General features: G+C 52.1%; 10 protein-coding genes, 2 long non-coding RNA genes, 3 other non-coding genes and 2 pseudogenes across 49 annotated transcripts; 12 read left to right on the forward strand and 5 right to left on the reverse strand.

Moving 5' to 3' along the window:
- Positions 1-3053: 3053 nt before the first annotated feature.
- On the forward strand, positions 3054-7813 carry RPL23 (ribosomal protein L23). Its single transcript, XM_003362393.5, has 5 exons — positions 3054-3102; positions 3671-3754; positions 4056-4184; positions 7439-7552; positions 7679-7813. The coding sequence occupies exons 1-5, from the start codon at positions 3090-3092 to the stop codon at positions 7759-7761; spliced, it is 423 nt and encodes a 140-aa protein (XP_003362441.1). The 5' UTR covers positions 3054-3089; the 3' UTR covers positions 7762-7813.
- Positions 3785-3918, forward strand: LOC111775846 (small nucleolar RNA SNORA21). The gene has a single exon (XR_002811825.1). It is a non-coding gene; the product is annotated as a small nucleolar RNA SNORA21 (small nucleolar RNA).
- Positions 7814-10856: 3043 nt separating the features above from the next.
- On the forward strand, positions 10857-14234 carry SPMAP1 (sperm microtubule associated protein 1). The gene is made up of 3 exons (XM_001501519.5): positions 10857-11149; positions 12998-13097; positions 13979-14234. The coding sequence occupies exons 1-3, from the start codon at positions 10943-10945 to the stop codon at positions 14134-14136; spliced, it is 465 nt and encodes a 154-aa protein (XP_001501569.1). The 5' UTR covers positions 10857-10942; the 3' UTR covers positions 14137-14234.
- Positions 14235-14963: 729 nt separating this feature from the next.
- On the forward strand, positions 14964-15035 carry TRNAC-GCA (transfer RNA cysteine (anticodon GCA)). Its single transcript has one exon. It is a non-coding gene; the product is annotated as a tRNA-Cys (tRNA).
- A 13090-nt stretch (positions 15036-28125) lies between these two features.
- CWC25 (CWC25 spliceosome associated protein homolog) lies at positions 28126-50131 on the forward strand. The gene is made up of 10 exons (XM_001501527.5): positions 28126-28534; positions 31271-31443; positions 37423-37659; positions 40078-40147; positions 41302-41429; positions 42057-42120; positions 42750-42961; positions 43340-43438; positions 47787-47948; positions 48424-50131. The coding sequence occupies exons 1-10, from the start codon at positions 28517-28519 to the stop codon at positions 48536-48538; spliced, it is 1278 nt and encodes a 425-aa protein (XP_001501577.1). The 5' UTR covers positions 28126-28516; the 3' UTR covers positions 48539-50131.
- LOC138916196 (mitochondrial import inner membrane translocase subunit Tim17-A pseudogene) lies at positions 35547-36166 on the reverse strand (annotated as a pseudogene).
- Positions 50132-50228: 97 nt separating the features above from the next.
- PIP4K2B (phosphatidylinositol-5-phosphate 4-kinase type 2 beta) lies at positions 50229-78115 on the forward strand. 3 transcript variants are annotated; one of them, XM_070227416.1, is made up of 10 exons: positions 50229-50378; positions 61004-61101; positions 63982-64078; positions 66460-66612; positions 67523-67669; positions 68693-68731; positions 69260-69373; positions 72545-72803; positions 73298-73401; positions 73993-78115. In XM_070227416.1, the coding sequence occupies exons 2-10, from the start codon at positions 61037-61039 to the stop codon at positions 74071-74073; spliced, it is 1059 nt and encodes a 352-aa protein (XP_070083517.1). In that variant the 5' UTR covers positions 50229-50378; positions 61004-61036; the 3' UTR covers positions 74074-78115. The 3 variants fall into 3 exon arrangements, with proteins under 3 accessions (XP_070083517.1, XP_023508396.1, XP_023508395.1); XM_023652628.2 differs by lacking the exon at positions 50229-50378 and adding an exon at positions 50468-50600; XM_023652627.2 differs by lacking the exon at positions 50229-50378 and adding an exon at positions 50986-51324.
- A 1511-nt stretch (positions 78116-79626) lies between these two features.
- On the reverse strand, positions 79627-88605 carry PSMB3 (proteasome 20S subunit beta 3). Its single transcript, XM_001501568.7, has 7 exons — positions 88437-88605; positions 87637-87832; positions 87121-87305; positions 84583-84690; positions 82251-82428; positions 80657-80751; positions 79627-79736 (listed from the first exon to the last, which is right to left on the reverse strand). The coding sequence occupies exons 2-7, from the start codon at positions 87637-87639 to the stop codon at positions 79688-79690; spliced, it is 618 nt and encodes a 205-aa protein (XP_001501618.2). The 5' UTR covers positions 87640-87832; positions 88437-88605; the 3' UTR covers positions 79627-79687.
- Positions 88574-88647, forward strand: TRNAN-GUU (transfer RNA asparagine (anticodon GUU)). Its single transcript has one exon. It is a non-coding gene; the product is annotated as a tRNA-Asn (tRNA).
- A 3132-nt stretch (positions 88648-91779) lies between these two features.
- PCGF2 (polycomb group ring finger 2) lies at positions 91780-103716 on the forward strand. 22 transcript variants are annotated; one of them, XM_070227428.1, is made up of 14 exons: positions 91780-92063; positions 92220-92332; positions 92567-92659; positions 92974-93073; positions 98265-98416; positions 99043-99139; positions 99454-99509; positions 99596-99646; positions 99881-99989; positions 100166-100220; positions 100312-100407; positions 101435-101515; positions 102057-102165; positions 102316-103716. In XM_070227428.1, exons 5-14 carry the CDS (start codon positions 98305-98307, stop codon positions 102432-102434), a joined length of 885 nt encoding a protein of 294 aa, XP_070083529.1. In that variant the 5' UTR covers positions 91780-92063; positions 92220-92332; positions 92567-92659; positions 92974-93073; positions 98265-98304; the 3' UTR covers positions 102435-103716. The 22 variants fall into 22 exon arrangements, with proteins under 22 accessions (XP_070083529.1, XP_070083519.1, XP_070083524.1 ...); XM_070227434.1 differs by lacking the exon at positions 91780-92063 and having other exon boundaries at positions 92068-92332; positions 102320-103716; XM_070227425.1 differs by lacking the exon at positions 91780-92063 and having other exon boundaries at positions 92070-92332; positions 100309-100407.
- Positions 103717-103908: 192 nt separating this feature from the next.
- Positions 103909-106909, reverse strand: CISD3 (CDGSH iron sulfur domain 3). The gene is made up of 4 exons (XM_005597455.4): positions 106791-106909; positions 106436-106471; positions 105786-105905; positions 103909-104311 (listed from the first exon to the last, which is right to left on the reverse strand). Exons 1-4 carry the CDS (start codon positions 106827-106829, stop codon positions 104132-104134), a joined length of 375 nt encoding a protein of 124 aa, XP_005597512.1. The 5' UTR covers positions 106830-106909; the 3' UTR covers positions 103909-104131.
- A 592-nt stretch (positions 106910-107501) lies between these two features.
- Positions 107502-130476, reverse strand: MLLT6 (MLLT6, PHD finger containing). Of its 5 annotated transcripts, none has more exons than XM_023652630.2 (20): positions 130245-130476; positions 128948-129027; positions 128218-128272; positions 127871-127980; positions 126784-126887; positions 126439-126532; positions 123717-123881; positions 122980-123078; positions 120214-120433; positions 119062-119676; positions 118413-118594; positions 118079-118187; positions 116814-116880; positions 116464-116609; positions 115766-115963; positions 115575-115663; positions 114106-114455; positions 113589-113679; positions 111909-112265; positions 107502-111337 (listed from the first exon to the last, which is right to left on the reverse strand). In XM_023652630.2, exons 1-20 carry the CDS (start codon positions 130351-130353, stop codon positions 111296-111298), a joined length of 3282 nt encoding a protein of 1093 aa, XP_023508398.1. In that variant the 5' UTR covers positions 130354-130476; the 3' UTR covers positions 107502-111295. The 5 variants fall into 5 exon arrangements, with proteins under 5 accessions (XP_023508398.1, XP_023508399.1, XP_023508397.1 ...); XM_023652631.2 differs by having other exon boundaries at positions 120295-120433; positions 123717-123884; XM_023652629.2 differs by having other exon boundaries at positions 123717-123884.
- LOC138916254 (uncharacterized) lies at positions 116070-157582 on the forward strand. The gene is made up of 4 exons (XR_011423234.1): positions 116070-116123; positions 119023-119536; positions 156157-156317; positions 157391-157582. It is a non-coding gene; the product is annotated as an uncharacterized lncRNA (long non-coding RNA).
- On the forward strand, positions 131373-132551 carry LOC111775652 (uncharacterized). Its single transcript, XR_002811483.2, has 2 exons — positions 131373-131681; positions 132235-132551. It is a non-coding gene; the product is annotated as an uncharacterized lncRNA (long non-coding RNA).
- On the forward strand, positions 150939-154193 carry EPOP (elongin BC and polycomb repressive complex 2 associated protein). The gene has a single exon (XM_014728607.3). The coding sequence runs from the start codon at positions 151403-151405 to the stop codon at positions 152540-152542; it is 1140 nt and encodes a 379-aa protein (XP_014584093.2). The 5' UTR covers positions 150939-151402; the 3' UTR covers positions 152543-154193.
- Positions 157583-188051: 30469 nt separating the features above from the next.
- LOC138916255 (small ribosomal subunit protein eS19 pseudogene) lies at positions 188052-210140 on the reverse strand (annotated as a pseudogene).
- Positions 203861-272781, forward strand: SRCIN1 (SRC kinase signaling inhibitor 1). 8 transcript variants are annotated; one of them, XM_023652644.2, is made up of 21 exons: positions 203861-204118; positions 213448-213510; positions 229238-229539; positions 232673-232771; positions 239351-239374; positions 243017-243212; positions 243839-244037; positions 244474-244567; positions 245075-245949; positions 247042-247134; positions 247373-247416; positions 247707-247894; positions 248918-249093; positions 253831-253961; positions 254115-254262; positions 254600-254846; positions 255315-255549; positions 257157-257311; positions 257652-257804; positions 258393-258515; positions 260818-262313. In XM_023652644.2, the coding sequence occupies exons 3-21, from the start codon at positions 229261-229263 to the stop codon at positions 261727-261729; spliced, it is 4371 nt and encodes a 1456-aa protein (XP_023508412.2). In that variant the 5' UTR covers positions 203861-204118; positions 213448-213510; positions 229238-229260; the 3' UTR covers positions 261730-262313. The 8 variants fall into 8 exon arrangements, with proteins under 8 accessions (XP_023508412.2, XP_070083541.1, XP_070083538.1 ...); XM_023652647.2 differs by lacking the exons at positions 203861-204118; positions 258393-258515; positions 260818-262313 and adding exons at positions 205009-205282; positions 262320-262466; positions 269361-272781; XM_070227440.1 differs by lacking the exons at positions 213448-213510; positions 258393-258515; positions 260818-262313 and adding exons at positions 262320-262466; positions 269361-272781 and having other exon boundaries at positions 203882-204067.
- The last annotated feature ends 4010 nt before the right edge of the window (positions 272782-276791 follow it).

The following is a 276791-nucleotide window of genomic DNA, read 5'->3' on the forward strand; positions in this document are numbered from 1 at the left end:
AGATCCTGGCTGCAGATATGGCACCGCTCGGCAAAAGCCATGCTGTGGTAGGCGTCCCATGTATAAAATAGAGGAAGATGGGCATGGATGTTAGCTCCGGGCCAGTCTTCCTCCGCAAAAAGAGGAGGATTGGCAGTAGTTAGCTCAGGGCTAATCTTCCTCAAAAAAAAAAAAGAGGAAGATCGGCAACAGATGTTAGCTCAGGGTGACTCTTCGCAAGAACAAAATAATAGTATGAAGGAAAAATACAGCATGTTAAGAGAACTTATAAGAAGGGTATCTGACCTAGTATGGGGGTCAGGGCAGATTTCGCTAAGAAAGAGACATTTAAGCTGAGATCTGAAAAATCAATAGACATGAAATACATGATGAGAGTAGGCAGGGTAGCATATTCCAAGAATGTGTGAAGCCTCTGGGTATTCAGGAACATGTCCAGTATCTAGGACTAAAAAACCAAGCCTGCAGAGCAAGAGAGAGCATGGTGTAAGATGAGGTTGAAAAGGCAAGATGATGCCAGATCAGGAGTTAGTAGGACATGATATGGATTTTAACTTTGGTTCTGAGAACAGAATTTTTTGGAGGATTTTCAGGAGAGTGACATCCTAATGTTTATAGTTCTCAAAAATTATTCCGGGCCATTGTATGAAGAGTGAGTGGAAGGAGTGAGGAGAAATAGAGGCCAGAGGCCAGAGGCCAATAGGAGCCTTCAGAAGTAGTTTAGGCAAGAGATGGAGGTGGCTTGGACCAGAATGGTAGCAGAGCAGATGGAGAGAAGTGGATAGACTTGAGAAACATGTAGCAGGCAGCCTGAAAAGAACTTGAAAAGGAGTCTCAGATGGACACCTGGATAGATGGTGATTCCATTTATCAAGAGAGACAAATCTGGAAAAGAAATCATACGTTCAGAAACGTGTGGAATTTGTTTGAAAGGTAGAAAGAGAAACTGGTAGCCAGAGAAGCTGGCAGAATGAAGTCAAGGCATTTTAAGAGTATTGGAGAGATTTATAAATTTATAGACTTTTTTTTTTGAGGGAGATTAGCCCTGAGCTAACTGCTGCCAATCCTCCTCTACTTTATATGTGGGATGCCTGCCATAGCAAGCGGTGTCATGTACCGCACCCGGGATCCGAACTGGCAAACCCTGGGCCACCGAAGCAGAATGTGTGAACTTAACCACTGAGCCACCAGGCCGACCCCTAAATGTATAAACCTCTTAATGTTGAAGAGCCCCAGAGCTTCGTCCATGGTTTTCTTTATCTACCCTTACTTCTTTGTGATCTCATCCACTATCATGGCTTTAAATATACTTATTGCTGACAACTCCCAGATTTATATCTCCTTCTCTCCAGAACTCCAGGCTTACATGTCCAACTTGCTATTTGAATCTCTTGTCTGACAACTAACTCAACGTGTCCAATACTGAACTCCTACTCTTACCCCCCAACCTGTTCCATAGCTTTCCCCATCTCGGTTGATGGCAGTACCATCTTTCACTTGCCCAGACCTAAAGCCTTGGAGACATCTTGACTCCTCTCTTTCTTTCACACCCCACATTTTTTTGGCTCTACCTCCAAAACACATCCAGAACCTGACCACATCACATTACCTCTACTGCTACCACTCTAATCCAAACCACCATCATTTCTCTTCTGGGTTTTTTGCTGTTTTTTTTTTTTTTTTTTTTGCAGGGAAAGATTCACCCTAAGCTAACATCTGTTGCCAATCCTCCTCCCTTTTCTTCCTTTTTCCCCACCAAAGCCCCAGTACATAGTTGTAAGTTTTTCTGGTTCTTGTACGTGAGCTGCTGCCACTGCACGACTACTGACAGATGAGTGATGTGGTTCCACACTGGGAACTGAACCCAGGCCACCTAAGCAGAGTGCATGGAACTTTAACCCCTGGGCCATCAGGGCTGGTTCTCTTCTGGGTTTCTGCAAGAGCTTCCTGACAGATCTCCTTACTTGCATCTGTGTCCTCTCCCAGTCTAGTCTCAACTAGAGTGATCCTTCTGACATAGTAGTCAGATCATGTCCCTCCTCTGCTTGAAACTGGCAATGGTTCCCCATTTCAGCCCATAAATGCTGAATTCCATAGTGGTGTACAAAACCCTACACGATCTGGCTCCTCTTCCCTGGACATTCCTATTCCTAACTCCTTCACCTTAAAGTCTTTGCTCTAATGTCAGCTTCTTCCATGAAGCCCACACTGAACATTCTATTTTAAATTGCAATCTGCCCCTCCTCCCACTTCCTGATGCCTGTTACCTTGTTCTACTTTTATTTTTTCATACTGCTTATCACCATCTAACATAGTATACACCATAATCATATCTATTGTTTAGTGTCTAATATCCACCTTCACCACCACCCCAGCAGAATGTAAGCTCCATAAGGGCAAGAATGTCTACCTGTTTTGTTCCCTGATGAAGTCTCACGTATGCCCAGGACATCTGGCATCAAGTAAGCGCTCAAGAAATATTTGAATGAACATATCGACAGAAGGAAAGAAGCCAGAAGAATGGGGGAGGTTGAAGCTGTGAAACGGGTCATTAATAAAGCAAGACATCTAAAATACAGATGGATATGGGATCAAGCACACATCTATGGAATTATCTCTGGCGCTAGACTGGAACTTCTCGATTACATGACATCCTAAGGAAACCGTTTAGACCTCTTTCTCCCTCGGCCATCCACGCCCTGTGTTCTCTGGAAGCCTCTACACAACACAGACCGTTTTAATCATTTCCGAACCTCTAGTGTCCTGCGAAGTCCCCGCCACATACTAAGTGCTCAAACAAGTTGTTGGGCAAATTAACAAACCAATGTTTCTGTGTCCCCAACTACTTTCGAGCTCGTAAAGACAAGACACGCTGTCATCCGCTTTTGCAGCCACCAAGCCCTCGCCCTCCCATTTGGCAGCGAGAGCTCCAGCCGATGTCCACGACTTACTGCGTAATAAGACAGCGACCTCCGATAAGAGACGCGTGGAGCGAGCTCCGGGTCACGTGATGAGAGTGGGCGGGGCGTCCAAAGTTCATATCCCAGCGTCCTTTGTACCTACTTCCTCTCTGTCCTTTTTCTCGTTTCAAAATGTCAAAGCGAGGTGAGCTTTTCGGTGTGAGGGAATCCTTCGCCATCTGTCGCGAGGTGGCTGCTAGCCTCGCGGGGAGTGGCAGCCATAGGCAGCTGGGGTGCTTTGCTCTCCTCTAGGCCGGAGAGGGAGAGAAGGGGCACCGCGAGAGCCCTGGACGGGGCCCCAAAAGTGGCGGGGGTGCCTGGAGAGTTGAGCTGGCAGGATGCGGTTATGATTGTAGACTGAGCTCCGCGGGATCGCTCCGCGCCTAGCGCCGCAGTGATGGGGTTGAAGTTGGACTGGCTTAGGCCGCAGAGCGGGCGACGTGTGTGGTCTGCCGCCTTGCAGGGAGAACTACGTGGTGCAAAAGTTGGAGCGAGGATTGAGTCTTCCGGGCCCCTTAGTCTCCACGTAAGGGTGGTGATAGGACTTGGCTGTTTGGCAGGAGAACTGGGCGGCACGTGGGGAGGGAGGGAGTGGAGTCCTAGAGACAGCGAATGTATACCGTTTCCCAAAGCATGGGCGGATGAACTCAGAGCTTGAGAGTGTGAAGGCAACTCGCAACCATGACCCCTCCTGTCTCCCTTCCTCCCCACAGGACGTGGTGGGTCCTCCGGTGCGAAATTCCGGATTTCCCTGGGTCTCCCGGTAGGAGCCGTGATCAACTGCGCTGACAACACAGGTGAGACCTACGGCCGCGCCCTGCCGACCCCCCCTTTTAAAAGCACTCGGTGGGCCTTGGCTGATGACCCACTGAGCCGTCAAGAAGGGGCAGAGGAAAACACCGCTTTTGGGTGAAGCGGCAGCGTGTGGTGTTGTTTCGCTTCAATCGGCGGTGTGACAGCGTGTTCCACCGTGGGACTCACTGGTTGCGAGTGTGAGCGGAGTGGCTTTGGAAGCGGGGGGGGGGGGGGAATGTTCCACCGGCAGAACTGCCGAATAGGCCCTCAAGAAAGTTCATTTTTGTTTACATCCTTCTCTAGGAGCTAAAAATCTGTATATCATCTCTGTGAAGGGGATCAAGGGACGCCTGAACAGACTGCCTGCTGCGGGTGTGGGTGACATGGTGATGGCCACGGTCAAGAAAGGCAAACCAGAGCTCAGAAAGAAGGGTGAGTAGAGGGACCGAGTTTTCGTTGTCGCCTGGTGGACAGTTGAAGGACTTCTTCATTGGAAAATGGAACAACGATTTTACGATTCTCAAAGCCTCTTACAGCTTTATTTCCTTTGAGAGGCAGCGAGAGAGAAACACCTGCAGTTGAAGTTCTGCTCTTGCTGTCTCAGAGACCGTTCTCTCACTGCCTGATCTTAACTGTGTTCATCTTGCCCTCTTACTCCTTAAGTGTAATTGCCACACTGTGGCCATGGCCCAGCTTTCAAAAATGTAAATCTTGTCTCTTCTCTACTTAAGTTCTTCACTGGGTTCCAGTGTAAGCTGGCGGCTTTGCATATCCCTGCCATTTCCCCCAGCAAGTTCAGCAGGTAGTTATAGACCACCTCACGTACCTAGAGAAGCAAAAGCCCTGTCCTGGAATTTACAGTTCACCCTAACAGCGCCCTCCCCAGCTCTCTACTCGTTTCAGTTGTTGGTGTCTCGCTCTCACCTATACCCCTTTTTTTGTGCCTCAGATCCTTTGTGCATCCTATGCCACCTGCCTGGAAGACTCCGATCCAGTCTTCTTCAGCTCACTTGCTGACACCCTCCCTCCCCACCCCTCAAAGAAATCCTTAATGTGGGTGGTAATTTTTGTGTGCATAACATTTACCTAAGTTTCGTAAGAGCAGGTAACTGGCTTTAGTTCATTGCTGATTTCCTTGGCTACAAAAGAACATGGTGGTACTTAGTAAATGTATTTTTTTCATAGGTGGTTTAGAGCTCAACCAGGTGAGATCATAGCTTTAAGACTTATGTCACCAAGGTTCCTTTTCTGGAACTACTAATTTGAAAGGGAATAATGATACTTGAATACTTTCTCAGGCGGCTGTGAGATTCAGGTGATGAGCATGTAGAGCGTCTGGCCTATTAACTAGTGCAGAGTTAGAGGTGATGTTTTTCATGCTTTACGGCAGGTTCTTTTTATAGAAGAGATTAATTCAAGATCGTACTTGTCAAAAGTTTGGCATGGGTACTTCCAAATCTCTTCTGATGGAATCTAAAACAGGGAGGTGCTCATTGCTTAATTGTGGGCTGCCCCCCAAAAGTTTCCCCACTAGGTATATGAATTAAAAGGGGAGGCCTCGGGGCACTTCTGACTTGTGTCCTTGCTGGCTTTAGAGCTGCTGATACTCAGTGCACTTGAACTTTTCATCTCCTGAGCTTTCTCCTGTGCCTGCTTAGTGTTGTTCTTCCTGAGAAGTCCTCGCCTTTCCTTGATGTACAGTGCAAATGTAGCAGGGCTCAGCCACGTATATCAGTTACTCTTGTAGGCCTGCGTCTGCCGCCCGTCGCCCCACTACCCAGTTTTTAGCCTGTTGGTCAGAAGTCTGACTGTGTTCACCTTTAATATCCACTTGAGGACTTGGTGGGCAAGGAGTAAGTAGCATTGTGGTTAAGCATTGATGAATCAATGTGTAGATTGGGGTCAGCGTGCAGTGGACAGGCTCCCCTCTTAGAACACTTGCTGGGTCTGATCTGTGGCCTCGGGAGCCGTCAGGGAAGGGCAGAGCAGTCCGCCATCACTGTGGGTGAGATGGCAGCAGGATGTGCTGTCTGTCTCAAATCAGTGTGGGACAGACCAGAGAACACTCATGATTTTAGAAATAGTTGTGAGTTTCCATCTCTGTGTCTTCTTTGGTCCTTGTTTCTGCTAAGTGAATACATCCCTTTACCTTAGACATATGTAACTTACAGAGATGTAGAAAGGGACAGGATCGGAAGTCCAGAGACCTGGATTTGTGTGGCCTTCTTTATCCACTAGATTCATTTGTGAGAATTTAAATGGTTCTAAGTAGATGAGTGTCCAACAGAGGAGGCACTCATGAATGTTAGTTACCTGTCTCTTAGTGTGTATCCCGTTGTTAAAAACTTGATCAGAGGCTGTCTGTGTACGTAGATACATAATACTTGCCTCAAGCATAGCCAGGATCCCTGTCCTTATGAAAAATCCTGTATTTCCATGGTCTGATTTTGAATGTAGACATGTAACTGTTAGCCCTGTTTTAAAAGAGGAAAACTTGAACTCCAGAAGATTAAGTAATTTGTTCGAGGTTTCCAGGTTAGTCAGTCAAGATTTCCATCCAGGTGTGTCTGGCTCTAGTTCTTTCAAGTGCAGTGGATGCTTTGTCTTGAAGGTCTGGGAAACTTCCCTTCAGTGCAGGTAGGTTTTAAAAAGTTACTTATGACCCTAGAAAACAGTTCTTCAGAAATTAAACATAAGGGTTAATTACTGAAGAAATGCAAGTTGAATTTCAGTTACCCAACTCTCAGACCTCCAAAAGATGATCTTTGTTAATATTTTGTTGTATGTCCTTTTTTCCTGACTTCTCTGCAAAAAATTAGCTTCTAAACTTTCCTCTGTCAATGGGACCATTACGTTCCCATAACCAGTTCTTGCTTTACAGATGATTATCTTACGAACAAAAAATTGCAGGTGATTAAAAAATTAAATGATTCTGTTCTGTGCATGTGCCATGACATTATTTAGGTTAATTCCCAGTTTTTGCTCTGTTAAAACAACCTATGCCCTGCAGTTAGAAAGGCATTTGAGATAGGGTAGAGTGTATGGCCGAGATCCTGGGCATACTCATGAAGTTCAATGAGTGTGTATGTACATGTGCTCGCTAGCAATGACAAGGTTCCTTTGGGTAAATTGGTGTGTAAACGAGTTTATATTTGTAAAACCCGACACATGGTACACATTTAATTCCAACAAATTCTTCAAAGCAGTAGTTTTTAGATCGAGGTATGTACTTTCTTGGAGATTTTGATATCTACTGGGCTGGAATATTGCCTAATGAGGAGTTAATGCTTGGCCTCTCCACTCATTCAGTCTGGGGGTAGGGTCCCATTCCCGGTTCTGTGATTAGGATCTTAACAGTGCCCACCTGTTGGATGAAGTGGGGAAGAGTATAGAAAGTGCTTAGCAAGGTTTCTGCTGGTGTGTTGCTAATTGTCCTCCCAAAAGAGTGCAAACTTACACTTGCAAGGAAGTGCAGGTAGTTTTGACTTGGAGTAAGGTCTTTACTTAAGGGATGATTGGTGTTTCCACTGTCTCTCATACGTGGTTTTAGGAAATGCAAAACTAATGATGCGTATACATTATGTCCGAAGGGACGATGTTTGGGTAACTACGAGGTGTGAACTGCTTTTTTCCGGTGGCACTGGGACCTCACAGGTTAATGACTGCTGTTCTTTTTTCCCTCTTAGTACATCCAGCAGTGGTAATTCGACAACGAAAGTCATACCGGAGAAAAGATGGCGTATTTCTTTATTTTGAAGATAACGCAGGGGTCATAGTAAATAATAAAGGAGAGATGAAAGGTAAGGAGGGCTCCTTGTTGTCCCTCAGGTCTTTAAGATTGCAGGATGACTTAGCTCTTGGGTCTAGGAATGTGAGCAAAGGACCCTCTAATCTTACCGATCACTTCGTTCTTTTTTTTTATGCAGGTTCTGCCATCACAGGACCAGTTGCAAAGGAGTGTGCAGACTTGTGGCCCAGGATTGCATCCAATGCTGGCAGCATTGCATGATTCTCCCATGTATTTGTAAGGGAAAAAACCATTAAAAGTTATGTGCTCCCAATGCTTGCCTTCCTTTTCATTTCCACATGTCACTCTTACTGACACTACCTAACCCTTGTCTCCTTTGTAAAATGAAACTACTCTGCGCACACTTTCTGTGGGCATGTGTAAAAAAGAGAAACACAGTCCTTGCACTTTTGTGAGTGTCCAGAACTTCTGGGACTTTCCATTTCTGCTATAAAAACTTCAGTTATTTGGGTTTGGAATCCTTAAAACAAATTGCAGGGAATGGATGCTGCTTAATGACAGGTAACTGCTCTGCTGTTAGGTATTTGAGATAAGGTAGAGTGTATGGTCAGATCCTGGACACACTCGTGGATTCAAAGAGTGATGTGAGGGGGACCAGGTACACGTGTGTATGTGCACACTTTTACAGTTAGTTTTCTTTGAGTAAATTGGTGTGTAAATGAGTTTATATTTGTAAAATCTAATGTGGTAATTGCCATGTAAATTTGCTCTCATGGAAGATGATTAAGTTGCTAATAGTATCTGCAGGTTTTTTGCTATCAAAATGTTGTGACAAGATGGCCATATAACGTATCTCACAAACCCTAGTTTGAGAATACTAAGAGATGATATAATTATGCCAGCACAACAGGTGTGAACCCTGGCAAATTCTGCCTTAAGAGATGAACATTGCAGCTTTTTTTCCCCAAACTGTAAGAGTGACATTCAGGGTCTGGGAAAAATGAGTACTCAGCTGGTTTGGGTCAATAGTCTGGTGTAAAGATGTTAGAACAGGCTTTTTAGACTAAAGTTTGTGTTCATATGTCTAGTATCTGAAAATACTCGGCCTTCAGTGTTATCTGTAAGTTGAGTATAATGCAAGGCTGAAGATTAGAGTGTACACGAAGACCAGCACATAGTTGCTTGGTGAGATGAGTTCTTTTTGTCCTTCAGGGTTTGGAATGGAATATACCAGAACTAGAGAGCAGAGTGCTTCTCAACCTGAGGAGTTAAATGTGTTCAGGCTATTGTTGGTGCCTCTAGTCACTTCTGACTTCTAGTCACCCTGTGTACAGCAGAGTTGAACCCTGTCTGGTCTTTTTTGCACCCTTTTCTCACTTGCTGGTGCTGTATCAGACTGCTATTCATAGGGTTTTCATGGCTAGTTTTTTCTTTCACAAGTGTGTGGCCAGGTCTTGCCTCGTCTTGGTCTGTAACCTCTGTTGAAACCTGTCCACCCTGCTGGTATTTGAAATACCAGTGGCATAACAGAATCGCAGAAACATGAGCTATCACAGAATGACAGCTGGCAGGAAGGTTCCTTGACCTGGAAAGGAACCTGGGTTGTGGTGGTGGTGAGAGTGCTGAATCTTTTTTTTTTTTTTTTTTTTTTGCTGAGGAAGATTCATCCTGAGGTAACATCTGTTGCCAATCTAGTTTTTATATGGGTCACCACCACAGCATGACTGTCAAGTGGTATAGTCCACACCTGGGCTCTGAACCCATGAACCCATGCTGCCCAAGTGGAGCTGCAGGGCCGGCCCCAAGAGTGCCAAATCTTAACCACTAGACCACCAGGCCATGTCCCAGACCAATTAAGTCAGACTATGGAGGTAGGACCCAGGCATCTGCACTTTTTAAAACTCCCCAGGAGATTCCAAGTTGCAGCCAAGATTGAGAATTGATGCTGTCTAGACAGCCAACCTAGGTTTTAAGAATATTAAAGAAATCCAGAAGTTTCTAAAACAGAGCTGTCTTCCTTTACCCCACCATCCAGCCTGGTAAGTTTCAAGTCTTTAATGTGACAAGAAGCTCCCAGGCCCTCCATAAAAATGAATCCTTTTTATCCTGTTGTTTGACAGATGTGTGTGAAATTTCTCACCTTCCTACTTCAAATGTGAAATGTTAGGGCTGGGCCTGTCATTTTTCCCCTTTACTTGTCTTCTTATATCCTCCAGGTTCTTTCCAAGGTTCAACAGAATGGACTCAAGCTGTAGACTTATTTCCTGTCATTTCAGATTTGATTTATAGGCGCTTGTCATAGAGTAGAACGATTAAGCATGCTGAGTATTTAATTACTAGGATGAGTGATTTTTGTGTATGGATATAATGCAAACTTTTTCTAATGTGCCTTCATATAATAAAAATATTGATAGTGAATATAAAAGAATCCTTCCCTGAGCCTGTGGCCTCATCTGTGAAGGAGGGTAACAGCACCTGAGAGTTGGTTTGAGGAACAGAGGAGTTTGTATAAGGCGCTTTGATATGGCGGCCCAGGTTCAGTTCCCTGGCACAGACCCACACGTCTGTCAGTAGCCATGCTGTGGCAGTGGCTCACATAGGAGGACTAGAACGACTTACAACTAGAATATACAGCTAAGTACTGGGGCTTCGGAGAGGGGAAAAAAAAGAGGAAGACGGGCAATAGATGTTAGGGCGAATCTTTCCCAGGAAAAAAAGTTTATTACTCAAGGGGAAAATTTGGGAAGTAGAAAGTATAAAGAATTAAAAATCACCTGTAGTCACAACAGAGAAAATCGTTGCTCTTATCTTACTGTATATACATAAAATTAGAAAAATATAGTAATGTTTCAACCTACTGTTTTTTTTTAAAAGAAAAATTTAAATTTTTTAACAGAAAGAGGAATACTAGCTGATGAAAAGAATGGGCAGGGGAGAGTGTTCTAAATGGACTTCCTAGAGGTCGGGAGACCTGAATTCTGGTTCTGCATCTGCCACTAAATGGATTTAGGAAATACTCCATTTCTGAGCTTCAACTTCCAGTTCTGTTGGAAGTAGAGCTATCTGAACTCTTCCTGATCCATTCTGGGGACAAGCTTGTCAAGGAAACCGCGTTAGGGAAATGTATATAATATGGTGGGAGCAGAGAACCTTGCTCTTCAATGAAAACGGGGAGCTGGGCCCGATTGCCCTCACACGACCCCCCATCAGTAATGCCCTCCTCTCCAGCCCTTCAATTTCTGATTCCTCTTGCATAGTTTCCTCCTGGTCAGGCCTCCCCTCAGGGCTACGCAAGCTCCTTCCCCCATAGCCCTGAGAACCTACCCCACAATAGTGTTTGTGTCACAGTGGTCGTTGACACCACGTAACAATGCGCAGGGGAGCCCCCGCCTAGGACCCTGCACTCCCACCAGGAAGGCCCTCAGAGGCTGCAGCTGTTGGGATGGCGCACTGCTGTGATTGTCCTCTGCGGCTGGAGAAGAGTTTCATCTTGGATGGGGTGGCCGTGAGCACCATGGCCCGCACCTATGAGCGCTTGAGGCCCAAGCTCTGGTCGGCGATTCCGCCCTACAACGCACAGCAGGACCACCACGCCCGCCGGTATTTCCAGAGCCACGTGGTTCCGCCCGTTTTGCGGAAAACTGAGCAGGTACAGGAGCGCCCCAAAGGACCCCAATGTCTATGCCCGCGGAGGTGGGCCCGGGTGGCAGGGCTGACTTCCCAAATCCGGGCGTCTCACTCCAGCGCCCTCGCCACCAAGGATGCCCCCCACTCCCACCCCTTCAGTTTTCTTAATGAAAACTCGGAACTGGAGAAAGTGGATGACAGGTGTTGAGCGCCAGATCACTGAGCTCACAGGATCGCCTTCCACCCCTGAACGGGAGAATGATCTCATTTTGAGTTTCTGCAAGCCTTCCGAACCGGGCTTAAAACCCGCCTCTCCTGGGGCCGGTCTGGTGGCCGAGTGGTTAAGTCCGCGCGCTCCACTTCAGCGGCCCACGGTTTCGCCGGTTTGGATCCTGGGCGCGGACGTGGCACCACTCATTGGGCCATGCTGAGGCGGCATCCCACATGCCACAACTAGAAGGACCCACAACTAAAAACATATATATATACAACTATGTACTGGGGGGCTTTGGGGAGGAAAAGGAAAAATAAAAAATCTTAAAAAAAAAAATAACCCGCCTCTCCCATACAAATCAGTTTCATTGTTCTTTTTGACGTCATGGCCCCGCCCTTTGGGGTGATCTCCCGCCGCAAATTCTCTGAGAGCGCGAAAATCCGTGTGACGTCAGTGAATAAGACACAGAGAACTGCCTAGACGCGCAGGAGCGGCACTTTCTGTCTGGTGACGTCATAGAGGGGCTCGCTCTGGACCTGTGAGCTGATGCGAAGGAAACCTGCAAAACTCCTTGGGCCCTGCCTTCTCCCCAGGCCTTTTCCCTCGTGGGTACTTCCCCGGAATCAGAGATTCTGAGGCTATTTGCTGATGGCTTCAATTTTTTCCCAACAATTTTGCCTCCGATATTTGTACCTATGTATGTCAGAGTGGTATGAGAAGGGGAGAGAAGGGCTTAATGGAGGTTATTCTGTGAGCAAACCTTGGGTTTTTTTGTGGTCCCAGATGTTTGTATGTGTGTGTGCATTACATGCATATGGACACCCTTCAGTGTGTGCCATGCTTGAGTGTGTACTTGCTGTCTACTCAAGTAACTTTTATGACAGAAGGAGCCAGAGTCTGGGGGGAAAAAGAGAGAAACTCAAGGATTTAAAAACTTGAAGGCTGGGGCCGGCTGGTGGCACAGCGGTTAAGTGTGCACGTTCAGCTTTGACGCCTGGGGTTCCCCGGGTTTGGATCCCAGGTGCAGACATGGCACCGCTTGGCAAGCCATGCTGGGGTGGCGTCCCACATGTCACGACCAGGAGGACCCACAACTAGAATACACAACTGTGTACTGGGGGGACTTTGGGGAGAAGAAGGAAAATTTTTTTTAAAAAAGCTTTGAAAATAATATGGTGTACACACTTTTGAAACTTTCTATGTTCCATTTTATAAGTATTCAATCATCACAACCACCATTTGTGGTAGGTATTGCTTTCATTCAAATATAATGTGTTTATTAAACTTTTACTAGGCCGGGTCATTTGTTTGAACTATCTCAGTTAAATCTCACAGCAACCCTCCTTTTACTGATGAGGAAATTGAGATCCAGAAAAGCTGCGTCATTGGCCCAAGGTCACACAGCTTGTTAGTGGCAGAGCTGGGATTGGAACGAGTCTGTCTGGCTGCAGACACTGGGGCCTTAACTGCCAAGCTCCGCTGCCTGTCCCTGAGAGGCAGTAGGTCCATGTGTACATTTATATTTAATCTGTCTGGCCCGGTTACACCTGGCTGTGACCACCTCGCCCTCCCCTCAGCAAGCCCCAGGGGAGCTAGCGCTGTGCACCTCTCAGCATCACGGCTGACAGTCCTCTGTATTTTCTCCCTCACTCTCAGGATCACTGCGGCACAGGAAGAGACGGCTGGATAGTGGATTATTTCCACATCTTCGGGCAAGGACAGAGATACCTCAACAGGAGAAACTGGGCAGGGGCAGGCAAGTGCCATCTTGCTTTCCAGCCTCACCATGGTCCCACCTAGGAAGAATGGAGTGTGTCCCTAAGTTCAGAGAGAGAAACTGGGCCATAAAGAGACCTGGTTGGGGGAAGAGGATCAAGGACTGCATCCTCCAGCTTTTCTTCTCATACATGAGCAGATGGTGTCACAAGGCTACCTATGTTTAGTTATGGAGCACCTACTGTATGGCAGGTGCTTTTTACCATCACGCTATCCCCATGTTACAGCCGGGGAAACTGAGGTTTGGGGGGTAAAAGTCATTTGCTAAGAAGGGCTGAGCTGGGATTGGAATTCCACTCTTGCCAGCTCTGAAGCCTGTGTTCCTCTCATTGCTCCCTGAGCAGGCTGTGTCCTGCTCGTTTTCCCGGCGCAATTTACCAGAACAAGAAAGAGTTGAGAGATGTTGTTCTGACGGGGTGAACCCTCCTCCCACTCCAATTCCACCACCCTTTGGCCATGGTCTAGTCACATGACCCTTTGTAACACTGAGCCAAATTGAGCTCATCAGTTTTCTCCAGATGGGTCAAAGTCAAGGGTGAAGTATTCCCAGTTCTCCTGGGAGCAAGGCAAGTTCAGGCAAGCCCAAGTTTCTGGCCCCTCCTGTCCTAACACATACCATTCACACTCCTGCAAGCTATTCCTGGTATGAGATTTGGTTTCTAGAAGCCATCTGTCTCCTTGACTTCACCAACCCTTGGCATTTCAGTCAAGAGGCTCGAGATATTTGAGGATTGAGGCTTCTGCTGGGACGTGGGGAGCGTGGTGACTGTGGCTGGGTTGGCATCCTATACCAACCCTCTGGGAGTGGGGAAAGCAAGAGGGGGCTGAATGCAGGCTCAGGCCTCTCCGTCCGCCCCCAAGGGCATTCCCTCCAGCAGGTGACGGGGCATGACCACTACAATGCTGATCTGAAAGTGATCCAGGGGTTCAATGGCCGGTTTGGCTATCGCCGGAACACCCCAGCCCTCCGCCAGCGCCCGTCTGTCTTTGGAGAGGTCACCCAGTTCCCTCTCTTCTAACAGCATCTCTTCCCTTCACAATTCTCCACCTGAATATCTAAGACAGACGTTTAGATGAGCTCTCAATGTTTCTTTATATAAAATATTTTTTACTTGTGCCTCCAAGTGTGCTGTTTCTTCCCTGAGGCTGAGGGAGGGAGCAAGGCGGTTTCTCCAGCCTCAGCTTCCCTACCGTACGGAGAGGAGGTGAGAAGAGAAGGGGTGTCTCAGGCCTGTGCCCTCACACTCTGTGCCAACCAGTGCCAGCTTGAAAGGAGAGGACTCAGTTCCCCCCTGCCAGTATGATAAGGGGGACCCATGCTACCTAGTCCTCAGCAAAGCTCTTCCTCAGGCATGAGCAGGGCCCCAGGTCAGAAGCTGGCTACTGTTTCCATCGAGAACAGAGCAGGCAGTGCAGCCACAGGGATTGGTGTTTGCCCTGAGAAGGATTTCCTGATTTTCCTGAGAGAGTCATCCCATCCAAAAGGACTGACATCTTCCTTCTCCTTTTCCCCTTCAGTTCATCAGGAGGCAGGGTGTAAGCAAGGTGCTATCTGGGGGTAGTGCTTCTTAAAGAAGCCCAAGGGTTCTGACACAGTGATACTGTGCTTGTGGACGCTTTCTCTATGAGTGCTGTGTCAGTTTCCTTTTCAGCTATTTTCCAGGATGTCATTTGTCAAGTGCCCCCACCCAGTTTATTGGTGACCAGGAGAAAAGCCAAAGCAGATGGTGGATACAAAAGAAGGTGGGGTTTTAGGACACAAAGCTTGTCAGAGCTCTAGTGTGGGTGGAACCTGATTGTATTGAGTCACCATAAGTGGACAAAGAAGAAAACCACAGCAGGCTGTGGGGGTATAGCTCAGGGGTAGAGCATTTGACTGCAGATCAAGAGGTCCCCGGTTCAAATCCGGGTGCCCCCTTCTCCTTTTCTTTTAAGTAAATACCTCTTAACTCCCAGCCACAGAGTTACTAGAGAAGAGGAAAGTCTCTCAACTCCTTGTCCTCAAATGCTACTAGTTACTCCTACATTCCAAAGGAGCGTTTAGGAGAGACCCCTGGAGGAGCCTGCTGGTGTAGGACAGTAAAGATAAAGGCGTTCATGCACCTTGTATTTCTGAGAGCTTATTACATGCAAGGCTGAGGTGAGTTAAAAGATGAAAGATGGACCGTGTCCTTGGACTTTTCAGTCTAGTGGAAGTTGACACACTCACACACACCTGTCAGAGGAAAAGCATTTGTTTGAGGCTCAAGAGAGAGATATCCTGGGTCAGCCCCGTGCCCGAGTGGTTAAGTTCACGTGCTCTGCTTTGGCAGCCCAGGGTTTCTCCAGTTCGGATCCTGGGCACGGACATGGCATCGCTCATCCGGCCAGGCTGAGGTGGTGTCACACTTAGCACAACCAGAGGGACCTACAACTATGTGCTGGGGGGCTTTGAGGAGAAGAGGATTAAAAAAGAGAGGTATCTTTTAAAAATACCTATCTATTGAGCCAGCCCTGATGGCCTAGCGGTGGAAGTTCTGCGCACTCTGCTTTGGTGGACCAGGCCAGTTTCCGGCGTGGAACCACACCACTCATCTGTCAATAGCCATGCTGTGGTGGTGGCTCACATAGAAGAATTTAGGACTATATACAAGTATGTACTGGGGCTTTGGGGGAGTAAGAGGAAGAAAAAAGGAGAAAGATTGGCAACAGATGTTAGATTAGGGAGACCCTTCCCAGTAGAAAAAAAAAAGAAATCTACCTACTTTTCCTAGACAGTTTCTAACCAAAGCTTTCCTATAATTTAAAGGGATTTTCTGCCGGATCTGAAGAGTATTATTGACCAGTTGTTTGCGACACTGTGCAATTTCCTCTCTGCAGGGTTAGGGGCCCTTTCTTCATAGTTGTTTATTGTGCGGGTCAGAGTTCTTAGAATGGGACAGATATCCACGCTGGCCACTTGAAGCAGTAAAGGAGTCTACTAGAGGCATGGTGAAGACTCACAGAGTTGATGGAAGGTTGGAGAACCTAACTCAGAAAGCGATTAACTATGAGGGGAGGGGGAGGAGGGAAATCCAGCTCAGGTCTTGTCCCTGGAAGTGTCTGCTGCTGGTGCCACCAACCCTGGGCACTCATTCCTACCCTGTAAGTATTGTTCCAGCTGCACCTGCCTCTTCAGAGCATTTCCTCAAGTTTCAAAATGCCAAGCGGAAGCATTTGATTGGCTGAACCATGATGTGATGCATGTGCCATTTCCCGCCAGGAAGGGGAGGAGATAATGTTGCCTCACCAAGTTTGACAACACAAGTTATTCCCCCAGAATTGGAGGTGCGTTTGGGTGCAAAAATGGATATATCACTACTGCACCTTTTGTTCCTCCTGGAAGAAACTTTTGTAAGGAGAGAGCGTGATAATTTATCGGTTTCCAATTTTAGCGGTCAAGGATTTGCTCTCTCTCACCCTTTTATTTTCCATTTGCTAAAATTATTGAGGTAAAAATTTTGTATGTCAATTAAGTTCACATTATCGTGATCATGTAAATATGATTTACTATTGAGTCTATGTATACTGTGATAGCATTTCCTTTTTTTTTTTTTTTTTTGAGGAAGATTAGCCCTGAGCTAACCGCTGCACCACTGGGCCGGCCCCAAACATTTCCTTTCTTGAAAACTTTTTTCCCTAAAGATAGTTACCTCATTTTTTCATTTGTGTATTTTTCTTTGTGTCTGTGGATAATTACTTTCAAATCCTTAAACAGCCTCACAGTGTGATTATTCACCTGGTCCAAACCTATCAAGTTAATTTTTTCAGGACAGTCTTCCTGACACCCGTCATCCTTCTGCTTCAGGCTGTTTAGACCTGCCCCCCAGCTGGTGCCTTGGGAATTTCATTCGCCCCTGTCCTCTGTGTGGGATTCTCTCTGTTTGCTGGGAAATGTCTTCCTTTTTCTTGCTTTTCTTCTTTATATGGTGGAGAATAACCCCTAGGAGCTTCCTGAGAAAGAATAGATGGGAGGTAAAATGTTTGAGTTCTGGCATGTCTGAAAATATTATTTTACCTGAACCCTTGAGAGAGAGTTTGTCTGGGAATAGAATTCTTGCTGAGAAATATTTTTCAGAGGTTGGCAAATCATTATCTCCTAGATTCTCTTGATAAATTTAATGTCATTCTTTTTCCTGTACGTGACCTGTTTCTCTCTGTAAAATTTTAGGATCTTTGTTTCTGATGTTCTCAAGTTTTTGACTGATGTACTTGGTGATCCCTTTCAATCTGAGATTCAAATCCTAAGTCTTATTTTATTTTTTTTTTGAAAAGCCCCCCAGCTTTTTTTTTAGGAAAATTAGCCCTGAGCTAACATCTGCTGCCAATCCTCCCCTTTTTGCTGAGGAAGACTGGCCCTGAGCTAACATCCATGCCCATCTTCCTCTACTTTATACGTGGGACGCCTACCACAGCATGGCTTGCCATGAAGTGCCATGTCCGCACCCGGGATCCGAACCAGCAAACCCCAGGCCGCCAAAGCGGAACATGTGCACTTAACCACTGCACCACCGGGCTGGCCCCTTGTAGCTGTTTTATATGTATTCAATATTTACTTAAATTTATTTGAAAAAAAATTTTTAAGAAAATCAGTGCTTTGGAAAACAGTCTAGCAGTTCCTCAAAAGGTTAAACAGCTACCAGATGACCCAGCAATTCCACCCCTAGGTACATACTCGAGAAATATAAAGATAACATCTGTACAAAAGCTTGTACATGAATGTTCACAGCAGCGTTATTTATAATCGCCAAAACGTGGAAACAACCCAAATGTCCATCAGCCTATGAGTGGATAAATCAAAAGTGTTACATGCATACAATGGAGGAGTATTTAGCCATAAAAAGGAATGCAATATTGATACATGCTACAACGTGGATGAAGCTTGAAAAATAGTATGCTAAGAGAAAGAAGCCAGTCACAAAAGACCCCGTGTTGTGTGGTTCCATTTATGTGAAATGTCTAGAATAGGTCAATAGATAGAGACAAAAAGTACATCAGTGGTTGCCTAGAGATGGGGAGGTTGGGAGGAAATTGGGAGTGACTGCTAATGGGTATGGAGTTTCATTTTGGGGTGATGAAAATGTTCTAAAATTGATTATGGTAATGGTTGCACAACTCTGTGAGTATCCTAAAAGCCATTGAATTGTGCAGGATTACATCCATAAATTATATCAATAAAGCTGTTATTAAAAAAATCACTATCAATTGCCGTAAATAGAATGGAGAGTCAAATGCAATATTATTAAACACTAACTAGCTATTTATGTCTGCTTTCTCTGATTGTAAAAAGAGAGGGTTCAAAAGTGTTAGAGAGCCGACACCAAATAAAACTTTTCCCTTAAGTTACTCAGGAATGAAAAAGATTGAAAAGGGAATAATTTTTTCACCTGTGGTTCAGTGTTTCTCCTGACGTGTTTGTGAGCTGCTGTCAAACTGCGCACACCTGCAGTTCCCATCCGACACTCGGGGCAAACGGAGGCGCAGTCCTTGAAGCCGGAGCACGGCACCGGGAGAATGGCATGTGCTCTCTCCATTTAAGCAATTCTTATTAAGTGGCATAAAACCATTTCAGATATCAATTTTGTACATTGTCTGACAACAAACAAGCCTCTAAAACTGATGTCAATTCGGTTTAAGTAGTCTCTTAGAAACAGAGGGGATAGTTTCTGGGAAGAACACTGCATTGAAGTGGGGACTAGCTGCCTTGTGGTGAAACACTCCACCACAGAGTTCTCAGCGCCCCCAGCCTGTTCGGTTGCCATTCCCCACTATTAGACGTTCCTCAGTTCATTTGTGACCTGTTCTCACCTTCTGAACATTGTAGCTAGGGCACTGTGAGAGCAAAAGGAAGGGAAACGAGAATAGCAAGCCCCTTCTTCCGCACTTCAATGATTAATTTGTGCTAGATAACTTGCAAGAGTTTCAGCTGACCGTTCTCAAAAACTTCCTCAGTAACATCAGGTAGAATTGGATCCCAAACCACCAGGGTTCCTATTAGGAACGAAGGAGACTATTAGGGAACAAAAAAGATTGATTGATTCCATGAGAAACAGTAGGACTTGAGGTTGGGACTCTTGCTGTGTGATAAAAGGTTCTATTCCTGCTGCAATAAGTCTAAATTGTGTTAAGTGTTGCAACACTTAATTAAAAGGGCGGTCTTTTAATTACTAGGGTAAAAAGGTGGAGGTGGCTAGGTGTGTTGAAAACAACTTTAAATATTGTCCTGGCATCTGTCTGTCAAAACAGAGACACCACAAAAAGGGCAGGAAACAAGAGACAGCTTTCATTTGACCAAATGTGTGTATTGGTAGAATTACGTCTACTGTTCAGCAGACAACTGCCATCTTATATGGAGCATCCAGTGTGTGCCAAGCATGTAGTGGGCATTCTGTATGAACAAGTTAGTAAATGAATGAATGCAAGAAAATTCTTTCCTGGCCACTATAAAGAGAGAGCAAGCACTCCAAAGCATTTGCTTCTAAGGAATTCCAACCCAAAAGATAGGTCACATGTATGTACATTTAAAAATTCATGTATAGGGGCCGGTCCCGTGGCAGAGTGGTTAAGTTCACATGCTCTGCTGTGGCGGCCCAGGGTTTCACTGGTTCGGATCCTGGGTGCGGACATGGCACCACTCGTAGGGCCATGCTGGGGCGGCGTCCCGTGTCCCATGTGCTGTGATTGGAAGGACCCACAACTAAGGTATACAACCATGTACTGGGGGGGTTGGGGGAGAAAAGGCAGAAAGAAAAGAAAAGAGAAGATTGGCAACAGTTGTTAGCTCAGGTGCCAATCTTTGAAAAAAATTTCATGTATAAATAATTGTCATAGAGAAACAAGGCCTATGCAACATGTGTATTTATCTCCACTTCCTCCCAAGACTCAGCCAAAACAATAGTAGTGTATAACTCCACAAAGACAAAGAGGACTGGAGAGGGAACAGAAGAACCACGTCAAACAGTTTTCGGAGATAGAAAGGAATAGGGGAAGAGGTGACTCAGAGAAGAGGAAGTTGAAACCTAAGTGTTGGCTCTGGCAGTGGTTCTCAATCTTGGGTACACATTAAAATTACCTAGGAGATAAAGAAACAAATATGGACGGCCAACCCCAGTGGCCTAGTGGTTAAGTTCAGCATGCTCCACTTTGGTGGCCCTGGGTTCAGTTCCCTGGGTACAGACCTACACCATGCGTTTGTCAGTAGCCATGCTGTGGCAGCAGCTCACATACAAAAAGAGGAAGATTGGCAGCAGATATTAATTCAGGGAAAATCTTCCTCAGCATAAAAAGAAAAAAAAAAAAAAGGAGGCCTGGATCTTACTAGGCATTAATATTTTAAAAATCATTCCAGGTGGGGGCTGGCCCCGTGGCTGAGTGGTTAAGTACTCGCGCTCCACTGCAGGCGGCCCAGTGTTTCGTCAGTTCAAATTCTGGGCACGGACATGGCACTGCTCATCAAATCATGCTGAGGCAGCGTCCCACATGCCACAACTAGAAGGACCCACAATGAAGAATATACAGCTATGTACCAGGGGGCTTTGGAGGGAAAAAGGAAAAAAATTAAAAAAAAAATATCTCTCCAGGTGTATGGCAGTTCCTCAAAAAATTAAACATAGAATTACCATATAACCCATCAATTCCACTTCTGGGTATATACCCCAAAGAATTTAAAGTAGGGACACATATGGATGTTTATATAGTCATGTTCATAGCAGCATTACTCTCAATAGCCAAAAGGTGGGAGCAACCCAAGTATCCATGGATGGGTAGATAAACAAAATGTGGTATATACATACAAGAGAATATTGTTCGGCCTTGTAAAGGAATGAAATTCTGACACATGCTACAACATGAAGGAATTTTGAAGACTTTATGTTACATGAAATAAGCCAGACACAAAAGACAAATATTGTATGATTCCATTTATATGAGGTAACTGGAGTAGTCAAATTCACACAGATAGAGTGAGTTTCCAAGAGTGAGAGCTGTGGAGAGGGACAGAGAAGAGAAGTGACTAATGCTTGGGGGACCTGGGAAAGTGAACTTCCCTGGGAAGACAACTTGGCATCACCAGGAAGGGCTAAGGGGTGGGCTGCAAATAGGGAATTTTGGTGAAAGTCTGCATAAGGAGCAGTTAAGGTCCTTAATCTTTATCTCCAGTCCCAAAGGAAAAATCTGTTGGAGAAACTGAACCTGTGAGACCCCTCCATTTCCAACTGGGTGGCCAAGGGCTTTCAGAAGGTCAGTGGGGATTAAGTGAAAGTCTGCTTATTGAAAAGTGGGGTCTGGGGCTGGCCCTGTGGCCGAGTGGTTAAGTTCGTGCCCTCTACTTTGGCAGACCAGGGTTTCACCGGTTCGGATCCTGGGTGCAGACCTAGCACTGCTCATCAGGCCATGCTGAGGCGGCGTCCCACATGCCACAACCAGAAGGACCTGCAACTAGAACACACAACTCTGTACTGGGGGGCTTTGGGGAGAAGAAGAAGGGGGAAAAAAGAAGATTGGCAACAGATGTTAGTTCAGGTGCCAATCTTTAAAAATAAAAAAAAGAAAAGTGGGGTCAATTCCCTTCTTCCTCCTTGTCCTGCTCCCAAAATGCAAGCATCAAGGCATATATCCCAGGTGAGAGATCTCAGGATTTTTCTACGGAGAAACTAAATGGCCCAAGGAGTGGGGGGATGGTGACTCATAGACACTTCCATAGACATTAAGTTCCCAAGTGAAAACTCTGGGACTACCAATAAGGAAGTCCACCAGTCAGCAAGCCCTTTCCAAGAACATAGAGCTTCCAGGGGCCTTTACCCTATGGAGGGTCAGTTATTTGGTGAATGTCTTCAACAGGAGTCCAAACCAAAGGAAACAGCAGCAAAAAAGACATGGAGGGGGCCGGCCCAGTGGCACAGCAGTTAAGTTCACATGTTCTGCCTCGGCACCCCAGGGTTTACTGGTTCAGTTCCTGGGTGTGGACCCATGCACTGCTTGTCAAGCCATGCTATGGCAGGTGTCCCACGTATAAAGTGAGGAAGATGGGCACAGATGTTAGCTCAGGGCCAGTCTTCCTCAGCAAAAAAAGAGGAGGATTGGCAGCAGATGTTAGCTCAGGGCTAGTTTTTCTCAACAACAACAAAAACAGAACAGGATGTAATAACAAAGGAGCAACTGAACACATGAGAAAAGTGAAATTAAAAAGCCGACAAAAAAGTTGGAAGGTCGTATGAGGAAATCTCCTAGAAAGTACGGCGAAAAGACAAATGAACAGTAGGGGAGAAAACATAAGTCCCCAAATGAGCAAATGACGGAGAAGAAATTAGCAAAAAAATAATAGGGCCGGCCCAGTGGCACAGTGGTTAAGTTCACACATTCCGCTTTGGTGGTCCTGGGTCTGCCGGTTTGGATCCCGGGTGTGGACATGGCACCACTTGGCAAGCCATGCTGTGGTAGGCATCCCACATAGAAAGTAGAGGAAGATGGGCACGGATGTGAGCTCAGGGCCAGTCTTCCTCAGCAAAAAGGGGAAGATTGGCAGCAGATGTTAGCTCAGGGCTAATTTTCCTAAAAAAAAAAAACAACCAACCACAAGAATAAGTGAATTTAGCAAGGTTGTAAAATATAAGGTTAATATACAAAAAATTATATTTTTATATATGAAAAGAAAACACATGGGGCTGGCCCCGTGGCCAAGTGGTTAAGTTTGCGCGTGCCGCTGCAGGCGGCCCAGTGTTTCATTGGTTCAAATCCTGGGCGTGGACATGGCACTGCTCATCAAACCACGCTGAGGCAGCGTCCCACATGCCACAACTAGAAGGACCCACAATGAAGAATATACAACTATGTACCGGGGGGGCTTTGGGGAGAAAAAAAAGGAAAAACATAAAATCTTTATAAAAAAAAGAAAAAGAAAAGAAAACACAGTTTCTTCCTACTCACAGACTCAATTTTTCTGAGCACCAAAGGTGTGAGTTTTTTTGCCCACACCAAGCAATTCTCCAACTCTCTGTGGATATCAACTGGGTGTCCCACAATTCAATTCTGACACTATTTACCTAGAGCTGGCATTAGATCCCACAGGTTGAAGGTTCAGGCCCACAAGACTGCCCCCACCCCCCCTTCAGATGCCAATTGCAAGTCCAGATTGTCACCTGTGCTTCTGACCACCAACTACAAATCATGGGTTCCCATGACCCCTTCCACAGGTTTGACAGTTTGCTAGAATGGCTCAGAGAACTCAGGAAGTTTACGTACTAAATAACTAGTTTACTATAAAAGGATACAACTCGGAAACAGCCAGATGGAAGAGATGCAAGATATGTGGGAAGAGGTGCTGAGCTTCCACGCCCTTTCCGGTGGTCTACCCTCCCGGTTATCTCCCAGCATCTGCACATGTTCATCAACCAGGAAGCTCCTGAACTCTTTGAGTTTGGGGTTTTTTATGGAGGCTTCATTACACAGGCGTGATTGGTTAAATCACTGGCCACTGGTGATTAACTCCAACTCCAGCCCTTTTCCCCTCCCCTGCAGTCATGGGTGGGGCTCAAAGTTCCAATCCTCTAATCACATGGCTGGTTTCCCTGGCTAGGATTCTCTGGATGACAGACTTTAGACAGACTCTCCTGAGTTGTTTTTCAACTAGGCCTTGACTTTTTGACTTCCGTGTTCCTGGATGCATTGCCCACTTTTAGCAAGAATCTTGCTAAGTCGGTTTTGCCAGAATCAGAATCCCCACCCTCCATATCTGATCACCCTGAATATCTGATCAGGACCCACAGCCTCCATCATCCCACAGGTGATGTCTGATCACCCTGGTCTGCCTTCAGTAAGAATCCTACTAGGCTGGTTTAGCCAGAATGCGAAGCTCCCTTGCCCCTGATGTTTCCTCTTACTAATTTCCCATCCACCAACCCCCACCCTGCTGCTTGGCTAGAAAATCCCCACTTGCTCCTGCTGTATTCAGAGCCGAGCCCAATCTCTCTCCCCTACTGCAAGACCCCACTGGGGTGGTCCCTATACCTATTGCAATAGCCACCCCTTAAATAAAATCTTCCTCACCGTTGTTCTTTAACAAGTATCAGGAGTAATTTTTTCTTTAACAAGAGGACACAGAAAGCATAAAAATAATATTTATAAATTATTCTTCATCACAATTTAAAATATCTGCTTATCAAAAGGCACTGTTAAGAAAATGAATAGGCAAACCACAGACTAGGAGAAATTATTTGAGAAATATATATCTGACAAAGAGCTGGTGTCCAGAATATATAAAGAACTCTTACAGCTCAAAAGTAAAAACACTGTAAACAGCCCAATTAAGAAACAGTGAGAAGATCTGAAGAGATATTTCATAAAAGAAGAGATACAAATGGCCAGTAGGCCTGTGAAAAAGGATCCAACACCGTTAGTCATCAGACAAATGCAAATTAAAATCACATTGTGACACCACACATGCATCAGAGTAACTAAAATTAAAGAGACTGACAACATCAGACACCAACTCTCAATCAAACTGGTGGGAATGGAAAATGGTATACCATTTTTGGAAAAGATCTGACAGTTTGTATTAAACTAAAATATACTAACCTTACGGCCCGGCAATTCCATTCCCAAGATTTCACTCACAATAAATGAAAACACATGCTGTCAAAAAGACCTATATATGAATGTTCATAGTGACTTTATTCATAAGAGGCAAAGCTAAAAACAGACTGGGGCCCACCAACAGGAAAATGATTTTAAAAATATGTGGTTTAGTCGTACAATGAAATACTACTCGTCAATAAAAAGGAGTGAATTACTGATACAAGATGGATGAATCTGACAAACTTGCTGAATAAAAGTCTTATACAGAAGAGTATATTTTGTATTGTTCCATTTGTATAAAATTCTAGAACAGGCAAAACTAAGCTCTGGTGGAAAAAAATCGCAAGTGGTTGTCTGTGGGGTCGGGGCGGAGGACAGAGAATAACTGGGAAGGGAAATGAGAACTTTATGGGGATGATGCTAACGTTCCATTTCTTGTTGGGGGTTTGGGTTACACAGATGTACGCATCTGTTAAACTTAGTGAATGTACACTTAAGGTTTACGCTTTCCATTTTACATAACTTTAACATCAAATGAAAAACAAACACTGTAAACAAACTGAACTCTGGTTAATGATATGCATGCTGAAGTATTTAGGAGGAAGTGTACTGTTGTCTGCAACTTACTTTGAAATGCACTGAAAATCAGATGGCTTAATGGATGGAAAGCAAGTCTATGTGCCAGAAATTACGCCAGGCATAAGAGACACAAAGGGGAACTAAGGTCCTTGCATTATGGAACTTACAAGGATATAGACAAGTATACAGGCAATTACAATACAGAGTGATAAGTGCTATAATATAATTCTCCTAATTAATCTATAAATCTAATACATCCCTCAATAAAAACACAAACAGGATCGTTTCTGGAACTGGACAAGCTGACTTTATTTTTTGCTGAGGAAGATTTGCCCTGAGCTAGCATCTACTGCCAATCTTCCTCTTTTTGTATGTGAGCTGCCACAACAGCACAGCCACTAACAGATGAATGGTGTAGGTCTGCGCCTGGGAACCAAACCCAGGGCTGCTAAAGCAGAGGGTGCCAAACTTAACCACTAGGCCACCAGGGCTGGCCCAGGACAAGCTGACTTTAAAGTTCATTTGGAAAAATAAAACTGTAGGGGCTAGCCCGGTGGCACAGTGGTTAAATGCACACGTTCTGCTTCGGCAGCCTGGGGTTCGCCAGTTCAGATCCCAGGTGCGGACATGGCACTGCTTGGCACGCCATGCTATTGTAGGAGTCCCACATATAAAGTGGGGTAAGATGGGCACGGATGTTAGCTCAGGGCCGGTCTTCCTCAGCAAAAAGAGGAGGATTGGCAGCAGTTAGCTCAGGGCTAATCTTCCTCAAAAAAAAAAAAAGAAAGAAGGGAGGGAGGAAGGGAGGAAGGAAGGAAGGAAAAGAAAACTGTAAAAAGAGCAAGGAAGGAAGGAAGGAAGGAAAAGAAAACTGTAAAAAGAGCCAGGAAATTCCAGGAAAAAAAGAGTAGTGAGAGAGAAGTAGGCCTACCAGTCACTAAAACAAAGCTATAACAATTAGGACAGTTTGGTACTAGCACATGAATAGATGGATTAATGGAATGGAATAGAGAAGCCAGAAATGAGAATATAGTACATGATAAAGAAGTATATAGTATATGATAAAGAAGTATTTCATACTAGTGGGGGAAATATGAAATTCTGTAAAGGTGTTGAGGTGAATGCATAGCCAACTGGAAAGACAATACACAAAAATAAATTCCAAATGGACCAAAGACTTAAACATAAATATTTAACATAAAATTATAAAGGTACTTGAAACATGGGATAAATGAACTCTGAGTGAGGAGGATGTAAGGATGGAGGGAGACTTTTTTACTGCATTGCCTTCTGTTTCTTTTAAAACATATTTACAATGTACTACCTATTTAAAAAATGTTTTTGTTAAGAGTATTTGGCCAAGGAAATAGAAGCTTAGCTCTAGTGCAGTGAATGAGGGGAAGGAAATCTTATATGAGGCTGTAGAAGTAAGAAGGGTTGGGTCATGAACGGCCTGACATGTTAAAAATGTGGGCTTTATATTATGAATAATGGGGAGCTATTAAAGGTTTTGAAGCAGGGGATTAATACAATCAGATCTGCATTTTAGAGAGATCACTCTTAGCTATAAAGGACTGCATAGATCTGTAAGGGATAAAACTGAAGGAAGAGAAATGAGCCTCCTGCCAGGTGAGAGATTATGGTGGCCTGACCAGGCTGGTGGTGAATGGTGACGGAGAGGTGGATAGATTTGAGAGATGGTTAGCAGTCAGCATCTTGTTGATTGATAAGATGGTGAGGGAGAGGTCTAGAATGATGCCTAGATGGAGAAGTGGGGGTGATAGGGGAGAAAAGAGCTGGATGGGGGGTGGGGATATTGAGACAATTTCAGTTTGTGTGCCTTCCCAATGTCCACCTGGAAAGGCCTAACAGCCAGGCTTAAAACCCTGGAGCCTGAAAGAGGGATATGACTGGAGACAACAAATTTCAGATGCATCAGCATATAGATGGTATGGTAACTGAAGCTGGGTGAGTAGATGAGATCACACAGGGAGAGCACAGAGTGTGAGAAGACCTAAGATAGACCCTAAGAGACAGGATGAAGAAGAAAAAATATGCTCCCTGAGATGAGTCAAGAGAAGAAAAGCAAAACCTGGAGAGTGGTGGAGAGAGGTCAGGAAAAAGCATTTCAATAAGAAGAGAGTGGTCCTCAATATTAAAGGCTAGGGGTGGTCAACATGAGGATGAAATGTGTCATTTGATGTAAATACAGGGAGATTACTTAGGATCACAGGGAGAGTAGTTGAGTGGAGGTTTGAGGTTAAGTGGAAGATGAAGTTGGAGGCATTTTGTCTTCTGAGTGGAGACAGCTCCTTTCAAGTTTGGTCAAGACGGAGAAGAGAGTGCAGCAGCTAGAGAAAGACATGGGATTTCTTTTGCTTTTTAAAAAAATCAACTGAGCGTGTCTAAAATGTTGATGACAAAGAGCTAATATTGAGGGAGATAGACGAGAGAGAGAGAGGAATCGAGTAATACCAGAGGTGAGGGGTGGGGATCCAGAGCAGATGAACCGCCAGGCTTTAGGTAGAAGGAATGACTCTTCCATCGAAGACGAGGGGAAAAGATCTGGGGAAGCTGGCGGATTCTAGGTTTGGTGGAGGGAAGCCGACGGAATTTCGGTTCCATGGTTTCTACTTATCTCCGTCAAACAGGCCTGGAGTAAGGAGGTTGGTCCTCCGTCGACGTTTGAGGCGGGTGCTAGCTTGGAAAGAGGTTTGGAAAACCAGGGTGCGGGGTGTGTGCGGGTGCAATGAGGCCTAGGCTGGTCCACGCGGGGTCCTCGGCTGGAGTGGGGGGTGGGGTTGGGGGTGGGGCATGCCGTGCTGTGTTGCCATGGCAACAGACATGCGCGCGAGCCCCAAGGCCGACTGGAACCCGGCAGAGCTGCAGCGTTTTAACACACCTTTCGGAAAATCTGACGAGGTGCCAACCCAAGGCGTCCAAAATGAGACCACAGATGCCGCGATATCAAACTGCCTCAAACTGCGAAACCGCACGTGACGCGACCGCCAGGCTGCGCGACAGCGAGTACTAAACGTCATCGTCCCGCGACGCCGACGCGGTAATAGTACGCCCTCCCGGAAGTGGGCTCTAGATCCGACGGTGAAATTGGCAGCCGGTGGCCCCCGAGACCAGATCTCGGGAGGTCGCCCCTGCACTATTTCTCTACGCTTCCTCTCGATCCCTCCTAAGTCTTCCAGAACTGTGTAGTGAGGAGACGTCTCCACCATCATGGGGGGCGGAGATCTGGTAAGGGGGTGAGGACCTGGGCGGGGAAGGACTGAGGCCGGAGACGGACTGGGGCTGGGGACGGAATTTGGAGGGGTGGGAGTCGGTCACCATGGCAACGCAGGCTGGCTTTCGGCGGGAGGGAGCCGTAGTTCTGGAGAGGGGACGGGTCACTAAGGCCACGGAGGGACCGGGCGGAGACTTGAGAAGGTGTGCGAGATGTGTCGCCAAGGGTGGCAGGTGGTGTTTGTGTGTTTGTTGGCGGGGGCTCTCCGGGCTGGAAATTCTGGGAAGGCCCGGGAGTGGGGCGGTTGGAACCATGTCTGGGAAAGGAGGGAGATATGGAGGACGGGTCACGCACGCTTTATTTTGTACGTCTTGTCTGGGGATACATCACCCTTCCTCAGGAGTTCAGAGTCATGTCCTGGGGCAGTGGTAGGCGTGGTTGGTGCCCCATTCTCCTCTTTCCTGAGCCATGTCCTGGAGTCCATTTTAAGCCTGAAGGGGTCTTCTTCATGACTGCCTTTCTGACTTCTGCTTCTCCTTCAATGCTGCATTCTGATCTGTAGTGACAGAGCCTTCTTCTGAATTCATAACACTTAATATAAGTTATGTGGCAATTTCTCTTAAACTGTGTAGTTCATTTGTAGGGGGCTAAGGCCCCAAATAGGGCAAATGTACTCACAAGAGCGTGGTGCAAAGTCAGAAAAATGCTAACCTTTTGAAAGTGTAGCTAATTGAATTAGTAAATAGATCAGTTTAGCCATCTGTCCAGTAGCTCTATTACAGTTTGTAGGTGTTATCAATGAGAAGGAGTTCCAAGACTCCCTCAGGGTTTGTCTAATTTAGTGTACTCTTCGAGTAGCTTCATTTAGGGACAGGAAAGCTTTAATTCAGGGTTTCTCAACCTTAGTGCTATTGACATTTTGGGCTGGACAATTCTTTGGTGTGTGTGTCAGGGTCGGGGGGGAGGTCCTGTGCATTGTAGGACGTTTCGCAGCATCCCTGGCTTCTAGCCACTAAATTCCAGTACCACCCTTCTCCTCTGGTTGTGACAACCAAAAATATGTCCAGACATTGCCAAATGTTCCCTGGGGGGCAAAATCAGCCATGTTAAAGGAGGGAGAGGAGGACTAGTAGGACAAGTTTGGGGTGGGAAGAGGGAAGGAAGGAAGGACTGAACGACCCAATGAGGGGAAAGAAAGGACAAGAAGTGGGAGAAAAGGTAGAAAAGGGAGACCTCATTGACTGAACACCTTCCACATGACATCGAACCTGAAGTGAGTTTGCTCACCCATTGCGCAGCAAGTCAATCTCTGACACCGGGTGTAGTGGAAGAAAGTGGGAATTTTATTATTGCACAGCGCTGAGCAAGGAGAAAGGGGAGCTAATGCTGAAATCCCAAACTCCCCGAAAAGCTAAAAGGAAGAGTTTTTATTTGGGGTTTTAGGTAGGGGAGGGGGAGCATATGGCCTTGCTGGTTGGAACTTTCCCACCAGCCTGTGTTTGGCTTTGAGACTACTTGCAGAGAGGAGGGAGCCCATGACCTTGCTGGTCAGCAGCTTTTTTACCAGCCTGTATCTCTTTGTGGGGAGGAGATAATGAATCCAGGTGCTTGTCCTTGGTGATGTGTGTCTCTATGGCGGATAGTGGATTCTGGAGCCAGGGCGTAAGCAGGGAATGAGTGTTTTGGTTTTAACTCCACATATGTTGGGTTTAATGTGGGGGAACTGATATCAGGGTTGATATCACAAATGCCAGGTACCTTGTGTACATTTTCTCACTTAGACTTCTTAACTGGTCTCCTGGTCTCCAATCTTGGTCGCCTCCAGTCTATTCTTCACCTGCTAGCTAGTCTTGCACTTCATCTGCATATGACTGTTTAGTATTTCCTGCTGTCAACAGCATAAAGTCCAACTCCTTAACGTGGTTTCTAAGTCCCTTAATCTGTTTCTTAGCTGGCTTCATCTTGAGCCCCTTCCCCATCAGCTTTCACTCCATCTCCAGCCACACTGAATTATTTGTGCTGTGTTCTTTCTCACCACTGGGCCGGCAGTTGTGTGTGCTGTTCCCTCTGTTTGGAAATCTTCCCCTCTGCTCGCCTGTTCCTACATCACTTGGCTAATTTATAATTGTCCTTAAATGTCACTTTCTCCAGGAAACCTTCCCTGATTGGGAAGCTGAACTAAAGTAGTGGTTCATGGGGAGGAAGAAAGGGAGAAGCATTCCTTGAGGGTGAAGGAGAGATCAGAACCAAGGGGACATTCCTGGGAAGGAAGATTGAAAGAGGTACTAGGTAGAGTTGTACACCATTTGAGTTTAAGGCAGGTTAAGTGGACTCAAAGAAAGAAGGTTGTGTTAATAAGAATGAATGTCTAGTGACAAAGGCACTGCTCTGTTGCCTTTCGGAGTATACACCTTCCCACCTTCCTGCTGCATTCCTCCTGTATTGTCATCGCCAACTGTTACTTCAGGCGTGGCCAGTGGAAGACAGACTCATATGCATTTCAGGTTAAAAGTATTTAAAGGGAATCCAGGAAGGGCCTGTTCTATCCTGAAGCTTTATGTACTTGAACAACAACTCCCCTGGTGTGTGAGAGATTATTGGGTGCCAACCTTGCCATTGTTAAAGACATCTTGCCCTTACATGCCTGCCTTGGCGGGAATAGGGTATAGAGGGGTAGGTGAGGCAAGGCCAGTTACACTCACCGCCCACCCACTCCCTGAATTGTTTCTCCCTCCTTTCATTTACCACAGAATCTGAAGAAGAGCTGGCACCCGCAGACCCTCCGCAATGTGGAGAAAGTGTGGAAGGCTGAGCAGAAGCATGAGGCTGAGCGGAAGAAGATTGAGGAGCTTCAGCGGGAGCTGCGGGAGGAGAGGGCCCGGGAAGAGATGCAGCGCTATGCAGAGGATGTCGGGGCTGTCAAGTAAGCGAGGAGCTGAGGGTGCAGTGGGGTGATTTGGGCTGGGGGTGTCCTAGTGTGTTGGGAATTGCAGGTCTGGCGCAGGTGCAGGTGTGTCGTCCAGTTGTCGCGTAAAAGGTGGTTAAGAGCATGGGTTTGGAGTCAGACTGACCTGGGTTCTAAGGCTGGCTTTGCACACATCAGCCTAGCTGTGTAGCTGGGAGCAAGTTTGGGAGCCTTGGTTACCTCAGTACAACCAGGAGAGTGAGAGTACCCAGTTCCTAAGGTTGGTTGAGGATCAAATGGGATAACGTGCAAAGGGCTTAGTGTAGGCCAAGCTTGTGGTAGATGATTGACAGATAACCGTGACCGAGGATGGTGGCCTCTACCCTGCCTCTCACTGTGTGCCCAGCCCTCAGTCCTGCTTTTGTTTGCTTATGTGTTGCAGGCTCATTTTAGGAGGGCAGTGAGGTCCCGTGGAAGGAGATGGATGGTGTGTCTGTCAGTAAAAGCTGTGTGACTGTGGACGGTCACCCTCATTTTACCCTGCGTCAGTTTCCTCTTGTATAATATAAGATAGGAGGGGCCGGCTCCATGGCCAAGTGGTTAAGTTCGCGCATTCTTGGTGGCATGTGGCACACTTCTCCCATTGGATGTACAGGGCTTTTCCTTAATCATTTGATGACAGGAGGATTTGTGACAGGGTTGTGTGTGTGTGAGACTCAGCTTCAATTCATGGAAATGGCGTTTTGGAACTTAAGCAGGATACAGATCACATTCTTGCAGGATAATGGGTTAGAGAGAAGGCCATTCTGACTTAAGGATGAAACTTGGAATATTTAAAAATAAACTGAGGGGGCGGCCCGGTGGCTGAGTGGTTCGCATACTCTGCTTCAGCCGCCCAGTGTTTCCCTCTTTCGGATCCTGGGTGCGGACCATGCTGAGATGGTGTCCCACACAGCACAACCGGAATATACAGCTATGTCCTGGGGGCTTTGGGGGGAAGAAGAAGAAGGAGGAGGAGGAGGAGGAAAAAAAAAGATTGGCAACAGTTGTTAGCTCAGGTGCCAACCTTAGACTGCTTTTTCTCCCCAAATCCCCCCAGTACGTAGTTGTATGTTTTTAGTTGTGGGTCCTTCTGGTTGTGGCATGTGGGACACCACCTCACCGTGACCTGATGAGCGGTGCCATGTCCTCGCCCAGGATCCGAACCAGCGAAACCCTGGGCCGCTGAAGCAGAGCGTGCAAACTTAACTACTCGGCCACGAGGCTGGCCCCCTTAGGTGCCGGTCTTAAAAAATAAATAAATAAATGGAGTTTTAGAATTTTTAAATAGAACACAATATATTTAGGGCATTCATACATAAAATGAGATAAGAGAATGAAATTTTATACTTTTTTTTTTTACCATAGACACACATTGAATTATTTTATTTTATATACTTTATGTATATTATATAGTTTACATTATAAATTAAATAAATTTCACACATTTGAATTAATTCCTGGGCAGCTTATAAGGTGAACACACATTGTTATATGTGAAGTTTTAGATTTCGTGAACCCTTGATTTTAAAAGAGATATCAATTTTAGACTGAATACCCATTAGTTATAAGAGTTTACTTTCCCACTACCAAAGGTGAAAAGTTATTTTTAAATTTTTATTTAGCAAAGCATTACGCATGATATGCCAGATGTGTCAGAAATGTGGGCTTTGCAGAGTCTAATTAATGAGGTCAGAGTGTGAACAGATTCAGAGCTGGGCATTAAACGTTTACCCTGTTACTGACCCGCATGCCTGCTTGTCTGTTGTGAATGGGAGGAAGGTGATTTTATATTCTTTGGACTTTTTTGTCCCCCCACAGATCATCCAACCTTACAAAACACAAATGTCAGCATGTAGGTCTTTTTCTTGGTCTCTGCTTGCAGATGCGTTAGACCTGCTTGTCCGTCTGACTGCTTGTCTGGTTCTCTGCACGGTGTCGTGTTTTTAATTTGACCCATGAAATACCAATAAAAGCCTTTTGCTGTCTAATGATTCATTTCTCTGGTTCAGATAATCTTTTCTATGTTTGTAGTGCATCTCTTAGAACAAATAAAAACCTTAATACACATATTATCCTGGATCTCCAAATCTCTCTTTGCAATAGAGTGTTGCTTTAGTACTTACTGATAATGTTAGGAAATTGTGTTTTTTCTAGACTGTGGTCTATTCCAGTGTTTCTCAGCCCTGGCACTCTAGGGTGTTCTTGGAAGATTAATAAAGAGGGGTGTCATTACCACCCAAGCAGATGCCCTAAGAGTAGCAGGGGGCATGTGGGGCAAGGGCATCTGTCTGTTTTAAGAGCCCCTTGGGTGATCCTAATGGGCAACCTCAGGTGAGAACCTGATCCATATCCTTAATGATGGCAACAACAAAAATCTGTAGATCATTTTGGTTTTATATGGCTTTTACCCCAAATGTTTTCTCATTTTAAAACTCACAGTAACAGTGAGAGATGGTGGTTCCTAGCTCCATTTTAGACAGGAGGATATGGCAGTGCACAGAAGGGACTTGCACAGTTACCCAGCTGGTTAGTGGTAGAGCCAGGCCAAGTCCTGTGGCTCTGGATCCCAGCTGTACACCATGTTCTCTTACTAGAAGGCCTGAGTGGGACTGACATTAGTTGAACCCTTTTAAGACTAGATGGAGCTGTGAAAATACTAGTTTATAGAAGTATCTGTCTTTGTTTTTCGTATCCTTTCTTCTGTATTTGAGCCAGTTGCCCTTCCCCAGGAATGTTTGGTTCTTTGCCTACAGGTTCCTGGTCTTCCTACCTCTTCATATCATCTCTTCTCTTTCCTTCACTTACTTAGCTTCTTTTCTCTCCATCTCCTAACTGCTCGTGCTCCCCGAGCCTCACTGCTTTCCTCCCTTCTTTCTCTAAGAGCTCCTTCATTCCTCCAGCGCCAGTTGTTTGCTTCATGCTGATGACTCCCAGATTGATCCCACACAAACTCCTGTATCTCTGTGTGTTCAGCTGTCTACCAGGCAGTTCTACTTGAGTGTCCCAGAGTCACCTCAACACATGCTTAACTCTCGATTGGCACCCTTTGGTAATTTGTTGACCTATGTGCCTCAGCCAGTAGCCTGTGAGCAACTCAGCTGCCTGAATCTTTTTCATTCTTCTGGCCTTACTCGACTGTCTGGCACATAGAAAATATGCTGAGTAAATGTTTACAAATGAATAGATGAATATTTATTCCCAACGTCCCTATCCCTCTTAGTGTCAGGCATGCATAGGCATGATCTCACCAGTCATGTTTGACACGTCCTTTTAAAATCCTCCCTACCCAATCACTACAACCTGCTTTTCTTTCAAAAACTACTGCCTAGCTCAAGATCCATTGCCTATGAAATGTCAAACATTGAACACGTGATCATTAGGTTACTGTCTAGGATTCACAGGTGAGTAAACTGTGGTCCCAGCTATCTGGGAGTTTAAGAAAACCTGCTGGAGAGACAAACACATACATAGATAATAAAAACACCAGCTATCGTTTATTTAGTACTACTTTGTGCCATACACTCTTCCGAATGCCTTAAAAATCCGTTGACTTATTTAATCCCCAAGAATCCTGGGAGGTAGGTGCTGTTTTATCCCCATTTTACAGATGAGGACACCAAGGCTTAGAGAAGTTGCTTGGCTTTAGTGCATGTTGCCTGACTCCAGAGCTAGTGCTCTTTACCGTTATGTTATCCTCCCCTTCAGGAAAATGAGCTCAGAATATTCTAGTCTCACTGATCTTCCTGCCCAGACCTCCTTAAGATCTGGTGTAGTCTGCCTTTCCTAATCAATTCTTTTATCCCCCTCCAGGAGTTTTTGTTTGAATAACAGAACACACAAAACCAGGCAGAGAAGTTCCCAAGGCAGTGATGGTTATGTGTCTCTGTTATTTGCCTTTTGGTCCTTCATCTTGTAAGCGCTTATTATATTTTCTTTTAATGCTATTAGATGTATATTTTGATCACAAATATAATCCAATCTGAATAAATAAATGTATTATCTCTTCACACCTCCCTGTCCTTCCCCCATGTGACTTTGAATAGAAAAATGTGCTAAAAATCTCTTCGTTTATATGTAGCCTATTTGGCCATAGTTGTCCTGTGATTGAAAAACAGACTGTACCTTGGTCTTCCAAAAATCCTTCTTGAACTACAGCTCATTCTGTTAAAAAAACTCTTGAGAAAGAAATCCTGTTGGTATTGTCCATAGTCTCTAAAAGGTGAGGGTGGTAACTGGGTTGAAGGCAACCGGGAGGGGTCTCAGTAAACTAAGGACCACTGGGAAAGTGCGCAAAGGCAATTCTTGTCAACAAGGTACCAGCTCCTCCAGTTAAATCTAGGAGAATGCCACCCGTCACAGCTGACCCAACAACCATAGCCACTCGTCCATTTCTTGCTGCCATTGTGGTTCCTGTTGAGGCAGACTGGTGATGGAGTTCCACAGATCTTCGTTCTCTCTAACCATACTGCAGTCAGTCATGGAACACAGACCTCCCCAAACTGCAAAGCTACCTCCCAACTGTGGAGACCTGGTGTTAATAGCTGTCAAACTCCCTTGTAGTCTCTGGTTCATTCCTACTGGAGAATGACAAAAACCTTCAATTGCTTGAAAGACCCCGCCACCTATGGTTCCCATGGTAAAGGCCCATCATGGTCTTCCATAGTTCACCAGGGCACGGCTCTAGCTCATACTCCTCCATCTTGACTCCTGTGGCGTGAGAGAGGCCGGGCAAGCCAGATGGAGCCTGACCCCAGTGGCCCACAATCAGTTCTTAATGATAGACAGTAATGTTTCTGAAACTGATCCTTTTAATAGGAAGAAAAATTCTAGGCTGGCCCAGTGGTGCAGCGGTTAAGTTTGCACGTTCTGCTTCGGTGGCCCGGGGTTCGCCGGTTCAGATCCTAGGTGTGGACATGGCACTGCTCATGAAGCCATGCTGTGGCAGGCATCTCACATATAAAGTAGAGGAAGATGGGCACGGATCTCAGCTCAGGGCCAGTCTTCCTCAGCAAAAAGAGGAGGATTGGTGGCAGATATTAGCTCAGGGCCATTCTTCCTCAAAAAAAAAAAAGAAAAAATCTAAAGAGTTATGACCCTCCATTATTGGTTTAAATTATTCTTATTAAAATGTCCAAAGACATAACTAGGAAGACATTCTTTATCCTCATAGTTGTCATAAAATCTTAAAACAAAAATAAATATACAAATGAAACAAAAAAAAGTCATATTCAGAAACATTGAATTGAATGTTATAGATAATACCATTTTGATGAAGCCACTTTGCTGCTTGTGGTGTGAATGTGGTATTGGCTGCTTCAACATTTGCTGTTATGAATCCAGCTTTACTGTCTGTTGTGTGATGGTTCCATTTTTCTCACCATTTTTTCCTCTCAGAACCACAGGGCAATATTTGTTTGGCAGGATACTGTGACATAATTTGTCCACCCTCTTTGGGCTTGAAAGCGTAATTTACTTATTAGATTATCTCTGGTCTTTTCTCATCATCCCCTCAAATGTAGTATTCCTGCTTGTGCCAAAACACGGTTAACACGACTGCATATGTGGACACAGAAATTGTTCTTGGTGATGAGATGATCCAGAGTATGTTTATTGTTTCAGATTATCCTTGAAATGGAAGCGTAATATAAAGACTTTGTAAAGGAGACTTGAGAAGCCCTGAGCAAAGATCCATGCCCTAGGTTGAGGAGCACTGTTTTTCCTTATAAACTGCTGTAGGTGTGTGGAAATGGTCTCTTCACTAAATGGTGAGCTCCATGCTGGCAAGCACCATTTCTTCCTGTGCGCCACATGGAGTGCCGTGTTTAGTCCATGCTGGGTGCCTGTAGAATGAGTTCTCTGACCAGCTGTGGTTATCGATCCCTTGTGTTCAGGTTTTGTGTGTAGGTTTGCAGAAGTCTGCATCGTCTTTGATTGTATTTTTTTTTCTTGAACTAGGAAAAAAGAAGAAAAATTGGACTGGATGTACCAGGGTCCTGGTGGGATGGTAAACCGTGACGAGTATTTGCTGGGACGCCCCATTGACAAATACGTTTTTGAGAAGATGGAGGAGAAGGAGGCAGGCTGTTCTTCTGAGACAGGACTCCTCCCAGGCTCTATCTTTGCCCCGTCGGGTGCTAATTCTCTTCTTGACATGGCCAGCAAAATCCGGGAAGACCCACTCTTCATCATCAGGTACTGATGAGGGGCTGGGAAGGGGGTTTTGCTACAGAGATGCTTAGCAGAGGTGTTATATACCCTCTCTTCACAGTCGGCTTCCTCCTGGCCTTTGTCTGCTGTGTAAGAGGACTTGTCTCCGCTTGGGCTTCCTGATGTTGGGAAGGAGCTCTGTTAAGGGTGCCTCTATAGGCCATAGGGGAAGAGAGAGGCAAATGGACCAGCCCAGGCTTCTTCATTTACCTTTGGCCCTTAAACAAAAGTAGGAGATAGAAGCAAGGTGAGAAAGGCTGGCAGCTTCTTGGAAATTTGGGATATGTGTAGAGTTGGTTAGGTGGGTGGCCTTCTCCACACACCCCTTTTTTTGCAGCAGAACCCTTTAAAAAGAAACTTTAGAATCTTACTGAAATCCTAATATGTAACAGACCAAAGTAGAGCTGCACTTTGGGTGCTAAATGAGATCATGCTGTATGTATTTTTTTTTTTTGGCTTAATTTGCATCACTTTATGTCAAGTATGTAAGGTTGAACATTGAAAAATCTTTGTTATTTATATTTCTTCTTTTGAAATGCTTTTAAAGTTATTTATATATTAAAGATTTTGCCTATGTATCTATAAAGATATTGTATATGTACGTACAAATGTTTTTTCCTATTTTGTTAGCTTCTTAATTGTGGTAAGGTATGTATAACATCAAATTGACCATTGTAACATTTTTAAGTGTACGGTTCAGTGGCATTAAGTACATTCATGTGGTTGTACAACCGTCAACGCCGTCCATCTCCAGCTTTTCCGTCACCCTGAACTGAAACCCTGTCCTCATTGAACAGTATCTCCCCATCTTCCTCCTGCCCCAGCCCCTGGCAACCATCATCCTGCTTTCTGTCTCTGTGAATGTAATTACTCAGTTACCTCATGGAAATGGAATCGATGGTAATTGCCCTTTTGTGTCTGGCTTATTTCACTCAACATAGTGTCTTCAAGGTTCATCTCTATTGTAGCCTGTGTCAGAATTTCCTTCTTTTTAAAAAAATTGTGGTGGAATACATATAACATCACATTTACCATCTTAACCATTTTAAGGGTACACTTCAGTCGTGTTAAGTGTTTCCACACTGTTGTGCAGCCAATCTCCAGAAGTTTTTCATCTTGCACAACTGAAACTCTGTACCCGTTAAACAATAACTCTCCATTTCTCCTTCCCCCTAGCTCCTAGGAGCCACCATTCCACTTTTCATTTCTATGAGTTTGACTACTCTAGGAACCTCATATAAGTGAAATGATACAGTATTTATCTTTTTATGACTAGTTAATGTCACTTAGTATAATGTCTTTCAGGGTTCATCCATGTTATATCATGTATCAGAATTTCCTTCCTTTTTAAGGCTAAATAATATTCCACTGCAGCTGGCCCTGTTGCCTAGTGGTTAAGTTTAGTGTTCTCTGCTTTGGTGGCCTGGGTTCAGTTCCCAGGCATGGACCTACACCACTTATTAGAGGCCATGCTGTGGTGGTGACCCATATACAAAATAGAGGAGGATTGGCACAGATGTCAGCTCAGGGTGAATCTTCCTCAGCAAAAAAAAAAAAAAAAAAAAAAAAACTATTATATTCATTTTGTTTATCTGTTAATCTGTCAGTGGACATTAGGTTATTTCCACCTTTTGGCTATTGTGAATAATGCTGCTATGAACATTGGTGTACAAGTATTGTGTGTATTATTTTATAAACCTCTTCTTTTCACCTAATCTGATATATTGAACATCTCTCTATATTGATAACTATGCTTCTATAACATCGTTTTTTATTCTATATTGTATGGATATACCATAATTTATTTTATTAATATTCTCTTGTTGGGTCCCTAACTTGTTTCCAAATTTTCACTGTTATAACATGAACAACTTTATAGTGACCTTCCTTGATTATTTCCTTACAGTAACAAATCCTTAAGAATTTGTGAGGTCAGAGTATGTGCAGGCTGTTGTCAAATTGTTCTCCAGGAAGGTTGACCAATTTCCCCTCCTGTGAACAATATGTGTATAAGGGTAAGACTTCTTGAAAGAGGAATCCATTCTCATTTCCCAGGCCATTATCATGCTAAACAGTGGAGGTGGTATTGAAATGTTGCAGTCAGTTGATACATAGCAACCAATTGATGCTCATAGTCGGGGAAGCTGTGAGCATGAAGGCTAAGAAGAAACTGACCAAACTCACTTTTTTGAACCCCAGGGAACCAGTGTGGACTTTCCCACAATAGTCAATCCCTTACGCAGATTTGGAGAAGATTTCCGCTTCCACACCATCATGTAGATTGTGACATAGGGCCTGTCTGCGTGCAATTGCAAAAAAGAATTGTAGAGAAGAGAATGAATGACTTAATCCCCTTCCCAAAAGAAATGGTCATGATTTTTATAATTTCCTCTCTTTCTTTAGGAAGAAGGAGGAGGAGAAAAAAAGAGAGGTATTGAATAATCCTGTGAAAATGAAGAAGATCAAAGAATTGGTAAGTAGTGTATCAAATAAGCACCAAGAGTAGCTTTTAGCTGCTTAACACAAGAACTTCTCTCCATTTACTCCTCCCTTCCAAGAAGGAAAACAGAATGGCCTTTAAAATTGTTCTCTTTTAGAGATTTTTTATTTTTCCTTTTTCTCCCCAAAGCCCCTTGGTACATAGTTGTATATTTTTAGTTGTGGGTCCTTCTAGTTGTGGCATGTGGGACGCTGCCTCAGCATGGCCTGATGAGTGGTGCCATGTCCACGCCTAGGATCCGAACCGGCAAAACCCTTGGCCACTGAAGCAGAGCGCACAAACTTAACCTCTCGGCCATGGCGCCGGCCCCTAAAATTATTGTCTTTTAGAGACTTCTGGTGATCTTACACAATCTTAAATTATCAAGCTTAATTAAGCTTGATTTCCTCTTTTATGTTGGAAAAGATCTGTGTGATGTCATTTTTCCAGGAAAAGAGGGGAATGGGGTATGCCTGTGGAAAGCATGATCGTACAGTGTGTTCAGGAGATCAGGTAGAATCTAGCCTCCTGGGCCCATTTATCATTCACGTGACATATTATGTGATGCTTTTTCAGATCAGTTGGGAAGGAAGATTTAAAGATTGATCTTGCAGGTCCTGATTGCTTTCTCTGGCGTTGGAGTTCTTGTGTCAGAATGGAAATTCCTAGGCAGTGGTTCTGGGGACTGTTTAAAAACACAAATTCTGGGCCACCCAGTGGTGTAGTGGTTAAGTTCGTGTGCTCCACTTCAGCAGCCTGGGGCTTACTTGTTCGAAGCCTGGGCGTGGACCTACACACCACTCATCAAGCTGTGCTGTGGTGGCATCCTATACATAAAGTAGAGGAAGATTGGTACAGATGTTAGCTCAGTGACAATCTCCCTCAAGCAAAAAAAAACCTAAAAAAGCGAAAACACAAATTCCTAGCCCCCCAACCAGAGATTCTGTTCAGTATTCTAGGGGGCGTTTGTGCACAACCAGGGTTAAGACCCTCCCCCTCTTGTTGACAGGGAACCTCTGATAGGGTCCTGGACCCGCATAGACCCAGAGGCATGGGGTCCGGTAGTTTGTGATGCAGTCCCCTCAGAGGGATTGATGGGTCTAAATAGTCTTGCATGGTTATGTGGTTATGTTCTGGGCATTTTCTAGTTACAAATGAGTCTGGAAAAAAAGGAGAAGAAGAAAAAGAAGGAGAAGAAAAAGAAGCACAAGAAACATAAGCACAGAAGTTCAAGTAGCGACCGTTGCAGCAGTGAGGATGAGCGTAGCCGGGGAAGGTGAGCGTGTGTGGGCAGGCTTCCCTCATCACTGGTTCATTCACTCATTCATTCCACAGATATTAACTGAACACCAGCTCTGTGCTGCGAACTGCCAGGTCCCCCGGTCTCAGTGGTGAACACTCGTTCCTTAGAGATCGTCGCATGACCCCTTAACAGAGCTGACTGTAGCCTTGTAGGTCTTGGGTCAGACATCCTGGATGTGACTTTCATTTCAGCTTGTGATTCCTCCAAGACCGAAGTGGCTTTTATGTAGGCTTTTTTCCTTTTTTAAATTGCATTAATGGGCCCATCTGGGCCCCTTCTGTGTGTCTTCTCTGTGGGAGCAGCCAGCATTGTTGCTGCTGACTCACTGTTAGTCCCTGGAACAGCAGCAGGAGGTGAGAGGAGAATGTGTTCAGGCATTGGGGCTGAAAAGCTGGGCCCACGGTTTTTCATAGGAAAAAACATGACTGTGCTGATGCATCTTCCAGCAAAGACAGTGCAGATAGAGAGACACGCTCCCAAGTGAAACCTAGGAGGTGGGCAAGGTCAGGTTTGAAGCAGGAAGCATGTTTCAGCACAAAAGATTTAAACTGAACCTTTATGCATTTTCTTTTTAAGTAAGTGTGTGTTTTTATCTCTTAGATCTCAAAAGAAGATAGTAAATTCTTCCTCTGTTTTGCCCAAAGTCCCTGGATATGGCTTACAGGTAAGCATGTGGGCTTCTCAAAGGGAGTGACTGGGACCATGGAACGTGCCGCCCTTGACAGCCTTTTTGGAAACAGAGCATTTTTAGCAGCCAATCAAACATCATGTAGGAAGAAGGGAGTTTGGACAGCAAAGACTGGGGCTGCTGGGGAACAGGCCCATTCTTTATCCTTGAATCTGACCATGGCTGAAGGCCCTCTGAGCAGAGAGGCTAAGCCAGTGGGACATTTATGCATTCTGCCCATCCCTCTGCAAATTTACAAGAAATGCATACATTTTAAGTGTACAAGCTGATTGCTTTTGACAAATGTACATCCCTCTGGTTCCTTTTTTCCCCTCAGTATGTTTAACCATAGATCCTATCCTTCACGCTCTGCATCTTGCTCCTCTGTGGGCTGCAGCAAAGAGCCAAGCCAGTGTGCAGGGTTGGGTGGGTCCATTCTTGTAGGGGATTCTGAAGATCACTCTTCTAAGTTTGTTCGGTTCACTGTGGTAACTGTGTGATGGGATTGGTATACTCGGGTGGCTCCTTACAGAACCTCAGTGCTCGTTCATTTCCTGTTTCACTGCATTTTCTCCTGAGCTGCTAGATTTTTCTATGAATAGTTTCTCTTCCTTTCCTTGATATAGATCAGGAACTCTGACCATGGCCAGGGACTACAGGGTCCTCTGATGGCTGAGCAAAAGGGAGTCCACGGGTTGAAAAATCATTCCAGATCCAGAAGCTCCTCCCACTCACCTCCCAGACATGCCAGCAAGAAGAGCACCAGAGAAGCAGGGTCCCGGGACAGGCGGTCTCGCTCCCCTGGCAGAAGATCACGGTCCCCAAGGCCAAGCAAACCGTGAGTGTGGGAATTCACTGGGAAATGCCTCGTGAATGGAGGGGCCTGGTCACAGTGGATATTTGCTTTTCGTGATGTCTGTTTATTAATTTTTCCAAATGTCTTTGTTACTTCCTTTACATCATTTTTTTTTCCACCTCAATGTAAAGCTCAGGCCCCTGGAACTACATATTTATATATGTGGAATCTCTGGAATGAGTTTACTATCAAATCTGATGTATCTTTATGCCTTTGTTTTTCTTCCGCTTCTGCCCTCTGTTCTCTTCGATTTGGATTATAATTCTAAGATTGTTAGCTCTTCTTCCATTGTTTGAGGGACATGATAAAAGCCCCTGTATTAAAAAGGCTTTTCTCTTCTCTGCCCTGTGTCTGTTATAGGCACAATTCTAAGGTAAACAGGAGAGAGAGAGGCCGGACTAAGAGCCCTTCACCTAAAAAGGAGGTCTACCAAAGGCGGCACGCTCCTGGATACACCAGGTGAGGCAAGAGCCCAGGAGGTTCACTTCAGACTCTGCAGGCCTGAGTCTAGGAGTGGCTCCGTCCAGGGCAAGTGGACAATCTGTATCACCTTTCTGCCCATCCAACTTTTCTTCTTCTTGTCAACTTTCAACAGTCTGCTCCCACCCCCCCACCATGCGAGGCACATTGAAAGGACAAAGTAAATAGTTTGACTTGATAAACAATTGATGAAATGACTTTCTCTTGATGTCTGTAAACATGCTAATTCTCACAGAGATTTCCACAGAGAAGTGTTTCTCAAGAGAATGTTCCTTTCTTGAGGCATCAAGCTGAAAGGGAAGCAGAGTGCTTTCTTTGAAGGCAGACACCCTAAGACAGACTCTCTGTTTGAGTTGGGTGTGGTGTGGGTCAGATGGAACACGGGCCTACAGTCTTGGGACCTGAGGGGAGTTGGCTGTGCCCATGAAAGGCTGTTTCTAGGGGTCTCGGTTGCTCTTAGTAGAAGTTTAGCTGCGATGGGCAACTTTTGTGAACTTCCTTTTACTGTCCAAACAAATTGGCTGTACGTTAGAATCACCTGGGAAGCTTAAAAATAAATCCCCTTACCCAGCCCTATTACGTCATAGTCTCTGGGGGTGGGCCCAGACATCGGTATTTTTAAAGCTCCCCTGTAATTCCAAGGCGCAGCCAACACTGAGAACCACTGAGAGTCTACCCCTCTTTTATTCACTATGTTGTTAGGAGAGAGGCGGACTCTCAGGTCCCTTTGAACTCCTGATTGCCTGATGCTCTAAGTTTCCAAGGAACAGAAACTTTATTAAAAGGTTTAGTTTCGACTGGCAACTTTCCAAAATATGTTGCAGATTTCCCTGGCTTCCCAGACCGAGTAGGTTTTGCATAATTTAATCTTTTATTGGTGATGCTAGTCAGTTCCTCAGCGGTGCTGTAGTTCATCCTGCTCTTGGGGATGGGTGCTTGTGAGTGTATTTGTGATATATTTTAAGGCTCTTGGTCAGCAAAGGACTAAGCTTTTTCAGATCCTGGGTGGTTTTTCTGTCTCTCTTGCCGTCTGACATCTCTTGAATCTGTCTTACTTTGTCAGCCTTTCTTATTGCCCTTAGAATTTTTGTTGAACTTTGTGATGTAAAATGTTAGAGCCCTCAAGAGCTCCCCCTCCCGAGAGTAAACACCTGGAAGCTTTAATGCATGGATTTTGTGATAGCTCTTTGTTTTGCTTTGGTGTTCCAGGTAATTGAGGTTTTTTGAATTAACTAAGATGATGCTGAATTAAGACAAAAAGAGAAAAATTATGGCTGTGAAACCTTTATTAGCACTGTTTACTCAGTGTTTCTCAGATTGAGTGTCACGATATTTCCTCAAGAGCCTGAGAATTCTGTGAAAATTAAATTTTTTTTTCTTTTGCCAAGATTCACCCTAAGCTAACATCTGTGCCAGTCTTCCTCTCTTTTTTAGTATGTGGGCCATCAGCACAGTATGGCCACTAACAGAGCCGTGTAGGTTGGTGCTCCGGAATCAAACTCGGGCCACCAAAGCAGAGCACGCTGAACTTAACCACTAGGCCACTGGTGCTTGCCCTAAAAATTTTTGTTTTCTGTTGTGTGTATGTTTTCTTTTAATTAGTGACCTAAAACAACTTTTTTGTCAGGTGAAAAGATGAAGGTTCTCTTTTGCAATAAGGTTCTCAATTTAAAACGATTCTTGTGACTATATTTTTTCTCTTAAATTTTTTTGGGTGGACCTGTGGGATTCCCATTTAATTTGTATTATTTTTCATTGCTTTCAGTGCTTTCCCTTCTTACACTCAATGTAACACTTTTATAATTAAAAATTATATATACTCAAAACAAACAAAAAAACACTACTCTAAAGTCACACCCTGGAAGTGGCTGAAATTCCTTCCTATAGGGCTTGTAAATTGCCCAGAATAAAAGTGGCAATAGGAAATACAAAGTGGGGTTATTATTCTTGCATTAGTTACCATCATTATGGAGGCACAATTTCTTAAGTTGTTTTGATCAAATAATATAGACACATAAAGGTCAAAAGTTATCAAAAGTCTTAGAATGAAAACCACCCATTCCTTGCACTGCCTGATCTCACTTCTAGTCATGTTGCCCAGTGGCAACCACTTTCAACTTTTGAGCTGTTTCTTCTGGCAGCTCCCTGTTTCTAAAAAATATGCATATGTTGCTGTCTCTTAATTCATCAATTTTAGATATTAGATTTTTTTTACTATTATCATAAATGAGGTCAGAGTAAATGAGTTCTCATCTACTCCCATTCCCATGTTTCTTCTCCCTCCATTTTTCTGTTATGAGTATATCACAATTTTTGGTTTAATCAGTATGTAGAGTCATGTTGTTATGATGTGTAAATATTGTTCACTGATATTTTCATTGCCAAGCAGAATACTGAGGTTACATTTCCTTTCTTGTATGACTTTTACATTTTTTCTAGGGTGAATATTTGCCTCTTTAAATCTCACCTATGTTTTTCAGTTCTGGGAAATTTTCTTGTACTATTTCTTTGCTAACTTCTTCTTCTTTTGTTTTTCCTGAAGAAGATTCACTCTGAGCTAACGTCTGTTGCCAGTCTTCCTCTTTTTGCTGAGGAAGATTCACCCTGAGCTAAGATCTATTGCCAGTCTTCCTCTTTTTTTGCTTGAGGAAGATTAGCCCTGAGCTAACATCTGTGCCAGTCTTCCTCTATTTTGTGTGTGGGTAACCGCCACAGCATGGCTGACAAGTGGTGTAGGTCAGCACCTGGGATAAATCTGTGAACCCCAGCCACCAAAGCAGAGTGCTCCAAACTTAACTGGACCTACCCACTAGTCTTTGCTAACTTCCTTGCTCTCCCTAATTTCTAAGACTCTTTCATGTTATCTGATTGTTCCTTTTTAAAAGCCTCCTATTCTCATTTCAGTGAGGCAGTATGTTTCACCTGTTATCTCTGAGTGAGATTTTTAATTGCAAAATTTTTTAAAGTTTTGTTTTGTGCTTTGTCCTCTTTTCTCTGAGGTCCTTTGTCCATTTGTCTTGTTCTCTATCTTTCCCCTTAGAGGCTTTCCTGAAATGTTTGGTGATATTTCACCATCAATCCATATTTAAGAGCAAGGCACTAAACAGCTGAAATCAGTGTATTATGTATGAGCATGGCTTGTCTACAGGTGGGAGATTGGGTTTGAACTGGTTTTTAGCTGGGGACACTCAGAGGTCAGTATCTTTAGTTCTCTTGTCGGGAACCATTAAGTTTCTCCAGAGAAAAATACTCCGGTTGCCTGAGCAGCATCTGTAAGTCTGCCTGCTGGCATTCTGGGAGACAGCACTGATCCCACAGGGGCTTGAGTCTCAGTGTTGAGTATGTGGACATCCATTTCACTCTGGTTTGCCCTGGTGGCCCTGACAGCTTCCTCTGCTGTGCCTGATGCCTCTGCATCTTCTGATCTCCTGACTGGTTTAGGTCTCCAAAAATTACCAGGGGAGTCTCGCCTCTGGAGGGTCTCCGTAGATGTTTGGAAGAGCAGTCACTGGCTTCCCCGAGTGAGACACGAGTACCCCGGGGTGTCTTAATTGCTTCTTCCACAGACTTTAAATAGTCCTTTTGTTTTCAGCCCTATCCTCGCTGCCATCCTCCGAAGTACTTGGTACCTGCCCTCTCTGAGGCTTTCCCGGGTTTTGCTTCTGATTGGTATCAGGCACTTAGGACTCAGGTTCCTCTAATCTGTTAAAGTAGTTCCACTCCTTCATCCACTGCCATCTTCTGATAATTTGTTCACTCCCTTATCCAGTGTTATCTGCTCTTCCATTCTCTTTGTGACTTTATATATTTTATTTAGTGAAGTTTTTTGAAAGAGGGTGTTGTCATTCTACTACGGATACTAAATGTCAAGTCCTAAGGTGGTATACTGATGGCTGCATCCATGAATTTCTAAGCCTCTCCAGTGGGTAGGTGGTAGATGTGAGCAGTCACATGGATAATAGTCCTCTGTTCTTCTGTAAGTTGTTGAGCAAACAATTGGAATATAATTGCTATAGATTTAGGCTCCTGATTAATTCTCAATTTATTTCATCTTTAATGTTTCAGAATAATCACTCCAGAGATTATTGAGTGAGAGTGTGGAATCCTTTACTAAAAGTCATTGAAATTTGGATGAAATCCCCTGACCAAGATGTTAGGAAGGAAGGAAACTCGTGCTGAGGTCGGCACTGGTTTCGGCATTTCTGTGGGAAGAGAGCAATGAGCTGGAGAACCTGGAGACCCACCTGATTTCTGTTCTCCCTGGGGTGTTTCTGGTTTTTTGCCGGGAGAGAAGTAGCCCTGATAGGATGGTTTTTGTGTTCAACAGAAAGCTCTCATCAGAGGAACTAGAGCGAAAACGGCAAGAGATGATGGAAAACGCCAAGTGGCGGGAGGAAGAGAGGCTGAACATCCTCAAGAGGCATGCTAAGGACGATGAACGGGAGCAGAGGCTGGAGAAGCTGGACTCCCGGGACGGGAAGTTTATCCAGTGAGTGCATCTTCTTCCTGCCTAACGGCTTTCATGGCAATGGTCCCAAGGAGGCAGTCAGGCAGCTGGTTCTTTCATTGTGTTCCCAGTGTTTCTGTGTCGGTGCAGAGAGAACACGGAGCTCAGCCTCCAGATCTCCTTTGTTACTACTCCCAGCTTCTGGCCACACAGTTTGATTGGAGGGGGGGAGTGAATTGGTATTTTCATTGAATCTCCTTGGCCTTCCTTTTAAATAAGAGTACATGGCTCAGGAAGCTTTTTTCCAATGAAGTTTTGACTTATTTTTCAAAAGAGATACATTTTCCTTTATGGACATTGATTTAAAAAGTTTAGTTCCAGATGGAATCACTCGAAAGTTATCTATGTGGGCTTAAAAGAGCTGCGTTTCTACAGCTGCTTTATGGCTAGCAACCTGTTTCTTCTAATTCTGCCAGATAGTTGACCTTACTTACCCTCGCCTGTCCTCTCTTCCTAGCCGCATGAAGCTAGAGAGCGCATCGACCTCCTCCCTGGAGGATCGGGTGAAGCGGAATATTTACTCTCTACAGAGAACGTCAGTAGCTCTGGAGAAGAACTTTATGAAAAGATGAAAGACCGTCCCCTCTCTTGCTGGCTTTCCTGAACTTTCCAGGGAGGCTGCTGACCCCTTAAAAATTCTCTTTATAAGAGTTCAAAATGGCTTCTTCTACAGATGTCAAACCACCACTGTTCAAAGTGACTCTCCTCCATCGATTCCGGAAACGGCTCCTTTGAGAACCAGTGTGACTTGCTCTGTGGGACTCTCAGTAACTGTTACTGGGTGCAGAGTGGGTTTTGACTGCGTTTTTAATAGGTGGGCACTGGACCACTGGGTGTGAGCGCTCATCCTGTTCTGGAAGGCTGCTTCCTGTGGTTGTAGTACTTACTCTGCCACTTCCCTCCCACCTGTATGAACAGACCTGTTCTATAGTCTCAGTGTAGTCTGGACATTTCAGAAATCTCTCTCTCCAGAGCCGCCCAGGTAGATTGTGCTTACTGGGGTGAATGAACATTTACTTGATTTAGTAGATAATGTGACAGAATGATGTCAGGTTAGGGCAGAGCCAAGGGAATGACAGAGAATCCAGAAGGGAAAACAATACAAAAACGTCCCAAATGAACTGTTGAACTATTGGGACTATCTTTTGAACTGTAAAAGTGTAGTGTGTATATGTACAAATGTATAATTTTTACCTGCTTTTTAAAAAAAGTTTTGTGAGAATACCTTGTTTGGTAGGTACTGTGTAATGGAACCACATTGTATCTTGTTCCCCAGTAACACAGTAAGGCAGGTCACCATTTTTTTCTCCCTTTGCGCATCCAGCTAGTTTAGGAGAGACCTAGGTTTATTGATAGGATCTATGGTATCGATCCTTTTACGATGCTTAGAGTCTTGGACTTGGACAGTGCAGTGGTGAAGTCAAAGGATTTTAGGAGTCAGGACCAAATTGCCAGTATGCTCCCTGGTTCTTAAAATAAAATGGAAGCTGTTTATTTCATGGCTTCCTCTTTATCATGTAGTAATCTTATTACACGTCTAGATTTTCAGGAGTCGTTTGCTACTATTTTTTAGTCAGGTATTAAAAAAACCCCAAAAACTCATGGGACCAATCTCCTGTCTTTACTATTTTTCCTTTTCTATTCTTTCACCAGAAGCCCTCATTTGACCTATGAATTTCTAGGCACTCTCAACCCACACATTAGCTGGGCTAGTTCCTCGTTCTGCTGATTCCTAATTCTGCTTAAGACAAATTTAGGGTGGCTTAGTGGTTAAGTTTGCGCGCTTTGCTTAGGCAGCCTGGGGTTCCCTGGTTTGGATCCACTCATCAAGCCATGCTGAGGCTGCATCCCACGTAGAAGGACTAGAAGAACCTACAACTAGGATATACAACTAGGTACCAGGGGACTTTGGGGATTAAAAAAAAAAGAGGAAGATTGGCAACAGATGTTAGCTCAGGACCAATCTCCCCCCCCAAAAAAATTGGATTTATATTTTTGAGCACTTATGCCAGGCACTGTAATGCTTAAAACCCAGTCTTTCTCCAGAGAGAAAGTAACATACACTTGTTATTCATTTAATCACCTCATCCTGCTTCCCTATGTTAATTATCTTTTATTATATTACTTGGTAATAAAGTCTCCATTTATTTTTGTAACTGTTTAAAGAACAACCATGTGCTGAGTACCGAATTTACGAATTCCCACACAGAACAGTATTGACCCGTAATTTGTGTCGAATATCTGGAGATCCTTCGTCCAAGAGGAATTATGTAACAAAGCGTAGGCAGTTACTCAAAGATTTCCTGAAGTGAGCCAGAGAATAAGACGATTACGAGTCTCTGCTGTAGGATAGGTGTCTTAACTTGCCAGCCGTCTCTTAACTCGACCCCTTGGCGGGAGGCGGCGGCGCAGGTAGGTGGGTACGGGACCCATTCATAAAACCCTGGGCTCCCGGCCTGCTCCTCCCATTGGCCCTGGGGGAGAGGGGCGTGTCCCGCGGGTGGAGCGCGCCCGAGGCCCTGGGGAGTGGGAAGATCCACGCTCGGGTGGAGCGAGGGGGCGTTCCTTGGTTTTCCCGGCAGGACTTCCTTTTTCCCTTGCTGCGTTCCTCCTCTCTCCCCCGGGATGGGGATGGTACGTCCCACCCTCCTCGCATTCCCGCCCCTCCTCCCCTCCGGAGCAGTGGCGCCGCCGCCATCTTGGCACGTCAGGTTGAGGGAAAGAGCCAAAGCCCGGCTGTGAGGGGCCGGGACAGGGAGGCCCGCCCGCGGTAGACAGCGAGCCCTTCCCCGCCCCCGCCCCTCCCCGCTTCCGCGCGGGGCTTCGCGGCGCGCAGAGGCGGGCCCGGTTCCTGTCAGGCCCGGGGAGGAGGGGCGGGCGGGGCAGCCGCTGCCTCCCCGGGACGGGCGGTACCACCCAGGCGGGGAGGCGAGGGCCTGGCGACGGCAGGGCGGTGGCAGCGCCCGGGGGTGGGGTGCGGCGCGGGCCGGCCGGCTCCCTGGGGCGGGGCGGAGGGGGCGGGGCGTGGGGCGGACGGAACCACCGAGGCGGGGTGGGGAGGTAACGGGACGGGCGCGACCATGGCGCGCTGAGGGAGCGGGGGTGGGGATCGGTCCGGGGGAGGCCTGGGGCCGCTGGCTTGTGCGCCGTCTCGGCCGCCCCCCCTTTCGCCGCCGCCGCCGCCGCCGCCGCCCCGGGCATGTCGTCCAACTGCACCAGCACCACGGCGGTGGCGGTGGCGCCGCTCAGCGCCAGCAAGACCAAGACCAAGAAGAAGCATTTCGTGTGCCAGAAAGTGAAGCTATTCCGGGCCAGCGAGCCGATCCTCAGCGTCCTGATGTGGGGGGTGAACCACACGGTAACCAGCTCCCCCGCGCGCGCCCCTCCGAGCGCGGCCCCGCTGCTCGCACGCCCCCGGCATCCCCCCGCCCTCGCCCGGCGGGCTCTGCCAGTGACGCCTGCAACCCCTAGCCAAGCCACTTGCACGCCCACCCCACCCTTGCACGCCGTCCCGGCCGCGCGTGCACTCCCGCGCGCCACGCGAGGCCTGGTGTCGCCGACGGTGGTGCGCTGTCGTCTCCTCCCCTTGCCTCCAGCCCCTCCTGCGACTGGCGTGCTCGCTTCGGGCAGCCCGTGGAGCGCAGAGGGAAGGCCTGGGCGCGGTGGAATCGCTTTCATCCCTTCTCCCTCTCTTCTCGCCTCACCCTCTTTGCTGGAGGGGTTTTCCCCCTTGTTCCTTCGAACTGGCTACCAGCCCCCTGTCCAGTGGACAGAGCAAGTGGCATCGGCCTGCCTGAATATTCCTCTATTTCTGGTCGTTTGGTTGGTGTGACTGCTCAAAGTTTCCCATCCTCCAGCCCTCCTTACCCCTGGCTGTGGAAATCCTCCCTGGGTTTCCTTTTTTCTTCTTGAACAAGATGTATCAACTGGAGCAGCACAGGCTTCCTTGAAACACACTTTGCCAGGGGTCTTCTTGGGTTAGGGAGAAGAAAGAATGTAACCATTTGAAAGAAGGTGAGGCCTGATCATAAGGAGGACTATTCATAGTAGAAATAATGTGTCTTCCTGCATTCTCCTGTGGTCGTCAGAGACGTTCCCTTCTCATTTATTGAGCTTTCTGTTGTGTGGTCAAGAAAGGCATGATGATGGATATGATTAGCATGAGAAAGAGGTCCCCTGGATCCTTGGAGTGCTTTGAGATTCTCCAATGGTCCCTGTCAGGAAGTTGGAACCTAGCACATGTTTGAGCTGGACGACTCTGTTTATGTCCTGTTTGTTTAGAGTCTTTCTTCTTCCTCCTCCAACCACTTGCTCCTTGCCTTCTGACCCTTTCATTGTGAGTTCCTGCGCCAGGAATGAGCCGAAGAAGTAAAAGGACCTGAAACACCAACTTCACCAACTAAAAGTTTGGAATGAGGAAAATGAAGCTGTTGGCTTGGGTTTCCTGTGGTTTCCAGTTTTTTAGGCTCCCTGACTTTCCTGATCACTTGAAATTGCCTCCAAGACCAAATGATGCCAGAAGGACCTGGGGTCAGCAAGACTTTTTGTTTTGCTTTGGTAGAGGAGCCTTTGGCTGGAGATTGATGAACTTCATAGTCTGAGCCAGGATTTTAGATCTTTATCTCTAAAGCACTTGGGTATGGTGACGTCTTTGTTGGTTTCTTGGTCTTGGGTGGGTTACTGTTTTTAGTAACCTCACTGAAGTGAGGGTCATGGCCAGGGTAGAGAGTACCACTGGTTTAATGCCCAGACCTCCGGGGGCTGCTTCAGGCCAATAGTCCAGCAGAGTTTCTTCCTCCTGCTGCCTCAGGGTTCATCTGACAACATTGCAAAGGAAACTGGGTCATCAAAATGTGTGCCCTGTGTCCCTGTCTGGAAGTCAATCCTTGGTTTTGTTCTGCAGCCTGCTTCTCCCTAGAAAGCATCCTGTCTGTAAAGAACTGGTACAGGTCCGAGAGTCAGGAATATTGCAGTTAGCCAGAAGGGACTTTGGGTCCCTTATTGTATACATAAAGAAATGGAGTCCCCTGCTGGAAGATTAGCTCACCTGTGGCCACAGCAAAAGGGGCAGCTTGTTGTCCAGCACCGTGGGCTGTGGTGGCCAGTGGTGGTGCGTGAGTAGCAGGTCTCATTTTCTTTGACTCCCGTTCCTTGTTCTCTGTCTCAGCCAAGTGCCAGGATAGATGGGAGTTATGGTCTTGTTAGAGAACCTGAATGTATGCTCAGGAGTGTGTATGGTGCTTGGTTTTCTGATAGGCAAGCAATGAGTCTGCCCAAATGTGGGCATCAGATGGAAGCCTCTGAACGGCAGGTAGATAGATATCTTTGATTCCTACTCTCTAGGACTAGGTGGTCACCTTCTATTTTGCTAACGTTAAGAAAATTTGTTTGAGGGCTAGCTGGAGAGGCACTGACTTTCAGCAAGACCCATCCATGCCTCTGGGCATAATGAGCGAGTACCTCAGGGGACCACTGGGCACTGGACCAGGGGGCACTGGGCACCACTGCCCTGGACAGGCTGAGATTCAGAGGCCAGTTCGTCCCAGTTTTATTGCTTCATCTTGACCTGCAATAAGGTCTAGCAGTTAGGGTTCCTCATCTGGGAAATGGAGGCATCTCCCCAGAGGAAGGGTGTAAAATCTGCAGTTCTCTAGGGGTCAGGACTACATTGTTCTTGGTGGATTGCTAGCCTTCCTTCAGAAGCCCACCGTTGCAACTTTTTGCAATCTAAGCTTTCAGATGCTACCTTTTCTTTGATTCTATAGATTCATACCCATTTAGGCATTTAGGCCACGGTAGTCTGTGGCTGATGGTGTATGAGATATGAAGGATGGATATGTCTTTATAGCAGAAGTCGTTACTCTCTGATGAGGTGGCTGATTTACTTCTAGGTGGACAAAGAGGCCTTTGAGCTCAGTGTTGAACAGGAGCTCCTCTGGTGGACAGATGCAGCTCATGGTCTTTCTGGAGGAACACTGTGTGGGCAGGGAGAAAAATCGGAAGACTTTGACTCTGTCAGGGGAGAACTAATAAAGAGAGAAAACCAGTGTTTTAGCAGATGAAATATAGTTCAGAGGGTCTGGAGTTAGGAAAGAGGTGGCCTCGGAGAGGGGCATGGAGACCAGAGGAGGCAGACCTGGCTTGATACCTGTTGGCCATTTCAGGAACCAGGTACATGCGAAGCCTCCCCCAGGTGATCAGAAGGAATAGGAGCAGTTGACGGTAGCTGTGTTTAACCATTTGGGAAGCTGCCAGACTGTTCTTCAAAGTGACTGCACCATTTTATGTTTGCATCAGCAGTTGGGGGGGATGGGGGCTGGAGGGTGGAGTTCCAGTTTCTCCACATCCTTGCTAACACTTGTTATTGTCTGTCTTTATTTTTTTTTAAGATTGGCACCTGAAGTAACATCTGTTGCCAATCTTTTTTTTCTTTTTTTCTTTTTTATTCTTCTTCCCAAAGCCCCCAGTACATAGTTGTATATTCTAGTTGTAGGTCTTTCTGGTTGTGCTAAGTGGGACTCCGCCCCAGCATGGCCTGATGAGCAGTGCTAGGTCCCCGCCTAGGATCTGAACCGCTGAAACCCTGGGCCGCCAAAGTGGAACGTGGAGCGCACGAATTTAACCACTCGGCCATGGGGCGGGCTCTTATCTGTCTTCTTTATTATACCCATCCTAGTGGGTGTGAAATGTTATCTTATTGTGATTTTGCCTTGTCTTTCCTTGATAACTAATGATGTTGAGCATCTTTTCATGTGCTTATTGGCCATTTGTGTATTTTTATTGGAGAAATGTCTGTTAAGATCCTCTGCCCATTTAAAAAAAATTTTGCCCATTTTTAAATTGAGTTGTCTTTTTATAGTCATAAGAGTTTTTTATGTATTTTAGATACAAGTCCCTTATCAGCTATAGGATTTGCAAATATTTTATCCATGTAAACATTCTTTGGCTTGTCTTTTTCACTTTCTTTTTTTATGAGGACGATTAGCCCTCAGCTAACTGCTGCCAATCCTCCTCTTTTTTGCTGAGGAAGACTGGCCCTGAGCTAACATCCATGCCCATCTTCCACTACTTTATATGTGGGATGCCTACCACAGCATGGCATGCCAAGCAGTGCCATGTCCACACCCGGGATCCGAACCAGTGAACCCCAGGCTGCTGAAGTGGAACATGTGCACTTAACCGCTGCACCACTGGCCTGGCCCCCTTTTTCACTTTCTTGATGGTATCCTTTTATTTTTTCCTGAGGAAGATTCACCCTGAGCTAACATCTGTGCCAGTCTTCCTCTATTTTGTATGTGGGTTGCTGCCACAGCATGGCCACCAACAAGTGGTGTAGGTCCGTACCTGGGAGCCAAACTGAACCCAGGCTGCCGAAGCTGAGCGCTTTGAACTTAATGACTAGGCCACAGGGCTGATCCCTTGATGGTTTCTTTTGAAGCTCAAGTTTTTAATGTTGATGAAGTCCAATTTATCCATTTTCTTTGGTTGCTTGTGCTTTTGGTGTCATATCTAAGACTTTGCCTAACCCGAGGTCATGAAGATTTACTCCTATATTTCCTTCTAAGAAAACTCTTACAGTTTTAGCCTTTACATTTAGGTCTGTAATCCATTTTGAGTTAATTTTTGTATATGGTGAGAGGAACAGATTCATTCTTAAGTCTGCTCAGTTCTCTCCCTCATTCCACCCCTGTTCTGTCCACTCATTTTCTTTACTTAATGCAGACCCAGAACCTCCTTTACCTGCCTTTTCCTCTTGCCCTGCTACTTTAAAAATCTTTAGTAAATATTCCTGCACTAATGAGGCCTTTGGATGAAGTTGTCCTTCTGCAGGCCTTCCCACGTCACAGGGAACAGTGGGACTCACACAGGGGAAGGAGCAAGGTGTCGAAAGGAGGAATAAACCCAGGTGGATTTGTGGCACCTCTGGCTCTCTGTTCTTGCCGTCTTCCTCTCTGGAGTTTCATGTCTTGCTTGGACCTCCTTGGTCTCGGGAGTGTGTTTCCAAGCACATCATGTTTTCTGATGGGGCACGTAATAAATGATTGTCAGTGGTGGCCAGCCCATTGCTGAGCCACCCGCGGAACTCCTGGGACACGTCAGGAAGCCTGCATGCCCAGCCTACGCCTCCTGGGTAACAATTCCTATGAAGGTCACACAGAGAAGTGGAGGCTTCTGAAATCAGAAGTTCCCCAGACTGGAACGAGTGACTGAATTTTCATCTCCGGTAGGATCAGCATAGAGTGAACTCTCTGCTCCTAAGTTGTTGCTCACTCAGCTGGTTTAGACTCCTCATTATTTATGCTAATGGCTCATGGAGTTAATCGTGTGGATAATCCAAAAACCACTTACATGACGTGAGATACAACATACTTAGCATCCTAATGTATTGTATTTCGTATGATATTTGAATGAGTCTCCATTCCACAAGTGCACTTCTGCTGAAGATGAAAAAGGTTGGCCCAGAAGTGTGCTAGATAGTGAAGGAAAGACACAGCTTCCTGACACATTGCTTTAGTCATGACCTTTCTTGCCTCAGAAGTTTTAGTCAACTCCCCTTTGTCTACCAAATAAAGTTTGTTCTTCTCCCCCTGGCATTTGAGACTCTTTATGGAGGTCATAGCCTCAATAGCTAATAGTAATCTTTCCCATCGTCCAGATCATGAGCCTTTGGCATGGGCACACTAGCTTTGCTGTCTCTCTTCTCTTTATCCTAGTGTTAGCCATCTATCCCGCCATCCTTCATTTATTGCACAACTAGTATGTGACAGTCATTGTGCTGGGGGCATAAAAATGAATAAGATAATCTCTTCCTTCTACGGGCTCACAGCCTAGGGGAGAAATCAAACATGTAAACAAATAATTACCCAAGTGAATGTGACATTTCAAATATAAAGATGCACAGAGGAATTAGTAATTAATTCAGCCTGGCAAAGACAGGAAAGCTGTCTCAGAGGAAGTGTCTTTTAGCCAGATCTTGGATGGTTCTCTTAGCTTTATCCCTTCTTCTATTCTTACTGCCGCAGCCTATCACTTGAACTATTGTAATGGCCCCATAAATGGTCTTGCTGCTTCTTAACCTTGCCCTTTCCAATCCTTACTTGATTTTGATTCCAGAATTACGTTTCTGTGTCACTCATCTGATCATGTTAATTCCCAGACTTGAACCGGAGAGGACTTCCCATTGCCTGCATAGTCAAGTCCAAATTTATCATAGAGTGGACACACCTAAGTTCAAATCCAGGCTCTGCCCCTTAGGATAGCTTTGTAGTAGTGATTTTTCTCTCTGAGCTTCATTTTCTTCTCCTATAAAATGAGCATAACACTTTCCTTGCAGATTATTAGGTTAGAGGCAAGGAATGGAAAACACTGCCTCAGTCAAGGTAGCTATCCATAAGAAGGATTGCGCAGCCCAGACACACCTGTGAGCACATGTTGTCTCTGTGACCTTGAGCAAGGTACCCTGGACCTCTTTTGCAAAATCAGATTAATACTACTTTATGTGACTATTAAGTATTGGACATAATAGCATAGAACAGAGTATATATGATATATGTAATATATAATATATAATGTAAAGCACCAGCCACTTAAAGGCATTCAATAAATAGAAGCAGCTGCTATTTATTGATATTGATAATATGCTAGGCTGTTCACCTATCTTTCCTGTATTATCTCCCTTCACTCCTTAGTACCTCTGTCCTACCCTGCCAACCTCCAGTCCCCACCCCCCCACAGTGGGCGGTATACTTTCACAACTCTGAGGCTTGCTTCTGACTGTTCCCACGGCCTGGGATTCCCTTCCTTTCAACTACTATCCTCGGCCTTTCTCACATGGGTTTCTCTATAGCCTATTCTAGCCACCAACTCTCTCACTCCCACTCGCAGGCAGAATCAACCATTTCTTAATCTGTGTTTCCATCTCCCTTTATTCATAGCTCTGTAGCACTCATCACATTGTGTTAGTTACTTGTTGTCTGTCTTCCCAGCTAAACAGAGACCATGTCTTTTTGTTTTTGTATCCCCAGCTTCTGGCACGGTACTGGCATATAGTAAGGCCCTCGATACATTGAGTAGAAGTAAACTGAAAAGAAACTTGGCAGTCTGAGCCAGATCAGGAAAAATCTTAAACGCCAGGCTAAGGAGTTAAAACTTTCCCCTGAGGTTGGTGAGGAGCCTGGAAGACTTTTAAGTAGGGGCGTAACATGATCTTGTTGTGGATTCTTCCAGTGTCGAGTGCTCTTGGCAATACCAGGAGGGGCATTAGGTGCCCTGTTTCTAGCCTGATGTGTAAGGGCCAGGAGTCTGACTCTCTGAGCACACTAACCTTGCCCTCCTCTGAACGTCTGCTATTCTGGGCGTCTCTCCCTGTGTTCTCGCTCACTTGTGTACTGCTTGACTTCGAGTTTCACTGTCTCGTGAGTTTCTCTCATCTCCCTGGTAATGAGCTAAGCCTCCTACTTGTTTCGTGTGCACAGTGTGTGCAGCATTTCCCCTGCTGCCTGCCCCCTCCTCCCTAACATGAAATGAAGCATGTAGTAGGCATTTCAGTAAGTGCTTGTCCAATTGAAATTGAATAGAACTCTCTGGGGATATACAATTTAGCACAACTAAGAAAATAGTACCGCTAATCCCCAGAGTGAATCATCTACATGTGGCCCAGTGGAAATGAGGGGTGAGTCCACACAATTCAGATATATGGATTGTTCACCAATGTATTATCTCAGTTACAAATTTCCTGCTATTGGGTTGTATAGTCAAGAATAGAGATGAAGGGAGAACTAAAAACTGACCGTCTTAAAGCCATTCAAACTACACTGCAGTAAGAATTACACAGAGAATTATTGAGTAGAGCAGTCCTGAGTAGCTCCTGTTAGATTAATTCACCCTGGCTAAGGGGCAGTTGACCCCTCTCAAGCAAGGGTTTAGTCTTTTCTGGTTCTCTCAGTATCAAGCCCTGGCCTTGGCACCGAGTCTGGATTTTAGACTAACCCAGAATCAATTAGTACAGATACTAGAATGTTTTAGTAAATAACCATACTCTTTAAGCCAGTGGTATGTTCCTTCTAACATGGAGGTATGAGCTAGAAAAGGTAGAGTTACATAAGAGCCATGAACTTCCTAACTTTAACTCTCGAGCCAAACTGAATATGCCAGGAAAAGGGAAGTGGGACAGCTACTATGAATTGTTTCTTTTGGCAGAAAAATGAGGAGGTGGAATGGTTTCCTCCGTAGGCACACACTTAAGAATCAGCTTTTCTTGTGAGCATCCTTTGGAATGCAAATTGGCGTGGCCTTTTATTTTGTGGCCAGTTAGCCAATGGTGGGTATCAGAGACCTGGATGCTGAGAATTTTAAGTGCACAGTTTGATGAGTTTCAACAAATGTATGTACCCATGTAATCATCAACCCAAAACATATAGAACGTTTCTGTCACCCTAGAATCACCTCTCATTTCCCTTTATAGTCAACTCCCCCCAGCCCAACCCAGGCCACCTCTTACTGGATTTTTCTCACTACAGATTCCTGTTCTAGAATTTCATATAAATGGAATCGTACATTGTATACTCTTGTGTCTATGCCAGTCAGTTTTTGCCAGCAGTTTATTGAGCCTCTGCTCCACTGCCAACTTATGGTACTACCCTACTGCCCCTCCCCATGCACGTGCACTCATAGGTACGCCTCCTTAATTTCCCCATGAGTAAATTGGGTTTTTCACCAGCTCTAGGAAGGTATGGTTCCCCAGCCCGGTTACTGCATTAACTTCAACTTCCTCTATCTTCTGACATTTCTTAAAAGGTTTGGAACATAAAAGGGGCAGCAAATTAAATGCTATTTCCCCCCATTTATGCTCCTGGAAGAGTCCTAATGACTCTGGGTTATTCCCTCGCTGCCACATGGGGCCTCATTGAGATAATAGGATTTGCAAGGAAAGTATCTGGGAGACACAAGGCTGTGCTTCCTGCCCCCCCCCCCTTCCCCCCATCCATTAAGTCAGGACTAAGGTTTCCTCTGTAAATCCTGAATGCATTAGTGGCAACTGAGTTGAGGGTCAAATACTCTGCTGTGATGGGAGAGGACATCTGTGGCTAATTAGACCACTAATTGGCTCAGCTGGGGATGGAAAAGGGCAGTTTCTGCCCCCTCAGCTCTGCACCAGTGGGAAGCTAGCTCCCTGTCCAGCCTCCATCTCCCTGAAGGGGGATGAAAGACAACGAAAAGGTTTGTTTGCAGTGGGGCGAGGCAGCCTGCCCCATCTCCCCCAGTTCAGCATAAGGCAGGACATGGCTTTAGGAACGGACCCTGTGTTAATCAGGAGAGTAAGAGTGAGCCAGTGGCCAGATGTGTACCTCTTCTGCTCACTTTAAATTTAATCCTTTACTTTGGAGATGCATTATACACCCACACTAAACCCCTCCAGGTTTTTTCCTACCCCAAGCTGATTTCTTGAGTGACCTGCAATTTATATGATGATTCAAAGGCTTCAATTGATACTCATGTAGGTTGGGTGACATTTATTCATTAATCCATTTATTATTGCATTTGACAAATGCTTATATAGTGCCTGCCATATGCAAATCATGGTGCCAAGCACTGTGGGCCTCCAAAGATCAGTTAGATGATCTTTGCTTCCAAAAAATCAATAATATGATCTTGCCTAGCTTATAGTCTAGCAGGCAAGCTTGTGAGGTTTATAAGTATTAACTACAATATGAAGGAGGCTGTGAGATGCCTAAAAGATATTGGATACAAACAATGCTTCAGGAATTCCAAGATGGGAAAGAACGTTTATGGTCTAGAGAATCATGGAAAGCTTCACAGATGAGGTGCCTTTTGAGCTGAACCTTATCAAGTGGGGAGGATTTCTGTGGGTAGAGATGAGGTTGGGAAGTTATTTGAAGAGAAGAGCAGAAAAAACAACGGGGAGGGAATCCATGGACATGTTTTTGGTGAGATGGTGGCATCCACATTGTAGCATATTGTCTCTCTGAGGCAGGTGGCCTCCTGGCTGAGAACCTCACTTTGCCCTTGCTTTGCAGATTAATGAGCTGAGCAATGTCCCTGTCCCTGTCATGCTAATGCCGGATGACTTCAAAGCGTACAGCAAGATCAAGGTGGACAATCATCTCTTCAATAAGTAAGTTGCCAACTGAGTGGGCTCAGGTTTTGTGGGCAGTCCTTTCCCTCAAGGCGGAGAGCTTCTGAAACCTTGCACATGGCTAGCCAAGCCAGCACCTGGCAGGGTGTGACAGTGACACCTGGGTCACAGAGCTGAAAAACTGGCTGGGAAAATGCATTCATTATGTGCCTCCACCTTGTGTTGTCTTGTCCTCTCACTCCTTTATCAGCCTACCTCCAGTGTCCCTTGGGGCGTGTGTCTGGCCCACGGTGATTCATCCACGGCCAGTTTAGGTAAAAGTCAGCTGCTCAGGAGCTGAGATATCCAGTGTGAGGCTGACAGCAAGGGCCCTATCTTGATCTTAGTCTGAGGCAAGAAGCTGCCAGGCATGTTCCTGGCCTGGGATGCAGTGAAACTTTTCTCTCCAATTGATCCATGAACAGCAGGCTGAGCATGGTGCCCAGGGCTGCTATCTGAAGTACGTCTTCCCATTTTGTTCGTTATGCCTTCTTGAATTAACACCGGTATCTGAAGGTTGTCTCAGACTTTGTTGGAGCAGCCATCTCACCTGGCACAGACTGGAGTGGCTCTAAGCCCTCGGAGGCCTTGCTTTTTCATCCTACTGTGGGTCACCCTAGGAACTATTTGCTGCCCCGTTTTCCTCCTTTCTGCATTTGAATCCTGGTTCCACTCTCCATTGTCCCACAGTCCCCACCATCCTACCAGCTGGGCTTTGTCACCCCACCATTCCCAGACTGTTAGCCCGGAGGAGAAGCTTGATTTGAAAACATCCCTTAGTGGCCTCTCTCTGCCATAGTAAGTAATAACAGCATCTTATTCTAGAAGCCATCTGCCTTCATAGCTGCTGCTTGCTAAGTGACTACCTTTATAGGAGAAAAACTCTCCTTTGTTTCTCCTCTACTCTCACACTACTACCACACTTCATTTCTGACGCCAGACGTGTGGGTTTTCTACACGTCAAGCAATTCTGTAGGACACCAGCTGGGTGTCCTACAATTCAATTCAGTTCTGACCTTGTCTGCCTGGAGTTAGCATCAGGTCCCACAGTTAAGGGTTCAGTCCCACAAGACTGCCCCCCACCCCCCTCCCCCCCCCCGCCTTCAGATGCCAATCACAAATCCAGATTGTCACCTGTGCTTCTGACCAACCTGCTATAGGTCAGAGGTTCCCACAACCCTCCCCCTTGGGTTGGATTAATTTGCTCAAGTAGCTCACAGAACTCAGGAAAACAGTTTACTTAGTAGATTACCGGTTTACGTGCATAGGGCAAGATATGTGGGAAGGGGTGGGGAGCTTCCATGCCCTCTCTGGGTATACCACCCTCCCCCAGTCTCCATGTGTTAACCAATGTGGAAGCTCCTGAACCATGTCCTTTTGGATTTTTATGGAAGCTTCATTATGAAGGCATGACTGATTTAATCATTGACCATTGATGATTGATTCAGCCTTCGGCCTCTCTCCCCTCCCTGGAGGTCAGTGGTGTGGAACTGAAAGTTCCAACCCTCTAATCCTGGTAGGTTCCCCTGGCAACCAGCATCCATCCTTAGAGGCTTTCCAAAATTCACCTCATTAACATAAACTCAGGTGTGGTTGAAAGGGGCTTGTTATGAATAACAAAAGACACCTTTATTGCTCTTGTCACTTAGGAAATTCCAAGGGTTTTAGGAGCTCTGTGCAAGAAAAAGGGACAAAGACCAAATATATGTTTCGTATTATATCACAATATCACACCAGCTAAGGAAGGAGAGGCAGCCCTCGGCTCTGAGACAGGCAAGGAGGTGGTTCTGTCTCAGAGGTCAGGGCTCTGGAAGTGGGCATTGCACCATTGCCCGTTTCAGGGTCCATGGCCTCTCGTGAAGTTCCACCACCTTGACATCTTGGCCTGAAGCAGAGCATCCAATCTTTTATTTTCTTTTATATTTCTTTATTCCTTTTGTCCTTGCAATGACTGTTTATGTGCTGGTTATTAGACTGCAGTGTTATTTATTAGAAGACAGGGGTACGTAAGGCAGACCAGGCCCCTGTCTGCATGAGAAGCCACTGCTTTTTATTTCCTTGAAGTCTGTCATCCTGGAGTAACCAGAGGGACGTAGTTCTGAAAGGAAATTCGCAAGCAGAGTGACTACTGTAAAGATGGAGGATTTGGAGGAGGCATCCCTTCAAGGTGGTTCTCTCCCCTCCTTGGGGAGAGTCTGCGGATTGACCGAGGAGTGGAAAGAGTTGAGATTGGTACCAGTAGCCAGCAAACAAGGCTTTACTGAAAGATGGGATCCCAGTCAGCTGACTGAGAACCTCTTCGATCTACTGCACCCCTCTCCTCTGTCACACAGAAGCCTAGGGCAGGGTTTCCTGGCTGTAACCGTGTTCAGGATGTTTTGATAGGCACATCCTCAGAGGACAGGGCCCTTTGAGAAAGGCTTTCCCTTTAGCCGTTAGACTGACATTCACGTCACAGCAGCTGCGCACGTGCAGGCACCCACCTGTAGCAAGTACAGAGCTTATGAAGTGGGGCCTACACTCAGTCTCACTTCTCGGCATGTAAGGTTTTTTTCTTTAATGTAAATTTTATTGAAAGATAACATACACTCAAAAAAAGGACACAAATAGTAAGTATACAGCTAGATTAATTTTTTTCAAAGTGAACACAAGGGATGTAAAGTTTTTAAACCTTTATGTGCTCAGAATCACCTGGAGTGGTTGTTAAAAATGCAGATTTCCAGACTCACCTGCAGAACTTCTGAGGCCTTAGAAGCCTACATCTTAAGCACTGCAGATCGTTCAGATCCAGGTAACCTGTGGACCACACTTGGAGAAGTCCTGATGTGAGAATTAGGTGAGCAAGGAGAAGTTCACCGACATGTCTCTGCTCTTCCCTAGGGAGAACCTCCCCAGCCGCTTTAAGTTTAAGGAGTACTGCCCCATGGTGTTCCGAAATCTCCGGGAGAGGTTTGGGATTGATGATCAGGATTACCAGGTACGAGATGCCTGCAAAACTGGGAGGGTCAGAAAATGGAGTGGGGTCAGGAAGCCACAGGACAAGGAGAGAAAAAAAGTGTCTACCGTTCTTGTGCTGCGTCTTCCTGTCACGTTGTGCTCCAGCCCAGGCAGTCTTTGCCAGTGTTGGTGGGCTCTGCAGGGCTGAGGGCCTTAGAAGTGCTGATGATGCCTCGCAGGCTCAGGCTCCTCTCCCCGGGAGGGAGAGCAGTGGGAGGGAGAGGGGTCTGTGAAAGCTGCTTCATTTTAGTCTGACATTCCCAGTCTAGGCTGAAGAACCCTTCTCCTTCGTAGTTTGCCTTAAAAGAGAGAGAATTGTTGCCAGCGGGAGATGAGGCCTCTTAAAGCAGATAAGACAGATTAGAAAAGGAAGACTTCAAGGGTAGTGTAACCTCTTGCCAGGTATGAGTGCCACCTCCTAAACTTGTCCCCTGTCTGATGTTGGGAGGGGGGATAGGCAAGGCAGGGCAACTGCCCTCTTCGGGGGGTGATAGTGTCGCAGAGGCTTTGGCATGGTTTCTGTTACTTCTCCCCCTAGCACCTTCCTTGGTAGACAGCCTGGTGGTGAAGGTGGGAGAATTTTCCACTTCACCTGTGTAGCAGTAAGAAATATAGCTGAGTGTCAATTGTCTGTGGGGAAAAAGGAGTGTACAGCCTAGTGAAATCTAAAATGGATGCCCAAATCTTTTAAAATACTGTAATTCCTCCCTCCTCACTCCCAGTAAGCCTTTCAGAGAATAGTTCTCGAGAAGCAGAATGGGCCTCGGGTGAGCCTCCCCTGCCTCCCTCCTCCACTCCGGAGGGCCTGCCGCAAAGATGCGTGTCCTGAGGAGGAGATGCAGGGACTTGAACGAACAGGAATGTCTCTGTCTAGGAGGGACTGGGAGGTCCCTCCAGCCCCTCTGTTGGGACCCAATCTTGAGGTAAATCATGGCCTGATTGGACCCTGAGGTTTTCTGAAAGCGTCTTGCCATTATTGCATCCCCAGGTTGATGAGACATCTTCCCTCCACTGTGGCTCCTTCCCTTCTGCTTGGCCATCTAACCACATCCTCTCAGTGTCTGCATTTCTTCTCTGATAACCTTGTGGGCAAATGATTGTGCTCAGGACTGAAGTAGGGGCAGAGAGGACCGTGTTCAGGGAGGGGACTCTATACTCTTGGGCTACCAATGATTTAGAGAGTCAGGAAATGCTGCCTGGAAACGAGGTGGCAGTAGAAATGTACTTCCCAGATGGGCTTGAGGCCTGTCAGTCTTCCTGGTAGGAGGACCGGGCCGGGAGAATGAGGCCCGCAGGGATGTAGTCTACTCAACATTTCTGGACTGGGGACACCCTGTTTTGCGGGGTGCTCCTGTGATTTAGAAAGCCCCTCATGACTTCAAACTTCAGTTTCTCCCCTGAAGGTGATGCTCCCTCCTCCCCCAGGGTCTTGTGAGGAGGCAGTAGGTGAAGGGAAAGAGTAGAATCCTAGGTAAGAGAGGAGGAAAGGGCTTGGAGAGGAAGCATTTCGGTGAGCAGATCCCCACGTGTGTTTTCTTGGGAACAGGACATCTGGGATCTCCCTCTCTACCTTGCCTCCCAAAGATCTTCTTGCATCTGCTTGGGGAACACATCCCTTTGGTTGACACACACCTTCCCCTACTCCGGCTCTTGAGGCTTCTGCTGTCCTCTGATCCTAATGGTAATGGGGCCTCAAGAAGGAGCAGGGACAGAACCAGAAAAGCTCCCCAGAACTGCCTCATAGCCCTGTACCGACAAGCAGGAGTTTGAGGGGAGGGGAGAAGTGTTGGACGGAGAGGTGAGGACCAACTTCCTGCTTTGGGAAGGGTTTTACAGCATCAGGATACATACAGGGAAAAGAGATGACTGTATCCATTGCTTCTTTATGCTAGACTTCTTAAACTCCTCCTAAGTTTTGTCTTTGTCACTCCAAGAGACTGGGAAAATCATCTTGGTCAGCCTCTTGTGTTCCAGGTGAGGAAACTTAGGAGGAGAAAAGTTAAATGGCTCACCCAAAGTCATATCACGTGTGAGCGTCAGGGTTCGAATCCAGTCACCTAACGTCTGGCACCGAGTTTTAGTTCGTAGCATAGCTCTCTGGGATCAGAATGAAAGGAAATGGCTCACAGTCCTCCTCCCCTCCTAGTCAAGGATTAGGAGCAGGTGGTAAGGAACAACTCTTGTCACTCTTAGAAGACTTTTGGGAGAGATGTGAACTTCCCATGAGAAGGGGTGAATAAGGTCCCATCTGTCTCAGTGTTGTTGGCTTTAGAGTAATCTGGCCTGTGAGAGAAGACTCAGCAGAAGTCAGAGTCCTCGTTCCCCTCCCAAGACCAGCCCGCTTTTTTCTTGGTCCATCAGAATTCAGTGACGCGTAGTGCCCCTATCAACAGTGACAGCCAGGGCCGATGTGGCACACGTTTCCTCACCACCTATGACCGGCGCTTTGTCATCAAGACTGTGTCAAGTGAGGATGTGGCTGAGATGCACAACATCTTAAAGAAATACCACCAGGTATCGTGAGTCCTGAGCTTGGACAGTGGAGGACGGGTTAGAAGAGGGAGAAGAGCTGGAGCTTCGTGGGGAGGGATTGGTCCCCTCTGGTCCCGGCAGATGCCTCCTGATAACCGAGCAGTTGGCCCTCTCCCAGCACCATGTTTCTGTGAGGTGTTTCTGTGCCTACTTGAAAAAAAAAGAGAAATGAAGGCATGTTACTGACACAGTCCCAGGTGAACAGCTATTTCTTGTCAGAGTTGGGAAGTGTTCACGCTCTGGCACCTGCCTTATTTCTTCTAGAAGAGGTGCTGTGGGCTCGGCAGGGTTGCTTCTTTTCCCGGCCTGACTCTGCACTCCTCTGGGCCCTGTCCGTGAGAAAAGCAGGGGTGCGGTGGCACCATCTGAGGGCCTGTCCTAAGCCTAGTTGGCTCATCAGGGAAAGCTGGCTGCTCTCTGGGACACCTGGGAAGTGGTGACAGGGATTTCTGGTCTTTGGGAGCTACAGCAGAAAACCCCAGGGCATAGCATGGGTGAGAGCTTCTGGTGTGGAGACATTCTGTTTTCCCAGACAGCTGGGTCACAAACCTGCCTCTTCATCCCCTCTCTGCCCTTTGGCTTTCCCATTTTAGGCTGGCAGAGGAGATACAAGGCCTAGATCAGTGCTTTCCTGTGGTGGAACCCCAATAAAATGAAACCAAAGGGGCTGTGCACTGCTTGCTCAGCCTCACACTCTGCCATGCCAGTTGAGGATGGGGGTGGCTTTGCCTGTTGGAAGTCTGGGGAATGCCCATGACTTCAAGAACCCAATATGAAAACTACTAATCTAGAGGCTCGAATCCCAGGAGCGTTTCAGCCTGGGGAGAGCCCTGTCCATCCTGGCACCCTCATAGTTCCTTCACTTTGCCTCCTGTCCTCTCTTCCTTTCTAGTTCATAGTGGAGTGTCATGGCAACACCCTTTTGCCTCAGTTCTTGGGCATGTACCGCCTAACTGTGGATGGCGTAGAAACCTACATGGTGGTCACCAGGAACGTGTTCAGCCACCGGCTCACTGTCCACCGCAAGTATGACCTCAAGGTAAAGGGCTCTGTGTTTCCAGCTCTGTCTCTGGCTGCCCTCTCCCCGAGGCTCGGAGGGGCCACCACTTCAACCTCCACATGTGCCCTGGGAAAGCCAGAGCATATGTTTTGACATGCACAGGTGACTCTGGAGTTGATATGCCTAATTCTTGTGGGCCAAAGGCTGTTTGAAGTCCAGGTGACAGTAACAAGAGGTTATTTAAGCCCCAAATGTACCATATTTATGTAACAAGTGATGCTCTTCAACTCCTGTCAGTGGGATGTACACACTGAGGGCAGCAGTATGGGCACAGGCTGTGCTGACACACGCACTCTGGCATCTGTCCAGGCCCCATGGACTGACAGCACAAGTGTATTTCTAGACACCAAAAAGAACACACTTGTGACTGTGAACCACAGCGCTCCGTTGTTCTGGAACCTGGCTTCCTGACTTCCGTCACTTCACTGCCCCTCACTGCCTGCTGCAGCTGCATGGTCTCCTTTCCATTCCTGCAGAGCCTGTGCTCTCCTCCCCCAGGATCTCCCACGGGCTGCCGGGACTCTTCCCTCCCTGCCTGTTTCTCTGCCTCCACCTAATTCCTTCCTACCTTCCCTTCTGAGCTCAGCTCACATCACTTCTTCCAGGAGGCGGGCCTTGCCCCTCACCTCACCAGCCCAGCCCTGCCCCTGTGCTACATGCCTCAGTGTCCTCCCTCCTCCCCTGCCCACTTAGCATCACTGTCATTAATGGGTTAATTCCTCATGTAACTACTGCTCCCTTGTTAGAAGGAAGGTTCCCTGAGGGCAGGGACTGAATCTCCTACAGATTCAGGTTTCCTGAGCGGCTGTCTCATGCATAGCGAGAGCTCTGTGAACGGTCTGTGACAGAGGAAGCGAACGAGCTGCTGCCTCCTGCCCCTCTCGGATTCTAACCAGGCTGCTTCGCTTCACCTGCCTCCTTTCCCCAAAGACAGCTGCATGTTTTCTCGCTCAGTGGAGTTTGCCTCAGCTGGACTTCTCCTGATGGCTTTTATCCTTTCAGGGTTCCACTGTTGCCAGAGAAGCGAGTGACAAGGAGAAGGTATGCTGGGACCTGTGCTGATCAAGTGTGGAATGGGTCACTTGGAATCAGAGACACCTTCTGCCGGCCATCCTGTCCCTTCCTCCACCACAGCCTCTAGCCCAGTTCCCAATCATGCAGTCTGTGCACGTGAAACACTCTGTGTCACTAAGCACCTGCCTGTCCTCATCCTCTGCCTAGGCCTTGGTCTCTAGCCTTTTAGCTCTGCCCTTGCTGGGTTCTTCATGGTCCTGGAGGGCCGGCAGTTTCCATCTCACAGTCCAGCCTGAATCAGTGAGTGGCTGCCTGAGTCCTGAGGCAGTCCAGGCTCAGCAGGAAGGCACGCTTCGGTCAGTCCCGTATGCCACGTATTTGCCATCCCTGCCTGCCCGCAGCCCGGGGCGGTGGCCTCCTGTGCTGAGCTGTTGATTCAGCAGGTTGGCCGTCTGTGTGCTAAAGACCCTTCCCCTGTCTGTGCCATTGCCCCAGCAGAGGACTCCTTATGAATGAATCGGGCCACCCAGCCTAACACTGCTATTGCTCTCCCAGGCCAAGGACTTGCCGACATTCAAAGACAATGACTTCCTCAATGAAGGGCAGAAGCTGCATGTGGGAGAGGAGAGTAAAAAGAACTTCCTGGAAAAACTGAAACGGGACGTAGAGGTACTTACTAACCCTCATGGTCACCTTAGTTGAACAGGGCCCTCTCTCGTCCCCAGAGCAGAAGCCTCTTTAACCTTAAGAAAAATGGAATTCACTACTTTTCCTGAATATGAACAAAGGAAGGGTGATGATTTGAGCAGTGTGGGTAGTTATTTGCAACCTAAAGCTAGTGCAGATGAACGTTGCATTTGGGGGACACAGTTGGTGCCAGTAGAACCTTCCTGCCTCAGCTTGAGACACTTTCCCTCATCTCTTCACTCATCTATTGCAGCACCTTTTTCAAACTTCTTTTCTGGTGCTCTCCCCATAGTGGAGGGGGCATCCGGCCATCAGAGCGACAGGAAACCAGCTGTTAAGATCCACCAACCCTGTGGCTCTCTGACTCTGATTCTCCCCTTGCCAGCGCCCTTCTGGTTGGAATGGGACTTCCGGCCAGAAGTTCCTGTGGAGAAGTTCCTCTGGGGAGAACAGGTGCTCAATAGCGACTGTGCTCTCTGGGTCACCTGATAACTTGGTGTCTCCTATTTTAATAAATTGGGAGCCTGCTCATTAAAAACAAACTCTACAAACATTTCAAAAAATTTTATTTTTTTTATTGTGCTAAAATACACATAACATAAAATTTACCATCTTAACCATTTTTAAGTGTACAGTTCAGTGGCATTAAGTACACTCACATTGTCGTGCAGCCGTCACCACTATCCATCTCCAGAACTTTTCCATCTTCCCAAGCTGAAACTCTGTACCCATTAAACACTAGTTCCCCATTCCACCTTCTCCCCAGCCCCTGGCAACCACCATTCTACTTTCCGTCTCTATGAAATTGACTATTCTAGGAACCTCATAAGTGGAATCATATAAGATTTGTCCTTTGTGTCTGGCTTATTTCACTTACCATAATGTCTTCAAGGTTCATCCATGTTGTAGCATGTGTCAGAATTTTCTTCCTTTTTAAGGCTGAATAGTATTCCATTGTGTGTGTGTGTGTGTGTGTGTGTGTATATATATATATATATATATACACACACTACGTTTTGTTTACCTGTTCATCCATCACTGAACACTTGGTCTCTCAGTTAAGATTCTCCATAGAAACAGAATCAATAGGCTGTAGCTCTAGCCAGCTAGATGATTATTATAAGGAATTGGCTCACATGACTAATGAGGCTGACAAGTCCCAAGATCTGCAGTTGGCAAGCTACAGACACAGGAGAGCTAATCGAATGGTATAGTTTCACTCCAGAGGCTGGCAGGCTCAAGACCCAGGAAGAGCTGATGTTTCCGTCTGCATCTGAAGGCAGGAGAAAAACTGATGTCCCAGCTCAGAGGCAGTCAGGCAGGAGGAGTTCCCTTTTACTGGTAGGAGGATCAGCCTTTTTGTTCTATTGAGGCCTTCAACTGATTGGATGAGGCCCACCCACATTCGGGAGAGCAATCTGCTTTACTCAGTTTGCCAATTCAGATGTTAATTCCATCCATAAACTGCTTCACAGACACACCCAGAATAGTATTTGACCAAATGTCTCTGCACTTCGTGGCCCAGTCAAGTTGACACATAAAATTAACCATCACACTTGGATGCTTCATTGTGAGTAACGCTGCTGTGAACATGGGTTTTACAAACTTCTTTTTGCTAGGAAGCTTTTTTGTAATCACCCCCTACTGTATTTGTGCCTTGATGCTGATACTCACTTTGTCCAGAGTCTTTCTCCTCCCTTTCCTTCTTTCCTCCCTACTCTGCTTCTAAGAAGAATTTAAGGCAGTTTACGTAGTTTATTTTTCACTTGTATGTTGCTTTGTAAATGTTCTCAGGGGGTAGGAGGGGGTGTGGTTCATGGATTCCCTCTCTTCTGGGGCCCTGACCCCTTCTCCCTAGGCCTTGAGAAGGTCTTGTCTAGAGGAGTGTGGAATGGTGCCCCGCCTTTCCTTACTGAGGAGATTCTGCTGATCTATCATCAGGGCTTCTTGTGCTTTTCGTTGTGTTCTCGGTCTGTGCGTGGAGCTGCTCGGGTCCTATTATGATTCCCTTCCTAGTTCTCTAGTCACAGTGGTCAGTGGGACGGTTTCCTGGTGCTGCAGGCTCAGTTTGTGACCGTGGCAGAATGCCTGGCACGTGGCTGATGGTGGCTGCTGGCTTGTTCACATAGGATTTAGACCAATGACTCTGGCCTCATTACTAGCCAAGCTGGCATGCCAGCTGGCCATTTCCATCCTGTACCATTCCCACCCTCTGTTCTTCTCCAAGTGCTGGAGTCCTAGATCAGGAGACCTGAGACATCCTCCTGCTCACAACACCCATTGTATAGATGAGAAAACTGAGACTCGGCAAGGGGAAGCCACACGATGTGAGCTTCCTCCCTCAGTACCACATGGCCTCTTTTGACCTGAAGGGAAGGTGTTGAGAATGTTGGTTGGCTCTGACTCTCATTCTTATGTCGTGTTCCCTTTTCTTTTTCTCCCCGTTTTTACTCTTGACTGGTAAAGAAGCTGAATTGCATAGTTCTTCAAACTTTGCCTGTGACTCCCAGTTAGAAGTGCATTTTACCTTGCAACCCAACGTACGTACCATACAACACACAGACTGAAGTACTATGCATGCTTTCTTCCTGTTAGGCACTCTGATATTTTCTATCCTATTTTGTGGTATTTAGTAATAATAAAAAAAATCCTAGACCCAGCCAACTGAATTGGATTTAGGACTCATAATGGACTGAGATTCATGGTTTGAAAGACACTGCAGTGTTGCACCCATCTCCCCAGGCTCTTGCGCAGTGCAACCTTCCATTCTTTCTTTCCTCAGCTCGCCATGGCTTCTCATGATCCCAGACCGTACGGGCCGTCCTTCTTCCTGCCACGCTTCTCTGCCTTCAGGCCCGCAGCCTCTCCCTGCCTGACTCCTCTTCACCCGTCAGGCTCAGCTCAGCTCAGCTCCTCCTTTCCTCAGGGAGGCCCTCCCCAGTGCTCTGGACTCCCACAGCTCCTTGCCCTCGTGGAATAACTGTCTTCCCCATTAAACATTGAGCTCATCCAGGGCAGAGACTGATGTCTTATTCGCTGTTGTATTTCAGAATTGGAGAATTGAGTTGAATACTTCTTCTCCCCTTTCCAGATGCCACTGGGATGTTCCATGTAACCTCTTCCTTCCATCTCTCCTCCTCCCACCTCCCCTAGTTCCTGGCCCAGCTGAAGATCATGGACTACAGCCTTCTAGTGGGCATCCATGATGTGGACCGGGCAGAGCAGGAGGAGATGGAGGTGGAGGAGCGGGCAGAGGATGAGGAGTGTGAGAACGATGGGATGGGCGGCAACCTGCTCTGCTCCTATGGCACGCCTCCAGACAGCCCTGGCAACCTCCTCAGCTTCCCTCGGTTCTTTGGTCCTGGGGAATTCGATCCCTCTGTTGATGTCTATGCCATGAAAAGCCATGAAAGTAAGTAGGAGCCTGCGCTTGCCCTGCCCACCCCTGGCCCCCATCCTCCCTTTCGGGTCCATTGTTGAGATGCCCCTGTGCGTATCTGGACTCTACCTTATTAATTGTTAACTTTGGCGTCTTTCTGTCTCCAGGCTTCTATACTGGGTCACCACCAGTAACTTTGTCTTCTGGGGCCCTGGGGTCCTTCTCTGTCAGGCCTTCCTTCACCCCTCTGCTTGTCCTGGATATCTGAGGCATGGTTCTGCTCTGGTTCATGGGATGGACAAAAGCTCATAAATACTGTCATGTCAACCCCACAGGGTAGCCATGAAAGTCAAATAAGAGAAGAGCTATGAAAGCTTCTGCAAATGACTCCAGTAGTCATTCCTTTTGTCAGATCCAAAATGATAGGGAGGCCTCTGGATCTCATATCTGAAGGCTGTGGACACAGCTACTTTCTGTTCTTCTCCCTGCTGCCTCTTCCTCCTTTCCTGCTTCCCCTCCCCCTTCAGGTGCCCCCAAGAAGGAGGTATATTTCATGGCCATCATCGATATCCTCACACCGTATGATGCTAAGAAGAAAGCTGCACATGCTGCCAAGACGGTGAAACATGGGGTGAGTTCTCCCTGTCTCCATCCAGGCCCAGTGGGGGGTCCTCCGACACCTGGGGAGGGTGGGCTTCGTGCTCTGAGGAGACACTCTCCTGCCCCCACCCCCAGGACAGAGAACCAGAAGAGCAGCCTGCCTGGTTGCCTGTTTTCTCTCCCTCCCATCTACACCCACCCCCTCCCTGTAGCCGGGTAGTATGCCCAACTTGTTTTTCCCCTGGTTCTCTGGCTCTCAGGGCCCTGAGCCCGTCCTGCTGGTAACAGCTTTGTTTACCTGCCTGTGCTGCTCCCCGGAGGCCTGTTTCCCCATGGACTTCAAGCTACTGTTCTCCACACAGGGGCCCCTCAGAGATCTGCAGCCTCTCGGCCACCTCCCCTCTGCCTTGCTCCTGCCGCAGTGGGTGCAGTCCTTGGTTGTGACTCAGAGGACTGGGGCCAGGGCAATTCTGAGACATGGCAACACTTCTTGTGGCCTGCCCAGTCTGGTGTTCAGCTCTAATGTGGAGCCGGAGGCTTCTGAATACCCGGGCCCCTCCCAGGCACAGCCCCCTGATTAGGGCCAAGGAGCTAGACCTGAGTCAGCCTCTGTGTATTACAGGCGGGGGCTGAGATCTCGACTGTGAACCCTGAGCAGTACTCCAAACGCTTCAACGAGTTCATGTCCAACATCCTGACGTAGTTACCTTCCACCTTCAGCCAGAGCCAGAGCGCTGGATGTGGGGTCGGGCTTGAAAGAGGGAGAGGGTGCATTTGGGCTAAGATGGGAGGGTGGGGAGCAGATTGGGGGGTAGGGGAGGGCTTTAGCAATGAGACTGCAGCCTGTGACACTGAGAGACTAGCTGGGGAGGAGGGGATGTGCTGTGTGTGCACGTGCTCACAGGATGTAGCCTCACCTGCTTACCCTTGATTTCCCTCCACTTGACCCAGGTTAAAAAGGGGTTTCCTTTTTGTTACCTTGTAACCTTTTAGGATACCTTGGGGCTAGAGATGACTTTGTGGGTTTATTTAGGTTTTGTTTCTGAAACTTTGTTGCCCCAGGTTTGCTATTGATAATGATGTATGTCATCACCCTATCCACCCTCCCCATCCCTGCCCTGCTCAGTTCCCTTCAGTTAAAGAGGCACCCCATAGACCCAGCCAAGGGTCCCTCAGAGCAAAGTGCTCTAACGCCAGAGGAGAGGAGGTTGGACACCTCAGCCCTGCTGCACTTGATCTTGTCTGGATTAACCTTTTAATTTTATGGAGTATCATGCACAGCTTCTTCCACCTTTCCACCTCAGAGCTGAGTGAAATGTTACATGATTCCTCCATCTAATGCTGTTGCCCCGGAGGAACACTCCAGATCAACGTCAGGCATCTTGGATCGGAATCAAAGACCTCAAAGGGGAGTGAGTTCATCCTCATGGGATGGTAGGGGGTGGGGGAGCTGCTGGGCTCTTGGACAGCTGGTTCTCAGAGAACCCTGTGATCCTCACCAAAGCCCCTGGGCTCTCTCGGCCCCTGGAGTTCAGATGTCCTCTCTCTAAAGTCTGCTTCCCACTGGATCAAGAGGAAGGCACCTTTGGATGTGACAGAACCCTCGTGCTAAAGTGGTTATTTTCCCTTGGGGAAACCCCGGAAACTGATGAATATCAAATGAGGTCTTGTGTCCTCCATTCAGTGACTTCCTTCTGACCTTCTTCCAGGCACCCACACTTGTAGATGAGCTTTTAGCTGGGGGCAGATCTCCAGGCACCTGGGGTGCTCCTTGCAGAGATACCTCTTCAAGCCCCATGGCTACCATGTAGGTAATCTGACTCCTTGTGCCTGTGGTTTGTCACCTGGATGGTTATGGCCAGCAGGGACTGGCGCCCTCCATCTTGGAGTGTGGTGGCCAAGCCTGAGGTTGCTTCTGAGTCTCTGGAGGGTGTGACCCGGGAAATCCAATTTGGAGGCTTGATGTGGGGTTCGACCTGGCCCGCAACCCCGGGGCTGTTTTTCCTTGATGCCCCCCCGCCAGACTTAGCAATTCTGCTACCCACGGCTTCCTCAGAAGTGCCATCCTGCAGCTTCCTTCAGAATCTCCACCCACCTTCTGAGCCTGCTACCCAGGCCTCAGAATTGAGCCGTGTATGTGGGTCCGTGATGCCATCAGAGCAGTCTGGTCTGGCTAGGAGAGAAAACGGCCCTGCACTGGAGGAGGTACATTCCTGCATCTTCTCACCTCCTCACCAGGAACTGGGCATTTGGGATGAGATATGATAAAACTTGTAGATAACCCCGCACATGGGAAGAAAGTTTGTGGAACCATTTTGAATGAATGGATTGGTTTCTTGTGGCTCCCTCCAAACTTGGCCAAGCTCAGCTTCTGGAGCAGGAACCAGCACCGTCTCGGTGCCCTACCTGCAGCATTGTGTCAGTGAGGAATGGAGACAGCATTCTTGGACTCCACTGGGGCTGCCAGAACCCTTCTGGAAGAGGCAGACGGGCTCCAACAACTGCCCTGGCCCCAGGAAGGGGCCATAGGTAGCTCTGAACATCAGCAGCGAGACCACGAAGTGACTTGGAGAAGAACTTGGAACCAAGTGGCTCATGGAGAAAACAGATTTGACTTAGGAAGGGATTATGTAGGAATAATGTTTGGACTTGATTTCCCCACCTCCTAATCAAGAATGAAAATTTGGATCTGCTCCTAGTCAGGCCCAGCATCTCCGAAGCTTGGCAGGCTGTCTCCCAGCAGCCTCCACAGGCTTGGGCTCCCACCGGCTTCTGCATTTGGTCTGCTGATCATGTTGCCATAATGTGTACGAAAAGCGTAACACCATCTATCAGTTAAAGATGAGCTACCAGGTCTCTAACTTCTTTAACATTGAGTTTTTGTGGGTTTTTTTGTATATTGTTTACATTTTGAGAGGTAGCATTCTGTTTTAAATGCTTTTTGTTCTTCTGACAGTATTGTTGATTGGGTCGAAACATTTGAGCTGTGGTTTGGTGGATTTTAGGTTTTTTTTTTTTAAAGGTCATTTTCTGTACTATCTTCAGATTGGTTTGGCCCTCTAATTCCTTTGGCACTCAAATGTTTAAAAGCTATTTATCTTGGTTTATACAAGTTTTCTTGCTCTTCTTTTTGTAATGATGAAGATATTATGTTTGGTTTGCAGTCTGAATATAGAGAAAGTGAACTGATCCCCAAGCTTTTGTCTGCCCCCACTCTTTTTTCCAAGTCCCGCCTTTCCCTCATTGGGCAGTAAGGCATCCGAGGGGAAGTGCCTGCCCTCAACCTCCCTCTTTGGAGCCATGAAGAAAGGCTGAATCGTCTTACGCCATCTTGGAATACCTTTGGGTCTCCCAAGGACAAAGGTATAAGAATAGGACATGGCTGACTGGGTGAGGCGTAGATGGGGATGAGGGCGGGATTCCTCTCCCTTCCCTCCCTCTACCATTTCACCAGTCACAGCTTCTCCCGTCCTGCCCCACCCCTCTTCTCTGAAAGTCCATGGCTGAGAAAACTGTGGTCTCCCAGCCAACGTGAGGAGTCTGAAAACTCCGCTTAGACCACTAGGTGAAGGCCTCTGGCCCTTGTTCCTGTTAATGAACCACTGAGTCTTTGTCCCCCAGTGCAAGCTCCTTCCCTGTGCCTGCGGTGTGGGGGTTACGGGGCAGGCAGGGAAGCCAGCAGTTGCAGGAGCACAGACTGAAGCAGTGCTCCATCTCTCCTTATCTAGCTCAGGGGTTACTGGTCTGTGGCAGGTGCCACGAGTCGCCCCTGTGGCTGTTCTCAGTGGCACTCTCTCACACAGGCAGCTCTTCTTCCTCCCCTCACCCTCTTCCTACTTCACTTGTTTCTCTTGCCTGTGCTTTAGGCCTCAAACAGGTCGCCTGGCCGTGCTCGGGGCTTGGGACTACAGACTCCTGCCCTAGTGACTTTCCCCTCTTCACAGTCTGCCAGGGCCTGCCCTGGGGGAGCTGGACCAAAGACCCAGGACTTCTCTCAGTAGCCAATCCCACCCCCCAGTTGTTTCTACCAATTCAAGTTGGGAGAGAGAAAAACCTTCAGCACTCGCCAGCGTTTGAGCTACTCAAGTGTTAGGGGCTGGAAGGGACAGTGTTTAAACACTCTTAGAGCTCTGGCCTTAGACCTTGGCTCCCCCGGCTCTAGGGACCTCACTTCTGACAAATGTGGGGAGTGGGGTGCAGCCTGAGCACAGGAATCAAAGGGAAAACACATTCAAACAACTGCCCCCAAATCTACCAGCCATCTGCAGGGGCAGTGACGTGCCCAAGCCTTCCTCTGAGATGGCCGCTTGCGAAGGGAAGACAGGCCCGCCTGTCTCCTGCGGCTTGTGCTGAGATCCTTCGGAAGCTGGGGAAGAAACTTCCAGAGGAGCCCTTTCCCCTTGCTCAGAGCCATTTTGTGAGGAAGTGGGAACCAACAACCTTTGTGGGGAGGCCCGGTGCTGCTCAGCACACCCAAGCATCGGGTCAGGTCATGTAATAAAGAAAATGTGAATGAAGTTTAGATTCACCTTTTGGGGGAGCAGGATGAACTACCGGCCCATCATGTGTGTGACTTCTCAATTTCCCACTGCAATTTCCATTTTTTAAATAGGAATTTTCAACCCCCTGTGCTTGTCTAATGTCTGCTCGGAACAGTTCGAGACCCTGTTACTGTTTTAAAATGCATGCATGTTAAGATGAATCTCCAACCCGAGGCAAAAATAAAACTCAGAAAGTTTTGTGTACACATTTGTCACGTGTGTCTTTTGGAAGTGAGTCCTCCTTCAGATGCAGTTAATACGCAGCCGCTAAGAGCACAGGCAGCGGCTTACACTGGCCTGCCAGCCGTCCTCCAGCACAACACTGAGGAATGGGCAAGCCTCCACCCTTTCACTTGGCCAGCTGTGTAGAACGAGTGCTGGCAGGGAGCCACACACCTGTCCCAGCTCTCCATTGAACAGCTATGTGGCTGACTTTGAACAGGTCACCTCTGTGTACCTCAGGTTCTCTATCTAGACTCTTGAAGCTTAAAATTTAGCTCTAAGCGTGGTCCTGGACCAGCAGCGTCAGTGGCACCTGGGAATCAGAAATATAAATTCTCAGGTCCTCTGCAGATCTGAATCAATTTTTTTTTCCCCTGAGGAAGATTCACCCTGACCTAATATTTGTTGCTAGTCTTCCTCTATTTTGTGTGTGGGTCACTGCCACACCATGGCTGCAGACGAGTGGTGTTGGTCTGCACCTGGGAACCGAACCCAGGCCGTCAAAGCAGAGCATACTGAACTTAACCACTAGGCCACCAGGGCTGGCCCCCAGAAAGTGTGTTTTAACAAGCCTGTCAGGTGACTGATAGAGGCTAAAGTTTGGGAACCACTATGCTATACCAACTTCCCCCTTACTAGGGCATCTACTACAGGTTGCAAGCTCGAATTATCTGGGGAACTTTTAGAAAAGACAAGTGCCCAGGCCCCTTTCAAAGCCCAATTAAATCAGAATCTCGAGAGATGGAATCAAAATATCTGGGTTTTAGAAGCTCCCCAGAGAGGGGGCCGGCCCCATGGCTGAGTGGTTAACTTTGTGCACTCCACTGCAGCAGCCCAGGGTTTCACTGGTTCGAATCCTGGGCACGGACATGGCACTGCTCATCAGGCAACGTTGAGGTGGTGTCCCATAGGCCACAACTAGAAGGACCCACAACTAAAAATACACAACTATGTACCGGGGGACTTTGGGAGAAAAAGGAAAAATAAAAAATCTTTAAAAAAAAAAAACAAGAAAGAAGCTCCTCAGGGGACCCGTGTGCAGCCGAGGGGAAGAAACACTGATCCATAAGGGTATTACCTGTGGGTACTTGGCCAAAGTTCTACCTGAAACAATGAGAAAAGATTTGAGAGTTTCCCAGTAGAGCTGAGTGGAAAGGATTCTAGGCTTTGGAGCGCTGGTTTACATCTGTGCTCTACCGCTTATTAAAGTGGCCCTGAGCAAGTCACTTACCTGCCCTTAAACAAGGATGCTATCAACTACTGTCAGTGGTTACGGTGACTGAACTGCAGAATGTGTAAAGCACTGCGTGCAAGGGCTGAGCAGCGGGCCCTCAACCAGTGACGTGTGGAAATCGTCCCCGCTGGTGCCCAGTGCAGGACGCTGCAAGTCAAGAAGAGAACCCGAAGGCGGATCTACACCCTGAGAAGCTGTGGGCGACTGCCCAGCTGGGGACAGACCTGTGGTAAAAGACTCAAAGACAAAGAAGCAGGAGTGGAAGAAACAGTATTTTATTTAAAAAAAAAAAAAAAAAAAAGTAGGCTCTGGGAACAGGGTTAGTCCATTCGGGCCTTCAGTGTCCTGGTGGTGATTTTGTCCTTCTCACTGCAGAGAGAGAGACAAAGCGTCCACACTCATCCAGACTCAGAACACAGGCTGTCCTAGCCCTAGGTCTAAGTGTTTTGCTCATGTTACGTTCACGTTAGCCTGTTTCCTCGGCCTCTGGTGGGGAAGGCGAGAATGGAGAAATGGGGAGACTCCAGTGAAGGCTTCCCATAGGCGGAACCATCAAGAGTGGAGATGATTCAGGGCTAGACTGCGAAGCCCTCTGAAGAAGGGAAGGAGCTCCCCCAGGCCTGGAGAACAAGTGGCTTAGGAAGGAGGTCTGATGGGTTTCACTCCAATGAACATAAAAGAACCTTGGGGTGGTAAATTCTCTCTATCAGCCCCAATCTGTTTTTTACAGTAATTAAGCAGGCTACCCCATAATAAAAGGGTCTAAATGCTTACTCTGGGATGTACCCAAATAAAGCAGTTGGAAGGACACCTTCTAGTCCATCCAATCAGGTTCCTGGAGACAGCCCCAAACAAACTGAAAAGGGATGGCAGTTAGGGAGCTGGCTGGGGGTTGGAAATAGTTCCCAGTTCAGTACAGTTGTGGGATCCACACTGGTGGGAGCTGGGAGAGAGGGAGCTGCCTAGAATGTCCATCAGTCTGCAGTAGCCCTGCTGTAGCCCATACCCACACAGGTCCCTGAGACTTTGGGGACACTGTTAAGGAAGGAAAGAAATGTCCATTGTGAGCAGGGGGAGGAGACTTGGGGTCATGGAGCCTCAGGGCCAGGGGAATCTGGGTAGGCTCCCAGCTGCCACTCAGGGAAGCATGGATTTCTGCTATCCCATGATTGCTGCAAGTGCCTTTCTTATTTCACACCTGACCAGGGGGCTGGGAAGATGGGGTGTTTGTTGGGGAGGGAGAGACAGGTGTCTGCAAAGCTTCTAGACTTCTCCCAATGCATACTCACATGATGTGGACGATGACTCCCATGCCTGACACTGCATCCCGGTCCACGGCATTCAGCATGGCTTGTGAGATGGTTTCAAACAGGTGTTCTGGATCCTGCAAAGAGCAGAAGCCTTTTAATCCAAAGAGCCTCGGACCCTAACTTGGTCTGGCTCCTTAACTCTCTTTTTTCTCGGCTCAAGGTCCCCAGCTCTGGCCCCTCTGGTGCCTGAAGTGAGGGATGGTTCCCTGGAGGTGGGCAGCCCCCTCAGCTCCTTCTCAGAAGGAAGAAGGGTTATGTAAGGCAAAGGTCAAGCCCTGAGCTTCCTCCACTAACCAGCAGTGTGACCTTGGGCACGTCACATGTCCCTTCACCAAGCCTCAATTCTTCTTCTGTAAAATGGGGAGAAGAATGCCTATTTGGCTCCTCTGTGCTTTATCAGCTGTCTGAGGGACTCGTCTCGCGGGTGTCCCACAGGTGCCTCAAAAAGCAGCCTGTCCAACCATGAATCCATTCCCCAAACCTGCTCCCTCTCCTGCATCCTCTGTCTTGGCGGCTTAGCTAGAAACTCAGGCGTCCTCATATCTCCACCGCCTTCACTTCCGCTTTAAGGGACCAAGTCCTCTAGACTCTGGCTGCCGGCTCCCTCACTGCCAGCGTCTTTGCTCAGGACCTCAGTGCCTCCTGCACGTGACTACAATAGCTGATGGCACCCACGTGCAGGTCTACGGTTCGTCAGGTTTCTTACTGCCTTTGACACCATGCCAAAGAAAAAAGTTCAAACTCCTTGGCGTGCATTCAAGGCATTTCAGTCTCACCCCAAGCTCCCTCTCCATCATTCGCCCACCATGCATTCTACCCGCACTCCAGCAGCCACAGCGAGCTCTCTCCAGTCACCGCACACCCCGGGCCGCTCCTCATCTTTGCACAGGCTGTTCCTTCTGCCAACCAGGCCCTTTCTTTCCTCCTCTTCCTGGCAAACTGCATTTTAACAGGTTTTGGGGTGTCCACCTTGCTTCATTAGACTGCAGTGAGCCCTCGAAGGCAGACTATCTGGTGTCCCCAGAGCATGGCAGAGCTGGCACAACAGCCAACCCTCACTGTCAGGCACGGTTCCAATCTGCTCATGTTTTCCTCACACCACCACTCATGAGGTCGGTTCTATTATCACCCCCATTCTCCAGCTGACGAAAGGGGGGCACAGAGAAGCGAAGTGACTTATCCAAGAACATAACTAATTAAATGGTAGCTGGATTGGGGTCTCCAACCCAGACAACCTGGCTCCAGGGCCTATTCTGTGGGGCTGCCTCTGACCCTACAACATTGTTCTATGTTTGTTCAATCAACACGTGGGAGAACCCTGTAAACCCGATGTGAGGAACTACTTGTTGTTGAAGTGAATATCTGACTGGCGTCTCTAACAGAAGGGGCTCTTCCCTGGAGCCGACCAACCCGCACCAGGGCCCTGGCAGATGGCGTTTCTGGACACCCTCCCAAGGCTCAGCAGCTGTGGCATTCTCTGCTACCTGTACCATCTCCCCCATTATCTGCCAGGTGAATACATTTTTCCCTGATGTACCTCAGAACCCAGCCCCACTCCATGCCACCAACTCACCATGTTGGGCTCCCAGAGGGACTCGCACATCCCATACATTTGTTCTGTGCAAGTGCCACTGACTACAAAGTCGTCAGTCACCATGGGGCAGCCGATGAGGTCTAGAGAGCAGATGAAGGGCTTAAAGGTCTTCGGGTCCAACCCCGCAATGACTGGCTCAGTGTAGTAGGGGCCAAACCTGCGGGGGCCAGGAGCAGAGAGACCAGAACTCACGGACGTGCACGTTCCTGTTCAGGCCTCTTCAGACATTCAGACAAGACCCGGGCCCAGACCCGGGGAGGAAAGCAGAGGGCCTATTTGGAAAATCCCCTTGCCCTGTGGCCAGCTTTCATTAACCCTCCCCCTATCTCCTGGCATCTGGCAACGCTCTAAGATTTTTTCCTTCTTCTTTTCTCTGACACTTACCTTCATATCCTCCTCACTCCTGATCCTCTCTTCCCTCTCTTCTCTTTAGGAATTCTGCTTTCTTTTAATCTTCCCTATCCTGAGCCAGGTCGTATCACCATTCAATCCTCTATCTATACATTTATACCTCTACTCCTTTCAAAAAAGGATTTGAAGCAGTTTATAGGAAAAACACTGAAAAATAAAACTAAACCATTAAAACAGAAACAAGACACTCAGACTAAATACTAAGTTATGTTCTGAGTCGCCTAGCAGGCAAGGCAAAGAAGGATGCTCAGTGAGCTGGGCTATTTTCATTGTCTGCCGACAGGAAATAGCAGCTTATCAGAAACTTGTTCTAGACTCTGAACTTTGAGAAGAATCGATGTTAGGGATCTTTATATATAAAATACTCAAAAACTTATGGCCACTACACTCAATAGAAACAGTAAGTAAAAAGGCATTATCCATATGTCTTATATCAGCTCCTAGTAATTTCTCAGGGCACAATCTTAAGTTATAGTGCTGTAAAAAATAATTCTAAAAACTAATAATAATTCTAAGGTGGAAGAAGGGGTTGGGGTAGCAGGCTTTGATTTGGTGTTTCTCAAACAGATCCCTGGGTATCAATTTCTATAAGAAATTTAAAATTTTGCATTTTTCTCTCAATAAACTGAAAATAAAGTTAATATAAAAATAGTGTGTATTATCTGGGTAACAACCTTAAAGCTAAATACAACAAGACAGTTCAGGGTGTGCATTTGTACTTCTAGAAGCCGATGCCAAGGTGTCACCTGAAGGTCAGGGGTTAACTTTTCCTGGCAGTGTTTCACAAACGGAGGTGCCTTGATGGATTCTCTGGGGTCCATGAGAAGTTTTCTCCTTAAAAAGGGTCTGTACATTGCTCAACTTTGCAAATCACTGCATTAGCCTAACATGCTGGAAAATCATTGATTTCAGTTGGGCTTGTAGAGAAAGCTCCTGACTACAGCCGATCGGAACCTAGAATTTTCCAGGTCACCCTCAATGTCCTGTAATTTTATTGTTTGCAATAAACAAGAGCCATTAAATATATACCGAAATGTGAGTTATTTTTTACAACTTTATAAGATGTTTTCCCCCTAGATAAATGAGTTTAAAAAAATCTTTTGTTAAGCCTTTCCCAATTTGGGAGTCTGATAAACATGATTACCACACATGGTAGACAATTCACAGCTGAGAATATTAACACACACTAAAAAAAAGGTAACCCTTTTTTTCTTTTTAACTTTTTAATGCTAAAAAGGCAATAATATTGCTCCAAGTATGGAAATGACAAAGACTTAGTTTTGAAAACAAAGGGTACTTTTGCAACTTTTTTGATAAAGTCTAAAATTATTTTAAAATAAAAAGTTTAAAAAAAAAAAGAAAAAAAGAGCTCAATTTGTGTTCTTGCCACTGGTTCTGCCCAGAGGTACAGGGCGAAACGCCTATGGGGTTGGTTCTCCCTTCAATTCTATCCCAGCTTCTGCACTGAATTCTACAGTTAAGCCCCTTCTTTTCTCATCATAAAGTCCTCAAAGAGATCTGATAAAAACTAACATACCCCAACCCTAGGTTCCATGTATTCCAGAGAATCTAAGGCCGACACAGTGAGCTCTGGAGTAAGGGTGGCTCCTGGCTGGGAGACGCCAGGGCATCTCCAGTGGGGTTAATTCTGTTGCCTAGAAGCAAGTTCATCTGCTATATGCATTCTCTGCCTTCTTCTGAAGTAGGCTTTTCTTTTCTATTTGGTTGTTAGGCAGGCCCACAGAAAACAGACCCCTAAAATAACAAGGATATCGTCCTGCTAATACGAAACAGGGAAACAGGAGGAATTGCCGTCCTGGGCACCCCCTCCATACTACATCCTACTTGGCCAATCAAAGGTTTCTGCAGTCCCCCAGTCCCCAGCTACACTTCCACTCACCGTTTCTCGTACAAGAGGTTGGCCACCATGCTCATGAGGGTTTGAGGCTTGATCTGCCGACCTTCCTTCAGCTCATAAAGGTTCAGCCGGAACTTGAGGCGCTGGGCACTGTGGCAGGAGGAGAAAGGGAGTTAGTAAGTCACTGCTGAATGTCCCCTGGTGTCCACCCTGTGGAGGTCAGGAGGTACAAAGGGACCACAATCTCAGCCCACACCGAGACTCCTCTCTCCCTCTCCCAGTGGTTTTCTTTTCTTTTTTTTTTTTTTTAAAGATTTTATTTTTTTCCTTTTTTTCTCCCCAAAGGCCCCTGGTACATAGTTATGTATTCTCCGTTGTGGGTCCTTCTAGTTGTGGCATGTGGGATGCCGCCTCAGAGTGGTCTGATGAGTAGTGCCATGTCCGCGCCCAGGATTTGAACCAACGAAACACTGGGCCGCCTACCACGGAGCGCCCGAACTTAACCACTCGGCCACGGGGCCAGCCCCTCCCAGTGGTTTTCTCACCAGAAGTCCAGCCTCATGTCCACTTTCAGGACTTGTCCAACACATTGCATGTAGACATGCCACACTGCTAACCCTTTTTCCCCATACTTTTTTTGAGGGGAGAAAAGCGGAGTTAGGAAGTGGATTTTTCCCCTTTTTTAAGGAATTATTTACATACAATAAAATGCACAGCTCCTTCTACACTCTAGGTGGGAGTCTCGCTGCAGATATAGTCATGGCAGCTTCTACTAGAAAGAGCAGTGGACTGAGGGCTGACCCGGGCTGGGCCTTCATCCTCTCACTCAATTCTTCCATCCATAGGATGGGGACCAACTAAATCACCTGATGGTGAGATAACAGACGGGTGTATGACAAGGTGCTCAGAAAACTGCAAAGGCTTATGTGTGTTAATAAGCAGCAGCTACTGCACTAGTGGACTGGAAAGTGCCTAGGAAAAAGGCCACATCTCCTCCAGTGCCATCTCAGAGCTGAGGGACAGGCCCCTGCAGGGAGCAGACCAATGCCATATCTCCTGGAAGCAAAGCCATGAGTCACAAGACACCAGAACAAAGGGCCTTAGACCTGACCTGAGCTTCACCTTACAGGTGAGGAAAATGAGGCCTGGCAAAACTGGCAATTACCGCCAACAAACAAGCAAACTTGGTGAGAAAAGGAAATGGAGTGAGCAGAACGGCAGGGACTGGAGAGAGGAAGTCTGCTGGGGGCCTTCACACGGACAGGAACTCTAAGCTATCATTCTCTGATTCCACCAGGACTGGAAAGAAAGAGCTGGCTGGCTTACATCCCAGGAAGAATTTCCAAGTTATATGTCCTTGAGACTTAGGGCACTTTAAGGGAAATGAGAGAGAAAATTTTCTGACAAGCTTCCACCCACATTAGCGAACTAGTCTTCCAATCTTCTAAGAACTAAGTCCCGGCACTGCTGCTCTTACGGCCACCAGCTTCCTGCAGGACCTGCCACCTGTGACCACATCTTCCCTCCTGAAACCCCACCCTGATTCTCTTCCTCTGGCCTCTTCTTCCTTCACTGCTAAATATGCAGTTCAGCTCTCAAAGCGCAGCTTATTTTTTCCCTCTATATGTTGTGTCTCTTCAGAATCTGTTCCCATAGACCCAACATATCACCAATGCCTCTCTAGCCCTGACATATAACTTCAAGACCCCAGTTGCTCCCAAGATGTTTCTACTTGGCTCGCGTCGTTCCTTCAAAATTGGTGTGAGAATCAAAGTCATCACTTTTCTCCCGAAACTAGTCCTCCCAATTTCTATATTTCAGTCAACATACTCAAAACAGAAATCACCTTGAAAACATTTCGAGACTGCCGTCATGCCAAGCACCAGTCTAGTTACTAGAAACAGATAAAAATGACAGACCCCCAACTTCAGTGAATGACTCTTTGGCCTCACAATCTCCAAGTAGCTGGTCAAGAACAACTCTCAGAAATGCCTTCCTTTCCTTTCCCACCATTACCATCCCGTTAGGAGCAGAACCCTCACACTTAGACCATCACAGTAGCTACCTACTTCTCTCCCAGACTCTCCCTTCTCTCAAACCACAGAACCACTGGCAACTAGATAGCTGGCCGTTAATATGCACCAGCTCATCATGGGTTAGTTTTCTTTCCCATCTATGCCTGCCTTGTCTGTCAACTAGACCTGAAGTTCTTTAAGGACTGAGCACAGGCTTTGGCCTGGGGGAGACGTGCACTGGGATCCTGGGTGACATTCAATAGCTTGCATCCTGGGCAAACACTGAGACCCTCAGTTTCTTCATCTGCAAAATGGGACAGCAACATGGTAACGTCGTTAAGAGGATTAAATGAATCCATGCACGTAAGCTGCTTTCCACAGTCTGGCACAGAGGAAATGCTGGTAAAAGTTGGTTAGGCTACAACTCTGTATCGTTCAAGGGGTCCAGTAAAGTCTCAGGTTCGCTGGTGCTGTTTGGTAGATGACTGACCCAGGCCACTCAAGACGCCAGGCAAGGCTGGTCCAAGAAGAGGCCTGGGTGTGGGCGGGGACCCCCACCACTTACACTGTCTGGACGTCGGTGGCGAGTCCGGCCAAGCCGATGTACAGCCGGTCGCCCATGGGAAAGATCTTCTGGAAGTCCGTGGTCACCATCTGAGCCTGGATCCCGAAGCGCCTGTCGGCAGCGATGGCCACACAGTTCTTCCCCTTCATGGCCATGACGGCCCCTCCGTTATAGGACATAATAGACTGGGGCAGACAGAGCGGAGGTGCTCAGCGTAAGGGACCAAACGCGGCCCTAGCCCCCGGCGCAGCCCCTGATCCAGAGGCTCCCGCACGCACCGTCCTCCACTCTAGAGGCGCCCGGACGTCCCGAATCCAGCCCTGAGATTAGCGCGGGGCGGCTTCGAGGAGCCGCATTCACCCCCTGCCTGGGTCCTCGCCGCGGTTCGCTCCCCATCAAACTGGAGCTGCTTCCTTCAATCGACCACCACGCCCTCTCCGCCTTCCACACCTCCCACGACGCCATCTCCTTCCTCAACCCCTACCCCATGTCCCTTCTCCCCGCTCCGCATCTCACCATGACTGCAGTGTACGGGAACCTCCAGCCGCCACAATTTCAGCAACCGGACGAACACCCTCACTGCGCAACCACTCTTGTTGCTTTCTCTCTACCGGCTGAAAGGCCGACCCTTCCGGGATATTTTGGCTTTCTATTGGCTAAGCATTCTGTCAGTCATCAGATCAGGGGTTTGGTTGAGAAGGCAAAACGGAGACTGGGAAAGCGGAAAGTGAAAAGTCACTGTGAGTGCGGAAGAGCCCGGCGTCGCGGTGCGAGCTGGGATCGCGGCGGATCCGAACTCAGGACGCCAGAAACCTGGCCGGGACGTGCGTGCACGTGGGCCAGTGGCGCTAGAGATAGGGGCCTGCGGCCCACCTTTAACGCCACAGCGTTACTTATGAGCACGCTGTGTGGGTCGGGCGTATTACTCACGCTAGTTTGCTTCATTTTTTCATTCGAGAAATCCTTACATCTGTTGTGTGCCAGGCACTATGCTAGGCTCTGGACTTTCAGTGGCCTAGAACGGTGCCTGGTGTTTAGGAGGCACCCATTAAGTGCATATTTAATGTTTCAGGGGGGCTGAGGGAGGGCGTCGCGGGTATTCTGCGGCTACAGGGGTTCAGCTGCAAAGGGGTTTGGAGGGCGAAGGTTATTATGATTTTGGGGACTCTCGGCAAGTCGACTTCACTTATCTCCAAGTCTCGGGTCACCCTAAAAAGGGACGTTCCGGGCTTTCCCATATCTTCCTTCCCCTAGGAAACCTGTGACGGCCCCTCCCAGAGCCCATGTAGGAGAGGCGTGCGCGTCCCGCCTCCTACCTTCCCTGGATTGGGACCCTTTCCTTTCTTCCCGGAGTCTGACTTTTGCCACATTGCAGAATTTCATTCCTGCTTCCTGTACCGTCGCAGGCTCACTCCCATTGACTCGGCTCACTGCCACCCTGGCGATCGTCGCAGTCTCTGTGGCGCAATCGGTTAGCGCGTTCGGCTGTTAACCGAAAGGTTGGTGGTTCGAGCCCACCCAGGGACGCAATCTTTCTCTCGCCTTTTATTTAGTAGGAAGGGCGGGGGTGGCGAGGGGGGTGAGTAGCGAAAGTAAGCGTTATTCTCCCAACCACTAAAGAGCCAAATTTTGTATTGAAATAGCAGAGGTAACAGTTTTTCCATAGCAAATCAGAGAGTCATTGTGATTGAAAATTCGTAATTGTTCTGTCAATGATGGGATAATTTCTCCAGCACCTCCCTCCACCGCCTACCTCTCACCCCGCCCCCAAGCAGGAAAAGCAGACAGAGGTTTTTGTCTCACCGTGCAATAGGTTGCATTTTTCGTAGGATTAAGAATGAATTTGCAGTGGAGGCTGGACAGTTTTCCATTGTCTGCCTCAATCGATGTTACAATCTCGAAATATTACATTTGGTAGGGAAGAAAATACCGCGAGAGACAAAGGCAGCGACAAACTGAGGGATGAAGAGAAAGATGAGAAAGGGAGAACATAGCTTGATATACAGCGAGAGAGGGGAGGTGACGGAGAAACAGGCGCGGTGAGTGGAAGGAAGACCTCGAGAAAATGGAGAGAGGGAAAACAGAAGCAGTTAATATGGGAAGTATCAGAAAAAGGAAAACAACAACAAAACGTTTTTTTTCTGGAAATACACACACAGAAGTGGGGAGGAAGATGGGGAAATAGAAGCAGAAACTGACAAAAAACATTGTTTTGGGGAGAGAGAAGGAGAATAGGATGCAGAGGTCAAAGTCATGAAATCAGTAGCAGAGCCGCCCTCTCCTACCACTGTCAGCACCTTCAAGGGGATCTTGTCCTCGCAGTAGCTTTTGGTATGTGCCGGAAATAATTACCTAGATTTTCTGGGTTCCTGCCCTCTGGAAGCTTCTAGTCTGTCAGACACTGTGACTCTTCTGATGAGTAGTTGTCGGCTAGAGGACAGCCCGAGAGACTACAACTAACACAGAAACGAGGGGGAAGCATTGGTACCTAATGTTTGCCAGAGGCGCATCCCAGGGTGTGGGGTGGGAGCCTCCACTTATACGGAGGGGCTAAGCAAAGGACTCTCTCAAGCAGTTCCCTTCGACGTGTGGTCTCCCCTCAAGACGGGGCTCAAAGGAGGCCTCTTCTGAAAGCCCTCCCGGGTGCTCACAGGCCAGTGGGGGCAAAGCGGAGGGATACACAGTGCCGTGGCAGCTACCAGGGAAGGCTGTGTAACCCTCTGGGTTTGCGCCCACTGGCCTGTGAGTGCCCTGAGGGCAAAAGCTTGCCTCATCAGCTTTCTATCCTCCGTGCCTAGCACAGTATTTGACATTGGCACATGACAGGTGGTTCTTTGTCAGGAAACCAGAGAACTTCAGATATGAGAAAGTTTGGGTCAGAAGGTTCTCCTGATAAACCAGAAAGGCCAGGGATGTGAGGACCGGTTGCCCAGGATGGAATTGATTAAAATAAAGTTTTAGTGGGTAGTGGGGTGTTCAGCATGTCTCTTCTGACTTATGGTTTGCTCTTGACTGGCGCTTAATGGCTGTCTGAGGAACAAGAGAAGGGATCCCCCGGTGAGCACGGTGGCCCTTCAGGCAGCACTCCAGGATTAAAGGGCTCCGGTTGGGACTCAGAGGGGCGTCAGCTCTCTTCCTAGTAGCTGATATCCTACCCCGCTCCCAGGTAGCCCGTGTGGTGGGATCGTGGGTGAGACCGAGATCTTAGAGAAGCCCTTACAGGTTTGTCTTGCCTGGGATCTTCTAGCCCGAAAGGAGTGGCAGACTAGGAGTCCCTGCTGCGCTCCCCTCCCTGCAGGGTGATTGGGGGACAGAGGAGGATGCGCGAATCTTCCTTGGATGCCAGCAACTCACTTGCCCTAGGGACAGTGGGCGTGCCCACGCCAAGCCCCCTTCAAATGAGGGGCGGTGGACTCCTGGTCTCCGCGTGCAAGGGCAGGGGAGAAGGTGACCAGATCCTCCCCTGGCCGTTCTCCCGCGGGTTCTCAGACCATCCCCTCTGGGCGGAAATCTCTCCCGCCTTTTCTCTTCCTCCCTGCCCCCATTCAGCCGGGGTGCCACAAAGGCTGAAGCTGGGGTCACTTGGCGGCCAGTATCCGCAGGTCTCCTGGTCGCCGGCCAAAGGGTGAAAGCATTCAGTCCGGGAGCCCCAGCTTCAGGTCCGCCTGGGCTGCGAGCAAGGAGGGAAGGAGGAAGAGGAGGCAGGTGCTCCGAAGCTTGAGGAAGATTCGTCTCCTAATTTCCTAACTCGAATCACCCACCGCCAGTGCGCTTAATAGCGCTTCTGGCCAGATAATCGAGCTCTTTGGAGGGACAGACACAGTGACCACTCCTAAGAAACCTCGATTAAGCGGCTCGACCGTCATAATGAGGCAGGCCCACGGTGGTCGCCGTAACGGAGTATCGATGCGCTTCCCCGGCGCCAGCCTCAGCCGCTCCTCCTGGCTTTTCCAAGCCTCCATCCGCGTTCTCCTCCGGCGGGAGCCACTGGGGACCGGAGCCCGAGCGCTGGGAGGAGCCTGGAGCGACGGTCGGAGCCGGCGGGCACCAGCCGCCGAGGCGCTCTCCCGGCTCCTCCCGCCGCCGCCGCGAGGGAGGCGCACCGACCGCGCAGAGCGCCGAGCGCAGTCGGCGCACGGGGAGAAAATGCGGGAATCAGCGCGAGACAGGAAAAAAGCGCGGGCCCACTTTAGAGCCCTGGAGCCTCGTTTTCTAGTCCTTTCTGGCCTCTCGAGATTGGTCGGCGTATTGTGCCCCGGGCCCGGAGCCTGCGTCCCCGTCTTCAGCTTGGCTCCCGGCTGAGGCTGCGTTCCGTTCTTCCCCGCCCCAACACGCCGGGGGGCCAGCCTGCACCACAGCAAACCTGAGCCCCTCAATGAGACGTCCCCCCAGGCCTCGCCCTCCGTTCCCCGGCAGTTTGCTCCCCGAGGCGCCCCGGCTGAGTCCCTGGGCGCTGCATTTTAGAGCCAGTGATCGGGCCGCTGAGAGGGGCAAGGGGGGTGGGAGACGCTCTCTCACCGATGCAGTTACTAATTTTAAGGGAATGTCACTTGGAGTGAATGAAAATAACCCAGACGCCTGGCCGGAGGCGTCGCGACCCGAGCCCGAGCCCAGCGCCCTTTGGTCGAGGCGTGGAGGACTGCCGGGCGAGCCACCTTTCAGCCCGGTCCTCATCTCACCATTTTCCAGGCGCCTCGCTAGGGGCGGGAATCGCAGGGTCAGGGGGTGGGGGGGAGCACACATATTTTGGGGGGAGGAGGGACTAGTTGCGGAGGGTAACAGAGCAGAGGATACATCCACCAGGGTCAGGGGCTGTCTGAGAAGACTGAGGTCGCGTCCTAGTTTTGGGGCCCGGCCCCCGGCTTGGGGGGCAGCGTTGTTAGCCTCTCTCCCTCCTCCTCTTCCCCTCTCCGCAAACACCCTGAAGGAATGAGGTCACGTGGGTGAGTAGTGGGCGGGACCTACTCTTGTCTGGAGGAAAAAAGCCATTTTGTCTCCCCCCTTCCAGTCCCGGTCCCTCCCCTCCCCCCTCCGTCCCCTCCCCTCCCCTCTCTCCCTCCCACCCCAAGCTGCTTTCACAAACTCCTTTCTTACCGTAGGTTTCTCCCCTCCCGCCGCCGGAGCGAGCGACACGGCTGCGGCCCCCCTCCCCTCCCTTCCCTCCCTCCCTCCCATCCCCCCCTCCCCGAGACCCACCGGACCCCGAACCCAGGTAAGCAGAGGCGGACTCCCCCTTCCTTTCCTTCTCCTACCCCGCAACCATTTGGGGATTGGGATGAGGAGCCGATATTTCCTTCTTTGCAAACCCCTGTGGGAGGGGGAGGCTCCGAGCCGGGCCTGCTTCTCGCGTCCCCGCCCCACCCCCGCCAGCCCCTATCCTCGCTCGCCCCGTCCGCCTTTCTTTCTCCCTTTTTTCTCTCCCCTTTTCCCTTTCCTCCCTTCCAAGATGGCCGAAGCGGATTCCCCCTTTTAACGATTTGGCGTCTCCCTCGACCACCACCTCTTTGTGTCGCAGCCCCCTCGTAGACCTGCTCCCGAGGTAGCGAGGGGGAGGGTCCGATTCAGCCACAGGGCTTTGGGGCTCTGCGCTGGGGTGGATCTCTGCCCCCTGAGCCCTCCCCCCGAGCCGGAGCAGCCTCAGGCTGCGGCCCACCACCCCCTTCGCTCTGGGGAGCGGTCGCCCTCTGCTTCTTCCGTGGGGACTGGGGCGTCGTGGACGCGCGAGGACTTGAGGCCGGGAGGAAGGGGACATGCTTTTTTGATTGCTGCGGGACCGGGGGAGGGCGCTCTTCCCCGCCGGGGTCCGGGTCCTCTCGGGCACCTCCCCCAGCCGGTCCCTTTCCCCCATCCCAGGACTGGGCGCCCCGCCCCCTCCCCGAAACACCTCGGCAGAGCCTCTTTCTCCGCGGAACACCCCTCCTTGGGCCCCGCCGAAAGTTTGGCTTTAGGGAAGGTAGGAGCGGCCACCGGGTAACTGGGGTCCCTGATCCTCTGACCCAGGCTCCCGCGGAAGCCAGGGCGGAGCGGGTAGAATGGCGCTGGGGGGAGATTTATCGCGGTATTTCCCATCGCCAGCGGAGGCAGGAGGGGTCTCACCGACTGGCCCCTCTTCCCCTGGGGAGCCAGGCTGCCCCCTCCCTCCCCAGGCCCTCTTGCTGCCAGCTCTGAGCGGGTGGGACCCCTCGGCAAGCAGACATCCCCTGCCCCTCCTGTCTCCACCGTGGGCCCAGGCATGCCTCTCCCCCTCCCCCACTGCCCCCATCTGCCCAGAATTGCTCCGGATGGCTTGAGGTGGGGAAGGGAGATGGCCTGGTGGTGGTGAATTCCCCTGTAAATATTGTGAAAGTGTTATCCCGCGCTTCCCCCGGGCTTTGTCTCTCAGAGCACCCCCACAACGCTGCCTCAGTCTCGCCAGGGCTCCCTGTCCCTGGGGAGGGGGTCTCGTGGATGTCTCCCCCTCCCTTGTGATGCCTCCTTCTCTGGGCCTCTTGCAGTTTGTATCTGTTCCTGAAACTCTAATTTCTCTCCTTCCTCCCCCTCTCCACTCTGTTCCAAAGTGTTAGTACTTGGAGAAGGAGCATAAAGCCAGCTCTGTTGCAGCTTTTTGGTGGGGAGGTTTTCCCAGGGGTTCCCTGGTTTGGAGCTGAAGCCTTAGAGCTGTCTTTGGCTTGAGGCAGGAAACAGACTCCAGGTGAGCCCTGGGACTCAGGATCTAGACCCTGTGTAGCTGGGTGGGATTCAAGTTGAAGTCCTGTGGGGTGGGCAGGAAGGGGGGGCTCTCTGCTGCTCCTGGCCTTGCCTGAGAGATCGTGGTTGATGGAACTGTTGCCATAGGAATGGAGAGAGCCTGACCAGGAAAGGTTATAGGTTATATCTTTGTGCAGGTCAGATGCCTGCCCCACTCCCCCAGCCTCTGGCCCCCAGAGCAGGGGTTGGGAGCTGCGGTGCCTTTGTTGCTGGAAGACTTATGTTCTGATTTACCCTGGGTGGACCAGGGATGCACAAAAGCTTAGTGTGTGTTTGCAGCTCTGGTTTAGGGATGTCAGACTGTGTGCTTCTGGATGGGGGGTTGGGGGCAGGGGCTTGTGCATTTCGACAGTGTGGGCCTGGCTCTGATCTGGCCGTATGTGTGATGGGGTGTGTCTGGCCAAGTGTCTGGTTGTGTGTGTGTGTGTGAGTGTGAGAGAGAGATGGAGGGGGTGTGTCTAGCTGTGCATCCATGTGTGTATCTGGCACTTGTAGCTCTGGGTGTATATTTTGGGTGTTTGTCTTTGTTTGATCTTAAGAAGCTGAGAGGTGGGAAAGGAGGGGGAGGGGAGTAGGGTGAGCCAGCTTCAGGAGCTAGAGGCCTTTTGCAGTTCTGATGGCCATGGCGGGGGTCAAGGATCAGGGAACATTGAGAGGTTGACAGTGTCCCCATCCCCCCAGACAAATACACTGTGCTTCCACACAGCTGGGAGAGGAAGGGACTCCCAGGACCCAGGACACTCTGGCTCACTGCTTTCATGCAGCCTCAGTTTCTCTGTCTGTGCATGGAAATAGGTGAGGCGGTTAGCCTCTGCCCTCTCTTCCTGCTTCATGGCGAGAATGTGTGCTCATGGTCATGTTTTGGCCAGACTTTGACCTCTCCCAGAAGGCTCACTGAGTGGTCTTCTAGAGAACTTGGAGTCCTTCTACCTTCTACCCACCTGGATGGAGTCAGGCTTACTGGTTCCCTAGATGTGTGGGGAGCCTGGCCTGGATGCCAGTGTGTACAGATTACTCGAATGGGAGTCAGGCAGTTTCTAGTCCTTGGACTGCCACTGCGTTGCAGTGTGACCTTAGACAAGTCACTTCTTGTTGAGTTTCATCATCTGTAAAATGAAAGGATTGGACAAGACGCTTTCTTCTTCTTCTTCGTTGTTTTTTTTGGTGAGGAAGATTGGCCCTGAGCGAATATCTGTTGCCAGTCTTCCTCTTTTTTTTTTTTCTCCCCAAAGCCCCAGTACATAGTTGTATATCCTTATTGGAAGTCATTCTAGTACTTCTTTGTGTGATGCCGCCACAACATGGCTTAATGAGCTGTGCGTAGGTCCATGCCCAGGATCCGAATGGGTGAACCCCAGGTCGCCGAAGCGGAGAACACGAACTTCACCACACGAACTTAACCACTCGGCCATGGGCAGACCCCGGACAAGATGCTAAGATCTCTTTTATCTCTGCAATTCTGGATGTCTGGATGTGACCTTGAGTGACTTCCTAAGACCCGGAAGGAAGCTTCCAAGAGGGAGCTGGGCTAATGTCATGTGGAGGAAGGGCAGAGCAAGGAATGCTGTAGCTGGGCTTCCGGAGGAGCAGAAGCAACCTCTGGGTTATCAGCCTGGCCCTTTCTGCAGGGAAAGTGAAAAAACTGACAGCCGGAGAGACCTGAATTGCGGAGGAGCTTCCAGAAAGAGACTGCTTAGAATGGAGCCATGGGGCGTGGTCTCTATTAGTAGGGGGCTTTGAGGCTGGGGAAAGACAAATGCCAGGCTGGAATGTGGAGGAGGAGTTGGGGCTGGGGGCTGGGTGCGGATCAGGCTCTTTTCCTGCCACTGTAGCCGAGACCCCAGGCCCCAGGCCTGGGCAAAGACAGGGGTTTGGGGACAGAAGATTTTGAAGGACTGGTCCCCAGTTGGGGGTAGGAGACAGTGCTTGTGTCCTCTGTGGGGATGTTGCTGAGACTGACCTGTTGAAGTCCCCAAAGCCTACTTCCACATGGCCCTTGGGCTCCCTTTTCTGCTTTTTGGGATTTCTCTCTCCCTCGCTGTCTCCCTCAGGCTGTTCCCTAAAATGATGACAGCTGGAGGTCCAGCCACCCATCACCCCTCTTCTCTTTCTTCCTGCGGCAACGACGCAGCAGCCAGTTGCAGCTGGGAGGAACTGGGTGTCAGAAATGTGGGGCCCTGAGGCCTCATGGGGTGGGGGGCCTGGGGAGGTGGGGCAGTGGAAGAACAGAGCTCCTGTTTACAGTTGTGCTTGGCACCTGCTGGCAGGGCCTTGCAGGTAACCATGGCAATCAGGTGCGGAACCAATCAGTGCTTCTCCCCACCCCCAGCCCCAGAGGTAATAGGCTGAGGCCCCTGGGGATGGGGTCGGGGAGCAGGGAGTGTGGCAGGGGGGCTCATTTCTTAAAGGGGAGAAGGAGGAACATTTCCTTCACTAAGCACCATGTCTCTTCTGTCTGTTTACCCGCGCATCCAGAAAGGGGCTTGAGGAATAGTCTTGGTCTGAATTCTCACAGATGCTTGCAGAAGCCAGAGGTTGGGGGCGTGGCCATTTGCCTAGGAGCTCCTGTGTGCTCAGGCCACAGTCTGCCAGGCGGAACTGGATAGGAGCTCTTAAGAGCAAGTGTCTGTTTTGAAAATACAGCGTGTGTGAATGAGGTGGCTATGGCAGTGTGAAGCGCCTGCGTGTTTGTGTGCGTGTGTGAGAGGGAGAGAGAGAGAGAAGGGGGATGAGATTCACTGATAGCAACCTGGACCCCCAGTGTTACCAGACCCCAAAATGTTTTCTTTCTGGCTGTACACGCACACAGAGATTTATTTACACACAGACACACGCATGGGACTAGTAGTCACAGGAAGTACCTTTGGAGGCCCAGACGGCACGTACACGTCCGATGGATTATAACACACGCTCAGTGAGACAGCCACTTGGAGTTTGTTCTCTCCTCTGGATGGTTGTAATAATATTTAGGCATCTTGCCAGGGACAAGGTTACTATGGAAACGACCAAACAGTGGAGTAGCCAACAAGCCTTCTGCGTAATTGTGAAGGGGGGACCCATGCGGGGAGGACCGGCCAAGGCAGCCCTGTGTGGCGCGGGAACCCCTGTTCCTCCTTCGGCTGGGTCTGCAGGTCTCTCTCGGCCACTGCGTCTCCACTGGCCTTTGGCTTGCTTGTTCCCATCTGTCTGCCCTGCACTTGGGGTCTCTCCCACATGTGACCTTTGTGTCTCTCCATCTCTTTCCATCTCTGGCCAGGCTCCCTGTGCCTCTGTTGGCTGTTTGGGTCCTGGCCAAACTCATCCTGGGGTCTCTATAGAAACTGCTGATCCTGGCTGTGAATTTCTGGTCCTAGAAAACCCAATGTAGTGGCTTTAGAAATCTCTCTGGAAAGGAGAGAAGGGTGTGTGTTGTAAAGGAGCTGTTGGGCTTGGCCACCCTCCCAAGCCCCACCTCTTGGGCTTTTACTCTGGGAAAGAAGGGAGAGAGGGAGGGGCTGTCCCTTCTAGGTGCAGGTTTGATTTCTATACCAAGAAGGAAACACATCGGCTGATCCAGAGCTGGGCTTTGCCTGACTTCCCTGGACCCTGCCAGGGCTTGGCTGGGTGCTCCAGGGGGCTGGGTACGGGGAACTTTCTGCCCAGCTTTGGTAGGCATCTAGGAGAGCCTGTGGTCTGTCTCTGCATAGCCTGTGGACAGGCTGCAGAGGAGGTGCCTGTGGGTGGCAGTGCCCACATGGGGACATTCTGGAACCTGCATGGTCAGCATATGGTGGATTTCCAGGTTGCTGTTGCAGGGCCAGGGCTGGGTACAGAGCTGGAAGGACAAGTGATGGGGTGCCCTCTTCAAACTTGGGGCAGCCTGGGACCCCAGTGTTTCCAGGGAAGGCTTCCTCGTGAAGGAGTGGATGGGATGGAAGGAGAGTAGGATGGGAAAGATCAACTCAGGAGCCTTGTGCCTGTGTAGATGGGGCAAGGGGCACGGGTAATTTATTCTTTTCTTTCTTTGATTTTGCTGAGGTTCAGGGCACTGGGTTATTTAAGTTTCCTCACAGCTCCCAGCACTCACTTGAGTGAATATGGCTTAGGATCAGGGAGATTTTCTACAACTCTGTTCTCTTCCATTTTCCTGCCTCCCCACATCCTCTGAAAAGTTGGGTAGTTACTTCCTGTGGTCTAACCTCAGTCTTTCCTGCTGCTCCTGAGATGGAACCTGACCTTGTTGCTCAAGGTTACATGAATCTCCAGTGAACACTCAGAGGGGCCAGAAAGACCCAGGCCCATGCTTTCACCCAGTCCAGCCCTGAGGGCACAGAGGAAGAGCCTCAGGCTCAGGGAGAGATGTTGCATGGGAGGGCCTCTTGGATCTCTGTGTTTCTCATTCTACTTTCACTTCCCAGGGTGACGCTCCCCAACCCCCCTGCCCCCCACCCCGGCATCATGCATCGGACCACACGGATCAAAATCACAGAGCTGAACCCTCACCTCATGTGTGCCCTCTGCGGGGGGTACTTCATCGATGCCACCACCATCGTGGAGTGCTTGCATTCCTGTGAGTTGGTGGAGGGGCTGCTTCTTAGGGCGGGGCAGAGGGGGCGGCGTGGCCGGCCTCTGCCCAGGTTGGAGGAACACTGCCCAGGGAAGGCAGAGCACAGCCCCTGCCCTGATGAGCACACATGTCCATGTATCTTGTGGGGTCCTCCGGTCAGAGAGGCTGCCTGGGAAGGGAGACTGGAGGTTTCAGCCCAGAAGTTCATTTCAGGGACTTTTCATCTGAAATCTCTGGGGCCAAAATTTCACCCCTTGAAGGTGCACGTGCCCCTCGTGTGCACTATGGGCTTGGTGGCAAGGGGTCAAGGACCCCGGAGATGTCTAAAGGCTGGCTGTTGTTTTGTGCTGAATCAGGAGCTTGGGACTTGGGGCTCACCTTATGCATGATACGTGACACTAGCCTAACACACACACACACATACATACACATAAGTTTGGTCCTCCCCCAAGGATAGATAAGGGGCAGTTGCCATCTGTGCAAAACAGGACCACGCTGGGCCTTTGAACAGGCCTGAATGTGGGGACGAGGTGGAGAAGAGGGGCTATCTGAACCTGAGCAGAGGGCGTGGGGGCTGTCTCGGGTTCGGAGAGGGCTCTGACTCTCCTCCCTCTCTCCACACCCCCAAGTCTGCAAAACCTGCATCGTGCGCTACCTGGAGACCAACAAGTACTGCCCCATGTGCGATGTGCAGGTCCATAAAACCCGACCGCTGCTGAGCATCAGGTGGGCCTGGCACTGTCCCTCCCGCCCCTGCCGATCCTCTGGGGCAGCTGTCCTCTGTTCCTTAGCCCTCCTTGCTTCCTGTAACCAAGGTGGCAGATGGGGCATAAGCACTGGGCATGGACCCAAGGCCCCTTCCCTCCCTCTGGGTTGTATCCAGCTTGTTGTAGGCTGAGAAATACTGGAGGGGGAAAGACCAGGCCCACAGGGACCCCAAGGCCTGGGCCCTGAATCTAAGGAAAGGCGGTGGGAAGTGGGCTCTGGGGCTGGAGGGATCAAGCTAAGGTGCTGATAGGCCCCTGTGCGTTTTTTTCCAGGTCTGACAAAACCCTCCAAGACATCGTTTACAAATTGGTCCCCGGGCTTTTTAAAGGTATCCATATACCCTTCCTTCTGCCCACTGCCCCCCACTTCCCAGCCTGTTGCTCCCTCCTCACCCTGCTTCCTTCCCTCTTCCAGATGAGATGAAACGACGGCGGGATTTCTATGCAGCGTACCCCCTGACAGAAGGTGAGTGTGTTCACATGTGTGTGTGTGCTCCCAGGGGCCACGTGAGTGTGGGGTGCTGCCCCAGGCATGAAGGCTGGACACACTAGGCTGTCCATCCTCCACGCACCACCATGCTGCCTCCCCAGCCCAGAACATGGCTGGGCTCACCTTGCCGAGCTCCGAGATGCCTGGGTCCTTGGTGGGGCTCCTTTCCCCAATCGTAGGCCAACCCCTTAGATCTCTTTCCTTCTGTAGTCCCCAATGGCTCAAATGAGGACCGTGGTGAGGTTCTGGAGCAGGAGAAGGGGGCTCTGAGCGACGATGAGATTGTCAGCCTCTCCATTGAGTTCTACGAAGGTGTCAGGCAAGTCTGATCTGCAGCTGGTCCTTTTGGGGTCCTAAGCTGGGTCACCCCCTTCTCCCACCCTGGCCCCGTTCCCCTGAGAGGAAGGGTGTCTTGGGGAGGGCCTTCTGGATGTGTGCATTAGGGAATCCTGCCTGCTCCAGCGTCTCCCTAACTTCATTCTTTCTCCTCCCCAGGGACCGGGAGGAGAAGAAGGGTCCCCTGGAGAATGGGGATGGGGACAAGGAGAAGGTGAGTGCTGGGGCCTGCCCAATGGTGGGATGTGGGCAGGGAGAGAGTGCATGGGGTGGACCCCAGCCCTTGGGTGCCTCTCCCCCAGCAGACAGGGGTGCGCTTCCTGCGATGCCCAGCAGCCATGACTGTGATGCATCTTGCCAAGTTTCTCCGCAACAAGATGGATGTGCCCAGCAAGTACAAGGTGAGTCCCTGGGCCTCTTCAAAAAATGAGTGTGTGTGTGGGGGGGTGTGTCTGACAATCTGTGCATCCCAGACATTGTTCAGGGTTGGCCAGGTGTCCCCAAGGGCCTGCATGGTTGTGTAATTGAGCCGGAGTAGAAGGGTAATTGAAACCAAGATTAGGGTGGGGCAGTCTGCATCTGTCGAAGTCAGTATGTAGAGGTGTGTGGGACCAAGGTGGTGTGTGTGTGTGTGCATGCATGCTTGCACACTCAGAACTGTGGCAGAGGTACGTGTGCAAAAATACAAGGTCTTACCTAGGGCCAGCTGGCTGAAGGAAGGTCAGTCTGAAATTCCAGTGGAGTTCTAGGACATTCCTTTCAAATTTGAATGTGTCTGTGATCCCCTAAGAGAGCTTGTTGAAATCAAATTCTGATTCAGTAGATTCTGCATTTCTAGCAAGTTCCCAGGTGCTGCCAATGTTACTGGTCCATGGACCACACTTTGAGTATCAAGGCTCTAGGACAGTGGATCCCCAACTTTGCTGCATGTCAGAATCATGGGGAGCTTTCAAACTCGGCTCGTATCATACCAGTTAAATCAGAATCTCGGGGGGTGAGATCCAAGCATTGGTATTTTTTTAAAGTTCCGTGGGTGATTCCACTGTGCAGCCTGGGTGAGAGCCACTGTCCCACGAGATCCTTCTCACCTACGCCTTTTCTTTGCCCATTAGCTCCTCCGGGGTACCTGTCAGAGATGTAAGGAGACCCAGATAGCTGTGAGGGTGGCTGGAGGTGGGGGTTGTTAATGATGTGGGTATCTTCTCTGGATCCCTTCCCACGTGGTAGTCAGGAGTTATGTTGGGACAACTCTGATAGGGAAGTCAAATACACCATGGAACCCCAGAGTTAGGAGGGACCACCTGCAAGTCACCCCTCCCCAGTGCCCCACCTCCCATCCCCCAAGACTCCTAGCCTGGAGACTCTTTGCCAAATGGCTGGAGCCTCGAGCCCAGCCAGGGTCATGGTGTCCTGCCTTTCGTCCTACAGGTGGAGGTTCTGTATGAGGACGAGCCACTGAAGGAATACTACACCCTCATGGATATCGCCTACATCTACCCCTGGCGGCGGGTGAGCCGGGCAGGGTGGTGCCCGACGGGGCGGGGCTGGGAGTGGACCCCTGCAGGGTGTGACATTGGTCTGTGGCCACCGTGACCACATGGTTCGCCCTGCTCCAGTCACAGACAGTTCATCCTTTGTCTATGAGCTGGACATGTCCAGGATGGCCCACCATACCAGGTCAGCCTCCAGGCCATTTCACTGATGACCTCCCACACTCAGGAGGAGAAAAGGATCCTTGGGCAGATTATGTGCCCTGATTTAGGGTCAGAAAAGAGGGTCTGGTGGCTGTAGAAGAGGAAATGTTGCTGTCTGCTCTTCGGCCTCCCTCTCTCCTTTTTCTCTCTGGTCTTACCTGGTCTCTCTGGGTCTCTGTGTGCCCCTGTATCTCTGGCCTGGCTCCTCCTTTCTCCCAGCTCTTTCTCCTCTCCAAGATCGCACCTTCCCTTTTCTGAGTGTTTGGGCGCTGTGGGGTAAAGGTGGGTGGCAGTCTGCTTAGCCTCTCTCCTGACACCCTCCCCTTCCCTGCCTCTGTCCCCCACTCTCCCTACAGAACGGCCCTCTCCCCCTCAAGTATCGTGTCCAGCCGGCCTGCAAGCGGCTCACCTTGCCCACAGCGCCCACTCCCTCCGAGGGCACCAACACCAGCGGGGCGTCTGAGTGTGAGTCAGTCAGCGACAAGGCTCCCAGCCCTGCCACCCTGCCGGCCACCTCCTCCTCCCTGCCCAGCCCAGCCACCCCCTCCCATGGCTCTCCCAGCTCCCACGGGCCCCCAGCCACCCACCCTACCTCCCCCACTCCCCCTTCGACAGCCAGTGGGGCCACCACAGCTGCCAACGGGGGCACCTCGAACTGCCTGCAGACACCATCCTCCACCAGCAGGGGGCGCAAGATGACTGTCAACGGAGCTCCTGTGCCCCCCTTAACTTGAGCAAAGGGACCCTCTCCCTTCTTTGCCAGCCACGCCTCTCCACTCCTCCACTTTTTCTGGGCCCATTTTTCCACCTCTTCTACTTTCCCCAGCTCCTCCCACCTTAGGGGTGGGAGGCGGGTTTTATAAATAAATCTATATATATATGTACATAGGAAAAACCAAATATACATACTTATTTTCTATGGACCAACCAGATTAATTTAAATGCCACAGGAAACAAACTTTATGTGTGTGTGTATGTGTGGGGATGGGGGTGTTCATTCTTAGGGGGTCTTGTGTAATTTGCTCTGCTCTCTTTCGGGGGATGCCTGGAGGACCACTTGAGGCCCAGGAAAGCTCTACTCCATCCTCCTCCTGTTTCCCAGGGCAGATGAGGTGTTGGGGGGCCCCACCAGCCCCCAAAGTTTTAGGCACAACTAACTGGCTGTGTATGGGGTCCACCTTCCCTCTCCCCATCATGGCTGCCATCCTGTCCCAACCAGTCCCCTACACCCACCCCCGGCCATTGTTGAATGTCCACAGAATTGCTAAGACAGTGCCTTTTACCAATGCAGTTTATCCCTGGTTCTGAGGAGCGAGTGGGCGGTGGAGATGGCATCTCCCTTACCTCCTCCTCTTACAGTGGAAACTTTGTGCAAAGAATAGATAGTTCTGCCTTTCTTTCTTTTTCCTGTGTGTGTGGCCTGTGCATCATTTATCTTGTGGAAGAGAAGATTCAGGCCACGGGAGGCCTCGGCCCTTGGAATTCCACTGTGGCTTTAGCATTGTGAACCACTTCGCCCCTCCTGCCCCCACCCAGGAACCCACGCTAGCAAGGCTGGTGGTCAAGTCTCACTTGGGGGCCGAGAGGGGAGAGGTGGAGCGGGGTTAATGTCGGATAAGCACAGACCCCAGATTTTGCCAAAGGCAAACAGCCCTCTAGTTCCCTCGCCACCCTCAGCTGAGGCTGAGTCAGGAAAGAGTGACAGAGGCTTCTAAAAGCACAAGAAGACAGAAGCCTGTAAGCTCTGACCTCCCCTTCATCCCGAGAGGTCAGTGCTTTGTCCCCTGGGGGCAGACCCCACCAGATCCCTGCCCACCTGTTTTTCCTCCACTGTACATAGAGCAGATCACGGAGGAGGCAAGACTCTTTCATAACCTGGGTTTTTGGGGTGGGGAGCCCCTGACGGGTTTGTCTGTGTTTGCACCCTGTCGTGTGTCTGAGGTGCTGTGGCTGTCCCCTCCTCCTGCCCTGGGCCATTTGTATCTCCTGGCTTTGTAATAAATGCTGCATACTCTCCGAAGCCTGTGGTTCTTTGGGTTTGAGGGGAGAGGGAAGGGGTAGGTGGGTCCCCTGGCCTCAGCCTGCCTCAGGGGACCCCCTCTGGAATGAACATGAACTACCCCCTCCCTGTGGCTGGTCAGGTGCCCCGAGCCCAGGTCCTAGAGCACGGACAGGCCATGTGCCTCACACGAGTGACAAGAAAAGCACTCTGGGCAGGCATGCTTGTTTAATGCCATCTCGTCTACCAGCAGGCATTGGACCAGGTTAGAGGTCCCCAGATTAGACACCTCAGTTACAGGGAGCACGTTTTTCACAAGCCAGCTGTGGGTAGCGGGGTCCCTGGATGATCCCTTCTTGGGCTTAGCACTCCGTTTCCTTCCCCACAATGGGGGTACCTCTCTAGGCCTGGCGCTGGGCGGCAGCCACCCCCTCAGAGTGGGGAGCCCACTTCTGTCTTCTGCACCCGCTCGCTCTTGTGGGTGCCATCGCAGTACGGGGGCTTCTGGGTGGCCTTGCAGGTACAGAGGACCGCTGCACGCGTCTCCTGGGCCTTGAACTTGAGTGGGGACAGGCCAGTGCGTTGGAAGAAGTGGGAGCCGTCACAGAAGGGCTGGTGAGAGAAAGAAGTTAAGAGACCTGACCCCACCTGCTAGGGCGGGGCTCCACTCTGAGGCTGACAGCCTGGTTCACTAGTTTACCTCGCTTATCTGTAATGAGAGGGTAATAAGAGTAGAATTGTCCCAAGGAAACAAAATAAACACTGGTTATTACACACTTTGCCTACAGTAAGTGTTCAGTAAGAGTTTTTATAGCATTAGTCTCTAGAGGACCCAGAGAGCAGGACACAAGGACAGAATTTTCAAGGTGAAATGGGGCCTTAGGTATCAGCAATGTTTACCTGATAGGTTTTTTTTAAATGGTTCTGAGTCTACATTGGCTCATGAAATTCATTTCCTTCCCCATATTCTTGGGAAAAAACTTCTCTGGGTGGGAGAGAGCCTGTGTGCATCACAGTGCTTTAAGCCTAGGGTATCAATTTTGTTTGGCTCCAGGAAACAACTGGGCATGTTATACGGAGTGGGTGTTACAGGGACAAAGCGGATGTCCCACAGCAGACTGGCTGCCTGATGCGGGACCATCCTGCCCATCCATCCCAGCAGCTGTTCAAGCAGAAGCTGGGTAGTGGAAACTGAGGCCCAGAGAGGTGCCTTGTCTTGCTAGTTAGTGGCAGAGCTGGAACCAAGGCCTCTTGACCTTGGGGTCAGGGTGGGGTAGGAGAAGAGATGAGAGAAGTATGCAAATAAAAGTCAGCAACCTGTCCCACAGGGCAAGAGGCAGAGAGGCACAGAGTGCCTACCTGGGCTAGGCCACGCTGGGGCTGGCATTCTCTAGCGCTGCCCCACCCTCATGAGGACCTGCTCATATGTCAAATCTGGCAAAGCAGACTTGGGACCCCGGGCTGCTGACAGCACACCACGCCCCTTGGAGGAACACAGTTGAGAGCTCAGCCCAGAGGCTAAGAATATGGGGCAGCTTCCTGGGGCAGAAGGGAGAAAAGTTGGGAGCAGGCAGGCAGACTGAGAAGACAGCAGGCTGTGGCACGAAACCAGGAATGTCACATAAACTGAGAAAGGGGAGGGTCTGCCTGAGAAGACACTGTAGGAGGGCCTGCATAGGGTCTTCTCAATGTAGGGTCGAGCCCTGGGAACCTTTGCCCAGATGCTTCCCAGAAGGAGGAAGGAGACGGGAAGAGACAAGCGAGCTCTCAGTGCTCAGAGCGGGAGCCCCGACCTTGCCTCTGAGAAGGAGGGAGCGCTAGAGGAGTGCAGAACCTCCGGGCATCACCCACCTGCCTTTGTGACTGAGTTTCTGTCTCTGCCCTCATCTCAAAGGTGGATGCGGAGAACAGGGAGCTCAGGCTGCTGTGGCACTGGCCCAAGAGTATCCTTTCACCCCTAACCTCCCTTGTCCCTTAGGCATGTGTGGGAGAAAGAGGAACATCTTGGGCTGGAACTCCCAGGAGACACCGTGCTGTCCCCAACAAAGGGTGTCATATGTCAAGGGGAAGGGGAAAGGTCTCTTACCTGCTTCTTGCTGCGGCCACACACACACCACCTGTAGGTTTTCCCAGCCACCAGCTCCACTTTGATGGGTGTTTTCTGGGCCACCACAGCCTTGGCTGGGGTTTTGGGGAACCATCTGGCCTGTGGCAGGGAAGATGAGGCACCCTGGAAGCACCTGCCTGCCTGTGGCCTTGTCCAGTTTCCCACTGGCCTGGCTTGTGGCAGGCTTCCTCTGCAGGAGGCTGATCTGATGCCACCCTGCAAGGACATTCCCCCTCGGACACCATAAGGACCCTGAGCTCCAGATAGATTTCAAGGCCACGCAGACATTCAGGTTCCCGGGGCCAGCTGCCTTCCCTTCAAACCCTGGCTCCCACCTGGGTGCTACGGAGGGGAGGGCCAGGATCCCGCCAGCCTAAGCGGGCCAAGTGCACCTGAGGCCTGCTTTATCGGGCACAGCTCCCAGCCTGGAAGCCTGGTTTCCTGCCCTGTGCCCTCCTGTCCACTCTACCTCCCCCGAGCCATCAGCAGGTGGCCACTGCCAGGAATTCGGAGGCTGGAGTCTGGGAAGCAGGGCTGACCCTTTCTGGTTCCATTCTGTCCTCTCTACCTTTGGGGCCACTGGGCCTGGGAGACTTGCGCGGAGAGAGGGGGAAACTGGGGGTGCTTACCAGCCAGGAGGAGATGTCCCGCCTCTGGTGCAGCTTCTGCAAGGCACGCAGGCATCATGAGACGGTTTGGAAACAGAAAAATAAAGTCAATGGAAAGCGGAGGACTTCCAGAGGGAAGTCACTGGGAGGGGAGAGACGACAGGGCTTAGCGTGGGAGAAATGAGAGGGTGAGAAAAAGGGGTCACAAGAGAAGTAGGGGAGGTGCTGGTACTCAGCAGGCGCTCAGGGAGGGCTGCAAAGCACCAGGAGACGCGGGGACATGGGGGGATGCTCGGCCAAGGGGCAGGAGGGACGGGGCGGGGGCGGGGGTCAGTGGGCGAGGGCCAGAGGGGGCCCGGGGCTGCAGGGCGCTCACCCACGCCGCCGGCCACAGGAGAGCACCCACGGCGCCCATACTGGTCAGCTCCGCCGCGCTGCGCCCCGCCCCGTCACGCCGCGCCGGCCCCGCCGGCCCCGCCCCGCGCTCGGGTCACCTTCCCGCTCCCCCGCCCCCCGGCCGGCCCGGCCCCGCCTCGGCCCGGAAGACGCCACGGGTTCCGCGCGGGTGGGGCGGCGGCCTGCGCGGTCCGGTCCAGCCCTGGCCTCCGGAAGCCGAGCAGAGGTGCCACCCCGACAGCAACTCGGGTCCCCCCGGGAGTGTAAAGAGGGCTGTCCTGGCGCCCCCTCCCTGGCACGCCTCCGGAATGACCTGCGCGGAGCTTCGCCTCTCCCTTCCTTGCCTGGGCCTCCCGGGGCACCCCCCCGTGTGAGCGGGGACCCTCCTGGGAGCCGTTATCTCTGGCCGAGTCTGAGGCAGTGTTTCTAGAAGTGCTGTGGAGTCCATCTCATCACCCAGGGAGCTGGTTTTTTAACAGATTCCGTCGGCCCAGGTTTACGCCTTACATTGTTGTGGGTGGGGCACAGGTACCCGTTCTCAGCAGGCAGCCCGGGTATTCTGTGCATTCCGGTCTGTAAACTACTCTGAGTGCCTAAAGAAGTGTAATAGACCATGCCCCTCCCCTCCCAAGGCGCCCACAGTCGGCGCTCCACCTCCTTTCCCTTCAATAAAGGCAGACAAAGCAGGGTCTCTTAGGATTTTTTTTTTTTTTTTGTAAAACATTCTTTTATTAAAAGAACAAGTGCTGTTTACGAACCGCCCTTCGTACAAATAACATCCGTTATACAAAGATACAAGATCCGGGTTATGCACAATTCCAGGCTTGGAGGTGGCAGGAGTGGCCATTGCCTTTTGGGCTGAGGATATAAAGGTTTTAGAAAGAATGAAAAAGGAGCCCCTGGGTTTGCGAACTGCGGCTTCCCCTCCCTGCGCCCTGGGAAGGGTCTGCTACATTGAGACAGGATGGGATGGAAAGAGGGGCACAAGAGTGGGAGTCAGGGTTTGGGTTCTCCAGTCCTATGACCCAAGTCCCAAAGTGAAAAAAAAGGCAATAAAGTCACCCCTCGGTCCCCAACTTTTCAGTAGATCAAGTCAAAATGGTCAGGAGAGGCAGACACTTTTTGGGATTGATGCGACCAGAGGGAGCCAGGGGACTGTGCCCCATCTTCCTCCAAATTCCCAATTGAAGTGACCTTGATCCCTCCATGCACCTCTCCCTGACAAAATAAGTGGGATAAAGGAGAATCAGGAGCAGGCTGCCTGCCCCTAACTCTAGTCCACTGCACAAGGAAGATGCTGGAAGCTGGCACGGGGAGCCTGTGCCTTTGAAAATCTGTCCATGTTTCCAGTTTGGGAAAAGAAGTGTGGGGAAGGTTACGCTTTCTCAGAGCTGGCCCCTGGCTGTGGCTCCCCTCACTGGTCTAGGCCCTTCCCAGGAGTGCTTCCTAGAACTCAGTACAGGAACACGCAGGGGTGCTCTCATCAGCCTCAAGGTAACGGCACCTGGAGCTGGCAGTAGACCCAGGAGCCTGAGGGGGAAAACTCACACACAAATAAGAAAACCTCAAAAAAAAAAAAAAAAAAAAGGCAAGCTTTAAAGTGTCATTGTCTATAGAGAGGATCCATCAGCTCTGAGCTAAGACATCAGTGCTACACATACCCTCCCAGCCGGGGCACAGCCCTGCACTCCACTCACACTGCACATCACACACACAGGGACAGATGGACAGCCTCATGGAGGTGGTACAGTGGGGCGAGAGAGCCAGGACCAGGAGGCCAGGGTCCTGAGGGCTGGTCCTGGCTCTGTCCGAGCCTCTGCTCCTCCTAGGCTTGGATCTATCACCTGCGAAACGAGGAGCTGGCTCAAAGGACCTCTAAAGACAGGTCCCTTCCAGCTCTGTCACTCAGGCCAAACAGAACAGCGGCCCTGCATGCATACCCACTCATACCTTGAGCTGAGGGTGAGGACACAAAGCTCCACTCTCATGCATTTTCAAGCTCGACTTCCGCCCTGCAAACCACATCCCTCCCCTCCCCTAGACAGAGCCATCTACAAGTCTGCAGTCCCTTCTCACTCTCCATCCAACTTCACCCTGGAAAAAGCGACTGAGGCTGGGAGAGGAGGGTGAGGTCAGTATAGCCGTCCCCGCCTGGCATTGGGACCCTGCTCCCTTCTGAAGATCTCCAGACCTTTCCTATTATAAAGCTCCCTCAATTGAACAAAATGTATTACCTCTCATGCCCCGCACCCCCCACCCCGAATCGAGGGACAGCACCAATCCATACCCAGCCTGGGTCCCTTCTTCAAATCTAACCTGACTACCTGACGCTGCACCCCAGCCTGGGGAAGTTGGAAAACATACTCTTGGAGATGAGAACCCCAGACTCTTGGGTGCTGGGAGGGAGGGGGGAGGTCTTGGTTCCAGTGCACTAAATCATGCCACCACGGCAACCTTGAAGATTACTTCCCTCCCACCCAGAACAGAAGTGGACTTCAGCTCTAAGTGGGCCAGCCGTGGGTGAGGGCATGGGTGTGAATGAGCAACTCTTCTAAGAATCTCTGAAGGTTCTTCTTCTTTTCAATGGTCTGGGGTCAGGGAGTTAGAGAGCTTAACAGATAAAGATGGAATAAAATGCTGAATTCTATCATTTCTTTCTAACTGATATTTAGCATTAATAAAAAGTGAGTATTTCTGAGGTCATCACAATTGCCTCCCCCCTCCCCCCAGCCCTTGCAAGTGCCTAAGAAATTGCCTCTGAAGGATTCCCACCCACCCCCTCCATTATCAGCTCCCTAACATCTTACAAAGTCTTATCAACAGGAATATTATTTTCAGTATCAGAAAAAAACCAGTTGAGCAGCACAGGCAAAAATATATCTGCACTACGTTTCTGTCGTTGCCAAAAATATACACATCTTCTTTTCTTTATTTAAAAAAAAGAAACCAACAACAACAAAAACCCAAACAGAAACACACACACAAAAATCCACACATGCAAAGAGACTGACAAGACATGAGCATCAGGGAAAGCTGGAAACGCCTTCTCCCGGCCCCAACCCCAGTGCAACTGAAACAGACACAGGCTTCAACCCTGCCCCTCTCCTGGCTGTCCCGCTGCCCCTCGGCCTTGCCACCAAAGGCCCTGGGCAGGCGGGGGACTCTTTAAGGTGAGACTTTCCCACTACAGCCCGGGGGAAAATAGCTGGTGGGTGAAGGGACAGTTGTTAGGTCAGCTTAAGCTTAAGTGTCCCCTGGTTGTGGGGGGAGGTGCAGGGGAGCAGGCTGGTTAGTTCTGGGAGGGAGGTTTTCATTAAAGGAAGTGGCACTTTACCCCCACCGCCCGCCCCTTGCCCCATCCCCCAATCCCCATCCCTGGGGCTCCCCTTGTGCCAGGGAAGCAAGACCAACTATCAGTGGGGAAGGGGAGCTCTGAGGGGGCACTGAGACTATGCAGGGGCTGGGGGAGGGAAGGCAGGATATTACCCTGATTCTAAGCCCCCAGGCCCCATTACTCTCCAATATTGGAGTACTGTTTCGGTTTCTGTTAACCATTCATGCCCCAGAAAGGGACCAAAGTTGGGGAGGTGGGGAGGGTGCAAACAAGAGCTGGGAGCCCCCCCCCTCTGGTGCTGCCTCATCTGAGCACTGCTCCTATCCCTGCCCTTAGCTGCCCCAGGTCCAGGGGAGACACACACATGCACACGCAAGCACGCACACGGACACACGCTCTCTGAGTCAGGCAGCTCCATATCCCCAGCCTCAGCACTCCTAAACCCAATAGTGCAAAAAGGGGCGGGGCACCAAGTGGGCTGGGCCTCTTCCCCCTGCCCTCCCCCAACCCATCATTGGGGAACCAGAGGTGGGGAGGCTTGGGCCCAGTTTGATGCCATCCTGTCCCTTCCTCAGTCCCCGAGTCTGTGGGCTTTTACAAGCTCAGCTCGAGACCCTTGTTGGGGGGCAGGGGAAGGGGACTGGCCAGAAACAGTCCAAGGGATCCCTCCTGCCATCTGCCCAAGTTGGGAAGAAACTGCAGGTAAAGTGGGGCCACCCTTCTTGGTAAAAGACTTCCACTTCCACGCAGGGGCAGGCCCAGGGCCTACCCGCCTCTTCTCCCCACTCAAGTGCTGATCCATTTTATGTGGAGGGTCCAACCAACCCCCACTTATGCCATGGCCCATTCTGCTCTCTGAGACCTCAAACACTCACTGAGAGTGGGGGCTCCTAGGCGGGCTTGGAGCCTGTCCTCCCTCTGAGCCCCTCACAAAGGGGTCAGTGCAGAGAGGGAAGGGGCCAATGGAAGGGGCTCGCCTCTGGTCTCAGTCCATGCTCGGCACCAGGAGTGCCTCACACTCCCCGGGCCTCAGCACAGGATGTGGGCCGGGGCTCTCCAGTGTCTGGGCGCAGGTGCCTGCTCCAGGCTAGGACCCCTCAGGCCAGGATCTGCCCCCTCCACTTGGGGGGTCAGGAGGGCCATGGGTGGATTTAGCCTTTTTCCTGGTTGGCTGAGGCTCCTTTGTCAGCGGTCTGGAAAGAGAGAGGGAGGCTGCGGGTTTGGGAGGTGTCTGGTCCTAACACCCAGTTGAGAACAGCTTCCTGGGTCAAGGAAGCTGTTGTAGGCTGCAGCGAGGGAGCCCAGCTGATGCTCCTGGCATGGGCTGTGGCAGGTGCACACCAAGGTCAACGTGTGTGTGGGGAAGTCACCCTGCACAAGGGCACCCAGCTAAGCAGGCAAGTGCCAGCCAAGGCCAGCACCCTGGGCTCTGGCGGTGTGCTGTCAGCAGAAGGAAAGAGGGAGGACCTTTCTCGAAATGGCCCACCCAGAGCTTCATTTTTTCCTAATCAGTCCACTCAGAGAGGAAACAGCCTTTTCTAAGGGTCCTTCTACTATTAGCTCACACTCAGAGCGTATCTTTCCTGGATCTGCAGGAGGGCACCCCCGTGCTAGCAGAGGCCCCGGGGTCTGGAGCAGGGCGCTTGGCCAACCTAAGGGTGGCCTCCTTCCTCCTTCTGATGATGCCTCTGATGTGCTTTCTGATGATCCACCTCTGCCTATCCCAGAGAAGGAAGACAGGACAGCCCAGGGCCCCTTACTCACCCCTCCTTTGGGGCCATTGCCACTGCCGTCCGCCCCTGACAGGCTGAGGAAGGGGTTGGTCTGGGCAGTGAGGACTGGAGGTCCACCTGCTGCTGCTACTGCTGCGGCCGCAGCTGCTGCGGCCATGAGACTCGTGTTGTTGCCGAGTGAGGGAGCCACCAGGGCTCCGGCGGGCAGCAGGGGTGGGGCAGATGCTGTGGGCAGCAGTCCAGGGGTGCCCGCGGACAGCAGCGGCGTGGAGCTTCCTGCCAGCAGGCTGGCCATGGGCAGCTGGGAGCCCCCGGCCATCTGCAGCCGCTGCAGGTCCCGCTTCTGCTGGATCTGCTGGATCATCTGGTAGACAACAGTCTGGTGTTCCTGCGAGGGGGCCAGACTGCTCATTGGCCAGTGGTCCCTGGGGCCAGCATGCCCTGCTTGGCCCGGGCTCCATGCCATCACAATGGAACCATGAAGCAGGAGACCCAGGAGACAGTCAAGGTTCTGTCTCTAACTCCCTACTCCCCGGCCTCAGTTTTCCCATTTGAACAAAGGAGTGGTTGCATACCATCAGTGTTTGTCAACTGGGGTACCACCGGCCAAGTGCAGGATATTCAACATCCCCAGGCCCATTCCCTCACTAAATCAGTTCCTCAGTTGCTATGACAACCACAAATGCCCTCAGGGGTGGTATGACCCCAAGTTGAGAAATACTAAACTAGGTCAATAGTTTTCAACTCCCTCCCTTTTTTTGTTTGTTTAGTTTTCATTTAAGATTCATTTATTTTTGCATTGCATAGGCAAAGCATTTTCAGTGTTCCAAAAACCAAAACAGCAGACCAAGGTTTACCTTAAGAAATCTTGCTCCTACTCCTGTTCCCACCTGGGTCCTATAGGCAACTAGCTGAATTGGTTTCTTTTGTTTTTTTTTTGAGGAAGATTAGCCCTGAACTAACTACTGCCAATCCTCCACTTTTTGCTGAGGAAGACTGGCCCTGAGCTAACATCCATGCCCATCTTCCTCTACTTTATACATGGGACGCCTACCACAGCATGGCTTGTCAAGCGGTGCCACGTCCACACCCAGGATCTGAACCGGCGATCCCTGGGCCGCCAAGAATCGGAACGTGCGAACTTAACCACTGCACCACCAGGCCAGCCCCTGAATTGGTTTCTTGTGTATCTTTCTAATGTTTCTTTCTATGAAAATGATTATTTTTTTCCATTTTATCAATTCCCTCCTTTTTAGAAGGCAGAACAATTTCCTTCAAAGGAAATCTTAGCAGAACCCGGCATACGAGAGAGAGACCCAAAAGGGGCTGCTCTGGTTGAGGGGGTGTCACCTGCTCAGCCACCTCTCCACAGTGACCCTGAAGTTGCTCTCTGAAGATCCTTGGGGCTGGGACTGGAAATGCTCAGTAACTGAGGACTCGCGCCCTCCCGATCCTCACACTAGGATGTGCTCTGGGGCCACTCCAGCATCCCCTCCCCAATGCCCAGGGGCCCCTGAGAGCAACCTTTTTCTACCCGCCCCCACAGGCTCCACAGGGGCCAGGCCCTGGCCCACAGGTGCAGTATCAGCCCCGCCTGGGGCCGCCCTCCCTCCCTTCTACACCTGTCCTCCCCAGGCTGGCCCAGACCCTCTGAGATGGGACCTTCCAGCGGAGCGAGAGCGGGGAGACGGCCTGGGAAGAGAGGAGTTACCGGGGTCAGCTGTGGGGAGGCGAGGAGCTGCTGGAGCTGCTGGAGCTGCTGCTCTTGCTGCTGCAGGAGGTGTCTCTGCTGCTCCGTTAGGCTGAGCAGGGGGACAAAACGCAGACCATGGCAAGGGACAGGGAGACACTCCTCCCCCCGCCCAAGTTCCTGGGCTCCCTCAGACCCAGGTGGAGAGAGGCAGGGATGTGCGATTTTAGAGGACTAACGAGAAACAGAAGAGCTCAGAGAGGGCAGCTGGGGGGAGACAAGTGAGATGGAAGAAGGTTGCCAGGAGGAAAACCTAGATTGGGTCCAATAAATCAACAGATGATCTGAACCTGGAGAGCTACCATCCAGAGGACACTCCCATCTAACATGCAGGCAGTACCCGAGGCAGGAGGTGACTAGATTCTACAGCCTGTGAGACTGGGGGACATTTTGCCTTTTGGGGGATGGTGGGTGTTTGGGGGAGTCCCTCCCAGAGCCAGCCTCCCCGTTCCCCTCCCCAGGCTGAGCTCTCCCTCACCTGTTGAGACAACCTGGTAGCTGCAGCGTGGGGGCCCCGCCAGCCTGGCTCAAGCCCGCAGGGTTGGGGGCGGCAGCCCCATTCAACCCCCCCAGGAGCCCATTGAGGGGCAGGGCCCCGCTGCCCGCCAGCCCCCCCAACAGCCCCTCAGCCATGGGCATAGCCCCCAGCCCCGCTGCCCCGGGTGCCCGGCCCAGCCCATTCTGTGGCTGGGGCGGGAGCGGGGCAGGGGCCCCAGGCAGGGCCAGGGGCAGAGCAGCGGGGCTCTGCTGGAGCAGGGGCAGCGGTGGGGGCGTGCTGTGGAAGGACAGCGATGAGCTGCTGCGGCTCGGGCAGCCTGAGTGTGGGTCCTGGGGAGGGAGGGGGAAGGGAGGGGTCAGAGGGCAGGGGGCCAGCAGGACTTTTCTGGCCCCCGGCCCAGCACCCATCAGCATTCTCACAGAGCATAGTCACCCCCACCTCACCCCCAGGCAGAGCCACCCAGGAGGAAGAAGCAGGGCCAGGGTAAAGGCTAAGAATCCAAATAGTCTTCGCAAATCATGTCTACAAGTCCCTTCGTGACAGCAGTGACCCTCTCGTGAACCAGACCCAGGATCGCTGCTGCTGCTTGACCTGTCCTGTCTTGTCATTCTCACTTCATGGGTGAAGCCACTGATTCTTAGACTAAGTAACTGCGGTCAAGAGAACAGCAGCCAGAGCGAAAAGCTCAGGTTCAAATCCTATGTCCACAATTCCTGTGTCCACTATTCCACAGGCTTGGGTGGCTTCTCTGCCTCAGTTTACTCACTCATAACATGCATGTAACAGTGGTACCGACTGCATAAGGTCACTGTGAAGACTAAACAAACCAATGCTTTAAAAGTCTCACACAGGAGACATGCCCTCTGTCATCAAAGGGCAAGTGTGCAATTAATGTTAGTTATTATTGTGATTATTATGGCCCATCAGTCAGTAAGGGGCAGGGGAGCAAGAAGCCAGTTTGTTTGACTTCAATAATAACCACAATGTAACAATAGCAACTACTCCCCCAAACCCCACCAGTTACACAGGGACTGTTCTGTGTGAGGCACTGTAGTGAACGCTCGCAAACACTTCCCAAAGAGGCCCTCCCTAACCACCTCCTATCTACAGAAGAATCCACCCCCATTCTTCCTCACAGCCCTCAAAGTATTTCCATCTTAGCACTTTTCCAGGTCTGTAATTCTCGGTCGTTTTCTTGGATTTAGCCTCTCTTCAGGAACAGGACTGTGTGCGTTTCCCTCACTGATTGTTTAGCCAGTGCCTGGCAGTAAGTAGGCACCTCGTGATTATTGCTTATTTAAGGAAGGAATGAATGGATCAGTCAACCAATCGCTCAGCCAATCACTTCCTTGCCCAGCCTCCAATAGCTGCAGGGTGGAGATGGGACCAGGAGGCCCTTGCGCCTTCCCCTCCTGCCCGTCCCCCGTGCCCCTCCCCGCGGCGCCCACCTCGGAAGACGTGGACAGCGAGTTGTCCAGGCCGAGACTGTTCTTCCCCGGGGGGCTCTTGCTGGTGCTCAAGGAATCACTGCTGCCGGCTGAGGAGGGGCATCAGGGAAGGAGGTCAGGGGCTGGAGTCGAGGCCACTTCGGACCGCCCGGCAGAGGCCCCCACTCCCAGGCTGGGCGGGATCCCCTTACCTTGGGGAGGCAGGCCATAGGGCCCAGGGACAGGGCCGTTGGCGGGAGGCAGGGCGGCAGGCAGGGCGGGGAAGGGCACAGAGAGCTGCACGTTGAGAATCTGCAGTCGTTCCTTCTTGGCTGTCAGGCTCAGGATCTGCTCCTGAAGCCGCTGGTTTTCCTTCTGCAGTGCGTGTAGGGCCTTCAGCATCTCCACGACTGCAGAAAGAGCGAGAGCGCCTGAGCCCCGCGGGCCCGGAGGGGCGGGGCGCGGGCTGGGGGCGGGGCCAGAGCGCCGGGGGCGGGGCCTGGGGCGGGACCTGGCGGAGGAAATCGGACGAAACCTAGAAGAGAAGGCGCCGGCTACCGAGGGACACAGGTGAGCTTCGAGAGGCGGGCCGTGGGGAGCCGGAGGTGTGAGGACTAGGGGCGGGGCCTGAGGGTCGCGGCCTTGAGATGGGGAGGGAAGAGGCGGGCGGAAGTTGGGGTTTAGTAAGGTAAGGTCCAGGGGGCGCGAGGGCCAAAGGCGGGCGCAGAGGGGGCGAGGCCGGGAGCAGGGCTTAGCAGGGGTTAAAGGTGAAGCTGAGGTTGGCAGGAGTTAAGGCTGGGGCGAGGCCGAGGGACGGAACCTTAAAGACGTTTGGGGACCTCGGGGAGAAGGGTGACCGAGTCTGGGGGTGCTTGGGGTGGTCCCCCAGCCCAGCGCCACCCCTCCTCACTGTTGACGCCGGCCTCGCCGTCGCCCTGCTTCTCCAGCAGCTGCTCCATGTTAGTTGTGCCGGGGGCCGCTGGGTCTAACTGGCTGCCCCCACAGGGTGCAGACGCTGTCTGGTCGAAGAGTGCGGGGAGGCTGCTGATGGGGGACCTGGGGTCGGAAGGGAAAACCGGGCTCAGGCTTACCTCACGCCCCGACTCCAGTCTCCCTCCCTCCGTCCTCTCCCCTCAGGGGTTCCAGTGTGTTCCCTTCGGACCCCCCTCCCTCCCTTGCCCGCCTCTCCACGCCCTCCTCCCCAGGTGTCCCTCCAGCCCCGCTCCCAGGCCCTCCCCCAAGCCGCTACCCCTCCCTCACATGGAAGACAGACTCTCCTGGGGGGAGGTCCCCCGACACCGGAAGCTGCAGTCCTCCAGGTCTGGCTCTTGGAAGGAGAAGGGGGCAGGGATCAGCGGGGAAGGGGTGCCATTGGCCTCATGGTCCCCGCCTCGAAAGTGAGTGCGGGATCTGGGACCTTAACCCAGGATCTCCCAACCCCAGACTGGCAGTTCTAGCTTGTAAGGCGCTGGGAGCGCTGGCTTGGAAACCTGGCCCCTTGGGAGGCAAAGCTATGGGATCTAGTCCTCCCCTTTCTCTAGGCAGAAAGGCTCCCACTGTCTGGCCACTTTCAGATCCACCTCCCAGTTTCTTTCATGGAAGCCTCAGAGTAATAGAAATTTGGAGTCTAGGCAGTCCTGGGTTGAACCTGGATCTGATACTTACCATGTGACCTTGGGCTTGTAACTAACCTGTCTGAAGTGACTGCTGTGTGGCTTAAAATAAGGTAATAGGTAAATGTGAGGTGATAAGCTGAAGGGTTTAGCTGCCTTGCAGCAAGCCCTTAATAATTGTAGCTGTTATTAGTTTTGTGCGACTTTTTATAGTCATAAACTCACATGTTAGTTGGCAAAACCCTTTGTTGGGCCACACAATTCCGTTCTGGGTTTTGGAAAATATAGTCACCCTACTCTCGGGTTCTTTTCTGGAATCGGATTTGACCCCTTTAAGAAGGCCTACCTGAACTGGCGGCCGAGAGGCAAGCCCCGCCCCCTAGCCGGCCAGGTGGTATCTCTGCACCAATCAGCTCTCTGGGGCTGGATTAATTCTCCAGGGAAAGGGAGGGGCGCTTGTGACCCGCCCCCTTAACTCCTAAATACCCGGGGAGCAGTTGCCCAGCGGGTGGGGTTGTCTGTAAACGCTGATCCCAAGGACTCACTAATAGGCCGGCGGCGGGAGCTATGCTGCAGCCGTGAGCAAACTGGGCTTGGAGTCGGGAGGCCAGAATTTGAGTTCCCCTATGTCTTTGCCTCCTTCAACTGCCTTGAGCAAGTCGTTATTCTCTGCCTTTTTCTTCTGTGAGATGGAACAGTAGTAATTCTTCCCTGCCCTGCCTGTCCCCCTAACTGGTTTTAACGTAAAAGTGGTTTGCTGTGTGTGAAATATTTTCTTTTGGTAGGGTGGGCAATAGCCAGAGGGAGGGGGCAGCCAGAAAGCCCTCCCATCCTTTCTTGGGTGACATGCAGATGATGGGTGCCCCTCAGGCCTTTGGGAAGAAAGGGGAGTGGGGTCAGAGACTCACATACCTGTGTGGCTGCTCTCAGCTTGGGTGAGGAGGGGGTTAACGGCACCCATGGGTGTTCCAAAGATGTGGGTAGAAGGGAGGCTAAAGGTAGAGCCAGCCAGAGAAAACACCTGAGGGAAAGGAGGTAGAGTCCAGCCCGGTGGTTATTCTTGGATCTAGGGCACAACTGTGTGTACCAGGGTGGAGGGGACCAGGTGTGCTGGGGAGGAGAGACGACCAGAGAGAAGTTCTGGTGGTGATCCAGCCCAATCTCAAAATCCCATGGAGAGCTGGGGTCCTCGGCAGCCTGTCCCCCACCTGCCCAGGGATGGAGGGGCTCAGGAGTAAGGCCTCACCTGAGTGGTGGAGATAGAAGCAGAGGAGGAGGGGAGGGTGCTGGTGAATGGGGAGCGGCTGAGGCGGGGGAGGGCCGAGGTCCCTGGGGGCCCCAGCAGGCTGGAGGAGAGGGGCGTGCTGCAGACAGCCCGCAGCATTCCGCCACCGTGGGAGATGGGGTCCTTATTACTGGTGTAGATGCCTACAGGCACAAGAAGGACAAGAGGGAAGCTTACAGTCACCACGTCCCCAGGCCCCTCCTCAGTCAGGTGGCTGGGATGGCCCCTCCCCAATGAGAGCACTCCTCTGGATCTGGCCTCACATACCTGTCTAACTCTCTTGCTGCAAAGATGTCACTTTTTGCCTTGGTGACATCTGCTTTACGTGCCTGCTTATTACACAGCCCTGCCCAGGCCTGAGGAATTCCCAGCTTTTCTAATTCCCCACCCAAAACTTGGTAAGTCCTACTGGCAGTCTATCCTGATCTCTCCCACTACAACTATGCAGAAGATGGCTAGGGAGGAGTGTCTTAGAGGTGACTGTCACCTCCATCCTTTATCCCTGTCCTTTGGAGCAGTTTCTATCACATTTCCTTCTAACTGCATGTTTATGCCTCTGTCCCCATACTAGATTGGCATGAGATGCCTTCTGTCCCCAAGGGTCACTAACCTGCCCCCAGCAGGGGGGACTCCAGGCTCAGGCTGGGCAGGCTCCCGGAAGGCCCAAAGTTGCGGGAGGCCAGACCACCCAGGCCGGAGCTGACCAGGGAACCTCCAGAGAAAGGTGAGGCAGCAGTGGCGGTAAAGCCAGCCAGCTGGGCACCTGGCAGGGAGGAAGCGGCTGGGCCCCCAGTACCCTCCTTGTTCCGGCTGCCCTTGGGCCGGCCTGGCCCATGTCGGCTCCTCTTGCTGGCTTTGTGCTTCTTCTCTTTCAGGCCTGTCTCAGGGGTCTCCTCGGTAGGCGCAGGGGCAGCGCTGAGGGTGGGCATCCGCTTGTGGTTGCCTGCTGAAGCCCCGGACCCCGAGACATGGGGAGACTTATAGTCCCCAGGGGATGGGGCCCGGGTCCGGCCCGAGCTGGAGGTGGTGGTGGAGAAGCGCATGATGGGCCCAAAGCCAGAGAAGACCACCTTCTGCTCGAAGAGGTCAGCCTTGGGGGCCTCGGGGGCTGAGGGGGAGGGGGGGGCTGAAGGGGTGGGGGCTACGGGTTTGGAGTACTTGTCCTCCTCTGGCTGCTCCAGCTTGGGGAATGCAGAGAAGTCAGGCGAGCTCTGCAGGGACGAAACTGCATAGAGGGAAAACCGAATTACAGCTGGACCCCAGATCCCCTCACTCCCTCCCACTCCCAACATGCACTAGTTGGTCGGGGGTTGGGGAAGCCTAGTTTCCTGTCCAGCTCCACCACTGTCTCTGTGTCCTGGGATGAGTGTCCTCCCCCTCCAGCTTTCCCACCTGTGATAGAGTAGGAGGGGAATAACTCCCTCCCTATGACCTCACTGGACCACTGGAGAGAGTACAAGAGCTAACATTAGTGTTGGTACTTTACAGATGGCACTTTACTACACAAGTGTAGGGGTTAAGGAACATTGTTCCGGGGGTGGGAGGGTGAGCCATGAGAGGGAGGGGAGGAAAGTTCCAGCCCAGGAAGGAAGGGTTGAGGGGAAGGTTTGGAGAGGAGTCACTGGGTGGGGATTCCCCATCTTTAACTTGAACCGATTTAAGAAGCAAATGACATGCAAACCCATATGCAGAGGCCTCTGCTAGAAAAGCTCAGGGCCAAAAGCTGTTGGGCTCCCACCTCCTCCAGGATGCCCACACTCACCTGCAGGCTGGAAGGGCCCCCCAGAGGAGGAGGAAGAGGAGGAGGAAGAGGAGGAGGAGGCGGAGGTGAAGCTGCTCACACCTTTCCCACTGCTCAGTTTCTTCCCCTTGTGACTCAGGCTATGGCTGGAAGACTTTTTCCCCTTCGAGTCCCTGCTGCTCTCAGAGGTCTCCTGAGTGCCGGCCTCGTGGTGGGAGGAGGAAGAAGCTGAGGAGGAGACCTGACGGAGGGAGGACAGAGGAAGGCTCAAGCCCAGCTGCCTGGGCTCACCCCAACTTGGGGGTGGAGCAGGAGGACACAGGACCTGGGGCTCTACTAGGAGAGCCCAGAGTTAGCTTCAGGAAGGACTTCCAGGCAGGGCGATGGTGGTGGGAGCCCCTAGACCAGGGAAATGGGGAGGCAGCTGTGGAACTTCTGGGTGTGAAGAGAGGGGAGTGTTCTGAACCCACGGAGCTGTCTGTGCTTCACCTCAGGCAGGGGAAAGATGAAAACGGTCCCAGAGTCTGTGCTGATGTGCTCATCTGTCCAGTCAATCAGTTAAGAAATACTTAGGGGGGCTAAGAGGGCTAGACTTGTGCTGAGAAGTGGTGTGTGCGGGGGAAGAGGGATCGAGCGAGAAGGAGCTGTCCTGGCCCCATCCTTGGGCCCCCCAGTCACTACCGCTCCCTCCCTGCTCACCCTGAGCTGCAGCCACCTGGTGGACACCAGTTCCCTGGCCACCCTGTGCCCTTCCTAGACAATCTGAACTGGCAGTGCCGAGCCCTCTGCCAGGAGAGCCTGTCCCTACTCTTCCTGGGAAACTTTTCGTCCCTCAAAATCCAGCTTGAAGTCCTCTCTTCCGTGAAGCCACCCTAGATACCTGGGGTGGAACAAGTCACTGTCCTCTTATTTTCAGGGCATCTCATACCCACATCAGCCATGTCAGCAACTGCCACACTGTACTGAAACATACCGTCCCCACTTCTGAGGCCCCCAGTAACCTCGCTGAGGGCGGCAGGCGGTGGGTGGAAGAACACGGGCTCTGGGGTCGGGCAGCACAGGCTGTGAGCCTGGCCAGCTCTGCTGTTGCCCACCGTGTTATGCTGCATAGTCTCTCAACCTCACTAAGCTTCAGTGTCCTTACGGGGCTCATTATGCCTATTTGGAGAGTTATGAGGAGCACGATGGCAGATACGTAGTATGGGGTCAATAACAATGATTTTGATAGTGGTGGCTGCTATTAATATACTGCAGAGACAGTGTCTTGCAGTGGGTAAGAGTGCAGGCCTTCAAACCAGGCTGCCTGGGTGCAAATCTCGATTCTACCACTTACTAGCTGTGTGCTTTTAGGCAAATTACTCAACCTCTCTGTGCCTCAGTTTCTTCATTTATTAAATGGGGTTAAAAAATACCTATTTCATTGGATTATTTTGAGGATTAAATGAACTAATCCCCAGGCACCCCTTCCATCCCCCTGTTCTGGAAGAGCCTGGCATGTGGTGAGTGAGTCAGGGCTTCATATTAAAAGGGATGGTGCCTTTCCTCCCGGTGGAGACAAGGTATTCAGTAAAGAGTGCTGAAGGAACAACTGCCAGAGGGAGAATGGATGGGGGAATGAGAGCCACCCTGTGCTGCCCCTCCCTGGGCGGAGCCCTTGTCTTTGTCTTCCTCTTTGTTCTTTTCAACAGCTGGAGTTCTGAAGGGAGCCAGATGTGGTTCTGAGAGCAAGGGAGGAGAGGGGCCAGGGGGAGGGGTAGCTGAAATGCTGGGGTGGGTGGAGGGGGATGGGCAGAATGCTCCAACATATCCAAGGGGACATCGGGCCACTGGGGGAACTCCCAGATCTCTGGCCCTCTCTTTCCACCTGCCTGCAGGCCCTAAGGAAAGGTCAGAGGGCATAGGTGACAAGCTTTTCCAGGTGAGCCCTGGGAAGCAGGGTGGGGAGAGGGTTACTGGCACAGTTGCCACAGCAACATCACCCTGGAAACCTGATATCTGAGCCTCCTGCTATGATGCCCAGAGCCCTGCCAACCTCCAGAGGCAGCGGGAGGTGAACGGGGCAATAATGGCAACAGAAGGAAAGAGTTTCTCCAGTCCCCTATCCTTCCATGGGGAGGGCGGGTGGAAGGAGGGGCAGGGAGGGCTGCTCTGGCTTGGATTAGCGACTCACTAGCCTGGGTAGGGCCTGCCGGCTGCTCATCCAGATGCTGCCCATTTCTGGAGACAGGCCTGACATACCAAGCCCCAACTGGGAAGGGTGGGATGAGTGGGAGTTTCAGGGTGCTGTCCAGGGGACTGTCCCCCATGCCACCCTGGGCCGCACTCCCAGCCCCTCCATTCTGCGTGGAGTGGGATTTTGGTTAGGCAACAGGCTTGGCATCCTCCTGACGTCGGGGAGGGAGAGAGCGAAGGGGTCCTCTCTGCCTATCTCTGGGGCACCGGGCCCCAGAAACCTGGAGAACCAGCCCGAGCACTGTACCCGCAGACAAGAGCCCAGTGCTGAGGCCCTGTGTCTGGAGAGAGGCAGATGTAAACATCTGGCAGCCAGCAGCAGGGCGGTACCCCCCACCCCACCCTCACTCTCCTGGTTGGTCAGTGCTTGGTGGCACTGAGCTGCATAGGCCCCTCCTAGGCTAGAATGGGGGAGAACCGGGGTTTGGGGTGGGGAGCTGAGGCACATTAACCTGAAGCTGTGGGCGGTGCCCGGCTCCCTGGCTCACCCCGACCCCTCACACCTGGGCTCCCTCCCACTGCCGTGGCCATCCTTCCTGGTGTGGGCAGCAGTACCTTGTCAGCAGTGGGGACCACAGGCGGGGAGAGGATGCTGGGGGGTGACTCAGGCCGCTTCTTGTGCTTCTGTTTAAGGCGTTCTTTGTCCTTTCGACTCTGGGAGGGAGAGGTGACCAGATATTGGTGTTGGGGGGCAGTTTGGGTGAGGATAAACATGACATGTGGGTGGCTCAGAGAAGGGGCTTTGTGGGTGTCATCCCCCCCTACAGAGGGACTAGGGGACTTTGGCTGGACAGGAGTGGTTCAGGCAGGTTCCTCTGAGCCAACAGCCCCTCCCCCTCATTAACTGCCTGTTAAAAATAGCCTGTCCCATTATCATGCCAGTGACACAGAGCACCAAACACGTGAGCACACACCTGCAAGTGTGTCCACCTGGGACACAGAGCTGTGCAGAGGGATAGGAGCCAGGGACACTGTGACGTGTGGCACACTTACAAACTGGGCTGACACACGGCTAGACTGTGGAGATGTGTGCAAATGTGCAGGGCCATGTGTTAGGGGCTTTGCAGACACTGTCATGCCATGGGGAGGACACAGGAACCACAGGACACAAAGAGCCCCAGGGAAGCCAGGCTCTCACCTCACCCTCTGTGACCCTCCCATATCACTTCCTCAGCCCCCTCCTGGCCCTCAGGAAGGAAGGGGACAGGCCCCAAGGCCCTGGGGGAACCTTGTGGTGGCTTCTTGAAAGAGGTGTGAGTGTGGGCAGGAGAGGCAGACGGGAGGACTTTCACCTTCTTCTGGCCCCTCTCGTGGTGGGAAGGGTGCTTCTCCTGCTGGGTGGACGGTGAGGCTGACCGGCTTCTCCTGCCAGCGATGAAGGTACTGCTACTGCCCCCTGTGCCGCTGCTGCCTCCTCCTCCTGCTCCTCCACCGCCCCCGCTGGTATGCCGGGACGTCTTCTGGGGAGAGAATTGAGAAGAATTGCCAAACCTCTTCTCACTAGCTTAGGGAAAGGTTCCTGAAGGTCAAGTGACCCTGGGGGCCAATCCCCAAACCCTGCCTGTCACTAAGTGGATCTTGTATCCTCAACAATGCTCTGCTTGGGCCAGCCTGGTGGCGCAGCGGTTAAGTGCAGACGTTCCACTTCTCGGTGGCCCGGGGTTCGTCGGTTCGGATCCCGGGTGTGGACATGGCACCACTTGGCAAAAGCCATGCTGTGGTAGGCATCCCACATATAAAGTAGAGGAAGATGGGCACGGACGTTAGCTCAGGGCCAGTCTTCCTCAGCAAAAAGAGGAGGATTGGCAGTAGTTAGCCCAGGGCTAATCTTCCTCAAAAACAAACAAACAAAAAAACAAAAAAAACCAACACTCTGCTCAACAGAAGGGCATTCCCTAGCCTAAAATCCTAGAGTTTCCTCCGCTGGCTCATCTGGTGCACAGGTCTGGCAAGTGAGGCCCAGAAGAGCCAGGGGCATCTTGGCCCCAGCAAGGCCCGGCTAGAGGTAGGACTGGGGCCCAGGTCTCTTACTCTCCACCCATCTCTTTCCAGGGAGCCCTCTTGGCCCATCCCCAGCAGCTTGGGCCACGGCCCACCGCTGCCTCCTTCCCTGTGGTAGAGGATGTATGGGGGGCCCTTGTGGGGAGCTCCTACTCCCCTGTACTCTGCACCCCATCCTTCCCTCCAGGCACTTTGCTCCAGTCATCACTCTTTCTCCTTTGTTCCTGGCCTTCCACCACAGTGGTTCCTTCTGTCCCAAAGGACCTGCTGCCCTTAAGAAGGGGGGAAGTAAACATCCACAACAGGAAAAACTCAAATGACCCTCGTGCCGCCCCTCCTCCTAGCCAGGGCCTGCCCCCTCCTTCCCTTCACTGTTAATAGACTCCCCTCTGCCCTGTCTGATGGCTTCACCCGCCCCAGACTTGCAGCTGCTCCCTCTGAGGTCACCCACTACCTCCCAATCGCCAAATCCAAGGGGTAATTTCAGGCCTCATCTGACCCACCCACTCCCCAGCAGTGGACAGCGCTCCTACCCGGCTGAGCTCTCGGCGCTCCACTTTCTGGTTCCCTTCACACCCTGACCCACCCTACCCTGGCGGGCACCTGGGGATTCCAGCCCCAGCCTTATACACCTGGGGCTGCCCTTACCACCCTGCCTGGGGGTCTGACAGCCACTAAACCTGAACATCCCCACTCGGCACCACCTATAAACCAAACTGAGCTCCCTACCTTGTCCTAAGTCATCATCAAACCCTAAAACTAAGGTGACCATATGACTTATGATCCAAGCCAGGACACTTCTGAAAATGAAAGGGGGAACTACTACTAATTACACCAGGGCAACTGGCACAGACTGGGACTGTCTTGGGCAGACCAGGACATAGGCCAACCCTACAGAAGCCCACTGCACTCCCCATTCCCAGCACTCTCAGGTGCTCCAGCGGCGAGAACCTAGATCGACATATCACCCTCAACTCCTCCTTCTCGGCCACCACTCCATGCAGGCAAGTAGAGCCAGAAACGGTGCTAGAGTCCAGCCTCATCCCTCCACCCCCCACCCGCCCTCGCAGCTGTCTCCCAACCGCCAACCTTGGTCCTTCAGATCCAGCTTCATAGTGGCTGCCAGAGTAATCTTCCTAAAAAACAAATCTGATCATGTTACCCTCCTGCTGACAAGCAGCCTTACGAGCCTGGGGCCTGGGGGTGAGATCCAAGCTGCTCTCCCAGTCAGACCACAGCCTGCCTCACCAGGATGGCCCACAGCTTCTAGGACATGCAGGTCTCTCCACAAACCCGGGAGAGCACCGCTTCTCCAGCCTCTCCTTGGGCCCCTGAAGCCTGGGGCAGAAGCAAGTCCAGCTCTGGCGCTGCCTGAGCTTTTTCACCTCATGTCCTGCCTCGTCTGCCCCAAACTCCCTGTTCTGCTCACAAATTCCCTCTCATCTCAGGACTGCCCACGCCACTCTCTCGGCCTCTGATTCCTTTCTCCCTGTTATTGCTGAGTAGGCTCCTGAGGAGCTTTCAAATCAGACTTCCTGTTCTGAATCCCATCTGCCAGCGGTGAGATAAGATATATAACTTCAGTGGGTCTCAGTTTACTCATCTGTACAATGGGAAATACAGTATACCTAGTGCTTAGGGTTGTTGGGAGGATTATACAGAATAACATGTAAAGAGATTAGTACAGAGGCCGGGGCACAGCAACCTCCGCGAATGTTGGCTCTTATTGTTTCCACCTCCACTCAGCTTAACTGCTTCCTTTTCCTTGAAGCCTCCCAGACTCTGACAGGCTGGGGCTGAGCTGTCTTCTGGGATGGACTGCGTGGTTCAGCTCTGATTCATATCCCTCAGCTGTACTTTAATTTACTCCTCATCGAATGGTGAGCTCCTCAAGGGCAGGGACTGGGTTCCTGCCATCTCTGTCCTCCTAGCACCAGGCACCAACCTGGCCTGAAGCCCACGCCCTCTGAACCAGGGCTGCTGACCCGCTCACACCTAGCAGACGAGACTCACCATCTTGCTGAAGTGGTATTTGCAGTAGCCACAGTACTTGACGTTGTCGACCTCCAGCACTTCTTCCTCACACAGCAGGCCTGCCATTTGGGCGCTAACCGAGAGAGGTCAGCCTAAGAAGGGCATGGCCCCAGAGCAGCCCAGCTACCTCCCTCCCACCCTCCTAGACCCCTACTGAGGCAAAGCCAAGATCATCCAAGAAAAGCACTGCCGTCATCACCACAGAGACAGCAATCAGGATGAGCCCATGTAGCCGCCATCCATAGCAAACCTCAGAGGGGTTGGTACACTCGGCCAGGATCCCCGAGAACCCTGGGGGTGGGGCAGGGTAGGCAGGGGTCTCACCAGGTGACATGGAAAGCTTGTCGACATCCGTGGCGGTTACAGGTCATGCAGGCTCCTGAGGCTGCCTTGCTCTCCCGGCCCTGCTCCTCACAGATGTAACAAGTCTGTAGGACACAGTGGGGTCGTCCCTTCCTCCTATCTGAGGGATCCTTTGGCCTCCCCCTCAATTCCATCCTCTCCCCCTGATCTAGTCGGCGCTATCCAACAGAACCTTCTGTGATGATGGAAATGTTCTATACTGCACTTTCTAAGACAGTAGCCATGAACCACACAGGCTATTGAACACTTGAAGTGTGGCTGGTGTGACTGAGGAAGTGAATTTTAAATTGTGTTTAATTTTAGTCTATATAATTTGTATGTATAATATTTAATAATATATAACATATATGTGGCCGGTGGCTACTATATTGGATAGTGAAATCCTTGTATGGGGAGCTCTGTAAGGCCATGGATTGTGTCTGCCTTGCTGGTGAGCTTTTTCCCACCTCTGGGCCTTTGCACATGCTGTTCCTTCTGCCTGGAACTTGGAACCCCATCCTCCTCAAGGCTGGCTCCTTCTCATCCCCAGGTCTCAACCTAAATGTGTCTTTCTTGGACCATTTTATCTAAAGTAAGCCCCCCACGAGGTAGTCTTTATTTCAGTACCCTGTTTGTTTTCTTCATAGCACTTGCCACAAAATGCATTTACTTTATTTGCCTGTTTATTGATATTTACGGTCTTCCCACAGGAGAGTGTGAGTTCAATGAGGCAGGGAGCACATGTCTTGATTAATACTGAACACTGTGTGCCTTGCCCCAGGTTTGGCACATAGTGGGCACTCAGTAAAATGTGTGCAGTGGACGAAGGAGTGAACTGCTTGTTAACGTCCACCCTCTGGCAGTACCACTGCGAGGGAGCCTACTATTCATTTGAGTTCCAGAACATGAGCAGGTGTCCATCAGTGGAAGCTGCCCACCCACCTCCTGAGTTCCCTGAAAATGTCGGTTGGACAGAATCAAATTACACGTGACGAAGAGAGAGCTGGAGGGACCCGGGCATGGTTGGCCGGGGAGGGGACTGGTACGGGGCACGGCAGGGGCCGCTGACCTTGTTGAAGCGATCATGAGGCACGTACTGCAGCACGATGGGCTCCATGGTGAGCACGTTGGCAAACTGCACCTCGGGGATGTAGAGGGCACACACCACGTGGGCCCAGCCTGGGGCGGTGTGGGGCCCGCCTCAGCTGTGATGGCGAGCCTGAGACCCCGACCCCTCACATCCCCACACTGCAGACCCTCCTCCATGGCCTTCCCATCAGATTCCAGTGCCAACCAGGGAAGGGAAACCCAGCCTCCACTCCCGCCCTACCCCAGTCCACTCCTGCCTTCCCAGGCCCTGCTCGGGGGGCCTTGCTGACCTCAACAGATAAGCCCTGGGCTCAGGGCCCCCCTCACCTCCATTGTCAGTCCTCTTCAATGCCCCGTCTTTGTGTGGGCACAGCTCACACCTCTGCCAATGCAAGGGGGCACAGGGATTTGGGAGGGGCTTTCCAAAAGGGGGTGGGGGATCTGCTGAACTGGGCCCTCCCTGAACACATTCAAAGGGCCCCAGGATGAAACGATAAGATGTCTCTGGGGAACACACAGATACAGAGAATACAGTGGTGGTGACCAGAGAGGAAGGGGGGGGGTAAAGGGGGACATCTGTACAGTGACAGATAGAAACTAGACTTCCGGTGGTAAACATGATATAGTCTATACAGGAGTTAAAATACAATGATATACACCTGAAATTGATGTAATGTTATAAACCAATGTTACCTCAACTGAAAAAAAAAAAAGATGTATAGGTGATGGGAGGGGGTCTAGAGGAAACAGGATTGGCCATGAGTGATAATTGTTGAAGATGGGTGATGGGGACACGAGGTTCATTACGGTATTGCCTCTACTTTTGTACAGGTTGGAAACTTTCCCTAATAAAAAGTGCAAACAAACAAGCAAACAAAAATAAAAGGCCCCATGCCGAGGTGGGGCAGAGTGAGGGAGGAGCTGAGGGAGAGATGGGGCTGGTGATAGGTGTGCAGGAAACAGGAAGTCCTGTGTGACAGGCCCACCCTCGCCTCAGCCTCAGAGTCCCCTAGCTCATCCGGGAGGAGATGCTCAGGTGTACGGGAGGGGGACTCACCACCCTGGCTGCTCGCTCCTGAGATTCACATTTCCTGCAGAACCAGGGTCCTGTTGGCACCTGGACGATGCCATAGCAAGCTGGGGGTGGGGGAGGAGAATCACGGAGCAAATCTGTCAGCAGTGGCTTTTCTCAGAGTAACTGTGCGTAGGGGGTGAGTCTAAAGGACTAGAGCCACTTTGGGGAGGGGGCTACTCTCCTGTCTGGAGGTCACTCAATAGACGGCAGGACCACAAGGAACACCCAAAAGCACGCAGCCAGCCTTCAACCACACAACCAAGCACTCCAAGCAGAGGTGGGAAGTCTGAGTCCTTGACCTTAAACTTCTAGAAGATCCTCCCCCCCACGCCCTTTCTGGACCTGTTTCCCATCTCCTGCCTGGGACCAGTTCTCATCACCAGGAATAGAGAAAACCAAAGGGACAACATTTAAGATAGTCAAACACGTTTTGTTGTTATGGGGGGGGGGGGCATTTCTTAAAGGGCCAGTAAGAGAAGAGGCGGGGAAGTCGGTGGTCCAGGGACCTCATCTTCTGCCTCTAACTATGAAAAGTATAGGTCAAAAGTCAAGGCCGAGGGCAGGTGCAGTGCAGGTAACCGAGACAAGAGTGGCAGGAAGAGCCGACAGCGACAGCAGTAAGGGCTGTCCCAGGAAGGGGGGTGCCCAGCTGGCTGTGCCAGACAGGCGGGAGATGCCAGCCTGCGCCCTCGGCAAGATTCCTCAAGGAGTTAACTCCCGAACCATGTGCTGCTGGGGGAAACTCCAAACCTCCCTCTTCTCGATTCCCGGCCCCCTGCACAACCGCTCTCCTATCCGCAGCTCTTCCCCGGAGGATTCCAGGAGTCCCCTCTCCCGTGGGACCCTTCTCCTCCCTTCCCAATTCCGCTCCTCCCAGTATCCGGAAGCGGGAGGGGGGATGACCCCCCCTTGACCTCTCCCTCTTGTAGCCGGGACCAAAATAACCGGCGGGAGGGGACACCTCGCAGGTAAACATTCACCCGGCAGCCCCGACACTGGCAGTGTGGGGCGCGGAGAGTGCACTCACTGCCCCCTAGACTGTCCCCAAACTCCCTCAACTTGGGGTGGGGGGCGCGGGACTGGAACAATAGGCAAGAAAACAATGCCTGACCCGGTCCTCCAGGACCGGGCGGGGGGAGCCCCCCGACGCCTCCCTTCCCTTCAGGTGGGGTGGGGGAGGGGCGCCCGAGCCCCGGGAGGTCTCTGGAGGGCGCGGCCGGGGGCGCCCTGCGCGCCCCGCCCCCGGGGTCCCGTCGCCCCCCGCGGGCCACCCCCGTACCTTGGTGGACAGCCACGCTGCACGCGTGCCCATCACAGTAGACCAGCGGGTTCTCGGCCCAGCCCCTCTCGTCCGAACATACGCAGCAGCCTCCTACCATCTCCTTCATACTCCCATGAGCTCCCTCCGGGGCTGGGGCGGGGGGCCGGCCGGCGGGGGTCGGGGGTCAGGGGGGAGGGAGGGAGCGGGGGGCCGCGCGCCTCCTCGCTCCCTCCTCCTCCGCCTCCGCCGCCGCCGCCGCTTCTTTTCTTTGCCTCCTCCTTCCTCCTCCTCGGCGTCCTCCTCCTCCTCCTCCTCGCTCGCTCTGTCTGGCCGCCCCCCCCGCCGTGCTCTCGCCCTCATGCCCCGACGGGCCCCCCCCAACAATAAGACCCGCGCGCTGGGCTCGCCCCCTCCGTGCCGCGCGCCCCGCTGCTAGGGCCGCCCGGCCGCCGCACAGCCCGGGCCCGGCGGGGGAGGCGCCGAGTGGCACATCGCGGGCGCCCGCCCGCCCCGCGCCGCCCCGCGCCGCCCGCTCACGCGCCGCCCCCCCGGCCTCCCTGCCCGGCCGCGGCCGCCATGGCCGCGCGCCTCCGCTCGCTCGCTCCCGGCCCGCCCGCCGCCCGCCGCCGGGTAAAGTCTTAGGTTCAGGGAACAAAAGCCTGGCTTGGTAGGGAGCTTTTCGCTCGCTCGCTCCGCGCTGATTTTCCCTTTCTTTTTCTTTCTATGGCTGTGGGTTGGCGCTCCTGAGCCCTTCCTCTGCCTGCCCTTCCGTCTCGGTCCCGGGTCTCCGATTCTCCCTCCAGCCCCCTCCGCCCAGGTCTTCGTCTCTGCGTCTGTTCCTCAACCCCATAGAAACTCGGAGATGGAGACCATGGAAGGGGCGCTAGAAGGAGCAGGAGCGACGCGGGCCGCTCGCCCCTCCGTGTCCGGGGGGCTATTGGGATGGCCCCTCGTGGGCTCTTTCCTCGGAGGCCCCTCTGACGGGTACACATACGCACATTTGTTCATTCAACAAACATTTGTTGAATGCTGACTACGTACAGCCGCTGGGCTAGAGCAATGAACACAACAGGTATTCCTGCCCTCGGGGAGCTTCCGGTCCAGCTCACAGACACACGCAAGCGCGCACAGGGACTCAGAACCCTCAGAGGCACACGGAGGCGTTCACAGACACACAGACTCACTCCTAGCCTCATCCATCCACACCACCTTACCCTCCCAGAGTGACACAAACCCCAGGTCCAGCCCCACAGGCGCGCTTAGAGACTCCCGCGAGTTAGAGACCCACGACTACGGAAGTGCTCACGAACAACACGGTTACACTTGACCTCTATGCACACACACAAACACACGACACAAACTCACACACAGCGCCCCAAAAGATTAAATTCCCTGAAATTGGGTCTGGAGAAGAAGTGAGGGGGCGTCAGCCCGAAGGCTTCATCCCCAAGACCGGTGCGTGTAAGAGGGACGAAATCTGACCCTCCTACTTCCTAAAGGGGGGTGGACGCCCGCAGGGACCAAAGGTCACACTCTCTCAGCGGGTGGTGGGGTGGCGGAGGGGAGAAAGCAGCCCTGGGGGCTTCAGCGACACTTCAAAGACCTTACGGCCGGGAACGCTTCCTGCGGGGGAGGGGCAGGCTGAGAGGAGAGGGGAAGATCCGCGGGGGGACTGAGGGTGGAGGAGGCTGCCCCTCCTTCGGCGCAATGCCCCCCTGGCCGACTCTTCCGTCGGGACCGCCTCCTTTTCACCAGCACCTGTTCAACCGGAACATCAAGGGCCGGAGCCCGCCGCCACCCCTCCCCTCGCGTCTATTTAGTACCTTTCATCCCGGAAGGGGGGGTGAATCCCCGCCCAGGAGGGGGGAATAGGGCGGGGGAGAACTTGTCCTTGACCTGGTCTGTGGCATCAGGGATTTGCTCCCTTAATCCCAGCGAGGCTGGAGTTTGGGGAGGTCGGGGATGCTAAATTCTGGGCTGCAGCCCCCACCTCCCCTCGTTCCTGCAGGGACACGGGAATCCCAGAGGGCTGTCAGGACGAAGAGGCTCCATCTAAACGGGCCGGGGTCGGGGGCGGCCTGTCTCTGCCACTGCCGTGCCCGGGCGAGGGCGCCGACAGCCAGGGGTTCGCCGGGGGCCGGTCTGCGGACCCGGATCCCCGCAAGGACCGCCACGCGCCCGGATTCTTGGTCTGCTTTGTGAACTTCGCTCTTACGAAAAGTTAAACAAGACAAAGACGAGAAGTCTCACTTAGGAGGGTCTAACGAATTACCTTTACAGACAAGAATAAAACTTCAAGAAAATTAAACGCAAAAATGTCAGCCCTAGCCATGCGCCAGTTTCGGAATATTTGAATATTTGTTTTCGGGACCAACCGCGGCCGAAGTGCCCGAAATTTCGGGTTTCGCCGGACGAGGGTGACTGGAAGGCCCGTCGGTCCGTGCGTCCAGGGGTGGGCGACTTGGGAACTGGGGCCGAGGAGCCTTAGTCTCGGGTCCTCATCCCGAACGGGTGCACCGCCTGAAGGTTGCGGGATGAACGCGCGACGATACTTGTGCGTGTAGTAAGTGTGTTAGAAACATTGTTTCGTTTAATCCTCCCCACAACCCTTTGGAAGTGGATGTTAATATCCCCATTTTGTAGGCGGTACAACCGAGGTTCGGCAGATGACGTGACTTGCCCAAAGTCACACAGCCTGATAGCGGCAGAGCTGGGATTTGAATCCGGTCTGTCCTCCGCTAGGGCTGGGGCTCCGCCACCACGTGTTTGTCGAATGCCTGTGTCGAACTGAGATGTCCGCCCATCGCAAAAGTTCCCTTCTGAGGTCTGGGGAAACCCGGTGCCCCGCGGGCTGGGCTGGATTCGCGGCGCGTACTCCGGGGCTGAGCTGTCAAGCTCATTTTCCATCTTCCAATATCTTCCTGAGCACCTACTATGTGTCTGTCTACACAAAAAGAGCAAGAACAGGACTCGGCAAACCAGTGGTTCAAGCTCATCGTGTTCTTCTTGGCGTAACTGAGCCCTGATTTGGGGTGTCACGCTGAGCCTGGCTGTGCAGTTTTCGGCGAGTGACTTCACCTCTCAGAGGCTCAGTTTATCCCTCTTAAATGGGGCATTAACTCCCTCTGGCAAGGGCTGTAGTGAAGATCTAACGAAAGTCCTGTTGTCAAGCGCTAAGGCACACAGTAGGCGCTCAATCTCTGCTGGTCCTCTCTCCGCCCCTCTCAGCTTGCCAGGGCTGGGCATTCCCGCTCTCGCTTCCCGCCTCCGGCATCCTCGCCCGTCTCACGCGTCCCGCGCCTAAGGGACTGGGGCAGAGAGGACCAAACAGAAAATTATTTCCGCCCGCTCGGCCCGCCCCGCCCCGCCCCGCCCCGCCCCGCCCCGCCCCGCCCGTCCCCGGAGCCAGAAGGGGATTGTGGGGCCGCCGCGGCCGCCGCCGGAGCCGAGCGGGGCGGAAGCGCGCGTGGCGCAGCTGCTCGGGCCCGACCGCGCCTGCCCCCGCACCTCCCGGCCCGGGACTGCGGGCTGTGGTCGGGGCGGTCCCGAGGCCCGCGGCTGCCGGGCGCGCTTCCACGAAGCCTGGCTCGCCGGTTCCCGGAACCGAGCGGGGGAGGCTGAAGAGTGTTGAGGTTTCGCTTCTGCTAGCCGGCTCGGCGCTTGGTTTCGCCGGTCTCGGGGGCTGGGGGCGCGCGTTCCCCGTTAGAAAGCCCCAGGCTCCGGGAAAGGACTGCGCCGGCGCCCGCGGGTGTGTGTTTCGTATGCGTCTTGTTTGCATACCGCTTTCTCCCCCGAAAGCAAAGCTTTCTGACCTTGGGGGCGTTCAGAGAGGTTAAGTTACTTTCCCGAGGTGACCCAGCCGGTCCGAAGCTTCAGGTGGTTTACCTGCCGGGTAGGAGAGCCTGGCGTGGACAAACAGAAAGAGAGGGCGCTAGAGTCAGGAAGACATGGGTTCGAGACCCAGCCTAGCCGCTTACTGGCTTTGACTGTGGGTTAGGAATGCTTTATCTGGGACCCTCCATTTCCCCATCTCAGAATGTGATTGGTAGTACCAGTCTCAGAGTTGATGAGAGCAGTGACACTGTCAGGTGCCGGCACAGCGGAGGGTGATTTCCCCGTCAAAGGTTATGACTGTGCCGTGCTCTCCCCAGTAACCTGGTGGGGGTGCCAGGGTGAGTGTAGGGTTCTTTCCTAAGTCAGACATCCTGTGCAAGAGGGATAGAGGCTCGATTTAAAGAGGAACTGGTGGGAGGAGGGGATTTCCCAGGCATTAGGGGGCCAGTCGTGGTGATTATTGTAAATAGTGACTCTGCTCCGGTGGGAGGTTTGGCTTTTCACATCTTTGTACAGGGAGAGCACAGTACTTAGTGTCAAATCCTGCCTCTGCCATTAGCTAGCAGTGTGACCCAGACTCTTGCTGTCTCAGTTTGCCAATCTGTGAAATGGGAATAATTGGATCCCCCTCCTCCAATCTTCAGGGCTTTGGCAACTCCAGCCAATCAAGGTCCTGGCAGGTGCTTTAAGAGCTATGAGTGAGCCCAGGTAGTCCCTTTGACCATGTGAGGGCATAAGGGACTTCCTTTAGGGAGTTAAGATGGGTAGGAAGGGAAGAGGTTCATGAGATGAGGTAGCCACCTGCACAAACTTTTTCCAGAGCTACCTGGAGTCTAGTCCCAGCCCCACCCCTATCCAGCTGTGCGACCTTGGGTAAAGCAGTTGCCTACTCTGGCATTTGGCTGGGTGACTGGACCTTGAAAATCCCCTTGGAGTTAACATTTTGTGATTGATGACTCTGCTCCTGGGGAAGTTTCCAGGCTAAGAGATGACAGATGAATAGCACATTTGCCCTGCTGGGTTCCTCTTTTCCCCCGGTTCCTCCTGAAGTCTAATCTTCATTCCTCCTGTTATGGTTGCCTTCAGGACAGAAGTTGAGAAAGTTGTATTATTCAGTTTTTCAGCGAACACCTCATTGAGTCCTCTGGGTAGGCCTTAGGAGATACACAGCACCGGGATGGTGGGAGTGACGGACATATAAAGAAATAAGGGCTGTGATCGTGCTGAGAACAGTGCTGACACAGGCAGGCAGGAAGGAACTGTGTTTATGGAGTCGGGGAAGGCCTGAGCTGGGACCAAGTGGGTGAAGGAGGGTTTGCAGGCAGATAAGGGGCAGAAGAGCATTCCAGGCAGGGGGAACAGCGTGTTCAAGGGCACAAAGGTAGGAAACAGCAAAATGTGTATTGAAGTTGTGCATGTGGCAACTGCATGGTTGCACGTGTGGTAGGAGAGCAGGAGGGGGGTTAGAGGAGTGGCCTTAAGGCAAAAACCAGATTAAGGAGACCTTGCATATTTTGCTGAGGAATTTGGAATTAGTCGTGAGAGCAGTGGGGATACACTAGGGGCTTTTAAGTAAGGAGTACATGGTCAAATCTGCACATCGGTTGTCAAGTGTGGGATTGGTTAGGGTAGAGGGGAGGCTAGAGGTTGGGAAATTCATTAGGACAGCAATTCTCAACCTTTAAAGTGTGTGTGAATCCCCTGGAGGTCTTGTTAAAATGCAGATTCTGATTCAGTGGGTCTGGGGTGGCAGTCTGAGATCCAGCATTTTTAACCTGTTCCCAGGTGATGCTGTGTTGCTGGTCCAAAGAGAACACTTGAATAGTGAGTGGTAGGAGACTTGTATGGGTCCAGATGAGAGATGAGGGTTTGACTCTGGCAGAAGCAGAGGGAATGAGAGGAGGGCCAGGTATGAGAGTCTTAAAACCAGGACTCAGACTGTTTGGCAAGGCAAGACTGATGGGATGACTCCCAGAGCTGCAGCCTTGGGGGGATTTGGTGGAGGGGATGTGGCTGTCAACTCACCAGTAGAACCCAGGAGTAGGGATGGGGGTGCGGAGCTGGTGAGGAACTCCTTTAGACATGCCGATGTCCAGTGACTGTGACACATGGGGTGGTGATGCTCAGTAGGCAGTCGATTGTTTGGGTCTGGATCAGCAGAGAGTCTCAACTGGAGAGACCCAGAAGGCTGTCCAGAAAAGCAGGAGAGTTCACGTCATGGAAGTCAGAGAGGCACATTTAAGGAGGAAGTGATGCCAGGGTCACATGCCATTGAGAGGTCAAGGGAAGAAAGAGTTATGCAAGGAAGAGGTCCCTGGTGACCTCAGCCCGGAAAGTTCCCGGCACTAGAGGGGGTGGAGGCCAACCGCAGTGGGTCAAGCAGGGACTGCAAGATGAGAAGGGAGGAAATAGTGGAGAACAGCGCTAGGGGGGATGGGAGGGTCAGGAGGCGAGGATGGATACCTCTGGTGGTGGTGATGGTGGTGATGACAACAGCAGTGATAAGGGCAACAGGTCGCTTTTAACGAGAGCTGATGTGCCAGACATTATGCTAAGCATCTAACATGCCCCTTGCAACAACACTGAGATAGGTTCTGTCCTTGTTCCCATTTTAAGGGAAGGAAACAAGCTCTGAGCACAAAGAGCACACAGCCAGTAGGTGTAGAAGCAGAATTTGAACGGTGCTTCTACCCATGAAGTCCGTCTAAATTATCAGCACGGGGGCTGTTCCGGGGCTGGTTCAGAACTCTCCCCAAGCCTCTCTCTATCTGTGACACTACTACGAGTTTGCCGTCGTTGATTTCATCCACCCCTGTTTGCTGACTGCTACTGTGTGCCAGATCAGGGGCCAGGCACTGGGGCTGCAGAAAGGATCAAAGGAGGTTGCAGCCTTGCAGGCGCTCGGGGTGGAGAGGAGCGACTGGCTGGTGGGCAGGTGAACCATGCCATGCTGTTGATATGTGTTGTAATGGGGGATGGACCACGTACAGAGGGAGGCCTGCAGAAGGAGCTCCAGCATCTGCCTGGGGAAGTAGGGCGAGGCTTCTTGGAGGAGGCAGGGTCTGAGCTATGACAGGAGTTTGCTGGGTAGCCAGGCGAGGAAGAGCATCACAGCTGAGGACCAGCAAGTGGACACGCTATTGTGAGAGCCCTGCTGTGTTCAGCGGGTACAAGTGTTCAGTGAAGGAGGAATGGAAAGTTGGGGGTGGGAGGGAAGAGAACATGAGAGCAGATAGGAGGGAAGGGATCAGGGCGCCTCACACATGGCCCAGACTTGACCCAGGAGCGTGAGGTCCCATGGATGATGCTGAGCAGATGCACATGTTGCAAAGTTCACTGTGGCCATAGCAGAGTTGGCGGTCAGAAAGGTTAAGGCAGAAGACGGAGTGACTTCTGGTGGTCAGAGGGGTTAAGGCGGAAGATGGAGTGACTTCTGGTGGTTAGAGGGGTTAAGGCGGAAGATGGAGTGACTTCTGAAATTATCGCCAAGTACTAGAACATAAGTTCCATAGGGCAGTGATTTTTGTGTGTTGTGTTCACTCAAGGACCTGGATTGGCGTCTGGCACATGGTAGGTAGACAGTTAATGTTGAATGAATGGATGGATGAATGTTTGAAGGTCTCTGGAAGTGAGGAGGCGGACCTGGACTGGAGTGTCAGCGGGGATGGAGAGAGGGCATGTGTAGGGGTGAAGTTGAGAGGAGGGGTGATTGACAGCTGGCGGTGATGGAGTGGGAGGGTGACTTCCAGGTTTCTGCCTTAAACAACTGGACTCCTGAAGGAGGGAGGAGGAGCAGGGTTGGAGACAGTTGTTGAGTTCAGGTTGGGCCTTGCTGAATTTGAGGTCCAGTGGACCATCCCAGAAGACAGTTGGATATATATATCACTTTAAAAATTGTAAAAGGCTTTTGAAGCATGTGCAATGTTCTGTGTACCTCTTCTGCTGTATCCCTGATACTCTGAAAAAATATTCAGAGGTATCTTTGAGCGTTGTCAGCAATAGATGGTAACTGAAGCCCTGACGCATGTGAGGTCACGCTGGGAGGCTGTGCAGGTGCAGAGAGCAGAAGAACAAGGCCAGAGGCCCAGGGGACACTGGCATTTAAGAGGGGGAGGAAAGGAGAGAAGCTAGGCAAGGAGGATGAGAAGGAGTGTCCAGAGATGGAGGAGGAACCCCAGAGAAAGGGGTGTCAGGGAAACCAGGGAGCAGAGAGGAAGGAGGGAGGGAGTGGCCCGCAGGGCAAGTGTCTCAGAGAGAGGCGACTGGTCCAGCATGGTGGAAGGGGAGGCGGTGGATTCCTTGAGGTGGGGAGACAGTGTGAATTAGACAACCTTCCTTGGGGCTGGGCTGTGAGCTGGAGGGAGACAGGACAGCAGAAGGGGAGGATGCAAGGTCCGGGAGGCGTGGCCTGCAGTTTACCAGACAGACTCAGGCACCTGGACTTGGGCTGACCAGAGGGGGCACTCTGCTTCTCCCAGAGAGAAGGGAGGAAGTGAAGGATGGGGACAGATAATGTGTGTGTGTAGGATTTTCTGCTTGATAGCATGTATTTTCCCTTTCTAGAAAATTTTTTCAGTTCTCTTCATTTTTTCCCCAGTTTTATTGAGATATAATTGACATAAAACACTATATTAGTTTAAGATGTACAACATACTGATTTGATAAATGTATATATTGTGATGTGATTACCACAAGAAGTTTAGTTAACATCTGTCACTCTATTTTTTTAAATAAATTTTGTCATAGTATAATTTACATAATAAATGCACTTTTTTTTTGGCTGAGGAAGATTAGCCCTCAGCTAATCTGTGCCAGTCTTCCTCTATTTTGTATGTGGGTTGGCGCCACAGCATGGCTTGATATATGTTGCAGGTCTGCACCCGAGATCTGAACCCGTGAGCCCAGGCCGCAGAAGGAGAGTGTGCAGAGCTTTTAACCACTTGGCCACGGGGCCGGCCCCTAAAATGCACACATTTTAAGTGTACAAGTGATGACTTTTGACAAATGTGTACAGCCATGTAACCACCACCCCAATACAGAATATTGCCGTCTCCCCAGAAAGTTCCTTCATGTCCCATGGCAATCATTCCCCCAGCCTCAGGCCACACTTACCTTATTTCTATCACTATAGATCATGACAGATTTGTTTTGCTGGTTCTAGAGCTTTCTAAAAGTGGAATCTTACAATATGTGCTCTTTTGTGTTTGGCTTCTCTCGCTCGGCACTGTATTTTCTTTCTGAAACAGGAAGCAAAACCATTGCTGAGTTTGGGACTCAGGTGGAAAGCAGGAGAGGGGGCCACTCAGGGCTGGGGGACAGCAAGTGAGCAGTGGCCCCCAATTGTGACCTGCAGCAGAAGCAGAGCAAGTAGCCGCGTGGATTTGGGTTCAGGTATGAGGCTGTGCTCAGAGAGCTGAGGATTCTGGGATGCAGCAGACCTTGGTCACAGCAGGGGCAGGGCCAGGCCTGGGGGCTGAAGTGGTGTGAAGATGAGCCTGGCCTCAGGTGGACGTGGGAGGCCTAAGGATGATGGCGGAGTTGGGATTCAAAATCCTGGAGTTGGGCTTGACACGTCCCACTTTCCTGCTGTCAGCCTGGCCACCTCTTTTGCCAAAACATCTCTGGGATCCTTCTCTCTGTTCCTTGACCCTGGCCCGGGCCCTCAGTACCTTGAGCTTGAACGTCTGCTTTCCTAGGCCAAGCCTTGGCTGGGACCGTCTCTCCTCCCTCTTGTGGGGTCTCTTTATCCTGATCTGCAACCTCTCCCTCACCTGCCTCTTTCCCCTCAGCCTCCAAATGGGCTCAGGCCACTTCTCTCCAAAAGGCCACCCCCTTGGCCTTGTCTCTGGGTCCCTCTGTCTCCCATCCCTGCTCTGCTCGTCCATCAGGAGACCACAGGTGCAGTCTCCACATGCCCAACTCCTCTTTACTCTCTGGCTCCCCCTCATCCCCACTGAAACTTTGCTGCCAAAGACTACTACCAACCACTTGTCCTGGATGTTTTCTGGAGTTTTTGGCTGTCCAGTGTCCCCCTTCCTATTTCAGGGGAATGCCCCATAGGGTCATCTACCCTAGAACTTTCCATCTACCCTCACGTCCCCACCCCTACCCAACTGCTTCACCCACACCCTTCTCCATCTCAAATGATGACAGAGTCTTTCTAGTTGTTCAGTCCCCAAACCTGGAATCATTTCTTTCTTTTTTTTTTTTTTGGTAAGGAACATTGGCCCCAGATGAACATCTATTGTCAATCTTCCTCTCTTTGTTTTTTGGTTTGTCCCCAAGGGCCCCCAGTACCTAATTGTATATTCTAGTTGTAGGTCTTTCTGGTTGTGGTATGTGGGACGCTCCCTCAGCATGGCTTGATGAGCGGTGTGATGTTTGTGCCCAGGATGTGAACGAGCGAACCCAGAACCGCCGAAGCGGAGTGCTCAAACTTAACCACTCGGCCATGGGGGTCGGCCCCCTGGAATCATTTCTGATTCCTCTCCCATGTCCGCTCTGTCAGCAAATCCTGCCAGTTCTACCTCACAATAACCACAGAATCTGAGGACTTCCCACGGTCTCCGCCATCATTCTCTCCCCTGGATTATTGTGGTAGCCTCCATCCTTGTCCTTGCCACCTAGTCCCTACACAGTGGCCAGAGTGATCCCATTCAACTGGGAGATGATCAGGTCACTCCTGAGCTCCAAGTCCTCCAGGAGTTCCCACTGTGCTCAGAGGGGAGCCCACATCCTTATAGGGGCCTGCAAGGTCCCCTACAGTCTGCTGCCCCACCCCCTTGGCCCCATCCCCCTCTTCCCTGTGCTCACCTGCTGCAGCGGTGGCGCCGGCCTCCTTGCTGTTTCCTGTGCACACCGGCAGGCTCCTGCCTTCTCCATTAGGCTCTCCTTGACTGCCTCGCCTTGCAGCCCGTGCCCCCCACCACTCCTGATCTTCCTCCTACTTTCTCTTTGTCCTCAACCTTCTACATTAGCCACATATTTCTCTCTGTGGTTTGTCATCAGTCTTTCCCCTCTAATGTCAGTGCCAGGAAGACAAGGATCTCTGTGGATTTGGTTGCTGTATTCAAATGCCTAGACCTGTGCCGGGCACATCCTGGGTGCTCAGTGAATATTTACTGAAAGAACTGAAGGAGGGAGTTCTGAGCCTCTGTCTTCGTCCCTGGGCACTGAGCTATGGGCACATGATCCAATCCTCGCCCATCTGATGCCTTCATGCTCTGCTCTAAGGAGCAAGTGAGCAGAACAGAGGCTGGTGGGGGTCCGTCTTGATGGCAGGCGTTGCTCCTGGTGTGCGGAGTGGGGGTGGGGTACCATGTCCTGTGCCTGTTCTTGCTGAGAGACAGCTGTGCTTTTTGCTTCTTAGGCTCCACCTCCAGGTGATCCTTTGTGTTCTCTGTTTTTGCTAAGAAGCCAGAGTCGGTTTCTCAGACCCCTGACGGGTTCATTCAGAATTGCTAAGGCCAGTAGCTGATCAGTCATTGTCCCACTTAACCTCCCCGTGGCATTAGATTCCCGTGACCACCCTGCCCGGCTCACTGTCCCACATTTCTCAGCCGCCTTTGCTGGGGTCCTTTCCCCCTGCCCATCCCACAGGGGTCTTCTGGATCCACATGACTTTCCCTGGAAAAGCTTATCTACGCCTGTGCCCATAGCCGCACCTTGACCCGTGTGCCCGTGGCTTGACCCTGACTGCTCTCCAGTCCCAGATCTCCTGTCGCAGGTCTCCTGGCATTACACTCATTAGAACTGGCTCCCGGGAACTGAGAGCAAGATGGAACTTGACATCTCCCATCCCCGGACCCACCCCTTGTCTTGTAACCTCAGTCAGTAACCTCCGCTTTCTCCTGAGATGAAAACCTGAGGGTCCTTCTCAACCTTTTCTCTCCCTCACGCTGAATCAGCCACCAAGTCCCGTAAAATCGACCTTATCAACACCTCTGAAATCGACATGCTTCCCCACTTCCCCTAAATACAGCCCTTTTTCAGCATCCTTCTTGCTGAGCTAGGCAGCTGCCTCCCAACTGACCTCTCATCTCCCTTCTTCCTTGTCCCTGCTCCCTCCACGTGGCTCCTGGAACCAATCTCTGGAGCATACTCCTGCTGGGCACAGAATGTGCAGGTTCCAGGAACCCACCTTCAGGCAGATCCCTGTCCAAGGGGAGCCCACACCCCCAAGTCCCAGAGACAGACAGACTCTAGCTGGGAGAACAGACATCCCACCCACCTCCTGACTTCAGTCTCTGGCCCACTGAGCTGAGAGAGACCGCACAGCTCCAGGTTCACACTCACCCTCTGAGGCTCACAGGAAACAGCCCTCATCAGAATGAATGGAAGAGAGTCCTTGCTGTGAATGAAATGCCAATGAGGAATAACTTAAGCTAATTATCGAGTCATGCCGGAAGCCAAATTATAGACATTGTCATGTTATAAACACCATTTCTCATGAGAGCGGCTTGGAGACATCTGGGCAGCTAGGAGCCTGGCTCATTATTTTCCCCTCCAACCTGCTTCTCTCAGGTGTTCCACCATGGACGTGCAGGAAGCCTCCGCTTCAGCCATGGCTCCTGGATCTCCCCTCCCCCTGGCCAGTTGCTTACAAGTGCTGCTGATTCTCCCTCAGACACCTGTCCAACCTGTGGTCACTGCCTTCCTTAGGTCTTCCCCATCAGAGCCTCCATTTTCCTCATCTGTAAAATAGCATTTTTCTTTTAAGCACAGTGAAGTTTTCATGTTGATCAAGTATGCCAAATGCATAGTGTAGAGCTGGGTTCAGGCTGAGCATTCGGAAATGCTAGTTTCCTACTCCCTTCATGTGGCCCAAGTTTGATCACCTGACTTCCTTTGCTTAAAAGTGGTCCATAATCCCCTTTCCTACAGGACAAAGTCCAAATTTCTCATCAAGGCATTCAGCCCTTTGAGTTCTGGTTCCTGGCCACCATCCTCACCACTGTTAGCCACACTGACCTTCACTCCTTTATTAAAAACACAATCATTCCAAGGTTATCATCCCACAGATTACCTGTTGGCCCCAAAAGAAGAAAATGCAACTTCTCAAAAAGGGATCACCTGTCACCAATGGGACCTACTGGTCAACATTCCATCACTGAGAGTGGAGCTCAGGCACTGAGGACTCCCCAGCATCATGCAGCATGAGGGAGGGAGTGTCACCCATGGAGAGTTTTTGCCCGTATAGTCAACCTGAATCTAATCAAGCCTGTAGATCTAATTTCCAGTTTACAGGAAATACAGGATAAACAACACCACCAGGAAGCAATCAGAGAAATCGAGAAGGTGGGGCATGATGTCTGTAATTTACTTAAAGTACTTTAGCAATCCAACAACTTGATGGCATGGGGGGGGGGACACCACAAAGTTATTTGAGATTTAAATGAGACTTAAGAGACATAATTCAATGCAATGTGTGGACCTTATTTAGATCCTAGTTGGAACAAACCAAATGCAAAACCAGCATTTTGGGGGACAGTTAGGGAAATTTGAATATGGTCTGGGTATTAGATGATATTAAGGAATTATTGTTAATTTTGTAAGATGTGATCGTAATATTGTAGTAAGAAAACTTCCCAAAGTATTTAGGGGTGAACTGCCATGCAAACTCTAAATCATTTAAAATATTTCCCCCAAATGAATAAATATACTAAAATGTTAATAATTATTACCATAATTACCCATCTAGGTAATGGGTATGTGGGGGTTCATTTTACTATTTTCTACTTCTCTTTTGGTTTGAAACGTGCATAATAAAGAAGATTTTTAAAAATGTATTTGAGTGCCCCCTATGTGTACAGCTATGGGCTAAGGCAAAATCTAATGTGGTCCTTGTCCCCATGAAGCACAGAATGTGGTAGGGGAGAGGTGAATGATCAGTTAATCACACTAACGAATAGTGACAGGCAGATGAAAATGCTCTGAAGGAAAGTTATCCAGTTCTTGAGGCGGGATAATGATGAAGGCTGACCTGGTCACAGTCTGGAGGGGTAGGGAGAGGTTATCTTCGAGGAAGGAATGAGTCAGTGGAACTCTTGATAGGAGCAGGTGTTGGCCAGGCACAGGAGAAGGGAGGTGGGGAGAAGTTTACAGTCAGAAGGAACAAGGGCCAGCCCGTGGCCTAGTGGTTAAGTTTGGCGCACTCTGCTATGGTGGTCTGGGTTCTTTTCCCGGGTGCAAACCTATACCATTCATTGGCGGTGATGCTGTGGTGGTGACTCACAAAACAGAGGAAGATTGGCACAGATGTTAGCTCAGGGAAAATCTTCCTCAGCAAAAAAAAAGGAACATCTTCCTCAGCAAAAGAAAGAAAGAAAGAAAGAAACAACATGTGCTAAGGGGGAGTGAGGGCTTGTTGTTTCGTCACTAAAGAGTGGCTGATGGGAGAGAGGACAGGAAAGGGGAGGTGGAAGGTGAGGGAACCCACCGGCCCTCTCCAGGAGGACCTGTGGGTGGGGTTATCAGGCTTAGGTAACCCTACATGTGAGCCAAGTTAATGATTTCGCTTTCATCATGAAAGCAATGGGAAGCCATTAAAAGGTTTTGAGCAGGGGTAACACAATCCAATTTGTGGCTTAGATAACTGGTGTCTATGTAGAGAGCATGGCAGGATGTAGGGGTGCTGCCGGCGCGAGTCAGATGGAGGTGGGAATAAGCAGACATGGGTGTATGATGTGACTTGCTGAGGTGTTGGCTCAGCGGTGCCACGATGACGCCTAGGTTTCTGGCTGTGGAAGTGGGTGGATGGAGGAACCATATATCGGGACATGTTTCCCTGGAAGCAGAAGGTGTGGCAGAGGCAGATCGCTGATGATTTGAGACAAGTTGAGTTTGCAGGGGTCTTGAAATGCCTGAGGTAGAGGCTGAGTGGGCACTGGCGGTCTTGGTCAGAGCTGAGAGGAAAGCTTCCGTTGGCCGGATGATAATTGCAGAGCGAGCACAGACGAGTGTACAGAGAGAGAAGAGAGACGTTCTGGACCGAGCCTTGAGGAACCCCGACGTTTGGGCTGAGGAGGGGAGAGTGAGCCTGCGCTGAAGACCAAGAGAGAGCAGCTGGTGAGGCAGGAGGACACTAGGAAAGCGCAGTGCCCAAAGGGCGAGGGACTGGAAAGTTCCTGGAAAGAGGAAGTGGCCAGTCACGTGGGATGCTGTTGAGAGGTCGAGATGGAGGGCTGACAAGAGCCTGCCAGTTTTGATGCGATGGAGGCCAATGGGACCTCAGCAGGAGCTATTTTGGTGGCGGGTGGGGGTGGAAGCAGATGGAAGCGGGTTGAGGAGTAAGTGGGAAGTGAGAAAAGGAAGACAGTGTGCAGACAGTTCCTGGGGGAAGTTTGGCTGTGAAGGGATGGAGAGAGGGATGGGGCTAGAGCCTGTGTGGTCAGGAGAAGAGTTGACTTTTTAATGGGAGAGACACGCTGATGGGAGTGGCTCTGCAAGAGAGATAAGGGCTGACTCTGAGCAGGAGGATGGCACAGGACCAATGCCAGGGCATCCCTCTACTTAACAGGAGGGAAAGACGTTGGTGGCTGGTAGTTGGTGGCACACAGGACGGGCACTTGCCTGCCTCTGTTCCTTGCCCATACTGTTTCCTCACTGGAATTCTCTCATGCCTCCTTTGCGTATCCCTGCTCATCCTTTAGATGATGGAAGTGGAAGATTACCGGCTCTGAAAAGACTTCCCTCCTCTACCATTCCAAGGGTGGCCATCCCTCTATTGCTCCTTCTCAAATTAGCCTGTAATGTGCATCTCCCTCATTGCCTCTGAGTCCCCAGGGCCTGGCCCAGGGCTTGCTACAGGTGGGTGCTCAGTGACTGCGGAGTGAGTAGATGAATGAACTACCTACAGACGTGTGGAGGGAGAATAGCAGGAGGAGGGCAAACCTGGAGTAATTCCTGGGGGGATGTGGAGCAGGGATGGGATGAGGGAAGAAATAGGAGGAGGGGAAAATGCTAAGCTACTGCCCAGAGCACTTGCATTTATCAAGGGCTTTTGTGGACCAGGTGCTAAATGTATGGTTTCTCATTTAATCCTCACGATATCCCCAGAAGGAATATTGTCTGCTTGTATATTACCTGGCTCACCCTATTTTACTAGAATGTAAACTTGTGGGAGGGTTGTCTGTCTGGTCACCACTGTGCCTTGAGCACTCGATAGGCATTTAGACAGGGGTGCCAGACAAAACACAGGGTGTCCTGTTAAATTTGGATTACAAAGAAACAACAAATATTTTTTTTAATAAGTAAGTTCTGTATTTTTGTGCTAAATTTGGCAATCCCGTATATAGTAGATGCTTAATAAATATTGTTAAATAAACATTGCTTGATTAGATGACACCGTGGGGATGCAATCAGTAAATTCCCGACTGTGGGAAATCTAGATAACAGTCTGGTACCTTCAATGAATACGTTGGAAGGAGAAAATAAAAAGAGATAAAGGAGGAATTTATAGATTAAAAGAGAGTTGAGACATATCAACCACTTGAAATCCTTCTTTGGATCCTAATTCAAAGAAACTAAACAAATTGTAAAGAAAAAATATTATAAGATAATTAGAAATTTGAACACTGATTGGCTATTTGATGATTTTAATGGATAAAAATTCTTTCTAGGTTTGATAATAGCATTGGGGTTATGTTTATTTTTCAAGAGTCCTTATCTTGGAGCTGAAATATGTACTGGAATATTTAGGGATAAAATTATATGATGTCTGGGATTTGCTTCAAGATAATATAGGGTGTGTTCTATATTTGAATTGTGGTTACATGGGTGTATTCATTTGTGAAAACTATTTGAACTGTACATTAAAAATGCACATTTTATTGTGTGTAAGTCATACCTGAATAAAATTGATTTTTTTCCCCAATGGGAGTAGGGGAGGAAGTGGGTGGGGGCAAGGGTAAAACAAGGTTGGCCACAAGGTGGTAAGTGTTGACGCTGGGTGTTGGGTACATGCAGGTTCATTATATACCCCTCTGTTTACTTTTGTGTAGGTTTGAAATTTTCCATAATCAAACATTTTGCGATTGCATGCAGACACTATTCCTATTTTAGAGACGAGGAAACTCCAGCAGAGGTTAAGTAACTTGCCCCCAAATCACACAACTGGTAAAAGGATGAGTCTGGAATATGAACAGACCCATCTGAGTCCAGAACTTAAGCTATTAACTGTAGGTGCAAATTTCCAGAGGGTGTAGAGCAAAGTGTGGGTGTTGGCTGGGGGGTGATGCAGCCCTACTGGGATGGAATAGAATCTGACTTAGGGAATTCTGGAAGCAAGATGAGCAAAAATGTTAGCCACAGCGTGGTGGGGTAAGAAATGGCTTCCTTCTTAGGTTCATTGTTATGGTGTAGACTTATGGTCATGAGTGTGGATCATGAGTGTGGACTCAGGACCCTGCTCCCTGGGTTTGAGTCCTGGCTCTGACACTTGCTAGCAGTGTGACCTTGGGCAAGTCACTTAAAATCTCTGTCCCTCAATTTCCTCATTTATAACATGGACATTCATAGGAATGTCAAATGATATAGCCAGTATGGAAAATAGTGTGGCAGTTTCTTAAAAAGTTGAACCTAAATTTACCATATGACCTGGTGGTTCCACTCTAACATGAAAACATATGTCCATACAAAGACTTGTATGCCACTGTTTATAACAGTATTATTTGTAATAACCGAAAAGTGGAAACAACCCAAACGTGATTGGATAAACAAAATTCGGTGTGTCCATACCATGGGATACTCCTCAGCAATAGAAAGAAACAGACTACTAATAGGGGCTGCAACCTGGGTAAATCTCAAAAAATTAGGCTTTTGTGAAAGAAGTCAGATGCAAAAGAGCACATATGGTAGATTCCATTTTTATGACATGGCCAGAAAAGAGAGATCTATAGAGACAGAAAGTAGACTAGTCACCTGGGGCTGGGGGTGGGAACAGGATGTTACTACAAGTGGCCATGAGGGTTCTCTTAGGAAATTTTCTGAAACTGGATTATGGTGATGGTTGTATAACTCTGTAAATTTACTAAAAATCATTGAATTGGACACTTAAAATGGGTAATGTATGTTATGTAAAATTTCTTTAAAAACAAAAGTATCTCATAGAATTGTTATGGGGATTAATAACATACAGTGCTTAGAACAGAGACTGGAATGCAGTCAGTGCTGTAGAAGTTATTATTATTGGGCTGGATGTCTGGGGCCGGTTCCCTGCTGTGTCTTCTCACAGGGAAAGGGCAACCGGGCAGGTCCCCTGCTCCCAAATCCGCAAACACAGGCCTTTGGGTGAGACCGAGATGGGCCACGAAGGGGAAGGGCTGGCTTCCAGGTCCCTCGGGGGCCTTCCTATCCTTTATTCCGGAGATGTCAGATGGGACCCAGCATCCAGCCTCGGCTCTCTTTTTCTGCTCTGAAGAGAAGGGGCTCCGGACAAGGGTGTTTCCTCCTCATCCCACAGGCTGAGAACGGAATCCAGTGCCCTCTACTGTAGGCAACAGGAATTGCATCAGCTGAACCAGCCGGCTCATCACATTTCCACCCTCCTGACGATGTTGTGAGGACGCTACTGTTGTCTCCTTTTTCATGATGGGGACATTGAGACCCAGAATGTCTAGGTGACCTTCCCAGGGTTGCACAGCTGGCACCCTCAGCCCAAGCTCTCTGAAAAAGGAGGCTCGATGACTCCACGTCTTTTCGGCTGGAGAGTTACTCACACTCATTCCAAATGTTTGTAGAGCACTTCCAGGTCTACAAAAGGCTTTGCCTTCCTGGCTGTATCCTGGGGTGTCCGATTCCAGGAAGAGGAAGAAGGGAAAGTGGAGATGGAGGGGATTCCTCCTCCAGGGAAGGACTCTCAATAGTAAAGATTCCCAATAAAGCCCCTAAACTCAGATTTGGGGGACTGGTAGCTTTTGGAGTGGGAGAAGCAGGAGGCCATTGATCTACACTGTTATATAAGTGTCATTCATTTTTTTTTTTCACACCGAAAAATTTCTTGAGTGTTCTCTCCTTGTGTCAACACTGTGCTAGGTGCAGGAATGAAAATATGAATGAGACTCTAGGGGATAAAAGGAGTTTCCCAGTCCAGGTTCCCTCAGGTGGGGCCAAGACCTCACCCCAGGCATCTCAGCTGCTAAGTAGGGCTGGTGTTGGCTGGAACTGAAGCAATGCCCCTCTGCCCCACAAGCAAAAGAAATCTGGCACTACTGTCTCAGAATAAGTGTTCTCAGCACTGTCGACCAGAAGAGACAGCTGTGAAGATCATCATCCTTCTAGAACTTCCCCCTGTGTGTGTGTGTGTGTAGGGAGGGGCCAGGGCTCTTGGGGCACTCAGGAACCCTGGAGTCTAGACTGGCAGGACCCCAGGGTCCCCCCTCATGACAACTTCCCTGAAGACTTCAGCAGAAGATGCTAGGGGGTGTGTTGAGCAATAGAACACCACACTCCTTGTTCCTCAAGTCTTAGCCCCACCTTGGGGGCTTTACCTCGGGCCTCTGCAAAAGGGAGGTAGGGGAGGCAGACCTTCTGGGTCCCTTTCCTCCCAAATATTATTTGATGAAATGTAGGAAAACAATGCTTCTGTTGTCACCACCAGGAGCGCCAGGAAGCAAGCTGCATCATTTGTCCCCTAACAGAAACCCTCTCTTACCCTGGCCCCAGAATGAGACATTTGTCTCTGTGACCCTCCCTCCCCACACACACCCCCTTACTCCATGTACTCATACCAATGTCTCTTTATATTTCTGGGGATGGGAGGCAGTCATATTCCAATAACCTGATTTTTATCAAGAGAGAAATATTCTGGGGATTCATTGACTTACCAATATTTACTGAGCATCTATTATGTCGGGCACCGTTCTAGGCAGTGGGGATGCAGTAGTGATTAAGACAAAATTCTCATCAGCTCATCTCCAGACTAATGGGAGAGACGGACAATAAAGAATACATTCACAGACTTCTGTGTAACAGTAAGCTCTACAGAAACTAAAGGAGGGTAAGGAAAGAGAACGTGTTGCAGGGAGGCTGTCCTCCATTATCAGGATTTTTAGTGGGAATTCACTTTTTCTTTCCTTTACTCTCCTTGGGGGAGATAAGAGTGAGGGTCTGTGTGTCCCCTCCTCTGGCCTCCTCAACCCATTTTGGCAGCTCAGGCCTCAGAGGGCAGAGTCTTGGGATTCAGGGTGGCTACACAGCTAGCCCTGCAGAATTTGGTTAAGGGGCCACTTAGAAACTGCATTAGAGAAATGGAAGCAGGTACCGAGAGAGTCTATTTATCGTCTTCCGTGGGCGTAATAATACTCCTCCTCCGAGTTTATTTTTTCCTTTGTTCATCTTGCACACACCCAATTCCTAACTACTCATTCGACTTTTTTTGAGTCCACTGTGTGCCAGGCACTGTTCTGGGGACAGGAACAGAGAGGTAGGGAACATTCTCTGCCTGCAGGAGTCCCTGCCGTGCAAAGCTTGCAAACCACCATCGCCTCATTTCACCTTTTCCATCAACATTGTTTCTGAGATTCATCTACCTTGATTCACGTAGCCTCAAAAGGTAGATAGGAACAATCCCATTTTACAGATTCGAAAACCGTGACTGCTAAGGGAAAAAACAATTGCTTTGCGACGACTGCACACCAAGACGCCACCGGGCCACGTGCAGCCGCGCATTTCGCCCCTCACGATCCCACCCGCGCGCTCTCCGTCCTCGCCCCGTCCCAGCCGCCGCCGCGCCGGGTCCACGTGTGTGTGTCTGTGTGCGGAATGGGGACGGGGGCGGTGCCGCCGGAGGGGTGGGGTCCGGGCTAACGTCACAGGCAGTGCTGCCCAATCAGCGGCGGGCTCGCGGCCCCGGCGCTGGTATTGGGGCAGCGAGGGGGCAGTTCTCTATAACGCGGTCTCCGGGAGCCAGCGGGGAAGAAAGAAGCCGAGCGGGCGGAAGGCGCCCTCCCCGCCGCCTGGGCCCGGGCACCGGGTGCCGGGCCCGGGGTCCTTCCCGCCTCCCGCGGCCGCCGGCCGCTTTGTTTCCCCAGCCTCTGCGCTCCGGGCTACTCGAGAGGGGCTCCCGCCGGGGCTGCGCAGGGAAAGCGGCGGCAGGAAGGGCGGCCGACCGCGCCGGGACTCGCAGGGACCCAGGAGTCCGGCCGCCGGGAGGGCCGCGTGACGAGATCGAGGAGGGAGCCAGAGCTCCGCGGCCCAGGGGTGCGGGCCGGGGGCGCCCGTGAGCAGAGACCTCCCCGTCGAGGGGGGGCGATGTTCCCCTCGCCCGTGGGCTCTTCGGGCAGCCAGGGCATCCCGCCGCTGGGACCAGGGCCCCCGCAGTGGGCACCCCCCCGGGCGGTTCCATGGAGACTCTGTGCCCCGCTCCCCGCCTCGCAGTGCCGGCGTCCCCGCGAGGGTCGCCCTGCTCCCCTACACCCCGGAAGCCGCGTCGGGGGACCCAGGAGTTCTCTCCGCTGTGCCTGCGTGCCCTTGCCTTCTGCGCCCTTGCCAAACCCCGGGCGTCCTCTATGGGCCTGGGGCCTGGGGAGCTGGCGCCGCGGGCCCCGGTGCTGCTGGGCCCTCGCGACCCCCTGTGCACCGGCAGCTGGTCCCCGGATGGCCTGAAGCACCTCGCGGGACAGGCCGGGCGGTCCAGCGATTCAAACTGCCCGGCCGGCCAGGATGCCGACGCCGCCGTGTGCCGGGGCCGCGGCGAGGAGGAAGAGGGCGGAGGCAGTTTCCCGCACTTCGGCGCTCGCTCCGGCGTAGCTCCCGGCCGCTGCCCGGCGCCCCGGCGCCCTCGGGAATCTCCTACCAGCTCCGCCTCGGCTCCACCTAGGCCAGCCCCGGCTCTCGACTCCCAGCCTGGCCCCGCCGCCAGCCCGCATCAGGAGCCCGCTTCCCGGCCTCCGCCGCCACCTGCGGGCCTCGCCACTGAGCCCGCGGATCCCGGGCCCGCGTCGGAGCCGCCCCCGCCGGGCCAGACGGCCGCGGTCGATGAAAACTCCCCGCAGGCCGCCCCCGAGGCACCAGCCGCCAGCCCCTCGACGGCCAGCGGAGCTCCGGCCGCGCCCGGCGATCTCCGCCAGGAACATTTCGATCGTCTGATCCGCCGGTCGAAACTTTGGTGTTACGCGAAGGGCTTCGCCCTCGACACTCCGAGTTTGCGCCGGGGCCCCGAGCGGCCGCCAGCAAAAGGGCCCAACCGAGGAGCCGCCAAGAAACGCCGGCGGTCGGCGCCCCCCCATCGCAGCGCGCAGCCCCGCCGCCCAGCGCCGACGCTCCCCACCGCGAGCACCTTCAGCCTCCTCGACTGCTTCCCCTGCCCCCCGGCACTAGTGGTGGGCGAGGACGGAGACTTAGGGCCGGCATCCTCACTTCGCCTCCAGGGAGACTCTAAGCCCCCGCCTGCCCACCCGCTCTGGAGGTGGCAGATAGGGGGGCCTGCTGTCCCTGAGCCCCCCGGCCTCAAATTCTGGGGGATCAACTTGGAGGAACTCTGAGCGCGAGACCTCTTCTGCCAAGGGAGGAAAAGTTGGGGCCACAGCCAAACTGCGGGCTTGAGGGTCGAGCCTCGCTTCTCACATCTGCCTGTCCCCTCTATGGCTTACGGCCTGTGGTCAGAGGGACCTCAAATGACAGTGATCTTCAAGCACCTAACTGGTTGAAGTGACACCCCCTCCCCCTCATCCTCATCCTTTGGAGACGAGCCAAAGGCTGGAGTCAGGAGAAGGCTTAACCGAAAAAGGCTTAATGACATAGATTCCAGCCCCTCCCCTCTTCCATCTCGGATCTCTGGGGGCAGGGCCTTCACCCCAGGGGGAGCAAAGGAGGCTACCGCTCAAAGACAAGAAAAAAAAGAGGGAGAGAGACCTTGGTGATGGACAAACCGGTTGTTTCTGTGGGCGAGCCTGGGGATGAGGGGGCTGTGGTGGGGGTGGGGAGGTGATTGGCAGCTCCCTGGGGGCATCCCCCACCCCCACCATCAGGCTTTTAACCCTTCACTCCCCTCAGGCCTTCCCTAGATCTCCAAGCACCACCGCAGCGTTCACGGAGGAGGAGACAGCTTGGGCAAGGGGAAGATCACCCCCTTCCTGTTCTTTCCCAGGGCCCCCCAATTCAGGTGACCCCTAATGAGCGAGGTCTTCAGTCTCAGCCACCAACTCTTCCCTTTTGTCCAGTTTTGGAGTTACCCTCTTCAATTTTCCCTGTTTGCTTTCAGTTTATAACGTCTGATGGGTAAAAGAGGACTCCCTCCCCGCCCCCATAAATCAGCCCCCTCCTCTAGTTTACTCCCGGTACTAGGAGGGGCAGGGCTGAGGGCCTTCCTCCCCTCCAAAAGTGCAAACTTTGCCTGGGGAAGGGGCCAGAGACGTCCCAGGGAAAGTAATGGAAGGTGGAAGAAATCAATAAAATCAGACCAAACAAGCTGCCTTTCGAGGTCCTCTCCACCGATTTGTGGATGGGAGGGGGTGGAGGTTGAGGGAAGGCCTGGGTCCGTTCTTGGGACACCCAAAGACACTCAGCCCCCTTACCGGGTAGAGACAAGCTGCTTTTTGTGAAGGGGTAAATGAAAGGGCTCTTGGTCCAGGCACGAGGTCCAGTGGGGTTTGAAGGGGCAAAGTTTGGGTTTGGATGGGAACTGGGCAGAGGTACCTTCAGCTTCCCTCCCTAACTTCTGGCATTTCGGGAGTTGTCAGGGACCTGATGGATCCGAAGTGGGCAGGGCCAGGGGATTAGTTTTGAGGTCAGAGGTTCTGTTTTCTAGGGGGGAAGGGAGAGAGAGGCCTGGACCACGCCCTCGGGCTAGGAGGACCCTCTAGAGTCCAGAGGAGTGGAATCGCTTTCTCCTCCACCCAGGTGAGGTCAGGGGAGGTTAGCTCAGAGGGAGATTCCACGCTTAGGTGTGAAGGGGACCCGAGGGTTGTGGCTCTGCCCAACAACTGAGGGACCCAGTGACCCTTCTGCCTACACTAGTGAATAGTGCCCCCTTTTCCCCCAAAACGGGGTGAGGGAGGAGCAATTCCCACATACGATACTGGGGAAGGACTTGTCTCCTTTTCTGTGAAAATGCTTTGTAAAAAGTTGTTATTGTTTGCGTAGAGCAGATTCTTGAGAAAAACTGTCTTGGACCACAAAAGTTTTGTTTTAAAAGCTGTCTCTTTTAATTTTTCCTTCGCTGGGGGTGAGGGTGGGGGTGGGGTGGGTGGGCGTGGGGTGGGCACTGCTCTCTTTCTCCTCAACATCTGGCCTTTATGAACCCTGCTGACCTCCCCTCCCCCCTCCAGCTGTGTTGTGGGGAGGAGGGGGGAGGGCCCAGAGAGTGCCTTCCATTCCTGTGCTTCAGGGGTATCCGTCTTATCTTGCCCCCCAAGAATGGGGGAAGGCAGAGGGAGAGAGCAGATGTGAGGGGTGGGGAGGGCGTCGCGGTGAAGAGAGGGTGATGTTTGCAAGGAGAAATGCAGGCAGGCACAATCCTGTTTTTAAAAAGTTCCTTGCTGTTAATAATGTGGTCCAGGTCAGCTCTGGCCTTTTTGACCAGCCTGGTCGGGATGGCGTGAGCTTGGCTGAAGGAGGAAGGAGTGCTGGGTCATGAAATACTCCTTGTGGACTCTCCTCCCAGGAGTGGGAGGTGATGCCGTTCATTTGGCTTCGCTCCTCTTCCCGTAAGTGAAAGTATTAGCCTTCCACCTGGACGAGGGCTGGGCAGTGAGTTAAAAACACACCTTTTGGCCAGATCTGGAACTTCCCTCCTTGCTGAATGGTTTAATTTGGAGAATCTCAGGGCTGGAAGGGTCCCTAGAAACTTTCTAGTCATTTTACAGAATAGGGAACTGTATTAGTTTCCTGGGGCTGCCGTAAATTGCAACAAATTTGGTGGCTTAAAACAACAGAAATTCATTCTCTCACAATTCTGGAGGCCAGAGGTCTGAAATTAGGGGGTCAGCAGGGCCGTGCTCTCTCCGAAGGCCCGAGGGGAGAATCGCTCCCCTGCCTCTGCCAGCTTCTGGGGGCTCCAGGCGTTCCTTGGCTTGCGGCTGCATCACTCCAGTGTCTGCCTCCACCTTCACGTGCCTTTCTCTTCTTCTGCCTTTTATAAGGACACTTGTCATTGGATTTAGGGCCCACCCAGATAATCCGCATGATCCCGTCTGACAACCTTAATTTAATTGCATTTACGGAGACCCTGGTTCCAAATAAGGTCACATTCCCAGGTTCTGAAGGGAGGGGAGTTAGGATACAGATGTATCTTTTTGGGTGCCACCATTCAGCCCACCACAAAAACTGAGTCCCCGCAAGGAGAAACTTGCCCAGACTTTCTGGGGGAAGGAAGCATGTGCTGCAGTGTGCGGAGTTGGTGTGGGGTGTCACCCATCTTGAGCCAGGGCCACAGGTCTTCCCGAATTGGGGCGCCCTGGGGAAATGCTGGAGTTGGACCCCTTGCTTTTCCCAGGCTGACTCCAAGAATGCTGAGACTCCCCTCCCCTCAACACTCTCTGAACGGGGAGGGAAGCTCTCCCTCCCTCCATCGGGGTCCCCAGCCCCTGCTCCCGGTTTATCGGACTTTCGATTGTCGGTGTGCGTCCTTCCTCCCACCCCTCCCCTCAGAGGCTCTGCCACTGGCCACCGTGTATTTGGCGGGATGTGGAGGTCGAAGGGTCTTAGCTTCTGTCTGGGTCTCTAAGTTCCCTTACTGGGTCATCTCTTCTCCTTTAGTCTCAGAGGGTCTCTCTCCGTGGGCCTCTATCTCTGACAACTCTGGGGCTGGGTGTCTGCCCCTGCTTATCAAGGCTACTTGCACGAACGACCCTGAGCTGAGTGTCTCCTTAAATTTTGTTCCCAAGGCTCCTCGTCTGCCTCACCCTAGTCCAGCCCTGCTTACCATCACCTCCCTCTTCCTGGGAGCCTCAGCCACCCCCACACCCTCTGCCTCTTGCCTCTTAAATCTTTGCGGCTTGACTTCTGCCCCCTGAAACTGCTTTTTCCAGGGTCACTCCTGGCAACTCCCAACCACAAATCCAATGGTTGCCTCCCGGCCGCCCTGACCCCTGGATCTCTCGGTGACCTGTGACACCGCTGGACGCTCACCAAGCTCTCTTATTTCTCTCCCTCAAAGGTGCCTCCTCTTCTGTGCCTCCTCTTCTTCCTCTGTCCTCAGGAAGGTCTAAAAAGAGGGAGCCCGATGATGTCCAGATGGTGTCTACCCTCCGCCCCCACAGCTCCCCTCGTGATTCCCCTTGTCTTCCTCTCCCAAGTCGTCAGCTTGCACCCGCATAGGTAAGTGACTCCCAGTGACTGTCTGTCCCTGCCTCCTCTCCCTCCAGCCCAGCCTCTCTCCTGAGCTTTGGTCCCATTCCCATAGGAGTTGCTGGCAATTCGTACTTTCCCTGTTGAAGACCAAGCTCATTGTCTACACCCTCTGTCCACCTCAGTCCCCCTGGCCAAGTCCACATTCTGGTTACAGCTCTGCCTTCCTCCCCATTACCTCCCCAAAGCTCAGCACCTTAAATTTGCACCTGGGTCCTCCCATTTGACCCACTGCTATCTATTTCTGAACCTCTCCCTGCTTCTCGCCTCGCCAGTATCTCTGGTATCCTCTCCATCAGGGTGCAGCACCCACGACGTCTAGTCTGGCCTATTGCGGTAGCCACCTAACTAGTTTCTGGATGTCTGGTTTTTCTCTGATCCCTTCGGATCAGGTTATCTTCTCACTCAGTGGGTCCCCTGATTTTATTAATGCAGTCTTCTTGGCCTGTCATTTGGGGCCCTCTGTGATTTAGCCCCAACTCTCCTGTGTAGTGTATCCCTGTCACTTCACTCTGTATGCTGTGTGGCCCATCACACCGGGATGCCCTTCTTTCCCCAGCCACCCACACCTTTCTTCACCTTCATTCTCCAAATCCCATCTGAAATGCCATTTCTTCCATGAAGTCTTCTTTGATTTGACCAGTTGGCTGTGATCCAGGCCACCTCTAGATCCTGTTTACTTTTCTACGTCTGGGGGGGGGGGAGTGGGGTGTGGTGGAAGGATGCGGGCTTTGGAATCGAACCCTCCAGCTCCCCCTTTTATGGAGAACCTGGGAAGCGAAGTCAGGCTCCCCTGGGAGTCCCCGTTCTGACCTGAGCTTTCATTTCACTGCTTTGGCCTTTACTGAGAGTTGTTGATATGACACAGCGATCGTAGAAACTGCCCAAGAAGACGCCGTCCAGGGTGGCAAGTCCCCCTACTTAGTGTTCATATTTTCTTTAAGGTAAAAAGTTAGGGTATTGATGGCAAGGTTATTCTTGTTTCTGATTTTTTCTTGCACCCCTCTACAGTGATCTTGTATGTCTTGCTTCATTTTCTTTAGGTCCTGGATCCGTGTCCTGTACACAGCAGGCGCTTAATGAATACTTGTCCAATGCAACGTGCGTATCTTAAAAGGCTTGTTTAAAGGACTGCACAGCCGCTTGGTGAGGGGCGCTTGACCGGAATGCAGTTCCAGAGCTGTCCACTAGATGCTGCTATCTGCTAGCACCAGAAGGAGGATGCTGGCCAAAGGGTGGGTGGGGAAGGGATTAATTCTCCAAAGTAATTGAGTGCCTCCCAGTGCTGGGAGGTGGGGAGAAGGATGTGACAGACATGGTCCTTGCACACAAGGAATTTAGGACAGGTGTCAGGTGCTTTGCATGCATCATGTTGCTTTTTTTTTTTTTTGAGGAAGATTAGCCCTGAGCTAACATCTGCTGCCAGTCCTCTTTTTGCAGAGGAAGCCTGGCCCTGAGCTAATATCCGGGCCCATCTTCCTCTACTTTATATGTGGGACACCTACCACAGCATGGCGTGCCAAGCGGTGCCATGTCTGCATCCAGGATCCGAGCCAGCGAACCCTGGGCCGGAGAGAAGCGGAATGTGCGCACTTAACCGCTGCACCACTGGGCCGGCCCCTCATTTTGCTTTTATTTTATTTTATTTTATTTTTAAGATTTTATTTTTTCCTTTTTCTCCCCAAAGCCCCCGGGTACATAGTTGTATATTCTTCGTTGTGGGTCCTTCTAGTTGTGGCATGTGGAACGCTGCCTCAGCGTGGTTTGATGAGCAGTGCCATGTCCGCACCCAGGATTCGAACCAACGAAACACTGGGCCGCCTGCAGCAGAGCGCACGAACTTAACCACTCGGCCATGGGGCCAGCCCCTCATTTTGCTTTTAAAACAATACATAGATATTATTATCTCTGTTTAATAGATGAGGAAATGGAGGCTCAGAGAGGTTAATTGACTTCTCTGAGGTCACACAGCCAGTGGAGGTGCAGAGTTTAACTCTGGTCTGTCTGACTGGGTTTTCCCCTAATAGCGGTATCATAGCAAACACTCACATGGCACTTACTTGGAGCCAGGCGTTGTTCTAAGTGCTTCACGCTTAGTCACACATCTAATCCTTAGAACACCGTGAGATAGCTACTATTATTATCTCCACTTTGCAGACGAAGAAACTGAGGTATAGGGAGGTGAAGCCCACACAGCTACAGAACTGTGCCCTCAGAGTTTGTGCTCTTTTTTTTTTTTTTGAGGAAGATCAGCCCTGAGCTGACATCTGCTGCCAATCCTCCTCTTTTTGCTGAGGAAGACTGGCCCTGAGCTAACACCTGTGCCCATCTTCCTCTACTTTACACGTGGGACGCCTACCACAGCAGGGCTTGCCAAGCGGTGCCATGTCTGCACCCGGGATCCGAACCGGAGAACCCTGGGCTGCCAAAGCAGAATGTGCGAACTTAACCACTGCGCCACCAGGCTGGCCCCCTCGGAGTTTGTGCTCTTAATGCCCACACTGCTGCCATGTCTCACCACCCAGCAGCAACCTACCGCTGAGGAGTTGCGTGGGAAAAGCAGGACATGCAATCCCCTCCTTAGCGCGTGGACTCTCCACAGATGTACTGGGCCACTCCAGCTGAGTGGTGTACCCTCTCTGGGCTTCAGCATCACCACCTAAAATGAGGGGACTTTGTAGCAGTAAATGACTCTCAGACACAGGAGGTTTGTCATCCATGATGATTTATTGCAAAATTATAGCACTTCAAAAAATAGAGGTAAAGTTCCCTACTCTAACATGCACGCAAGGCCAGCCTGACTAACATTTACACGTGTGCGTGCCTGTGTGGTCACGGCCCAGGTCTCGGTCAGCAAAGATTCCTGCCCGCCGGGGGGTTCCGGCCTGCCCACTGCCGTCAATCCTTCTGACGCCGAGACGCCCGGCGTGCTGGCCTCCATCACTGCACGTTCCTTTTGCCTGTTTCTGGCCTTGAGAGCAATGGAAGGTACTCTTTTTTTGGGTCTGGCTTCTCCTGTTTGACCTTCTGCGTGTGGGATTTGTCGTGTGGTTGCACGGAGCAGTCACTCAGTCTTTTCGTTGCCACGTAGCATTTCATTCATTGTGGGAATAGTCTGGGATTTCCATATTCTGTTGATGGATGTTGAGGTTGTTTCCAGCTTTTAGCTTTATGGAGAAAGCTGTGTGGCACAGTTTTAAAGGAATTGGAAGGGGCAGTGAAGAGAAGTGAAGGGAGCTAACGTTTACTCAAGCATTAATGTCCTGGACAATGGCCTAAGGGCTTCGAAATGGCTAAAACCTCCTATTCCTCTCCCCAAAGCTCACAGCTCAGTTGGGGAGAGAGACAGTGAGCAGACAGTCTGAGTGCAGCCTGACATGTGGAGATGGTGACCAGGGAGGCTGAGGGAATGATGGAGTGTGTGGGAGGAGCCCCGAGGGGTCAGGGAGGACTTCCCAGAGGAGGAGATATCTGAGTTGAGTCTTGAAGGGTAGGGAGGAATGAATGAAGTGGAGAAGGCCTGGGGTTGCTGAGGACAGAGCGCAAAGTGGGCAGAGCAAAGGCACTGAGGCTTGAGGGAGTGGGCTCTTGAACAGATCACATTGCCCAGAGCACAGGGTGCATGTGACAAGACAGAGGTTATATCGCAAAAGGTCTTGTATATCAGGGTAAGGAGTTTATTTTGAAGGTGACAGGGAGCCCCTGAGGGATGACCCAATCAGACCATGGTGGCCATAAGCCTTCCTTTACTCCAAAAATATTAATTGAGCCCCTACTATGTGCCAGGCATTGTGTCAGGTACTAAGAGACAGTGGTGAGCAAAAGCCCTCTGGAGCTTGCAGTATGGGCACTGATCGTAAGGAACAGTCACGCAGCTGAGACAAGTGCTGTGAAGGAGAGGAGGGCCGGGCTGGGGCTGTGCCGGGGGTGTTTGCCCTAGTCGGGGAGAGCGGAAGAGGCTTCTCCGGGGAAGGGATGCTTGAGATGAGCTTGGAATGCTGACTAGGAGTTAACCACAAGCAGAGGGGGAGGAAGAGTGTTCCAGGCAGTGGGGACAGCATGGATAACGGTCCAGGGGCTGGAGGGAGCCAGGTTCATCAAAGAACTGCGAGATTCGTGCAGCCAGAGCCTAGAGTCACAGTCACGGGGAGGGGCTGGGCCGAGGCAGGGGCAGGCCGCATCTCGGAGGGCCTTGCAGGCCCAGGTAAGAATTTTGGCTTCTTCTGAGAGCACTGGGAAGCCAGAGTCGGGTTTTAAGCAGGGCTGTGACAATCAGATTTGCATTTGGAGAGGATCACTGTGGCATCAGTGTGGACAATGGGGACAAAGACAGATGTGGGGCGATTGGCTAGGAGGCCACTGTCATAGGCCAGGCAAGAAATGAGGGTGGCCTGGGCCGGGAGGATGGGTGCAGGGGTGGGGGTGCAGATGTGGAGTGAAGTGGACACAAATACAATTGTGTTTGTATTTGTATCAATACAATTGACCAGATGTGGTGAGGGTTAGATCCGGGGGATGCGGAAGGGGGAGGTGACAAGAGTGTGTCTCAGGACTCTGGCTTTAGACACTGGTTGACAATGAGACAGGAAACGCTGCGCTGTGGAGTGAGCGGGGCGCGGTGGAGAACACCCTGAGCCTGGATTTGGATGTGTAGAGTCCAAGGTGCCTTGGAGGCATCCAAGTGGATGTTTGGGTCTGATGCTCAGAGAAGAGGGGAGGGCCAGAGAGGTGCTCGTGTGAGTGTCTGTGGGAATGGACAGAGGAGGCTGGATGTGGGGCTCAGGGGAAGACTGAAAAGCGGGAAGAGAAGAGGGCTCAGACTGGGCCGTGAGTCCCCGCATTTCACTGGAGGATGGTGTGAAGCGCTGGGGGGCAAGCGAGGCAGGGAGGCCAGTTTGGAGGCTGTGAGCAACGAGGAGAGGAGGGAGTCAGCAGGGAGATGGGGAGGAGAGGGTTTATAAAGCAGGATTGCCAGGCCTCGGTGGCGAGTTGAGTGCCCAGGGAAAGAGAGGAGGAGTCTGGCTTGAATCCCAGCCTTTGGCCTTGGTGCCCAGGTGGGTCTCCACTCAAGAAGGAGATCCGGGCTGGAGACAGAAGTGTTTGGAGTCGTCAGCAGATGACTGGACAGGAATGACCAGGGCACGTGTGTTGAGTGAGAAGAGATGCAAGAGTAGACCCCTGAGGGACGCTAATGAAGGTGGGAGGAATGGCAGGGGGCAGGAGGGACTCCGGGGAAGCTCTGGCCGCCCCTGCTGGTCGTCCTCCAGAACCTCTGCTCCCATGGCTGCCCAGGGGGACTCGCTTTCCGGCTTCCCTTGCAGTCGGGGGAGGCTGTGTGACGTCATCCCCACAGTGGGAAGCCCCGGGAAGAGGCCTGGGCCCTTCTCCACCTGGGCTTTGAGGCCAGAGGCAAACCCTCTCTACGCTCCCTTCCCTCCTGCGGGAGGCTGGAGCCCAGCATGGTGTTTGCCGGCTTCGTCGAGTCCCTGACAGTGCCCTAGGGGGCAGTGCAGCAACACCACGGAGGAGCCTGGGTCTCCGAATGACAGGAACGTTCACTCGGAACACGAGAAAGAGAGAAACGACGTTTTTGAGCTGCTGTCATTTTTTGGGTCTTGTTGTTACAGGAGTTTGTCTTAACTAATACAACTTAGCCTAACTAAGTAATAGAGTTTAGCATAACCCAACCAATACAACTAATAATAAAAAATTAATAGCCTAAATAATACAATACAAAATTAAAATAAAATGTGAAAATTAGCCTAACTAATAGACGATAACTTATCCTAACCAGTATAAGAACCAGGCGGGAGAGTGTATCAAGAAAGAGAAAGTGGGGGCAGTGTTGAATGTTGCACAAAGATCAGATGAAATAAGGGATGAAGAAGGTGCCCTGGCCTGGGCAGCTAGGAGGTCACTGGTGACTCCAGTGAGCCCTTTCGGGGGCCTGGTGGGTGAAACGGGAAGTAAAGAAGTAGATACAGCAAGTGCAGGCATCTCTTTTGAGGAACTTGGATGTGGAGGGAAAGGAAAGCGATGGAGAAGGATCTAGAAGGGGACTCAGGATCAAGCATGATTACAGTGGAGTTGGGGGAGAGTAAGGGGTTGAAGACACTGGGGAAAGGATGAGGGAGGGAGCGAGGCCTCTGTGGAGGGGCCGGGGCTGGGACCCAGGGGGACAGGGAGGAAATGTGTGTTCCTAAACGTGCTCTGACTCATGCACATATACACATATGTACACACACGCGCATGAGAGAGAAAAGCAGACGAGTGTGGAGACAGGCAAGTTGGCAGCTGTGGGCGCAGGGCTATAGGAGTACTTTCTAGAGCGCTTCCATTTTCTCTGAGAAGTGGGAGACTAGGTTGAGGGGTGCAGTGGGGGAGGGAAAGAGTTGGGTAGAGGTCTGATGAGCTCACGGAGAGTGTGAGGCTAAGAGAAAGAATCTGCGAACGCTCCAGAGACAGCTGGGAACTGGGAATTGGTGGAGGCACCAAACTTCCTGGGTATGGGGGCTTTTCCAGCCGAGCCTAGCCGCTGGGGTCCAGGAGTGCAGCAGGTGGGGGCGGGGGTGGGGGTGGAGGCTAGAGCAAGGGTTCTTCCCATTGCAGGCAGAGGGAGTCAAGGACCACGAGAGTGAGGGTATGAAGTGATAGATCCAGGGGTTGGACAGGGAAGGAAGCTAAAGCCAGGCGGGGGGCAAGAATTCAGTAGAACATTGAGATGCTGGAGGGCGTGGAGGTGCTGGGGAGGGCACAGAGCAGCTGGTGGAAGAAGCAGGGCCGAGGAAGGAGGGGGGCGAGTCTGTGGCGGCTGCTTACCTTTCTGGTTTTGCAGGGACCTGGATGACAGCAGGGTGTGGGTTGGAGAGACATTCTGGGAGTCAAGAGCCAGAGTCTGTGAAATATGAGGGGTGCGGGCAGGACGCATGGTGACATGAGCCTTCCCTCTGCCCCTAGCCTGTCCTCCCTGGGCTTTGTCCCCATTTCCCCGCTGGGCCAAATGCCTTCCTGCAGCACAGGATAGGCTGTTGGGAGGCAGAGGTGGGAGGTCCCCTCTGCCCACCGCACAGACATCAAGGGGCAGAATAAACAATGATCTCTTATGTTTATGTCGTGGGGCCTGAGCGTTTACAAAGGCTTTCATATTCCCCACCTGTGAGTGTTTGTTTTAACAGAGGAACAGGTAAGAGGGATTAAGATTCTCAGGGCCCCACAGTGGGGTTGCCTTACCCCACTTCTTGACGTCTTCTCAGACTGTGGTCATGTGACCTTAAATTTATTGCCATGAAACCAGACGGGAAGTGTCCCCCACCCTTGGTGCCTCCCATGGAGGTTCAGGGTCTTGGCCAGGGAATCGAAGCACTTGCAGTTCCATAAGGTGGGTGCGTCGAGGGAGGAGGGGAGACTGGGGACCCATTCTTGGGTTTGGGGTGATCCCCGATCCCATGCTGTGGCAGCATGGCAGCAGGGCTGGCGTGGGGAGCCATGTGCCTCCTTTGGTATTTTTCTGGCCTAGAGGATGGGGACCTGGGGGCGGGAGATGGAGACCCCTGTAGGGAATTGTCTATGTCTTATGAGGGCCTGTATGTCTGTCCACACGTGTCCGTTGATCCTGTGAACAAGGGAGCCTTGTTCTTGTGTGTCTGTGAGTGGGTCCCTGGTGTGTTCCTGAGTCGGGGAGGTGCCTCCGGACATGCCCGCGTGTGTGCGTGAGTCTGTGTGTGTTTGGGAATGAACGTCGTAGGTCCCTGCATCAGGCCATCCCGCGTGCACTGAGCGTGCGTCTTTTGGCCCTGAGCAGCCCTGTGTCTGGGAGCGTGTAAGGATGTGTCCCGTCTGCACTGAGGCAGTAACTAGGTCAGCGTGCAGGCGGGAGTGGAGTTAGGGATCAATTCTCCTGCAGTAACAGGCTAATGGGGAAAGATAGCAGGGGTGGAGGAGCTGGAGGGGGCTGCAAAAGGTACCCTTGGATCTAGGAGCCCTCTTGCCTCTTCCTGACACCTGCCCTGGGGAGGGGCCTAAAGAAGGGAGTGGGAGTCGGGGAGACTTCATCCTAGGGACCAGGAATGGGGGTGGGGAGCCAGGCAGAGAGGCAAAGACGTTGGGGGTATCCTGGCCTGAGGCTAGTAGAGTAGGGGGCCAGATGTTGCTTGGAACAGCTGTCTGAGGCTTTGGTCAAGAAAAATGTCTTTTTCCCTTGTTGAAAAGGCTGGTGTCCCTCCTGCCTGATACCACCAGATCTGCTGTAGCAAGACTTCATAGCAACACCCCTCTCTCCATCCCTGCCTCCTCACCTTCCCCTGGCCATAAAGAGAAGCTGCAGGTGGACCCTGAGTAGCCTCTCGCCTGGGTGGGGAAGAGGCCTGAGGGACGTCTGATTAGATGGAGGAGTGAGGGCGAGCTTTAGTTAAGAAAAAGATGGAGGACATCTGTCTCCAGATAGTGATGAAGGATCTTTGCCAAGGACCTGGGGAAGGGGAACCTGCATTGTTTTTTTCTTTCCCCTGGGGAAGGACACAACAGGGTCAGGGCACTGTGCCCAGGGACCTGACTCTATGGGAAGGGCCTCCTGTTCCAGGGGGCAAGAATCCTTACTCCTCTGGGCCACGAGTCCCCCAACCAGGGAGATGCTTGTTTGTCTGTTCCCCCAGTGCTGGACACCCCTTGACCCAGGGTCCCTAAGCTCTAGCCCCATAACTCCCACATCCCTGTGTATGATGCCAGGGCTGTTGCCAGTGCCAGAGCCCTGTGCCTGCCCCTCCTCCAGCTTCCCGCCTCCTCCTCCGTCTGAGCTGTTGCAGCCGCAGCAGCAGCACCTTCTCTCTCAACACCTTCCAGCCCGGGGCCCAGCCAAGTACCGCTCAGCCCACGGCAAGCAGGCTCCCAGCAGCAGAGCCGGCGTTCCTTGGCTCCTGCCGCTCCCCTCTGCAGGCTCCTCCAGCCCCTCCCTCCCTGTCTTGTGAATTCTGGAGTCCTCGGAGAGCCTCCTGCTATGTCTGGGGCCCATGCTGCAGGCCCTCTTTAGGTCAGAGGTCTGTTTCAGGTGCCATGTCAGTCCAAGTCCTTGTGAGCTCACTGTCACCACGGGCCAAAGTGGGCTCTATGTCCGTCTAGTTCCTTGTGGGTCCCCTTATAGTACAGGCCCCTCTGGGCTGCATGTTCCTCCAGGCCCTGTGAGCTCTGGTCCTTCTAGAGCCCTGTGGACTGCTTCTTCACGTGGGCTGCTGTGGGTGCTGTGACACTCTGGGCTGGGAATTCCATGTCAGCTTGGGCCCAGGGAGGTGCCATATGCTTCAAATTTCTTGACCTGCTGGACACCATGAACACCATCTTCATCAGCACCCTGGGCCCCCAGGGACTCTGGTAGTTTCTATATTCATCGGAGCCAAAGTGAGCTCCCTGCTGTTCTAATTCCTTGTAGACCGTGGTTGCTTGATTGGGGTCAGTGGACCAGCGGCACTGGCATCACCCGAGACTTGCTAGAAAAGCAGAATCTCAGGCCCCACCCCGACCCCCTGAATCAGAGTCTGCATTGTCCACAAGACCCTCGTGATTCGTATGCACATTAAAGTTTGAGCAACAGCATCGTCAACTTCATGTCAATCAGGATCAAGGTGGAACCCCATTGACCCAATGCCACATGAGCTCCATGACACCCTGGCCAATGCGGGTGCCATGTCAGAGAGCCCCCAGCGCCCCATGGGACTTAGGGTGTTCTCCCTGTGTCTCCCCAGGCCTCTGCCTCCTCTGTCTCACCGTTCTCTTCCTCCTCTCTGAGGCTTTGCCTCTAACCAACTTCCTTCTCCAAAACCAAGTGCCTGTTCGCCTGCCCTGAGTCTCTGGCCCGGCCACAGAGAATCCAGGCACAAAGGGCTTTTGTCATCCCCCACTCTGAGCTCGGCTGTGGGGATCCTCCTGACCCTCCCTCCCCACCAGCCTCCCGCCGACCTCAGGCCACCCCAGCTGGAGGCTGCTGCGGTAGTTTTCCATCCCTGCTGCTCTCTGCCTTACACACACGTCGTACAGATAGATCCAAAGTCTATATCTATATATACTTCTCCCCCCCACCCCCGGACGGCATGCGGCTCGTTCGCCAGGCTGTGGTCGTGCAGTCTGTCGCTAGTTAAGGCGCTGTCTCAGATATGCATGTTTAATATTTCATCCAGGAAGTGCTCCTGGCTGGGGCCCCGGGAGGTGGTGTGAATCTGACAGAATGTCAGGCCCCGGAATGGTTGCTCACGGGTGGTGGCGGTGGGACGAGCGTCTGGGGGACTGGAGAATGGTGACGCCAGTTCCCGGCTGCTGGTCTGGCTTCGGCATTGGGGTGGGGGTGGGGAGAACCTGTCAGGGATCAGCACCCCAGCCTGCAGAGAGCCCCCCTTCCTTGGGGCACACAGCCGCTGGAAGGCTGAGCTCTGATTTGGATTTGCATTTTAGGTTCCGCGGCTCCTCCAGGTCTTGGTCATTTCAGCGTCTGGGGATTTTCCAGAGTGAAAAAGCCCTTTGGCTCCATGCGGAAGTGGCAAGAAACTCATCCTCTTACCCAGGTCCCCCAAACCCGGGCAAACAGTGGAGGAGGACAGGGTGGGAGGGAGGAGATGGGAAGAAGAATGGCAAGTCTGGCTGGTGCTGTGTGACCTTGGGGTGTCATTGAGTTCTCTGTGTTCCTATGAGTGACAGGAGAGGACCATCGACATCTTCCCGCCCTCCCTGGCATGTTAGAGACCTGAATTAGTGACAAGCAGTACACAGTATGGACAGCAATCCCTTCTGCTCCTAGATATTTGTAAAGAACTTAGTGAGCAGAAGGGGGAAAGTGGGGAGAAAGATGAGGCTCTGGCCCCAGGGCAGATGGAAAACTCTGAAGATGGATGGGGGGCAGGGAGCGCAGACAGACACAGGCCTTTCATTCTGACCCTGGGGAGGCATGAAATGCCTGATTGTGCCTGTGTCCAGAGGGTTCACTGGGGCCTGGAGGTCAGGGGAGAGAAGAGAGAGCCTGCTCCATCCCCCAAGCCCCTGGGGAACAAGGTCCCCACACATTCTGTTGCAGTCTGACAAGGCTCCGACAGAAAGGCCTTCTTAGAGACGGCAGGATGGGGCTTGGCCCCAGACCCTCCTCCCCAACCCTTGCCAAGTTTTGGGCCTGCAGGTTTATCTATGCAGGATTCAGCCCTGGGTGGGGGCAGGGGCCAGGAGAGGGTGTGTGTGGGAGGGTGTGTGTGATTATCCCTCAGCCTGCAACTCAGACACCCTCCTGCCCCAGAGCTGCCTGCTCCACAGCTGCTCCCAACTGCTCCTCCCGCAGGTGCCAAGTTGGGAGGTTCTTCCTGGTGTCTTGCCTCCGTTCTTTCTGCTGCTATTCTAGTGCAATTTCTCTCTGTTCTGCTATCTGGGGGAATTAGGGGCCCTCGTGTCCCGGGGTTTGCTGCCTCCTCCACTCAGGAAGAGGAGTCATGGTCTGATGTGGAAGCCTGGAGGCCTGGTCTGCCTCTCTGGTCCATTCCCCTGCACATACACAGAGGGCTTGGCCTCTGTGCAAGGTGAGACCCTTTTGTCAGCATCCCCATCATACACCCTGTAATAAGGAGCTGGGAAGGGGATTAAAGGGCCTCCGAACAGCCATGATGGATACCTCCAAGCTCTGCACCAAAGCACAGGCATTTTACCTGTTGGGGAGCCCTCTGCTCCTCACAACACCCCCGTCTAGGTGAGCAGTGTGCAAACGCCTTTTACCCTTGGGGCTCTTTGTCCAAAGGATATGGTGCAGAAGCAGAGAGAAACCAACCCAGGAAAAGTCCAGCTGCTGTGGCCGAAGCCAAGGGGCCAGGAGACCCGCCTGCTTTCCTCCTCCTGCCGCTGGGAAGCCTCTCCTACCCCTCCTGCCGTCCCCCAGAGGCTTCCCAGAGGCCCTGCAGGCCTCCCAGTGCTTGGCAGAGCCCAGTGAGGAAAACACTGATCTGCAAAATCTAGTGTCTTAACTCCTGGAAGCTATCAGTCAAAGGGAATGGGGGCCGGCAGAGATAGGAGCGGCAGTGGCAGTCCCACAGGTGACAACTTGATGACAAGGGAAGAAGAGGTAGGATGATGCTAAAAAGCAGACAAGCAAACCTGAAGGGCTTGAGGCTGAGGCCATTTACTTTGGGGGTGACTTTGAGTGCTCCCCAGGATTGCTCCGAGTGGGGGCCTTGGGCGTCAAGAGAAGATCATGTTTGAAGGAAAGGAATTAGATGAGAAATTTGAGAAAGACTGCCCTCCACAATGGTTAAAATACACACAATGGTAAAAATATGGAGCAACCTGGGTCCTTGAAGGTGAACCCCTGAGTTCACTCATCGCCACAGGGTCATAGCTAGGGTGATTTTGGTCCCCCCATCCCAGGGGACATTTATCAATGTCTGGGGACATTTTGGTCATCACAACTGGGGAGGGGGTGCTACTGGCATCTAATGGGTAGAGAGAGACCAGGGATGCTGCTAAACACCCTACAATGCACAGGACAGTCCGCCTCAACAAAGAATTACCCAGTGCAAAATATCAATAGTGCTGAGGTTGAGAAACCTGGGCGTAGACTCTAGATGATGCTGGAGTCTTTACTGTATCTATTTATTCCCCTCCAAAGAATATGTTCCCAGAAATTAGAAATAATGAGTCTTCTGCTTGTCTACTGCACCTGCTCCTGCACCTTACACTGAGAAGGCACTTTACAAGTATTTGTCAGATGAATGTGTGAATCAGTGACTCAGCTGGACATGGTAGGTGGCGCTGTCCTTTCTGTCCAGGGCCCGGTTTGCCTTGAGGGAGGCACATGTTACTTCTCCAGTTTAGTTAATGGACCCTACAAGGGGCCCTGACCCGGGACAACCCTGGGAGAAAGCTGGGGAGAGCTCGCCCAAAAGTGCCTGTTGACTCAAAAAGAACAGATGCTCATTTGCAATGCAATTTACATCCATTTGCATATTGCTTTGAATATAATTTGCATGATGCTCCTTTAAAGTCAAAAGACACAGATCTCCCAGCCCCTGGCCTGCCTTTCCCACCTCTGCCCACCCCTCTTTCTTTGCTCACTCTCTGGGGAACACCCACCTGTTGGGCCCACATTCGCTTAGGTTCCCCAAGGGCACAGAAAATTTAGGAAAGCAATTCATGGTGAGAAGCAAGAAAAGGTAGGTCCCTTGCATTCTGCCCACCTCTTGTGGTCAAGACTATGGCCTTCGGTGTCCCACGTGCTTGAGTTTCACCCCAGCCTCTGCCACTCCACAAACTGGATGATCTTGAGCAAATCATTTAACCTGTCTGCCCCTCAGTCCCCTCATCTGTGAAACGAGGGGAACGATATTTACCTTCTGGAGTTACTGTGGTGATTCAACAAGAAAATCTATGAAAGTGCCAGGCAGTTGGTGGGCACTCAAGAATGTACCGTTGGGCTTACTGTTCAGCCTGGTTTCTCTGAAGGAGCTGTCACCGGGGGGAACTGCCCCTCGAACTTCTTGCTATGCTGCCGGTCCCTTAGCTGATCTCTTTCTCCTTCTTGAAGCTCTCTTTTTCTCTCGGCTTTGAGTTGCTGCTGTCTTCTGGATTTCTTCCCACCTTGCAGACCTCTTCTTCTTAGTCTGATTTCTTCTGCCCTGTCCTGCCTCTAAAGTTTGGGGAGCCCAGGGCTTGGTCCCAAGACCCCTCATCTTTTCTCTCTGGGTGTCCCTGGCTTTACCACTAGCCCCATATCAAGGACTCTCATTATTTCTCTAGCCTGGAGACTCATAATCCACGCTGACCTGGTATCTCCACTTGGATGTCTAAAAGGTACCTCAAAATCAACATAGTGATTTCTCATCCTTTTCCTCTCCCAGGCTTCCCTATTCGGTAAATAGTGCTGTCATCTGCCTGGTTGCTCAAGCCCAAAAACCCAGAATAAGTCTTTGACACCTCTCTCCTTCACTCCCTGTATTAGTTATCTATTGCTGTGTAACATATTACTCCCAAAACTTAGTGGCTAAAAATAGTTAGCATTTATTATCTCACATAAGACATGCTTCCTTGGGTCGAGAATCTGCAAGTGACTCAGCTGGGCTCAGGATCTCTCATGATTTGCAGTCAAGATGTCGGTGAGGGTGCCATCATTTAAAAGGCTTGCCTGCCTGGAGGATCTGTTTCCAAGGGGACTCATGCACATGCCTGTTAAGTTAGTGCTGATGGTTGGCAGAAGACTAACTTCCTTGCCGTGTGGACATCGTAGAGCTCTTGAGTGCCCTCAAAACATGGCAGCTGGCTTCCCCCAGAGTGAGTGATCTGAGAGAGAGAGAGAGCAGAGAGGAAGTTGCAGTGCCCTTTCTGATCTTGTACTGAAGTCACACACTTATATCTGCCATATTCTATTCATGAGAAATGAGTCACTAAGTCCAGCCCGCATTCAAGGGCAGGAGAATTAATTTCCATCTCTTGACGGGATGCGAGTGAAAGAATTCGTGGATATATTTTAAAACCACTGTCTAAGTATGTCTTGAATTATCTATTTCTCTTCATCTCCACTGCCACCATCCTAGTCCCACTCATCCTTTTCACTCGCCTCTGCTATGGCAGTGGCCTCTTGACCAACTCCATTGCTTCTCCTCGTGTTCCTGTACAGTCCATTCTCCACCAAGCAGCCAGGATGGCCGTGGGACAATGTAAATCAGATGTGGGGCTTCTAGTTAGTGGCGAGGAACTGCATCTCCTGTCCCTTTTAAGAGCCACTGATATGGTAGTAAAGAAAGAAGGAAGGTATAAATCCACAAGGGCAGAGAAAATGCTATCCCAGCAGATAAAGGATTTCAGTAATGTTTGGGAAGATTGGAAGCAGATCGAGGAAGAGTCATAGACTGAGTGACCAGAACAGAGGAAGACAGACGACCATGAGGGGAAAGGGGATTTGGAGGCACCAGACTGGGCAGAGGGGCAGAGGTGAGGCCTGAAGTGGAAGAACAGCTGACCCCTTCCACCGCTGCCCTGCACAGAAAGGCGGAAACAAGGCTGCTACCCCCAGGCAGATCAGAAGTTTCTTATCTGTAGAAACTGAAAGGCTCCAAAGAAAGGTTCCCTATACTGACGTTCGGAGGGTCCCTGTGAAACAGCTGGCTCTTTGCCCAACCACTGAAAGGCAAAATACACCGGTAGAAAAGCCTCACTCATGTCTGTGGAACTTCCAGTCTGCTTTTTAATGCTTTTCCCTTAAATATAAATGGCTGAGCAAGGATCATTTGACAAATGAAGGAAACTGGTATGTCAGGTCAGGTCCTCCAGGAAACAGACACCAAATGGCGTTAGAAGTGCACGAGATTTGTTGGGGCTAATTGATTACGAAGAATGAAGAGAAGAGGGAAAGTCTTCAGCCTATGATGCAGGATTGACATGTGTGAAAGAAGAGGGGAAGGAAAGAGGATTAGGCGGGAAGAGTTTCAGACTGTGGTGCAGCTCCGGAGAGCATCTCAGCCAGAGCTTCAGAGAAAAGATTGCCCGTAGAGCAGACCCTGCTGGGCTGAAATGTCCAGGCACTCAGACTCCCCACCGTGCTTGGTAATTGGCTGGAGTTGCCTGGGGAAAGTGTGTCCTCAGTTCAGACGCTGTTGATCCAGAAAGCGTTGCAGCTGAAGTCTGTCAGCTGACAGCGCTCCTCACTGCAAATTCCCTCTTGAAGTGAGATCTGGGTGGTGCATTTCCATAGCTGCTATACTCTCAGCATGAAAGAGAAAGACGAAATAAACAAGGGAAAAGAAAAGCTGAGGAAACAGAAAAAGCGAAACAAAACAAAACTTAAACACATCCCTCCCAATAATCAATATCCTCTAATAGTTATAAAAAACATAGAATGCAGTGCAAAAGAGCCATAAAGAATAAGAAAGAGTTCTTGGTAATTAAATCTACCATAGAAAAGTTGGAAAGGTGAAAAAAAAAAAAGAAGAAATCACTCAGAGAGCACAAAAAGACAAAGAGATGAACTTTGTTGAGCACCCATTATGTACCAAGTGTTGTTCTAGTCTCTGGTGAGAAGCAGCAGACAAAATTCACAAGGCCCTTGCTCTTCAGAGTCCCCCAAGAAGAGAAATACGTGGGAAGAAAAGGATAGAATACTTACGTGGACCAGTCCAGTAGGTACCATATGTGACTAGTACGAGATCCAGAAAGAGAAGACAGCAATGAAGAGGGTAGGGAATCGACAAAAAAAAATACAAGAAAACTTCACAGAATTGAGGGACACGAATTTCTAAAATGAACGATCTGAACTTCTGCTTCTGTCCAAGATGGAGTAACAGGGATATACCCTCCTGCCTGAAACAGCTAGAAAAACAGACAAAATATATGAAACAGTGGGATTCCAACATATGAAACAGTGGGATTCCGACAGTAGACATCAGGCGGCGCAGGACAATGACCCCTGAGAGAAGAGAAACGAAACTCTAAGTTCTACGGTTGTCCCAGCCTACTGCCTGAGTGACTGAGCCTGGTGGTCCACCTGAGTTTTAGTAAAATTATACAGTTGTGCGATCAAGATCATAGATTTAAACTCAACTATGTCAATAATCACAACCAATATACATGGTCTAGGCAACCCAATTAAAAGGCAGATAAAAAAGGAAGACCCAACTATATGTCTTCAAGAAGCTCACTTTAAAAATAAAGACACGAGTAGGTAAAAGGTAACAAGATAGACCATATTAACACTAATCAAAAGAATGCTAGAATGGCTGTGTTAATCTAGCATGCGTCGGGCTAACACTAACCAAAAGGGCTGTATTAATATCAGACAAAATAGATTTCAGAGCAAAGATTATTACAAAGGATAAAGACGGCCATTTCATTACCATAAAAGGGTCGTTTCTACAAGAGGTTATAATTCTAAACATTTATTCACCTAATAACAAAGCTTCAAAATACATAAAGCAAAAACTGATAGAACTCCCGGGAGAAATAGACATATTCACAAGTGTGGCCAGAGATTTTAACTCCTCTCTCTCAATAATTGACAAAACAAGTAGAGAGAAAATCAGTAAGAATATAGAAGGTTTGACCAATACTGTTAACTAATTTGACCAATATACATAATATATAGTTACATTTATATATTTTTTCTATATGCACTGTTATCTGTGAATCATGATAATAATTTTCTTCCTTTTTAATCCTTGTGCCTGTTATATAATTTTCTTGCTTTATTACATTGACTAGAACTTCTAGTGCAGTGTTAAATAGTGGTGATAGAGACATCCTTGTCTTCTTTTCTATTTCAGAGGAAAGCTTTCGATATTTTGGCATTTATCAGATTAAAGGAGTTTTCTTCTCTTCCTACTTTGCTAAGAGTTTTCTTTTTTAAAAATCATGAATGGGTGTTGAATTTTTCAAGTTCCTCTTCTGCATCTATTCAGATAATCGTGTGGGTTATTGCGCTTTATTCTGGTAAAGAGGTGAATAACATTGCTTGATCTTCTAATGTTAAGTCAATCTTGCATGCTGGAACAAACCCAATTTGGTAGTTATGTATTCTTCTTTTTATATGTTATTGTATTAGATTTGCTAATATTTTGTTTAGATTTTTTTTCCCATTTCTTTTCATGAGAGAGACTGGCAATTTTCTTTTCTTTGTAATATCCTTATCATGTTTCAATATCAAGGTTACGGCAGCCTCATACAATGAATTGGGGAGTGTTTCTTTTCTTTCTAATCTTGGAAGAGTTTATTGTATAAGTTTTATCTCTCTTCCTTAAATATTTGGAAGAATTTACTGGTGAAGCCATCTGGGTCTGGAGTTTTCTTTGTGACTAGGCTTTTAATTACTGATTCAATTTCCTTAATGGATATGGGACTAGTCAGATTTTTAATTTATTCTTGTGTCAGATTTAGTAAGTTGTGTTTTTTAAAGAATTTTCCCACTTTTTCTAAATTTACAAATTTATTAGCATACAGTAAGTAACAATATCCTCTTACTATATTTTTAAAACTTTTAAATGGAGGTATAACATGCATGCAGTAAAGGGCAGAAATCTTAAAGCTTGGTGAGTTTTTCCATAGGTATATTGTGTAACCACTCCCAGATCAAGACACAGAACATTTTCAATCCCCAGAAGGCAGCCCCCCCATGCCCTCCCCACAGGTAACCATGTTTCTGACTTTTTTCACCATAGATTTGTTCTGTCTGTTCTTTTTATTTTCTCTTTGCCTATTATTGGACTTCATATTAATGGAATTATATGGTCCATATTCTTTTGTGTCTGGTTTCTTTCACTCAACATTGTGCCTGTGAGATTCACCCATATTGCTGTAGTAGCAGTATTCCATTTATTTTCATTGTTGTAGAGAATTCCACTGTGTGACTATCACACAATTTAGCCATTCTACTATTGATGGACATCTGTTTCTTCTAGTTTTTTGGCTGTACTTTTTTTTGCTGGAAATAAACATTCATATTTCTCGTGTATGTTTCTAGGAGTGCAGTTGCTAGATCATAAGGCAGACTGTGTTTATCTTCCATAGAAGCTGTCCAGGGGCTGCCCCGGTGGCGCAGGGGTTAAGTGTGCATTCTTCTTTGGTGACCCAGGGTTTGCCGGTTCAGATCCCAGGTCCGGACATGGTACCACTTGTCAAGCCATGCTGTATGGTACCACTTGTCAAGCCATGCTGTGGCAGGCGTCCTACATATAAAGCAGAGGAAGATGGGCACGGATGTTAGCTCAGGGCCAGTCTTCCTCAGAAAAAAGAGGAAGATTGGCAGATGTTAGCTCAGGGCTAATCTTCCTCGAAAAAAGAAAGAAGCTGTCTAGAGTGATTATACCAACATATGCTCCCATCATAAATTTTCAGTTTTTAAAATTTTAGCCGTACTTGTAGATGTGCATTATCTCCTTGTGGCTGTGATTTGCATTTTCCTGATGGCTAATGATTGGAGCACTTTTTCATATGTATTTATTGGATATTTGGATATCGTCTTTTGGGAAGTGTGTTCTGCCTATTTTTTAAAACCTGAATTGCTTGACTATGTTTTTATTAATTAACAGAAGTTGTTTGTGTATTCTATGGTTTGCTTTTTGGACTTTCTTTATGGCATCCTTTGATGAACAGAGGTTTTTAATTTTAATGAAGTCAAACACATCAATCTTTCACTTTATGTTTAGTACTTATTGTGTCCTGATTAAGAAATCTTTGTTTACCCCAAGGCCATGAAAATATCCTTCTATATTTTTTTCTAGAAGTTTTATTGTTTTTATTTTTCACACTTAAGCCTATGATCCATCTCAAATTAATGTGGGGGTATGTTTGAGATAGGAGCCAAGATGCCATTTTTTCTACATGAATATCCAATTACTCGAGCACCACGTATTGAAAAGCACCATCATTTTCCCACTGATTGCAGTCATCCTTTCATTGTAAATTAGGTGATGATATATGTGTAGGTCTGTTTCTGGACTCTGTTTTGTACTAATGGTCTCTTTGCCTGTGCTTGTGCTAATGTCTTACCGTGGCTTTATATGCACTTGTGTATGTTGCTTTTATAATAAGTCTTGCTATAATACGTCTTGGTAGTATAAGTCTTTCCACTCTGCTCTTCTTCCAGATTGTCTTGGCTAATCCAGTTCTTTTGCATTTCCATACAAATTTTAGAATCAATTTGTCAGTTTCTACCAAAAAGCCTTGCAGGATTTTGACTAGTATTGCATTCAATTTATAAAAAATTAGGAGAAGAATCGACATCTTAACAGTATTGAGTCTCTTAATTCATTAACATGGTATTGCTCTTTATTTATTTAAATCCATTAAAAAATTTTTAGTTCCTCTTTCATTTTTTCCAGACTGGTTTCTAGTTTACAGTGTAGAAGTTTTGCACATCTTTTGTTATATTTATTCCTCGGTGTCTGATTTTTGTTAAACTTTATTTTCTAATCATTTATTGCTAATGTGTAGAAAAATAATTAATTCTGGATACTAAGCTTCTTGTATCCAGAGATCTTGCTAATTTTACTTATTAATTCTAATAGTTATCTACACATTCTATTGGATTTTCTACATACAAAATCACATCATTTTCAAATAATTACAGTTTTGCTTTTTCCACTCCAATCTTTGTATCCTTTTCTTGCCTGTTTACACTGGCTAAAACCAATGCAATGTGGACTTTCTTGTCTTATTCTTAAACTAAGAGAAGAGCATTCATTCAATATTTTGTCATTAAGTACGATGCTAACCATAATTTTTTTAACCAAACAATTGTTTTAATTCTTTAAAACATCCAGTTTATATATAATTGATGTATTACTTAAAACGATTAAATTTTTACTGAGGTCTAATTTATAGTGAAATGCATGAATTTTCAAGTATACAGTTTTGCGTTTTTTTAAAAGATTGGTACCTGAGCTAACAACTGTTGCCAATCTTCTTCTTTTTTTTTCTGCTTTTTTCTCCCCAAATCCCCCCAGTACATAGTTATATACTTTAGTTGTGGGTCCTTCTAGTTGTGGCATGTGGGACGCCGCCTCAACATGGGCTGACGAGCTGTGCCATGTCCATGCCCAGGATCCGAACCGGCGAAACCCTGGGCCACTGAAGTGGACAGAGCGCGCCAACTTAACCACTCAGCCACGGGGCCGGCCCCTCAAATATACAGTTTTGACAAAAGTATATTCCTATATAACCACTACCCACAATTAAAATATGGAACATTTCCATCACCTCAGTAAATTCCCTCATGCCCCTTTCCAGTTAATTTCCAGAGGCAACCAGTGAACATAGATTAAATTTTGCCTATTCCAGAACTTCATATAAATGGAATCATTTGTACTCTTTGGTGTCTGGTTTTTTGTACTAATCATAATATTTTTGAGGTTTATCGTGTTCTTGCATGCATCAGTAATTAGTTCCTTTTTAATGGTGAATAGTTTTCCATTGTATGAATAGGCCTTAATTTATTCATTCATTCTCCTGTTCATGGATATTTGGGTTATTTCCAGTTTGGGGCTATTATGAATACAGGTGCCATGAACATGGATGTACAAGTCTTTGTGTGGACACGTTTTCATTCCTCTTGGGGAGACCTGGGAGCGCTGGGTCATAGGGTAGAGGATGTTTAATTGCCCAGCTGTTTTCCAAAGTAGTTGTACTATGTTACATGTAGGAGAGTTCTGGTTGTCCACATCTTCCCAATATGTAGTTATTTTCAGACTTTAATGTGAGTCATTCTGATGCGTATCCTGTTGTGGGCTTACTTTGACTTTCACTGGTGACTGATGATGTTGAGCATCTTTTTATTTGCTTATTAGCCATTCCAGTATCTTTTGTGAAGTATCTCTTCAAGTCTTTTGCCTATTTAAAAAATTGGATTGTTTGTCTTTCTATTATTGAGTTATGGAAGTTATTTACTTATTCTGTATATAAAGTTCATGTCAGATATATGTATTCTGGGACAGGCCTGGTGGCGCAGCAGTTAAGTTCACACCTTCCACTTCTTGGTGGCCTGGGGTTCACCGGTTCAGATCCTGGGTGCGGACATGGTACCGCTTAGCAAAAGCCATGCTGTGGTAGGCGTCCCATGTATAAAACAGAGGAAGATGGGCATGGATGTTAGCTCAGGGCCAGGCTTCCTCAGCAAAAAGAGGAAGATTGGCAGTAGTTAGCTCAGGGCTAATCTTCCTCAAAAAAAAAAAAAAAAGATATATGTATTTTGATTATTTTCTCTCACTCAGGTGGCTTACTTTTTCATTTTATAAAGGGTATCATTTGATGAGCAGAAATTTTTACTTTTGATGAAGTCTCCTTTATCCATTTTTTTCTTTTATGGTTAGTACTCTTTTGTCCTATGAAATTTTTGCCTACCTCAAGACTGCAAAGATGTTGTCCTATGTTTTATTCTAGAAGCTTTATAGTTTTAGCTCTTTACATTTAGGTCTATGGTCTATCTTGAATTAATCTTTTCTTATGGTGTGAGATGAGAGTTAGGGTTCATCTAGTCGTTCCAGCACCAAAACTTTCATTTCCCCATTGAAGTACCTTGACGCCTTTGTCAAAAATTGATTGACTTTATACACGTGGATTTGTTTATGAGCATGCTGTCTATTGATCTGTTTGTCTATCCCACACCCATACTACGCTATTTTGATTAGCTGTGTAGTAAGTCTTAAAACCTGACAGTGTAAGTTTTCCAGGTTTGTTCTTTTTCAAGATTGTTTTATTTTTTATTTTATTTTATTTTTTTTATTTTTTATTTTTTTTCCTTTTTCTCCCCAAGGCCCCCCGGTACATAGCTGTGTATTCTTCGTTGTGGGTTCTTCTAGCTGTGGCATGTGGGACGCTGCCTCAGCGTGGTCTGATGAGCAGTGCCATGTCCGCGCCCAGGATTCGAACCAACAAAACACTGGGCCGCCTGCAGCGGAGCGCGCAAACTCAACCACTCCGCCACGGGGCCAGCCCCTTTTCAAGATTGTTTTGACTGTCATAGGTCCTTTGCATTTTCATATGAATGATAGAATCAGCTTGTCAGTTTCTAGTTTTTAAAGCCTGCTGAGATTTTTACCGTGATGGCATTGAATATGTAGATCAATGTAGAGACTCATGGCAACGTTCCATCTTCCATTCTGTGACCATGGCCATCTCTCTATTTATTAAGTTGTCTTTTATTTCTCTAAGCAATGTTTTGTATTTTTGGTGTAGAGGTCTTGACATTTTTCATTTGTATTTTCTGGTTTTTTTACATGACTGTCAATGGTGTTTTAAAATTATAATTTTTCTATTGTTTGCTGCTAATCTATAGGATGACAATTGATTTTTGTATGTAGACAATATTGTTGCTAAGTTCGCTCATTAGCTCTAATAATTTTTGTAGATTCCTCAGGATGGCAAATGTACACAATCATGTTGTATACAAATACAGACTTACTTCTTCCTTTTCAATCTTTATGCCTTTAAGTTGTTTTCTTTCTTTATTGAGCCAACCAGGATAGTGTTGAATAGAAGAAATGAGAGTAGACATCTTTACTTGTCCCAGATATAGGAGAAAAGCACTCAATATTACATCATTAAATATGATGTCCACTGTAGGGTTTTTTAGACATCTTTTATCAAATTGAGGAAATTCCCGTTTATTCTAGTGTTCTGAGAGTTAAAAAAATCATGAATGGTTATTAAATTTTATCAAATGCTTTTTCTCCACCTATTAAAATGATCAGATAGTTTATGTACTTTATTTTATTAATATGATTAGTTACATTGCTTGATTTGGGCTATTAAACCAGCCTTCATTGCCAGATGAAGCTGCATTTGGTTGTTATTATGAATTACCTTTTAAAAAAATATATTACTGAATTTGTTTGGTATTTTTGTGTAGGATTTTGCATCTATGTTCATGAGAGATATTGGCCATAACTTTCCTTTCTTGTAATATTCTTGTCAGGTTTTGGTATCAAAAATATTCAAGTCTCATAGAATGAGTTGGGAAATGTTCTTTTTTTTCTCTGTTCTCTGAGTTTGTGTAAGACGGTATTATTTCCTCCTTAAATGTTTGAAGAATTCTCCAGTGAAGCCATCTGGGCCTAGAGTTTTCTCTATGGGAAGATTTTAAATTAAGGATTCAGTTTCTGTAACAGATATAGGCCTATTGTGATCTTAAAAATAAGAATATTCTTGTGACATTTTTGGTAAGTTGTGTGGGTTTTTTAAGGAACTGCCCATGTTATCTAGATTTTCAAATGTTGAAATGAAGTTGTTTGTAATATCCGTTTATTGTCTTTTTAACATCTGTAGGATCTGTAGTAATGTTTCCAATTTAATTCTTAATATTAATTGTTTGTTCATTCTCTCTCATTCTCGTCTTTCTTGCTAAGTTTTTAATTTTTGTCATCTTTCCAAAGAAGCCATTTTTGGCTTTGTTGACTTTATTGAACGTTTGTTTTCTATTTTGTTGATTTCTACTCTTGTCTATAATGTTTTCTTCCTTCTACTATTTTTGGGAGGGGCTTTTAATTACTGTTCTTTTTAAAGCTTATTTAAATGGATACTTAAATCATCGATTTGTATCCTTTCTTCTTTTCTAATGTATGAATTTAAGTGTAAGAATTTCTCTTTACTCATTCTTAGCTGTATCCCATTATCATTCAGTTAAAAATATTTTATAATTTCCATTGTGATTTCTTCTTTGGCTCCATGGGTTATTTAGAGGCTTATTACTTAATTTCTAAACATTTGGGGGGATTTTCTAGTTATCTTTTAGTTACTGATTTCTAGCTCAACTGCACTGAGTCCAGAGAACACACTATGCATGATTTTAATAATTTAAATTGAAATTTGTTAAGGCTTGCTTTATGGCCCAGCATATGGTCAATTTTGTTAAGTGTCAAAATTGACACTTGAGAAAAACGTGCCTTCTGTAGTTGTTGGTTTCCTCCTGGTTTTTTATAGTAGTCTATAAATGTCAGTTAGGGAAATTTGTTAATTGTGTTGTTCAAATCTTCTATTCTCTACTGATTTTTTAAAAATCTACTTGTTCTATCAGTTCCTGTGAGAGCTATGTTAAAAATATCCAACTGTGATTGGAGATTTGTCTATTTCTCCTTTAATTTTGTCAGTTTTTGCTTTATATATTTTGAGGTTATATTATTAGGTGCATATTAGGACTGTTACGTCTTCCTTTTAGACTCACACTTTTATCGTCATGAAATGATGTTTTTATTTGTTTTTAGTGATACTTCTGTTGATGAAAATAATCCATAACCAATCTATAAATGAAAATTTGGGTGAGTTTATTCTGAGCTGAAATCTGAGGACCATGGCCCGGGGCCTTTCTTCCCGAAGGAAGAAAGGGCACTAAAGAAGTGGGGTGCACAGAGTGGTTATATACCCCCAAGCAGGACGTTTCACATATGATTGAAATGTCCCTCCCACAATAGTCACAAGATCGCCCTGTCAGCACAGTGCTTGATGGACACAGCAGGTAGTGGGTCTGCTATCTCGGAGGGCGTAGCAGGAGGCAAATCTATTGTCTTGAGCTGGGTGGTCACAGGTGAGCACAGCAATCAGTTTCTAGCCTAAGGAAAGATGCTTAATCCTTAAGGAAATGCCAACGTTGGGAGGGGGAGGGAAGTTGCACCTTTATCTCAAGGGCCTTTGCTCTTGCCATAGGGAATATCTAAAGCAGATATACAGTGCATGCTCTATGGCCTCGGTCAGGCCCGTTTAGAAAGACAGGGTCAGGTCGAATTAGGTTTACACAAAATGGCTTCCTCATATACTCCGATATATCCTATTACTTGCCATTTTTATTTGTCACTTCTTACCTTAAAGTTTACTTTGTCTGATATTAATATAGCTACACCAACTTTATTTTGGTTAGTGGTTGCATTGTATCTTTTTTCATCCTTTAGTTTTAACCTTTCTGTGTGTTTTTTTTTTAAAGAGTTTATTTTTTTCCTTTTTCTCCCCAAAGCCCCCTGGTACATAGTTGTATATTCTTTGTTGTGGGTCCTTCCAGTTGTGGCATGTGGGACGCTGCCTCAGCGTGGTCTGACGAGCAGTGCCATGTCCGCGCCCAGGATTCGAACCAACGAAACACTGGGCCGCCTGCAGCAGAGCGCGCGAACTTAACCACTTGGCCATGGGGCCAGCCCCAACCTTTCTGTGTTTTTATATTTAAGATATGTGTCATGTAAACAGCATACAATTGGATTATTTAATATAGTCTGACACCTTTCTCTTTTAATTGGAGCATTTAGCCCACTTACATTTCATGTAAATACTAATATAGTTGGGTTTAAATCTACCATATTCTATTTGTTTCCTGTTTGTTCCGATATTCCCAATGGCAAAGGTCTCTGATTGCAGTGTGAAGACTTGACTGAAGGAACACGTGCACAGGAACAGGAAGCCACTCAAGAGATTGCAATGATTGTCCAGTTGAACAAAAGTGGCATTGGATTAGATTCACGGCATTGAGGATTGAGAGATGTGGACAAATTAGATACTTAGGAGGCAGGAAAAACAGAACTTAGTGATTGGATTTAGAGTGTGCGGTGAAGGAGAGTAAAGAATCAAAGAAGACTCGAATTTCTGAGATTTAAGCAGCTGGGTGGATGGAACTACCATTTATTTAAAAAACCTGGGAGGAGAAACAGGATTAAGGGAAAAGATAATGAGATTCGTTTCGGACCAGTTGACACCCCCGTGGGGAGAGGCCTGGTCTGCAATTGAATATACAGGACTGGAGTTTATATTTGACCTGGAGATGTTAATTTGGGAACTACTGAAATATGGGTGGTAATTAAAGCCGTAAGAAGGTTAGAGAGTGAGACTAGAAGGAGGCCTGGAACAAAAATCTGAGGAGCATTTAATAGTTGGGTTGAGCCAAGGAGATTGAGAGGAAGTGGCCAGAGAAGGAAAAAGAAAAAAACCCAAGAAAATATAATGTCCTAAGAGCTGGGAAGAGCACATATATATATATTTTTTTGAGGAAGATTAGGCCTGAGCTAACTGCTGCCAATCCTCCTCTTTTTACTGGGGAAGACTGGCCCTGAGCTAACATCCATGCCCATCTTCCTCTACTTTATACGTGGGACGCCTACCACAGCATGGCTTGCCAAGCGGTGCCATGTCCGCACCCGGGATCGGGACCAGCGAACCCCTGGCTGCCAAAGCGGAACGTGCGAACTTAACCACTGCACCACCGGGCCAGCCCCAAAGAGCATATATTTTAAGAAGAAGAAATGAGTAACCATTGTATGCTGCTGAGAGGTCAGATTAGATAAGGACTAAAACAGTGTGCCAGAGCCTGAGAAAGAGACCACTACCAGGCAGGATGGACTAGGTTTTGCAATGGCAATAAGCCACCCTCAAATCACAGTGGGTTAAAGCAGGAACTGGCAAACTTTCCCTATAAAGGGTCAGCTGGTAACTATTCTAGGCTTTCCAGGCCACAATTACTGTCACAGACCACAGCCTGGGTCACAACTACTTAACTCAGCCATTGTAGTGTGGAAGTAGCCACAGACACACGTGAACAAGAGGGTGTGGCTGTGTTCCAGCAAACCTGTATTTACAAAAGCTGGCAGCAGGCTGGATTTGGTCTATGGGCTGCAGTTTGCTGACCCCTGGGTTAAAGCAACTCTGGGGGTCTTTGAAATGTGCTGCTCAGATTTCCTTCCAGGAAACCTGCCACTGTGGAGCATAGTTGACGGACGGCCCCAGCTCCGCCCCTGTGAATCTTTCAATGTGTTGTTTGGAGGCGGTATTTCCCCAGGGCTGCTCCCAGCCAGTGGCTGAGCACCACAGGGGTGCTAGTGCTGGCCCATTCCTGAGGGACTTTGGACTCTTCTTGTGGACAATGTTGGCTGGGAGGCTATCTGCTCAGCCTGTCTGAAACCTTCTTAGAACTGCTCTGCAGTCTGAGCCTCTTCCTACCCCACCCTCCCTCGTTCCTCCTCTCCTCTCAAGGTGTCAGACTTGCATTCTGGTCTGAAGGTGTTCCATGCCTACTCTGGCTCCTGCTCTTTGTCTTCCATAGGCATTTCCCTCAGTGAATCTCTTGCACATCCAACTCTACCTAAAACTCTGCTTTTCAGAGGACTCAAACTATCACAGAATTGTGTCTTGTTTCTTGCTCAGACTACATGGCCATTGTGGGTTGACATGAGGCTCTGCTCCATAGCCTCCTCACTCAGGACCCAGGTTGGATGGAGCCTCCACCAGGTAGATTACTGATGGTGGCTGTGGCAGGGAGAATAGAACATGGCAAATTGTGCACCAGTTCTTAAAAGTGTGCACGTGGAAGTAACACACATCGCTTCTGTCCGTTTTTCATTGGCCAAAGCAAGTCACATGGCCATGCCTAACTTCAAAGGACAGAGAAGTAGAATCATACCATGTGCCCAGAAGGAAGAGACGTAGAATACTGATGACCTCTTCTAAAGACAACTGCAATCACTCTTTTCAGCAGTTTAAGGGAGAAGAATGGGAGATGTTGGAAGCTGTTATTTTAGAGAGCAGGAGAGGGAGTTCACCGCAGAAACAGAAGAGGATTGTCAAGCCATGTTCTGGCTCCATAAAACCCTGGAAACTACCATTTTCTTTGGTCCTCGTCTTCTCAGCTGTGTGCCTCTCCCTAGCGACACTCAGCTGCCTGGATGTAGGCACCATGAAAGCAGAGAGTTGAATTCATTCATTTTTTTTAGATATTGTTTTTTAAAAATAATGATGCCTCCCCCTACCATGAAAGCATGGATTTTGTCTATTTGGTTTAATGCTATGCCCCCAGGCTAGCACACCGATTGGTCAGAATAGCGCTTAATGAATATTTATTGAATGAATGATTCGATGCTCTTCGGAAAAATTCATATCACAGAGATGTGTATGAGGGTAAAGTGGACTCCCTCGGCTCCCATTGCAACTCCCTCGGCTCCCATTGCCACTCCCTTAGGGATTACAACTGCTGGTAGTGTGCATATGTGTCCTTCCAGACCTTTTTATATGCATAGACATACATTTTAAAATTAAAAACAGAATAACATTCATAACATAGTTTTTTGAAATTTTTTTCCTTTCAACAACTGTTGAGTAAATATTTTTATGGGTAGATTCAATCTTAGGATTATTTTGGTGTGCAAGTGACAGAAAGGCACCTCAAATTGACTTGAGTGAAAGAAAAGGTGGGGAGGGGGTCTTTATTGGCTCACGTAACTAAATTCCTAGGGCAGCTGACTTCAGGCATGGTCGGGTTCAGGTGCCCAAACTTCGTCTTCATAAATCTCTCATCAAGACACAGCTTCGAGTTTCTTTGTTTTAGCTTCATTCTCAGATCGACTCTTCCATGTGAAGTCAAGATGGCCGTAGACGTTCCAGACATACTCCATCTGCTCTTCTTCCCTGGGAAATTGGAAAAGTCACAGGGTGATGTCTAATTTGACCCTCATTTAGGTCACAGGGCCTGCCCTAAAGCCATCAATTTGCCTGAGGGAAGATGGACTATATTCAGTGGTCAAGCCTAAGTCACATGCCTGACCCCCGGAACTGGAAGTAGGAGCCAGCCCCAACGAACTGCATGCCAGAGACTAGGAGAGGAGTGGCTCTCCAGACAAGATGGGGTTGGGGCAGGGCTGTTGGTAGAAGAAGGGATAAGGGATGCTGGGCAAGCTGAAACAACAGATCTCCATTAAAAGTGGAGTAGCTTTCCCAAAGGTTTGTTTAACATTTTGAGGAGTACTGATCAATTCCATCCAAAACTGTTGTACCATTTTGTATTCTCACCAATGATGGATGAGGGTTCTTTTTGATCCACACTCGTGTGAACAGGGAACATTATCAATTGTATTAATTTCTTTGCCAATTTAGTGGACAAAATCCCCTTATTGTTTGTTTGTTTGTTTGTTTCAGGAAGTTAGCCCTGAGCTAACATCTTCCTCTATTTTATATGTGGGATGCCTGCCACAGCATGGCTTGATAAGCGTGCATAGGTCCGCACCCGGGAACTAAACTGGTGAGCCCTGGGCTGCCGAAGCAGAGCCTGTGAACTTAACAGCTATACCACTGGGCCAGCCTTCGTTATGGTTTTAATTTGCATTTCCCCGACCCTAGTGAGTGTGAGCAACTTTTCATATGTTTATTAGCCTTTTGCGTTTATTCTAGAAATTGTCTTCCCGTTAGTTTTGTCCTTTTTTTCTATTGGAATTTATAACTTTTTCTTACTGATTTGTAGGAGATGGCTGTAGATTACGGATAGTAATTAACTTTATCTATGTCTTAATTGTTGCAAATACAGCCAGTTTACCATTCAATTTTTAACTTTGTGGTGCCTTTCAGTGTGATGAAATCCGCTGATATTTTTCTTTACGGTTTATGAATTTCATGTCTTATAAAAGGCCTTTCCATCCCTAAGTTATAAAAAACACCCTCGTGTATTTCTTTCCGGTGCTTTTATAGTTTAACTCTTTATACTTAGATATTTAATCCATCTGGAATTCATTCTTATGTATGTATTTAACTTAATTATTTCTTTTCCATAGATAGCTTGTTCCAGCACTGTCTCCTTTCCTTGCTAGTTTGAAATGCTGTTTTTGTCATCTGCTGAATTCCCATGCGGTGGGAGGTGGAGAGTGAGAGAGAGCTTAGAAGAGAAAACTGAATGAGAAAGTGAGGGGGAGAGAGGGATCCAGGGTGACCCCTTTTCCCGTTTGGGTGTTTGTGCAGACCTGTGAAGTGGGGAGAGGAGCATGAATAGGAAGGATGTTCAGAACAGGGGGGTGAGATGGTTAGGTCAGTGTGGGGCATGTTGAGAGTGAAGTGCTCATGGACATCAAGGACATATTTAATAGAAATACCTGAAAATCTTTATATTAAAATATTCAGGGGCTGGCCCCGTGGCCGAGTGGTTAAGTTCGCGTGCTCCGCTTTGGCGGCCCAGGGTTTTGCCGGTTCTGATCCTGGGCGCGGACATGGCACCACTCGTCAGGCCATGCTGAGGTGGCATCCCACATGCCACAACTAGAAGGACCCACAACTAAAATATACAACTATGTACCAGGGGGATCTGGGGAGAAAAAGCAGGAAAAAAAAAAAACCGATTGGCAACAGTTGTTAGCTCAGGTGCCAATCTTTAAATAAAAAAAAATATTCACTATACAAAAATGGTTTTTGAGACTGCTTTTGGACTATGTGTTCTCTTGATCTGTTTGCCTATTCATTTACTTGATCATTCTACAAATGTTTGTAAAGGACCTACTGTGTGTGAAGGCAAATCCTATTCTTACTGTAAGACCAACTCTTTTGTGGTATACTTGGATTAGTGATGATGCAAGCAACTCCCTCCCAGCCCATTACTTTTATTATTATTATTTTTCTTTGCCGAGGGAGATTTGCCCTGAGCTAAAATCTGTGGCCAATCTCCCTCTGTTTTGTGTGTGGGTCGCTGCCACAGAATGGCTGACGAGTGATGTAGCTCCACACCCGGGAACCGAACCCAGGCCTCTGAAGCGGAGCACACCAAACTTAACCACTAGGCCACCGGGCCGGCCCCATCCTTATTTTTTTAAATATTTTTTTTCTCTTCATACTCATTTACTCTTCCAGATGAATTTTAGAATTATCTTTTCTAGACTCAATTAAAGAATTCCATTAAAACTGTAAACTGGAGTTGCATTGGATTCATAGAGTAATTTGGAGAGAATTGACAGCATTACCAAAGTGTTCTTCCATTGTGAGACGATGGCATACATCTCTCCATTTATTCAGGTCTTCTTGATGTCCTCGGTAAAATTTATTCCTGTGTGTTTCATAGCTTGAATTGCCGTTATGAATTAGATCATTTTTTCTAACATTTTAAAATTATTTTTTCTTGGTAAAAAAGAAAGCTATTGATTTTTCTATATTTTTCTTTCAACTGGCTATTTTACTGAACTTGCTGATGAGATCTCCAAGGCTCCAGTTGAATCTTGGACTTTTCTAAGTAGGTAATAATATAATCTGCATGGTGGGATGATTTGTTTGTTCTTTTTTCCAGTTTATATATCTCATTTCTTTTTTGCAGATTAACTCTTTTGTTTTATTTGATTATTGCTTCTTTTTATTTACCTTTTTATAGCTTTATTGAAGAATAATTGACAATACGATAAACTACACATATTTAAAATGTACAGTTTGATAAATTTTCACATGAGTACACCCATGAAACCATCACTAAGTCAAGATAATTAACATATCCATCACCCCAAAGTTTCCTTGTGTCACTTTTTAATCTCTTGCTCCCGCCCCTCCCCACTCCTTCCCCTCGTCTCTAGGCAACCACTGATCTGTCATTGTAGATCGCATTTTCTACCTTTTGTATGTATATGCAATCATGCAGTGTATACTCTTTTTTGTCTGCCTTCTTTCACTTAGCATAATCATTGTGAGATTCATCTATGTTGTTGTGTGTATCAATACAGCTCATTGCTTTTTATTGCTAGCAATATTCCATTGTATATGCTATGAATTGTTTATTCATTCTTGTTGATGGATGTTTGGGTTTCTAGTTTTTGACTATTACAAACAAAGCTGCTAGGAACATTTACATACATGTCTTTGTGTGCTTATATGCTTTCATTTCTCTTGGGTAAATAACTTGTGAGTGGAATCATTGGTCATAGGCTAGGTGTCTATTTAACTTTTTTTTTCTTTTTGAGGAAGATTAGCCCTGAGCTAACATCTGCCACCAATCCTCCACCAATCCTCCTCTTTTTGCTGAGGAAGACTGGCCCTGAGCTAACATCTGTGTCCATCTTCCTCTACTTTATATGTGGGACGCCTACCACAGCATGGTGTGCCAAGTAGTGCCATGTCTGCACCCAGGATCCGAACCAGCAAACCCCAGGCCTCCGAAGCGGAACGTTAGCACTTAACTGCTGCGCCACCGGGCTGGCCCCTATTTAACATTTTAAGACACTGGCAAACTGATTTCCAAAGCGGTTGTCCCACTTTACATTTCCACCAACAATGTGTGAGAGTTACATTTGCTCCACATTCTCACCGACATTTGGTATTGTCATTAAAATTTTTTTTAAGCTATTCTAATAGTGGTATCTCATTGTGGTTTAATTTACATTTCCCTAATGACTGACAGTGAGTATTTTTGCATGTACTTATTTGCTATCTGTATATCTTCTTTGTTGAAGTATCTGCTCAAATCTTTTGTCTAGGGGCCAGCCCCGTGCCTGAGTGGTTAAGTTCACCTGCTCTGCTTCAGCGGCCTAGGGTTCGCCTGTTTGGATCCTGGACGAGAGCCTTGCACCACTCATCAGGCCAAGCTGTGGTGTCGTCCCACATAGAAGAACTAGAATGTCTTACAACTAGGAAATACAACTGTGTACTGGGGCTGTGAAGAAAAGGAAAAAGAAAAAAAGAGGAAGATTGGCAACAGATGTTAGCTCAGGGACAATCTTCCTTAAAAAAAATCTTTTGCCCACTTTTAAAATTGGGTGGTTTGTTTTCTTATTATTGAGTCTTGAGAGTTCTTTATATATGCTGGACAAAAGTCCTTTTTTACATATATGCTTTGCAAATACTCTCTCCCAGTCTGTGGCCTGTCTTTTTATTCTTTTAACAGTATCTTTCAAATAGCAGAAATCCTGAATTTCAATGAAGTTCAGTTTTTCAATTTTATCTTTTATGATGTTGTGTCTAAGAAATCTTTACCTAGTCACAAAAATTTTCTCCTGTGTTTTCTTTTAGAAGTCTAGAAATTTTATACTTTTAGGCTTATGTTTAGGTCTAAGATCCACTTTGAGTTAATTTTTGTGTATGGTGTGAAGTACTTTACTTTACTTTGTATATGAATATCCATTTGTTCCAGGACCATTTGTTGAAAAGACTATCCTTTTTCCACTAGACTGCCTTTGCATCTTTGTTGAAAATCAATCGACCATATATGCGTGGGTCTATTGATAAACTTTCTATTCTCTTCCTTTGGTTTATTTGTCTATCTTGATGCCAAGACGACACCGTCTTGATTACTGTAGCTTTCTAATAATCTTGAAGCTAGGTAGTGTAAGTCCTCCAACTTTTTTTTTTTTTTATGAATGAGGCAACTTATTAACCCAGCATCATTTGTTCCAAAGTTTCTTGGCAGCTGCTACCTGTCTGGCAATTCTGTCCAGCCCTCTCTGTCCCTGAGGTGTCAGTTTGCAGCCTCCATCTTAGTCCTTTTCCACTATTTTCAGCCCTGCAGGGCTTGGAGGACCTGGTGGGCCGTGCTCTCGGAGCCTTGGCTGAAGTGGTTGCTATGACGTTGTTTCTCTGACATCCCCCATAGGTCTTGGTCAGGGAGCCAACCCAAGGGCTACCAGGGAGGAACAGGCGCTGTGATGCGGAAGAAGCTCATGTGTAGAACCAGTTCATCGAGGGGAGTAAGCTCTTTATGCTCGGCCAGCTTCACAGTGTCTACCCATTGAGGGATTTTCAGCTTCCTGGACTTTTTGAGAAAGGCTGCCAGAGCTGACAAACTCCTGCTGGCTCACATCTTTTGCAGTAACTCCAGGCATCCTGTGGCCTCCACACTGCCAGCCAGGGGAAGGAGCCCTCCAACTTTCTTTCTCCCATTCTTTTTCAAAGTTGTTTTGGCTACCCTAAGTCCATTGCATTTCCATAAGAATTTTAGAAAAAGCTTTTCAATTTCTACAAAGAAAATGCTGCTGGAAATTTGACCAGGATTGTGTAGGATTTATAGATCAATTTGGGGAGAATTGACATCTTAACACTATTGAGTCTTCCGATCCATGAGCATAGTATATCTCCTCACTTACTGAGGTCTTCTTTAATTTCTCTAAGCAGTGTTTTGTAGTTTCCAGTGTATAGGTCTTGAATCTCCTTCGTCAGACTCATCCGTTTGTTCTTCATATTTTTGGATGCTACTGTATGTGGTATTATTTTTTTAAACTTCGATTTCCAGTTGTTCATTGCTAATATATAGAAATATAATTGATTTCGTATATTGATCTTATATCATACAATCTTGCTAAACTCATCTATTAGTTCTAATAACTATTTTTTTAGATGCCATCAGGTTTTCTACATGGAAATCCATTCTGTCCTCAAATAAACACAGTTTTACTTCTTCCTTTCAATTCTGGATGCCCTCTCTCCTTGCCTTAGCGCGCTGGCTGGAACCTCCGTCACAATGTTGAATGCTGATGTTGAGAGCGACATCCTTGCCTTGTTCCTGATGTTAGCGGGAAGTCTAGGGTTCTTTTAGGAAAATTCACGCTTTCAGTGCCTCTCTCTTTGGGGTCTTGGACTCCTCTGTTGGGTTTTGCCATCAGTACAATCTAATCTGCTTTAAAACTTCAGTATATTTTTTCTCTGTCATTTCACAGGGATTTTCCAGGATGGAGTGGTAACCATATGTGCTAAGGTAGCCTTCTTGAACGAGGAGTCCAGTGTTAGGGTTTTGCCAGGCAAGTGTAACCACAAAAGACAGAGGGTAAGGAGTTAAGATGATCTGATACAGCAGAGGCTCTGGGCTGAAAAGGGAAGAGAATGAAGACAGAAGGGAGCTGATGGGTGGGGAAAACATCTCAGGATCAGTCGATGGGGGACTGAAGAACATTTGTCTGAGGAAGAGTTGAACAGAAGGAGCACAAGCTGAGGTCAGAGAGGAAAATGTGAGTACTTACAGGTGGTGATAATGTCCGGGACAGGAACAAGGGTGTGGGCAAGGAGAAAGTGATTAGACATGTGAAGGTTGTAGAACAGGGAAGCTATGACTATGGAGTTACCCAGGATGCACTAGGAATTGGAATGCCAAAAGCCTTCAACAAATGAGAGGCAGTGCCAGGAGGTCAATGGACAACGCTAATGAGGTGAGTAGAGAGTGGCACAGGGGAATGGAGCAGGGGCTTTCACAAGAAAGTGACAGAATGATGTTCTGGAAGCAATGCAGAGCTAGGAAGGACATGACCCTACCTCCCAGCCCTGGCCCACTTCCTGACCCTGAAGTTGGGGTGAGGTAGAGTGGGCGGCTGCCCTGAGAAGAGGTGACAGGAGCAGCAATGACCCAGGGGAGGTACAAGATCCTTTCTCCCCAGTTCTTGAGTGCCAGCTCCCCGACCTCTGGTTACACCTGGGGATCGGAGTCCGGCCCCAGCCCACAGCCCAGGGACTGCAGGGCCGAGTGTGGCCAGTGGCCTGGAGGGAAAGAAAAGCAGGGCCTTTGGATGGCTTGGGTGACTCACTTCGTTTTTCTGAGCCTCAGTTTTATCAACTCTAAAATGGGATTTTCATACACACCGAGGATTAAATTAAATAAAATAACGTCCTAAGTACTTAAGAATGGCCCCAACTATGATTATTTTATATTCCTGGGGCTAGACTCTGATTTCCCTGTCCCTCTACGGCAGCTCCCTGATTTTGACTGGAAGGCCACGCACCCCCGACTCAGGCTGAACCTGCCCCACTCCTCGAAAGGGAAGAGCTGGGGCTCCGCTCTGCAGGGCTGCGTCTGGGCCTCAAAGGCGTTCCCTGAACCCCAGGCTCTTACAACCTCCACGATTCTTACACAACATTTAGGACCGGACCTGGGTGGGATTCTTGCATCACAGTTAGGGCTGGCCTTGGATGGGAGGCTGGCAGCCTGCAACAGGACAAGGAATAGAGGCTGTAGGTCCTGGGAAGAGAGGAAGCAGGAAGCAGAGCATGTGCCTATCATCGGCCACCCCCGGTCATTGGTGCTGCCTGGGCCAGGCGTAGGAGGGGAGGAAGGGGCTTCGCTGGTCTCACGGGGGTCGGAGCAGGGCTGCTCACCTGGGAGGCTGGTAGTGATGAAATACACGGCCAGCTACTCTGTGCAAAGTGGCTCCCCTCTGCATTCTTCCTGTTTTCCAGATCCAGAAGCAGAGAACGCCAGGGTGACTTACTCAAGGAAGCATAGCTGGTAGGTAGGACGTAGTGGGAGCAATTATTGAGCACTTTCTCCGTGCCTGTGGCCCATTCTCCTCTCGATCCTTGTCTCAGTATCCACTTTGGGAGCGCAGGGACTGGTTTCTGTTTCCTGTTCCCTCCCAACGTCTAGAAGAGGGTCCTGCTCCTAGTCGGTGCTCAGTAACTACTTGGTGAATGTTGGACGAATGTCGGGCACTGTGCCAAGTGGCTGATAGCTGTGCGTTTTCTCACTAATCCTCCCAGGCCCATTTACAGATGATGAAACTTCTGAACAAAGAAGCTAACTGTTTAGGGAGGAACAAGGCAGAGTGGTTAGGAGGGAGAAGGGATCTGGGTCTGAATCCTGCTTCTGCCACTAATTAGGTTTGTGTCCTTGGGCAAGTCACTTAACTCTTCTGAGCTTCAGTTTTCTCATCCGAGAGTGGCTATCTCAGGGGGTTGCTGTGGGGCCCTGGAGGCCTGGTCCAGGGTGGTGACAGTGAGGGAGGGGTGAAGGTTAGGGTCCAAGTCATTCTTTGGGCGGGAGCCTTGGCTCTTATCTGGGAGGTGGTGAGAGAGGAAGGGGAGGGGCTTCAGGGACAGACAGACCTGAATTCTTATCCCACTTTCAAGCTGTGGGACCTTAGGGAAGGGACTTACATTTCCCTTTATTTCTTTCCCACTGAGTCTTAAACTTCAGTTTCCACATCGCTTAAAAGGGGAAAAGCATGCCTAGCTCTGGGACTCGCTGTAAGGATTAAGTGAGGCCACTTTGCAAATGCCCATAATAGGTGCTTCATAAACACAGTGTCCAGGTGACCCCTCTACCAACCTTTCCAGGAGAATCCCTTGAAATTCAGTCCCCACTCTGACCTTGGCCCCTCTAGGCTAGCAAGTCTCTAATACCTCTGCAAGGACTTCATTTCTTACGTTGGTCTCCTCTCCCCAATCAGGAGAGGTGCCCCTGCCAGCAAACTGGAGATGGACATGGTCAGGGTGGCTGGTGGCTCCAAGAGAACTCTCACTCAGCCCCTGCACCTCTGCCCTTCCCTGGGTGACTCCTCCCTGCCCACAGCTACATGGTCTTTCTGAGTCATGTCACTTAAACGCCTCCGTGGGCACCTGCAGGGCGCACCCCAAGCTTCTCAGCTGGACATTCGCCATTAACAGCTCCTTCTCCAAGGCTAGCCCACCCCTACCCAGTCTCGCTTGCTGCCCGTCCCTGGTCAGCCCTCTACCCCACCCCACCCCCCACCACAGTGGCCATAGCACACCCCAAGCACATCCGTTGGCCAGGAACACCCTTCTCCATCTTCTCCACACAGGAAAGTCCTGCTCCCCTTCCAAGGCCCAACTCAGGTATCAGTCACCTCTCCCGTAAAGCTTTTCCAGACCCCTTCCCCACAGGACTGATTGCTCCTTCCTCAGCACTCCACCCCCAGGCTAGCGGGGCACCCTGCTCACGGGGGCAGTGGGATGGTGTCCACAGGTCACAGCTGTTCTGCTCCCACTCCTCTGGGAAGCAGGCAGACATGTCTGGTCTCCTGTCCTGCCCTGCCCAGCCTGCTGAGCACTTGCCCAGGGCCTTCCAGGGTCCCCTGTGTGTGTGCCCAGCCTCCATCTGGGCTTTGCGCCCCAGAGGTGGCAGGTGTATCCCTCATCCGGCAAGAAGGTTCTAGCTCCACCCTCTTGGCTGTGTGCAAAGCTGCATAGTACAGATGGGGATGTCGAAAATATCCATGACATATTCCAAATTGGCCTACTTTCCTATCACGAGAGAGCCTGAGACTGAGACGGGCGAGGACAAGTGAGATGGGAGTTTGGGACCTGTTCCCACCTCCTTCCTCCTCCCTCAGCTCCGCTGTTAGACAGGAGAGGGATTTGCATCCTCTCCCAGCGGTCCCCACCCTGTTTGGGGCTGTGTGGTTGGGGTGTTGGTGTGGATGGTTGCATGGAGGGGTGGAGTGCACCGGGCTTGGGGAAGATGGTGCAGGAACCAACGATGGAGACCTGGGTCCTAGCTTGGGAAACTTGCAGCCCCAGGAGGCAGGGCAGTGGGGGTTATCTCACTGGACTTGGGGCCTGAAGGCTTGGGTTCAAGTCCTGGTTCACCTGTGGAGCCTCAGACAAGTTCCTTAACTTTTCTGTGCTTTGGTTTTCTCATCAACAAAATGGGCTACTCATAATCCTGCTTGCCTTCCTTGAAGGTTTGGTTATGGGATTGCTTTGAAGACTATAAAGCTCTGGGCCTTGCCTAATTAATCCAGTTTTCAGCATTTTCACTTTGGCTAGGCTGTGTCCTTGCACGGTAGCTTACGTGGTCAACTGCTCCAGCCCTCTGCCTCCCAGCAGGTCTGGTGGGGCCTCCACCCTTAAACCTGGCTTAATGATCTCTGAGGAGGGAGTCACCCACAGTCCTTCCCTCAAGCCAGGCCGTCATCCTCCCTCCTTCACTGGCAGGAAGTTCACACTCAGAGCTAACTTCAGTCTCTCTTGCTGCTGTGAAACCCATTGGGTGTTCCCTGGCTTGTCTCCTCCCACATATGAGGTGCTCATTATTTCAGTTTCTCCCTTTACAGGCTAACAATCCCCTCTTTCCCTCTGTTTCTCAAGGTGGGCAGGGTCCTTGGGGCATTTTTCTAATTCTGATGAAGCAGGGCTTCTTCCTATTTTCAGGTTCCTCATCCAATTCAGGTTCCTCTGAATTCTACGGAGGCTCTTCTCTACCTCAGTTTCCCCAGCTGGCACACAACTAGAGAAATAAGTGGCCACACTGGGAAAGCTTGGTCGCTATGGATCCACTAATCAGGGCAAAATCAGAAATAATGGTTTATATTTAAAACACTTATTACGCACATACCCTTTATTCAGCGATTCCACCCCTAGGAATTTATTCTACAGATATGCCCATATTGTGTGAAATAAAGTAACTGCCAGGCTAGCTCTTGACTGGACACATCCTGAATATCCGTCAACGGGGCACCTTTATAGGTGCCGATGCGGAACAGTCTCCGGTGTATGTTGTTGAGCGTGTGTTGTACACTGCCACTTGGGGAAGAAAATGCGCATGAACACACAGGCAAGACCTGAAAGACCAAAGCACCTGCTGTTTGCTTCCTGGGCCAGCTCTGGGTGGCTGGGGACAGAGGCAGTGATGGGGAAACTGACTTTCCGCTGTATTCTCTTTTGCATTTTGCGTCACGTGCAAATAGGATTTCCTATTCAAAAAATAAGTTAAATTAATTTTTCTGGTCCTTAAAATCTTGCATGTCACTAATTTTTGGCCCAGTCGTCTACCAGCGGTTATTACAGAGAAGGTTGGACTCTGGAGAAGAAAGGTGAAGCCAGGGGTGAGGCAGGAAGTGGTCTTATCTTGGAGAGGAGCTCAAAGCTCAGAAGGTCCAGCATGGAGGAGGTGGACACAGAGGAGCAGCCACATAAAGGCCCAGGAGAAGCAGGACAGCAGAGTGCCCAGGATCTGTGCAGCAGGGGTGCTCTGGAGGGTGGAGTCAGGGGACCCAGCGGAGCCAAGCTCTGCCCTGAGGGAGGAGACAGGTGGCCACAGTAAAGCTAAGTGGGTGCTATGAAAGCCCAGGGGAGAGGGAATTTCAGCTAGAAGGTGTTTGTGTGTGTGAGGGCAGGGGTGGAGTTTGGGAAGGCCTTATTGAGGAAACGGAATTGGAGCTGGGCCTGGGTGTGGGAGTCAAGTGTCAACAGGTGCAGAGGAAGGAAAGAACAATCCCATGGTGGGGAACAGTGTGGGCAAAGGCGTGGAGTGTGAGGCGAAGATACAGAGCATGTGCGCATGTGCGGGCGTGCATGTGTGCCTGCGTGTGTGTGGTGTTGTGGGAGGTAGCCAGAGGTAAGACTGGGAAGATTAGGGGAGCAGACCTGGGAGGGCCTCTAGTGCCGGGCTAAGAAGTTCATTGAGTAGGTGAGGCATTCTCCCCTGCGGTGCATGGATCCCAAGGGTGGTGCTTCTCAGACTCAACGAGGTGAAGGGCCTTTCTGTTGTTAAATTTCCAGTTGGTTGTGATTCATGTTTTTGTAAAATACGATAAAAATGATCGTGTGCATGGATGTTGTGGCAATGGCAAATCCCTGTAAAGGTTTCTCCCCGTTTACCGTCTCTTTCTGTACTCATCTTGTGAACCAGTGGCTAGCTCTGGTCTGTGGAGCACACTTTGAGTAGCCCTGCCCTAGGGGGCTGCAGAGGGGCTGCAGACGTCAGGGAGGTCCACAGATTTCTTGTGCTTGGGTATATATATTCTTTTGCCTAGGGAGAGGGTACAAAGCTTTTGTCAGGACCTCAAAGGGTTAAGGGGCTCCAAAGGACACAGTCCCCTCTTGCAGGGAGTAGTCTTTGAATGGAAGTGGGGCTTTAGAGCGGCAAATGTGCCCGATTCATCCTGGGACCCACCCTCCTCCGCGCCCAGCGCAGCCAGTCCGCAGTCTAGCAATGGAGAAGGGACGAGAGGGAGTATGATATTCCAGAGAGCAGGGGGCCCACTTAGGGGGTGATTAAAGTAATCTGTGGGAAGGCACACCAGAGGGCTTTTTAAAGCTATGTTTGGAGCAAGATCAGGGAGGGTGGCCTGCCGCTGGGACAGATGGCACAATGTGAGCTGAAGGTGGGAAGATCCTCAGCGCCAGATAAGGCTTGGGGAGCAGGAACCTGAAAGGAAGCATCCTTGGGTGGGCACCAGGCAGAGGGGGAGGCTTTGGGGATGCAGTCTGGGTCCAGAACAGCATCCTAGGGTCCTGTAAGCATCTTCTGAGTCTTCAGAGCACATGCCTGGTGCCCCAGGGCACTGGGAAAGGCCATGACTCATGTGGGCACAAGCTCTCGTTTCCAAGGAAGGTAGACTCTGGAATCTGCAGATGGGTTGGCTTAATGACCTTCCTGGAAAACTCCTAGTTTCATTATCTTTTTTATTGAGGTGAAACTGACATCACATAAAGTTAATTAACAACTCAGTGGCATTTAGTGCATTCACCATGTCGAGCAACCACCCCCTCTATCTAGTTCCAAAACATTTTCGTCACCCCCAAAGGAAACCCAGTACCCATTATGCAGTTGCTCCCCATTCCCCGCTCCCCCCAGACAAATCTTTATGGCTTTACCTATTCTAAATATTTCATACAAATGGAATCAAACAATATGTGGCCTTTGGTGTCTGGCTTCTTTCGCTCAGCACTGTTTTCCAGGCTCATCCGTGTTGAAGCATGTGTCTGTACTCCATTCCTTTTTATGGATGAATAATATTCCATTGTATGGATGTACCACCAATTGTTCATCCATTCATCCACTGAAGGACATTTAGGCTATTGGGTCATATGGTAATTCTGTGTTTAATTTTTTGAAGAACTGCCGAACTGTTTCCCATAGTTGCTGAACCATTTTACATTCCCACCAGCAAATGTATGAAGGTTCCACCTACTTTCATTATTAAACAGGTGACTGCTGTGACCTTGGAAGGAAAGGAGATGGTTACCATGCACTAGCATGGATAAAATAGGTCAGGGTGAGACCTGCTCTGTTCTCCCACTGCCCACCATAGGCTTATAAGGCTGGTTGGCAGGCCCAGGAAGGCTGGAGGAAGTTGGGGGCAGGGGTGTCTTTCCCTTTTTCACCAAGGCACGTGGACAGATGGTAAAATCTAGAGTCTCAAAGCCAAAGGGAGCGTGGTCCTTCAGGAGTTGGGCTTGTGGTCCACCTGGGCCCCAGTGGCTCATGATATCTCCTCTCAAGGATAGATACAGACTTCCTTCCTTTTCCTCCTCCCTGCTCTGGTACCCTCTCCTCATCTTTTTTCTCTTTCTTTTCCCTTTCCTGGGCCTCTGGCCTCCCTCTCGCCCTCCCACCTCCCTCCTCTCTCCCATCTCCTCTTCTCTTCTTTTCTCCACTTCTCATCTTCTCTTCATCCCACTCTGCTGCCTTCCTCTCCCTTCCCCTTCCATCTCGTCATTCCTGCTCCAATTTCCCCCTCTCTCCCTCCTATCCCCCGGCCCCACGCCTCACTAGAGCACTGAGGCTGCAGTCTGCTCACCAAGGCAATTCTTATGCCTAGGGGACTGAATGGGAAGGAAGAAGGCGGGAGCTGCATGCATGTTCATGGATGAGTTCATGTATCTGGGAGCCCCTCTCCCCACTTAGGTTCCGGGACGTCACCCCCAAGTGAGGTGGGGGGTTGGAAAGCCTCTTTTATTCCCTCCTCCTCCCAGGAGAGGCAACCCATTGGCATTCGCAGCACCAAGCATGGTGGCACACAGCTGCCCATCAGGAGATCCAGTGCTGGTCATCGCCATCCCTCAGTATCAAACACCAAGGTTTGGGGGAGGAAGGAGTTGCCAGAGGCGCTTATGGTGGCAGGAACGGCCTTGGTGGTAGTTTGAGGAAAGGAGAGGAGACGCACATTCTTTGGTGCCACAAAGTTCTCCTGGGCGCTCCCTGTGTCCCAAGCCCTCCAGTGACTTGCCAGCTGAGCCGCATTAGCAGGCAAAACGCTAAACTGGGAAAGCAAGAAGTCCCTACTCCAGTGGTTCTCAAAGTGTGGTCCCCAACCGGCGGCAGCAGCAGCAGCAGCATTTGGGAACTTAGAAATGCAAATTCTCAGGCCCCTCCTCAAACTTATTGAATCAGAAACTCTGGGGGTGGGGCCCAGCAATCCTCGGTTTAACAAGCCCTCCAGGTGATTCTGATTCTCACTTTAAGAACCACTGTCCTGCCCAGAGGGGGGAGTCGTAGTTGCTCTGTCCAATGGGAGAGACAGGACCTTGCTAGCCATCTGACAGGAAGACAGAGGCTTGTGCTCAGAAATTTCCCAATCAGAGCGGGACATCTAGGCTTCTTGCTGCAAGTCCCTCTATCGGGGGGGTGGGGGTGGGGTCCCTCCCTACTGGAAGCACCAGGATGAGTTTCTTTGCAGGGAGCTCGCTACAGTTAGGACCCCAGAGAACTGCCCCCCCCCCCCACTTTCTCTCTCCATTCTTCAGAAAGGGGGTTTGATGTGCTAATGAGGGCACAATTATTGAACATCATTAGCATTCATTACAATAACAAGCAGGGGAGGTGGGACCACAGGGAACGAAGGAGGGTCTTTTGAAATTTACTGCCCTGTACTCCTCTCCTGTAGGGGGTAGGGAATGGAGAGAAGCACAGGAGGGGACTCTTAAAGGCTCTTGGAGACAAGGCTGTGGTCAGCAGGCTGCCGGCCTGGGCAAAGGGAGGACCCTCCTCCCCCTTAGCTCCCTCACCGCACCCCCAGCTTCTGCCCCCGATGCCAGGTCTCTGTCCCTGGTCACTCTCTCCCCAGAACAGGGCCAGATCCCGGGCCCCTCCCTGCCTTCAGGGCCACTCTTGGTGGAGTTTGGATGGTCCAAAGGGTGCTCATGAATTGCGCTGGCCAGACAATAGCCCCGTTGGTAGGGGCCTTCTCGAGGATCTGGGATGGGGGCCCCAAGGTGGCAGAGTGAGCAGTTTGGGGTGTCTCAGCCATAATTTCCACATCACCCTTTTCTCTGTGCCTTCCCCCTGAGGCCCGTGGGCCCCTCTCTGCCCACCCCACGCCCCACCTCCCTCTTCCTGCCCAGATGTTTGTCCAGATGCAACTCTGTTCCCCCAACACCTCAGGGAAGGAGAGCGAGGCTGAGAATTCTCACCTCCAGGGTGTTCCCCCATGACCTCCCACCTGCAGGCTTCCAGGAACAGTCGAGGCGGCCGGGTGGAGTGTTTGAGAAGGGCAAAGTCGGGTGGTTAAGATCTGCTGTTCCAATCCTTCAAACACGCTAGCTGCCCCCTCCCAACTGAGAGCCACGCCAGGGGCGGGGGAGGAAGACCAGAGGGAAGTTACCTGTTGAGGAATGAGTGGGGGCGGGGTGGCACCTGAGGCGTCTCAGGTGGAGGCAGCTGGCACATTGGTTGTGCCCGGGCACCATGCCGACTTACAGGAGCAATTCTCGTCTCTTGGCTGGAGAAATAATACCTGGGTTGCTCTCGCCCTGATCAATGGAGATGGCTTCCCCAGCCTTCTCCCTACCCCAGGAGCCTCTGCTTTCAAGATCTGATGGGATGGAAGGAGGCATGTATCTTCCCTGTGGGGTGAGGCAGAGGACAGAGTGGGGTTGATGAGGAGCGATGGTGCCAGGCCATCAGCCCTTGGGCTCAACTTGGGCCTCGAGATCTTTGTTCCCATTCAGGAGCTGTATCCTTTCTCACCCTTCTGTGGGACCCATGGAGGCAGCTGTCCTGGGTTGGGTGGGTGTGGGTGAAGTGGTTGACGGGAGGAAGAAGTCAAAGGAGCTCACAGCTATGAAGATGATCAGAAATGTTAAGGATTCGTTTTTCAAAAGTGAGCCATACAAATAAAAAATATTACCTGCATCTGATTTAAGCTCCTCTCTATGGAGGGGACTCCATGATGTGGGAGGTCACCTTAAGGTGAGAAGGACGGATGCATCGTCCTGCTAACACATTTGGAACTGTTCCCAATCTCTGGGGGCTGATTCACAGAGCCTCCCCCTTGCCCAGTACCCGAAGCCAATGGCTTTTGGCATCTAGTGTAAGGGCAGGAAAATCTCCATGTGACAGGACAACATCTCTCCAGTCTTCATCCAGGGGACAATGCCCAGTTCTTTAACCTTGATGTCACTGTATGTCTTCACCCTCAGCCACATTCCCGAGCCCCGTTCTCTCCCATCCACTGTATGGTCATGAAATGTGTGCCTACTTCTGGCAGCCCTAACACGGTCAGGAGATGGTGGCAGTGATAGAAAACAGGCTGCGAGCTCTGCAGTCAGGCAGCTCTGGGTTTGAATTTCACCTTTGCTACTCTTAGATTGGACAAGTGGCTCTACCTCTCTGAGCCTCAACTCCTTTATCTCTGAAATGGGGCTGAAAATGCTCACTTCCGCAGGGTCGTTGAGAGGGTTAAATTAGGGGATAAAGTCGGCCCTCCATATCTGTGGTTCTGCATCCGCGGATTCTAATAACCGCGGATCGAAAGGCCTACAATGGTTGCCTCAGCACTGAACATGTAGTCTTTTCTTTCTTGTCATTATTCCCTAAACAATACAGTAAAACAACTATTTACACAGCGTTTCCATTGTATTAGGCATTATAAGTAATCTAGAGATGATTTAAAGTATATGGGAGGATGAGCATAGGTTATGTGCAAATACTACGCCATTTTATATAAGGGACTTGAACATGCGCGGATTTTGGTATGGGGGGGCGTCCTGAAATCAATCCCCTGCAGACATGGAGGGATGACTGTATGGGCAGAGCACCTGCTGCTTCCCTTCCTCTTAGGTGGGCACAAAGTGGGACAAGGAAGAGACCTTGTTTCACGGGGGAGTCTGAGGGGGAGGCAGAGACCTGTGTAGTTTGAGTGGGGCGCCTGAATGGAGGAGCAGCAGGGCGAGTCCCTAGTCTCTGGGTGCTGAGAGACTTGGGAGGTGTCCATGCAGCTGAGGGGAAGCCACCCCTCCCTTGGCCGACCCTTCCCCTCCCCTGCCCATCCTGGGCAGACAGCCAGGCAGGGAGCTGGACAAGTGCCCACAGTGTGCTCAGAGGCCAAAAGATGGGCACCGTCCAGTTGGCAGAGGGAGAGGCAGCTGGCCCAGGAGGGGAGAAGTCAGGGTGCCGACTGCTGGGGGCATGTGCCCAGACGGTGTGTCTGGGACATGGCTCTTGGCTGCCCTCCTGAGCTGTCCGGCTGGAGCTGGAAAGGGCCCCCTTCTTCTTCTGCCCTGGCCCTGCCACCTAAGCTACTGCAACTGGAGATTAATCTCTAAGGGGCATCTGGGACTTGCCCCTAGCCAGGCATGTGGCTGGCTCAGGGGCAGGCATAGGGGCGGGCAGGGACGTGGGAGAGCCTAAATTTAAGGCTTGCAACTGGGTAGACCAGGAAGTGGGGAAACCGGTTTGGCATTTGGGTCACTTGGGGTGGGGTCTCCTCTCCTGCCTGCCACTCTGCCTGGTGCCTATAGTGAGGAGATGTACTGTGCCCCTTTCTTGCTCATCTAAAGTGGCTTTGGGAATGCCGGGAGTGAATAAAAGGGGCAGGAGACTCAGCCCACCTTCCCCTCCCCAAGAGAAGCTTGGGAGAGAAGGGACAGGACAGGGAACCAGAGGGAGGGAGGGAGCAAGCCACCAGGACAGGAGGAGGGGTCAGAGTCAGTGCCGGGTGGACCTGGAGAAGTCTGTGGAGCCAACAGGTAGGCCAAGGTGGGACAGGGAGAGGGTGGGAGTAAGGCGGGGGTCGGGCAGAGCTAGCGCTCTGCAGGTTGCGGTGGAGGAGTCAAAGTCGTCGCCAAGCGAGGTGTGAGAAGGGGCAGGAGCCTGAGCGCCCTCCTTTGGGGTTCTACTTGACAGAGGAGCATAGACCCCCCCCCTCACTCCCAGCACCGGCCCCTGCAGTTCCAGGAGACGCCTGCAGGAGGGGCAGCAACCCCAGCTGGGGGCAAGGAGACAGCCCAGCAGGGGGCACCTGGGGGCCGAGGCCCCGAGGCTGAGCCGTGTCCAAGAATGGGGCAGGGGGTCTAGACTCTCCCCGCATAGAGCAGCTGTGGCTTTCGGAGGTCACCTTGGCTGAAGAGTGGCCCCCCAGTCCCGCCGCCCCCCCTTGCTTCCCTGCCCGGTCTCTCCCCGAATGCTTCTCCATCCCCAGGAACACCAGGGCTTGGAGACGAGAAGTCCCCCACTCGAGGTGCACCACCCTCCTCTGAGGGCGGTCCAGGGCCTTATGGATTTGTCTCTATCGTTGCACGAGGATTGCTTGGGGTGGGAGAAGCAGGTAGACTGGGAAGGGGAGCGTGAGCGCGCCCTGCACCCCTGGCCCGCCTGCGCGCCGCGGGATCCAGCAGGGCGGGTGGAGGGCGAGAGAAGGCGCAGCGCCCCCTCCCTTCCCCTCCCCTCCCCTCCCCTCCCCTCCCCCGCTCCCCGCCACCCCGGGCGGCCCTTTGTACGTTCCGGCCATACGCGCGTTCCCGCGCCGCGCGTGTTCCCGCCCGCAGTGACACACCCGCGCCAGCCCGCGCGCGCGCTCACACATACACACACACACACGCACACACACGCACACACACACACACATACGCTCTCGCACACTCGGTGACACGCCCGCGCGCGCGCGCACCCACACGCCCGGCCGCCGGCGCCCTCCCAGCTGGTCCACCCCGGCGGGGCCCGCGCCCCCGGCCCGCCCGCCTGGCACCGCGCCCCAGGGCTGGGGCCGAGCGAGGAGCCCGCGAGGCGGCGAGAGGGCGAGCGCCTGGCAGGCCGGCCCGGGGCCCCCGCCCCCCGCGCCCCCGCCCGATGGGGAACGCTCCGTCCCAAGGCATGTCCCTGTCTCTCTCCTCCCTAATGTGCCTCCATGCTTAAGTGGAAGGTATTTCTGTTTTCTTTGTGTGTTTTCCCCTCGGCCGGGGGCGGGGGCGGCGGCCGGGCCAGGGAGGCGGCGGCCGGCGGGGCGAGGGATGCTCGGGGCGCAGGTGTGTGGGGGGTAGGGGACAGCGGCGCGCTGGGTTTGAGAGAAGGACCGGGGCGAGAGGAGTGCTGGGACCAGAGAGGGGGTCAGGGATTGGCGAGGCTGGAAACCAGGTGGGGAGGGCCTCGCGATTTCCGGGGGAGGGGGCCCGAGGGGCTAAAATTTAAAGGGGTATGTATAGAGGGGGGAGGGGTGGGGAGAAGAGGAAGGAGGATGGTTGGTGAGGAGAGTGGGGGAGGGGAGTGGTCCATCCGAGGAGGAGGAAGAGAAGGATGCAGGGGGAGGCTAGGGGGATGGAGAAGTGGGGGCAGCATCAAAGTCTTCTCTTTTCCCCAGATCCCAGAATGGGGTGCGGGCACTTGCATGTAGTAGGCGCTTTGCGCCAGCCCCCCCCAGGGAAGGAAGGGGATGAATGCATTCTGCGGTTGGCTGTGTTGCCGGGATACAAGCCTGTATTCCCGCCCCCCGCCCCCCCCTCCCCCCCCGACCTCACCTCGAGGCCCTAGCCCTGGAGACCTCGGAGCCTAGGCAGCAGTTGCAGAAACTGGGGACCCGCTCCCTGATCGGCTGGGGGGTAGGGAGGGGCCACAAGGGGGAGGGGCTATTTGATCTTAAGCCCTCCCCCTACAGAGGCCACAGGGCAGGGGAGGGCGCCCCCAGCTGGGAAGAGCGTCTAGGGTGAGTGAGGAGGAAGGGACCGCGGGAGGCTGAGGGGCAGAGGGCGGGGCTGGGGAGGGGACGCGCCGTGGCCCCCCCTCCCCTCCCACGCACCCCCCTGCTACGTCAGAAGCTCCCGGACCAGCTCCGAGTCCTGTCGGTGGGGGCAGCAGGATGCTGGTGGAAGCAGAGGGGGCCGGCCGGGTGCCTCCGCAGCTCGGCTGGCAGGGCCCGGCGGGGCGTGTGCGGCTGCTAGTGCGAGCCCCCCCGCCCCACCCCTCCCCATGCAGCCCTGGCAGTGCCTCCGGCGCTTTGCCCTGGCCTGGTGGGAGAGGACAGCCGAGGGCAGGGCTCGCTCTTCCAGGGAGGAGGCTGCACCGAGGGACCCCGGGGGCCGAGGGGAGCCAGGTGAGCAGGAACAGGGATTGTGCCATGAGATCCTGGTCGGTCTTTCCCTCTCACAAAATAGGTACTGTGGAACCAGGAGGTCCTGCAGCCCCCAACTTTAAGGGAAGTGGGTTCCGCGAGCGAACAGGGGTCCTGGCCGAAGCCTTTTGGAAGATGTTGGAGCTACTGTCGTTTTGAGGAAGGGGAAACAGATGAGGGCTGGGAGTGGGGAGTGGCTGCCCAGAGTTCCAGGCTTCTGGGTCTGAACCTTCCTTGGCTGGGGTTTCAGCACTTTGCGGCGGGTGGGGGGTGGGGGGTGAGGGGTGGGGTGGCGGGAAATACCTCCTTCCCGACTCTGGACATCTTGGTCTGGGTGACCTTGAGCCAACTGCTTTGCCGTCTAACTCCATGCCTCAGTTTCTCTCATGCTTCCTTAGCCTTCTTGCTGGTCTTAAAGAATTGATGATGCATTAGATGGAGCCTGTCACTGTGAAAATGCGAGGCTCTGTCATTGTTGGTGGCAGCTATGATGGTGGTGGTTTCTGGCATGGTTGTGCATATATGTGTGTATGCATGTGGGGGGCAATTATGGTTTATGTGTGAGGGTTTTTGCTGGTTCTGGTTGGTATTGGGGCCACCGTGGGTGGACAAGTGTCGGCGCTGGGCATTCACACAGGAAGGAGGGCTCCAGGCAAGCTGAGAGTTGTTGGGGTAGAGACTTAGCTTAGCTGGTGGCCTGGTGTAGAAGCAAGGGATGGGGGTGGGGGCTCTGGCATAAGGGGAGGGGGTTCCAAGAATAAGATACCCCCTCCACCCAGACTGCCTGGCACCCAGGCACCATTGGCAGCGAGTGCAAAGACTTTGCCCTGGCTTCCTGCCACCCCGCCTTGGGGACAAGAGGGTCTTTGTCCAGTCCCCCCCCCAGCCCTGCCCCTTCCGCCCTTACCGTGATGGCTTGTTCTCTGTGATGACCCTCAGGGCTGGGATGGAGACGTGGGTCCCCCACGTGCTCTGGGGATCTGGAAGAAGCAACTGCGGTCCTCAGGCAGTGCTGAGTGGAGACGGGGAACTCTCCTGGGGAAGGGTCCCTGGGAATGAGCCACTGGGAGGCCTGCCCCCCTCCAGGCTTCCTGCTGTCCTCCTTGCCCAATGGGGGCGCGGGATCTGGGGTCATCATGGCCCGGTTCCTGCTGGGCTCCAGGTTTCTTAAAGATGTACAGGGTACGGCGTTGGTGCTGGGATGCAGAGCCCTCAGATGCACTCTCTCTTTCTCTCTCTCTGGCCAGGGACCCACCCTGGAAAAAGGGTTTAATTAGGACCATTGATTCCTTCTTTGGCTTTGGGCATCGGTCTCAATGGTGTGGTCAGAGCTGAGGGGCGGAGGTGGCACGGCTGCCGTCTGTGTAGTGCCAACTTTGGCTTTCTCTGACAAAACCCAAGCAGGGAGGGAGGGGCTGGGCTCTTTGAAGTACCAGGTCTGTTTTAGCCCTACCCCCACCCCAGGTTAGGTCTTGGGGAAAGAAGGGAGATGGGGTTGAGGATTTGAAGCTAGGGAGCTGGATTTGGGGTTTGAGGATCATCCTGAGTAGTGGGAATGAGGGGGCAGCTGTGGTTGGGAGGGGTCCTCTGAAGGGGAGTCTGGAGACAAGTGAGGGGGCCTGTGGGTGTGGGGCAGGCAGATAGTTCAGGGGCAGGATCTAGGGCTTGCCATAAAAACTTCTCTTTCGAGGAATCCCAAGCACTTATCTCCTCCAAGCCCTGGCAAGGAGATCCAATTTCTTCCTTCATTTGTGTCCTCTGAGGCCCAGAGAGGGGCAGAGACTGCCCCAGAGGCCCAGCGGGCCTGGGCCTCGGCTTCAAGCTTGGCTGCCTGACCTAGTGGCCCTTGCCTAGGCACAGGGAGCTGAGGGCGAGGCTCCCGGCAGTCTTGGATCTGGTCTCTGGGCTTGGTGGGAGGTGGGGGACAGGTTTTGTCCCCCAGGCCCCGGCTGCCTGCCGTGGGTGGGCCAGTGCAGGTGCAGGCGCAGGCTTCAATGAGCCACTCAGATGCTCTTTGAAGAATCCCTTGTTGGCTTCCTAGGGCCCATTCGAGCAAAGATAATAAAAATCTGGCCGTCAGCGGGTTTGAGGGCTGCACTCGCCTCCCCGTCTTTCATTCCCCGCTCTGAAAAGCCTAGATGAAGCCTTTGGATTTGGCTGGGAAGCAGCGCTGCCTGCCCCGAGGGAGGGAGGGAGGGCGGCCGGCAGAGGAGGGACGACTGATTTCCTGGCAGCGGGAGGAGTTGCTGGGGAGGTGGGCAGAGGGGCAGGGGCATGGCCCCCAACTGCCACCAGACAGCCTCAGCCCCGAGGGGGCTCCTATGCCCCATGCCCAGGCTCTAGCTTTGTCCTTTGGTTCTGGAGGCCGGGACTCCCCTGCCCCCCGCCCCACCACTCCACTGCTCCCACAGCCACCTCTCAGCACCCCCGGTCTCCCCCACTTTCTTCCCCCTGCTCTCCCCTCTTTCTGCCCTTCATCGTATCTCTCTCTCTTTCCCCTTTGTCTCCCCTTCTCTGCTCCTTACTGTCCCCTGTTCTCTCTCTGTCTGCCCCTTCCCATCTGTCTGTCTTCCTTTCCCCATCCTGCTTTCTAGGACTGTCTGGAAGGTTGAGAAGCCAAATTGGGGGCTGTGGGGGCAGCTGTAGTCACTGAAGGGATGGGCCTGGGTTGACTATTATGGTCTGTCAGGTGCCATAGTTATCAGAGTCCAGGCGGAAGGGGATTGCTGAGCACTGAGAGTTGTGTGTGTGTGTGTGTGTGTGTGTGTGTTGTGAGGGCGCCGTCCCCCTCCCCGCACCACAGCGGGCACCTTGCCCTGACATTGGGCTTCAGACACTCCAGTTCCCCTGCTGCCTTCTACTGCTGCTTGACTGCCGGAAACCAGTGCCTCCAGCCTCTGGCCCTCCACCCCCCCCCCCAACCCCGTCACCCACTGTCCTGGGCAGCACAGCTGCCCCTGCCCCTGTTCCCCACGCACCCACCACACCTGTCTCCAGGCTCAGAGGTGGGAAGGGAGGGATCCGGGGAGCCTCTTGGCCCCATCTCTCCCCGACACCCTGAGGGTCTCTGGTAGGTCTGCCTGGAGCACCATCCAGGCCCTGCGCCCCCTTTGCCATCTTGTAAACCCCCCATATGAAGGACAACACTGTTGCGCAAAAAGCGCTGGACTGAGTAAAGAGACTTTGTTAGGCCCCTTCCTCAGTGCCCAAATGTCCGAGTGACCTTGAGCAAGTCCCTTCCCAGGGGAGCCTCTTTCCTCACCTGTGAAATGAGGGGGCGTGGGCTGGATCATCTCCAAGGTCTCTTCTGACATTCCACCGATGTTGTGTCTCTCTTCTGGGTGATTTGCATATGCTTTGCATATATTAATGGTGCCTGCTTGAAGGGGGAGGGTGCCACCCACAGGGACCAGAGCCCCACCCACCATTGCGACTCCCCTTGCCCATTGGCCCATCTTTTCACTGCTCCAATCTCCCAGAGAGGCGGAAGCTGAGGCCTGCACAGCCCCTGGGGAGGTAAGGCTGGCCCCTGTGTTCCAGCCATGCTGGAAGCAGGATGGGGGGGGGGGGACGGACAGCCCTGGGGGAGGGGGTCCCTGCCCTAATCGCTCCTGTTCCGAAAGGTCCAAACAAGTGTTGTGTGAATTCACTGAAGTTGCCAGTGGCTACTATGAGGGTGTGAAGCCCCACTGAGGCTGGCGGGGAGGGGCTTGGGGGTCTCCCTGCTCCACTCCCAGGGCCTACCTGTATGCCAGGAGCTTAGCCACGTGTCAGCGCTCCTCCTCTGGTTTCAGCTCCTGCCCATAGCCCAGGGCAAGTCCTGCTGTCTTGTGCCCCTGCCTGCTTCTGCTCAGGCCCCTGGGCTCTGGGTCTGTGGGGTTGGAACTTGGACCTGAGTGAAGGTCACTGAGAGAGAACTAGAGCACTGCATCTCTGGGCCCTGCCTAGTCACCACACCAAAGATGAGGCCCAATGCTCCCTGCCAGGGTCGCAGACATCACAGAACCTGCTGCCCTGAGCTCTGCCCCCACCTCTGTCAGCCCAGCCTGATCTCATGGGGACTGTCCCCAGGGCCTCCTCCCCTGCCACCTACTATGTGTTCTATGTATGTGGAGCACAGGCCAGTACCCTGGATCCTAGCCTCAGTCCCGCCTCCATTCCTTTCACCCCCAGGATGCCCATCACACGGGCAAGACTGGGGTAAAGGTTGGCGGCCTGGAGAGGATAATGTGAGGCCACTAAGTCGCAGTGAGAATTTCTGAAGACAGAAGCCAAAATCCCCTCCACTGCCAACCAAGGAGGACTGGGCCAGAGGAAATGCAGCAAGAGGGGTGAAGGTCAGATTTAGTCTCAGGGAGGGACTGTCCCAGGGGGCAGATTAGTTTGAGACTGGAATTATTGTGAAGATTAAATGAAACAATAGATGAAAATGTCCCGCATGGTGCCTGACACATAATGAACACTTAATAAATGGTGTGGGGAGGGAACAGATGTCTCTGAGCCCAGAGAAGACCCTCCAAAACCCTGAGATTTTGAGTTTTGCAGGGAGTGAGGAGTTGGAGGGACAATTCCCTGAAGAACTGTTTCACCCACCCCCGGGCTGCTCACACCCAGACTGCTGCCCCCGCCCCCCCCCCCCCCCCACGCATGCACTGGGCTCAGGGCCCAGCGGCCTGGAACATGCCGCCTTCGTCCTCTCTGCTGCGGATGGGCAAACAGAAGGGTTTGGAGGCCAGGAAACCTGTTCTGCCCCTCCTCCATCTCTGCGCAGGACAGCTGGAGAGGAAACAGGCCCACGCTGTGGTAGCAGGAATCGAGGTTAGATGGAAGGAAAACCTCCCTGTGTGGGAAGGGTGGCCACGCCAAGGTGGGAGCTCCAGCCATGTTTTTGCATCTTTTACCTCAATGATAGGTGTGTTTGAGCATGAGGAGGCTGGTGTTGTACTTCGGGGCAGGGGACTGGTTGGCATGACCTTTGAGATGACCTGGGCCATTCTGAGGAGCTTGACAGATCCAGCTTAACCTCTTATGGCTGTTGTGTTGGTAGACTGCAGGGGGCCATGATAGAGAGCGGTCCAGAGCTGCTGGGGAAGAGAAGGGGACAGGGAAGTGGCTCTTTGATCCCCCAGGGCAGAGCAAGCATTGGACCGGTGTCAGGTTGCCTGCCTCCTCTGCTGCTGTGTGACCTTGGGCAAGTTAGTTGCTCCCTCTGGTCCTCAGTGTTCTTGGTGTGAGAGGGGAGGGTGGAACTAGACAATCTCTAAGGTTTCTTCCAGCTGTCACAGGTTCTGCCTACCTCCTGTCCCCTGAGATTATACATGCCTCGCCACGTGGAATGTGGGAAGACTATTTCCCAGCTCCAGCTAAACCAAGAAAAATGGAGATTTGGCCAAAGAGAATGTTGGCGCACACACGTTTACACACACACCCCTTACAAACAGTCCCTCCTGCTCCGAAGGCGCACCTTGCCTAAATCTGCCCTCTCAGCCTGGAGGATGGATAAAGGAGTGGCCCGAGGATTCAGCTGTGTCTGACTCAAACACTGCTTTCCTCCCACCAGGCAGAACGGACTTTGCCACCCTCCATTCCAGCCAGGGACTATAATCCAGTCCGTGTTTTCTGCCGAGGCACTTCCAGCCGCAGGCTCAGCTCCTGCACAACCTTTTCCTGGTTCCCGGTAGCCTCAGCCACCTGGTCCAGTTGCCTGCATGTCCCGGCATGGAGTAGAGAAAGACTGGGAAGGAATTGGGTTTTCACAGGCCTACCTTCCTCACTTCTGCAAACAACCTTATCCCAGGACACTGGCTTCTTTTCCACTCCAGCCACAGAGCATGCTGGAGACCCCAGGCCCACAGGGGGGCCCCCAGACCCAGAGACCCCCATGGAGAGGCCCTAGCTAGAGATATTTGTGCAGAGCATAGGAGGTGGAGGGGTGTGTCCTGCTGGCTCCCACCTGCCCGAGGGCGTGTGATAATTGCAGACACAGTAGGCAACTGTGGCGTCACCCCAGGCACCAGCATCTGCCTCATTGGGAAAGAATTAATGATCCCAGCTCGTTGGGAATGCATTCCATGGCTCGCTGAAGCCCTTGCAGACATCCAGGCCTCTGACTGCTCTCCTGGGCTGTCCCCTGCCTACTGTGCCCCACGCAGTGGCCAGGCTGGCCTGAGGAGTCCCCGTTCTTGTCCCAGCCTCCTTCTACTGACCGGCTCCAGACTTTTTAGGCTCTCCCTAGCCTGGGGCTGGGGGAAATTCTGGATGGTGAAACAAGAAGGCTTTTGATGGGCTTCCTGGAGCCTCTTCGGTGAGGGAGGTGGGAGAGCCAGAAGTCTCTTAGAGGTGAAGCTCAGGAAATCCTGGACTCACCTCTCCTGACCCCACAGCTCACCCCCTTCCCTGGTCCCTGGTCCATCTGCAGCCCAGCGTTAGAATCATCTGCCTCCCACTCCTAGGATGAGACAGAAAGAGACTGAAGCAAAGCCTTCTCTTCCACTCATTGTCCTTAAGAAATAGTTTATGATGGAGCATGGGACTGAAAGAGGTTAGACGTTAAGCAGAACTTCCCAGAGGGCACTGAATGGAGACAGCCGAGACTAGGGAGGATGGATGGGAGGCAGTTTAGCTCAGGGGTCAAGATACTTGCTTGCTCTGTGGTTTTGGGCAAGTCACTTTGCCTCATCTGTAAATTGGGGCTGACAACAGTGGTTCCCTCACAGGGTGGGTACCAAGAATAAATGAGGTAATTTAGGCAGAGTTTCTGGCACATTGTCAACCTTCAATAAACAGTAATTTCTTCGTCTTCGTCCTCCTCCTCCAACTAAATGATGGGACGGGACCGCTCTCCCCGGAGGAAGGGGCATGTGTGGGAAACCCTCTTAGTCTACTCTGAAACCCAGATTGGCACCCCAGCCTCTCTGGGGCTGGGCCCCTGGAGCTACCGCTTAAGGCCGCTGGTGAGAAGGAAGCCAGGTCTCCTGAGTCTTCCACCCACACCCTGTGCCCCTCTATCCATCTGCCCCTTCCCCGCCCACCCCCCCCACCTTGTCCAGGAAGCCCTCTGGGGCTGGATTCGTTAGTGAACATTCTTGATTTCTTCCCCCAGTCAATGTCCCAACATCTGGGAACAACAGCTGCTTCTCCCTGGGGTGCCTGCGTCTGGGGTAATCGGTGGGAAAATTGGAACCATGAGATTGGCAGGGGGCTCTGAGAACGATTGCAGCCAGACGTGATGTGGGTATGGATGGGTCTGAGCCAGCTGAGGGAGGGCTGTGCCCGAGAGGGTGCCTGGGCCACAGTGTCTCTGGGCAGGAAGGGTCTTATGCTGCGTGCCCCAGGATGAGAGGCGACAGACAGATATGGCAGCATGAGGGAGACAGAGCACAGGTGGAAGGACTTCCTGCAGGTGAGAGGGAGGCAGCCACGATGGACAGCGCAGGGAGGCCCTGCCCTGGTGGTTAGAGGGTCGGCTGGGTGTGGAGGCAGGAGCTGGGTGCAGGACTCCAGGCACAGCCCCACTGCGGTGGGTGAGCGAGTGCTTGCTGCGTGTGAAGTACCCGTTTCCTCTGTCGCAGGCAGAGGAGGGGCCTTCCCCAGGCTGAGGGGGTGAGTGAGCAGATGGGGTCCCTTGGGCTGGGAGAGGGTTGTCAGCAGAGCACTGATGGCCGGCCCTCTGACTCCAGATCCACCTGCCTTTCCAGAATGGGGTGACTTTGGCTGAGGGAGGCAGATGGGCTCTCCCAGGTGCTGTCATTTGGGATCTTGTGTGGGCACCCTAGAAAAGAGTCTGCCCCGGTTTCTGGGAGGAGAACCAGGCCTGGCCTGTTGGCTGTCCCAGGGACCCCAACCTGGGGACCCCGTGTTTTCTATGTTGTCCTGCTGTCTGTCCTCCTGTCTGTCTCCCACTAGTGTTGTTACCCCCTCAGCCCCTGCACTTCCTCTGGCACCCAGTCTGTATCTTGCCTGCGCCCAGCCCCCAGTGACCCCCAGACGGACAGCTCCTGAGGCTCTGCCTTGCTCTGTCCCTGCTCCCTCTTCCCCGTGGCCCATGGCCCGCGGTCCTCCCACTCTGGGATCCCCTGCCCCGGCCCCTTCCGCTCAGGCCTGGGGCGTTCATTCACGACTTTCCTCCTTTCCTGTCCCTCACCCAGGGCTCCAGCGAGCGGCGGGAGGGAAGCCTCCAGGACTCTGTTCCCTCTGTTTAAAGTCTCCAGGTTAGTAAGCCAGGAGGGAGGCCTCCCCCACCATCCCGCAGCCCCTGCTCCTTAGCCAGAGGCCCCTTCCCAGCCTAGAGGGCTGGAAATGGGGGAGGGGGTAATCCCTGGGGGGCCCAGGCCTGTGCCAGGGGAGGAGGCAGCAGAGACCTGACTCCGGGGAGGGCACCTGGCCTGGCAGAGAATGTGTCTGTGTGTGCACGTGTGTGCATGTGAGTTAGTGTGCGTGTACAAGCACGTGTGCATGTATATGTGTGTGCTGGCTGCAAGGCTGTCATGTAATTGGGGCTGGGGAGGGGGAGGAGGCAGGAACCCTCTGCTGAGGGACTTGGGGGCCTGGGGAGGGAGTCAGAGGCAAGGGGCCCTCCTCCCCGGGTTGGGGGGGGCGGGGGGGGCAGGGAGCCAGTACTCCATCGTGGCCAGAGGGTGGGGGATGGGAGAAGATGGGACTGCATCCAAGCTCAGCTTTGTTTAGTTTATAGGCACTTGCAAACCTGTGATCTCATTTCATTTATTCAATCATTTACTCGTACATTCATTCAGTCATTCAGTGAACATTTATTGAACACCTCTGTGCCAGGCACTGGGCTGGGCTCAGAGTCCAGCAGTGACCTAGACAGAGAGGTTCTTTCATTGGTCAGCAAATAGAGGCTAAGGGGTTGGCTGAATTCACCAGCTGTGGGGCTTCACCAGATGTGGCCTGGCCAGCGGGCCATCGAGTACCTGGCCTCACCCCAGGGCTGTGACTGTGCCCACTGATGCACCCATCCGCCCCTGCTCCCCCTGCTGGCAGCTGCTCTGTACTTTATGTCCCTGAAGAGTGTCCCCTGACCTGATGGCGCCCCTCTCCTAGTGTGCCCCTGCCAAGCAGGCAGGGACTGAGGCCCCAAGTCCCTGGCAACCCTGGGATTGTGAGTAGCATTTTTGGTCCAGTGCTGAGGCCCCTTCAGAGGGCCTCAGGGAGCCCAGGCTGGGAGGCCACCCTCTCTTCTGTGCCCAGGACTAGCGGCCTGGAGCACTGGACTTGAGAGTCATCCTGACCTGGGTTCAAATCGTCACTTAAGTCATTTCCCGGTGGTGTGGCTTTGGACAAGCCACTTTCCCTCTCTGAGCCTCAGTGTTCTTGCCTGTAAAATGGCAGGATTGCTTAGAAGAATAAAGGAGAAGCAGCAGCTGGTACAGAGCCTGGCCCACCGCGGGGGCTGCCTGATTGCTGGCTTTCTTTCTGTCCCCGCCCTGGGTTGGCCAGGCTGTGCCCTGGGCACTGTCTTAGGTGCGGCCCCTGCCCCACCTTGGGAGAGGGGCTGCAGGATCCTGTGTTGGCATTGGCTGGAGGCTCCACGTCCTCCAGCCTTCTCCAGCTGTCTGAAGGTGCTTCAGCCCCAATCCGGCGGGCAGCTCAGGGAGGCAGCCCTCCTTGCCACTGTGGCTGCTGCCGCCTTGATGGCTTTTTAATAACTTTGCTCGGAGACAATCTGCAGAGCGCTCGTTTGTCTGCCTCTTAATTAAAATTACCGTTTTCCTAAAAGAGCAACGATGCTGCTCCCCTCGCTCCCCGCTCCGCGGCTGCTGCCGGGAGGAGGCAGGAGCCACTGGGGACTGCGGCCCTTTCCCTCCGCCCCTGTCCTTGTCACCCAGGCCACCAGCCCCTTCCCCACACAAACAGCAGAGCGGCCCTCACCCTCCGGGTGAGTTCGGGGTGGGGAACCAGGGAGGGGTCCTGAATGCTGTCCTCTTTCATCCACCCTTTTCTGGAATACTCCCAGAGGCAGGGAGCTCCATCCCTTCCAAGACTTACTTTCCACGTCTGTAAGGAGGAGGAACGGCCACGTTCCTGCTTGACCCCCCAGAGTGGAGTCAGATGTGGGTGGGCTTTGGAAAAGTGCTGTGAAGGATTATTAGACTGCCTGGGGTTGCGGTAGGGGTGGGGGAGGTATCGCGAGGGGCCAGAGGCTCCATGGAGGTGGGCTCAGTGGGACCAGCCTCTCACTGTTGACTCTGGTTTCTGTTAGAAGAGATCTTTGTGCTCCTCTGTGGGCTCAGAGAGAGCGAGGGAGTGGAGGGCTGGCAAAGGGGGCTGTCATTTCATCGTTGCTGAGTTTTGAAAAAAAATCGTCCGTGGTAATAATGAAAATACTAGTGACGAATATTTATTGACTGTTTCTTCAATAATGTATGAGCCATAGGCTGGGTTAGGCTCGGTACATGTGTTAGTTCATTTCATCCTCCCAAGCGTCCTGTGAGCTCGATGCTGTTGTCTCTGTTTTCCGGCGGAGGTGGCAGACCGGAGGGATTAAGTGACATGCCCAGGGCCACACAGATAATCCATCATGGCAGCCTCAGCCTTACTGCCCCTCTTTCCATTTTGCCTTCCACCTGGAGCCTATCCTAGGTCCAGCCTCAATCCCTCAGGCTGTGTGTTGAGTGGTACGCCTTCGCCCCACTTTCTGTGCTCCTATAGGCAGGGTTCCTTCATGGTTTGTGCCACTGAGAATTGACTGAGATTCATCTCCACTTTCCTCCTCCACCCCAGTTCCTGGTTCCCCCTGGGGAGTCTCAGGGGCCCGCAGACCCTGGAGTGGGGGGGCGGAGTGGGGGGCTGGAGGTTAGAGAGTTCCCATTTTCAGACTTCCTTTCGGTTCTGGCAGAGTTCCTCTCAACCTGGGAAAAGAGCATGGGGACAGGGAAGTGACTCAATGACTTGGTTGTGACAGCAGATGCTGCTTGGCTGTGAGGTAAGGGAGGTGGTCTTACAGGGTAGCTCTGTCAATAAGGCCCACCTAGGAAGCAGTTCTGGAGGAGCGGGAGGTGCCTGGGGCCTGGAGATCCAACACCGGGAAGGACCTCCTGAGCTCTCTTTGTCTCCATCAGCTCCCATTGGGCCTGGCCTCCCCCCTCTGTGAACCTTGGCTTCTGTGACTCCTCTTCCACGAAACAGACACCTTCCCTTTGTCACCTCCCCTCTCTGCTCCTCCCTGAAGTGCCCCTCTGAGCTCCCATGGTACTGTCAAATCTCTCATGGCCAGTGGTTCTGGACACAACTGAACCTACTAGTCCACTTTTGCTTTTGGGGGCAGCAAACTCAGTGCCTTCAGGGGCAGGAAATGAGTGAAGCAGTGGATGAGGACAATAGGGAAGGGTGGGGACTGTGGTGAGGAGAAGGGTACATATGCTCCTTAAAGACATTAAAATTCAGAGAAACAAAGCAAAACAAAACACCACCAGCCAAACAAAATGCCTGTGGCCCAGTGTGGCCCCAATGTGATCCTTACTAAACCAGGATTCATTTGTCATGGCGTCCCCACATTGCATAGCACATAGTAGGTGTATACTAATTGTTTAAGTGAATACATGATCATACATGTGCCTGGCACTGGGCTAGAGACTTTACATTTTTATTTCTTCCCATCTTCCCAAGGTAGGCACTGTTTTCCCCATTTTGCCATTGGAGAAACTGATGTCCAGAGAAGTAAAAGAACTTGTTCAAGGTCACACGTATGGGAAGGGGACGAGGCAAGATTTGAGCCTTGGCTTGTTGTGTCCTTCCTGCTCTGTTTGGTCATGGCCATGCATACATGTGACACGTGACACATGCAGCCAGTACCTGCCCTGGGTGACAGGGAGCACTTGTGTGGCTAGTGGCCACCTGGTAGACGTGCATCACAGCCCTGTGGAGAGGTAGGGTTGAAGGAAGTAAAGGCTGCAACTATGCCCCTCACCCCAGCGCACTCCTCCTCCCTCAGCTTCCGGTCCCAGCCCAGCAGCCTGGGGATGGTGGCGTGGTGACAGGTGCTGAGCTGCAGAGATGACAGTCCTGCTGATTCCCCCACAATTACTGTCTGATGAGATGCCAGAATTAGCCGCCACGCGAGCCTGGGATGCAGATACGGGGCACAGTGTGGAGAAGCAGCTGATGGGTGACAGGGCCTCTTCTTCCAAGCCTGGAGCCCCTCTGGCCGCAGGGCAGGGTCAACACTGGGGAGGAGGAAGTAGGTTATCAAGGAGGAAGCACTGTGTGGTTAATATGCATCAGTGATTATTATGTGGGCTGTGGTTTTTCAGTCCTCAAAGTGGCTGGGCATACCTCTGAGATGGCTGGCTGCCGGACAGGACATCAAGGGCCTCAGGCCACTAACCAGAGAGTGACAGTCAGAGCAGGCTGCCCATTTAGACTCCTGGACACAGTCCTTCGTGCCCGGAGCTTCGATTTGCCTTGCTGGGGCTGCGAGGGACACAGTTGCTGGGAAGGGACTAAGACCCGGAGCAGACTCCTTGAATGACGTTAGCAAGGCCAGGCACCAGAGGGAGATGGAAGTGCCTGGAAGGAGCAGGCAGGTTCAGCTGACTTTGCCAGGAGAGTTATCCATCCCAGGCAGGAGTCCAGGTGGCCCCCCAGGCCCGAGGTCAGGGGAGGCCTGAGAGTTCAGAGCAGGAGGCAAGGAATGTCCGTTCTGGTCCCAGAGCAGGGCTGGGCATGCCCTGGGCCTTTGCCTCCCCTGGTATCCGTGCTGCAGGCAGGAGGGCCGCGAGGGCTGAAGCAGAGTGAGGTCACCTGGCTGCTCAGACCTCATCTCGACCATTGGAGCTGTTTTGGAGGCCACCAACTAAGAAGGGTGGCGACAACATGGGGCTCACCCAACAAAGGGCAGTGCAGATGGCTGGGGGGCTGAAGCCAGGCCATGGAAGGAAGGACCTGAGGTTTTGGGCTCAGGAAAGAAGATTTGGGTTTAGGAGCCTCCATCTTGCTCCAAAGGAAGAGGTCATGACCTGCTCCTGGGCCCCGCTAAGGGTCATGGGCACAGACTCTGGCTCATTTTAAGGAAAGAGGAGCCCCACAAAATGATGGATGCCTTGGATGTAATGAGTTCCCCGTTCCTGGAGTATCCAAGCCCTGGCTGGGGGGCGATCCTGAGATAGGGAGGGCTTCTCGCTCTCCTGTCTCGGCACAGCCTGGGGCAGGGGCTGGGGGCACTCTGCACCCAGCTAAGGGTGAGAAGAGGGCTGTGGAAAGGTAGGTGCCCTGGAGGTTCTTTCAGGACTGTGGGACCCCCTTCCCGGCCTGGGCTTCTGTGGCCCTGGGGCAGCTCTGCTCCCTGCCCCTCCTCCATCCTCCTCAGCCCCGCCCTGGGGAGGGGTCCCTTTGCTCTTCCAGTGGGAGGCCTTCCCCAAGAGGATGGGGTTGAGGGTCTCTGTGCTTCCCTGGGGAGGAGGGTCGTTTGAATGTTCCCTTCTCAGGGAGTGGGACAGACTGGGGCTGCGAGGGGCTCTGGCCCCATGGCTTGGGCAAAGACTCAGGGATGCCTCGGTGGCGGAATGAGCATCTTCCTCAGGGGCAGCTGGGTGTGGGGGGAAGGAGGGGGATCTGGGCTTGGAACCCCCACAGTTGGGATCAGCCTCCTCAACTTATTAATTCTGACCTCAGACATGTCACCCCTTCCTGAACCTCCGCTTCCTCACCTGTATCTCTCACCAGGTGACTCTGAGAGTCAAATGAGTACTGGTTCTAAGAGCCCTCGTAGAGTGTCATGTAGGGGGCTTATCGTTCATGGCTGGTCCGTGTTTCCCACGACATCAAGCAAGCCTGGTGCGGAGTTTAAACCTCAGCACCCCAGATGGAGGGGAAGGTTCCACTCTTCTCCCTGCCTTCCAGCTGTGCTCCACCTTCCCGGATCCTGCTCTGGTGGAAGGGTTCAGGTTAGACAACAGAGAGAACTTCCAAAAGATGCCCCTGGTATCTGGTCAGGCTTCCCAGGTCAGCCTGGACCCAGCTGTCAGGCAGGAAACTCGCTGAGTCTCCTCCTGCCTTCTGCAGGCTCCCTCCTCCTCCATCCCCTGCCCCACCCCCCCCCCCCCCAGTCTCTAGTGGTACTAACCTTGGCCTCCCTAGGGAGGGAAAATAAGGGGTGCCAATTTGACTGTTGGTTCTCATTGGCTTGCAGGCAGTAGTGTGATTAACCTGGGAGGTGGGGGCTGGGTCTTGGAGCCCAGCAGCCCTGGCCTTTGACCTACAGCACCAGGTGGAAGCGGGTCAAAGGCCCACCAGCCCCTCACCCCTGCAGAGGCAGAACAAGGGCTGGGGATGCACAGGTCCGAGAGGAGCATCTCAGTCCTTGGCATCGCCTTGCTGGGTAAATATTGGTCAGAGAGGAGCGGCCTTGAGGTCATTGGGCCCATCCCTCTATTTCAAGACAGAATGTAAACACTTCAGCAAGGAAACCCTGAACTTGGCAAAGTAGGAGAGGGGCAAGGAAGCTGCCTCCCTGAGAAGGTGTATCTGGACTCAGGATGGGCGAATGGGGTCCCCGCTGTCTTGCACCCCAGGCTGAAGGCGCCTCAACCTGGCGCTTCAGGGAGCCTTCAGATGCACTGCAGTCTCTCAGGGGGTCTGAAATGCACTTGGTGTGTGTGCATGGGCACAGTGCCCTGTCCGCATGGCATCTAAGATGGCAGAGTGGAGAGTCAGGGTGGCATCTGTGTGGTGACCTCAGTCCTGGCTGGGCCTGGGTGTGCCCCTCTGCATGTAAATGCCTGTGGTGGGTGAAGGAGAGGCAGTCTGTGACAGGATGTGTGTTGGTGAACATGTGCTCGGCACGTGGGTGTGCACCATGGTGCACAGGTATGATGACAGAAGTGTGAGTGAGCTAAAGCAATCGAGTGTGTCATGGAGTCTGGAGGCCCAAGGACCCTGGTGATTCTGATGGCTGAGCTGTCGGGGTTGGCAGGGAAGAGGCCTCCTAGAGAGAGCCTGACCCAGGAAGGGTGGTGTCTGAGGAGGCTCTGGAGGGGTCCAGCAAGGCCGAGGCTCCTGCCCGGCATTTATGAGGCCCTCGATGAACACTGGGGATTGACAACATTTCTCTGTGGTGAGACAGGGTGATGGGTGGGGCTTCCACCCCTCACTTCCAACAGATTGGGGTCTCTCCCCCTGGGAACAGGATATCTCCCTCTGATTTCATGTTTTCAGCCTGAGGCAGCTTGGGGGGGCATGGTAAAGGTCCCTCTGCCCACATCCACTGCCCCGGCAGCAGCACGCTGAGGCTCCAGTGCCCCCTGAGATAGAAGGAGCTCTGGCGGCTTCTCGGGGTGGTGGCAGAGCCGGCAGGACAGCCTCTGCCTCCCTCCCTTCCCACTGTCGTGTCTTCGCTCCTTCCGGTCCTCACAGCCTGTGTTCCTCTCCGCTGCCTCTCCAAGGAGATGTAGAGCCAACAGGACACTTTCCCTGGGTGCGTGACGGTGGAGATGCCACTCAGGAGTTGGCTTGTTAATGCAACACTGTGTGGGCACACGCCAGGGCTGTTCCCAGCTTTTCCAACAACAACTTCAGACTGGGGGTGACATGCTCCCCTCCGCATGTCCGCCCTCCTTCCTGAGAAAGCCAATTAGGCAGATCTTCATTAGTAGCTAAAAATCAAAACCCTACAGTCCTAGATCTGATAAAACTCTGACAGTGGAGTGAAAGGAAATCAGGCGATTGGGCAGATCAGGAAGAAACTTTCCCCCACTTGCTCCCTAGGCCAGTGCCTTTGTGCAGTGCACAACCTGCACGCCTGTCTGAGCGTTATTAGCTTATTTTGAAAAAAACAAATGAGAGGACTGAGGCTCAGAGAGGCTGCTGACCTGCTCAAGGTCACACAACTTGTCAGTGGCAGGGCTGGGTTTGAACAGAACTTTCTCAACCCCAAAGTCAGTGATTCTTGGTAATGCCATGGCTTTGCCTGCTTGGAGGGTGGGGTGCGAGGAGAAGGAGGGCAGGGGCTGGCTTGTTGGCCCTTTTGCAAGGAGTGGGGTTGGGGGGGTTTCGTCTGAGGAGTGTGGTCAGGACGCTGCACGGGGACCCTGATGACCATGTGGTGAGCATCCACTGGGCTGGGAGGGGACCAGGGGTGTGGTTGGGCCGTGGCCCACGGCTCTTCTCTGCTTTGGGCCCAGGGTGCTGTGGCATGTTTTCCACCTCGCTGCCGATTCCTCCTAAGGAGGTTGTTAGTCTGTGCCCTCCTGGGGCTGGCAGCCTGGAGAGGGGCTCCCCTGGCGATTGCTTTCTGAGAAGTGGCATAATGGAATGGAAAATCCTTGTCCCTGGGGGCCAGGACATCTGGGCTCCACTTCTCGCTCTGCCTCCAGCTCCTGTATGACTGGGTCAGGTTCACTCTCTGGGCCTCTGTTTCCTTCCTGTGAAAGGCGTTCGGCGGGAGGGAGAGCAGACATGTTTTTGAGATGCGGGCAGGGCTGAGCAGAAGAGTTTTGAGACATCAGTCCTGCCTGCCTCAGAGATAAGAGCTGAGGGGAGGGAGGCCTCCCCACTGGGGTCAGAGGGCTGCTCCGCTGCGTGGCCTGTGGACGTTGGGGGGTGGGAGGAAAGGGCAGCCAATAGAAGGAAGCAAGGAGTCCACAGCCACGCACAGCCAGGGCGGCTAGTGGAGATGGCACCCAGGCCAAGCCTGGCATCTTTGACTGTCCCTGGGCCCCAACTCTGCTGCTCAGGTGGCTTGTGGGTCTCCTCATCCCACCCAGTTCTGTCCTGCAAGACCACCCAATCTGGACGGAGTGGTACCTCTGCCATCAAGGAGGCCCCGAGTCTGAGGGAGGAGACATGGGCCCTGCCCTGGGGGTGCTCCCAGTCTGAGTGAGTGGTCGGCATCAGCAGGATAGAGTTGGCCTAGGGATGGGTGAGAAGGAAGGGCTGGCGGAGGAAGCATCTGGCTGGGGCAATGCCTGCCCACCCCAGGGAGCCCCACAGCCTCTCTCTCTCAAATTCTCTCTCCCTGGGGAGAACTCCAGAAGCTCTACTGGGACCCAGGTCCCCCCCTGCGCCCCGAAGCCCCTCCTAGGCAGGTGAGCTCTCCCTCCCCCAGCTCTGACGAGGTCTTTTAATTAGAATCCGACTCGTTTACCAACTAAGTGGCCTTTGGTGGGTTTTAAATCTGCGTAAATTGGTTTGTGTTTTCTGCCTGCATGAAGCTGTGACTGGCAGTGCCCTGCACCCACCCCTGCCTCCTGGCTCCCTCGGGGCTCGGGCCTCCCTGCCCCACACCCCACCTGAGTCTAGATGCCCAGCTTCCTGGGGGCTGGGGGTGGAAGAGACCAGGGGGTCATGGGCCACAATCGTATTCCCCCGTCTTCCCCCCCAGCCCCAGGGGAGGGAGTCCACACGGTGACTCTTGTTAAATCACTCGACTTCCCTGGTCCTCGGTTTCCCTTGTTGTACTTCCAGGAGAATCAACCTGCCCCAGGCCCTTCTCCACAGTGGTTCTGTAGATCAGTGCTGGGGGCTGGGAAGGGGCATCGGCTGTGTCAGCAGCCAAGGACCACACTGCCTCTGACACCCTCTTGCCTTGCCCACCTTGCCCCACCACTGCAGGGCCCAGGTAGTGGTCCATCCGGGGGGGATGGGCTCTACCTGGCATCTTCCCACTTCTCTATTTGCCCTCTCACACCTAGGAGGGAGGGGAGCTGGCCTTCCCTGGGGCCCAGTGATGACAGCTTGCCTGGCCTTGCCCTTGTCTCCTAGTATCCCTGCTCCCAGTCACCGGGAAGTCACCTTTATTGTCTAACCATCTCCCCATGCTTTGAAGTCAGCTCCCTTCCCCCCCCCCCGACGCCTCCCTCCCATGGGTTCCCCTCTGCCTTCCTCTCTGTCTTCCCTCTGCCCAAACAGGCTCTCCTGAGGGTGCTGTGTGGTGGTGCTGGCCTGATGGGAAATGGGGAGGCATGGGGGCAGGTGTGGGGCCCCACTCTGTGCCGGGAACTGGACATGAGTCCCTGTCCCTAACTCTCAGTCCAGCTGCCTCCTCCCCTCCGATTGCCTTTTCTCCCACCACCCGCCCCACCTCTCAGGCTGTGGTTGGAGTGACAGGGACACTCAACAGGGCGCTGGGCATTAGCAATTTGGGGGGATATTACACAGGAATGTTTACAGAAAGGCAATTGCCCGGAAAATGACTTTGGTTGTTGTGGTATGGGGCGGAAAAGATGGTTTTAGAAAACAGACACAGATGGGCTTCTGCTCCAAGGACCCACAGACAGACAGCAGGGATGGAGGGGCACGGGCACACAAGGAATGCAGAGCCAGGGGCACCCAAAGACGGACACACCCTTCATGGGGAGTGGGGTAAGGGATGATCCCCTCACCTGATCCAGAGTCCCACAGCCTCTGCCAAGCTTGACCTTGTCCTCTGATCTCTGACCTCCCAGCACAGTGTGCCTCCTGACTACAGTGGGCAGGCGCCCAGCAGGATGGAGTTGTCAGGCACAATTGATGGTGGCAGTCGCCTCGGGGCTCCTCCTGGGTGACTCGGGCTCCTCTTGGTTTGGCTGCAGACGGTGGGACTTGGGGAGCATCGAGCTGCATGCGTTCAAGTGTGAGTGTGTGGGCAAGGCACTCTGGGGTCTGAGCCAGGCCCCCCACCCTTCCAGTGATCTCCATGCACCCCTCCCCTTGCCCTGCCTGCCGGCCTCACTGAGATCCAGCCCAGGGCCTATGGGCTCTCTGAGCTGGTACCCAGCTCGCAGCTCTGCCCACGCAATGGATGGGGGCACACTTGTGAGGTCTCTCAGGTCCCTAAGGGAGGGACCTTTTTCAGCCTCTCAGTTTCCTGGAGACAAGGACCTGAACTCCAGGTCCTGAGCTGGGGGTCCTCACAGCAGGAGCCCCAGAAAGAGACCTCTCTTTTCTTCCCTCTACTTTCTCCCCTTCCTTCCCTCTCCCTCCTCCTCTCCTCCACATTCTCTTCCTCTGAAGATGATGTCATGTGTAAATGTTGCCCAGCCTCAGCCAGAGGACAGAGTAGATGGTGACATCTGGGGTAAAGATGCCAGGTGGGGATGGGCTGATGGCTTACGAGATGGTGTCGCTAAAACTTGGGGATCTTAATTCTCATCATGAGTTACAGTGATCTCATGTAAAAGAATGCAGGGGAGGATAAAAATAAATCAGGCTCATAAATAAACGTGGAATTTAGAATTGGTGGAACAAATAACTATGTGGCTCTCTTCCCAAGCACCTGCGCCTTTGTCCTCCGCTGGCCACTCGGGGGCGCCCACCTCCTCCCGGTCTCCCCAGCCTGGGGCGCGTTCCCCTCCCCTCCTTCTGAGCTGGATTGCACCAGTCCGGGGCCCTTTCACCTCCGACTTGGAAATTATGGTGGGCCTTGCACACTGAGGGTCCTTGGAGAGATGGCAAACCCTCCAGCTTATCTCTCCGCCTCCCCCAACCCCCATCCCCTATGCCCCTTCGCCAGTACCCCAGCTCTGCTGCCCCTTCCAGGGCCTCCCCACCTTTCCCCTTCCCCCATGGCGCCCTGCGTCTGCCTCTCCACCGCAGAGTCCTTCAATTCCCACGTCCTTGCCCCAGTAAAACCCAGTCCTGCTTACACCCTCAAGGCCTCCCTGTCCCATCTCGTTCCCCCCCCCCCCCCCAGACCCCTGCCCAGATGGATCCCTCACCGCCCCCTGCTATTGAGCAGGAAGCATTGATCTGCTCCGGGCCGCGGTGCCCAGCGCAGGCTGTGCACTAGATTGGAACTGGTCTCCCGGGTCAGGGCCACTCGAGGACTTGGTGGCGGCTGGAGCAGGGGCAGGAGCAATGGGAAGGCTGCCCTGCGAGGGCCCACCAGCCGGTGTGCCAGGAAAGTCTTTAATTCAAAACAATGCTGGGGGCCGGCCTGGTGGCGCAGCGGTTAAGCGCGCACGTTCTGCTTCTGGCGACCCGGGGTTCCCCGGTTCGGATGCCAGGTGCAGACATGGCACTGCTTGGCAAAAACCACGCTGTGGTAGGCATCCCACATATAAAGTAGAGGAAGGAGGAAGATGGGCATGGATGTTAGCTCAGGGCCAGTCTTCCTCGGCAAAAAGAGGAGGATTGGCAGGAGTTAGCTCAGGGCTAATCTTCCTCAAAAACAAAACAAAGAACAATGTACTTTCTCCTCCATTGTCTTGCCAGCCTCTCACTCAGTGCCCAGGGGCAGGGTTTAGAGGTTAACACCCCCATTTTACAGATTAGTGCCCTCGGGCTGGAGAGGGACAGACTTGTTGACTGATATGAATGGCTAACCCCAGCTCCCTCAGGGAAGAAGCTGACTCTAAACCCAAGGGGTCTCTGGTCTGGGGGCTTTTCTCCCAGTGCTCTGACCTCAGTGCCGGGGCTGGGCGGCTCAGAGAGAGAAATTCCTGTGTGAGCCCTCAGGGTAGCCCCATGGCCCCCCAACCCAGAAGCCCAGGTGAATCCTCCCGGGCCCCCCGGGGGCCGCAGGAAGGAGTGAAATGCACAGAGCAGGGAGCTAGGACACCTGGGTCACGCAGACGCCTCGCCTCTTCCCCAGCCTAGTTTCTGCCTTTGTGAAATAAAGCTAAGAATCTGGAAGGTTCTTAAACAGATGCTAAAGCTTTTCAAATCAAAGCCCCTCCTTCCCACTGCCCCTCAGAGATGGCAGATTCTCTCTCCCGCCCCCTCCTCTCTCTGCCATCCCCTAGAATCGGGCTCCCGCCTCACCCCTGACCCCTCCCTCCAACCATGTCTGGGCACCTAAGGGGTGAGTCCGAGACTCCTCAGGGAGGCAGGGAGGAGTGAGCCCTTGTTCCACTCTGTTCAGACCTGCTCAGCAGCCCTCTCCCCACCCCCGCCCACCCGTGTGAGATTTATGGGACTGCAGTCCTAAATAGGGCGCGAGCACACGGCCACCGTCCACAGCTGCTCCCACTCCGCCCTCCCCATGTCTGCTCTAGTAGCCGGCACGCCTCCTGCCAGTCCCTCCTCAGCCCCTTTAATGGACCTGGGAGAGCCTGGATGACCCCAGAGTCCCTGCCTCTCTCAGGCTGGTATACCGTGTGCCCCACCCCTGACATGGGACTGAGGTCTCCCTAGGAGCCGCGGAGGGAAGTGCTGGCAGGGAGGGTGGGGATGGGGATGAGCAGCTCTTCTGGGGCCGGGGGGGAGATGAGAATTGGAGACCCGACCCCATGCACCTGTGCGTGTGCAGAGCCCTAGGAGGGTGATGAGCCTGGCTGTCTGGCACAAGGGGAGAGGTCCCTCGGGCTCAGGCAGGCTCAGGGCTGAACTCTAGAGCTGGGCTTCCAGCAGCAAGGCCCTGGGCAGAATCTCTCCCACCTGGGCGAAGAGAGGACTACAGAGAGTCAGGGCCCTTGGCCCTTGGTGGAGGGTCTTCTCCTGCTCGGCTGTACCCGATGAGGTTGCAAACCTCTAGCTGGTGGTGAGGGTGAGTGGAGGAGGGAGGTCAAGGGTCACGGGAGGCAGCCCCCTGACTCTGGTTGGGGCTATTTCTCCAGCGCCTGGAGCACCCCTATCCCAGCCCATCATCCTGTCCTGGATGATTGTTCAGGTCACTCCCTTCTGGCCACATTCACTTGCCACCCTGGGTTGCCACCAGCTCCTCAAGGGCAGGGACTGGGCCCTTGTGAAGATGGCGCCAAGTTCCCGGCCTCACTCAGTCAGGGGCCACCTTCACAGATCTCCTCCCTCTCGGGGAACCTTGGCGCTGTGTGAACTCAATATGTTTCATTAACTCACTTTGAACTTAAATAAATTTTCTTAAAAGGAAACCTTCTCTCTCCCAGCCCGAGGAACAAGACCCGTGAAGTCAGTGCTTGGACCTTCTAGTGGGTTTCTTCTAATCCTTGTGAAAGTAAAGATACAACTACAAAACTGTGAAATGCTGTTCCTCCCAAGTCATCTCTTGTGTGTCTGGACCTCACTTTGAGGAGCAGAACAGAGGGTGGTGACTGTGATGATGCCTGATGTGATGATGAGGGGGACAGATGCCTGCGGGAGGGAGAGGGAGGGACCCCAGGCCCAGCGCCAAGGTGGGCAGACAGCAGGTAGACAAGGAAGAGCACCCAGTGCAATGTGGTATTGTCATTGTTTCGTCAATATACAATTGTCATCTGGTGAGGAAAGTGCGGTGGGAGCGGGCGACACAAACCTAATGGGTATTGGGGTCACATCTGGCCTCTCCCACTCACTGAGGCTTTGGGCATGTCACTGGACTTCCCTGACCTCAGTGGCCCCATCTCTGAAATGGGGCTACAGTAACACTCCCCAGCAGGGTGTTGGGAGGTTCCAGGCCGTGATGACGGCCGTCAGTCAGGCCCTTGGAAGCTGTGGACTCTGAGCCGTTCTTCCCTTGGTTTTAGTGGAAGGTGCTGGGTCCTCTAGGGTTCTGCCACCCGGGTCCATGTGGCTTGGCCATAGCCCAGGGACAGGTGTGTGGGTGTCGGGGTGTGTGTGTGTGTTGGGCGAGGAGTGGCTTTTCCTGAAATGTGGCTCAATCTCGTCTTTCCTCCTGTGGTTGAACAGGCCGTAGCTGAGGCCTGGCAGCGGGCCTGATGAGCAGTGGATGTATGGGGGGAGGGGCCAACGAGGGGCTGGGCTGGGTGGAACCTGGCTGGGTCCCAGGATCCCCAGCCTCCTCCTCCTTGGCCTCAGTCAGCCCTGGGAGTCAACCTGGCATTGGGGTGTGTGTGTCTGCTTCAGGGCCTGATGCCCCCAGACCTAGGCTCCACTCAGGGCGGGGGGCTGCTTTGAGGGTGGTGGGGCTGGGGGTGTGCCAGGGAGAATGTGTTTATCTCCCAGTGAGAGTGACTTCTGGGGACAAGGGAGGGCAAATCTGTTTTATGCCCAGGAATATGGCTGAGGCAAGCCCCAGCAACTCCTCCTGCCGCTGGCATGGGTGACACTCTGGAACCACTGTCCCTTGCTGGGCTGGAGGAAGGTCAACTCTGAGGCTGGAGGGTGGGAGACAGCAGGGATGGGCCTGGGGACGCCAGGAGCTCAGGGCTGGTGGGCATGTGGGGAAGGGACCTCAACCCCCGGCCTTCTCTTTTTTTTGCTTCTGTACTGTCCTTTGTCCCCTGTGTGTTACTTACAGGTCTTGAACTTGTGTGTGTGTGTTGGGAGGGGTAAGGAAGAAGGGGAGGGGAGAGGTCAGAGGAGGGTCCCGGTGGGGGGGGGGGGGCTTGAGCTGCTCTGTTGCTTTCTTTTTCCTTTGAGTTTGTCCCAAATCCATCTCCCACTGTCCTCTCTGTGCCCAGCCTCTCCTGTCTGTCCATCTGTCTGTCTCTGGGGAGGGAGGGGGAAGGGGGTCCCATGCCCCACACCCTAGGCCTCCATCTCCTAGGGAAGCCTGGAGTGTGATCTTTGCCCTCATGCCCTGCCCCCCACAACGTATCCTAGTCCTGGCCCCTTTCTAAGCCACCCCCTAGCCTTTAGGACAAGTGTATCCTGGACATGCTAGTCTGAGGGAGGAGGCTAGCTGCCCCACCCCACCCCCCTTAGCAGATGCTCTTGAAAGGAAGACGGTGCAGGCTCCTTTCCACATATTTCAGGGAGCATCCGAAAGAAGACTCTCCTTCCCTCACCTGGTCACACTAGCTTTAGGAAGGAGGACGGGGGGGAGTGTGGCTAAAGAGGTGTCCAGGACCCCTGTTTCCACCCCCTCCTTGGCCTCAAAGGACAGCACCTCACTGCACAGTCAGTCTCTCCAAACCCACCCACAGGAGAGCAAGAAGCTGGACCCTGCCCTTGTTCCCCACCCTCCTTGGAGCTCTAGGCTCGCTTTCCACCTCATCGCCCCTTCTGCTCCTTCTGTCCCCTAGTGAGGGGTGGGCAGTCCTGCCTCACCCAGGTTCCCCTCCCGGCAGTGACCCCCATTGAGGGATGGGCAGCCCGGGCAGACGCATCGTGACCCCCCGCCGTGCCCCCTCTCCCCTCTCGCAGATCCAGAGCGGAGCAGCCCGCCCATGCTGTCTGCGGATGATGCTGAATACCCGCGGGAGTACCGGACCCTGGGGGGCGGGGGCGGCGCGGGCAGCGGGGGACGGCGCTTCTCCAACGTGGGGCTCGTGCACACGTCCGAGCGACGGCACACGGTGATCGCCGCCCAGAGCCTGGAGGCGCTCAGCGGGCTCCAGAAGGCGGATGCCGACCGCAAGCGCGATGCCTTCATGGACCACCTAAAGAGCAAGTACCCGCAGCACGCCCTGGCCCTGCGAGGTCAGCAGGACAGGATGCGAGAGCAGGTGAGTGGGGGCCTGGCTGCGGGCAGGGAGGGGGTCTGACCCTGTGCTCCCCTGCCCCCAAGCTCATCCCGGTTCTGAGAGGCGTCTGGGGCCGAGAGGGGGTATGGGGGAAGTGGGGATTTACCCGGTTGGTTGGCCTTTCTGGAGCCTGGTGAGGAAGAGGGTGGAGGACCAGCCTCCTGACCTCTGCCTGCAGCCCTGGAATGTGGAGCAGGAGACTGGGCAGAGAGCCCAGCCTCCACCTTCTGGCTGTTTGACTGGGCAGAGCGCAGGAAGGTGTATCCTGGAGGCCAAGGGAGGGGTAGAAGGAAGAGGGGACAAGCTTGAGAACTGACTGTTCGGAGTCTGAGGGTCCCTCCAGGCGTGGAGTTGAGACCTTGGGGTCGGCACCTCTGTGATGTGGCCCCTGAGGGAAGGTGAGGCCTTGGGAGCTCAGAGAGCTGGGTCTGATGTGTCCCAGCCCTGGCAAGAACAGAGTCCAGGACTCCTGGGCCTTTCTCCTCCTTCTCCTGTTCCTTCTCCCAAGACTCTCTGTGTGACTCTGAGCTACAGGCCTCCTCTCTCTGTGCCTTGGTTTCTCTCCTGCTATCAGTAAGGCTTAGAGGGGAGTCAGGGCTCCTGCCTCTGGACCAGGACCTGTCTCCTTCTGTGTGGAGTGGGATGCTTCCCTTTTAAATCTCTCCCAGAGCCTTGGGTTCCTGGATGCATCTCTCCATCCACGTATGACCTTCTTGTCTGTAGGAAAGTTCTTTCTTGGGACTAGCTTTCTGCTTCCAGTCTCACATTGGTGAGGTACCTTGCAGGCTGCTAAGACTCAGGCATTATCCGCTCTGGGAGAAGGGACCGAGGGGAGGGTGGTACATCCCATCCACATCCTTTCAATGGAGCCTTGGGATGTCAGTCCCTGCTCCCACACCTGCCTTGTTCTCTTCCCCCTTCCCAGGTACTGCTGGGAATGGCTGGGAAAGGGAGGAGTGTTCCTACTCCATCCTCAGGGCAGGGAACAAGGACACGCTGGCACATTTCTGATACCTTATTTGCCCCGTGATACCTTATTTGCACCGTCTGGCTTTTGCATTTTCTGAGCTCCAGAGTCCTCCTGGGAGCAGAGTTGCCATTGGGATAAGGGAGAGTCACAGGTGGAGGAGATACGGCCCCACCCTCAGGGATTCCCTCTCAGTGGGTTCCCTCTGTGTGTTCTGGCTTGGGAGGAGGGGGAAGGGACATTTGTGATCTAGAAGGGATAAAATGATGGTTAAACTTAAGTACGAGGGGCACAGTCTGTTGGGAGAGGGTTTGGAGGAGGGGAGATCAGGTGGACAGGCCTGATCAGGAAGGCTTCCTGGAGGAGGAGGAGCTAAACTAGGCTTAGAAGGATAAAAAGATCTGAATAGGCATGGAGGAAGAGAATGTTGTTTGAGGAGGTGGGGAGGGAAGGTGAGCAGAGCCCTGAGTTGGTTTGGGGACCGGCACAGAGATCCACCTGGCTTGTGCAGAAGGCTCAGGGTGGGGGGCAGTGGAAGGTGTGGGGGCAGACTGGAAAAGTGGGGCCAGATGCTGGTGGCTAAGAGGGCTCTGGTTGGTTTTGGATGGTGAATAGGAGGGCACAAAAGCGGGGCTGGAGGCAGGAGGAGGGGAGGAAGAGAGCATCAGGGAGAACGAAGGGAAAAGGATGGGGGGTTGGAGGGAAGACTCAGTGAGGCTTGTTTGCTGCCTGGACCTAGGAGGCAGACAGAAAAACCTGGGTGACAGGGAGATGTTGGTGCCTTGGGGAGAAATAAGAGGATTGGGAGGGAAACGTTTGGGGGTCAGGAATATGGGAGATGGGTCTGAGGAGTGGGTAGGGCAGTCACGGGATGTCCAGGAGGCACCATATGCTCAGCTCAAGACTCTGAAGGGACCTCAGCTTCAGGAGGAGGCTTGAGCATGATCAGGGCAGAATGGAAGTGGGAGCCGGGGTATAAGCATGGTCACCAAGGCCGAATGGAGTCTGCAAGGGGAGAGGGCCCATGACCATGAAGGGGCAGGGGGGGACCAGTAATGTGAGGAAGAGGAGAAAGGCCCAGCAGGAGGGCCACCCACACCTCAGAAATCAGGAGGGACAGGAGAGAGAAACAGCCATGGGGGCTGGCCAGGATCTGGGGGTCCAGAGGGGACGGAGAGCTCACTTCTCGTGGTGTGGTGAGGTATGGCCACTTTCAAGGGCTGAGGAGATTGGAGGTGGTGAAGGAACAGGACCCCTGGCCGCAGACCTGTCTGGGGAAGTTTGGCCAGAAAAAGGTAAAGATGGAATGGCGGCCTCAAGGGGCAGCAGGGCTGTGAGAGATGATGTGGGCGTGTTTGAGGGCCTCAGACGCGTCTGGCATGTTTGCTGGCGCAGAGTAGGCACTCGGCAAATGCTTAGGAAATGAATCAAAGCACAGCCACTCACTCAAATTGCTTCCTTCCTTCACTCATTCATTCCCTCCCTTAGCATGTAAGAGGATAGGACCACCGGCCGGCTCACTGGCCGTGGAATGCTCGGCGCCTGAGCAGAGTGCTGGCTCAGGAAATGTGTATGGAATGAATGAAGAGGATGAATCTGAGGATGCTGAGGGGGAAGGGGCCATCGGGAGAGGGTCCTGGAGGCATTAGGAAGGGAGGGGCTTCGAGCCTTAGGTGTGGTGCGGCCTTGGGGTGGCAGGAGAACGTCGCTTCCTCTGAGGTGGCAGGGAAGAAAGAGGTGGGGACAGAGGCACACTGGGGTGAGGACCCCTGCGATGGTTCCCATCTCTGTGAGGTGGGAGGTGACATCTTCAGTGAGGAGGGGAGAGGTGAGGAACAGCTCCCTGGCAGAGTGCGCAGGGAGGTGTTCAAGATTGAAGAAAGGGCTGCAGGAGTATCTGATGGGGAAGGCCCGTCCCTGGGCTCAGGGAGCCCCAAGTCTGACAGGAGAGAAACATCCAGAAACAAACCAAGGGCTCTAGTTAGAGACCCAGCCTCGTAAGGGACTAGCCAGCATTGCAGGGTCCCTCTGCGATGTGAGTTCTGTGCCAAAGATTGCCTCAGGAGTGCCCCTCTCCGCCCCGTCACAGCCCCCCAGCGGCTCCTGCCCGCTCCCCCTAATGGGGTGTCCCCCCCTTCGCACACACAGGTTGGCGGCTGGACCGTGGACCCCGTGTGCCTCCTCAGCTCCCTCTGCTCCCACCTCCATGGCGACTCCGCCCCCTCCGGGGCTGGCCAGCCGGCCCAGGTGAGTCACCCACCTCCGCCCCACCCCCCAAGCCCATGGCGGAGTTTGGCTTTGGGGAGGATTTTTTTTGGAGGGGGGATATCCAGGATTTTTATTTTGCACCCCTTGCTCTTATGTAGGAGCCCCCCATTTTCAGGAGACTCTTACGCCCTGTGCTCTCCCCCTGATTGTCTAATTCCTTCCACTACCTCCCCAAACCTGTGGCAAAGCTTGGCTTTGGAGAAGGAACTTTTTGAGGAGGAATACTCAGGTTTTGAAAAAAGTTTTTGTATTCTTTTCTCCTGTAAACAGGAGTACCTCCCCCACCCTCACCACATCGGTTTTCAGGAGTCTCTTATGCCCCGTACCCTATTCCCACCCCCACTGCAGACCATCTCATTCCCCCATCCGCACCCTACCCTTCCATCTCTGAGCAGACCCAGCCTTCCCCTGATGTCTTACCATCGGGAAGTTCTTCATGATATCTCTCTTCCACCCTCCTTGCTATGCTCAAGGCTTAGTTTCAAATTTTTCAGAGGACTTTGGCATCTAGCCATTTGTTCTGAACTTGTTCCTGATTCTTCATCAAGCCTCAGTTTCCCTAATAGGAAGATGGATCTCAACTTAGACAGGGGCACACTTAGACAGGCTTGGGCTCCCTGCTGAGGCCTGGACATTGCCATGGGAGAAAAACAGGCATTTGAGGCCCAAATGGTGGGGAGGCAGCTGTAGGAGGCAGAGGAGTTGTAGGGGCAGGGAGCCCAGTGGGTAACGTGGGTGCCAGCTTCACTTCCTCACACACCCTGCTCCCTGGAGAGGGGTAGCAAGGCTGGACTTTTTCAAGGAGAGTTAGAAGAAGGAAAAATATGACAGGCTGGGAAAGGACAAGGCTCCAGAGTACAGACCTTTTAACTGAGTGTAATGCATGTCTAGCAACAGACTGGCACACTTGGCATCATGCACAAGGCATTCAGCCCATTTCCTTTCTCGGCCCTCTGCCTCATCTTGACTGAACTTCGGGGAACAAAGATGTGTCTGCCCCCAAGGCTGGACGGCAAGTGGGACAGACTTGTCCTGAGTGGCCAAGTGCGTGTGGAGGTGAAAATGGGGCTGGGACGGGGATGGTGATAGGGAAGAGGAGAGGCGTGCTGTGCCTGGGGGGTACAGAGGCCCTCCCCGGATGGAGTGTCTTGGGGCTACCTATGGTTGGGGTGATAGAGAGGAGTGAGGCTGGACCTGGTGAGCTCAGTTGTCCCAGGTCATGGGGTTCTAGGCCTGTCCACATCTGGAATCTGCTCTGGTGGAGAAAGGGGGAGAGCTTGAAGGGACCCTCACCCAGGGCTTGGTAATTATGGAGAAAAGTGGCTGTGCACAGGATCTTGTCAGCGCTTGATACTTAGTGCTTATCACACTTTCCATTCCCCATGGCTGAGTCTGAGGCTTCTTTTTCCAAAGTGCAAGACCAGAGACGTTGAGCAAATGCTAGAGTCACACAGCAGATTAGGATCAGAGGCCATCAAGGAAAGTCAGGCATCCTAGGCTTCCCAGACTTGGCTGGGAATTGAGTCATGGGAGAGCCAAGAGGGCAATGGTGCACAGCTGAGACCTTGGTGGGGAGAGGCTGTGAGCTCCCAGGGTGGCTTGTCAGGAGGCAGGACACTCTTTGGGGGCAGGGACCTGAAGAGGACTCTGGGAAGGGACCAGAGGCCAGACTCCAAGCCGCAGCCCCTCCCCCGCTTCCACTAGGCTGTCTAACCTCCCTCCCTCCTGCAACCCGAGTCCCGGGCGGGCGGGCGGGCGTATCGGGTGACCGCGGCGACGCAGCCACCAGCCTCCGCCGCTCCTTGGCGTGGCTGCGCCGGCGGGGCCGCGCCGGGGAGGGGGCCGGAGAGGATGTGCACGGCGGCGCGCCGCGCCGCGCCAGGTGGAGTCGCGGTTACCGGGGCGACCGGGGCCCGGGCCGGCTCGGCAGCGGCGGCGGCTCTCGCATTGCAGCAAAGGGCACCGGCGGCGGCGGCGGCTGCGGAGGCGGCCGGGGGAGGGGAGATCCCGGGCGGGTGGGAGTAAGGGGCCGCCCTCCCTCCCCCGCCCGACGTGGGACCTGGGGCTGGGGGCCCCGCACATACACCTGTGGCCGCAGGTAAGGAGGAGCGGCCGCGGGGGCCGGGGTCGCCGCCTTGGGGTCCGCGGAGGGCGGGGACCCCGAGATGGGGAGCCTTGCTCCGCGGCTCCCAGGGGCCGTCCCGGATTGGGGGGCGCGCAGGCCATTGCGGTTTGTGATGCCTGAGAGACACCCCCTCCCCTCCCCCACAGCGCTCGCAGCCTTCCGCGTGGGCCAGGCCCCCACCCCAAAATGCGGCTGGCGCCCCCACCTCCAACCTCGGAAAGTCATGACCTTCCCGGGGTGCGCCCTCGCCCCCGGCGCAGCGCAGGTCCCACAGCACCCCCCACCACACACGCACTCTGCATCGGGAAGGGGTAGGAGGTGGAGCACAAGCTGGGGGTGGGGGGGTCGGGCATGTGCGCCGCGGGGGGAGGCTGGTGCCCCCGGGGGCACGTTACGCAGCCTCAGCCTGGGGGCCGGGTGTTTACGTGGACGCGTGTTCACTAGAGTTGAGAGGTGGGCGTGTGCGCCGGTGCACGAGGAGCCAGGGGATTAAGGAGTCGGGGTGCGACCCATTGGCTGTCCTCCCTCCCTGGAGGATGCATCGTCGAGGCTCGAGGTCAAGGAGGGGTCACGCACCCAAGTAGCCCACAGGGGACGTCTGCCCAGAGGAGCGGAGAGACCTCAGCCAGCGGGACTTAGGATCCTAGGGGGCATGGCCCCGCCCCTCCCGGGGCAAGGCGTTGGGGGGAGGAAGAACCAGGTGCAGGGGGACGGAAGAACCTACTGAGGGCGCCTAGGGTGGAGGAGGGACTGAGTTAATTTCTCAGCTCCCAGAGGGAAGAAGCTGCTTCCTTTTCTCACCAGGGAGTTTGAGGACTCCCTGGCCTGGCTTCCTTGGGTCTCCGGAGAAGCCCTCCCTCCCCCATTTCTGAAAGCCTTGTCCCTAGAGGTTGGCTGGTTGGCTTCCATCTTACCCTCTCAGATCACCTCTCATTTTGCCCCCGCTCCTGTAGGATTCTTCCTTACAAGTGATTACCCCTGGCAGGGTCTCCTCTACTCAATCTTTTCTTTATTTTTGCCTTCTCACTGCCCTCTGGGAAGGTGAGACTCCTCCCTGAGTATGGGGGAGGGAGACAGCTTGGCACTGCTGTTGAGGTTTTCGCTTGGGGTGGGGAGCCGCACCTCTCTTGGGCCCTTCCTGCCCACTGGGCTTCTTCCAGGGGGTTTCTGGTGCTGGGAAATACCCAGGGAAAAGGCCCAGAAGGCTGAGCAGTGCTAGGTGCCAGGAGATGGAGGGAGTGGTGCCAGACAAGAGTATCCAGAGGCATCCCCTTCCTCCCGTGGGCTGGTCCAATTTTCTTGGCATTCATTCATGGTCAAATATTTGTTGAGGGCCTGCTATATATCAGGCGCTGTGTTGCACACGGCAGGGGGAACAGACAACCGGGAAGAGGATGAGGAGGTAAAGGGCACTGGAGGTTGGAAGGGGAGAGCCCCACCTTAGCAAACAGGGGAGGAGCCCTCTGCTCTCAGTCACCCAAGGCTGTCTCATGGGTTTGACACCCTGGAAGGAGGCAGAGACAGGGGGTGGTCCCCAAGGACCTCTTCCCATTACCGTTTCCCCCTCCCAGGACACTGAGTTGCCAGGAGACTATGTGTCTCATTCCTGGTGGGGCCCACATGAGAGAGGATCATTCTTGCCACTTTCCAGAGAGGACGGAGGGGCTGGATTCACTCCGTGTGCTCTACAGGCCACAGCCAAAAGTCCCAGGACTCTGCTCTCAGTCTCTCCAAGTTCACCAGGCACAGACGCAGCGACTCTTCCATCTTGACCCTCTAATGGGGTTCGGCTGGCCTTTCCTGGGGCACTCATGCTACCCAGTCCTCTCCCCTGGCCCCAGCTAGGGACTCCTCCCTTCCAGGTCTGACTGCCCCGTGGATGTGCCCAATCTTGGGGCCCTGAGGCAGGCCCATGTTGAGGGCATAGCCAATGTGGCTGTAGCCGGGCCCCATCCCTGTCTCCCTCTCTCAGACGAGAGGTGCATCTGCGCATATCCGGTCCACTGTGTTGACACTGGGGGCCGGGTGGGGGTGAGGCATCTTTGCCTCTTTTCAATCAGGAGTTCCCCTACCTGACACATGATGTCTAGGACATCATACGCATGGGACAGTGGCTGAAGTGGCCAGAGGCACCATGATCTGGCTAGTAGGGGGAAAGAGGGATGAGACTTTCTCTTTGTGTGTCTGTGTACTGCTTTGTGTTTCTGCAACTGAGTGTGTGTGTACGTGTATATACTTGTGAATGGGTATCCATGTCTCTGTGTGTTTCTGTGACTCTGGGGGGGGATGTTGGAGAAGGTGTGTGTGAATGGTGCCAGTGTCTCTGTGTTTCTGTGACTGGAGTGGAGCTTGTGGGAGTGTGTGTGAGCAAGTCAGGGCCCTGTGGGCGCCCTGTTTGTGTATGAGTGGGGTTGGTGTACGTATGAATATCTCTGTCTCTGAGTTTCTCTTTGTTTCTGGGTTGTTTCTGATCATGGAGGGCTTCTCTCCAAGTGCTGTGTCCCTTTGTGGGTGTGTTTTTGTTGCCCTGGGTGTGTTTGTGGTGATGTCCTTATCGGAGGATGTCTGAGAGTCTGTGCGTGGTGGTGTGGGACCCACGTGTTGCTGGGCACTGTGGGTAGCCCATGTGTACATGGTGTAATGGTGGTGGTGGATGAGGGACCGCGGCCTGCTCTGCAGAGCTGTCCATCACCACCAGGGCTGCAGACATGGCTCTCATCATAAATTCTCCCATGCCCTCTGCCTGGCTCTGCCGGCCCCTCATGTGTCCACTCCCTCTGCCACCCCCCCCCCCCACCGTCACAGGCAGCTGTGGCTAGAGCCTGTTACTCTAGCCCCTCCCCTCCCCTCAGCACCTGTGGGCATCCCCTGGCACCCATGGGGGTGGCATGTATCCATAGATTGTTCTAGGCATTGGCTAGGGCACAGACTTTGCTGTTCCCTTCCCCTGCTAGCATGTGACTGTTTTTTGCATCTCTTGGAGCCAGTGCTGGGGGTAGAGGTGGGGATTGTGGCTCAGATGGAGATAGCCCTGGCGAGAGAACCTCTTCATCTGAGCCCTAGCCTGGCATCACCCCGACCCTCAGGTCTCACTCACGTAAGGCCTCTGTCCCAGCAGTGCCCCTCCACTCAGCCACTGCGCTTGACTCCTCTCTGCCATTAAAGCATTCAGGTGGCACAGGACACCCTGGCATGGTGACCTTCTCCCATCGAAGACCCTCAATGTCTCTCCCCTCTGATAGTGGCTCTGAGGCTTGGGGAATCTTGTCTGCTGGTGCCAGGCACCCCAGGGCCAGGCCATCTGCTGCCTCTGTCTTCCTGCTGAGGCTGGCACCGGTCAGCAGGGTGCCCTCAGCTTTGCCAAGAACCAACCCAGCCTCCAGGCCACTCCTTCCTTGTCCTTAGCCATCTGGAAAGGCCTTCTGGTCTCCAGGGGAAGCAGGGTGACCTTAGGTTATTGTGAATGAGGAGGAACCTGAGGCCCCCATTCTAGGGGTGCAAGGGGACCTCCCCTTTCATCTCTCCGGCCATAGGATGTTGCCCATGCTCCCAATCTCCCCAATTCCCCTTGCTGCCCACGACTCCCCATCTATTGCCCAGTGCGGTGAGGTGACAGCGTCTGTTTACCCTTCTCTGTAATCCAGGTCCATCATGTTCATAGGCGTCCCTGCCCTGGCCTTGGCCCCAGCCTCCCTCTTCCACTCCCCACCCCATCAACCCTTTCGGGGTCCACTTCCGATCCCACTCTGCTTCACTCTGATGCTTTCTGCTCATCCACCCAGTTAAGTCTAAATACTTTCACTTGGCATTTAAGCCCATTCCTCTGGCCCCAGCCCCTCTTTGCAGCCTAATCTGCTATTTTTCCAGGCCCTGCAACCCAGCCAAATTGGACGATCGACTATTCCCTCAACACACTCTTGGCTTGCCGGCCCCTGAGCACTTGCCCATGCTGTCCCCTCTGCTCAGCATGCCTTTCCTCCTAGTCTCCAGCTGCTCATTTTTCAAGATCCAGCTCAAATGCCACCTCTTCCAGGAAGTTTTTCCTGGCCTGCCACAACCAGATACCATTTCTCTGACCCTGCAGCTCTTCTTCATCTCTGCCAGTGTCTTGTGGGTTCCCCATATCACAGTCATCTTTGCCTTTTCCTACCTGTGACTCTCTAAGGACAGTTACCATGACTAGAATGCATGGCTTGTAAACATCTGGAATGGTTCTTCCCAGCCCCCACCAGCCGGCCTGGCGCCGGCTCAGGGCCGTCCTGGGCCTCAGTAGAGAATGGCATGTACCAGGCATCGTTTCCTTCCTGCTCTTGGGAGGGTGGAGCGCCCATGTCCCAGGGTTGAGTGCTGAGCTCCAAGGGTCTCTAACCTGCCCCTGCCCCTACTCTCTCCTCCCAGCCCCGTATAACCATCTCTTCTCTTATTTCCATCAGCAGCCAAACTACTGGAGTTTCAAGGTCAGTGCGTGGTGCTTCTGCTTCCGTGACAGCTGCATGTGCTCTCCCATCCCTGCCCCTACCCCTCCCTGCACATGCTTTGCACAGGGTGTGCGTCTGCACGGGACCTTCTGGTGCGGGCGGTGGGCCTGGGGCTGCAGGCTGTGGCTGCTGCTTTGAGAGAGTCTGGGTGGGCCTGCCAGGGGCTTGTGGATCCAGTGCAGGAGCTGCGGCTGCCTCTGCTGGGAATCTGGGCTGGGAATGCTCAGGCTTCCTCAGGCCGTGAGGGGCATTTGGGAATGAGAGGCTGCCTGACATTTCCGCCAGCCTGGAGAGACTGCTGGCTCTGAGGCAGGGACCTAGACCCCATGATCTTGTTGAGGGCCCTGTTCTCTGAACTCAGATGTCATCTTCCAGGGAGGCCCTGTGACTATGATGGGTCCCTCATCCCTTCCTTACTTTCCACTATGGGGAGCTGTTGAGTGCCAGGCAAGACTCATAGCCCTGCACCCCCAAACCTGTTGCCCAAGTGGAGGGCTAAGCTGAGGGAGGGGTGCCTTCATGCCTCCTGGGAGAGTCTGGACTTTCCACAGCTGGAGAGCTGTCTAGGGCATCCTGCTGACCCTTGGGGGAGCACCCTCAGGTGCCTCCTCCATCTTCTCTGGCACCCGGGCCTAGAACTGAACCAAGTCAGACTACTGCTTGTGTCCTGGAATCTTCGGTCCCTCAAGTCCCAGGCATGATGACAGGGTGGGAGGCATTCATCCCAGACAACCTGGGCGTCAGCTCACCCCAAGCATCTCCTTTGCATGCATTCTTCCACAGAGAAGTCCCTGAATCAGGGACTTGGGGAATCACAGAATCATGGCGTCGGGCAGATGGCCTTTGCGGAGGAAGCAGTTCAATGCACAGCCGGCCAAGGGCCAGGCTGCCCGTGGTGAATTCCAGCCTGCTATTAACTAACTAGCTCGGTGACCTGGGGCAAGTTACATAATCCCCGGGGCCTTGGTTTCTCCTCTGTAAAATGGAACGACGATATCTGTGTCATAGAGTTGTTGTAAAGAATGGAATGAGATACTGCGTGTCCTGAGCACAGTGCCTGGCTCCTAGCAAACCCTCCGTGGTAGCTTACCTCGTTAGCTTTTAGAATTACAGGCTCTGACTTGATTCCCAAATCAGAATCACCTTGCGAAGCTGGCAAAAGTTTCAAGCCTCAGGCCCCAGACCCCAGAGATTCAGATTCAGTGAATGTGGGGTCCTGGAAAGAATGTTTCTAAAAGCTCCCACGTGATTCGGCCCCAGTCTGTGGACAGCCACGGGGAACCTCAGCAACTAGCCTGACACCCCCGCTCAAGGTTCCCTCTGCCTGATCTCTGACCAGGAGTCATCAGCTCCTCTGTGGAACATCTCCAAGGACAGGGGCTCACTGCCTCGCCCGGGAGCCCCTTTCCTGTCTTTGGCGAGCTCCGCTTGAATTACTGTTTTGTTCTCTTGCCATCTCCCTCGTAGTCAGGAAGTCCTTCTGGATGTCTCACTTTTCTCTGCCCTGTTGTCTCAGCCCAGGGCTGGAGAGAACACTAAGGTGCTTTCTCTCTTCTCAAGAGGGTTTTCCACAAAGGTTGTGAGGAGGGGAAGGTGCCCACAGGACCAGGATGGAGACAGGAACTGGCGGAGCAGGGAGTGTGGGCAGCTCTTCTCCCAGGGTTCCCTGGGCAGGTTCCTGCCTTCTCTGCCATCAGCAGCCCCTGGCATCCCCGTCCCCCATCATTCTGGCCCCTGTTCCATCTTCTTACTAGCATCTCCCTTGTGCCCCCCAGCACTGTGGCCACTCCTACTCATCCCTGCTGGCTGGCTCATTCTGCCTGAATTCTGTAGCCCCTCATCCACACCAGCCTGGCAACCACTGACCTTCCAGTTGCCTGGCACCCCCATGACCACCAGCTCAGACCTGGCTCCTGACACTGTCACGGGGCTGAGGTGAGAGAGAGGGGCACAGGTTGGTACTGGTGATCAGCCTAGATCTGAGCCAAAGGGTCCAAAGTCTGGGCACAGGTGTCCCCAGGTGCACCCAGTCTGACACTGCCTCCCTCCTCACTCACCCATGCCCACCCACTGCTCAAGGCACTGTGCTTGAGGCTGGATGCCCTCTGAGGTCCCCAAATATGACCTTCTACATCCCCAAGCCCTCGAGGCCACTTTGGGGACAGCTGGGCACATCGCCCGATAGAGGAAGATGCTGTCTCTTTTCAAGAGTACTAATCCGATTGGAGCAGTAAATTGAGTTAATACAGAAGATAGAGATTAATTTGGGGTTAACCAGGATTTGGGGAAGGAGGGAGCTGAGGAGGAGAATAAATGATTCCTTTTCAGAGATATTTTTACTGTTTTTAAAAAAATTATGACAATGATATATTCTAATTGTGCAAAATTTACCCAGCAGAGAAATGTATAAAGCAAAGAGAGAAAGCTCACTCCTAGCCCCTAGATAACCCATGTTAATGGTTTTGAGTGATTTGTTGTCAAAAACAGGCAACTTACTTTATAGAAAAATACAATTGGGAAATGTGATTTTTTTTCCTGATAATATATGTATATATAATACATGTATGTATATAATGTACATAACATGGAATGATGTAAATCTGATTCATTATCTTACTCCCTTAAAAAAATGAGTTTCTGACAGCAACCAGGCGTGAGGGGCGGGGCTGGGGCAGAATGGCAGGAACTGTAGCCCTGAGTGACAGTCCCAGCCTTCAGCCAAAAGTAGGCTCTTAAAGTGCAATTGAAATCATGGTGAGCCCTCCCCCATGGAGGGTAATCAAGCTGTTCCTGGGGCAGGGACTGTCCCTGGGTGACACCCTCCCCTAGCCCCAGCAGCTACCGCCCTCAGCTGTAGCTCTCAGCGAGGGGCTGCCCCGCTGGGTCCCTGGGGAGGCCTTCCGGGAGGCTAGCCAGGCCCGATGGCTGTGTGGCAGCATGTGTCTTGCAGGGTGGGGTAGGCCTGGCACTTAACACCATGTGCGCGTGTGGATCACACCGGGCTTAGCATGTGCACTGCATGTACTAGGCAGGTAGTCTCTTTCAAACTGGGGTCCAGCTGGCTTTGGGGGGTTAGGGATGGTTCTCCCAGTCACTCTAAGTCAAGGACATTGTGCCCAGCCCTGCGAGGGATCCTGGGGTCCCTAGCTCTCTCTGCTTTCTCCCTGGGCCCTGCTTCCCGCCCCCACCCCAACTCTCTGAACTCCACGAAGGATAAATTCGCTGCTCACAAACCCGCCGCTTAATTAATGTCTGGAACTAATGCCCCAATTTGCTCAACGATTCTGCTGCTCACCTCGGTGACAAATTTGTGTTGTTGTTGTTCTTTGGAAGCTTAAAATAGCAGGCGTGCCCATGGCTCCTGCTCAGATGGTTTCTTGTCTGGCTTCCCAGGGTGCCTGAGTCCTCTGACCACTCCTTACCTGCTGGGTGTCCCAGCCAGGCCAAGGCCCCAAGAGGTTGGGGAACGCTCGTGCAGCCTCACAGCGAGTCTGGAACCCAGGAGACCCTCCTGTGTGTGTGTGTCACTGGCTGGCAGAGGCTCCCCGGGCCTGGATGGGGGCAGCGGGCAGAGCCAAGGGGCTCATGCTTGGTTCCTCTTGGCCCGCCCTGCCCCTGCAGACCCGCAGCTCGCGCCACACTCAGGGAGCCCAGCCCGGGCTGGCAGACCAGGCTGCCAAGCTGTCATACGCCTCTGCGGAATCGCTGGAGACCATGTCGGAGGCCGAGCTGCCCCTGGGCTTCAGTAGGATGAATCGCTTCCGACAAAGCCTGCCCCTCTCCCGCTCCGCCAGCCAGACCAAGCTGCGCTCGCCAGGTACTGCCCACCCGGTCCATCCTCCTCCTGGCCCCTGGCTCCTCCCTTTGCTCTGCTCCCCTGGAACCCTCTTCATCCCCTTCACCATTCTATCTCTCCTCCACCGTCTTTTCGAAGCCTCTGGCTCTCTTCCCCATCTCCCCATCTCCCCACCCCCAGCAATCTCCTCTCCCTCCTTAGCTTCTCTCTTCCCAGCCCTCCTCCATCTCTCTCTCCCCTCACCTCTCTCCATCATCTCTCCCACCCCTCTCTCTCCCTCAGCATCCCCTTTCTTTCCAAGCCTCCTCTCTCCCTTAGGCCTCTCTCACCCCCTTCCTCAGCCCCTTTTCCTTCATCCCCTCCTCTCACCTCTCTCCCCTCGGCAACGCAACGACTCCCTCTGAGTTTCTGCCCCACCTGCTCCTGCCCCCAATTTCCTCATCCAGGCTCCAACCTGTCTGGGGTCAAGGAGGTACCTTGAGAGGCCGGCAGCATGAGGAGTGCCTGGGTGCACCTGCACTCCGGGACAGCATCCGGCCTCAGACCCTGCCTCTGCGCGGCCAGCGGGGCTCCTGAAAGCCCCCCTCGCTCCCCCGGCTGGCGACGTGGTGGTGGCACTGGCAGCGAGGGCAGCATCTCCTTCGCAGGGGTGCTGTTCCTGCAGTTCGGGGAGGAGACTCGGCGCGTGCACATCACGCACGAGGTCAGCAGCCTGGACACGCTGCACGCACTCATCGCGCACATGTTCCCGCAGAAGCTCACCATGGGCATGCTTAAGTCGCCCAACACCGCCATCCTCATCAAAGACGAGGCTCGCAACGTCTTCTACGAGTTGGAGGACGTCCGGTGGGCGTGACCCCGGGGGCTTGGGGCGGGCTTCCCATACTACTACTCTGAACCGGCTGGAGTCCGCGGGGCCGTTCCCCAGCCCTGTACTGACCCCCTCACCCTCTCCTCCCACAGCCCCACCGCCCCGCCCTCTTCCCCCGATCGTCCCAGCCCCACCTCCTCCCCTCCAGAGCATCCACCTCTATTGGTTCACGTTGGCTTGAGCTAACCTGAGAATGGTGCGTGAGGGGGAGATGGACAGGGTGGAGGTTGCTAGGTGTGTGTGTGTTGGTGACAGGCAGCCTGAGCCACGAGATCCACCGAGCAAGTAGTTAGGAAGGGGTTGAGGCTCCTGGCCCCTTACCACCCCTCCTCCCCTCTGCCTGTTTTAGCTGCCCCTCCTCATCGCAGGGCTGGGGGATGGTGACCCTCTGTACCTCCCCCCTCCCCCCAGGGACATCCAGGACCGCAGTATTATCAAGATCTATAGGAAGGAGCCGCTCTACGCCGCTTTCCCTGGCTCACACCTCACCAACGGGGACCTCCGGGTATGGCTGGGCATGCCCAGGGCACTGGGGAGGCTGGGCAGATGGGGTCCAGGAGCAGTCTAGTCACTTGTCACCAGGGACCAGGGCCAGCTCTGGAGAAGGGAACATAGAGGCTGAAGCAGAGGGGGGCCTCCATTAATTGTGGGGTCATGGAGTCCCTCCCCTCACCTGCCACTTTCCCCTCTTGTTCGCCCAGAATTTCTCTAACAGCCTCTAGATACTCTAGACAGCCTGGCTCAGGAACCACCCCTTTCCCCTTTTGTTTCCCACTCCTCACCATAAGATGGGCCGCGGTTTGCCGCTCTGCTGCGTCTCCATCTGCCACTTCTTCCTCCTGCTGGGAACTCTAATGAGAAAGGGGCCCAAGATGCAGCAGGAGCGAGGGAAGGCAGAAAACAGAAGGGACTTCCTAAGCGTCAGGGGGGAGATGATGCTGGCTCCTCAAGCAAGGAGCAAGGGATCCCCTTTGTGACCAGCCCTATGGGGTTCTGGGGATGTCTTCTGCAGAGAGAGATGGTGTATGCGTCGCGGGAGTCGTCGCCTACGCGGCGCCTCAACAACCTGTCGCCAGCGCCGCACCTGGCCTCCGGCTCGCCGCCGCCGGGGCTACCGTCCGGGCTGCCGTCGGGGCTGCCGTCGGGGCTGCCATCGGGCTCGCCGTCGCGCTCGCGCCTCTCGTACGCCGGGGGGCGCCCGCCGTCCTACGCCGGCAGCCCGGTGCACCACGCGGCCGAGAGGCTGGGGGGAGCCCCCGCCGCCCCGGGCGTCAGCCCCAGCCCCAGTGCCATCCTGGAGCGGCGCGACGTGAAGCCGGACGAGGACCTGGCGGGCAAGGCGGGCGGCATGGTGCTGGTGAAGGGCGAGGGCCTCTACGCCGACCCCTACGGGCTGCTCCACGAGGGCCGCCTGAGCCTGGCCGCGGCCGCCGGCGACCCGTTCGCCTACCCGGGCGCCGGCGGCCTCTACAAGCGCGGCTCGGTGCGCTCGCTCAGCACCTATTCGGCCGCCGCGCTGCAGTCCGACCTGGAGGACTCGCTGTACAAGGCGGCGGGCGGTGGCCCGCTCTACGGCGACGGCTACGGCTTCCGCCTGCCGCCCTCGTCGCCGCAGAAGCTGGCCGACGTGGCGGCACCCCCCGGGGGCCCCCAGCCGCCGCACAGCCCCTACTCGGGGCCGCCCAGCCGCGGCTCGCCGGTGCGCCAGTCCTTCCGCAAAGATTCGGGCTCCTCGTCGGTCTTCGCCGAGAGCCCCGGAGGCAAGAGCCGCAGCGCTGGGGGCTCCTCGACGGCCGGAGCCCCGCCCTCCGAGCTCTTCCCCGGACCTGGGGAGCGCCCGCTCGTCGGGTTCGGGCCGCCTGTGCCAGCCAAGGACACGGAGACCAGGTGAGGGACGCTCGCGATGGGGGAGGCAAAGGGGGCTCTGGAGTCTGTGGCAGGATTGTGTCCCGGACTCTGAGACCCCGGAGTCCTTTGTAGACCCGGAGTAGTCTTGAGGGGTCGCCAGAGTACTGTATCTTGGATGTGGCGGGGAAGGCATTGGAGAGACGAATATGCCATTTTCCCTCCGTCTACAAGTCCTGAAGGGTGGACAAGAGGGCCCCAGTCAAGCACTCTGGGCACCTGGGTTTGCATCCGTTCCCTGACCCTCAGTTTCCCCAACTAAAGTTGAGGCCGAACTAGCACTCTGTAGTGCCGTTCTGCTCAGTTTGCAGCCATGAGAGCTGTCCAGCACAGGGCCGGCTGAAGTTGATGGGTGGGGGTGGGGGGGGCGGTACTGGTAAGAAACAGGGATGGGCAGAGAAACACATTCCATTAGGTAGCCTCCCAGCTGGGGGACTCCTGCCCATCATTCAGCTCTCTCCTAAGGGTCAGGGCCGGAGGAAGTAACCAGGGCACTGACTTGTCCTCCTCTGCCCTCAGGCAGCGCTGCTGAGGAGAAGCCATTTGCATTCACACAGCTGTCTTGTGGCCTGTGTGCCAGGCCCTGCACTGGGCACTGTCGATGCCAAGTTGGGCAGACCCTGTTCCTGCCCTGTGTAGTGGGAGAGACACATTAAGAAATACTTGCACTTCCCTTGAGAGGGTGTACAAGTGCTGTGGGAGGAGGGACTCCTCAAGGCTGTTGGGACTCTGGGATGGCCTCAAAGAGAAGGTAGGGAGGAGGGCATGTCAGGCAAGGGGAAAACATGTGCAGAGGTACAGAGAGGCTTGAGTGGGGCCCAATGGGGAGCCACTGGTGAGAGATGAGACTGGAGAGGGAGAGGGCGACTGTCAGGTGGAGAAGGGCCTTACCAATGTTGGGTCCGGGGCTGTGAGCTTGACCTTTAGGCATTGGGATCCTTTGAACTGTCTGTGTGCTGGCGCTGGGGAGGGAATGGTATCTCATCTAATTGCCAATCTTAGGAATGGTGGGGGCTGGGCAGGAGGGACCCCATGCCCAGAGCAGGGGTTGCTCAAAGCCCCCATCCTCCCCAGGGAACGCATGGAGGCCATGGAGAAGCAGATTGCCAGCCTCACAGGCCTGGTGCAGAGTGCCCTACTGCGAGGCTCAGAGCCTGAGACCCCCAGGTGAGGCTGTTCTCCCAACACCACTGCCAGGGCTTGTGGTTGAGGCAAGAGGAAGGGGAAGTGGGCAGCAGGAGCCCCGGGCTCAGCTCTGACAATATCTTGCCCTGTGACCCTGGGTGAGCCCTTTCCCTTCTCTGGGACTCCATCCTGAGAACAGAGGACTGGGAGATTATGTTAGGTCTCACCCAGCTTTGAGGGTCTGGGGCTAGCCTGGCCCCCTGATGGCCATCTTTTACAGTGAGAAGATTGAAGGCTCCAATGGAGCAGCCACCCCCTCAGCACGTGAGTGACCCTTTCCCCCACCCCCCACAGGTCCTTCCTTCTCCAAGCCTCAGTTTCCTAATCTGTAAAATGGGGACTGAACAATAGCTACGTGACTGGGCTTCAGTGGATAAGAGTGATCACCTTAGCCCTGGTGCTTTGCTCCCACAGAAGGGCTGACCACCAGTTGGGGAGGGGAGCAGAGCCACATGCCTCTCTGGCTACTGTATGGGGTTGGGAGTGGGGAGGGTCTTGCCGCGGCCCTTCAGGATTTGTTCCCTTTCTTCCATCCCTGTGGCCCCTCTCTGCAGCCTGCGGGTCAGGCGGCAGGAGCAGCGGGGCCACCCCAGTGTCCGGCCCTCCCCCACCTTCGGCTAGCAGCACCCCTGCGGGGCAGCCCACTGCCATCAGCCGTTTGCAGATGCAACTACACCTGCGTGGCCTGCAAAACAGCACCAGTGACCTGCGCAGCCAGCTGCAGCAATTGCGGAAGCTCCAGGTACTGCCCGCTCTGGGCCCTCTCCCCATGCCCAGCCCCTCCGCAAATCTGGCCCCGCCAGAACCCACCCACTCGGGCCAACACCCCTTCCCACAAGTCCCGCCCCATCCCTTGCTCCCTCTTACCTCTCTCCGAACCCTTTCTCTCCCTCCTCTTTCCCTTCCTTGAGTTCCCACCCCCTCGCTGAATCTTTGCTCCCTAACCAAGCCCCCATCCCTCGCTCATATCCCCCTCACTGAGCCCTCCTTCCCCTTCCCTGAATCCTCCTCTCCTGGAGCCCCAGTCCATCCCTCTGAGCGCCCCCCCCCCCCCACGCGCGTCAGTATCCCTCAGGGCAGTCCCAGTTCCCTCCTGCCCCGCCTTGCTCTCCCCTTCCCCGTCCCTTGGGCGGAAGCCCTTCCCAGATCCCCTCGGCTCCCCCTTCCTGAGCCCGCACAGTCTTCCCCGCCCTGCCCCTCCTGGCAGATGGTCCCACCAGTCAGGAGCCTGGCATCGCTATGCCCGCTCCTCAAGAGGGCCCCAAGGTCCGTCAGGTGAGAATAATGAGCAGAGACAGGTTGGAGAGGAGGCAGAGAGTTGCCATCTGGGCAGCGGGTAAGATCTCGCTCCCCCCACCCCACCCATTGCCCCAACTCGGCCTTAGAACTGAGTTCAAGCGTTGTTAGTCTTCCCGTCCCAGCCACGGAAACCCTATCAAACCCCAGTGCTTGAGTCCATCATCGAAGCCACAGCCATGCAACCGCATGATCGGCAGAGCCCTACATAGGGCGACGCTTTGCCCCCCAAATATTCCCATCCCCTTCTCCGGCCTCTATATTTTCCCAGAACGTAACTTTGTCTTCCGCCCCCCACCATCCCAGCCCTGCGCTGCTGCTCATGGCCACAGCCGAGCAGCTGCATCTTCTGTGGAGCCCGCCCGGCACCGGGCTGTCCTCTGCGCTCCTCCTCCCTTCCCGGCCCTGTCCCTGCTGCGCGCCCCCATTCCCTGCCACCCCAGTCCATCCGTCCATCTGCGTCCCGCAGCTCCAGAACCTGGAGTCGCTGCGCGCGCTGCTGAAGGGCACGGAGGCGGAGCTGAGCATGCGCGTGTCGGAGGCGGCGCGGCGGCAGGAGGACCCGCTGCAGCGGCAGCGCACCCTGGTGGAGGAGGAGCGGCTGCGCTACCTCAACGACGAGGAGCTCATTACCCAGCAGCTCAAGTGAGGCTGGGCTCGGCTGCGGAGGGAGGGCTAGGGGTGCGGCCCGGGGGGCCTGCAGCCTGGTTTCACTGGACGGCGAAGCTCCCTCCCTTCTGAATCACAGCTGACCAAAGGGTCTGTTCTGAAGCCTGATTTCTCTCTCTGTGGCCTGATTTCTCTGTGACCCACAAACCTTTGACCATCTGGCACAATTCCTGAGTTCTTTTTTCTGGCTTGATGCCTGCTTGTGCTATGCTCTTGCTTTCTAGTGGTCCACAGTCTGGCTTCCTCGTGGCTTGCAGCCTTACTCTCAGGTGGCCAGCTGCCGGATTTCACTCTGCCCTCTGCCTGCTTTCATTGTGGCCTGTGATCTGTGCAAACTGACCCTTGGGTGGAGCATTTAGGTGTTGCCAGCTTGGTCAGCTTGGTGCTGACCAGCCACAGTTACCACGCTCCAATTCCCTGAGCTCTGAGACCAGGTATAACCAAGGAAAATCCTCCTCCCATCCTGGTGCAGCTCAAACAGGGCTCTAGCTTTTTCAGAGAACAGCCAGCCCCCAAATGCTTAGACATGGAAGGGTTAACAGAAGACAGTCTTCTGATCCAAATTTAGCAAGCGGCTGTCTGGCCAAGATTCGATTGTCTGGCACCATTGAAGGGAGAAGCTGCCTTTCACTGTCCTTCCTCGGAGTGAGTGCCCCCACCCTGCTGCAGCCTTGCCTTGTCAGTCATTGGGGTCTGAGACAGAGGTCTGCTCCTTCCTCTGGCTTCTCTCTTGGTGGCACAGGGCACAAGGGGACCCGAGGTCCATCTCCAGCACTGAGAGGCTGTACGATCAGGGCAGTTTCTGCCCTTCCTGCTCGTTGGCTTTATCATTTGTGCCCAGTATTAGGATTTTTGCAGTTCCTTCCAGAGAGAGCTGGGGTTCTACTGGCCAGAGACTAGGGGAGCCAGGAGAGGCTGCTCAGAGGAGCCCACCTTCCTCACCAAGTCATATTGGGTTGTACCTCTTGAAAGAGGCTTCTTGAGAAAGGTCCCTGTTCCTCAGCCTGGGGCCCACACAGCCTGGTGGTACATGTGCATTTCAGGGAGGCACAAGGCAAGGATTCACATGACCCCTTGTGGCTGAGATAAAATAAGGGCCCATCCCACTTGGAAATAAGCCAGCAGCAGCCACCCTATCACTCCAGGTGTGAAAGCTTGGTGACAACTCCAGTCACATCTCCAAGTAGACTGGCAGCTGCCATCCTCCTCCCCCAGGGAATTCCATTTACCCAACTTTCCTGTCCTTTCCTTGCCCCTTTTCACTCAGTGCAGAAGAGCTGGGTTGGAATTTTCAAAAGGAACTTTCCTGAGACATTAAAGGAAAATAAAAGGAAATATAAAAGCACAGAGGCAGAAGAGATGAAAGGACGGATTTGTGCTCTGTCATATGAGTGTCTGGTCCTCAGCTTCCTGGGGACCTCAGTTCTTCAGGAACGCGTAGTCGTCACCCCTGCCCTGTTATCAAACCTGTTACTCAGAATGCTCACTTGAGAGAGCTTGGTGCTGATATGCTGCTTCTGGCAGGATTCTGCATCCACTTTGAAGGGGGCTCCTGCCTTTTTGGGGTGGGGTCTGCGCTTGGCTGCACACCAGCCCTGCAGTGGCGCCGGCTTGGCCATGAGGGCCCTCCCTGCCCAGCCCTCATAGCCTCCCCAGGAGTTAGGTCGACCAGCAGGCCTATCTTTACCCCTGCTCTGTGTGCTTGCTCTTGCTCGCTACAGTCTGCCCCTTCCTCCTGCCCTGGCATCCTGCTGTAAGTTAAGGCTGATTCTGTGCTTTATTCAGCTTAGCTCACTCACCTGTCCTTTTAGCCAAGCGCTTGAGCTCTGTCTAGACATTGCCCCTAGAGGCAGCCTCTGCTGATTGAGACCTTTTGGCCTCTGGAGCCTAACTTGGCCTAAGCCACGGCCAGCTTTGTAGGCATGCGACCTGCACAGTCACGCAGGGCCCCACACAGTCCGTAAGTTCGTAAGGGCCCCATGGCTTGGTTTAATGCTCTGCTATTGCAGTCTTGAAATTCTTAATAATTTAATAATTTTTCAATTAGGGGCAAAATCTTCATTTGAATCTTCTTCGAATTATATAGCTGGTTCTGTCCTGACCCTCCCATTTCGGCCCTTCCAGGACACTTTCTGATCCCAGTGTCTAGACTTGGGCTGGTCTGGGACTCATTTGCAGAGCCTGCCCGAGTTAGGGGCTCTAAAACTTTAGCAGATTGCACGGTCAGAAAATCCAGGTGCTGACTGAGCTTAAGGGAGGCCTCGTCCCTTTGGCCTGAGAATTGCAGTGTTGTCTCCTCCTGAAGGCCTACCTGAGTCCTCCTTCAAATGAGGGTCCTTTCTCCCTCAAAGTGACGTTTGGGAGTGACCTTTTTACACACAGGCACGCTTTGAGCCAGTCAGGTGTCACACACAGCAGAGGAGAGTTCTTTCCCATGTGGCGGAGTGAGGGCTGGGTGGGACCGTGGGTGGGTGTGGGGTGATGTTAGTCCAGTGTGGAAGGAGATGCAGCTGAACCCAATGGCTGAAGTCAGACGTGAGTAGATACTGCTTTGCCACAAAATAGGTATATGACCTTGGACAAGTTACTTAATCTCCCTGAGCCTCTTTTTTTTTCCTTAATGCCAAAGCCTGTTGTATTAGTTCGGGTAGCTAATTAATTAGTTGGGGTAGCTGCTATAACAAATTGTGTAATAGTTCAAAAGTAATAGACAGATCTTTTTTTCTCGTGGCACAGTATTGGGTGGGTTAGTGGAGTGGCCCTCCTCCATGCAGTCATTCTGGGACCCAGGCTAATGGCGGCTTTGCCATCTTCAATATGTGCCTTCCAAGATCACCCACGAGATCATTGCCTTTCAATCAACAAGAAGGGGAAAAGAGCATGGAGGGGCTTCCAGGGAGGTTTTTATGGGCCAGGCCTGGAAGCAGCAGGTCCTCCTTCTACTCATATTCCGTTGGCTAGACCTGATTCGAATGGCCTCTTCAAACTGCAAGGGAGGCTGGGAAATGTAGTTTAGTGTCTGAGCTACTGTTTGTCAATGTGTAAACTGGAAGTAAAAATGGTTCCCACTCACAGGATTTGTTGTGAGGATTAAATAAGGTAATAGCAATGAAGGGCTGGATGTGGCGCCTGGGAGGCAGCAAGTGCTCGGTAAAAGATCGTTCTTGAACTGGTGGTGTTGAGTCATAGGAGTTTGTCTTTGGCTCCAACATCGTCTGTCTTCCCCTGCCAGTTGGATGAAGATGTGTAAGGCATGCTGATAAGATTTGCTGATGACACAGAGCTTTGATGGGGAACAAATCTGTTGGATAGTAGGGCTGAGATTTGGAAGTCGTTCCCACCTGGATTGTTGAACTGAAATCCCACAGATGAGATTTGACAGGAACGGATGTAAAGTCCGGCATGTGGGTCAGGGATGTCGGTGACTCCGGCACAGAACTGAGATGACCTACCTGGGCAGCAGTTCATTTCTTTCGCTTATTCACTCATTCCACAATTATTTACCAGACATCTCTTCTGCTCCAGGCACCAGGCCAGGTGCTGGGAATCGGAGATGAATCCGGAGGATGTGGTCCCTGCCTGCCTGGAGCTGCACAGCCCAGCAAACAGGAGCTCCAGGGGTTTGGGGAGCTGGAAGCAGACCCCCGACCCCAGTGTAGGGAGTTGGGGAGAGGTTCCCATTGAGACCTGAGCATGAGTGGGAATTAGTCACACGTGTGCATGTGTGCGTGCATACATGTGTGCATGTGTATGGGTGAATGGAGTGTTCTAGGCAGAAGAAATGGTATTATAAAGGCCTAGAGAGGGCAGCACATGCAAGGACCTCAGAGAAGTTCTGGATGGTTCTAAACAAGCAAGCCAGATGAGAACAGGGGATGTGGCTGGAGGGAAAATCCAAGCAGCCCACAGGGCCTGACCCCTTCCTCATCTGCATAGCCTCATTTAATCCTCACTGTGGCCCCAGGAGGGAAGAACTCTTACCACCCCCATTTTCTAGATGAGGAAATTGAGGCCTGGAGATAGTAGTAATTTGTCCAAGATCTCTCCACCGGAACAGGCAGAGCTGGGATTGGAATTGGGATCTGTCTGACTCTAGAGCCAAATTTTCAACTCCTACTCTCCTGCCCTTCTTGGCTGCATTGAAGAGTTTGGATTTTAGCCTCCAAATGATGGGATCCATTTAGGGTTCAACACAGAGGGTGGTGACTTGTTCCGATTTACATTTTAGAAAGATGTGGGATTTTAAACAAGCTCATCGTAAACCAGCTGAAAATTGAGAGCAGTTTTGTCCTCAAGGAAAGAGGCTGAGTGTCTGGAGTGTTTGAGAAAAGGTAGATGGACATGGCAGTGCCACTGCACAAGAGAAGAGACCTCTTAGGGGCACACACAGCTGCCTTCTGTTCTCTGAAAGGCTGCCAAGTTCTCTGCTGCTTTCTTGGCAGAATGAGAATCAGAGGATGCAAGTTATAGGGAGAGAAATTTGTACTGATGTTGCTGAGGTCAGAACTTCAAAGAGGGGACCCAGGGCCCTGTTAGGCTGCTCTTCTGAGGTCTCATCTCAGAGGTTTGGCATTTCTGATTTCACTTGGCCATTGGCCTAGTGGATAACTTCTAACATTGATCTGACTGGTGGCCTGATTTCTTTCTAGCTGCCCAATTTCAGGGGGCTGGGCTGGGGCCAGAGGGGCTGAGAGGGTCTCTCTGTGGCTGCAGTGACCTGGAGAAGTCGGTAGAGAAGATCCAGAGGGACATGTCCCACAACCACCGGCTGGTGCCCGGGCCCGAGCTGGAGGAGAAGGCACTGGTGCTGAAGCAGCTTGGGGAGACGCTGACTGAGCTCAAGGGTGAGCCGGGGGACCAGCGAGTGTGGCACGTGGTCCCGGGCGGGAGTCCCTGCTGCACCCCAACCCCCAGCCCCAGGCACTACCCTCCCTGCTGCCCAGCCTCCCAGTCCTCGGAGCTGCCCCCTCCCCAGCTCACTCCTTCTGTCCCCTCAGCTCACTTCCCAGGTCTTCAGAGCAAGATGAGGGTGGTGCTGCGCGTGGAGGTGGAGGCCGTGAAGTTCCTGAAGGAGGAGCCACAGCGCCTGGACGGGCTGCTCAAGCGCTGCCGTGGGGTCACAGACACGCTGGCCCAGATCCGAAGGTCATTCTATCCCTGACCTCTTATCTCTGACCTCCGATTTCCCATGGGGTCACACACTGGGCCCAGATCCATAGATGGGCCTGACTCCTTAGCCTGACTCCCCAAAGGTCACTGATGTGCCGACTGGATCTGCACCTCAACTCTGACCTGTGACCCCTCGCGTGTTGTACTCTTGGCTGTCCCTTATGCTGGATGCAGTCACTCCTCCCGGGCCCTTCCACCTGTCCTGCCACATCCCAGAGCCTTCCTCACACCCTGCCTCCCTCAGGCCTGGTTTCCTCCCATGGGGCCAGCACCTTACTGGCCTCACAGCTGCTCCTAAATCTCCCAACCCCAGGCAAGTGGACGAGGGTGTGTGGCCACCCCCCAACAACCTCCTGAGTCAGTCCCCCAAGAAGGTGACGGCCGAAACTGACTTCAACAAGAGCTTGGACTTCGAAATGCCGCCGCCCAGCCCGCCGCTGAATATCCATGAGCTGAGTGGGCCGACTGAGGGAGCCGCTCCCACCCCCAAGGGGGGCAACCCCACCAAAGGCCTGGACACTCCTGGCAAGAGAAGCGTGGACAAGGCTGTGTCTGTTGAGGTGCTGGGCCTGGGACGGGGGGCATGAGCTAGGCCCATGCTTTCTTACACCATCCTAAGTTGAGAAGTGCCAACGCATGGGTGCTTTTTCTGGGGGAGAAGGAAGTCTGAGAAGCATATTGAGGGCAGCATTAGTCCTGCTAGACAGAAAAGCATATCATAAAGCTATAATAATTAAGGCAGTGTGGTGTTTGCATAAGAATAGACTCTGTAGTCAATGAAACAGAATACAATGTCCCCAAACAGGTCCAAGTATATCAAGAGAGTGGTATATAATGAAGGTGACATTCTATACTCCTGGGGAAAGCATGTAATACCCAAGGATAAGTTTGAGGGTCCTCCAGGGGCCAGACCAGATGTGAGGCTTCCTTTTCCCTTCCTTGCATGTGTGGCTGGTGGGGGACTGGGGCCGCAGAGGCCCAGCAGCAGGCACCTGCTCTGGTCCTGACTCTTGCCCCCTCCTCTCAAGGCTGCCGAGCGGGACTGGGAGGAGAAGCGGGCAGCCCTGACTCAGTACAGCGCCAAGGACATCAACCGGCTGCTGGAAGAGACACAGGCAGAGCTGCTGAAGGCCATCCCTGACCTGGACTGTGCGAGCAAGGCCCACCCAGGCCCGGCCCCCACCCCTGACCACAAGCCCCCCAAGGTCCCCCATGGCCAGAAGGCAGCCCCCCGAACGGAACCCAGTGGGAGGAGGGGCTCAGGTATGGGGGCTGGGAGGGGGCTGGTGAAGAGCCCAGAGGAGGGGAGCCCCATCCCAGGAGCTGTCAGGTTGATGGGGGAGGCACAGGGGGTAAGAATCTTTGTGATCAGGCTGCCAGAGCAGGGAGGTGCCGGGCCGTCAGCAGCCCAACCCTCAGCCACTAAAGGTCGACCCAGAAGGATAAGGTAGAACTGGATTCTATCCAGGGTCTTTCCGCTGCCCTGACTGCTACTGAGAGGACCACATAGGGAGGATGAGTGAGTCCAGACAGGGTCTGCATTCATACAGACAGGCAGTGCTGATCCATACGCATGTGGCTCCTGTGCTCTTGGAGCCTGTGAGCTCACAGGGAGGGCAGAAATCCAGACCAGAAACGGCAGTCATCATTCATTTATTAATTCCTACCACACATATTTGCTAAGCACCTACTGCATGCTCGGTGCTGGGGATAAGGAGAGAAGACGCTGCTCACTTTCCGGAAGCTTAAAATCTAGTGGGGGAATAATACCACCATTTATGCTTATCAAGCGCTTACTGTGTGACAAGAACTGCTCCAAACACTTTCTATATGTTAATCCTTATAATTTCACAACAACCCCAGGAGGCAGATACAGGAATCATTCCCATTTTACAAATGAGGACACTAAGGCTCAATGTGGCTAAGTCGTCTGCCCCAGGCCATACCTAGTGTGTGAACCAGGAATAGGACGCAGGTGCTAAAAGCAGCAGCAGAGAGGAGCTCTATGCTGTGCAGTCCTAGAGGAGGCCCTGGGAGGGCAGGAAGGGCTTCCTGGAGGAGGGGTCTTTGCGCTGGAGTCTTGAGAACAAGTAGGCCAGTGAGAGAAGGCATTCCAGGGAGAGGAACATTGAGAGCAAATGCCCAGAGGTGTGTGCTGTTGGCGAGAAGGGTTCAGGCCAGGCGTAGTGAGTAGAGCTGAGGCTGAAAGATTGGCAGGCATGGAGGGTGCTGGGCCAAGGGGCTTGGATGTGGTTTGGGGTAATGGGGAGCCACTGGGGGATCAAAGGCTGAGGAGTGTCAAGTGTGAGGACTTCTCTGCAGGTTGCCCTGGAAACAGCCCCCACCCCCAAAAGAACTGGGGGAAGGGAAAGCCTGGTGTGCAGGGCCAGGCTCTTGCAATTAGTAACTGCTCTCGCTTCATGGAGAAAGGATGAAGATCTGTGCCAGGGCGGGGGCTGGGGGGCGGTGGGAAAGAGATGGATTATGGCAGCACTTCTCAGACTTGAATGTGGGCGTCAAGTCACCCAGGGAGCTGCAAAAATGTGGATTCTGATTCAGTAGCTCTGGGTGGGCCTGAGCTTCTGCACTTCTAACAAGCTCCCAGGTGCTGCTGGTGCTGCTGGTCCATGGGCCACACTTTGGCTAGCAAGGGGTGGGAGTGCTGGAAGAGGAGGAGTGACAGTGCTCGCTCGGGGCTGAATTGCAGGGGAGGTGGGGGAGAAGGAGGATGGAGCCTGTGTCCTTTCCCCTGAGCTCTCCTCTCCCCTCCTCCCGGGAAGAAGGAGCGAGGTTTATCCCCTTGGAGTCAGATGTGGCGCGCAGACTGCAGGGTTACAGGTCTCTGACGTGAGGCCCTTGGCTGCCCACAGATGAGCTGACGGTGCCCCGGTACCGCACGGAGAAGCCCTCCAAGTCGCCCCCACCGCCCCCTCCCCGCCGGAGCTTTCCCTCTTCCCATGGCCTGACCACCACACGCACAGGAGAGGTTGTGGTCACCAGCAAGAAGGACTCAGCCTTCATCAAGGTACCACCCCCATCTTGGGCTGGGGACAAGAGGAGCTGAGTGGGGGCCATGCCTGAGATGACCTCTGGAGACTCTCTGGGGTGGCCTCTCTCAGGGGAAGTGGAAGGAAAGAAGGGGGCTGGCCAATGGTGACCACTTCTGGCTTGAGATCCCTGTGTATTTGTCCTGCTCGCAACCCAGGCCCCTGCCTATTGGGGGCCATCCTGGCAGGGGACAGAGGAAGTAGCAGATGAGGAGCTGGGGCAGGTGGGAGGTGGTCTGGAACTGATGGGGCCTAGGAGGTGAGCTGGTGCAGGAGGGGGCACAGAGCCTCGTCTTGACGGGGACCTGCACCTTGCAGAAGGCCGAGTCTGAGGAGCTGGAGGTGCAGAAGCCCCAAGTGAAGCTGCGCCGGACGGTGTCGGAGGTGGCCCGCCCAGCCTCCACGCCGCCCATCATGGCCTCTGCTATCAAGGATGAGGACGATGAGGACCGCATCATCGCAGAGCTGGAGGTGGGTCAGGGGCCCTCCTGGCCCTGAGTCATCAACCAGGCCGGCTCCCTTTTCCTGACAAGCTGACCCCAGGGCAAGGTGGCTGGACTAGGACAGGTGGATGGCCTCTCGGGCTACCTGCTGAGGCTGGCCTGTTCAGGACCCCAGCCTTCTTGCCTCAATTTCTTCTCCACTGTAAAATGGGGGAGGGGGTCTAGAGTCCCTCCTTGCAGATTTGAGTTTCTTTATTGTAGTCCCTGAGACCCTCCAGCTGCCCTGAGACCCCTGTGCTCTGAGAGCCCCATCGCTGAGTGTTCTGAGAACAGAGTACTTTAACCCGTCATACCCAAGTGCCTCGAGCCCCTGCGAGTACTTAGGTCACCCATACCAAGTGTTCTGAGCCTCCCTCCCCAAGTGGCTGGAGACCTTGGACACTCTGCCTCTAGGGGGCAGAGTGGCCAGTGGCCATGGGAAGGGTCCAAGGAGTGAGGCTGGGGTCCCAGTGCCAGCCCAGGCCACCCCTTCCCATGGTCACCTGGGCCGTGGGCCAGCACCCCCATCCTCTCTGTGCCCTCTCCTCCAAACCTGCCCCCACCTTCTGCTCCCCAGGTGTTTGAGAGAAGCTCAGTGTCTTCCCTCCCCCCCACGCCCCGCCGCCAGCCGATCCCCACCTTGCTGTCCCCCCAGGACCTGGGGCCCCCCAGGGGCTCAGCCCCGGGCCCCCCATGGAAGGTAACGGGCTGCCCCCACCTCTCACGGCGCTCTCTCTGCCTGTGCCTCCACAGCTTCCTCTCCTCACCTCTCACGCTTACTCACCTCTCCAGTCCCGCCACTGCCACAGCCACAGCCTTACCACGCAGACTCCCCCTCCCCAGCTTCAAGGACAGGTGTAACCCTCCCTTCCCTCCTGGAGACCCTGCAGCCTGGTATCTGGTGGCCCCATGGGTCTGTGTTTTCTTACAGGCTTGATTCCGAGTCTGGCCCTTGGTGGCCTGGATATTTTGTTCCAATCTGCAGCCCGAGTTTGGTCTGGCCCGAAGCCTGGGTTTTGTCTTGGTCTAAGATTAGAGTTTGGGTGTTGCTCACTACATGACTTTAGGTCCAGCTCCAAACCTGACTTTGGCCTGAACCCTTGCCTAGTCTCTGCCTGGTCCCCTTACTCTCTGCCTGTGCCAGGTGGGGGCTCCGTTTCTCCCACTGGAATCTATGCCTTTCACTGGGGGCCAGGATACGCCAGGAGGAAGGCTCACTGACGGCCTCCCTCCAGCCCATGGCCCCACCTGGTCAGGGAGCTTGGTATGGAAGAAACCCACACCCTTCCTTGGCTGCTGGTTCTCTCTCACAGTGTTGGAAAGTTCTTCCTCTCTCTAACTTCAGTCCTTGCTGCTGTCCTGCTGCACTTATTTCCTCTTTATTCTTTCTTGGGAATTTGGGGGTGGACCTGCTCTCTGTACCCCCAGGGGACTGTGCTTGGGGGATGGTGGTCTGGGAATCTCTCCCTCTGCCCAGTCAGGATGGGGCAGGAGGGCCTCTGCTCTGAGGAGGATAGCTTCCCATGCACACACATGTCACCTGCCTTGTCTGGTTCTCCTTGGCCCACAGAGGCATCCATGCTGGCCGCCACCTGATTTCTGGGCTGGCTTGAGGCCTGGTGGCACTTTGGCTCCCTGGCTAGGGGGAGCAGACAGGCACCAGACAGGTGGACAGTGCTGTCTGCTGGGCAGAGGGGGGCACAGAGCAGTGTGGAAGGGTGCCCCCCCAGCTGGCTGTGCCCTCAACGCCTTGGCCTGCTGCGCCCAGGCCCTGCCCCTTTCTGGCCCTGGGAACCAATCCTGAAGGGGTCCAGTGGGCCAAGCCCTTCTGCTGGCCTTTTGGGCTGGCTGACCCTCTGCGTCCTGAGGTGCCATCAGGCAGTGGAGCCAGCGGGCATGGGTCACTTCTCTGCCTTCCCAGTCTGCACCCCCACCTCCAGGTAAGCAGGTGGCAGGGCTGGGCGGGCTGTCTTGGGAGGGGGCTTGGGGTCCCTGCTGGCCTCCACACATCTCCCCATGGCTCCTTTTAGTGGAAAGAGCACTGGACTTGGAGTCAGACTGCCTGGGTTCAAATCCTGGCTCTGCCACTAGCTAGCTGTGAGTAAGTGACCCTGGGTGAATCACGTGACCCCTACCCTTGACTTCCTCATCTGTAAAGTGGGGACAATAAGAGTAGTAGCCATTTTGTGGGTTGTAGTGAGGATTAAAGATGAAGACATATGTGATCCTGCCAGCACGAGACTGCTCAGAATTAGACCAGAATTCACTGGAGGTAGCTGGGGGTTTGGGGGTCTCTCTCTGTGCCCCTACCAAAGCCAGAGCTGGGGACGCTCACACAGAAGCAAACGCTCCAGCTTTGCGGAGCCTGTGTGCAGCAGAGGGCCTTGGCTGAGCCCCTCCCCTTGTGGCTGTGAAGCCCTTGGAGAAAGCTCTGAAAGCAGGGGGTGGGGGCCCAGGATCTCTGGCCTGAGATGAGGATGACAGCCCCATCATCAGAGGCCAGAGACCCACACCGGTCTCCACCCGCACAGGGCTGCCCGTCTCAGTCACTCAGTCCAACTCAACAAAGAGCTACTATTTATTGAGCACTTACCACGTGCCGGGCACTGTTCTAAGCAGACGCCCACGTGAGCTCACTTGGTTCTCTACCAGCCTCACATCACCCCATCGTACAGATGGGCACACTCGTGGGAGCACCCGTGAGACCTGCTTCCGGACTTAACACGAGTGATGAGAAGTACACACGTGTCTGTGCTTCTGGGGAAACTGCCGTCTCCTCTGGACAGTGGGAGACCATAGGGTGTGGTGGAAAGAGGCCTGACTTCTACTCTCAGCTTTGCCCCTAACTTGCTGGGTAAATTCAGTCAGGACCCTCCCCTGCCTCAGTTTCCCCATGTATGAAAAGAAGGGGCCAGGCTCATCCATGTCCAACCCCCATCCCGGCTTGGAGCGTTTTGGTTTGCATGGATCACATTCTCCCTTGTCTTTCTTCTCCCCCCCAGGCTGCCCCAGGCCCCAGGACCTTCTGTGTTCCCCGGATCATCTTGACGGAGTGTGCCCCCAACCCTCCCTCCCCACTGGAGGCCAGGCTTGAGGAACCCGGTTCCAGGACGCCCCCCACCCCACGACCTCGGACCCTGGCTGGCAGCGGGAGGGGCTGGGATGGCCTATGGGCCCCGCCAGGGATGGTGGCCGAGGCTTCCCAGCCCAGGAGCAGCTTGATGCCCAAGAAGGAAGGGGCAGCTCTCAAGGGACTGGGGATAGGGGGCTGCTGCCCAGAGGAGGGAGGAGCCGGGGTTCCCTGTCCTCAGGGACCAGCCCCCGACGGGGCTCAGGAGCCCTCCACTGTTGAGACCCACCCAGAGGAGACCCACAGTGACTCTGGACATGATGCCCAATCCTGCAGTGGCCAGCCTGCTGCTGGCCTGGGCTGCACAGTGAGGGGTGCCACCACCCAGCGGATGGACAGCCTAGAGGAAACTCTCCGGGAGCTGGAAGCCACCCTGAGCCAGATGGGCACGGCTCCTGCCACGGGCCCCCCTGGCAGCCCTCTACCCCTGCCCCCTGGTCCCCAGGTGGCTGCCTCCTCCCCTGTCCTCCCCTCCTGCCTTCATGCTCCAGTCTCTTGGTCTTCAGAGCTTGAGGGGGGAGAGGGCTCTGCAGGACCACTATGCCAGCCCCCTCCTCCCACTGGCCTCCTCTCAGCTCCTGCCACCCTCCTGGGAGCCTGGCGCCAGGGTGGAGTTTGCAGGCAGATCCTGAGGGAGGCTGGGAAGCTGGCCTACTCAGGGATCAGCCCAGCCAGCCCAGGCAGGGACCAGGGCCTCTCCCCTCTGCTCTGTATCTGTAAACCAACAAATAAAGTTCTCTCCCCCTTTTCCATCCCTGCGCTCCCCTCCCCCTCTCCTGTCTGACTCTCTCTGTCTCTTTTGTTTCTCTGCCTGCGCCTCTGGATCCTAGGGCTCCTCTGGGCCTGCGTGGTACCTGGGGTGGTTCAAGGGGCCGGACTTGTCCATCCCTAGGGAGACTTCACCCTTGTCCTCCCATTTGGAGGAAGACATGGGCCTGGTGCTGCCAGTCCTGGTCTGTCTGCCGTTATTAAGACACCCTCCATCCCCCAAATCTCAGACATGTTCTCCTGGGCCCAGGATGGTGCCCCTGGCCAGGAGTAGGAGTGCTACCAGGGACACTTGCTTTAGAAGTGGCTCCCCCAGGAGGTCACCAGCTGTCCCTGGGCTATTCAAGGAAATTACCAAAGAATTCTCACTCAGGAGCTGTTGGGAACCTGGCTGGGGGCCCCTGTCCCCTCTCCTGCAGAGGGGCCTTAAACATGGCCTCAGAGTGTGGAGGTCCAGGGAGTCCTGGACAGGGATGTGGAGCCAGGGAACGGTTTCCAGGTCTCAAAGGGCCCACCAAGGAGGTCCCAGCCCCAGAGGCTCCACTTGGTATCTAGGAGTCCTATATGATCCCATTTCCAACCCCAACTCTGTTTCTCTTCCCACAGAGTGGCGGTGGCAGCGTGCCACCCATGAAGGTGGTGACCCCGGGGGCTTCTCGGCTGAAGGCGGCTCAGGGCCAGGCAGGCAGCCCCGACAAAGGCAAGCACGGCAAGCAGAGGGCCGAGTACATGAGGATCCAGGCCCAGCAGCAGGTAGGCGTGGGCACTGCCGCCCCCCCCCCCCAACAATGTGCTCCCGCTGTGTGCGGGCCATCTCCTGCCCGTATTCCGGGGACCACCTTCCCTCCAGCTGCCCAGAGAAAGCCTCCCCGCCAGGACTGCCCCATTGGTCCTTCGAGCCGTCTTCTCCTTGCTCTCCCAATCCCAGTGCTCTGGGTCTGGTTTAGAACATATGTTCTCAGCGAGGCCGCTTCCATCAGGAGGCCCCTCACTCAGGGCAGAGAGAGCCCTCCCCCCACTGCTCCCGGAGGAGGGGGAGCAAGGGGACTCATGTCTCCACCAGCCCCAGTGCCTGGGCCCCTTGTCCAGCCGGCTCTGGGGTGTGGAAGGGGCCTTGATCCCCCTTAGTCTTCCTGCCTCTCCACTCCTCTCCTCTGCTTCCTTCTCTCTGCTCTCGGTCCCGCCTTCTCTTTGGGGCTCCCACTCTCAGCCTCCCTCTTAGCTCTTAGGCCATCTCCCAGCTGAGGGAGGAACCAGTTTTGCATCTGCTTTCCAGTCTCGTGTTTTGGTTTCAGTGGGTTCCCTGCTGACATTCGGGGTGAGGGGGGGAGAAGAGGGAGAGGGCCTTTGGCTCCCAGGTGGGGGGTTGGGTAGGAGTGGCCAGGCGATGCACCCTCTTTCAGATTTAGTTACTGGGCTTGGCGACAGTGTACAGAGTAGACAACCCCATCTGTGGATGTTTCTGCCCCGTGGCCCACCGTGTGGCCCAGTCAGAAGGTACAGGGTGGTCCCTGGGCCTAGATGTCGAGAGAGACCTTTCATGTATTCTTTTGTTTCGTTAATACTTCTGAGCAGCTCCTGCATGCCAGGATGGGAGTGGAGCCATGAAATGTCCAGACGCTGTGACTTGAAGAAGGTTCTAGGCTCAGAGGCAGGAAGTTAGAGATGAGTGAGTCCAGCCACCTCCTTTACAGATGAGGGGACAGCTCAGAGAAGGAAAGGGAGTTCCCAAGAGTGCACAGCAAGGTGGCATCAGAGCCAGGACTGAAACCCAGGGCTCCCAAAGCCCTTCCCACCACATGGCCCTGCAACAGCCCTGGGCACACGGGGCCTTGCCTGTCTGCTGGTTCCCTGGAGAATCCAGGGGAGATGGGCCATCCAGGCACGCCCCCCGCCCCCAACCAGGCTCTCCTCACTAGCTCCCTGCTAGCCCACTGTCTTCCTCATGGGTTCCCAGCCACACCCTGCAAATCCTACCCCCAGCTCTTTTCCCCGCCGCCACCATGGATGAATTCCCCTCGTCCTGTCCAGGCTGGTCCCTCCGTTGTGTCCAGAACAGCAGCTGACATTTATGGGGTGTTCACTTCTGCCAGACACACACATCATCTCATTTCCCACTCACCACACCACTCTGAGGAAGGTCCTCGTTATCCTCGTTTGATAGATGGGGAAACTGAGCCTTTACCCAAGGTCACACAACTGGCAAGTGGTGGAGTGGGATTCAAATCCGGACTGTCTGACCCCCTCCCCGTGCATACACTTATGCTCCGCCATCTCCCACCTGACTCCCAACTCCCACGGCTCCTCCGCAGGGTGCCCTCCCTTCTGTCCTCAGCTTGGTCGCCTCCAGGCCCTCACCTCCGTTCATTCCTCAGCCTTCCGCCTTCCCTCCCGCCTCGCCACTGGGCTTGGCTAGGTCTCCAGCGACCTCCGGGGTGCTCTCCCCACCTTTCCGCAGCACGTGCAGGGTATACCCTGCCCCCATACACCGGGGGCTGTATTCCTCGACCCTCCATTCCTTGACATCCTCTCCTTCCTTGTCAGCCCTCACCCGGGCCCTCCAGACTCCTTTCTGGGCGTTTCTCCTCTGCCTGCCTCTTCACTTGGCTGTGCCCAGGTTTCTCCTCAGCCTCTCTGCTCGTCACACCACACCCTCCTCTCCTTGGGTACCAGGCGCCATCTGTCCCTTTCCAGGTCTCTGTTCGGAGCTCAAGCCTGCCCCAACTGCTTTCCCCCCAGGAAGTGTCACCCACCCCCAGGCATCCGCCCACGCTTGGGGCGTCTCCGAGCTCCACCTTTTCCGTCACCTCCTACAGACGCAGAACTCTTCTCTTCCCACACTCCTGCCACTGCTCTGGCTCTCTGGCACTTCCATTTTTCTAGTAGCTTTTCTTTGAAAAAGCATCTTCTTTCTAATAAAGTAATACGTGTTCCTTGTGAAAAATTTTTAAAGTAAAGAAAAGTTATAAAGAAGCAGGGAAAAAAATCATCTTATGCCTCGCTACCTAAATGCATGCTTTTCTGAGGTCCCCTGTGACTTCTGTTGCCTCTAACCTGTTTCCCAGGCCTGCGGGGTGCAGAGGGAGTTGGTAACATGCAGATTTGATTCTGTCACTCCCCCTGCCTAAAACCTGTGCCCACCAGCCCCTGCCGGGTAAGAAGCTCGAAAGTCCTTCACATGCTGCCCAGAGCGCTTCATGAGCCGCCTCGGGTCCCTCCGCCCAGCTCTCCCGGCGCCCTCCATCCCACACCCTCAATTTGCTCCAGCCACCCTGGGTCACCTGGCCCTCCGTCCTCTGGGCCGGGGACACCTCTCCATACCAACTCAGTCTGTGACCTTGGTCGAAGTCCTCTGCCTCATGCAGGCTCTTTCCTCATCTGTGCAGTGCGTTCTGAGGTCATATAATGCCAGATACGGGAACGAGCTTTGAAAGCCACAGAGGGAAGGAGTCACCATTGTGCTTGGTGGCACTGTACACTTGTTAGGGACAGGGCTAGGCAGAGGCCTCCCCTCATCATGAGGTTCTAAGATGCGGAGCTCGAAGCTGCCTTTGACAATGATGAGGGGGAGAGGAAGAGAAGTGCCAGGATCAGAGACACAGAAATTGGGGGGCGGAGGGGAGTCCGAGTTGGGGGTGCAACAGTGCAGGCACTACAGAGAAATCAGAGGACGTGATTGAGAGAAAGCTCGTGGATGTTGTGCTCAAGATCCAGGGGTGGGATGGGAGCCAGATTCCTGGGGTGCAAGGATCAAGGGCTTGGCGCAGACGTGAAGCCGTGGACACCCCACTGGGGCTAAGAAATCTGGTGAACACCCAGCATATCTCCTCAGACGGCTGAAGCGAAGAGACTGTAATGAAGGTGCCGCCCCAGAGGGTTGAGGGAACAAACAAGGGGTGTTGAGGCACCGAGGGACTAGTGAGAGCAGGCAGCTGTGACCTCCCTGGGGAGAGGGGCAAGGATCGCAGTGCTTAGGGAGGCCAGTGAGAGCTAGCCGGCAGGAGCTGTGGTTACAGCGGCATGGCTGCTACCTGTGACAGGGCGCCGAGGGGGCAGGGGGTAGGGAAGAAACTTTACCCCCACCACCCCCCATTTCACTCTGCCCTAATCCCTTTGGCCAAACCCAACTGGAAGGCAGTCGGCACAGGCGTGGCAGGGCTCGGCCAGCCAGGGCACAGAGCAGGGCAGAAATTGCGTCTGGGCAGTGGAGAGGCAAATGGGAAACAGCTGGCACACCTTTTAGGTACCAAGTTTATGTATCTTATTTAATCCTCATAACAACTTTATATCTTAAACTTTATGTGCTTAATCCATCTTGTCACTGCTCCATCCTCATGGTACCTAGAACAGTGCATGGCATACACAGGCGCTCAGTAAATATTTGTTGGGTGGGTGACTGAAGGGGTGAATTTGCCACGGATCAGGCCCAATCCAGATGGAAATAGACAAAACAGACTTGAAATGTTAAAATAACAACGATATGGTAATAACAATAATATCCGCCATCTATTGTATGTGTCCTGAGTGTGGCACTGAGCCCCGTGCTCTGTGTACGTCATCTCATGTGAAACCAATGTCCCTGGCTTGCAGGTGAGGACGTGAAGGCCCAGGGAGATAACCTGCGCAGGGTCATGCAGTTAGGCTAGGACTTAACCCCAGGTCTGCCTGACATAGATTCTGCTGTCTTAATGCTGGACTCTACTGCTTTACAGGGATCGTGACCTCGTGGGTGTCACCAAGCCTTGGTGAGATGGCACATGTGACAGGAATACTGTTGACAAGAGCGTTAGGGGAGCACCTGTGGGCCTCACATGTGTCAGTTGGAATGCTTTTAGCTGCAAATAGTGGAAACTAATTCAGAATGGCTCGAACAATAAGGAAAGGTAGCTTCTAACAAAACAAGAACTCTGGAAGCAGGGGCAATCCGTGGCTCGAGGCCGTCAGGATCTGTGTTCCTTCCAGATTTTGGTCCTGTTGGCCCTCATCCTGGCCCCCTCAGCCTCCCACAATGGCTGCCTTCATTCCAGGGGTCCTAGGCACACAGATCTTTTTAGGAGCAGGAGAACCTTTCCAGAAGTCCCCATCTGACCTCCCCCTTCTTCTCATTGCCCATTCCTAAATCAGTCACTGGCAAGGAGAAGGACATTACTAAATTACCATAGATTTATCAGGACCCACCCACCCCGGGCTGGGGGAAAGCCGTGCCTCTCCTGACAGCCCGGTGCCTGATTCGGGCAAGTAGCAAGGAGGACTGGCGTGCGGGCAGGGGGAGGTGGCACCAGCAGGATCTGCCACTTCAAGATGACCTACACTTATATGGAAATCTGTGCGTCATAGCATGGAGGGACAGGTCAGCATGCTCGGGGCATAGGGCGGTGCTAGACTCTGACCCACAGGAAGCAGAGGGGTCAGAGCTCAGCCGTCTGGGCCTGGCTAATGGTTCCAGTCTCCTCGGCTGGAAGCTGAAGGTTTCTGCCTTGCCACAAATGTGACAAAGCACTGCTTCTCTGGACATAATTGGGAGCAACAGGGCAGGACTGGCTGGTGAAATGGAAGTGACAGGAAATTTCAGAGACAGCAGCTGTGTCACGCGAGAACTCTGAGCAGCACAGGACAGGGCCCAGTTGGACGTGCTCCCTCAGCTTCAGGAAAGTGGATTTTGGATGCTGCTGCAGCCAGTCTCCTGGGAGGAAAGACGACCTGAGACGACTGTGCAAAACCGGTGCTCACAGAGCGACGGAAGAGGTCGCCGTGAAGCGGGGGTGGGGGGCGTCCACGTCGGCCGGTGGACGCTGCCACACACTGGCGTTTAAAGGCCTTCCGCGGGCTGTGGGAGAAGGAGGACATGGCCTGGGTGAGGATGTGTCACCTGAGTGAATACAGGAGTCAGGTGGTGGCACAAGCGTGAAGGCAGGGGGTCCAAAGACCAAAGCTCAGAATAGACTGGGGCTCCTGACAAATGCTAAAGGGAAGGAACAGAAAAAGCTTTTAACTAGAAAGATGGGTTGAGAACAAAGAGGACAGCCAGGAGGGAGTCAGTGTTGGCTTGGGACCCTGTGAGATGCGAAGAGACACGGGGAGAAAGCAGATGCGCTCCCCTCCCACCAGCTTTGGGAGAAAGAACTCTAAATGGGCAGTGGGGGAGGGGCCTAGAGCCCAAGGGAGTGAAGGAGAGAGCTCTCGGTTGCCTTTGAATGAGTCTTCTCCAGGTCCAAGTACCAGGACCCCGCAAACAGGGGCCGTGGCGCTTGGCAGAGGACTGGGTGGATGCAGAGATCCTGTGGCTGCGGCCCTGGCCCCTCTGTGAGTAAGGAATGAGCAGCCACAGTAAAGAGGAGAGAGGTTAGAAGACCCAGACGGGTCTCTGGCCTTAATTCTCATTAAGGGGAAAGTGTGGACACAAAGCCAGTGAATCCCTCTTGGGAGAAGGGGCGTGGTGCTCTCCAGCTGCAAGGGCGGGGTCACTGTCAGCCAGTCAGGCTGCAAGCCATCCCCTCAGGTCAGTGGAGTGACCTCCCCAGACCTAACCTGCACGAGGTCTCTGGCCATGTGCCCCAGCACTGTCTGCAGCCCTCTTCCTATCTTTTTCTATCAAGGCAATTCACTTATCACACTAGTAGCCAAGCAAGGCCAGGAGGGACAGTGACTGCAGCGACAGGGAGAACACCCCGTCTGTGTAGCCCTAACCCAGTGGACCTCAGAGTTAAGTGTGCAGCGGGATCACTGGGGGCGCCTGCCTAACGTGTGGATTCCTGAGTCCACACCAGAGATGGACTCTGGAGTGGGGCCTGGAAATCTGCATTTGTGACCTGTCATCAATGGCTTTGGAACCATACAAACCTCCCGGACCAGTACAGAGGCAGGGAGTCTGCTGGAGGTGGAGAGGGGCATGGCTCTAACTATGAGAACTGACCCGTGAGTGCAGGACGTGTCGTGAGGGAGTGACTTCCCGGTACCCGGAGGCCCAGCTCAAAGCAGGAGGAACACTTGTAGGGCATGCGGTGGGCTTCCTGCCTTGAGTGGGAGGTTGGATGCAGTGGTCCCTTTTCCTCCAGCTTCCAGGGGATGGGGGGTATGGGGGGTTCTTAAGAGAAGTGCTCCCTCGAGAGAACAAGCTCACGCCTCAGTTGCTACCACAAGACCTTCAGCTGAGAATCAGCCCCCTGCTGAGGTCAGGAGGGGCCCTGGCTGGGTGGCTGACCGGTTGGGACTGAGAGCTGGGCTGCTCCCCTCTCGCCTCCCTGCACCCCCGTGGTAGCTAACATTTCACTTCCTCCTCGCCTCCCCGGCCCTCTGCCCACTCCCCTTCTCCCTGGCTGCCCTCCTGGACGGGGTCTCCCTTGTGCTTCTCTGCTCTCTCTCTTCTACCTTTTCTCTTTCCTCTCAGTAACCGTGGACTTACCCTCCCACCCTGGTTCCCGGGCCCTCTGGTCCACCCGTGTGTCCCCCCTTCCTGCCCCTGCTGTGGCGCCCTCCTCCACTGTCTCAGGGGACCACTCTCTCCAGATGCCCCTCTGATTTCTTCCTTTTGCAGTGAATTTTCTCTTGGATTTGTGGAGGTTTTTCATTTTTTTAAGACTTCAGCTGGCGGCCAGGATGTGGCTCTCCCTTCCTCTCTCTGACCCCTGACCCCTGTTTTTCTTCCAGGCCACTAAACCATCTAAAGAGATGAGTGGGTCGAATGAGACCTCGAGCCCAGTCTCAGAAAAGCCCTCAGCTTCCAGAACCTCTATCCCCGTATTGACTTCCTTTGGGGCGAGGAATTCTTCCATCTCCTTCTAGAAGCCCCCTCACACCCCCACCCCAGCCTGTCCCGGTCCCTTACCCCTGCCATTTCTCTTCCTGCTCTTCCCTTCATCTCCACACTACCCCCATCCCATTCTCTAGACCCTCCAAAGGGTCTGCCAAAGTGTGGCCCTCCTCAGCTCTCTATACCCATGACCTGTTGGTGTTTTTGGTTTTTTTAAACGATTCACTTTTAATTATCTTTTTTTAAAAAGCAAAATAGTAAAACTAAAAACCAAAACACACCACCTTCCCTTGATTTCCTGTTCCCAAATGGCCCAATTCCTGTCATCGTCCCTCCGTTTTCTCTTTCCTGGCTCTTACCCCGAGTCCACGCTGAAGCTCCTGCATCCTGCCCATCCTTCCTGCCTCCCCCCGAACTTTCCAAGAGCGCTCCAAGCAAACTCTGAGCCACGGAGACTTGGAGCAGCGAGACACCTCCCTCTCCCTTTCCTCGGAAACCTTCCTGGAGGAAAACCTGGACATTGGACCAACCCCAGTATCAGGCTGGAAAATGGGACGCAGGGAGCCTCCGGCGCTGGAGGCACCCCACCAGTCCGACCTCAGGACGTGACTGAACTCTGCTCCTCCACAGCCCTGGTGGGCCTGGGGTCCCGCTGGATGGGCCGGAGAGGGAGGCCAGAGTTTGAGGGGCCTCGGGGTGGGTGTGAGGCCGTTGAATCTGTGTGTCCTCAGAGAGGAGCTGGCTGCCTGGGCCGCCCTTCTGTGGGGAGGAGCCGCCGGCCTGTGCTGAGCGGTGGGAGCACCCTTTGGACTTGTTGGTTGTGGACGGTGGGTTGAGCAGACAGCCTGACACTGGGGACCCTGCCTTGGGAGAGGGCAGCCCCGAGGAGGGGTATTTGGTACTTTTAGTTTCCTAATTTAGCACTTTAAATAACATTAACTTATTTAAGGGGGTAGGGTGGGCAGGAATGAAGGGCCTAGCAAATTAGATTTTGAGGCCTGGAGGGTGGGAAGGGTCTGGTTGTGAGGGAAATGGGGGGAGTAGAGAGGGTGTTGACGGGGGGCGGTGAGGACAGCTCGAACCCCACGGGTGGGGTGACTTGACCTTCAACCATCCTCTTTGAGATTTGAGGGTTTTCAGGGAAGGGGTGAGACATGGTTTTAAATGGGGAGCCCGTGACCGCTGGTGAGATCCTTGAGGGTCCCTGAGGCCTGACCAGCCAGCCAGTGTCCCCGACTCGTGGACGCCTGCCCCGCAAAGGCTGTGGGCACAGGCTTCTGGCCAGGTCCTGAATGGGGGAGGGAGGGGCCAATTTTGGTTCTCGGCCGACCTCCCAGAGGGCACAGGGAGGGGCCGGCAGGGAGATTATGTGGTTGGGGTTGAGGAGGATGGAGTAGGGGTCCCCAGGGAGCACGATTCCTATTTGGAGCACAAAGTGGGGTCAGCACAGGGGAGGGGGCCTGGGATCAGTCTCCCCGAGTAAGCACAGAGAGAAGGAGCCATTGAAAGGACGCAGCCTCCTAGACCCTGGGGCCGGGGGGACGGTGTGGGGACGGTGGGCGCCGGGGGGAGAGCCGGGGAGCTGTTGGGGGGGGGGGCCTGGGTTGTGTTTCTTCATTTCTTTCTTTTTCTTTGTTTTGTTTTTGTTGGCTCATCCTTGTTTTCTAGCTTTGGATCATTTTTGTACAAAGGCAAGCAAGCCTTTTTGAAAAATAACAAAAGAAGAGGAAAAAAAAATCCCTCCTGAAAAAAAACCCTGGAAAATAGAAAAAAAAAAAAAGGACCTCATAAATGATGCAATTACTTTTAATTGCAGGCAACTCTTTACATTTAAGTGAAGTGTCTTAACATTTTATATTGTTTTAAAAATATATTTACATATTATATATATATAATATACGTAATATAAATATATATAAATATTTAAAAAAGAAAAAAAAAAGAAACCACGGCACTCTCTCCCTGGCCGCTGTTCTGGCGGGGGAGGGGGGCTGAGGATGGGCACACCGGCCTGGCTTCTGTGGTCCAGTGAAACGGTTGGTTGATTTGGCTGTACAGAGACCCTCTGACTTGGGAGGGGAGGGGAGTGGTGCCCCCTCCTCCCTCCACTCCATTACTCTCTGCTTGCTAGTTTTCTCCCCCCCACCTCCCACCCTCAGCCCCGTGACCTGAATGTGTGCCCCACTGTCACTGTCCTGAGTTGAATGTCCCTTTGTGGGGGGAGGAGGAGGTGTGTGGGGTGTCCATCCACGAGGGGGCAGATGGAGGGAGCCCTGTGCCCCGCCCACCCCCTCACGTGGAGCCCAGTGGGATTTGCATCTTTCTGTCACCTTGGTTCCTGCACATTTACGGGCTGAGAGGTATTGGCATGGAGTTGTGCACAGCCTGTGTGTGTGTGTGTGTACACCAGCGCAAGCCCCCTTACCCAAGTCCACTTACCGGCGTGTGGAGGAAGCATGTGCATGCACAGGTGTGACCTACCGCACGTGTGTGCAGGGAGGCATGTGCACATAGGTGCATGTAACCTGCTTGGGCATCAGCACGTGCCCACCTGCACGTTGGTGTGGAGGAGCTTTGCGGGTGAGAACACATGTAATGTGTGTGTGCAGACGTGCGTAGCTGCGAGAGACTCGTGTGTGTGGACAGAGGGGTGTACGTGGAGGTGCACGTGACCTGTGTGTGTGGGTGTGTGTGTGCACGTGTGTGTGGACCCGGGCGTGTGGGAGTGCCTGTGTGTGTGTTCCATCGTCCCTGCACCGCTCGCTCTGGCTCCCCTCCCAAGCCCCCATCCCCATGGTCCTCTCAAAGCCTGCAGCACGTCAGTGCCCCCCCAGCTGCATGCGCCTCGATGCTCTGTCCATCAGTGTGTGCTTGACCAAGAGAAAACTAAGATGTTGGGGGGACCCCTGTACCTGGTCCCCCTGGCCCCCATCCACTGTGCTGTGTTACTCGCATGGGGGGTTTCTCTCCCGCCCCTTCCACAATATGCTGTTTCCCCAGGAGCCTCAGGCCTGAGGCTCTGAGAGGGGTCCCAGGTGGGGCCCCCTGAGGCTCACCCCCACTCCGCACCCCACCCTGTCCACCCCGTAGGGCCCGTGTTGGTGTAGCAGTGATGGCTTCTGTGGATATTCTGTGACCTCTGTCAGTGTAACTTGACAATTTCAAATGGAAAAGGGTTGCTGTGTTTTCTCTGTCTCTCTTTTTTAATGTCCTTTTTCTTCTCCCCACCTCCCTGCTCTCTTTTGTTTTTGGTTTTTCTAGCCGAGTGTTTGGGGCTTAAATAAAACTTGTTTCTTTTTCCTCTCCTGGATCTCCTTCCTCTAGGCTGCTGTCTCGTTATTTCTCACCCTCACCCTGGAAGGTGCCGGGCGGGATGGGGCGGAGGGGAGGAAACTCCTGGCGGCCAACTGCCCCACAACTTAGCAGGCAGGGCGTGAAGGAGGAGGGCAGAAACGGGCCGTGGCGCTGCAGCTGCCCCCTAGGGCCCGTGAGAACCACCATCAAGCTGGAGAGGAACGCCACGGACTCTCATGGGGTACCAGCTCTTGGCAGGCACTTTGCTACCACCCGTGAGGGATCTACTGCCATCACCTACATCTGCGAGTGACAAAGCCAGAGGCTCAGGTGTCTTGCCCAGAGTCTTACGACTAGTAAGATGCAGAGTCCGGATTTGAATCCATCTCTGCCTGATGCCAAAGCCAATGCTTTCCCCCCGGACCCAAGTGGAGTCTGATTACCTCCAGCAGTCTCCTGGGTTGGCTCTTGGCCGCTCGCTCTGTGGGTGGAATGACCCTTCATGTGTCTGCCAGTCCTTCAAGAACAGCAGCTTTCAAACTTTTTTTTAAAACTGTAACTCACAGTAAGAAATACATTTTACATCTCAACGATTTAGACACACACGCAAACACCCATATATTTAGTGACACAGCCCTTCCTATATACAACGCGCTGTGATACTTTCTGTTAAATTCTAAACATTTTGGTGACAGCGCGCTGAATTATTTCATGACCCTCTAATGGGTCAAAACCCACGGTTTGAAAAATCCTTTTCTGAAGGTCTAGTTTCAGCCCCAAACATGCTGCATTTCCACTTTCTCTTCAAAGGCCTGCTGGCCCCTTTTACCCCATGGGCTCCTCTGAAGTTGGAGGACCCCTGAGAGGAGATTTACACTTGATTCTGGTTGGGTGGGGACTCTGGACCCTGACTCCGTAGCCAGCAAGCTGCTCAAAGCCTTCCAGGTTACCACATCGGAGTCCAGCCTGCCCACCGTTGAGTGGGCCAGACGTCCTGATCGGGTTTTTCAGGTTTTCCTGATATTCTGAGGGCTGTACCACTGTTCCAGCATGTTCTAAGGGTCCTTGAGGCTGCCCTCCTCGGCATGCTCTCGCTTGGCCGAGGCTTGGGGTGTTATTGGGTCTCCTCTGCCTCCCCCGCAAACACCATCCCTTCTATCCCATGACGTAATGACAGCGTTCCGGAGCCACACTCTTCCAGGCCTCACCAGAACCCCATTCTCACGTCCTCCACCTAAATCCAGTAGCCTCTTTGGAGACCGAGTTGAGGATCTGCTCGCTGGCTGCAGGGACTGCCCGCTCCATGGGTCACCCACCTGCCAAGCAGCCCTTCAGACTCAGCCAGCCAGACCTCATCCCTTATGTCCTTTTTAAATGTCAGCAGATCTTGCCTTCCCTCGCCCATCTTGTTCCCAGAAAGCTGGGAGAGTAGCCAAAACCCCCTCATCTCTCATAATCACCCCATTCACTGACAGTTCATGATCAAGTAACAAATGGGACCATCAACCGCGTGCCAGGAACTATGCCAGGCGCTCATCCATCCTTCCAAGGCCTCTGGAATGCCTGCTCCTTGCCAGGCACTGCCCATCTCCTGCCCGCACCTATGGCTCGGCATCTCAGAGAGGAGCCAGCCAAGACACAAGACTGCAATACCCGGGCAAAGCGGTGACAGACAGCGTGTAGTGCCACAGGGCAGCAGGCCTGCAAGGGTTGTGGCAGTGAGTAAGGGGGACCACCTCAGAGAGGGTGACCCGGCCCTGAGGCCACATTTGAGTGGAAACCTTCAGAATGACGAGTGGCTATGTGGAAGCTGGTGGCTGAGTGTCTCAGGCAGAAGGCCCTGAGGTGGGAAGTAATCTGTGAGTTCCAGAAAATGAATGAAACCCCAGCGGAGTGAGGAGGGGAAAAGGGGCATGCCATGAGGCTGGAGCGGTGGGCAGAAGCCCCATCAGAGGTCTTGTGGGACGTGGTAAGGAAGGTGGATTTCCTCTCGGAGCCGTGGAGAACAACTGGAGGGTTTTAAGTAAGAAAGTGACATGACCTGACACTATTTCTGACGGTACCTCTGGCTGCGGCGTGGAGAAGAGACGGGATGGGCAGGAGCGAGCGCAGAGCCATCATTTAGGGGCAGGTACAGACAGCGGCTGCCTGGACTCACTCAACGCTCACAATCCTATGGCTGAGGGATGGGAAACTGAGTCACAGATGCTTTGTAGCTATGAAGTGATGGAGCTGGAATCCAAACCCAGGACTTATCCCTCCCAACAGCCACACTTTCTTGATGCTTTATCATACTCATTACTACCATTTATGAAGTGTTCCTTTAGTCCTCATGACGTGGGCTGAAGGTACTGTTACCTCCATTTGACTGATGCAAAGGCTGACTGAGCAAAGCAAGGATGTGATGGACGTCAGGCTGGCCTCAGAGTCGGATCCTAACTGACAGGAGAAATGGACTGCTTTACACATAGAAACCTGGGGAAGCCATCATCTCTCTTCACTCTCTGCACATCTCCTCTGAGTGCCCTGGGCATTTTCTTCTTCTTTGTTCTCTGAGTGGCTTAAGCGATCCCAGAGCTCACAGGGTGACTGAACACAATTCACAGTGCTGGAGCCTTGGGCCTGTGGCCACCGTGCCCATTAGCTGACGACAGGCTCCCTTGACACTCTGCTGCTGACTGATTGACACCACTCCTAACAACACCTGGCAGGAAGCTCCGTCCCATAGCTCTGCTCACCATCCCAGAAATTTCACCCAAAATCCCCAGGCTCTGCTGTAGCTCAGGCCACTATCATGGTCCTTCTTCCTGCCCAGGTCAGAATGGCAGGGAAAAATCCCTATTCCTTTTGTTCAACTCAGATAGATTTGGAGTTTTCCTAAAGAAATGTTGCCTACGGGGCAGGCCCGGTGGCATGGCAGTTAAGTTCACACACTCCACTTCAGTGGCCCAGCGTTCACTGGTTCGGATCCCAGGCCTGGACATACACACTGCTAACCAAGCCATGCTGTGGCAGGCATCCCACATATTAAAAAAAAAAAGAGGAAGATGGGCACAGATGTTAGCTCAGGGCCAATCTTCCTCAAGAAGAAGAAGAAGAAGAAGAAAGGAGAAGGGGAAGGGGAAGGGGAAGGGGAAGGGGAAGGGGAAGGGGAAGGGGAAGGGGAAGGGGAAGGGGAAGGAGAAGGAGAAGGAGAAGGAGAAGAAGAAGAAATGTTGCCTATGAAATATGTCTATCCTTATGCCAGTACCACACTGTCTTGAATGGTAGTAAGTTTTGAAGTTAAGAACTTTCAACTTTATTTTCTTTTTCAAGATTGTTTTGGGGGGCTGGCCCAGTGGCCTAGTGGTTAAGTTCACGTGCTCTGCTTCCACAGCCTGGGGTTGGGATCCTAGGCGCGGACCTACACACTGCTCATCAAGCCATGCTGCGGTGGCATCTCACACAGAACTAGGACTTATGACTAGGATATACAACCACATACTGGGGCTTTGGGAAGGAAAAAAAAATGAAGATTGGCAACAGATGTTATTAGCTCAGGGCCAATATTCCTCACCTGAAAAAAAAAGATTGTTTTGGCTGTTCTGGGTTGCTTGCATTAGGAATTTTAGGGTCAGCTTGTCAGTTTCTGCCAAAAAGATGAAAAGATGGGATTTTAATAGGGATTGTGTTGAATCTTTACAACAGTTTAAGGCATATTGCCATCTTAACGTTAAGACTTCTGAAACACGGAATAGCTTTGCATTTATTTAGATCTTTAATTTCTTTCAACAATGTTTTGTAGTTTTCTTGGTACAAATTTTGTACTTCTTTTGTTAAGTTTATTCCTAGGTATTTTATTATTTTTGACGCTATTATAAATAGGATTGTTTTCTTAATTTCATTTTCATTTTTATTTTTGGAAGATTGGCCCTGAGCTAACCTCTGTTGCCAGTCTTCCTCTTTTTTCCCCCTCCCCAAAGCCCCAGTACACAGTTGTGTATCCTAGTTGTAGGTCATTCTAATTCTTCTATGTGGTATGCCACCACAGCACG

Source organism: Equus caballus, chromosome 11 (assembly GCF_041296265.1).
Source record: "Equus caballus isolate H_3958 breed thoroughbred chromosome 11, TB-T2T, whole genome shotgun sequence".
NCBI classification, from domain to species: Eukaryota; Metazoa; Chordata; class Mammalia; order Perissodactyla; family Equidae; genus Equus; species Equus caballus.

What these genes read in the sequence shown, in the direction of transcription:
- RPL23 (XM_003362393.5), top strand. An exon ending in ACCAGAGCTCAGAAAGAAGG is followed by an intron (nt 4,185 to 7,438) that starts GTGAGTAGAGGG and finishes TTTCCCTCTTAG; the next exon opens with TACATCCAGCAGTGGTAATT. An exon ending in TAATAAAGGAGAGATGAAAG is followed by an intron (nt 7,553 to 7,678) that starts GTAAGGAGGGCT and finishes TTTTTTATGCAG; the next exon opens with GTTCTGCCATCACAGGACCA.
- SPMAP1 (XM_001501519.5), top strand. Translation starts at nt 10,943, where the DNA reads ATGGCGCACTGCTGTGATTGTCCTCTGCGGCTGGAGAAGAGTTTCATC. An exon ending in TTTTGCGGAAAACTGAGCAG is followed by an intron (nt 11,150 to 12,997) that starts GTACAGGAGCGC and finishes CCTCACTCTCAG; the next exon opens with GATCACTGCGGCACAGGAAG. An exon ending in GAGAAACTGGGCAGGGGCAG is followed by an intron (nt 13,098 to 13,978) that starts GCAAGTGCCATC and finishes TCCGCCCCCAAG; the next exon opens with GGCATTCCCTCCAGCAGGTG.
- CWC25 (XM_001501527.5), top strand. An exon ending in GACCCACTCTTCATCATCAG is followed by an intron (nt 37,660 to 40,077) that starts GTACTGATGAGG and finishes CTCTTTCTTTAG; the next exon opens with GAAGAAGGAGGAGGAGAAAA. An exon ending in CACGCTCCTGGATACACCAG is followed by an intron (nt 43,439 to 47,786) that starts GTGAGGCAAGAG and finishes TGTGTTCAACAG; the next exon opens with AAAGCTCTCATCAGAGGAAC.
- PIP4K2B (XM_023652627.2), top strand. Translation starts at nt 51,166, where the DNA reads ATGTCGTCCAACTGCACCAGCACCACGGCGGTGGCGGTGGCGCCGCTC. An exon ending in AAGCGAGTGACAAGGAGAAG is followed by an intron (nt 68,732 to 69,259) that starts GTATGCTGGGAC and finishes TTGCTCTCCCAG; the next exon opens with GCCAAGGACTTGCCGACATT. An exon ending in AACTGAAACGGGACGTAGAG is followed by an intron (nt 69,374 to 72,544) that starts GTACTTACTAAC and finishes CACCTCCCCTAG; the next exon opens with TTCCTGGCCCAGCTGAAGAT.
- PSMB3 (XM_001501568.7), bottom strand. An exon ending in GCCACCGACGTCCAGACAGT is followed by an intron (nt 84,691 to 87,120) that starts GTAAGTGGTGGG and finishes CTCCTGCCACAG; the next exon opens with TGCCCAGCGCCTCAAGTTCC. An exon ending in GGAGTCATCGTCCACATCAT is followed by an intron (nt 79,737 to 80,656) that starts GTGAGTATGCAT and finishes CTCTCTCTGCAG; the next exon opens with TGAGAAGGACAAAATCACCA.
- PCGF2 (XM_070227418.1), top strand. Translation starts at nt 98,305, where the DNA reads ATGCATCGGACCACACGGATCAAAATCACAGAGCTGAACCCTCACCTC. An exon ending in GGGATGGGGACAAGGAGAAG is followed by an intron (nt 100,221 to 100,308) that starts GTGAGTGCTGGG and finishes CCTCTCCCCCAG; the next exon opens with CAGACAGGGGTGCGCTTCCT. An exon ending in ATGTGCCCAGCAAGTACAAG is followed by an intron (nt 100,408 to 101,434) that starts GTGAGTCCCTGG and finishes TTCGTCCTACAG; the next exon opens with GTGGAGGTTCTGTATGAGGA.
- CISD3 (XM_005597455.4), bottom strand. Translation starts at nt 106,829, where the DNA reads ATGGGCGCCGTGGGTGCTCTCCTGTGGCCGGCGGCGTGG. An exon ending in TCCTGTGGCCGGCGGCGTGG is followed by an intron (nt 106,472 to 106,790) that starts GTGAGCGCCCTG and finishes CGTGCCTTGCAG; the next exon opens with AAGCTGCACCAGAGGCGGGA. An exon ending in GTGGCCGCAGCAAGAAGCAG is followed by an intron (nt 104,312 to 105,785) that starts GTAAGAGACCTT and finishes TTCTCTCACCAG; the next exon opens with CCCTTCTGTGACGGCTCCCA.
- MLLT6 (XM_023652629.2), bottom strand. Translation starts at nt 130,353, where the DNA reads ATGAAGGAGATGGTAGGAGGCTGCTGCGTATGTTCGGACGAGAGGGGC. An exon ending in ACGAGAGGGGCCAGAAGAAG is followed by an intron (nt 123,079 to 123,716) that starts GTGAAAGTCCTC and finishes TCTCCCTCCCAG; the next exon opens with AGTCGAAAGGACAAAGAACG. An exon ending in GTCCCCCCTGCTGGGGGCAG is followed by an intron (nt 118,595 to 119,061) that starts GTTAGTGACCCT and finishes TTGTGCCTGTAG; the next exon opens with GCATCTACACCAGTAATAAG.
- EPOP (XM_014728607.3), top strand. Translation starts at nt 151,403, where the DNA reads ATGGAGACTCTGTGCCCCGCTCCCCGCCTCGCAGTGCCGGCGTCCCCG.
- SRCIN1 (XM_023652644.2), top strand. Translation starts at nt 229,261, where the DNA reads ATGCTGTCTGCGGATGATGCTGAATACCCGCGGGAGTACCGGACCCTG. An exon ending in CAAACTACTGGAGTTTCAAG is followed by an intron (nt 239,375 to 243,016) that starts GTCAGTGCGTGG and finishes CTGCCCCTGCAG; the next exon opens with ACCCGCAGCTCGCGCCACAC. An exon ending in TCAGAGCCTGAGACCCCCAG is followed by an intron (nt 247,135 to 247,372) that starts GTGAGGCTGTTC and finishes CATCTTTTACAG; the next exon opens with TGAGAAGATTGAAGGCTCCA.